This window comes from Triturus cristatus, chromosome 4_1, assembly GCF_964204655.1.
Source record: "Triturus cristatus chromosome 4_1, aTriCri1.1, whole genome shotgun sequence".
In the NCBI taxonomy this organism is placed as follows: domain Eukaryota; kingdom Metazoa; phylum Chordata; class Amphibia; order Caudata; family Salamandridae; genus Triturus; species Triturus cristatus.
The window spans coordinates 359,267,168-359,555,525 of record NC_140585.1 but is presented as its reverse complement, the minus strand read 5'-3'; the positions used below and the strand labels follow the sequence as shown (position 1 = coordinate 359,555,525).

At 47.2% G+C, this 288,358-nt stretch overlaps 2 long non-coding RNA genes across 2 annotated transcripts; one reads left to right on the top strand and one right to left on the bottom strand.

Moving 5' to 3' along the window:
- Positions 1-51,987: 51,987 nt before the first annotated feature.
- On the top strand, positions 51,988-88,971 carry LOC146854947 (uncharacterized). The gene is made up of 3 exons (XR_014980770.1): positions 51,988-52,098; positions 88,248-88,603; positions 88,876-88,971. It is a non-coding gene; the product is annotated as an uncharacterized LOC146854947 (long non-coding RNA).
- An 18-nt stretch (positions 88,972-88,989) lies between these two features.
- LOC146854946 (uncharacterized) lies at positions 88,990-251,766 on the bottom strand. Its single transcript, XR_014980771.1, has 3 exons — positions 251,574-251,766; positions 246,413-246,563; positions 88,990-90,018 (listed from the first exon to the last, which is right to left on the bottom strand). It is a non-coding gene; the product is annotated as an uncharacterized LOC146854946 (long non-coding RNA).
- Positions 251,767-288,358: the final 36,592 nt, after the last annotated feature.

Sequence of the window (288,358 nt, the reverse complement as noted above, 5' to 3'; positions counted from 1 at the left end):
AAAGGTAGTTTTTAAAAATGCGTTGTAGTGTCATGCTATGTATTGGAATGCGTTGTAATGGATGTTGCGTTGTAAAAAATGCGTTGTAAGTGTAGTGCGTTGTAAAAGTTGCGTTGTAAATGTTGTTCCCCCTTAAACACAGCTCTACCTCAGATTTAATTCTATTCATATTTTTAAAAAAATATATAAGACGGTTGCAATACTTACACGAACAGCATTTGGCCTTTAATTTGTGTTCTGTATAATTGTTTTTCTCTTTCAGCATCCATATACTAATGATAATTGCCATTGTGCATACCCACAGTACCTTGTCCGCAGGATATGTTGGATCCAAAGCACACAAAAATAAAAATATTTTAAAAAACCTAAATTTTTAGCATCAAAACAAAATCCATTAGACTAGCCTCTACCCTGCAGGTATATTTTACAATCAATTATGACATTCCGTACGTCTCGCATCCGTATTTTTTTACGTACGAGTCGCACAAGTACCGTACAAACTGGCAAGTACGAATGGGACGTGAAAAATAACTACGAATAGTGTTGGGAAAAGTCTACGAGCGTGCGTCGGAAAGTGACCACGTCCGAATATCGTCTGGAAAAGTGTACGAAAGTGATCCGGACAGTTCCACTTACAAATCGTAAAACACAAGTCCGAGCGCGCAAGTACGATCCCGACCGCCCGTCCGAAAACCCAATCGCACGGAAAAAGGCCCGTACGGAGCCAACGCTGAAGCACACAAGTACACGGGTAAATTCATGCCTGTGTACGAGCCGCACAGCCCCCCCCCCAATACGTCTGCACCGTACACCACCCTGTCCGCACTCTACCCCCAGCCCCCCCACCGCATAAACATGCCGTACACCAACACCAAACCCCAGCACCCTCACACACCATCGCGAATGTACGGCGCCTACCTACGCGAAAATCACACATACAGATCCAGGACAGTGGAAAACAGCACAAGCGGGTCCAAAGCGACTCGCACAAACACACAAAACACGTTCACACTAAAAAACACAACTCAATGACTGACCTGCCACATCCAAACTGGCCAACAGAGGCCCCAAACACAACCACCTCTTATAACAAACCCACCAAAATTCAAACACAGCCACACCCAACAATGGACCAATAAAAAGGGCCCACACACACAAACCATGAGCCCTTGCAACAGACCTACTGCGGACAGAGCTCACACACAAACCAACCCACAGAACTCATACCATTGCTACCCCACCACTCACACACCTTCACACAACCTCCCCCACAAACATCCGCCTCTTCACAGTCACACACACACACATTCACACCCACACACCCACAACCGCCCACACCCCACACCATGCCCACAGACAAGAATCTAAAGTTCACTACGGCGGAGCTGGAGCTCCTCGTCGACGAAGTCATCAGAGTCGAGCCACAGCTGTTTGGAACAATGGTCAGACAGACCAGCATATCTGAAAAATCTGACATGTGGCAGGGGATCGTCGACAAGGTGAATGCTGTTGCGCCCGTTCGAAGGACCAGGCATGAATGCCAAGCCAGGTGGTACGATCTGCGCAGGGCAGTCAAGAGGAAGATTATTGAAGAACATGCCCAGGCCAACATCACTGGAGGTGGGCCGCCCCGCAGACGCGTACAGTACCATCCCTGGGAGGAGAGGGTGATGGCCATGCTACCGACGGTGGGAGTACACGGAGTGGACGGAGTCGCAGAGCCTGGTGAGTACACAAACAACTCATGTAACTTGGAGGAATGGCATCCACACCCCAACCACCAGAGGCGCAACTATAGCAAAATTTCGGGGGAGGCTAAGAAAAATTCCCGTGGGGGGATGAATCTTGTAAGCCATAGGCAGAGTGGAGCTGCAGGGGCTGTCAAAGGGGTGAAATAACCGCGAGGCCTCATTAACACACAAATGGCCTCTGAAAGACCTATGAAGTGTTCGGGTGCGGCTGTGACTTCACCGGGAAGCTGTCTCATCCCGAGCTGCCACACACGACGGGGGTGGGGCTGAAGCCCTGTGAGTCCAATGGGTGTTGCGCGCCTGCCAACCACAACAAATGCACGCACCCACCCCCAAGCACTTACCGCACACAACCACACTCAACAACCATGGCCATGCCACGAACGTCACCATTCACCCTTCACAAATCAAGGCAAGGCCATGTCCAAGGCCACAATAACCACAAACACAAGACAGGATGTGCGGGAGGCTGGGAGGGTGGGCCCCACACAACACATCGTGAAAATGAGACGCAGACACCAATGTCCCAGCCCATATGGCATAGGGACATACCCATGCACAATGCACAGGGACTGGCAAACTACTAACAAGGTCGCTGACACTGGGCCCTGCTGTATGCAGCACAAGGCCCTCCTGGGACCACTGTACACTCAATCACAAAAACCACAAGCACAGGCATCCAGCACAGGAACCAACACACACTGTCATGCCATCACACACCATGAGGGGACACACACATCACCTGGGAGACCCAATGACGACTCACACAACACACCACAGAACGCCAGGTCACCCCCCCCCCCCACAATCACACACCCCCGGGCAGGCAACGGATACACCCACTCCCACAATGGACATGTGACACAACAAGACGAATCCGGAGCCAAGTAAGCATCAGAGCCAGGCGGCCAACTACAGCCAACTTCCGGGGGGGGGCAGTAAAAGATTGGGGGGGGGCAAATCAACCAGCCCTAGGCAGAGTGGCTGTAAGAATGGGTGAAAACACAACAAAAGCCGAATGTTCGAGTAAATGGTCTACCATACACCTGTGAAGTTCTCGGGTCCAGATGCAAGTAGACGGACGCCAGCCCGCGAGGCTGTCTCAGCCGGGCTGACACACATGACGGGGGGGGGCACAAGCCCGGTTAGCCCAATGGGTGTTGCGCGCCTGATCAGAGCCAACTATCTACAGGCCACACACTCAGGAGAACATCCCAATCTGTCCCCCGCAACATACCCATCCCCAAGTGGACACTGAGAGGAATGCCAGGGACATCCAAATACCTGGGGGAACTGTGTCAACTTGAATATGTATGAAACATGGATGTGGCATGAAACAGCATTAACACTGTCCCTCTCTCACACACAGGGCGACGTCGACGATCTCCCCCCAACACTGGGGGGGAAGATTCACAGTCCCAGGCACCGCGTGACGACGATCCCACCGGCAGCGACGACTCTCACCACTCCGTGGATGACCCCGACCAACCTGGCCCCTCTGGTGTACAAGGTCCTGCAGCACCTGCGTAAGGTACATCTGCGCCAACCACCACCCCCATTCCCGCCACATCCCAGGACACACCCAGGATCCCTGCTCGCACTGAACAACACAGCCAGTCTGACCGGGAGGCACAACGGTCTGCGGGGACCCAGGAGGAGGCAGACAACCCTGCCGATGCCATCCCTCAGGGGTCCCGTAGACCCGATGTGCCCACAACGGCAGGCCAGGCACGTGTGGGCAGGGGTGGTGGGAGTGGAGGTAGGCGGAGGCGTGAAGCTGACCAGCCAGCTCAGGAGCCCGGTATGGCCCACCTACGCAACATCCTGGACTCATACCGGCGTGACACCAGAGGCATCGACCAGGTCGTGGTCATACTTTCCGGGATGCAGGGGACCCTCGATGAGATCAAGGACCTGCAGGTCGAGCATCATGCCAGTCACCAACAACAACAAGGACGGATGGAGGCAAGACTGGCTGAGCTCCTGGCGGTGCACAGGGACATGGGACAATCACAACATCAGATCGCCCAAAGTCTGGCAAACCCTCCCTGTGCCACCAGGCGTAGACCAGCACCAGAGACAGGGAGGGAGGAGGAGGAGGATTCATCTGACGGAGCGTCCCTAGCATCGTCAAGGCCTGCATCTGAGGGTCCCCGGAGGAAAGTGGGTCATCCACGTAAAAGACCGTGAGAGTCAGCAGACCATCCCCATCTCCCAGGTCACCTGGCCTGGCACCTGGCCCTCGGGCGCAACAGCAGCACCTCACCCAATGACATTCTCTGCCACATGGACTTGCTGGTCCCAGTCTGACCAATGATGGCCAACACTGTGGTCTGGACTCTGATGACTTCTGATGCCAAGGATGCCATCTCCCCCAGTGAACTTTGGATTCTATTCCCCCGGTAGTGCACCTTAGCACATCCACCAAAAGACTCACCCCACCAAAAATAAAGTCACATTGTTCTGCACATGAGATGTTGCTGTCATTTTGCATTATTCTACGACATATGTGTGTGGAAATGTCTAACTATGCGTGAGTGTTGAACCAACTCCAGCCATCCATCCCCTGGGAACAGAGTCTGGTACAGGACACACATGGGTCACAAGGTATCATACAATGTAGGCATGGAGCACCACACTCACCTGTGATGGCCTCTGGCTGCTGAGGGGGGGCTTGCTAAACTGTGCGGACAGAACTATTTGGGAGATCATCATCAAGGCATAGAGGCCATGGCCCATGTGGAGGTACCCGGGGAGGGAGTCCCAGGTATGTGTGGCCAGGTGGGAGAACTATGTCCTGTATGCTGGAGTACGGTGGATGAGAAGAACGGGGGCCAGGGAAAGGTTGGATGCACGGAGATGGACCAACGGGATCTAGGATGACAGACGTACAAGGTTGGTGTGGGGTCGGGTTTGTGGACTGCCTCCTGAGTGTGGGTGGGGTGTGCGGAGGACATCCTGCAGCAGACAGTGATCCATTGCAGCCAGCTATGCTGGACGGTGAGGTGGCTGGGGCGCAGGGTGTAGAAGCTGAGGTGTGCAGATGCCCCCTGGAAGTGGACCAGTGTCCTTGGAGTGTGGATGTACTTGCTCCGTAGAGGGCAGGGCAGTATATGAGATGGATGTCGTCATGGACCTGGGGGATGGCCTGTCGTAACTTGGAGTGGATCTATCTGTGGATCATGTGCATGATGCAGAGTGAGTAGCAGCATGGGGTACAGATGCTGTGGACTAGCATGGCAAATGTGAGCGAGCAAAACATGATGCACAACATCTTGTGAGTGTGGCCACTGTGTGCCTGTGTGCCTGTGCAGGGCCTGCAGCAGCAGGCGCCATCCCCCTGCCAAATGGCCCATCTTGCACACAAACACTAGGATGTCAGAAGGGCAACTGCAACAGGCGCGTGTGTAAAGTGAGGAGTGTCCAGTGTCACATGGCACACCCAGAGACAATGCATGCCCAATCCCCAAAGAACCATTACACAGGATCAGGAAACTGAAGGTCGACCTGCGCACTGGAGACACACCCTCAGCAACTGGTGATGGCCCATTGTGTGGTTGACCTCGCTAAAAAACATACACGACCAAGTACTACATGCCCAATAGGGAGCCAAATCCATGAGCAACTGCATGCATGTCGCTAAACTACACAGGGACTCCCATGCATTATCTACAGCAAGTATGCCAGAGATGCCGCATGCCAAGTGGCAAGAGACCAGCATTGACAGAGACGAGGCACCTTGGAGTATGCCGAACTCCTTTATTACTCAGCCTCACACTAATGGAGTTGCATCCATTGGAACACGCCCTTCATCCTCCACGTGTGGATGATCTTGCTCATCAGGATCCAGGATGAGTGGCACGGCCTTCTCCACTGCCATGTTGTGCAGCATGCAGCACACAAGGAAGATTTTGCAGACCTTCACCGGGGCATACGGGAGGGCGCCGCCGGTCTTGTGCAGGCACCTGAATCTGCTCTTCAGGAGTCCAAACGTCCTCTCAATCACGCGCCTCGTCTGCCCATGGGTGTTGTTGTACCGGTATTCGGCGGCTGTTCTGGGGTTGCGGAGAGGCGTCATCAGCCATGGCATGTTGGGATAGCAGTAAGACATGAAGAAACGGCTAAATACAGGACTAACAGATCATACCCACCAACAAGACATGCACGTTCGTTGCGCAGCTGCAGCATCATTTCGGGCACCCTGCTACGCCTCATGATGTATGCATCCTGGAAAATGTGAACAGACATGGGATATCATCATGTTGGCAAGACACACCACAAGGGCATTAATGGAGTGGTAATGCTTGCGGTTACGGAAGGCTACCTCCTGTGCGTGTGGTGGCACCAAAGCCACATGTGTCCCATCAATGGCCCCAATGACATGGGGCATCCCTCCCAGGGCATAGAACTCACCCTTGACACCTGTCAACTGCTCACGAGTTGGAAAGGCAATGAATTCATCAAGGTGTACCAACATGGCCTCTAACACATCATGCAGGACATGGCTGAACATGGTCTGGCACATACCACCTACATCAGCTATAGTCAATTGAAACGTACCGGTGGCAAAGAAATGTAGGGCTGCCATCACCTTCATCTTGGGTGTCAGTGCAGTAGGATACCTGTGTCGCGGTTGGAGGTGTTGCTCGAGCCTTGTGGTCAAGTCGTCAATCAACGGTTGGGAGAAGCGGTAGCGGCATATACAGTCACGTTCCCTCATGGCAGCCAAGTCTGGCATTGGTGGGGGGAGAGGCGGTGCCCTGCAGAAATTTGGAAGGAATAACGAAGATTGAGTACAGCAATACACCACTGTCAGTGAACTGAGCACATGTTCAACAGCTAATGCACATATGCTACATACAGAGTCTGTACTGTGCAATGCATCCAGGACTCGTATGCCAGCCAGGTGACACCCCTAACAGTCAGCTACACACGTGGGTGCGCAAGGTCAACATGACATGACATGGAACTAGCTGTGGGCCAGTGTAAGTGAAGAGGCTGACGCATGACAGGACTGACAGACATCCACATATGTGCATTAGAAGGGTGTATTATCACACAGACCGGTTGCGGGACACTAGAGGCACAGGTCGCATGTCCTTGAAACAGGACAGTCCACACACCTTGGCAGGAAGGGGGACATGTCAGGTATGATGACACATACATTGAGACTACGCAGAATAGTCCTTGTCTCGCAAGTGCATGTGCGATGCACACATACACCCGTTACGTCTGATTCCACATGTGGCCTGGTGTGCGTAATAGTGTGCCATGCCCATCGACACGCACACACATGTTGGATGCAGCAAATGCAGATGCATGTCACGGAACTCATACAGCTAGCTCATGGGATCACATGACACTCACATGACATAGTCACAACGTGCAACGCCGGTAGTAACATTTGAGGTGTCATTAACCGTGTCCCTGGCATCGGTGGACAGTTGCGGGTGCAAGTGACCGTGCCATGCCAGTGATTCAGTGCTCGACTGTCCCCAGTGAGTAGCTCCTCTGTATCGATTTGGGACCAGTAAATTTCTGTTGTGTCATGCTCCCCATTGTTTCCCAGTGGCATGGTGGGTAAACCAACTGTGTGGTGCAGGGCCTACTTATGTTTGTAGTTTTGAAGATGTCACCCATGTTGGCGTTAATGCTATGCGCTGTGTCCTATGTAGATTAGACTCATGTGTCATGTGTATACAGGTGTCTGGTCATGTCCTGTCTCTTCACCTTGGCCACAGCATCGTCGGGGGAAACAGAGGGAGACACTGGCACGGACGTGGGGGGGGGTAGCCAGCACCGGGGCCACCAGTGCTGGGGAGTCTGGCGCAGCATGTGGCACGGAGGCCGAGGGGAGTCAGGCGGAAGACCCGTCCAGTCCCAACACCGACTATGACGCTGACCGGTCCGAGGCTGAGCCCCCAGAGGGGGCGGAGCCTGCCCCCAGTGCTGAAGGCAGCACTCCATCCCTCGGCGCACCCTCCATTCTCATCACCGCCCCCCAGTTGCTCGGGTCCCTTGTGTCCGTGCTAGGCGACAACAGGTGCGTGAGAGACGGCAAGGAGGTGTATGCAAGGGGTGAAGGGTGCACTTCCACTCCGGATCATTCTGTGGTGTGTAGGCACATTCAAGTGCATGGTGCTTGTTACATGCACGCTCATGACGTGGCTCGTATACTGAAGTGGATGCGTGTGCCAGTCATGACCCCATCTTGTCCGCTGCTTGCTAACGGCAATTATGTGCTAGTCAATGCAGTAGCTTGCTGTAGGATGCTTCCGGCAATTCCTGAGATCGTGACTGTATCACTACGAGTGGTTTTCTGTCATTTCGGCTTTTCCCACCCCCGCATGTCCGGCTGGATGTATCCATCTGGCCTCCCATTGCAACCTTGAAAGCGGAGTTCAACAAGATGAGCAGTATAAGGGCTCCATTGTCTCAAACACAAGTTGTGTTGACTTCTTCCCGAGAAACATTTGGCCTTCACGAAGATCACACGCCCACAGAGGTGCAAGAGGCTTATTAACACTGATCTCCCACTACTTATTTTGAACTCGGATTCAGACTATCTTTCATGCCTCGTCAACAGGTGGCCTGGCTGTTTTTTTTACATTGTGGTCTCCGGCCTCGTGACCTCCTTTCAAACTCTGTTTGGTGTGCTCCCCGCATTTCATCATTCGCTTTTGTCTACCGTCTTCGGAGGTGTCCCTTTGCTTGTCGCCCTCGTAGCTGGGGTGCCATAATAGATCAGCGTACTACGCTGTGGCTTCACCTCTTGCGTTACAAGACAGCATGCACCGGCTGCTCCATCTTCGGAACATGATGCTTGAATTATACGGCACTCTGCCGCTGGCGACCTTAAGCAGTGCCTATGGATTGTCCTTCCGGTTTCCCTTCTTTCCCTGCGTGCAACCTGTCTTTCATTGCCTAGACTGTCCATTCGAATGGGCTCTGGATGTGTGCCTTTGTAACTCGGTGCCTCCTGACCCGGATTTGGATGGACTGATGTGCCCCTTAGTGGCTCATGAGTTGGACTGTTCTGGCGTCAGTGTCATGGCCTGTGCTGCTGCACATGGAGTCCTGGGGAATTGGGACATCCGAACAGCAGCAAATGAGTTCTTAACCAGGAGTTATCTTGATGTCCCCACCTGTTGTCCACAAGTTGTGCTGGATGGCCCGATTGTTGAGGAACACGTGTGTTCTTTCCCCCTGCTTAACTGGATGGCAGACAATTTTTCGGAACGTGCAGATGATTTCCTCTTGGAAGCTGTTGCAACTTATAGTGCCTATGCCTTGATGGATGAACTGTAGCCCTGCTCATTTCATGGTGCATCCGTCGATGTGATATTTTCCTCCCCTATTACATGGTTGTTTCCATGCAACATCGTTCAGGTGTGACATTTATTTTCTGACTTTTTCGCTTCCCTTCTATGGACTTCCAGTTCATGCCCTTCGTTCCGTTCTATCAAACTTGAACTCTGCGTTCTCGAATTAGCGCCCCTAATGGATGGAGGACTTTTGCAGGAGATGGGACTAGATGATCCTGTGATGTGATACCACTGAGCTGATCTGTACGGTGGGGGGTCCCCCGTTCTAGCTTAGGGACCTGCTATTAGTCGAATGATACTACTATTAGTTTACTGCCGACAGGAAGATTGCTGTTTCCACTGTCAGTTTCTTAAGATTGCTCCTTTCAATGTCTATGATATTGCAACAATGCTGATGTTTCTGGCCTTGACCATTTGTATGCTTATGTTGGCCACAGTCCTGCATCTTAGGACGCGAGGTTCATTGTTTGTACTCATTAAACTTTATCTTGTCTGTGTCTATTCTGTTGTGGACTGATCTGTGAATCATGACGCACAGCTATGTATGATTCACACCATTCATGGGGATGTTGTTAGTCGCTTGTTCTGGCTTGTCTATACATTGGGACTGCCGGGCCCAACCTCGGATATCGAATGGGACACTTAGCTAGTCGGATGTGGGGTTCTGGGTTCTGAGGGGAGTTTGTGGTACGCCAAACATGTCTCCTTCGTGCCAGGCACCGCACCCCCTGTGGTGGGGTCGTCCGTCTCTGCAGCCACGACACCTACCCGTGCCCCTCCTGTCCCTGAGGTGCCTGGTTCTTCCCCCACATGATGCCCCCACTTCTGTGGATAATATGGTACAGTGTATTGTGCAGGCGAGCCTGGGGAGACGCGTCCCTACGTGTCCCCCCCCCCGGTGCTTCGCATCTGGTGTGGGCTATGGGCTTGTGGAATGGTGTACTGTGGCTACTTTCCTTCGAGATGCTGTATGTGGTTGTTATTTTCTCGTTTGAACACTATTTCTATTCTGCTGTTGCTGCTGGTGCTGCTGATCCCTGGGTTGGGGTGGTGATGATGTGTTGGGTGTCTGGTAAATGTTGTTGTGTCCTGCTCATGGGGTGGACCCTGGTATCTGCATGCCGTCACATGGTGTCTGCATATATTCGTGGGTCATGTTGGCTCTTACTGCATTGTGACATTGTCCCAAGGTGTGTTCCTTCCTCTGTGGCACCTGTCATCTTCCCTGCATGGTGTTTCCCAATTGTTGTGCTGAGCTGTGTCAACATTGCCTCGGTGTGTGACACATCCCTTCGACTTTGGCCATGCATGCTCTGCAATGTCTCCACCTGCATCGTTTGTGGCATCCTTGCTGGTCACTGTACTTGTGTATGGCGTATATTGACATGACTTCATGTGGACATTTTCCGTTTTCTGCACTTTGCATGTGTGTACTCCCTGCCTCACACACATGTGTTGCGTGTTCTGCAGAGTATTTGGGCACATGCCTGACAATTGTGGGCATTGTATCTGTGTGTACTCCACCCTTTCACTTCCATGGGGGGCATCTGCTTGTTGGCTGCCCCGGCACCTGTGCATTCCTCTCATTCGTGGACTGTGCGTGACTGTGTGTGTACCCTTTGGCTCGCATTGTTTAGTGGTGTTTGACATGAGGGTGCAGTCTTATGGCAAAATCTCAGTGTGTGTATTGTGCTGCCTCAGCCAGGGGTGGGTATGCATGTGTAATTTGTCCTCACACCCACATGTGGTGTGTCATGCAGTGGGGGTAGGCCGACCATCCTCCTGGGAGTGGGACACTGCTGTCAGTGATGTGTTGTTATGGCACTATCGTCATTGTCCTGAGTTAGGGATACGTACATTCACCCATGGAGCTGTGGTAATCTGATGATGGTGTTGGCCCCCCCATGTCTCTGTCCACTGCTGGGGGTCCTCGGCACCCACCCCTCCTATGTCTGGGCACTGCTGGGAGGACTCTGCACCCACCCCTCCTGTGTCTGGGCACTGCTGGGAGGACTCTGCACACACCCCTCCTGTGTCTGGGCACTGCTGGGAGGACTCTGCACACACCCCTCCCGTGTCTGGGCACTGCTGGGAGGACTCTGCACACACCCCTCCTGTGTCTGGGCACTGCTGGGAGTGATGGGAACACACCCCTCCTGCGTCTGGGCACTGCTGGGAGGACTCTGCACACACCCCTGGGCACTGCTGGAAGGACTCTGCACACACCCCTCCTGTGTCTGGGCACTGCTGGGAGTGATAGGCACACACCCCTATGTATCTGTCCACTGTCGTGGTATGTGCCGTCACCACGCGCTGATGGCCTGGGTGGGGCCCGTGCCCCTGGGGCGCCCCAACTTTGGGGGTGCGTCCCGTTCACGTGCCTTTGGGACGTGGGTGCGGCCGTACCGGCGTAGTTCGTGTGACGTAGGGATGGGCGTGGTATGTGCCGTGCCACCATTGTGGTGGTGACGGGTACGCGTCCATGTCCACTTCCGTTGTGGCGGGACGTGGGATTGGTGGACACGCCCCCCGAAGTGACAAGTCCATGGTGGCAAGTGCTGTGCATGCTGTTGTAGTTATTTTTGGGGTGTGGGTTGTGATTCCTGGCCCTTGCACACACACCCCCCCCCTTTGCCCCTGGGGGTTGTTCTGACCTTCTGCGGCGTCTGCGTCGGTTTCTGTATACGAGGTGGTAGGCTATGAGGGCCGGGACGACGCGTAGGTTGGGGTCCATCGCTGTCCCTGGCGTGCCGGGGCTCCTTGTTTGCGGCGTCCTCACTTTCCCGGCAGTTTTTGGCTCCCGTAAAAACTGCAGCGTGCGGAGTGACGTCGGCACGAATCCTACTTGCTGGTCCATGAAACGCTGCCTGACTCCGTCCGGACGTCGCATGTGCGCCGTCCCGACTGTGATTCGTATGTACAAATTTTGCCGGTCGGTGTTTTTTCCGACTCGGCCGGAAATGGTGTGTCTGTGCAAATCGTACTTGCGAGTTTGTAAGGTGTTTTTCCCGGGTGCCATAAGGACGCCAAAAACGCTCCGTCCGACCATTCGTACACGGGTTTTACAGGATTGGAATCGAGACCTCTATGGTTGTCACGTAAAAGAAAACATTTCAGTTAAGAAAGCAAGCAAAGGAAAACCACGTTTTTTAATATGCCATTCTTCTTCATCAAGAAATAAAATGCATGTGTGCATTGAAACAAAATGGCAACCATTTTTAGACATTTTAAATACAGGCCTACATTGGCTATTGTCAATCTAAAATTACATAATACTCAGTTTATTTATTTATTTATTTTATTTGACAAGTTTTATATAGCGCTGGCAAGACCAGCGGGTATCAGAGCGCTTTACATGAGGATTAAACTGTGTTACAAAGTTACATCAGTTACAGGAGCTTGGCATAGCAAAAGGAAATTACATTACTTGGGTATTTAATAACATAGCAACCAAGATCAATGGGGTATAGAGGGTAATGAGGGATAAGTAAAGGGGACACTATGCAGATCAGGTCTCAGCAGACCAGGCAAGGGGTGAAGCGCAACAGGGAATACCAGGAAGTCAGAGTCAGCAAGCCGGTGGGGTTATTCATGATCGACCACATCCAGAGCCGGAGACCCTCACTGCGTTGGGTCATAATTTGAGCTGGAGCGGGTCAGAGGGGGGGGGCGAAAAGGTGCCTCACCATGATCAACAAGAGGAGAGGGGTGAAAGGTGCTTCAAGAGGGGTCGGGTTTGGGCACAGGTAAATCCGGCGGAATGAAGGCGCTAACCAGTGGGGTAAATCAGTCTGGGAGGCCTTCAGTCAGCAAAATGGAGGATCCGGGACATGAACCCCAAAATACCTCACCACAAAATGGCGGGCTGCGGGCAAACAGGAATTTGGTCTTAAAGGCCAGCAAGAAAAACATACCCAGGTACAAGTCAAAGTCGGGGAGGCGATCCCCAGCACAGGATGTAGTAAGGCTGGAGTTCGTCGATCCCTCACGCGTCAACAAGGTCAGGGGAAAGTCAGCAAGGGGAGCCCAGGTAGTGGCACCGGAAGACGAAGGCCGCTGCGGGGTCAGGAGGGCACGTCGACACCAGGAAGGGAAAATAAATTCAGCAGTATGGGCAGCCGACCTGGCCCTCACAAAGGTTGATCAGTCGGGGGAAACACGATCCATGCGTCCCTGCCGCAGCCCCGGAAAAGGCACAGCCCAGGTCCAGTAGGCAGGCAACAGCCAGGAGGGGTAATCCCCAGTCACCACAACATGCAGTCACCAATGCAGCCCAGCCTGGTTTCGGCAGCGATGTAAGGGATCAACAATCAGCCGACTCACGGGGTTCACCAGATGGTGGGGAGACTCAACACTGCTGCACTGCCACCAGCAGACTCACGGGGTCCACCGGATGATGGGGAGTCTCGCCGATGCTACCCCCCAACGGCCGTCCACGGCAGAATCCTGGGTGTTACATCAGTGAGGAGGGGGAGAAAAGAATACACAGCGGAGAGACGAGGAAGAACAGTGCCCGATGTCCGGCTGGGTAGGTGATGACTGTGGCGGGGACCGCAGCCAATTCTCCTCTGTAGCTGTCTGGGCAGCTCCACCGGGCATCGGCCATAGTGCTTGGGGCTCCGTGTACAGCACCTCAATCAAGTTTCCTTCGAAGATCTCGAGTAAGATGCGGGGGACTTGGAGAGACGAGTACCGTAGTGAAACGTGACCCCAGGTAAGTAAAAGGTTCAAAAAGGGGGGGAATAATATACGGGCATTTAAGTCAAAATAGCTATCCCTAGCCGGGAGCTCCAGGCCGGAGCTCCTCACCTGTCGGCCATCTTGCATTCTTCAATTAACAGTTAATACATGTGCATGTTTTCATGTTAGAGTCAACATAAGGAAAAACTTTGATATGAAAAACCCATTCACAGGTATGAAGTAATTTGCCATATTGCAGGAAGAATAGGAAAAGTACCAAAAATTGTGCCTCCTGTCACTAAGACAGTAATCGCCATCTGGCAGGATGAGTCGCAGTCGATAAACTTGGACAGCAAACTCATGATGCGGACACCCATATTGGTTATGCCAGTGTTGCCATGGGTAAGCAACTTAAAGGGGTTCACTGGGTAGGAAACCTGTGGAATTGCTCTGTTAGGTGACATAGCTACCAATACAGGTATGAAGTCCTTTGACTAATTTCAGTAGAAAATGTTGGCTATTGCAGACACAGCTCCACCATTACCTGCAACTCAGGCAGGCTCTGTTAACACACATAACTAATGATAGTGATATCCCTTACTGTAGACGCGCCTCTTGAGGTGTATGGTTGAATCCCTTATAGAAAAGAAAATATCTAGAGTATATAAAACTTTCATGGAAAAGAAAATATCTAGATTATATAAGACTTTTGTGATTCATACCACAGATACGTTTCCAAAACTGAGAAGTGACTAAGAGGAGATGTGAGTTAGTGGGTGATACTGAATGGCAGATAACTTTGAGGGCACCCAGAGAGACTGTTATTTCAGCTTATTATAGGCTAAATCGAAATATTGTCATATAATATATTACACCGGCCAGAAATTGTATAAGATGGACAGAAATCAATCCCTTCTGTGCTGCAATGTCAAGAGGAAGTGTGTGACGTTTTACACTCTACCTGGCAGGGCCGGTGCTTCAAAGACACCGGGCAGAAGTGGGAGCCCTGCCTAGCTTTGAGCAATATACTATTATTCCCACCCCAAAAATACCATAGTTAAATATTTTAGAAACGATGGGTCACAATAGATAGCAAAACAAGCGCTACATATATGCAAGCCTTTTCCCCTCTTCTATCCCTCCGCTATCCTTCTGGATCGAAATAACTGACTAACCTATCCACCACTCAACTTACTTTCGTATTTCACTATACTAATTCAACTCTAATCCTTTATGGGTTCCGGATTAGCGTGCCTCTCGCCGAAAAAGCGCTTTGACGCCTCGTAAGGGTCAGTAAGCGCTATATAAATGCAATTACAATATAATTACAATACAAAAGGCATTTGTGACTTTGGACAAATTGTCAGCAAACAAGACATTGCTCAGGCTTGAAAGTCACAATGTCCCCGGCTTAATTGAGACTTGGAACTGTAAGCAAGAAGGTATAATACCATGTGGTCCCATGTTTGTCAAAACAAGTGTTTGACTGCTAATCTGAGATTGATTCTTTTCTGTAACCAATTTGAACTGTTTTGAGTAATTGTTAAAAATGTCAATGAGCTATAAAAGAAATGTAGACACATATTTAAATTCATTTTCGCAATCCTTTTCCCCCCACTTGAAAATGATTGTCCTTAACATGCTGTCTCTTCCCCTATAGTGCATTCTGAGATCTAGAATAGTTGATGTTCCTTCCCACACTTTCTGTAGCACTTACACTTTGACCTTTCATGTGTAACTCAGGCGTGCTAAAAAGGTCGGAAGAATGATGTTATAGTCGTGACGCAGTACACATGATGTTACAGACATTACCTCATTTACAAGGAATTCCCTGACCACACTTTTGACATACCGCTAGACCTCTTGCCAGTCTAATTTATGAAAAAACTGAAGTGCTTATATTACACTGTCATATTTCACAGACTTGCATCTGTTTTCACCCCTTTGTAACTTCTATGTGATTTATGTAAGCATAAATGATACCTTTTTGCTAGCATAAGTCACTTATAAACAAGGTAAAAACCGTAGTGAAGTAGATCCACAGACAAAGATATTGAACATAAAAGCCTCGGGGAGTTTTATAGAGCTCGAACTAGATTCGGAGGTATCAGAGCGCTTCGCATGAGCACCAGTTGCGTTACAGACGCACACATTCATTTTGTTAGGCACAGGGAGATTAAGTGATTTGCCCAGAATCACAGGATGTTTAGCGTCCCTGCCGAGACTCGGGCCTGGTTCCCCAGCATCGAGGTCACTGAGATTTTCACCCCTATTCATTGGACCTTTGTCCATAGTGGGCAAGTGGAGGAGAAAAACAGGGGGACGTTGATCCAGACAATCTACTGACATTTCCAGTAGAGACTGAAATCACATCTGTAATTATCAAGAGAGTATGACCAAAAAAGGTTTGCTTCTAGTCATCTCATCTGAGCTAGAGGTCCTGCAACTACAACCAACGGGGGCAAGGGTAACTCATTCAACTCGCAAACTCTGTTAGAAGGTATCCATGGTGAATGTCTATGAGTCAGTGTGAGAGGCTAGCCTGGTATATGTTGCACACTTATGTAAGTGGGTACACTTCACCAGTCCAGACAATCCTTAAGGTGATTTTAGTGGTCTTAGACTACCTTAGAAGTTCTCTAAGTGATAGCTGTGGAGAGCAGCCTTTAGGCTCAATCCAGAAGGAGTGTAAAGCAGCTTGTTTTATCAGATCATAATCTTACAGGTATAGATTGAATAAAAAAGAACCACACAGTGCATTTATAAAAATATGTATTTATTACAAGACACTCACTAACACGTTCAGATATCTTCCAGCCGGAGAAATACACAATACACACAATACTTTGCAATAGAAACAATTAAATAGTACAACCTGAACAGTGGTCACCAGGGGTACACCAAACCACATACTAGTATAGTGGTATGCGAACCACGACTCGAGTCAAGACTATACTCAGAGGATGTAGAAGTTCCGGGACCAAGGAACCTCCCACGGTAAGTAACCAGGAGCCCCACGGAGGCCGTGTGCAGTGTGAGAACACGACTGCGGGATCAATTCAAGTCAATGGGTAAGTCGCGGTTGCAATTTTAAAGAAGAAGGCCCATCTCAGTTGACCCTGAAGAAACCCCTTGGAAGTCAGAAGGTCGGAGAGCCACCCCACCCGTGGATACCTTAGGAACCAGGATACCTGCACCAGGGGAGCCGGGTGCATAGGTGTGAAGTAGTGTCGAAAACTGCAGTCAAACCCCTGGGGAAGGTGAAAGTGTCCGGTGGAACCCAAGAGTGGATTCAATATGTGAAGAACCTACAAGCAGAGGGGACAGAGTCTACGTCACTCACGAGTGACCAGGAGGCCCTGAAGACTAATGCCCACCGATGTCGGGTGTTGCAGGAGGGCTGACAATGACCTTGTAACTGCAGCTGTGTGGACCAGGTGATGCTGTGGAAGACCAGGAGCCATACACGAGCTGTCCCATGTTGGATGTCGAGAGTTGAGGGGTCAGTGTCCGGCGGGAGCACCAGCAAGCCTTGGCAACTGCAACCAGCGAAGACATGGAAAAAGGTGCAATGTCGGGACCAGCAAGGTCCAGGAGGCTCACCCCAAACAGGGAAGTCAGGGCAAGCCCCGAGCAATCAGGGGAGCCCAGAAGAATTCAAAAGTGACCCTCGTTAGGACCCACAGGCCGGAGGCACTGGAGTTGCAGAGGACCTCAAGCAGCTCACCAAAGATGCAGGCCCACGATGCAAGGGATGCGGTGAGGACAAAGATCTTGGTCACTGGAAATGCTTGACATTGGGGCTACTTGGAGCTCGAAGATCTTGATGGAAGGAAGCCAACAAGCCTTTGCAATGGCAAGTCAACACGCCGCACAGGAGTTCGGTTCCTGAGACTTCGACGAGGGATACTGGCCTCAAACTTGATGAGAGGACAGGGCAGGCCTCGAGGGATGTAAAGAACCACCACCTGTGTTGCTAAACCTTTTGGAGTCTGTGAGAGCCCAAGATCAGCAGACCGGTCAGCTTAGTTGTGGTGCCTGCAGATGCAGGGAAGTAACTTCTTCACTTAAAGGGAGATTCCTTCAGGTGTCCTGGATGCCCACGGGACTTGGAAGGTTTCCTGTATGGAGCATAGGCATGGACGTTGCAGCAGACAAGCAGGGCAAAGAGATCAGGAGCAGCAGGAGTCTTCCCGGTTGCAGCCTTGATACCCAGAGCAAAGTCCAGTGATGTCCAGAGTGCCCAAATGGTTGAAGCTGAAGTGGTGTCTGAATTGGATCATGTCCCACGACGAATCTAGGGACCCACCCACAGGAAAGCCCTTACGTGCCCTAAGGAAAGGGTTGGGACGATCCAGGGGTCCCTCCCTAAGGAGGGCTGGACAAGGGAGAGGATATGCCCCTGTCCTTTGTCCAGTTTCATGCCAGAGCAGAAGCCAGCAGGTCCCTGAACTGGTTTTAGCTGGACCATACATGGAGGGCAACAAATGGGCCCTGCACGCAGAATATGCAAGTGCTCCCACCCTGTCCCAATATACTAAATCCTGTCTGGGAGCTCTGTTGTTCTAGGCATCTAGATTATCGAGTCACCAATGAAGGTACGGTACATTAGTATGAAAGGATATCATAATAACTCAGGTCTCTGCTCAAATGCTGAGCTTTGAGTATTTCAAGTGCCCAGAGATACCACGTGTATTTAAGAGTGTAGTAGACACCAATCCTGCCAAATGTGAAAATGGCATAAAACTGGGCAAATAGAAAGGAGGCCTCTTGTGTTCTGCGATTTAAGGTTTCTCTACTCAAGCAGTTACACAAGTAAAACTTGAATATATATGTGTTGTATTTTCATACCTTAGAGCTAACCCTAATCTGGCAGCTATTTTAGGGTCACCAGAAGCAATTTTGGGGCTTATCACATGTAAATGTAAAAAGGAAAAGACCATCAGAATCCTTGGGTCAACCCTGTTGTGGAAGAAAAAGGTGATATCTCTACTAAGCTTGCAGAGTTAAAAATGGACACTATTTCTCACTGTGTTCTCCAGAGAGCAGAATAATAGGAATCTGTTTAGTAAAATGGCCATGTTTTGGCTATCTCCGCAAAGTTAGGGGAAAATTCCAATACCACAGGCTATTGAAATATATGTCATCTAGAATAACTTTGCTCAGCAGAACCACTTCTGACTTTGGACTCTGACATAAATCGCTCACTCCCTCATGTGTTGCTGAATGTATGACAGGCATGATTTTTTACTTTGAAATGTTTAACAGATCCTCTTTCAATGTTGGCACTTACGTTGTTATCGGCATACATTGAAAAGAGCAAGTGATATTCTATTATTTCATCAGCCAAGGAGAGCCTATACACATTGAATAGCCACTTTGAGCGCCCATAGCTTTAGGAGACTCTGTGTCACCACTCAGGTACTGTTCCAAAATGGTTGTAGCTTTATGTGCGGTGCGGTACACTTTGTAAGTAAGAAATGGTCAAAGCTAGAAATACTGTCAGATCACATGTAGACCTTCATCATCTGCATTATTAATGAGTATTATAGGCTTCTAAAAGGTCAGGAAGTATCAAAGCTACAACTGACCGGTATAAGAAAACATCAGAGGCTATATTATGGAAGTGCTTCTTGATATTACAGAAGGGGTCGCAGAGGCTTATTATAAAAATAGCGCTGCCACACATAAAACGCCAGCACTATCTTCAGAGGCTGTTCCCTCATTTGCATGGGGACGCGGCTCCATGCAAATGAGGGAATCCCTTTGCCTCAGCACCTGCACTGTATTACAGACGCGGGCGCAAAGAAGCTGCCAAGAGGCGCACTGAGAGTGCGCCAACTAAAGGGTGGCACACACTCCGTGCGCCCCCTGATTGCAGTCTCCTGGAGGGGCTAAAGGGGGTCCCATGAACCCCACAGACATCTCCTTGCAGGCGTGTGCAGTCACTCACTGCACCCGCCTGAAAGGGGATCTCTAATCCACTATAAAAGCGCAGGCGAGTTGCCACCTGCACAGTGAAACACGAAGCGGCTTCAAAGCAGCTGCTCAGTTGTTCACCTGAATGCGCTGCCCCAGGGCAGCACAGTTCACAGCTGCCCTGAGGGCAGCGCATTCCAAGTAATAGTGCGCACTTTCCATTTTTGCGCCTTTCACACCTGTTTTAAGTTGCACTAGGTGCAAATAGGGAAGGTGCGCCCTTTACATAATAGGGCCCCAGACGTTTCTCACTAAGACATTTTAATGTATATATGTATGTAAGTATGTATGCATAGACATTTTTATAGTACAAATCTAAATCAAAAGCAACGGAGCACTTAACAGTGGCCCAGAGTCTATGAAAACGTTCAGGGACCGATAAAAAAAATGCACTATGTAGTTTGTTTTGTAGTACTACAGTAGAATTACAAAGCTTACTACAAAGTGCTATTCACACTCTGCACTTTTGTAGTAACTTATACATTTGAGCAAGTTTGCTATTTTTTGGTATTCATAAACTACACTTTTGAAGTAATCTAATCTCTGATTTTGAATATTATCTTTAACACTTCAATTAGAAGTTCATCCATGATAGTGAGATATTTCAGTTAGACTTAATATCATCTTTTATGCAGAGGATGCAGATCCATACTGTAATTGCTCATCAGCCATTCATGAGCGTGCCTTCTAATTCTTGAGCTTTGTCACTGGTGGTTAGAGGCTAATCTTTGTGGTGTTCATTTTAATGCTTTTGTGCTGACAGGTGTTGCAGTACAATGACACAGAGGTTTCCACTGTAGGCGTTGTCGTCTAATGTTGTTCCCATGCAATAGGTGTCAGTCAAGCGTGCAACGCCCACAGGGCTAAAAGAGCTTTAGCCCCTCTCCCATCCCCGCCCTTCATCATGTGTCTCAGCATGGGCTGCTGCAGCTTGAGCTGCTGTTGGCTCCCCTGGGCAGTGCCTGTAGTCTTATCTCCACCACATCTGAGTTTTTCACAGGTCTTTTAAAAGATAATTTACATGCCTTGGTGAATTATTTAAAAAGGCTTTGTTTTTTTCCCCACTAGTTCCAGTACCCCCTGGGTCACCACTCTGCCTATTCCTTACCTTTGTATTTTACTTTTACTGCCAGTGGGAGAATGCATTTCATGAAAAGGCATATCACCAGTAGAGATGACACCCTTCCAAAATAAAAATACTGGCCCTTTGTTGTTTAAAGAGCCAGCAAAGGCGTCGCCTTGACACTAAACAGGGCTGTAAATAAAATCGTATGTACACTAAATCATAATACATCTTTATGTATTCATTTGTAATACGAATTGTCTGTCTTTCTTTCCTTTAATTATTATTCATGAATCATTAATGCAGCCCTAGAACACATTTAAAAGTGCATTCTATTTTCTAATTCTAATTAGAGAAGTGCTCCAAATACTGGCTTGGATTATTTTGCTTACTTTTTGTACCAGCTGGGACATCAAAATACTGAGCTGGCAACCCTAATCACTGTAGAAATGAGACTTTTTGGGACCTCACCGGTGCAGGGCCACCTTGTCTACGGGTCCAGAAATCAGAATCAACACTGATGTGAAATGCAATAATACAAATTTATTTAACATTCATGAGCGGGATCCGTCATTACAGACACCAGAAGTGTCTCAGAGGGAACTGCCCTGCATACAAATCAATACAGGTTTTATACACTTTGTTAGACCTGGTACCAGTGGTGGAAGTCTCCCTTCCATTTTTTCTGATTGCCTCCTTTGTTTTTGATCTGTTTGCTGGTTTTAGATGCTTTGGGCACTGTGCCACTGCTATTCAGTGCCACAGTGCAAGTGCTCCCTATGTTAAATTGATGTATTGATTAGTGACTCCATGATTGGGTTATTTGATTTACTTGTCAGACCCTAGTAGAGTGCACCATGTGTGCCCAGGGCTTGTAAATCAAATGCTGCTAATGGGCTTGCAACACTGGTTGTGCCACCCACAGAAGCAGCTTATAAAGTGTGTCTCAGGCCTGCCATTGCAGAGCCTGTGTGCAGTCTCTGACTGCCATGTCGATTTGGCAAGTGCGCCCACTCGCCAGTCCCTAAACCCTCCCTTATCTTCATATCAGACAGCCCTAATATTAGCCCATGGGCAGGGTGCATTGTAAGTATAAGGTAGGACATGCCCTGGTGTGTGTGGCATGTCTTAATAGTGAATTACAGCCATTTTCGTTTTTCACTATTGCAAGGCTACCTGTCCCCCATGGGCCAGAATGGGCATTTGGATTATAACATCCTATAATCCTAACTGACCCAGGGAACATGGTAGAAATTCGAATTTAAAATGCCTGAACTCAGGATGGTAAAATACATATTTTAGTAAAGTTGGTTTTAACATTCTGTGTTTGAAAATAACACTTTTAGGAAGTAGGTATTTTCTTGCCTAACTGTCCAAGCCTGCCTCTGCCAGGTTGTGTATTGTGTGTCTGGTTTTGTGAATGACAGGGGCTGGGGGATTCCAGGAGACAGGGTGAGTCAGCACAAGGCTGAATAGAGAGATCTGCATGTAGAGTGATGGGAGGAGTTACACCTGTGCCTTCCCTCCACAATGCTGGCTCCACCTCCTGTGATGCGTCTGATGTCCCTGGCCTACACTGTCAAAGGAAAGAAGGAGTCCTGTAAACAAAGTGCTCCAAGACTGACCAGAACTGGTTTGGACTAGGCCCAGGCCTCTCTGCCTTCAGAGAACAAAGAGAAAAGTAGTATAAATATGGGGACCCAGACCCCAAGGCTTTAGATCACTTCTGGAACAACAAGACAAACCTCTGCCAAGGAGAACAACCAAGGAAGCTGTAGGGGTTGGACTGCCCCCCTGCCAGTGTGCTGTGTTGTTGGGTTGGCCTGAAGTGGTGTCTTTCTGGCCAAGGAGAGGAGAAGGAACTTTTTACAGAACTTTCATCATCTTGCAGAATATTTCTCCAAGGGCTTGAACTTGTGCTTGCCTCCTGCTGAAGTCTCAGGGACAAAAGACTTCACCACCAGCTCCCCTCTGAATTTCCTTGCTGGGAATTCTATCTGCAGAAGCCTGCGTGTCGCTGGGAGGTGGAAGCGCGACTCAATGAGAAGAAGCGTGTCGCCGCCGCAGCTGTTGCCGTCGCATCGCCGGAGAAGCGTGCCGCCGCTGCATCACCAGAGAAGCGTGTCTGAATCGCAGCTGTTTGCTGTCGCAACACCGGAGAAGAGTGTCGCCACCGCAAGGGTCGCCGTCGCATCACCAGAGAAGCGTGTCACAGGGCCTGTCGCGGCTCCAAAGTTACAGAGTTCGCCACACGGCCGCCGGGCGTGCACGCAATGTCTACACATCGTCGCATCAAGGGCGCCATCTTATTGCATCGCACCGGATTGTCGCATCGCATCGAGGCACCTACTTGCCGCATCGCAACCTGGCCGCAGTATGAGAATCTACGCATCACCTCCTCTCCGGTAAGGATCAAGACGCATCCCCTACTCTGCGCAAGCATTGAGGCACGATGCATCGTCTCCCCATGAAGCAAGGAACCGACGCATCTCCAACGCTGCAAGCCTTTCGTTTATTTTACGTTACGCATCCAGGTACTTTTGTGAGAACTTTGTTGCATTTACCATCAACTTGAACTACGCTACTTCTACCATCTTTAAATCAATTTTGAGTACAGTATTGTGGATTTTTGTCGTTTGTGGTCTTGTGTTAAATCTATATAAAGAATACTTATTTTTATAAATACCTGTGTGGTGTCCATCTGTAGTGTTTTCACTATATTACTGTAAGTGTTCACAAATGCTTAACACACTGCCTCTGAGATAAGCCTGTCTGCTCGTGCCAAGCTACCAAGGGGGTGAGCAGGGGTTATCCAGTAGTGTAATCCCCTTTCCCTGACTTAGAAGCAAGGGTTCCCTATTTGGTCAAAGGTACCTACCTCTGCCAACTAGAGACCCCCAGTTCTGGTGGTCAGCGGTGAGGATTTGGACCTGCATTTGTGACTCACATACAGTAATTGGTGTACACTACTACTGAGTGCAGACCAAACACGACCACATACTTTTTGGTAGAATTTTGTTTCCTTGGACTGTTATTTTTCCTGAGAACTGCCATTTCTTACTGCCTTGAGTAGAACAGCATCTGTTGCATTTATGGATCTAGATTTTGAGGAGGAGAGGTTGGAAACCTACACTTTGAAACAGCTCAAGCATCTCTGCAAGAATTGAAAGTTGCTGCACCAGGCATTTCCAACAAGGATGACTACCAAAAGGCGCTGAGGGCCTGGGTAGAAGCAAGAAATGCCCCTGAGTTGGTGGTGGAGCCAGCTGGGGATGCAGATGGGCAACTGGGTAGGCCAGTGTTTCCAGCCAGGGGAGGGATACCTTCCCCACCTGGCAGCAGTATCTCTTCCAAAGATCTGTCCCCCAGAGAGCTGGAAGACAGGGAGAGAAATAGGGCACACAAGCTGGAGATAGCTAAGCTTAAGATGGAGGGTCAGAGGGAAACAGAGAATAACAAGTTGTCCTTGGAGAGAGAGAGAATAAGAATGGAGCATGAGAGGATGTTGAGGGAGTTAGAGATCAAGGCAAAGGGCTTAGAGATCGCTCCTTCTGGTGGCAGCGCACCATCTGTGCCTTCAGAAAGCAGAGTGTATATTCCCAAGGGTGTCATCAAAGATTTCAACAAGCATGAGAATATTGGGCAGTGGTTTGCAGCCTATGAGATAGCAATGTTGGCCCACCGGGTCCCTGAGAAGGACTGGGGAGCTTGGTTGTGGGTCCGCTTTGTGAGTGAGGGGAGGGATACTTTGTTAGACCTGCCCAGTGAGCATAGGATGTCTTATGCCCACATGAAGGAAGCCCTGATGACAAGGTATGGTTTGACCCTAGAACTCTATAGACAGAGGTTTAGGAGTTGCAAGAAGCTGGAGGGAAGCACTTGGGTAGAATATGTGTCTATCTTTTGCAGAGCTATGGATGGTTGGGTGAAGGGTGGCAAAGTGGATACTTTTGAAGCGCTCTTCTATGATTTGTTTGCATGGGAGCACTTGTCTGCTAACTGTTTTCCAGAGCTACGCCAGCACCTTATTGATAGCAAGTTAACTAACCCTAGGACGCTTGCTGAGGAGGCGGACTGCTGGGTCAGTACCAGGGTCCACAAGGGTCATTTGGGAGATGCGGCCAAAGGTGGACAGGGTTCCCAGCAGAAGAGTGGGGGGGACAAGGGTAAACAGAGGGAGTTTCAGAAAGGGCCCCAAAGTAATTCCCAAGGGAACCAAGGGAAGGGTTCCCAGCCTCCCCCTGAGAAAAAGTCAGAACCCTCGAAAGGTAAACCTGTTCCCAGGGGGCCAGCTACCTGCCTTCAGTGTAAGGAAGTGGGACACCATTGGTATGATCCCCAGTGTCCCCAAAAGGGTCAGTATGTGCCACCCCGTGTACCCCCCGTCAGATGGCGAGTGTAGCCCTGGAAGGGGAGGAGATGAGTGCCCAAGGTGGGTGGGGTCCCACAGAAATGTCCCTTGTCTCATTAGGAGACTTTGAGATGGTCCCTAAGACTCAGCTGCCTGATAACACTAAAAAATACAGGCAGTGGGTGACCATCAATGGCCATAGAATGGAGGCTCTTAGAGCCACCGGAGCCAGAAGACAGCTGTCAGGTGTCACTTGGTGTCTGAAGAGCAGGTGGTCCCCAATGCATTTTACCCAGTTGTTGCCGCTGACAACACAGAGAGCCACTGCAAGGTGGCTCAGGTTCCCTTTGAGTGAGGGGGGTCTCTGGTACTCTCCAAGTAGCTGTGAGGCCAGCAATGCCTGTGGATTGTCTGTTGGGCAATGATTTAGAGAGCTCCCCTTGGGCTAAGGTGGAGAAGAAGGCTCATTTGGAGATGTTGGGTCTGCCTGAGTGGGCGTGTGTAACCACTCGGTCTATGGCAGCCAGTAAGCATGTTCAAGAGGTCCTGGAGCCTGAAAGTATGGCCCAGGTACCTGCCTTAAAGAAAAGAGGTAGGGGGTGCGAGAAACCAGTCCCCATTGTTCCCACGGTCCAGGAGGAGGCAGACCTTGAGGAGGATGCCCAGGAACCTACAGGGAAACAGGTTGCTGAACTGGGGGGCCTGCCTGAGCTGACCCATTGGCAGCAAAAGGAGGACCCTCCAGGGAGGAATTGTGTGCAGAACAGAAGAAGTGCCCTTCTCTTGTGGGTTTGCGGCAACAGGCCACAAACCAGGCAGCAGGTGATTAGTCTGGATCACATTGGATCTACTGGGAGAATGACCTCCTGTATACAGAGCCTAAGGTTGCTGAGCCTGGGTCAGTCCGTGTGCTGGTGGTACCCCAGCGCTTCAGAGCCTTCCTACTGGGGTTGGCTCATGATGTACCTTTAGCTGGACATCTGGGGCAGGACAAGACGTTTGAGAGGCTTGTCACCCACTTTTATTGGCCCCAGATTCGGAAGAGTTCAGACACTCATTGTAGAACTTGTCAAACTTGCCAGGCAAGTGGGAAAAATGGAAGGAAGCAAAAGGCTCCTCTCCAACCTTTCCCTGTAGTCAGTACCCCCATTGAACGGGTGGGCATTGACATTGTGGGGCCACTGGACCCCAAGACAGCCATGGGCAACAGGTTTATCCTGGTCTTGGTGGACCTTGCTATCCGGTACCCGGAAGCCATCCCGCTCAGGACAGTGACGGCCCCCGTGGTGAGATGTGCACTGATGGGGATTTTCTCCCGTGCAGGGTTCACCAGAGAGGTGGTGTCAGATCATGAAACCAACTTCATATCTAATTATATGAAGTCCCTGTGGCAGTAGTGCGGTGTGACCTACAAGTTCATCACTCCTTACCACCCCCAAGGTAATGGGCTGGTTGAGAGATTCAACCGGACCCTTAAAGGCATGATTATGGGTCTTGAGGAACCAATGAGGCGTAAGTGGGACGTCCTCTTGCTATGCCTTCTTTTTGCTTACCGTGAGGTGCCACAAAGTCCCTAGGGTTCAGTCCCTTTGAACTGTTGTATGGACACCCGGTAAGAGGACCTCTGAGTCTGGTCAAAGAAGGCTGGGAGCAATCTCCTAGGAAACCTCCTCAGGATGTATATAGTTACATGCTGGCCTTCAGGAACCGGACTCGGCGATTCAGGCAGCTCGCTCAGGCGAATCTGGAAGCTAGCTAGGAAGAGATGAAGCGGTGGTACGATCAGAATGCCACTCTGATTGAGCTGGAAAGAAAGTTTGGGTCATGGCCCCTGTAGAGCCTTGTGTGCTCCAGGACAGGTGGACCAGTCCATTTGAAGTGGTGGAGCGCAAGAGTGATGTCAGCTACCTGATGAACTTGCGGTCTCCAAGGAACCCTTTGCGGGTCCTGCATGTTAACCGCCTGAAGCCCCACTTAGAAAGGTCCAAAGTGTGCATGCTCCTAGCGACAGATGATGGAATGGAAGAGGAGACCGAACCTCTTCCTGACCTACTGTCTGCAACAGAGCTTGATGAGTCAGTGGATGGTGTCAGCCTCTCTGCCACACTGACCCTTGATCAGCAGCAAGATTGTCACCAACTGTTGGGACAATTCACTGATTTGTTTTCCTTGGTTCCTGGTGTCACTGAGTGGTGCGTCCATGATGTGGACACTGGGGACAGTCCTCCTGTGAAGAACAAGGCTTACAGAGTGACTGACAAGGTCAGAGCTTACATCAAGGAGGAAGTCTCCAAGATGTTTGCCTTAGGGGTGATTGAGACCTCTAATAGTCCTTGGGCCAGCCCAGTGGTCTTGGTCCCAAAGGCTGCCGTGCCTGGTGCCACACCCGAACTCCGGTTCTGTGTGGACTACCGAGGACTCAATTCAGTCTCCAGGACTGAAGAGCACCCTATCCCCATTGCTGATGAGCTCATTGATCGGTTAGGGGCTGCAAGGTACCTCAGCACATTTGATCTGACATCTGGGGACTGGCAGATCGCCTTGACTGATGGGGCCAAAGAGAGGTCAGCATTCTCCACACCAGATGGGCACTACCAATTCCAGGTTATGCCCTTTGGGATGAAGAATGCCCATGCCACCTTTCAGAGGTTGGTCAACCAGGTGTTGGCTGGACTGGAGGATATCAGTGCCGCCAACCTGGATGACATTGCAGTGTTCAGCGCCAGTTGGGAAGAACGTCTGCGCCACTTCTGGGAAGTGTTGATGGCACTGCGAAAGGCAGACCTCACGATCAAGGCGAGCAAGTGCCAGATTGGGCAAGGTTCCGTGGTGTACTTGGGGCACCAGGTAGGGAGCGGCCAGGTGGCGCCCCTGCAACCCAAGATGGATACCATCCTGGCATGGAAACCCCCAAAGACTCAGACACAGGTGAGAGCCTTTTTAGGACTCACGGGGTACTACAGGAGGTTTGTCAAGGGGTATGGCAACATCGTTGCCCCCTTGACTGAGCTGACTTCCAGGAAGCAGCCCAAAAAAGTGAACTGGACTGACACCTGTCAGAAAGCTTTTGACGCCCTGAAGACTGCCATGTGCACAGCACCCGTGCTCAGGCGCCCAACTTCTCAAAGGAATTCATTGTTCAAACAGACGCTTCAGAGCATGGTGTGGGGGCTGTTCTATCACAAATTAATGAGGAGGGCCTAGACCAACCTGTAGCCTTCATCAGTAGGAGGTTACTTCCACGGGAACAGAGGTGGAGTGCAATTGAGCGTGAGGCATTTGCTGTGGTCTGGGCACTGAAGAAGTTGAGACCGTACCTGTTAAGGACTCACTTCCGGGTTCAGACGGACCACAGGCCCCTCAGATGGTTGATGTAGATGAGGGGTGAGAACTCAAAGTTGTTGAGGTGGTCCATTTCCCTACAGGGGATGGACTTTACGGTGGAACACCGCCCTGGTACAGAACATGCCAATGCGGATGGTCTGTCCAGATTTTTCCGCCTTAGTGAAGAGAACTCCCAAGGGGAAGGGTAGTCCTCCCCACATTTCAGCTGGAGGGGGAAGGTGTTAGACCTGGTACCATTGGCGTGTCGCAGGGCCTGTCGTGGCTCCAAAGTTACAGAGTTGGCCGCAGAGCTGTCAGGCGTGAACGCATCGTCTACACGTCATCGCATCAAGGGCGCCATCTTATCGCACCGGATTGTCACATCGCATCGAGGCGCCATCTTGCCGCATCGCAACCGGGCTGCATTACGAGAATCTACGCATCACGTCCTCTCCGGTAAGGATCAAGACACATCCCCTACTCTGCGCAAGCATTGAGGCGCGACGCATCGTCTCCCCACGAAGTAAGGAACCGATGCATCTCCAATGCTGCGAGCCTTTTGTTTATTTTGCGTTACGCATCCAGGTACTTTTGTGAGAACTTTGTTGCATTTACCATCAACTTGAACTAAGCTACTTCTACCATCTTTAAGTCAATTTTGAGTACAATATTGTGGATTTTTGTCGTTTGTGGTCTTGTGTTAAGTCTATATAAAGAATACTTATTTTTATAAAACCTGTGTGGTGTCCATCTGTAGTGTTTTCACTATATTACTTTATGTGTTCACAAATGCTTCACACACTGCCTCTGAGATAAGCCCATCTGCTTGTGCCAAGCTACCAAGGGGGTGAGCAGGGGTTAACCAGTAGTGTAATCCCCTTTCCCTGACTTAGAAGCAAGGGTCCCTATTTGGTCAAAGGTACCTACCTCTGCCAACTAGAGACCCCCAGTTCTAACACACTGTGTTAAGCCTTACTCAAACATGGTTCAGATGATGGAATTTCCCTTTCTTACTCCTATAGAAAACATTAAGCGTCAAAAAGCCCCTTCTATATGCAAAGTAAATATTAATAGATCAACATGCAAAGCTGTTAAGATGCAGAGAGAGAAAACTCCCAGTTTATATGCAAACAATTCTTTAGAATAGCTATTCGTAGATTTTGCGGTTGGTGGACATCTGTGTGTCTAGAACATTTACACAGAGGCGAGCCTTTAATTTCTGTGCATAAGCATGTTTGCATATTTCTGTTCGCTCAGCAGCCCATGGCCTGGAAAGTCCCTGGCACCTGGCAAGCAGTGAAGTATAGTAGAGAGAGACACAAAATGGATACTGAGAGACAAAATGGAAGTCAGCATAGGCTAACTTAACATGCAGCATATTGTACCGTTCAACAATCACGAGACTAAAAGTTTGTTGTAGGATCAGTACATTATTTGTTTCCTCCACCGTCCATTCCTGATTGATGCCTTAATAGCAATAGTTTAACTTTTATCTGAAACCCTATGCCAGCTGTCAATAACAAGTGTCTGGGAATACATCCTGCATTCAGGCACCTCACTCCTCATTCTCACAGCTCACCCTTCAGTTTCACGCTCACTCTGCACTCACACTGCTCACCACGCTCTCACAACATTCACCCTCCCCCTACCCTGCACTCCCCTGAGCACACCACTCACCCTGCACGCACATGACACTCCACTCAGCTGTCACTTACACTGCTCACCGTACACTCACAGCGATCACACTGTACTCACAGTGATCGCCTTGCACCCATGCTGTTACCCTGCCCTCACAGTGTTCATCCTCCTCTTTCCCACTGCACTCACGCTGTTAACCTGCCCTCGCACTGTTCATCTGCTTATTACTCCGCAGTCACTCTAGCACACTACTCACCCTGCACTCATGTGACACTTCACTCACCTGTCACTCTTAATGCTCCCTCTGCAATCTCACTCAACAAGTAAATCACTAACCATGCATTCATTCATCCCACTCTGCACTTTCACCCACACCCAAACTCATACAGTAACATCACTCCCCCAGTAGGCACTCCTCTCACCCTACTCTCACACTGTTGCATCACTCACCGTGCACTCACACAGCTCACCCTTCTCTCACATTGGCAGAGCACTCACCCTGCACTCACACCATGCAAACAAGCACCTCACTCACCCTGGAGACAAACCACTCACTCTGCACTCCCTCATCTCACCCTGTACTCACACGGACAAACCTCTCAGTCTGTATTCACAGAATAGTCTGTACACCCTGCATGCACACAAGGACAATAGTCTGCCGGAACTCATAGGGACACACCATCACCCTGCACTAACTTCTCTCACCATGCACTCACCAGTCACTCTCCCAGATCACCCTTCACTCTCGCCGCTCACCCTGCACCACTCACCCTGCATTTACACTGCTCAGAACACCCTGCACTCACTCCTCTCATTCTGCATGCACTCCTCTCACCTGACGCTCACATGGGCCTCTCACATTGCATTTTTGCAGCTCACCGACACTCACATTGGCACATTTTTCACCCTATACTCGCACCACTTATGCTGCTCTCACTCACACTATTCACCATCACCCAGCACTTACATGAGCATTCCTCTTACTCTGCACATATAAAAATTACACAACTCTCATGAATATACACATATTTCTACAAAGGCACCCACAGAATACCTGTTTTTTCTGTTGTACTAGATGCCTACTTAATTATATCTGCAACAACGGGGCTGGTGCAATAGGGCAGAGTGGACTGAGAATGTGGGATGACACGAGGAGGGAGAATAGGGCTGAAGCTTTGGGGTATGGTGCTGGATTGAGAACCGCGTGACACCTACAGCCAGTACTGGCTTTTCATTCACCACAATACTTCATTCCGGGAAAGTCTTTTTTTTCTTTTTACACTGTAAATTGGGTCTGAAAGCCCCAAAATTCTAAGTGTTACTGGATAAAATCCATGGCTGTTGAAAAATTCAAGCATTTCATAAGATCGGTTGGTTGCTGTGATATCACATTAGAAAGGGGATTAGTTCATTTCCACTACTGTAACTGCTTGATCCACATGTGAAACCAAATATAAGCTCTGTACAGCTATTTGAAGGAAGTGCAATTGTCATTCACATCATACTTGTAACAAACATCGGCAAGGTAATATATTATTATTTTTGAATAGCGTATAGAGAATATGTTTTTATTAAGCTTCACTAAAAGGCAAGGCAGGTATAGCAGAAGCAGCAAGGCAAGTTTTTCTAACACAATAAAAGCAGACTGAATAATAGAAGTGTGATTGGCAGTGTGTCTGTGTGTGAGTCTGACAGTACAAATGTACGAAAGAGTGCAAAAAATATAGTAAGAATGAGTGTGTATGTATTTGTGTGTGAGTATATGTGTATGTGTGTTATGCATGCAAGTGTGCTGCTGGTCTGGCATACTGGAGGTTATACTTGCCGTATGGACAAGGGAACTAATAGCATTTGGTTGGGAGTTGTTTTCTATGGCAAACTACACGCCCTGACATGCTTCTGTCAAGATACCATCATTGGCTGTGGGGACTCGAACTGTCTAACTGAGAAAGCCACGAGCCCAGTCATGCCCAGCAGCAGGGACATAGAACATGCACCTCCACACCTGGCTGAAGGCCCTGACATGATGCACGTAATTATTAACATATGGGGTGTATCCATAGCAAAATGTTGGAACTGATTTTTGAAGTAATTCTTGTCATAAGATTTCCTGTACTCATATTATAGGGGTGTCACTGGCAAATGCTGACCTTTGCATACTGGAGGGAAATTTTTACAGGTACCCATTGTAAATTTCTGGCACTGTCATAATGTTGACTTTCCCCTCCAGAGAACTGTGAGCTCCAAAAAGTCCCAACCTCAAGCAGCTCCTGCAACCAAGATCTTCGCCTGCATCGCATCCTTTGCACGTGGGCCTTTATCCTATGGTGAGCTGCTCGAGGTCCTCTTGAGACTCCTGTGCCTTTGGTCTGTGGGTCCTTTCAAGGGTCTTCTTTGGCTCTAGTGGGCTCCCTTGCTTGCTCTAGACCGTCTCTGACTTACCTGCTCGTGGTGAGTCACTTGGACCTTGCTGGTCCCGACACCACACCTTTTCTCTTCAACTGTGTTGGTTGCTGTTGCTAATGCTTGTTGGTGCCCCTTCAGGACACTAACCCCTTGGCTCTTGACATCCGCCGTGGGACAGCCGTGCACAGCTCTAGGTCCTGATTAAGTACTGGTAAAACAAGCTCCTTTACATTCCTTCTGGACTTAGCCTGAAGGCTGCTCTCCACAGCTACCTCTTAGAGACCTCTCTAAGATTGTCTAAGACCACTAAAAGCACCATAAAGGTTGTCTGGATTAGTGCAGTGTGCTACACCTACATATGTGAGCACCAGATGCTAAGCCAGCCTCTCACAGAAGCAGGGACATTTTAAGGATTTTGGGGGCCCTGGGCCAAACTTATTTTGGGGGCTCCTGTTTAGAACAGCTTTGAATTTACGATCCAAGCATTACTCAAGGTCGCCAGGACAAGACTCTGCAGAAAAGAGCTAGCTCTATGAGGGGGCCCCTTGAAAGGCTGGGGCCCTGGGCCAGAGCCCACTTTGCCCATGCCTTAAAACATCTCTGCACAGAAGAGCAGAACCAATTGCTTATTCTTCACAGAACAAATTTAAATAGAGAAGAAAACAACCTGCACAGATGCCTTTGCAGCATTAATGTGGATAACAAAAGCCATTTTGAATGTGGGAGCATTGTTAATGAAAACCTCTATCTGCCAAAAGGATTAGCCTATAAATAAAAACATAGTCTACAGTGTAATAAAAGTACAGAGTGAGCATGTCATGATGTTTTAGGAATATTATTAGCGAATATATGACATTACAACGCACGCCTTTACAACATGGTTTTTACAACGCAACATCCATTACAATGCATGATTTTACAACGCATGCCATCACAACGCATTTTTAGAAACTACACTTACAATGCATTCCATTACAACAGATACCATTACATTGCATACCATTACAATGCATAATATTTTTAGGGCAACAGTAGTGTAAGTGTTGGATAGTGTAGGGGTAAAAATTACTATTCCTACTCCAGTGAGTACAACAGTAGGGCAAGTGTTGGATAGTGTAGGGGTAAAGATTACTATAATCACTCCAGTGAGTGCAACAGTAGGGTAAGTGTTGGATACTGTAGTGGTAAAAATTACCATTTCCCTTTACTTACCTTATAATGCTTTGTAATGGCATGCGTTGTAATAGCATGTGTTGTAGTGCCATGCATTGTAATGGCTGTGTTGTGTAATGGCATGTGATGTAAAGGATGTTGCGTTGTAATGACTGCGTTGTAAAGGCAGTGCGATGTAATGACTGCATTGTAATGGTTGTTTCCCATTATTAGCCAGCGCTTTTACCACATGGTGAAGAATTCTACGCATTGCAGTCTGTTACATCATTACATTTTTTTTAGGAAACTGAGCTCCCCTTAGGATACAACAGGAGCACGACAAGCACTCTTTCTCAAAGGCAGCACATGCCTTATGCCCAATGTTATATTGTACTCAAAATGACCAATATGTGGGCAGAGACAAAGCCCCTCTCTTAGGTGTGCTTCTTAAAACTCTTCTTCTGTTGCTCACAGATGGTCAGGTGACGGCTGCGATGTGCATCCACATCTAAAAAGAGTACACTCTGAATCTCAGAAGGTTAGAAACACATCTGTCAACAAGGGTGTTCTAAACAAACGCGCATCACAACACTTCACAAGTATCTTAACTTTTCCAGACTGTTGCATGGAGTCATGTCACTGGTTGCAGAGGATTAGTCATTATCCAGAAGCAGTGCAGTGGTTTTATTACACTCTGCTTTATTCATAATCACATTGTTTTCAATTATTGCCAATAATCTTACACAGTTCCTATCTGATCCCATCGTACCTTTGATTCCTTGAAATCTTAGTAAGTGGGTGACAGTGACTACAAAGAGCTAGGTAGTGCACAGTTGTCCTTTCGGGAATATTCATGCAAAATTATATTTTTCCAAAATTAATATGGGCTCACTTATGGGTTTTTAACTCCTACATGTTTAGTGGACTCCATTAAATGGGTATTTGGATGGATAATAAACGGATGCATATTTGTGCTTCAGTGTGTACTCATTGAACTAAATATATATTCTTTCCAATAATTGCCCCTGTTTTCTTCTGAAGAACTACCCTGGAGTAGGTAGCAGGAAAACCTGACTGGAGCCAGGAACACCATGAGACCTAATGCCTGCCTTGCTTCAGAGTAAGCTGCCCTATGTCCTGGGAAGCTGACATGTGGCATGAAAAGTAGACAGTGGTCACGAGACCTTAACATGAGAGAGGAGATCTGAACAGGGAGAGTTGATGAATGACCTCAAGGTCACAAAAAGAGACCTGTGTTGCATCCTCCTTTCCCCTTCCTTTTCCCGTGCCCCTCCTTTGCCTGGAACATGGAACTCTGTACCTGTGTTGTACAATTTACGTTCCATGTTCCAGAGTTCTCTAGTTATCAGTTACTGCCTCAACCTTGTATGGTTTGTGTTAGACCTGTCAGCCCTTTGGGTGGTCCCTCCTCATCATTATTTATTTTGTCCCACTTTTGCCTCAACCCCTGTTTGAATTTTTCCTTTTTGGGAACCACCAGACTTTTTAGTGTTGCTGCAGATTCAGGGAGCCATTTTAGCTACCCCTGAAACTTCTGTCTGAGGGCCTGGAGCACAAAATGGTGGCCACCTGTGACATCACCAGCATCCACTGGAACCTACCAGCACCTTCCAGAACATTCCAGGAGATTCCAGAACTCTGTGACAGTTGGAGACCGTTTAGAATGTTGGGAGGATAAGAGAGGCAGTTGGCAGTTGGAGCTGGCAGTTGGCACCTGACTGGTGAAGAGAGAGGAGCACAACAGTGAAGGAGGAAGGAGTGAAGCAGCAGGGGTGGAAACTTGTGCCTGGAGTGGGGTCCATAAACCCACCCTTGATACTTGTCCCTACTGATGGATCCCAGCCTATAGCCCTGTGTGGGAAGAAGACAGAAGAAACTTATCCTAAGGACCTGGACAGCAGGAACAGGCCTTAGAACCAAGAAAACAGCAAGATTCTGACCTGAGAACTGGTTTCCCTGGAGTCCGGCGTCGAGTAGCCTGAAGACCTGGAGCCCGAGGTGGAGAAGCGGCGCTGACTGAAGTAGCAGACGTCGTACCCGGAGCCGCCTGAGGTCGTGAGAGGGCGCCGACGGAGGTCGTGAGGAATACCAGAGGTCGAGGAGGAAGTGAACCGAGGTCGAGCGAGCGGCGTCATCGGAGGAGTGAAGTCCGCCCTCCGGAGTCGTCGGAGACCGAGGTAGAGGAGCACCGGAGGTCGGGAGTGAGGATCGCACTCCGGAGTCGCCCGGAGCCTGTGAGGAGGAGCACCGGAGGTCGGGGGTGAGGATCGCACCCCGGAGTCGCCGGAAGTCGACATCGAGGCCAGGCCGGCCGACGTCATCGGAGCCGAGAGCGCCATCGGACCGGAGCCGCCCGAAGTCGACATCGTGAAGAGACTGCCCGACGCCGTCGAATCGGAGGTCGAGATCGAACCGAGGCCACCGACATCGGACCGGAACCGCCTGCCGGCGTCGTCAAAGAACTGACATTGTGCCGAGGCCGCCGAGACCGAACCGGAACCGCCTCACGGCGTCGACACGACTCCAGCGGCGTCGGAACATCAGAAAAAGGGCAGTAAGTGGAGTAGAGGGCGCCTAAGGCCCTGTGGAGACCTGAGAGACTGCTCTAAGGGGCTAGGGAGGTGCTGAAACCCACCTGACTGTGCCTGGGGTGAACTGGGACTAACCTAGAGAGGTTGTGTGGAGAGAGAAAGCCAGGGCACTGGTATACCCCCCTTGGATCTACCTCAGATTAGGCCTCAGCCTTGTCCCAGCCAGGGAGTAGCCCCCCTCAAGCCTTCCACAACCCTACAAGCTGTGCCTGGGCCATATCAGCCCTTAAGAATTGAAGTGTCATCTGATTATATGAGGGTTGCGGTATACTTTTAATTATTTATTGGGGATACTGTATTTATTGAGTTTTTACCTATTTATTGCTGCACTATATTTATAGGTCCACAGGACTTGTTGGTGTACAATATTTATTGGTACAGTATTTATTGCCTCAAAGTATTTAATTGTCTGTATATACTGCACTTGTATTTATGCCCTGTTATTTATGATCACCCCTATTTATTTCATCAAACAGCCAATATTTATTTGACCTGCACTAATTGAAACTTGTATATTGTGATTGACCTATTTATTTTTCCAATCAGCAACTAAGAGAAAAAGATAAAGAAAGAATATTTTCATAATTTTTACGGTGTAGAGTCGTTTTTGGAACGGATGCACGCATGGTTCTTGTATGGGTATATTGTATGCTTAGCACTGCGCCTGTTTCCTGACCACTCGAGCCAAGCTACCACAGTGTGTTCGGGGAGTCCACCACCACCCTGCGGAGTGGGAGTGGGCATTTCCAACATAAATTGGTGTTCAGTGGTGGGATAGAGCTGTGCCTACATATACTCAACAATAACTGTGGGTAGTCCATAGGCCTACACCGGGAGTTTTCTCAAGAGCGGCCTTCCTAATTGTGGGTTTTTGTTTTTTCCAAATTTACTCTGGTGGTGGGAGGAGGTATTACTAAAGGTACCCCCCTACATTGTTACTGCACAAAACCTGTCCTCTAACCTGAGTGGGCAAGATGGAGTTTGTACTAGAAAATCTAGAAACGTACACTGTGGCCCAACTCAGGGAGTTTTGCCAGCGGGAGGGGGTGTACTGACCCCCAGGAGCAAAGAAGAGTGCACTCCAAACCAGCTTAAGGGCTTGGGGGGAGGCACGCCGAGAAAGCAAGGCTGAGGAGGAAGACAGGGATGGAGAGCCTGACCCCGAGGGGGCTGAGATGTACCAACCTGAGGTGGGGAACCTGTCAGCAGGGCCCAGGACACTTTCTAGGAAGGGCAGCACTGTCTCTAGCGGGGGCTTATCCAGCGTGGAGTTAGCAGATCGGAGAGAGAAAAGACAGCTCACATGGGATTTAGCAAAGCTGGAGAAGGAGAAGGAGGAACAGAGGTTGGCTCATGAGACGGAGAAAGAGAGGATGGCTCATGAGATAAGACTGAAAGAGATAGAGCTTCAGATCCTAAGAATTGGAGCACCAACTGTTCCTAATGGTGGCAGCCAAATCCAAGAGTCCACCAGGGAACCCAAACCTTACCTGCCAAAGGACATAGTAGCTAGCTATGGGGCGGGTGACGACATCGCCAAGTGGCTAGCAGCCTATGAGGTCTCGTTGAGGGCCCATGGGGTTCCAGTGAAGTACTGGGGAGGGGGATTGTATAAGTACATGCCTCCAGCTGGTAGGGATGCTTTATTGGCCCTCGAAGAGGATGAGCAGACCCACTACCCCACCATGAAACTGGCGCTCATCAGAAAGTTTGGACTAACACCTGAAAAGTACAGACAGAAGTTCAGGGGTAGTCACAAACTGGGCACACAGAATTGGGTGGACTTCCTGGACTATGCAAAGAAGGCACTGGAAGGTTGGATTCAGGGCAGTGAAGTAAGGAACTACGAGGAGCTGTTTGACCTAGTACTGAAGGAACACCTACTCGAGAAATGTTTCCCTGAACTGCGGCAACACCTGGTGGATAGCAAGCTGACCAGCCCCCGGAAGCTTGCTGAGGAGGCGGACATTTGGGCTAGTACCCGGGTGTCCACAAGGGGGACTGGAGGGGATACTCAAAAGGCCGGACAGGGCGCCCCCCAGAAGAAAGAAGGAGGGGAAAAGAAAAAGGAGTTCTCCAAAGGCCCCCAAAATAACTTCCAAGGGAAGGGAACAGGATTCACCTCTAAGGCTAACCCACCCAGAAACCCTAATCCTGGCCAGAGTCAGCAGCCAAGGGTTGTCCATTGCTATGAGTGCGGTGGCGTTGGACACTATAAAGGAGATCCGAAGTGTCAGAAACGATCACCCCCTCCCACTGGAGGAAAGCCCCCCGGAGTAGCTAGTGTAGTGCTCGGGGAGGAGATGCCCTTAACTAAGGGAAGGGAGTGGGCGGGTGTCACTTTAGTGTCCCTGGGAGAACGGGAGATGGTTCCTAAGATCCAGGTGCCCGCAAATACCGCAAAGTATGGGCAGTGGATCACCATCAACGGCCAAAGAGGGGAGGCTCTGAGAGACACAGGAGCCAGTATGACTATGGTGCGTAGCCAACTGGTGTCTCCAGAGCAGGTAATTCCCGATGTACTCCACCCAGCCGCGATGGCTGACGGCAGAACAGGTCACTATCCAGTGGCCGAGGTTCCCTTTGAATGGGGGGGGGTTGCAGGTTCACTTCGAGTTGCCGTAAGCCCTGCCGTGCCAGTCGATTGTCTGCTGGGCAATGACATGGAGCACAACGCTTGGAAGGAGGTGGAATACCGGACTCACACCGAGATGCTGGGTACACCTGACTGGGCCTGTGTTAGCACAAGGTCCGAGACTACCCGAAGAGGGAGTTCATTCCGGCTGGAGCCTGGAACAAAGGCCCAGCCAGCTGCCAGTCAAGGGAAGAACCGAGGACAGGAGGAGCCTGCCTCGGCGTCTCCACCCCGTAGGACGGATAGGCCACCGGAGGTGGTGGACCAGGAGTCTGCGGAGGGGGACGTTACCAACCTGGAGGACCTGCCCATCCCGGCCGAGTGGCACGTGGAGGGAGGCCCGTCCAGGGAGGAATTCTGCCAGGGCCAGAGGGAGTGCCCTACCCTTGAGGGGCTGAGGCGGCAGGCCGAAGCCCAGGCAGCAGGGAACGTTGAAGGGAACTACAGTGTTTACTGGGAGGATGGCCTCCTCTACAGTGAACCCAAGGCACCCCTACACGGATCGTCACGAGCCTTGGTAGTTCCTCAACGTTATCGAGCCTTCCTTCTGGAGTTGGCTCACGAGATACCATTGGCAGGACACCTGGGGCAAGACAAGACCTTCGCCCGTCTTGTCCCACACTTTTATTGGCCTCAGATGAAAGTGTCGTCCGATACCTACTGCCGGACATGTGTGTCTTGCCAAGCCAGTGGGAAAACAGGGGTGAAGCTGAAAGCTCCCCTGGAACCACTTCCTGTCGTTAGCACCCCCTTTGAAAGGGTGGGCATCGACATTGTGGGTCCATTAGATCCACCGACTACAGCTGGTCACAGGTTTATCCTGGTTCTGGTGGATCATGCCACACGGTACCCAGAGGCAATACCTCTGAGGACCATAACAGCACCTGTTGTGGCTAGGGCCCTGATGGGAATCTTTACCCGAGTGGGTTTTCCCAAGGAAGTTGTGTCCGACAGGGGGACCAACTTCATGTCAGCATATATGCGGGCAATGTGGAAGGAGTGTGGAGTGACCTACCGGTTCACCACTCCTTACCACCCCCAGACAAATGGTCTGGTGGAAAGGTTTAACAAAACCTTGAAGGGCATGATCAGAAGTCTGCCTGAAAGCCTGCGGAGGAAATGGGACGTCCTCCTACCCTGTTTACTTTTTTCCTACAGGGAAGTGCCACAGAAGGGAGTGGGCTTCAGCCCCTTCGAGCTTCTGTATGGGCACCCTGTACGTGGACCTCTTAACCTGGTGAGAGACGGATGGGAAAGAACTCCCAGAAAGCTCCCCCAGGATGTGGTGAGCTACATGCTGGCCTTCCGGAGCCAAATGGCTAAGTTGTGGAAGCAAGCTTCTGACAACTTGGAAGCCAGCCAAGCAGTAATGAAGGCGTGGTATGACCACAACGCTCACCCGGTGGAGTTGGAGCCTGGCCAGAAGGTGTGGGTGATCGAACCAGGAGAGCTTAGTGCCCTCCAGGATCGCTGGTCAGGACCCTTTGAGGTGTTGGAGAAGAAGGGTAAGGCTACCTACTTGGTGGACCTGAAGACCCCTCGTCAGCCCCTGCGGGTGCTGCATGCCAACCGCCTCAAACCCCACCACGAGAGGCCCGAAGTCATCTTGATGATGGTGACTGACGGAGGAGAGGACGTGGAAAGCGAGCCTCTCCCTGATCTGTTTGCGTCTCAGGAAAAGGATGGGTCGGTGGAGGGAGTGATTCTCTCCCCATCTCTAACTCCTGAACAGCAGGAGGACTGTCGCCAGGCCCTGGGGCAGTACTCTGCGTTGTTCTCCCTTGTCCCGGGTAGGACTCACCTGTGCGTCCATGACGTGGACACAGGAGACAGCCCACCTGTGAAGTCCAAGATCTACCGGATGTCAGACAAGGTGAAGGCCAGCATTCATAGTGAGGTCACTAAGATGCTGGAGCTAGGAGTGATTGAACCTTCTAGCAGCCCCTGGTCCAGTCCGGTGGTGTTAGTACCAAAAGCTGCACCACCGGGTGCCCAACCAGAACTGAGGTTCTGTGTGGACTATCGGGGACTGAATTCAGTGACCAAAACTGATGCTCATCCGATCCCTAGGGCGGATGAATTGATTGACCGGCTGGGAGCTGCCCAATATTTAAGTACCTTTGACCTTACTTCAGGGTACTGGCAGATCTCTTTGACTGATGGAGCAAGGGAAAGGTCAGCCTTCTCCACGCCCAATGGCCACTACCAGTTCTGTGTGATGCCCTTTGGGCTCAAGAACGCACCTGCCACGTTTCAGCGCCTGGTAAACCAGATCCTCACCGGAATGGAGAGTTTCTCTGCTGCTTATCTGGATGACATAGCCGTCTTCAGTAACAGCTGGGAGGATCACTTGCGTCACCTGCAAGCTGTTCTCCAGGCCCTGAGACAAGCTGGATTGACGATCAAGGCCAGCAAGTGCCAGATCGGGCAGGGGTCGGTAGTGTACCTTGGACACTTGGTGGGTAGGGGAACGGTGCAACCCCTCCAGGCGAAGATCGAGGCCATCATGGCCTGGGAACCCCCCAAGACACAGACTGAGGTCCGAGCATTTTTGGGCCTCACGGGATACTATCGCCGCTTCGTGAAGGGGTACGGTACCATCGTAGCCCCTCTCACGGAGCTCACGTCCAAGAAACAACCTCGACGGGTAGTCTGGACGGAGGCTTGTCAGCAAGCCTTTGAGAAATTGAAGAAAGCCATGTGCGAGGCCCCGGTCTTAAGGGCCCCAGACTTTTCCAAGAAGTTCATTGTCCAGACAGATGCATCAGAACATGGCATTGGGGCAGTGTTATCGCAACTCAACGAAGAGGGTCTGGATCAACCCGTGGTCTTCCTATCCCGGAGACTACTTCCCAGGGAACAGAAGTGGAGTGCAATAGAGCGTGAAGCCTTTGCAGTGGTATGGGCTCTGAAGAAGCTGCGGCCATACCTGTTTGGCTCGCACTTCCTTGTTCAGACCGACCACAGACCCCTTCGTTGGCTGATGCAAATGAAGGGGGAGAATCCCAAGTTGTTGAGGTGGTCTATTTCCCTACAGGGGATGGACTTTCAGGTGGAACATCGGCCTGGAGTGGACCACGCCAATGCAGACGGTCTCTCAAGGTATTTCCGCCTTAGTGATGAGAACTCCCAAGGGGTTGGGTAGCTCTCCCCACTTTCAGCTGGGGGGGACGCGTGTTAGACCTGTCAGCCCTTTGGGTGGTCCCTCCTCATCATTATTTATTTTGTCCCACTTTTGCCTCAACCCCTGTTTGAATTTTTCCTTTTTGGGAACCACCAGACTTTTTAGTGTTGCTGCAGATTCAGGGAGCCATTTTAGCTACCCCTGAAACTTCTGTCTGAGGGCCTGGAGCACAAAATGGTGGCCACCTGTGACATCACCAGCATCCACTGGAACCTACCAGCACCTTCCAGAACATTCCAGGAGATTCCAGAACTCTGTGACAGTTGGAGACCGTTTAGAATGTTGGGAGGATAAGAGAGGCAGTTGGCAGTTGGAGCTGGCAGTTGGCACCTGACTGGTGAAGAGAGAGGAGCACAACAGTGAAGGAGGAAGGAGTGAAGCAGCAGGGGTGGAAACTTGTGCCTGGAGTGGGGTCCATAAACCCACCCTTGATACTTGTCCCTACTGATGGATCCCAGCCTATAGCCCTGTGTGGGAAGAAGACAGAAGAAACTTATCCTAAGGACCTGGACAGCAGGAACAGGCCTTAGAGCCAAGAAAACAGCAAGATTCTGACCTGAGAACTGGTTTCCCTGGAGTCCGGCGTCGAGTAGCCTGAAGACCTGGAGCCCGAGGTGGAGAAGCGGCGCTGACTGAAGTAGCAGACGTCGTACCCGGAGCCGCCTGAGGTCGTGAGAGGGCGCCGACGGAGGTCGTGAGGAATACCAGAGGTCGAGGAGGAAGTGAACCGAGGTCGAGCGAGCGGCGTCATCGGAGGAGTGAAGTCCGCCCTCCGGAGTCGTCGGAGACCGAGGTAGAGGAGCACCGGAGGTCGGGAGTGAGGATCGCACTCCGGAGTCGCCCGGAGCCTGTGAGGAGGAGCACCGGAGGTCGGGGTGAGGATCGCACCCCGGAGTCGCCGGAAGTCGACATCGAGGCCAGGCCGGCCGACGTCATCGGAGCCGAGAGGTCGAGATCGAACCGAGGCCACCGACATCGGACCGGAACCGCCTGCCGGCGTCGTCAAAGAACTGACATTGTGCCGAGGCCGCCGAGACCGAACCGGAACCGCCTCACGGCGTCGACACGACTCCAGCGGCGTCGGAACATCAGAGAAAGGGCAGTAAGTGGAGTAGAGGGCGCCTAAGGCCCTGTGGAGACCTGAGAGACTGCTCTAAGGGGCTAGGGAGGTGCTGAAACCCACCTGACTGTGCCTGGGGTGAACTGGGACTAACCTAGAGAGGTTGTGTGGAGAGAGAAAGCCAGGGCACTGGTATACCCCCCTTGGATCTACCTCAGATTAGGCCTCAGCCTTGTCCCAGCCAGGGAGTAGCCCCCCTCAAGCCTTCCACAACCCTACAAGCTGTGCCTGGGCCATATCAGCCCTTAAGAATTGAAGTGTCATCTGATTATATGAGGGTTGCGGTATACTTTTAATTATTTATTGGGGATACTGTATTTATTGAGTTTTTACCTATTTATTGCTGCACTATATTTATAGGTCCACAGGACTTGTTGGTGTACAATATTTATTGGTACAGTATTTATTGCCTCAAAGTATTTAATTGTCTGTATATATTGCACTTGTATTTATGCCCTGTTATTTATGATCACCCCTATTTATTTCATCAAACAGCCAATATTTATTTGACCTGCACTAATTGAAACTTGTATATTGTGATTGACCTATTTATTTTTCCAATCAGCAACTAAGAGAAAAAGATAAAGAAAGAATATTTTCATAATTTTTACGGTGTAGAGTCGTTTTTGGAACGGATGCACGCATGGTTCTTGTATGGGTATATTGTATGCTTAGCACTGCGCCTGTTTCCTGACCACTCGAGCCAAGCTACCACAGTGTGTTCGGGGAGTCCACCACCACCCTGCGGAGTGGGAGTGGGCGTTTCCAACAGTTTGGTTGTACTGTGCCTCTCTACGAATAAACCTTGTGTTTTTTACTTACCGCCTGGAGCCTCGTCATTACAGCCTGCTAGAAGAATTCACACAAAAAGAGTCCTCCAATCACGGTACCTGAAGTGGCAGAAACTTTGGACATCCTTTTTTTTTTTCAGTTCAAAAGATTTTTATTGGATAAGTAAAGGTGTCAATACATGAGAAAAAATACAAACATGTCTTCAATTGGAGAAGAAAGGTAATACATGGTAGTGAAAATATACAATTAATCAGAGGATAACAAGGGTTTGAGGCTAAATATCAAAAAACAGCACTGGTAATAATGAAAATTAAAGTAGCTTATATAAAAAGAATAATACAAATGAAAAACAATATCACTCAGGGAGGCTTAGAGACCTCTTGCTGAATAGGTGATACATGGGAAGAGCGTTTAGCACAGATATCTAGATACAAGGTTACAGGAAGCCATAAATCATGTCGTTTAGCAACTAAACTAAGGGGGTGCACAAAGACAGTGTCTAGCCTGTGATTATAACACACATTGTACCACCATGCTTTAAAAGAGATATTCGTAAAGTTTTTCCAGTTGACGGTGATTTGTTGGAACGCAACAGCTAACAACAAATCAACAATTTGCGTATTAAGATGAATGTCATCCCAGCAGGGAGAAAGGCTTCCTAAAAAAATATTGACAAAAGAAAAGGGGAATGTAGTGTGGAATATGGCATTGATTTGGGCCCAAACTAGTGTCCAGAAATTTTTCGTGAAAGTGCAAGAAAAAAGCATGTGAAAAAGAGTGGCGTTAGGAGCAGAACAGGACCAACAGAGATCAGGTGTGGAAGAAAATCTTTTATTCAACATCTGGGGAGAGAAGAGGAGTCTGTTGTAAATGAAGAAAAGCGTTTGTGTGAGGGAGGCAGCCCTAGATGTCTTGCGAAGTTTGGTCCATAGTTTATCCCACAGGGAGGTGGGCCAAGAGATGGCAAAATCAGATTCCCACTGTTCCTCAACTTTGGATTTTGGTCTGGGTGTGAGAATCGTATGGAATGAGTGGTATAATGAGGAGGCTGTAGGGTGAGTGCGCAGGAAGGAATGAAGGTGTGAGGTAGGGTTGGGAGGGCGAGGATGCGTGGGGTGGTTAGAGAGAAGAGCATAAGTGGACATGACTGCATTTTTAAGCGCAAGATACTTGCAGGCAGAAGAACGGGGGAGATGGAAGTGTTGACTGAGAACGGAGAAGGATAAGAAATCAGAATTAGAGAAGAGTTGAGATACCCAGATTAAACCCCTCTGTCTCCAGGTTTTCCAATAAAAGGGTTTGCGATTGATGGTTATACTATTGTTGTGCCAGATGGTGGAATTGAGAAACTCTGCTACAGAGGAAGGGGGGTTTGGGGAGGTGGAGAGAAGCAGCTTGGCTGTGAACTTGTGGATAGGAATGGAGGAGAAGTGAGGCTTGCGGGAGAATGAGAGGTATTCAGCAAAAGTGAAAGGGGATAAGGAAAGTCGCTCAATGACAACCCATAAGGGGGACGGCTCAGCAGGGTCTTGCAGCCATTGGGAAGCTTGCCGCAAGAGGAATGCCTTGTGGTAAGCGGGAAAATTTGGAAAGTTAACTCCACCTTCAGACTTGGGGAGTTGCAATCTGGACAGGGACATACGTGCTTTTTTGCCGGACCAAAGAAAGGAAGAGAGAATAGTGTTGATTTTCTTAAAGAACTTAGCAGGAATAGGAATTGGGATGTTAGAAATGGTATAAAGGACTAACGGGGAGAGCATCATTTTAATTGTATCAAGACGGCCCCACCAGGAGAGGTATAATGGGTGCCATCTAGAGGTGAGGTCGGACAGTTTTTGGATGCATTTATTGAGACATAATGAAACAGTGTCAGGGAGGGAGGAAGTAATGTGTAAACCTAGATATTTGATGTGTGAGGAGCTCCAGGTAAAATTGGACGCCATAAAGTCCGGTTTAAAGGTGAACTTGGTAAGGGGTAGAATCTCACACTTGTCATTGTTTAGCTTATAACCTGAAATCTGAGAGTAGTCATGGACTTCAGCTAGGAATGCGGGAATGGAAGATGTAGGGTTAGACATGAATAGTAGAATATCGTCTGCGTAGGCAGCAAGTTTAATATTAGTTTGGGAAATTTGGAAACCATGTAAGTTGGGGTTTTGACGAAGCTTTGAAAGAAAAGGTTCCAGGGCCAAATTAAAAAGAAAAGGGGAAAGAGGGCAACCCTGACGAACACCCCTACCCAGATTGAAAAAAGAGGAGACTAGACCGTTGGCGCAAACTGCCGCTCTAGGGCTGGAATACAGAAAGGAGATAAAGGAGATGAAGTGTGGGCCAAATCCAAACCATTTGAGGGCGGAGAAAAGGAAAGTCCACTCCACCCTATCGAACGCTTTTTCTGCATCTAGGGCAATGGCTGCAAGTGAGTCTTGGAACTGTGGAGATTTGGAAAGGACATTAAACAAAAGTCTGGTGTTATCAGTGATGAAGCGGCCCTTAACGAAGCCAGATTGTTCAGGGCCTAGCAATTCGGGAAGGTAAGGGTCTAATCTAATGGCGAGAGATTTGGCATACAGTTTATAATCAATGTTAACCAAAGAAATTGGTCTGTAATTCTTACAATGTTGGGTATCTTTGCCTTCTTTGGGTATGACGCAGATGTGGGCATCAGAAAATGTACCTGAGGAAGAGCCATTCAATATGAAGGAATCAATAAGGGAATGTAGTCTGGGCAACAACAATTTGGAAAAATGCAAATAAAACTCAACTGTGAATCCGTCTGGGCCGGGGGCCTTATCTTTCTTGAGTGATTGAAGTGCTGAAAGTAATTCATCACTAGAGATTGGTGATTCAAGGGCGGATAGATCAACAGGGAAATTGGAGGGTGGTTGGATGGTGGCGAAGAAAGTAGCAAGAGAACGAGGAGTGGGGTGAGTCTCAGAAGAGTAGAGTTTGGAATAAAACTGGGAGAATTGCTCTAAAATATCAACATCCGTATGCTTTAAAACAGAATTAACATCGTAGATAGATTCAATATTCAGTTTGTTTTGCTTGACTTTTAAATAATTGGCTAAGACCTTCCCCGCCTTGTTTTTACCCCCATAGAATTTTGAACTGGATTTTAACAAATACAATGAAGCATCCTCAGTGGATTGTTTGTTAAATTGCATCTTAGCAGCAATGAGAGCAGTCAAACAATCTTGCGAATGGGATGTATAGAAGGAATGTTCTAATTTTTTAATCGTACAAAGGAGGTCACTGGTACGTTTACGAGCGTTCTTGCGTTTAGTAGCCACAAAGCTGATAATAAAACCTCTGGCTGCTGCTTTATAGGCATCCCAGACAACGTGGTTAGGCATAGTGGGAGTGTCGTTAATGTTGAAAAATTCTGTGGTAAAGTCTACAAAGGAGGCGGAGAATTTGGGGTCAAGGAGTAAAGTGTTGTTAAAGCGCCATCTCTTTGGTCCAGTGGACTTGGGTAAAATGTCAATGTTTATCAAAACAGGGGCGTGGTCAGAAAATAAGATGGGGCCTATGTCAGCATGGGTGAGGGATTGGGACATATGATGGGAGAGGAAAATATAGTCAATACGGGACTGGGAATGATGAGTCGGGGAGTAGAAGGTGAATTCTTTAGAGGTGGGGTTGCAGAGACGCCAGGAGTCAATGAGTTTATGCTGGGATATCGCTTGAGTAAAAAGCTTGTGGGACTTGTTGGGGATAAAAGGTGCCTTGGAGTTCCTGTCTAAAAAAGGATCAAAGGGTAGGTTACAATCACCTGCTAAAATAAAATTATCATCAATATATTCAGTGATGCGGGAGGCCAATGCGTGCCAGAAGACCTGATCACCTCCAGTAGGAGCATAAATGTTAAGGAGGGAGAGAGGGACGCCTTTTGAGGAGAGTTTGACATACAACCATCTACCATCAGGATCTGATTCAGAAGCCAAGAGCAAATGGGTAAGAGACTTGCGGACTAGTACAACCACACCGTTTCTCTTACCATCACCCGGAGATGAAAATACAGCCCCCACCCAACCTCTCTTAAGTTTAGCAGCTTCAGCATCAGGTAGATGGGTTTCTTGTAAAAAGGCAATGTCTGCATTTAATTTGGCTAAATGAGAGAGGATTTTTTGTCTCTTGATAGGAGAATGCAGACCTCTAACATTCCAGGAAACAATTCGAACTGACATTAAAGACTAATCAAAAAATGGACCAATTGGAGAGTAGGACAGCAAGGAAATGCCTCACAGCGGACAAGAGCATAAGAGGAAAAAAGAGTGAGATGAGAACTGACGCGAAAAGACAAGGGTAGAAGAAAAAGTGAGAAAGGAACCAGTGAAGCCATAAAAATAGGAGAGAGCCAAGAAAGCAGAAAGAAAGTGGAGAAGATACAACAATACTCAAAGATAATGGTAGGTAAGGGCCAAGGGGAAATAGAATAGGTAAAGGGAGATGAATACAAGCAAGAGAGCCAATACACAATGGGGAGAAGAAAAAATGAAGAAAGAAAGATAAGGGAGAAGCATGAAAAATGCAATGACACCAGTAAATCTGAAAACAACGAGGGAAAAGGTACAATAAGAAAATATAAAACAAAGAAAAACATGATAAATGAGGAATGAAGAGTACTTACGAGGGGTACCACGGGAAAAATACAATCAGGAACTGGGAATAAGCGGAAACACACATGGAGATGAGGGGAGGGAGGTAGGGCCAACTGGGAGAGGCAGGGCATTCGGGGTGAGAGAGACGTCCAACCAGGGATAACAGAACGGAACGCAAAACAGTGATCTGTGAAGGGAGAAAGAGAACATAGTTAGAAACTCGAATACACATTGATAAAGAACAAACATATGACCAACTGAAGAGCCCGATTAACACTATCAGACGATAAAATGAAAGGCATAATCTTGACGAAAGGTCATACAGTCTGAAGAACCTGCGAAAGAAAATGAAAGCATTAAAGCAGGACAAATTAGAGAATCAAGCTGCAGCTGCAAAAATAAGTCATGGTGGGTGGGAAGAGGGACCGGCTATCTCCATGTCGGGCTGACCGCAGGAGTTCAGGAAGCTTCGAAGACGGGCAGGATCCTCATATGTCGTAGTCTTGTTATTATAAGTGACCTTAAAAAGGCAAGGATGAAAAAGCCCATATCTGGCACCAATGGAGCGTAGGTCAGGTCTCATGTCCAGGAAGGCCTTGCGACGGTTTGCAGTGGTCCTGGCATAATCTTGTGCAAAGAACAAGGTGGAGCCTGACCAAGTGAGGCGAGGAGAGGCTTTGGCGGCTAAGAGGACTTTCAACAAGTCTGTGTACTCTAGAAAGTACATTATTACACCTCTAGGCTTCGTTGATGCGGAAGGAGAGGAGGAAGCTCGACCAAGTCTGTGGGCACGCTGGATATTCAGTGAGGTGTCATCAGGTAGGTGGAGAAGCTTCGGGAGAAAGGATTTGAAAAAGCTGATGGGATCATTCCCCTCACAGCCCTCCACCAGGCCGTAAAGGCGAAGATTGTTGCGCCTGTTACGATTTTCGAGGTCCTCCACCTGCTTCTGAAGAAATGAAATCTGCGTGTGCATGTGGGAAACCTTGGACGCGGATTCCTGAAGAGAGGAGACGTCACGCTCCACCAGCGATACTCTTTCGTCCATCGAGGCCCAGTTATCAGTGAGAATCTGCAGCTTAGCATTCGTCTCCTCCATGTAAGGGCGTAGGGCCCGTATCTCTTCGAGGATTAGCTCCATTGAGATGGGCGAGGAGGACTTAGGAGGCGAAGGCGGGTCTTTCTTTAACCTCTTAGAGTTCACTTTTGCCGAAGGCTGTGAGGTGATGTCCGCAGTCGATGTCATTTCAGTTGAAGGTAGAGACTGAGAGGCTTCCAAGTGGGCCAGTGCCGTGAATAGTTTGGAGTTCTTAATGTAACTACGTTTTTGAGTCTGACTAGAACAATGCGCCATCGGCACGCCAATGGAGCGCGCAGTCAAAAAAGAAGAAAGAATATCTTATTGCCCAACTGAAAAAGGAGCAGGGAGCAAATTAATAAGGGAAGGAAAATGCCAGGCCACAAAGTTGGAGTCAAAGGTGTTGGAGACTGGAAGCATAAGATGGCCGCCGTATATGAGGAAAGTTGAAAATTCCAGTCAGCAGAAAAAGGCAGCGGAAATAATCATGTTGAGGAGAAAAAAGAAAGTCACCTTAGAGTGCAGAATGTCCACAACTGTGCTTCAGGAGGTGCTGGGGTCAGTAGTTAAGCATGAGGCGTCCAGGGGATCCATGCGCGGCAAAGCGCACTGCTGAGGCAATCACGGGCGAAAATAAACAAGATGGCGGCCGCGGCCGCTGACGAGCCGCGACCGAAAATAAAATGGGTTGTAAAACCCAAAATAACTGTGCCTCAGCGCCAGAAAAGGATTAAAAATGATCTTGGCATGTTCCGACAGGAGAGGGTGCCCTTCGTTGGTGGAAACTGAGGCGCGAACCGCCAGTAAACCCTGGTGTGAACGGAGCTCCTAGCCGAACGCCGCCATCTCCTTCGGGCGGCAAGCCACGCCCCCCCAACTTTGGACATCCTGATGCCTTGGCAGCACAGTCGAAGGCCTCGACACTAGCCCTTCCTGTGAACTTTCTTGTGCATCCAGCATTTTTCAGGCAATAATAAAAATGTCAAGATAACTTTGGTGATTAATGTTCTTACTGGTGAGAGATCGGAAATGTGTCTAGTGTCAGTTTAGGCTCATCGTAAAGTAGGCTTAATATGCCTGCTGCAAATAACGTGTACCGTGCAGATCACAGAACTAAGTGAACTATGAGTAGTGCTATTAACAAGGAAATGTACATCTGAGAGAGGATATGGAGAAATGAGGTGCACTGATGGAGAATGGTAGTGGGGGAATTCATGGAGAAGGAGGTAGTGGGGAGGACACCCAAAAAAAGACTGTGGTGCATCTTCAATGTGGAGAAGTGTGGCTCAATGGTTAGAGCGGCAGATCTCGATGCAGAGCACTGGTCCGGGACCAGGGTTCGATTCCTGCCGTGGCAGGGTCTTGGGCTATAAATTCCTCGGACCGGATATTCTCGCCTCAGTGCCTATTCTAATCATGGGTCCCACGCTGCAACTCTGGGCAATAGCTTGCTTAATCTCCACAACGGCCCCCAACAGTGCTGGGATGCCTGGCTTCGCCATGGGGGTGCCCAGGAGTGGACACTTCACACGGAAAGCCAGGAAGGGTTCCTTCAGCGGTATGAGTACAGCGCTGAGATACCCCCAGGGGTGATTTGGCGCTATATAAGTACATACACATTAACATTCAATGCTACAGCCAGCCCTGGCTGGCAGTGTTAGCCCATGCCCCCCCCTTCCCCCACCCTCCTAATTCCTCCCCCACCCCCCCTCCTGAAAAGTTCTGGTCTAGTTACGCACCTGGTGTCAGTTGATGCACCCTTTGCTAAGTATGCCCTACTGTCTCTGGCTGAAGAGATCCACTGTCTTCAGGGCGTTCTGATTTTATGGGTTTGTGACTGATAGTTAATTATTTCAAGAACGCTTGTCCAACCCAGATTTATTTTATTTAGTCTTTGTGAATGGAAAATTCAGCATTGTGTATCTCAAACGCCCTTTGTTTTCTATCAACATTTGAAGTAGATAAAAGAAATGATTACGAAACACGTCAAAGTAAACATTTGCTCTCGCAACGAGAAAACAATTGACTTTGAAACTTCTGGTACGTTCCAGAATCATCAGCCTACCAATCGGCTGTGCCGCGTACCTGCGTGCTTGCCTTTTGTTTGTACATTACCAACCGCAGACCTTGGGTTTTGACATCGATCAGGTCACGAGATGCAGACGTGGAAAGTCCCTGGTCGCAGAGTTCTTGTTTACGCAGATGTTACTCTAAAAATAGGTCGCATACTCATGTGACTGAAATTTCCGACGTCACTGAAGGGTGATAACGAGACAGGCTCACTTACTGGACCGTTTCTTCGCAGGGCAGACTGAGGAGAAGTAAAGACGCAAACGAAGTTTCCAACACTTTGGGCGGGATCGCAAAACTTGTTTTTTACTGGCGCTAATCCTTGTCCTGTGTGGTAAGTAAGGCAGTTCTTGGTGCAGACCCCTTTCCCCACCCTATTACGAAAGCAGACTTGTGAAGGTGGAAATATGTGACCTGAAACTTTGTGCATATTTGTTATGTTGCATTTTGTTGAAGTGGTTACTTGAGTTACCGATTTTTGTTCTGTTGTGTTTTAGTGTTACATTAGTATGCTGTGGCTGTTTTGTACTGTGGCTATTGTACTACAGTTTGTTTACACTTTTTTTGCGCTGGGCGCTAGTATGTGTTTGCTGTGTTATGTTGTTTTTTGTGATGTCGTGCTTTGTTTTCTTGTTCACTTTTTTTTTTTTAGATATTATTAACATATTCTGATATATTTTGAGTCAAAGGCATCACTGTTCCAGTGACAAACAAGCCATTATCAATGTTAGTCACCAGGTCCAGACATCAGGAGCTGTGGGATACGTGGAAAGAAAGGCGCAGCAGTTGTTTCTGGGTGTCCGGAGTACACCCACAATTGCGAAGTGACCGACCGGCGACCACCTGTTTTATAACCATTGTAATATCATTTTTTTTATTTGGCATTGTGTGGATGTTTTCTGCATTTTACATGGTACTGATGTCTGCCACAACTGCGCCTTTTTCCCGCAAACTGTGGGGCAGATTTATGAGCCCCTTGCGCCACTTTTGCGTCACTTTTAACATGGGAAAAGTGACGCAAAAGTGGCGCAAGGGGCTCATAAATCTGCCCCTGTGTTTTTAATATGTGCCGTGCTGTCTGTCTCCATTAATATCACGTCACTAAATGGGCTGCACGTTTCAGTTGTAAGCCTTAATTGGCGATCCAGCATGTTCGTTTCAGAGCTTTATGCTATTTTAACCAATGTTCACTGAAATAAATAAAGTTGAATAAAGTTATGTTTAGATGCTAAGATCAGTTATTTTTTAATACCATTAAAGAAAACCAGAAACATTCTCATAAAATATACTGTAGCTAGTGTGACGTTATCACACCTCATAATGTTCATTTTGTTTTTCAAATACCTTTTCTCAGTTTACAAATTCTGCTCAAAGCTTCTAAATTATTTGTTTCGATTCTATAATGATTTGTGCGGATTGCACAAGAAAACTATAAATCATAGAGGCTACAAAATAAGAGGGCTCTATGTGGAATTTTGCCACATAACATTGCAAAATCAGCTAAACAGACTGCAGGAGGACACTTTCCTCTCGGTGCTTTTGTAAAACTGGTGTAATACTGATTAGTAGTTGTTCTGTATTGTCATATATATATATGTAGTTTACAGATATCTTGGCGATGAAGTGCCCGAAGTCTGTCGAGGACCGTCACAAACGTATGTGGAATCTGGCTGCTGAGAGCTGCCCAGGTGCATCTGTCCTCCAGTCTCCGGGTGTCTGTGGCGGTAAATGAAATGTGCATACGTTCTCCTGGAAAAAAATATTTATTTTAGCTGTTGGGGCAGGATGGACACACCCCAACCTCAGAAAGAACCAAGGCGATGACCATAAAGAGGAACATTTAGCCAGGGATCCAAGTAAAATATTCAGGTTTTTTTCAAATGAGCTAACTTTAATGTAACTCTACTGTTTGACCCTAATTCTATCAATAATACCAGCCCAAACCTCGCACTAGTACGAGCATTTATTGAGCATAGATCCATGATCCGTCCCGCATACCAGTTGCTACTGGTACATAGTACTAATGCTCTTGCACAGAATCGTAGAAAAATAAAGAAAAACGCTTTCTGGATGGCTTATGAACATGGCCCCGTATAAGAACATCAACTGAACATTTCCATAACCAAATAGATCCGCGTAAGTCTGTTTATGGTAAGTTCAATTTGATTTGTTAAGAGAAAAAGCTGCGTTTTCAACAGAAGTTTCCAAAGGGTGAACACAAAGCCGCGGTCTGAAGACCATGCCCAGTTAATAATGGTGGGAGCAGGGGGTGGTAAAATCCCACAGAGCCCGGTTGTGGGCCACCCTGCTGCCATTGCCTGCCGGGCACATCCAAAGCAGCTGCGACCTGTGCAGGTAAGAGCGGTGGGGCCCGGTGGGGGGAGGGATGCGACAGACAACCACAAGGGAAAATTAAATAATGAATTAATTTTCCCTCCTCGTCGTCTGTCGAAATCCCCCCACCACCCCACCGCTCTTTCCTGCACGGGCCACAGTTGATCCAAAGACGGAACCTGTGGCCATAGTGGTAAGGTGCCAGTAGGAGGGGGTGACCAAAGGATACACCCGGAAACAATACCTTGAGTGTGTTTCGAAACATATGGGGCTGGACACTATTCAGGGGAATGAGGGTAGGAGTACTTATTATCGAGCTAAGTAGAGATGACCCTCATTCACAATAGATCAATTCATTCACTTTTTGTTACCAACATGCAGACCTTTTTCATCATGTCACGTTTCATTACTTTAATCAGGAAACGGTTTTGAATTTCAAATGTGCAGACCTAGTTATATGGGCCACAGTCAAAGATGTTCTACCATATAACATTGATATATACTAGACATACAGTGATACAGTTTACAATCTTAACACTAATTTCACACTTCTTTAAAATGCAAGACCTGTAACATTAATACATTGTGCACATATGACACTCAGGCCCTGATTAAAGTCTGCCCGACACCGCATTGGTCTGGAACCGCCCGACCATAGGACGGCGGTTCCGACCTCTGTATTAGGACGCGACCGGCCATAGGGCGGTCGGAAACATCAATGCTACAATGAAAGCTTGTGCGGAGAGCGGAAAAGGCCCGCAGCACAAGCTTCCATTGTACAAGGGATGTTTTTTAAATATCCCTGCACCGTGTGGCAGGCACCTCAAGGTGCCTACCACTCGTTGCATGGATGCTTAGGGAGCACCTATGATGCCCCCCAGGCTCAAAAGTGGAGGGCCAAAAGGAAAGGGGGGCCTGCTAGGGGACCCCAAAAACACTTTCCGACAGCCTTTCCATGTCAGAAAGGCCGACACGAAAGGTCTGTCGGAAACTGTCATAATGCCAGCGGCAGTGCCGAGTCTGGCTCCACCGTCATTAGGGGATCTTTGATTGCTTCTGACGCACTGACTGGCCCCCAGAGTCGGTAAACAGCCCTTACAAGGAGTCCTTCACTACGCATGCAATTACAACGCGGTCGTTACAACAACCGTGTTGTAACAACGCATTCCATTACCCCGCAAGTCATAACAACGACTTGCGGAGGGGGGAGAAGGTGTTGGATTTAAAATTAATACCTTCCCCACTGTTGCACAGACTGCAGTTTGAATAGTAAATTATACTATTCCAACATCCAGCGCTGCCCCTAGAGCAAGTCCTTGTTACGACTTGGGGGGTAATGGTACGCGTTGTTACAACGCAGTCATAACGACTGCATTGTAATTGCATGTGGAGTAAAGACATGCGTTATAAGAAGTCATACTTCCCAGAGTCCATCGGACGCGCCGCAGACGGTCACTCTGCCCAATGCCTCCACCCGACGCATCATAATGCGGCTGGTGGACTGCAATGTCAGATGCTGGGCGGTCCGCAACCGATCGACCATCGGTGCGCCCGACATCGTAATCCGGTCCAATGTGGTTTTACATACTTTAAAAATATGGGTACATACCCATTAGTTCTTATTCCAGACTTTGCAGTTTTCAAGAAGTCACTAAACGATATGTATTGTGGTGTGTCCCCTGACTGGTTGCTTTTTGGTGTCTTTAAATTTAGTGTATGGTTTCCGTCCACTTAATATGAGGCACCAGAGAATTCTACTACAGTGCTAATGCATTTCAATCTTAATGGGGCTATAATTTGCAAGATCTGTCTCTGGACTTACACAATATTTTTTAGGTAGAGGATGGTTAAATGAATTGTTTCAGTCTTCTACTAGAAATTCTTCTTGTTATTGGCCCTCTACTGTGGGAGTTTCATTGGCATGGTATTCCTAAAATTAAGCCACTGGAGAATACCACAGTGGTTCGCCTCCGTACACAGCCTCCACTACTCCTGGCTTGGTCATTCTCTGGTGGTATTGTTCTATTTCTGCTATCACTAAAATGTCAAGCCTCGATGCAATTATCTGAGCTTGCGGCATCCAGATTTTTGGCTTTTCTGTTCTCTGGTGGTGTGGTTTCCTTCTGCTGCGTCACTGTCAGGTGTGGCATCCACCTGGCATTGCACTCATGTACATTTGACATTTTAAAACATTTTCAGATTAAATTAATCAAATGTGGCATGATAAAATGTTACTGACTAAAAATGAATCTATGGTGAATGAAGACTATCTCTCCTTATCTCAGCCCCATTCGGAAACAACCATGGGCTTTGCGCAGGGGGCACTGAGATCAGGGTACATGGTGCAGGGTATAGCTGAAACCCCCAACTGGAGACTAGTGACCTCAGAGCACAATGATAGACAGTACCGGTCAGTACTGTGAGTGTGGAGTCTCACTGCATGGTGTGACCAAAAACCATGTCATATACTGCATGCTAGCAGGGTATATATGAAGGCTATAATCTGTGAATTTGGGAAGAAGGGGATTATGCACTAGGGATAGTCGCAAACCACACCTTTGATCGAGTAACATTTCAGACCAAAGTCTCTGCTCGGTTGGTAGTGTGTGGGGTAGTGAGCCTCATGAAGTATAGCGCTAAAAACCCTAAAAAATTACGAAAGTCGTTTGATTGACCTACCGTCTCCTTGCTGACAACGCAGCATTGTCTTGTGAGACCTCCATCAGCCTTGATACATTTCTGGAGAAATATGCCTTGTTCTTTGAAGAGAGAAGTTCAGGTAACAATAATAGTCAAACCAAATACATGGGCTTCTTTTAAATGGAATCTTTGCTTGGGTTCCATCCAACCAGACGCGATTCCTGAATTTGAATACCTCAGAGTACACCTTAGCGAGGACAAGATGGACCAAACAAAACACAAGGAGTGTCATGGTGCCTCACAGAGTTTGTCTCTAGCTTTGGGGATTTAGCAACCATGATGTCAACCATGATATTTCTGAGGCGGTGTTATACCGCTGCAGGAGTTACAACAATTTAAAGTGCCATATTGTGGGTTATGCTTATAACCAATGAGAACTCGCTGCTCTGATCTTTATTCAAGTTACATAGTGCAGCAATAGTATAACTTTCTTAGAATTTGGCAATGCGGAGAATAATGAGGAATATTCAAGATCATTTCTGTTTTGCATTAGGGCCTAGACTGCTGCAGAGTTATGGTCTCTTGGAAGATGAAATCAGGGCTGGGAGTAGTTAGTACCTTCCTTGAGCTCGATATTGGAGCCCATTTGCTATGCTAGTGCTTGGAGGAACCCCTTAGATCAAGAATTGTTTGATATCCAATTGAAGGAAGGGTATTTTTTTGTGATCAAAACACGAGTTATTTCTTACCAGAAGAGTGCATTATTCTTTTCATATCTATTGATAAAATCAGCTTGGGAGTTTCAATCTTACCCAGAATGGCTGGATGGCCACCGTTTCCAATGTGCGAAATGGTATTTAGAACATACTACAAAACATTCAGGAAGAGCCCACCACACTCAGTGCACTTGTTCTGTTTCTATACTAGACCGAAACTGGGGCATTTTTTCCTTTTTCTCCGGCATATTCTGATTTTCTGCCATGAATTGCTTTTGCCAGTCTGTAGTTCATCTGAAGGCAGAACTTTTACTATGCAAAGCAGTCTTCTGTGGTAAATAATTTAATTACCAGTACTTAATTTGATGCGGAAAATCTATAATAATAGCTCGGTAAAATAAGAGGCAGAATCCGTGGTATTAGAGGTTCGGAACGGGCTTTATTCCAAAATCAATTCGAATTGAGGACTCCATATTCCGTCACCACGAAGGTTCAGGAAGTGAAGGACAATACTTTATTGACAGATAATCATATTTATAGAAGAGGCATTATAGTGAAACAGATGCAGGAGGCGTAACAGTTGATAACAGAGGAAAAAACATACATGCGTAACTAAAATGGGCGTAACTAGGCGTAACTAAAGAACGTCATTAGGTATGATGTCTCAAATGGGTGGTTCTATGAAAGAATTTCGCAATGTCAGCAAAAAAATACTTGGCAGAGATGCGCGCGCAGCAGCATGACGTGTGATTGACGTGTAACTAGAGGGTGAAGGGGACTTGACATTTAGCTCTACATGTGGAGACAAAAGTCTGGGGTTATGTCAACCTAATCCCAAATCATATCTAATATCCTATGTTTAAAGAACTGTGTTATCCAAAAAGAGAGGTCTCTTAGGATAGAATCTCATTCTATACTGACTATACTGACTGTTAGTGCGTGTACAAGCGTCTAAGTGTCTACACTAGATGCGAGGGGGTAGGAATATTCCATGGTAACAGGGCTATGAATTACTTGCATGAGGGCAGCGAGGCCTGGCCCCTTTGCACGGTAGCTGGAGGAATGTTTACCTAAACTACTAGACATGAATGCATCGGATGAGGAGCGAAGGAGATAATCTCGAAGGTGAAATACAGTTTTTGGCAGGCAGACAGGCCGAGTCAGGCACCGTTAGCCGCGCAGGGAGTAGGACAAAGTTCATGGATACAGATGCGAGCTCAGACTGGAGCTTTCAGAGGCAGAAGGCAGGAAAAGGCTTGGTGGCAGAATCAGGGCCTACTCGCCTGGACTGTAAAATAGGATAAATGAACCATATAAAGCCGGTGGCCTTTCATACTTAGGAATAGAATATCCGGCCCATTCATGGCGGATCTGAAAGAGGACATGTTGACGGTGGACGCACATGTGTTTGCGTCTTCATAACTGGAACTGGAGGGAACATACATGTACTTGTGATTTATACATGAAACCGTTGGGGTCCAAGATAGGGGACATAACTGATCATAAAAATCCATATTTCCACATTCCCTCCTTGTCCCCTACTTTGCCCTTAGGAGATATCCATCTTCATCAATCCGTTGATCTGTTCATATAACATCATTTGTTCTTCTTTCTTCTTCCGGAATCTCGAACGAAAACTTAGATGTGGGATACACGAGGTGGCACACAGACCACAAATCGCTGGCCCACATTGTAGACATAAGCAGCAACTGAATAGTATGAGAAAGCCAATACCTAGGAAGGAGAGCATTCTCCATCCCCAGGCTGACAACACGCCCCAGAACCAACCGGACCAAGTCCAGGTGCCTGGATTCTGGTGTATCTGGCTTACAATCTTATGAAGGCGGGTTATGGCTTTATATACAGACGGCGAATTTTCTGGTATGAAAATGCAACAACTTGATCCGATGACCCTACAAGCTCCGCCCCTATCGGCCAGGATGACGTCAAGGACAAGACGATTTTGAAGCACAACAATCCGCATAGCAGACTGCTCTTCTGTTAAATTGCCTAAGGCGGAAATAGTTTCGTTCACTACTGCTTCAAGGGTTCTGGTTAATCTACGTATCAGCTTACTATTAGTGACTGTACCTATATAAGGAAAGAAACCTTTATTGAAATCTGTGTATTTTTCCCATGCTGTTTCAGTGTAATCGACGATTGGGAGATCTCTCTGCTGTCTATTGTGTACTAAATGAGTATTTCTATGATAATCAGGAGGAGCTAGGAAAACAGGTGGCAGAAGGAATGCTATGTAACAGGTACCATCCCAATCTAAAGGTAGACGTATATATGCGGTCTGGCCACATATAAAGTAGGAATGACGAGAAGCTCTAAATGTAGACTTGCCTTGATCACTGAATTTTATCACAGTGGTGCATTTACTATGGCCCATGTGTATGGAGCCATTCTTTCTTATGCATAGTTCCCCTTTAACTGGGAATACGGACATGGCGGGCAATATTGGTGTAGTTTCAGATTCAACGTTCAGGATCATGAGGTTAAGTGTAAAATTACCTAATCCATATACTTCATTTTCTAGATCAGTTCCTGTTCTTTTGGGAAGTCCCTCCTTGTTAGGGTAGCAGACTTTAAGCAAAACTAAGTTCAGGTTTCCCCATACCCAGTTGTCTTGATAAGCTACTGAGTTTGAATCTAAGGAATTAATTAAACTAAACCATGCTCCACAGGAGCCATTGTGTGTGAACGGATATGGAAAGAGGGGCAAAACTCCCTTATAGTTCTGATAGGGAGGGAGTCGGCCACATATCCAACAATTTGTAGCATTGCTAGTCTGATGGGAATGATGTAACATACTAATAAAAGTGTTGTTGCGCAGCGCAAATCTATAGGACAACTCATGCGGGGGTAATTCACTAAAAGAATGTTCAGCAGTAACATTGTAAACATGTTTAGAAATAGGATAATATATGTGCAACAATATACTTGCAGCGATTATTAAAAGACATAAGAAAAACAAAATTAATAACGTCACTGTGCAATGACTACGCAGTGATTTACAGTACGCATGTTTTTTCAACTGCATTTGATTATTTCTTTCTCTATTCCGGTCCAGAGGATACATGTCAGAGACAAATTCAACCGATTCACCTTGGAGAGGACTTAAACAATCAAATTGTCTGACTGATTGGACCTCAATTTTAGTCTATATAATTCTGAGTTCGTTTGCTCAACCAAGGGGAGCTTTGAGTCTGACTTTGAGGAAATACAGGGTTTAGTCTCTATATCGGATGGTAGTCCATGAAATTTCTTGATATGACTCGAGTGTATCCAACCTTTGCGACCTTCGATCTTCACGGCTGTCCTCGTGGTGAGCAGTACAAGTTGAGGCGATTTCCACCTCGGATCCAGCTGAGTCTTCCGGTCAAAATTCCGCACTAACACCAAGTCCCCGGGAACTACGTCGTGGGGTTTCACCTCGGTGTTGTCGGGAAAGGCTGCAGCTACCTGTGAACGACAAGATTGTAGTGCAGACATCAAGGAAGCCAGGTAATCTGTCAGCATATTACAGTCAACGTCAGTTATTTTACGAGGTATAGGCGTCCCCCACATATTTGGTGGTCTACCGAAGATCACCTCATACGGGGATAGCCCTGTTCGAGAGTGCGCTACCATTCTCATGTAAAAGAGTGCAACTGGTAAGGCTACTACCCAATCGACACCTTTCTGTCTACATATTTTGGACAATCTAATTTTCAGAGTTTGATTATGTCGTTCCACGAGACCTGCTGCCTCGGGGTGTCGGACACAGTGAAATCTCCATTGATAGCCTAACAAAAGTGAAACGTGTTTCATTAGTTCGGATGAGAACGGCTGGCCGTTATCTGAGTAGACAACACGTGGTAAACCGTACCGTGGGAAGAATTCTCGAACTAACTGTTTGGCAGTAGTCGGGGCAGTGTAATCTGAGACCGGGTATGCCTCTGTCCAACGGGAAAGAGCACAAACAACTACAAGAACATATTTGAATCCTCGACATCGTTCCATCTGGATATAATCCATCTGGAGGACTTCAAAAGGGTGATCAGGAGGCTGAAATCCACCCTGTTCTACGGGAATGCTTTTACCTGGGTTAAACTGACAACAGATCATACAGGTACGAACTTTTTGTTTAGCTGCTGCTCGTAAATGTTTGTTGAACCAAATGTGTTGAATGCTGTCTAGCATAGCTTTTTCTCCTAGGTGCGCTGGACTATGTATTGTATTAATGATAACTTGCACCATAGAGTCGGGAAGAAACCATACAGATTTTTCCTTCGTCATCCATCCCTGATCGGTTTGGATCCCTCCTAATTCAGTCCATTTCTTTATTTCTTCTGGTGTAGCATGTGTCTGTATGTCAATTACGTCAAGAGCGGGATCCTTAACCATCATGCAATGTGTTGGTGTCGGAACTATTGTCTTTGTCATGTCAGATGTGTGAGTTTGAGCAGTCTGTTTAGCTGTTCTGTCAGCTAGATCATTGCCTTGGGAAATGATATCAGTAACTTTCGTGTGAGCTTTACATTTCATAATTGATATTGCAGTGGGTAGATGTATTGCATCTAATAAGGCATGAATGAGGGGTCCGTGCTGAATGTGGGCACCGTGAGAAGTTAAATAACCTCTCTCTCGCCACAGCACGCCGAAGTCATGGACGACTCCGAATGCATAACGTGAATCAGTGTATATGTTGACTTTCTTATTTGTGGCTTGAATACAGGCTTGTGTCAGAGCGATGAGCTCTGCTGCTTGAGCTGACAAGGTATTAATACGATTTGTTTCAATGACTTCAGTGTCTGTTGTGACTGCATACGCGGCCACTAGCTCTCCTGTACTTGTTCTCATACATGAACCATCTACATACAACGTCAGGTCTGGATCTGTCAATGGGACGTCTGTCAAGTCTTGTCTGGGTTTCGTCGTGATAGTAATAACTTCAATACAATCATGTGCTAGTGGGTCTGTTCCATTTACTGGCAAAAGTGTGGCAGGATTCAATGTATTACAACGTCTGATTTCTATGTGTGGCTGGAACAATGTTAATTCGTAACCGGTAAGTCTTGCTATAGTCAAGTGTTGTGTTTGCGTTCGGTTCAAGAGAACCTCTACTGCGTGTGGTACTTGTACTGTCAATGGATGTCCTAACACTATGGCATCGCTTTGTCTGATTGCTAAAGCTGTCGCTGCCACTGATTTCAGGCACGCAGGCAGAGCCTGAGCTACGGGATCTAATGTACTAGAAAAATAAGCACATGGTTTGTGTGCTCCTGCTTGTTCCTGCGTGAGTACTGACAAGGCAGTACCTTCGCGTTCTGTAACAAAGAGTGTAAACTGTTTACTGTAACATGGTGTTGCTAGGACAGGTGCTTGACATAAAGCTTTCTTTAGGCTTTCAAAAGCTTGTGTATGTTCCTGAGTCCAAGGGAGGACAGTCGATGTGGCTGCCTCCTGTGTTGTCAACTGAATGAGTGGTTTTGCTAGAAATGCATACTGAGGGATCCACTGCCTACAATATGAAGTGAGGCCTATAAAAGCCCGTACCTCCTTTTGTGTCTTGGGTATTGGCATGTTAGCAATTAACTGGATGCGATCTGGTGTAAGCTGCCTTCCCTCCTTGGACAGCGAGTGACCAAGGTAAACAACTCGCTGAACACAGAATTGCAGCTTAGAAGGGGACACCTTGTGCCCCTTTTCGGCCAAAAATTGTAAAACCGTCAGTGAGGCTTTTTCACATTCAGGTTCGCTTCTAGCGGTGATCAGCAGATCATCGACATATTGAAGCAGGGCAGTGTTGACTGGCATGTGGATACTGTCAAGTTCTCGTTTCAGTGCTTGGCTATAGATGCTGGGGCTTTCTGTGAATCCTTGAGGTGCGCGTGTGAATTTAAAGCTTCGTCCATTTAAACTAAATCCGAACAAGTATTGGCTTTCCGGATCTATTGGGACGCTGAAAAAGGCATTCTTGAGATCAATTACAGTAAAGAATGTTGCTTCGGAATCAATGGCTGTCAGTAATGAAGAAATGTCTGGAACTACGGGGTATTGTGGTACAATACATTTATTTAATTCGCGCAGATCAATAACCAATCGATATACTGGCGGGGCTTTTGGATCAGTTCGTTTAAGAATCGGAATTATCGGGGAATTACATACATTGGAGTCAGTTTCCACAACCACTCCTTGGGTAATAAGCTCGTCAATGATTTGCAGTAAAGCCAATACAGCATCTGGTGGTAACTTGTATTGTCGCATTCGTACTAGTACCACTCCTGTCTTTAGTGTGACTCGATATGGTGTAATGTTCATGCAACCAACATCTGTAGGGCCTTGTGCCCATAAATGTGCGGGTAAAGTCTGCAGTCGGTGATCCATGTCTCGGGACACGTAGTGCCCTTTGAAATCACGTAAAAACAATCTTACTCCTTCCGGAGAACAACATATTATAGCTCCTAGAGCTTTCAATGTTTTTATACCTAATAGGTTTTCTGGACATGATTTAGTAAGCAATAAATCTGTAGTTCGTGTCAAGGGACCAATCGTAAGTGGAAGAGGCTGTGACACTTCGTTAATGATAGGTTTTCCTGAAAAACCAAGGGAAATATTCTGTGAGCCTGAGAGGGGTGCCCCTGGAACTTCACTACGTTTTATGGTTGTTCGGCTTGCCCCTGTATCAAGTAAAATTTTTCTATCCTGGCCTAATAGTTCACTGTGTACATAAGGTCCTTCTTGATCTACAGGGACCTCGATAAGGGGTAAGCCAACTTCCCTCTCTAGGCTGTTTCATGAGTATCGTTGATAATCAGGATAGTCATACTGTGCAGTCTGGTACATCTGTCGTGTCGTTGTTGGTGTAGCAGCAATAGGCTGCGGTGGTGGAGCTGGCATAGACTGTTGCGGAGCCGGCATGGCCTGTGCATGCTGCGGGGCTCCTTGTTGGTTCTGATCCTGTCTAAGTGGCCGTGGTCTTTCTTTTGTATTACCTATGGCGATATTATGTTTTAAAACTGGACAATCGTGTACATAATGACCTGGCTGTTTACAATAGTTGCATGTCCCTTTTACAGGACCTGGTGAAACACTGGACTGTGTCATACCCTTTTTATGACCGTCAGCTGGAACTGTCTGGGAAACTAGCATTTTCATTTTCGTGTCTTTCATGCGTCTTTGTTCATGTTCTTGTTCCTCTCTAATTCTATTGTGATGGTACTGTAACATTTGTAACATTTGTGACGGAGTGTTACCTTGCCAGGTACTCTCGAATTTCAATACTCTATTCTTAACTTGGGGCAAGGAATTTTCAACTAATTTTGTCACAAACAGATGTGGATACGATTCGCTACTTGCTTTTATTCCACTATTTATACCAAAACATTTTTCGAATCGGGCATAGAAATCACTAGTGTCTTCATCTTGCTTTTGTTTACAGGCTGAGATTGCACCCCAGTCTTCCTTTTTCGTAGTTAATAAACGTGGCAGTACCTGTACTAATAAACCTGGTAGTATTTTGGTCTTTTCCCCAAGCCCCAAACCTGGACCTCGAGCTGTTTCTTCGTTTTCTAATGCTGTCCAATCTATCTTTTGGTCTCCCACCTCCCAATCCTTTTCCTTGAGTTTTTCGTAAATGCCCGCAGGCATTAATACCTTTAATATTTTCATAATGTCGGGAGAGGTATACTCTCCCATGAGCAACATGTCTTTAATTTCACGGTGGAAACCCGCTGGGTCTTTGTCATGACTGGGTACCACTTTCTTCATTTCTAATAGTTCCATTTTAGATATGGGTGTGTATACAAACACACGTTTAAACTGATTGTCATCACCTTTTATCGGGTGGACTTCGCGTAAGGGATTCTGTCTATCCATATAATACGTCGTTCTTTCCTTGATGGGCAGTGAGACATGTTCGGGGCATACAAAAAGAATGTACTGCTTTCTGGATTCTAGTATTTCTCTAATTAACTCAGTACCTGAACCTCTCCATTTATTCGTGAGTAATTCAGTTAACATATCAGGTAAGGGACCAGGATCGGAGTGTTGGCTTTTATATAATATAAGGAGTTGTTGAATCATGTAGATACCAGCTAAACGCTGTTCATCTGGGGTGAGGTTCAAAAACGTGTGTGCTAGTGTATCATCACTATATTTTCCGGGACTGTCAACCCAGTGAACGGCTGACCTGGCTAATTCTTGTTCGTCCATAGAATCGAGTATATGATAACCCCTTCGTTCTCGGAGTAATTTGTCAGCGGCTTGGAACGAATGTTTGGGGGACCTTATATTTATTATAGGGGTTTGGAAATTTCTGTTATTTTCTGGACGTATTGGACGTATCGGATCAGCAAAGCATCTAGTATTATTACAAGATCTTCCTCTACCTACATAGGCCATTGTTTCTAACTGTCCTGTGGGCAGTTCTAATTCTTCCTCCTCTTCGGTTTGTTCAGGCTGGTCTACTGCTAATCTTTCTTCGTGTATTCGTTCTACTTCTTTGCGGATTTTTCGGCACATAGCTATTATACTTAATCGTTTATCATGTCTCCCTTCTGATATATTCCGACTCCATGTGGTAAGAATTTGCATTTCTTCCGGATTTACTCCTGGTCGGTCTTGATTTCTGATCACACAATTTATGAGGAAACGTAACAGTTCCCCCTGTATTTCCACTTTCTGGTACTCCATGGCTCTATTAATACTCTCAGAATCTCGCCCTGACTGGACAAAATGATATATATTTTCTAAATGTGTAGTCATTCCTGGTAGCCTCCCTAAATATATTGCAGCTCGTCGGATACGTAATGATGCCAGCAGCATTTCGTCCTCTTTGCCGGGCACAGGATCATATCTACAATCTATTAGAAGTTCCTTAAGCGTGTCGGGAGTTACTAGTTTGGGCGTACGTTGGTGGGCTAATTCTTGAAAGGAAAGTTTATTTACCCTGGGTGGCGTGGAAAAAATGTTTGTTGTACCTCCTGTAGCACCGCCTGGGGTGCTGAATGTGAAAGGATTCGTTGAACGTGATATAGCAACCATAGGTGTGGGTACAGCTGTAGAAACAGATGTGCTTGCCGGAACTTGTGTCGGAGTTTGTTGTTGCGGAGGTACAGACGGAGGAGGGTCTTGGCGTTGAACCCCCTCGGCAGGCGGTCTATGTGGCGCGGTATTAGCATACTCGGGAGCTGCGTCGTCTAAATAAGAAGAAAGGAAAACATCTTCTGCGGTTCTGGGATGCCCTTTGGGATGTGCTTTTATCGGAAACAATGGAGGTGGCAAGTCTTTTGGTATCTCCAGAGTAGCCTTAGGTAACCCTTCGGCCAGAAGAGGATACATACCATTCATAAGGGCATTTCTTTGTCTGTCTACTTGTTCTGCTTTTGCTCGGGTACCTTCTTCAATTAATAGATTTTCTCGGACTTTATTTGAATTCTCCTTACTTTTCTCTTCCTGTCTGAGTGCTTTTTCTGTACGTCTATATGATTCTTTACGCCATAATTCAATGGCATCTTTCTGTGATTGTCTAGCTTTCTTTTTCCATAATTCTTCCTCTACTTTCATGATGCAATCTGCATCCCAGGTCCCAGCTGCGGGCCACCTCTGACTTTCTGGTAATTCCTTGGTGTAGTCTGCCCATAAATCAAGAAATAATATGGCGTCTAGGCCATGTTTATGATACATGAAGTACCCTGGAGTGTCCCTAGGAGGAATGGGAACAGCTTCTTCGAGTACCCCTTTTCTAGTTTTGATCTGTCTAAATTTCGAAAAGAGCGGCATATTGAGAACTGATCTGATACCTAATTTTGAACACGTTTAATACAACAAAACACAATAATGAACAGTCTTTCACACCACAATATGCAGAACGTATTTAAAACATTTAACATTTAACATTTAATGAACAACAATGATGGCCATTTAGGGAACTAGTCACTAAGCATAATACTCGGCACTAACTAGGTAATTCTGAATTATATACTAGACATACTTGATATACTGCTGAACAGTACAGATACACTGCTGAAACAGTGCAGACCGGATTTGTGTACCCAAACCCGTCTTGACCGGCACAACCTATGTGCACGTCAGAACGCCTCCCCGGCAATGGTACTCACCGGGTAGCTCGGAACGGAAGGCCTCGGAACTGAACTGAACTGGACTCGGACCGGACTCGACTCGACTCGAAACTTCGGAACTTCGGAACCTGGTGGGCCTCTGTATACCTCGGATCTTGCTCTCTCAGCTAGGCTCTGGTCGGGATACTTCGCACTTCTCACCGCCTCGTCTGGGTGTTGATCGCAGCCTCAGTTACCCCCGCTCGGCAGGAGGGAGATACAGGAAATCCTGTGGGTACGCGTTGTTGTCCGTCCAGCTGTGGCAGGAGACCGGGCCTGCAACGCACCTCCGGCGCGTGAGATGAGAAAGTGTCCCTGTTCGGGCGCCATTTATGTGGTAAATAATTTAATTACCAGTACTTAATTTGATGCGGAAAATCTATAATAATAGCTCGGTAAAATAAGAGGCAGAATCCGTGGTATTAGAGGTTCGGAACGGGCTTTATTCCAAAATCAATTCGAATTGAGGACTCCATATTCCGTCACCACGAAGGTTCAGGAAGTGAAGGACAATACTTTATTGACAGATAATCATATTTATAGAAGAGGCATTATAGTGAAACAGATGCAGGAGGCGTAACAGTTGATAACAGAGGAAAAAACATACATGCGTAACTAAAATGGGCGTAACTAGGCGTAACTAAAGAACGTCATTAGGTATGATGTCTCAAATGGGTGGTTCCATGAAAGAATTTCGCAATGTCAGCAAAAAAATACTTGGCAGAGATGCGCGCGCAGCAGCATGACGTGTGATTGACGTGTAACTAGAGGGTGAAGGGGACTTGACATTTAGCTCTACATGTGGAGACAAAAGTCTGGGGTTATGTCAACCTAATCCCAAATCATATCTAATATCCTATGTTTAAAGAACTGTGTTATCCAAAAAGAGAGGTCTCTTAGGATAGAATCTCATTCTATACTGACTATACTGACTGTTAGTGCGTGTACAAGCGTCTAAGTGTCTACACTAGATGCGAGGGGGTAGGAATATTCCATGGTAACAGGGCTATGAATTACTTGCATGAGGGCAGCGAGGCCTGGCCCCTTTGCACGGTAGCTGGAGGAATGTTTACCTAAACTACTAGACAGGAATGCATCGGATGAGGAGCGAAGGAGATAATCTCGAAGGTGAAATACAGTTTTTGGCAGGCAGACAGGCCGAGTCAGGCACCGTTAGCCGCGCAGGGAGTAGGACAAAGTTCATGGATACAGATGCGAGCTCAGACTGGAGCTTTCAGAGGCAGAAGGCAGGAAAAGGCTTGGTGGCAGAATCAGGGCCTACTCGCCTGGACTGTAAAATGGGATAAATGAACCATATAAAGCCGGTGGCCTTTCATACTTAGGAATAGAATATCCGGCCCATTCATGGCGGATCTGAAAGAGGACATGTTGACGGTGGACGCACATGTGTTTGCGTCTTCATAACTGGAACTGGAGGGAACATACATGTACTTGTGATTTATACATGAAACCGTTGGGGTCCAAGATAGGGGACATAACTGATCATAAAAATCCATATTTCCACACTTCCACTTGTCTTTTACTTTTGAGATGACTCAATTTATTGCCGAAAGCCGAGTTCAAGCAAATTATTTCAACTCCTGTTTCAGTTAAGATACATTTGACAAAGGTGTGTACTCATTTCTAATCTGTTTAAATTATTCCTTATGTAAAATTTTATTTTAAGACTAATAGGGCTGATATGTTTTCAATAGTATAAACTTAATTGATAATAGAAAATGCGCAGGTTATGTGATGGAAATGCTTAAAATGTATTATGATTTTCGTTGCCCGGTTCCAAAATAAAGTGATACTGACTGATTGACTGACTTAAAATGTTATTATTAGATGCCATGAAAAAAGTAAAAACAAAAAACTTCAGTTCAAATGACGTTTTACAAACAACATTTTAAAGAGTGCTATGTCAAAAACTGCATTAATGAAGAAAAATGTGTTATTAGTAAAGAGAATCATAAGCGAGCATAAACGTCTTTAAAAACAAGCAAGGGCGCAAAAAAAGGAGCAGCGATATCCGTGACAGGTGTGCGTAAAAAAGAACGTGCTCAGCACGAAATCGGAGCGCAGTCACCAGTGAGGATGCTGACGCACACAACGCTGATGACAGACAACGCTTTAAGGGTTCCCGTTCTATTTTTGAATAAACAGAATGCGTTTTAAATTGCAACTATTTAAAGTCATTATCATGCTGTAATATTTACCCTACTAACAGTTTTAATGAAAAGTTAAGGGAAAATCTTAATGCACCAGATGTGGATTTAAAAAAAAAAAGTCTGTTCTAAATTGGCGAGTCACACAAACAGGCCACAGTGCCAGAGGTTGGAACACAGATTAAATTGAAAATGTATACCAGAAGTGCTTATAGTTAACGCCTAGTGTATTCTTACACTACTTTTAGCATACACACCAGTAGCCTCAAAGGAGTTTGGTACGGGGACTTCAGGCATGCCCTGACCCCAAAGTTGCAGCTGTCTCCTTTTTACTACACCCAGAGTGAAGTTCACAGGGGAACAGTGCTTGAAATGAGATATTAGAAGTGTGCTTCTTTTTGAGAAGTGCTGGTACTCTCCAATTAGAAGTATTACGTCTGTCTTGAGAAGTGCTGGTACTCTCCATCTCAAAATAAAAAAGTGCAGGTACTCCGTACTGCACAGTACCGGCCCATTTAAAGCACTGCAGGGGAAAGAGAAGTGTGAGAGAGAAATTCTGGGAGTGCAGGGAATGGGGGTGAGGAGAATGGAATGTTGAGAAGGCAGAAGTGTGGTGGGGGCCCTGGGACAGAGAATGAGTGAGCTGGGGTGAAAGGGAGGCACAGGATTAGTGAGAGCACCAGGGAGGAGGAGGCAGGAAAGAAATCTTGGGGGGGAAACAGGTGCAGGAGAGAGAGAGCATAGGGTAAAAAGTAGATGAGCATCAAGAGCAGTGGGGAGAACGGGGGGATGTGGAGATCACAGGCAAAGATAGAATGCACAAGACAGCAGAGGAAATAGAGGGAGATAAATAGCAAGAACACCAGTGATGCAGTGTTTTGGGCCAACCCTCTAAACATTGGTCCTCCGATGGACCCTTCTTCCCCACTGAGAGGTGAAGGAAGCTAACATTACATCAATCAAATTTCAGTTAACAGTGTAACCCACTTGGCTACAGAATAAGCTCCAGGAATCCGTAACTATAGTTCAGAAGGTTTATTACAAGTTAGCAATCAAGTTAAGGTAAACGATTCCCAGAACCATGCTATGAAGGTAAAGAATAACAACTGGGAAACCCAACCTCCTAAAGAAGTTTAGACGTGCCAGTATTAAATACACAAGAAGTTCATTCACAGCAATGCAAAAGATTAACAGTAGTATCTGATGCTGAGAGAAGAGTCTAAGAGTTTCTCGTTTATACATAGGTAAATCTAGAATCACCTAAATTAGAATCCAGGCTAAGAGGATCGTTCTGGAACCTATAAGATCTAAAAAGTCAGGGGACTACAGAAAAATAGGAAAAAGTGAGAAAAACAAAGTATAGGAAGTAACGGAAGGTATGAGCATTGCAGAAATTCGATTAAAAGTCTTGAGTCAGGGAAGTAAGTGTTAGCCTAAGCCACACTCAGTAAGGATCAAAGGGAATAAGCATAGAGGGCTGAACCTCTCAAAGTCCAAGGAAAATTAATGCTCCTGAAAGGTCTGGAAAGGTTCTGAAAGTGTTCTGAAGGAAAATCTGATCTCCAACTGTGTGAACACTAAGGGGCCCATTATGATGGTGGGCGGAGGCATCACCGTGGTGCTGGCGGTGGCGTAAAATGCCTTTTTCCGCATGCCAGCCGCGGTCCTCATGCCTGACATATTAGTATGGTCAAACATAGCCCATTTCCCGTCCGCGGCGGAGCGACGCGAACCGCCGTAAAAATGCACCTGCCACCGCGGCGGTGTGAACCAATAGAGACCCACCGCCATGCAGAATGACGTCCCAACGGCTGTACAAATCAGGATGCCCCAAACAGCCAGTCGCACCGCAGTGGAGAAACCGCCCAACCAGAGACGGCGGAAGCTCGACAGGGGAGCGCAAAACCAGATTCCCGGTCACGACTGTAGGAGAGTAGGATCTGCTTCACATGGGTACCCCCACTTTTTGCTGGTGTTTCACTGTTTTTCAACCTTAGTCTGGCTGTGGCCCTGCTAATCAGGACCACAGCCTAGCTGCTTACTCTCTAAAATTGTTTCCATGTACATTAGGTACATATCTAATTGGATTCTGGAGTGCCTTATAAGCCCCTAGTATATGGTATACTATGTACCTAGGGCATAGGTACCTCAGAGGCCTACCAGGGGCTGCAGAATATATTATGCCACCCCTGGGAAGCACTCCAAAATGACACCAGAGGTCTGCTACTGCAGCCTGGGTAAGGGTGTGCTTGCACCGCTTACTGTGGTATAGGCTACCTATATCACTACCCTATACAGACACATATAAACCTATAAGCCACTCCTTTGGCAGGCCTTGACAATCCTGAAGGCAGAGTGCTTGGTTTTATGTGAGAGGGTGCCCAAGCATGAGCTGAGCCCCTCTGCAGCTTTCGGAAATACTTCCTTATGGCTGTTCTGTGATACAGCCATACCATATACTTTTAAGTGCATTATAACCTCGCGGTAAATGCTAACTTTGGAATGGCTGCATCAAAACATGTCGTGTTTGGTGTCAAACGCTTCGGAATACTACTCCCCCCCCCCCCGCCAGTCCTGGGGGTAGCATTCCACCCTTCTAGAGGGAAAGACATGTTCACACTGGCTAAACCCGGTAGGACTTTCCTGAGCCCTGGCATCACAAAGTGGATGCCTCTGCCACAGACACGGGTCTGGCCTCTGCTGCTGACCGAAACTCTGGCAGGGGAGGCCTGGACAATAGGTTTCCTGTCGAGGGGAGGTGTCCCCACCTCCCCAGACAGGCTGATGTGTATTGGGGCTGGGCGGGAGCACTCTCTGGTGCTTTGAAGTCCTGCACTGGGGGCATACTTGGTGTCCCTGTGCATACTCCAGTTCAAACCGGTTGCAGGGGCTACCTGCCCCTGCTCTGGCGTGAAACTGGACAAAGGAAATGGGTGTAACCACCCCTCTTTCCTGGCCCACCCATAGGTGGGGCCTTAGAGTTAGTCCATCCCCTAAACTTAGTATAAGTATAGGAATCCAGTCCCTAGGACTTTAGATTACCTTGGACGAAACTCTGCAGTGTACATCCTGGACCTTCGATGTTCTATCCTGACTAGAAGACTGAAGAAATCTCCCTTGGGGTCAAGGAGTGACTCCCCTGCTTGCCAGGCACCAAAGAAGCAACTGACCGGTCTGCAATTCTGAAGCTCCTGCCAGATGCCGAAGTCTCTGCATCCCCAGAGGTGGGTTTCCAGACTTCCCCAAGGCTACCCTGAGTCCACAGCAAAGCTGAGGCCCGTGGCTATCGTGGGTGACGTGGAACCGTGACCCCTAGACACCGTGAACTTTTGCAACAACACTAACTTCCTGGTCCTCCTTGAAGTTGTGCTTTGGGCTCCGAGTATCCCCAGCCTTGAGCACCTCCTGTACCGAAGATTGTTGGCCTCCACTCCACGAGTGACCCGTGGGCCAGCTTCAAGTGCGACCGCTCGAGGCTCCTTCGCGATCACTAGCCCGTTGGCTAACAGGTTCCCTTGAAGGTGACTCCTTTTCTGATTGGGCTTACCTGGTTGCTCCAGATGTGCACCGACTTACCCTTGCTGGGTGAGTTCCTCAGACCTTGCAGGTCTGCACCGCAGTCCTTTCTCTGAATTCCAGTGACTTGCCGTTGCCAAGGCTTGTTGGGTCCATTCTGGTCGCCGACACCGCAGAACTCGACAGACTTCGTGGGACAGCTTGAATCCAGCTCGTGGACTTCGTCGATACCTCCGGGACCTCGTGGCTGAAGAGTCAAGACACCCATCAACTCACCTGATGCACCCGACATCTGTGGGCAAGTGACCCAGACTCTGTCCCCTCTGCTTTCAGGTTCCTTACATCCTAGATCCAGGGTTGGATCTCTTCGGACACTTCTCCTCTTCCCGGCAGCCGCAGTTCTTTGCAGGCTTCCATTGAAATCGAGGACGCGACCTGACACCAAAAGACACCTATGCACCCGGCTTCCCTGGGTGAGGTAACTCAAGTACTCCGGTGCTCTCGTGGGTGCTAGCCCTAGAACTTCTTAAGTCCAAAAGGGTTTGGTCCAGACTCGATTAGAAGTGTCCCTAATCTTTAAATTTCCAACCGCGACATTGCCCATAGAAGATAATAGGAACCCGTGGTTGTGTTTTCACACTGCATACAGCTCCTGTGGGTCCCCTGTGTCACTACCATGGGTGGTTCCTTGGGTTTCCAGCGATTCTAGAGGCAATAGGCCTAGTGCCTATTCCAGTCGTGGTTCTTATACCACTTTTTTGGTATATGGTTTGGTACGCCCCTAGGGCCCAAACGTGTATTTGTGCTTTTACTGATGCTTGATCACTTATAACTAAAGTACTTCGAACTCCAGTCTCATAAAGAGACTAGAGGGGAGTGTGTTAACCTAAATACATATATTTTAAATATATACCTGGTGTGGTTATCCTTTCATTTGATCATTCAAGAGATTATAGACTGGTAAAACAAGCTGCTTTACATTCCTTCAAGACTTAGCCTGAAGGCTGCTCTCCATAACTACCACTAGGATAGCTTTCATATAAGGTTGTCTTTAACCATTCACCATAGGGGTTGTTTGGACTGATACAAGGTGCTCACTAGAACTAGTGGACAGCATATATCAGGCCACCTTCTCACAACGACCGCAATGGATCCAGCTCTACACGTCTTCCCAGTGCTGTACCTGATACACTACCAGCAACTCATGCACCATCGCGGACGCCACCGCAGGTACGCATTAACACAACTCCGCACACAACAACACATTACCCATGTGCAGATATAGGGTTCCTGTCCACACCAGACACCCTGGTGGGGACAGAAACACATCCCCAAGTGAAACCCTTTCATGAAGCTTTTGCATTTGACTCATGAGGGACATCGAGTAACGACTAGTGGAACTGCAGCTTGATGTAATAATAATTTCAATGCTTTTGCATTTAAATCGAGAGAGACATCTAGTAACGACAAGTTGAACTTCAGCTCTTTGTAGAATTACTTTGATATTGGATACTATAATATTCACTGCCCACTGCTAATCTCACCCCATAATGCTTTGCAGGGCCTTTGGTTGGGATTGTATTTTTGCCAATAACTGTGCTTGGGGTGGTCCTAAGAGGATGGCACTACCACCGAATCGTTCAAGAAGATGTGCTTTTATATTTCAAGGCATCTGCTTGGTTCTCTCCCTAGGTTAGGGAGGATCCCAAAATTATCACCTCTCTCACTGCTTGCTAATTTACCATTTTCATTTTTGTGAAATTACTATATGCATTTTAGCACTTATTTTAGCACATACTTATTTATTATTATTTATTTACTACGCAGTTTGTGTAGCTGAGCGTAGTTCAAAGTGTACTCTGCGTAGCTACGTGCAGTGCTACTACACAAACTACGCCCAGGGTTAATGTCCAGTCAATACACTGACAAACAATCAAACTCCCTGTGGGGTATCCACAAAGATCACACACACACAGGGATGCCTGAACCAATGTTTGAACAAAAACAACAGCCAACACACAACTCAATAAAAACACACACAGAACTACAACAAGATCAGACATGACCTGTGCAGCAAAACTGTGGAAAGGCAATGGGAGCACAGACAGAACAGGAGTACACAACCTCATCAGTGCGGAACAATGCACAGATAACATACCACAACACAGACAAGAAGTGCATCATCACAAAACAATCATGGACACAAACTGGGAGAAATAGTCTCATAGTGTACTACATGCCTGCACATGCACAAGAATGACAAGAGCCAGGTCAAATATGAGAGGAGAAAACACCAAGGACGCACCTAAAACAAGCATAGGAACTAGAATAGACCTAAGTTCATGTGACAAACACACTAGTAAGGCACACCACACATGCAATACACATCTGAATGAAACACACCACACCAACAAAACACACACACTGACATGCAAATAGAACACCACACACAGAGCATATGTCATCTGCAAGAGACAACACAGCCCAAACACTGCACACAGACACATCAAACACACAACAGATGCACATGCCAATAAATCACATTGCAAACACAGCAGGACATCAGGGGATGCACACCAGGCAAGGACAAGGCAACTTACACTCACAGCACTATATGCACACCAAGCAGTGTGTGCACACCAAACATACCAGTTCCACACAGGTATGAGTGAGACACCATGAACACCCACAACAACAATCAAAACAGCACACAGACAACACTACACTCAGGAAGTTAGGCAGCACCTCAGCAAACACACATACAGCTAACCCAACACCCACAGATGCACAATTCTGGGACCCCAAAGTGGAAACAACATGACCAGAGGACTGTGCAGCACAAACAGTTGATCGGCATATGAGCAACCAAGCAAAACAGTACAAGAAAATCACATATAACCAATTGGGAAAATGTCATGAGTGGCACATTGCTCCTGTGCACAGATCTGCACCACAAAGCACAGTGATACAAATGAAGTGATGGGGAGGCACACACACAGGCAACCCAAGGGGACAGATAACATGAAAGTGAAGTGTTATGTACGTCAGTAGTGGACATGGCAGGAGTGAACCATACACAAATAGATGGAGTGCAGATTCACAATGGGTAGGCATCTGAAGCACAGATAGGGGATGGTATGACACCACACACCACATGACATACTGGAGGCAATAAAGCCCCATGTGACTGCAATGGCTGAGAAAACAAACACACCCACAATGTCAGTGTGGCTGAGCAGGTCTGCACAGTGACCACAAATAGTATCATGACACATGGCTGATCAACAAAACACAACACTGACTTGCCAGTCACACACTCTGCATACTCACAATTGCCACCAACAACAAGTAGGAGTCAGCCAGAACTGCAAGGACACACCAACACACTGCATAGTGCACAACATACAATTCACACATGTGCACACAATCACAATCACAGGGCTGAACAATCAGACAAACAGGTACTCAACTCCTGGGTGACACATGTGTGTAGTTGACATTGCAGGGGCACACACACATCAACACACCCGACAGTCACCCCTTCACACTGCACACTTCCTGACCACCCAAGTGCACACATTGAAAGTAACCCATGTGACTAGGATGACTGCCCATCACAAGATGACCATACACCAACACTGCTGGGCACACATAAAGTAAGATCACAAATACATGATTTCCATGGCCAGCCTGCCTGCAATCCTGTGAATAGAATCCCACTCTGTGCTGGCAGTGCCTCCAAACCTGACATGTGTACAATATAGCTAACATGAACAAAGAATGCTAATGATAACAGTATTTCATCTAAAACCACCATCATTGCACCCACAAGCTTCAGAGTCAGGAAGAACTAAAGCCTCTGTCACCCCTGTAAAAACTAGAAAAAGTGAGACAAGCCATTGGCAATGTTGAAGTGGCATACAGAGCATGTGTCACAGTAAACCATACCCACACAGAAAAAAAGTAATCAGTAAGGACATTGATAAAACAGACAACAGAACCAACTGTTTTTATTCACATATTGCACAGATAGGCACCAATATTAGACAAGAGCAAGGCCAGTGGCCAGCACAAAGTGCAGAGTAGTTACATGAGATCATGAGATCCTGCATAGGCAAGTGGCAAACATCAGTGAACAACAAGGCCAGTGGCCAGCACAAAGTGCAGAGTAAGTACATGAGAAGCTGCACAGGCAAGGGGCAAACATCAGTGAACAACAAGGCCAGTGGCCATTCCAATGTGCAGAGTAAGTACATGAGATCTTGCCCAGGCAAGGGGCAAACAGCAGGGAACAACAAGGCCAGTGGGCAGTCCAATGTGCAGAGTAAGTACATGAGAAGCTGCACAGGCAAGGGGCAAACATCGGTGAACAACAAGGCCAGTGGCCAGCACAAAGTGCAGAGTAAGTACATGAGAAGCTGCACAGGCAAGGGGCAAATATCAGTGAACAACAAGAACAGTGGCCAGCACAAAGTGCAGAGTAGTCACATGAGATCCTGCACAGCCAAGGGGCAAACAGCAGGGAACAACAAGGCCAGTGGCCAGTCCAATGTGCAGAGTAAGTACAAGAGAAGCTGCACAGGAAATGTGTGTTACTGTACCCTGCCAAGGTCAGCAACACAGTCAGGGGGTAACAATGGGCAGTACAGGCACCGCTGTGGGTGAGACAGGTGTGTGAGGGGGACTTCCACTCAGACTTGGCTGTCAGTCAGACTGGGAGGCCACTGGGAGGTGGCTGTGTGTCGGGGACAGTTGGAGGACTGGACCGGGGAAGAGAGAGGCCCAGCTGAGGTAGAGGCATCAGTGGCTTGGGAAGCCGGAGGGCTGCTTGGACAAAGTGGTGTGGTGGCATGTGGAGGTGGAGTCATGCTGCTGTGAGACACAGTGTGGGTGGGAGATTATGGAGGAGTGCCTTTACACTTCTTGGGGACTCTAAATGGGTTCCCTGTCTCAGGATAAATGGAAAGTGGTGTGGACACAACAGGCACACTCACCACCAAAGCTGCATCAGGTGCAGACGGTGGAACCTCCCTCTGGGGACATGCTGGATCCAGCGGTACTTTTGGCCTGGCCTTGCCTTTGCCCCTCCATCCCCTGTTTACCATGTGTACCCCCTACAGTGCCCTCATTTCCCTGCTTCACAGGGCTTTGGATGGGGGCTGTGGTTGTGGGTGAATCTGATTTGGAGCTCTTCTTATGTGCACTCTTATCAGGCACCACCTTCTCAGCGGGCACGGAAACTGTCTGCTTGTCTTTGCGAGACGCTTTTGGGACAGGAGAGGCTGGGGATGCCTCTGAGGCATGTGACCCTGAGGCCTGCTTCTTGACTTTGTGGCCCTTGGTGTCGCCTGACGGGCTTTTGTCTTTGCGCTCTAGGGTGGCTTTAGTTTTCTGTGGGGATGGTGTCTGCGCCCTGGACCGCTTGGGCTGCTATTGCTGTGTGCTGCGTACTGCGTATGCTGTATCTTTCCCTTGAGGTCTATGGTGTGTGGTCACTATCGTCAGATGTGGCCACTGGCAGGGGGGTGGACAAAGGGACAGGAGCTGGACTCTGTGACTGTGACAGCTGAATGCCTGCCGTTACTATGGAGGACAAAGACTGGACAGTCCGATGTAGCCCACCCACATCTGAATGAATGCCCTCCATGAAAGCAATGACCTGGGCCAATTTTTTGTCGTGGTCTAGGAAGGCGTTGATGAGAGTTATCTGGCCCCCACACAGCTGGCTCAAAAGGTCCACTCACTCAACACTGAGGGCAGCAGGAGAGACAGGGGCAGGGACAGCGGTGCCTGGGGCGAAGGACACCCTTCCCTTCTTACTGGTGCGAAAATGGCCAGCACAAGTGGAAGTAGGTGGGAGGGTGGGCACTGGACGCTGTGTGGTGGAAGAGGAGGCAGAGTTCCCGCTCCCTGTGCCCGCCAACATAGATGTGTCACCGCTGGCGTAAGATGACGCAGAGGATGGTGTCTCGGGCTGTGATTCCTCAAGCAGACTCCTGTCCCCCTCCGAGGCGCTGGTCACATCAGTGTCACTGTGCTCGTGTGCAGCAGTTGTGCTTGATGCCTCACCACTTGTGTCCATCCCCTGTCCTTCCGTGCCCACGGGAGATGCTGCAGGAGAGAGAGAGATGTAGGGTCAGTTTATTGGCATCAACAGAACAATCATATGCAAGCAAAGCATCACTAAAGATGATGAAATCTCCATGTTGCACACTACCCTGTGCAATAACATTGTGCGACCTCAATGTTTAACTCGAATTTTGTTTGTCAACAAGCAAACGGGGCATAAGTGAGCCATGTGATGTCCACACAGCACAATATCCTGCCGGTGGCTTCGTTCAACCAGACACACAAATAGCTCTGAGCACACCTAGGGTCCTGATGTACCCCACGACATGTTGCCACTGTCATATCTGGATGGAGAAGAAGGGGACAACACAGATATAAGACTACAACATAACAGTCCACAATGGCCATGAGCATATGCCATCCACAATGTTGTACTTTGGGGCACAACTACTGTTGCACATTGGTGTCAGATGTCTAAGCCTCACTATTCTGAGGTCAGGCAATCCACGCATTGATGAAAGCACACTCAGATTATGCACACTGCCGTTCCATTCCATGGGATTTCCCAGACTACCCCAATGCAGACTATACCTAAAGCCCACGACTCAGAATGCAATGTCAATGCCCATTACTCAGATTACATTAGGAAGAACAGGTAGGGCAAATGCATGACAGCTGCACCCAACACAGAGGTCATTTGCAAGCCACTGCATCACACAACCAACAGCACAAAGCCCAGCGCTGGCCCAGGCCGTGAACACATGCAGCCACTCACAGCCAAAGTCACCCTTCCAAGAATACTCACCCCTAGCTTGCTGCTGATGCTCCTTCAAATGTGCATCCAGCTCAGGCTGTGTCACGGTCAAGATGCAGGCCATTAGTGGTGTCATGCTCCGCCACGCCAACCTGCCAGTCCGAGGGAGCAGCCCCAGCGTCAGCACAGGAGCATGATACTAACTCATCCCACATTCACAGATATGTCTAACAGAGCAGGGCCAGACTGGGAACCACAACCGGCCCTGGCAAAGTGCTCGGCCGCCCCCTTCCCCCCCGGGGACGGGCCGCCGAGCTCTTTGCCAGGGCCGGTTTTCGGCCGATTTTGTTACAGGGCCGTTTTTGCAGCTATGCTGCAAAAACGGCCCTGTAACAAAACCGGCCCCCAGGGGCCCAAAACCGGACCCCACCCGTGCGGCGCACCGGGGGATTGCCTGGTGCCCGCTACGGCCAGTCCGGCCCTGTAACAGAGACAAGAATGCATCTCACATGGAACATTAGCATGGGAGAATCACACGTAAATGCATGCAGGTATGAGGGTGGACACAGTGCCTGCCCATCTCATACACATGCAGGATGCCAGCACAGAAAGCTATGTGTAGTCTGCCCACATCTACTGTCCATTTTTGGGTTGAGCAAGACATACATTACATATCAACATATGTTTGGGGGTAGACTCACTGTGTCCAACACTGTGCAGCCCTCAATGTCCTTGCCCTGTGAATGGCTCACTGTGTGTATTGGATGTCACATTGAGGGACATGATCTTACAAAACCACACCCTTCTCACAAGGCCTGTCGTGTGCAATCTACAGAGCTGAGATGGCTCATTGATGGAAAGTAAAGCAAAACCAAAGGAAATGATGGACGTAGTGTTGAACAATGCAAGCACTCACCCCCAGTCAACAGATCTGGGTTTAATCCACCACCGTTCTTTAGCCCACTCTGCCACCCCAGTTCAGACATGGCCATATGCTGTGCCTCATGGGAACAGTCCAGCCCGAACTGCCAAGCCATGTCTTCCCTGGACCGGAAACAAGCTTCCTAGGACCGGTTTCTGGCATTTCAGCCATCTTCAGCCAGGCTTGCTTGAATCCAGTGGCAAAGTGAGCAAGGGACTCACGTCTGAGCGTAATTTTTAGGTCTCGCTGAGACAGCGCAAGCTGTCTCTTTGAGACATTTTGTAAGTGGGTTTTCAAAAGTGCTACCTACATGGTTTTGCTGGCCTAGAGCTTGAGTGCACGATGGCGTGCACGTGCACAGCTGCTCCTCTGCTCCTTGCATTCCCCCCTCCCTTCTCACCCAGCCCTTTGATGCTCTGCTCGCATCTCCCTCCTCCCTTCTCCTCCTCTTTTTTTCATTACTTGTATTCAGGCTCCTCGCATTCCCCCCTCCCTTCTCGCCCAGCCCTTCTTGTTTTTTTACTGCACTTCCGACCTCTGGGTAAACTTCCCAAATCATTTAACGTGGTGTGTCAAAACAAACGGCTCCTTGCTCAATCCAATGAAAAACAAGCATTTGCAATGCAATAGGTCTCGCATTTACGCAAGTTTAAGGTATTGGCATTGTAAATGACAATGCGTTTTATTTATATTTCAAAAACCAAAACATAAATAAAAGGCATTGTCATTTACAATGCCAATACCTTAAACTCGCGTAAATGCGAGACCTATTGCATTGCAAATGCTTGTATCTTAGAGCGTTACTGTAAAGCTTCTCACACGTTACAATCCCATTGATCCATAGTGCCTGGCGCCTCGATCTAACAGTTCCACTAAAATGAAAGGATGCCGATTGTGTTACAACTAAACGTTCTAACAGTTCCTTAGAAGTCAAAGTCTTGGACTGAAGATGCATAAATTGACCCGTTTTTCGTCTCCCTTTTTAACTCGTACATTAATGGCTTATGCTCCGTTATAGAGTGTTGACTTCGCACCGCATCAATATTCTAGGGCTTGTTTTTGGTGCAGTGCACTGAGATTTACATTCACAGGGAGAACAGAGACGCTTCTAGCTTGAACAAATCATTATAGCGTAAACTACCTCAGCCTGCCTCCAAGGCAAAAAACTACATTCTTGTCGAGAAAGCTGCCCGGGTTAAAAGAATGTCGAAGGGGCATAAGCCGAGCAGTGAGCTTCCGTGGTTTCTGCTGTTGTGCCGACAACTAACCGGCCATTATTCTAAGATAGAAACTCTGCATGGAACAGGGCAGCTATATGCAGCACTTACTTACACCTCCCTCCCCAGATTCACCAAGAGGGCCCCATGCCTACTTTACGTAAATACCTCACAAACAAGACCCACACGTCACTCACCACTTTTCGCGCTTACCTTCACTCTCTGAACTAACTTTACTTGCACTGGCAAATGTTGGTTTTTGCTTTGTTCGCCATAAGTTGGCAGGGTATGCTCAGACGTGAGTCCCTTGCTCACTTTGCCACTGGATTAAAGCAAGCCTGGCTGAAGGCGGCTGCAATGCCAGAAACCGGTCCTAGGAAGCTTGTTTCCGGTCCAGGGAAGACATGGCTTGGCAGTTCGGGCTGGACTGTTCCCATGAGGTACAGGGTCAGACTGATTTGCATATGGCCATGTCTGAACTGGGGTGGCAGAGTGGGATAAAGAACGGTGGTGGATTAAACCCAGATCAGTTGATTGGGGGTGAGTGCTTGCAATGTTCAACACTCCGTCCATCATTTCCTTTGGTTTTTGCTTTGTTCGCCATAAGTTGGCAGGGTATGCTCAGACGTGAGTCCCTTGCTCACTTTGCCACTGGATTAAAGCAAGCCTGTCTGAAGGCGGCTGCAATGCCAGAAACCGGTCCTAGGAAGCTTGTTTCCGGTCCAGGGAAGACATGGCTTGGCAGTTCGGGCTGGACTGTTCCCATGAGGTACAGGGTCAGACTGATTTGCATATGGCCATGTCTGAACTGGGGTGGCAGAGTGGGATAAAGAACGGTGGTGGATTAAACCCAGATCAGTTGATTGGGGGTGAGTGCTTGCAATGTTCAACACTCCGTCCATCATTTCCTTTGGTTTTTGCTTTGTTCGCCATAAGTTGGCAGGGTATGCTCAGACGTGAGTCCCTTGCTCACTTTGCCACTGGATTCAAGCAAGCCTGGCTGAAGACGGCTGCAATGCCAGAAACCGGTCCTAGGAAGCTTGTTTCCGGTCCAGGGAAGACATGGCTTGGCAGTTCGGGCTGAACTGTTCCCATGAGGCACAGGGTCAGACGGATTTGCATATGGCCATGTCTGAACTGGGGTGGCAGAGTGGGCTAAAGAACGGTGATGGATTAAACCCAGATCAGTTGACTGGGGGTGAGTGCTTGCAATGTTCAACACTCCGTCCATCATTTCCTTTGGTTTTTGCTTTGATCGCCATAAGTTGGCAGGGTATGCTCAGACGTGAGTCCCTTGCTCACTTTGCCACTGGATTCAAGCAAGCCTGGCTGAAGACGGCTGAAATGCCAGAAACTGGTCCTAGGAAGCTTGTTTCCGGTCCAGGGAAGACATGGCTTGGCAGTTCGGGCTGGACTGTTCCCATGAGGCACAGGGTCAGACTGATTTGCATATGGCCATGTCTGAACTGGGGTGGCAGAGTGGGCTAAAGAACGGTGATGGATTAAACCCAGATCAGTTGACTGGGGGTGAGTGCTTGCAATGTTCAACACTCCGTCCATCATGTCCTTTGGTTTTTGCATTGATGAAGAGTCCCACAAAAAACACACATGTAATACTCTGTACATTCAGTGATGTGTTCTTGTCAGATTGGGCGGTGACTGTGCAGGCCAGGTGGGCTCACACTGAGGTCCAATGTGGGGCATCAGGAATGTCAGATGAAGGGACAATTTGAGAGCGGAAACAGTGCCTACACATGCGAGTCTGTACACATGCTGGTGGAAATGGAGGGTGCTGTGCACAATAGTACAGCAATCTGCTGTGTCTTAGGTGAATACCCGCCAAGAGTGTCACCCTTGGATAATGAAGTCCTGAGCATAGTGCTGAACTGGAGATGATGTTCAATTTTGAGCCAAACACAATTACATCACTAACCTCTGGACGAAAACCCCAGCTAAGGCCACAGATGGGCCTGTGAAGGACATCTAGGACCCACACAGCCATTCACACAAGCAATCACTGCCCTGACTCCTGCATTACCAACTTGCTGTGTCACTGTATGGCTGACAAGACAATACATGTCCCTCCAATCTTGATGTTCAGGCAGGGAAGCGTGTGAAATAGGCTGCACACCCCTTTCCCCTGGAGACAGCATGCTAGGCACACTCTCAGGCACATACTGCAACAGATCAACTTCATGTGTGCCCCCCTGCTGCTCTCTCACTCCCACTCTGGAAGACTTACCACGACATTTGGAGCACCATATAGCCTCGGATACCGTGTGAGCACCTCGTCCACCAGGACCTCCAGCTCCTTGGTGGTGAAGGGACTGGCATGGATCTTCTCAGTCCTTGCCATCACTGTGGCCAGGAGACAGCAGCAGTTGGTGTTGAGGGGTGGCAGGCAGCAGGCCCTGGAGACAGCAGCGGCAGCAGTTGGTGTTGAGGGGTGGCAGGCAGCAGGCCCTGGAGTCATTAGCAGCAGCAGTAGGTGTTGAGGGGTTGCAGGCAGCTGGCCCTGGAGACAGCAGCAGTTGGTGGTGAGGGGTGGCAGGCAGCAGGCTCTGTGAGCTGTGGAAATGTGAGGCTATCCCACACACAGATATAGCCCCCTGGGGTAGTTTCAGTGGTTCTAAGCTGCTGCAATTGGTGTCCCAGGTCAGCCTTTCCCAAATGCATCCAATGACCGGCTCTGCGGTGGCGGAGCACGCCTACTGCGATTTTCAAAACTTGCATTGTGCTACCACGATTGCGGTTCCCATTGGCTGTAAGGGCATGGTCCATGGCGGTGACACACCGCAGGGGCCAGCCGGGCGCTACCGCGGTGGTGCATCTTTCAATTGCAGCCAATGACCGGCCCCACGGTAGCAGAGCACGCCTACCGCGATTTTCAAAACTTGCATTGTGCTACCTCGATTGCGGTTCCCATTAGCTACCGCGATATGTGTGCCATACATTGCTATGAATGACCGTGATTTGGGTGGTGGAGCATGCCAACCGCCATTTGACCATGTGTATATGCCTATGACTACCGCGATTGTGTCTTGGGCATTGGCGGTGACACACCGCAGGTGCCAGGCGGTAGCTACCTTGATATGTGTGCCATACATGACAATGTATGACTGTGATTTTGGTGGTGGTGCACTTTGACAGCATCTATGGACACGTGTGAAAGGCCAATGTGCAGTTCTCAACAGTGCACAGTGGCCACATGATTGTGCACACAATGCCAATGTCACATTTACCTCACTGCTGACTACACATGCCATGTTTGTGTTTATGCTTTGGAACATTGGCATGTACTCCCTCACATGTCATTTGTGATATTGCTGGGTATGCCCTCAGAACAGTGTTGTGATGGACCCTCCAATGGGTACACATGGCAATGTGTGTAAGTGCAGAGGAACTCACAGTAATGATTGTCTTACTGAACAATGTGCCGATTTGAGTGTCTACTTTTCCTGGCTCATGCACATACCTGTTTTTCTCGCACAGACTGTGCTCATTGTGTTGTTGATGTGTGCCCTGTTTAACTTACGCCTGAGGGTGTGGCAGGTACTGCAGCTAGGTATAAGACAGTTGTGTTGCTGTTTCACACATATGTGGTGTTTGTGATACTCTCAGGGCTGCTCATGCAAGATGTGGTCATATCCCTTTCGGCATTCTCATAGTCAGATATTGTTTTGGAGGTACTTGCTGTGTGAAAGGTGGACAAGTGTATGAGTAGTGTAGCTGAAGGTGTCTCTACATGTAAGGTGTGCTGTAAGCTCAACTGTGATGCTAATCATTGTTGCCGTTGTGTCAGTCAAAACGTAAGATGTCAGACACAACTCCTGGTGGATTGCATTGACATGTGTCCTCTCTCATCTCACCTAGTAGGAGACCAAATGTGCATTGTTCCTTCACAGTGCTGGCAGATATGGAAATTCCGTCTGGATAGAGACACCCTCAAAGACCTATCTGCTATGTTGGAGCCCCACCTGCAGCCTCGCAGGACATATCTGGGTGCTTTCCCACCAACATCTAAGGTGATGATGGCCCTGCATTTTTTTGCTTCTGGATCTTTCCAGTACACTGTGTCCAGCGCAGGTGGGATGTGGCAACCTATGTTCTGAGAACAAAAATGGGTGTTGCTCTAATCAGCAAGGCTGAGCCCTTAGCATAAAGAACAAATTGGTTGCCAATACTGATAAACAGTTTGAAAAATAAATGGAACGTGGAGGAACTTCAAACACACCACGTCTGTACTAATTAATAATATTTATTCAAGGAACTTCTTTCTTGTTCATTTGAATTTTTCATGAATGATTTGAACGCACATAAAATAGAAAACACCACAATGAATTATTAGAAAAATAACATACTACAAAATTGACAACAATGACTCACTGCCAATTTGGCAGATATCCCCACTAGCATATTCCCTAAATCATTCATACACCACTCCTCATTCATCAAAACACACTCATTCATACATTCAACCCTTGGTTACCTATATCAATAATCTGAATAAACCCAAGGCCTGACCAAACACGGAAAAGGGTTAACCAACTAGATTTGATGTGCATCAGTCCTATTGTTGGAAAATCGTTCTACAGTTTAACATAATTCTTTTTACAATGCACAGAAAGCAACAACTTAGACCAGTGTTTGCTATAAAAACTAAAAAAGGTCTACGCGTTTCGAACCCACAATTGGTTTAAACAAAGGGTTCGAAATTCTCTAATTGAAACCATATGTGGATTGTGGATACTCCCGTGGTGTAAAATGAGGCTACTTCCGGCAGTGTGTAATTCAATTGCATCACACACTGCAATTGAATTACACACTGCCGGAAGAAACGCTCCAAGAACATAGTCTCCACTACGGATTTGATTCACTGGTACCCTGAAGGATCTTTTTAGACCGCCGGGGATTCTATCGATCTTCAGTTTCAGAATAAAAGCATACGCAAGCTCTGAGCTTGTGCTCCCATATAATTGTATGAGATGAGAACAGATCAACTGAGGCAGTAGCCTCATTTTACACCACAGGAGCCGTTATTTCGTGTCTTGGTCCTGAAGAGAACCCCTTTGTTTAAACCAATTGTGAGTTCGAAACACGTAGACCTTTTTCCGTTTTTATACCAAACACTGGTCTAAGTTGTTGCTTTCTGTGCATTGCAAAAAGAATTATGTTAAACTGTAGAACGATTTTCCAACAATAGGATTGATGCACATCAAATCTAGTTGGTTAACCCTTTTCCGTGTTTGGTCAGGCCTTGGGTTTATTCAAATTGTTGATATAGGTAACCAAGGGTTGAATGTATGAATGAGTGTGTTTTGATGAATGAGGAGTTGTGTATGAATGATTTAGGGAATATGCTAGTGGGGATATCTGCCAAATTGGCAGTGAGTCATTGTTGTCAATTGTGTAGTATGTTATTTTTCGAATAATTCATTGTGGTGTTTTATATTTTATGTGCGTTCAAATCATTCATGAAAAATTCAAATGAACAAAATAGATGTTCCTTGAATAAATACTATTAATTAGTACAGACGTGGTGTGTTTGAAGTTCCTCCACAACCTGTGTTCATCATGGTGCTGCGTGATGTCCAGTCCGCTATGATGATCTACAAGGACAGATATATCCATTTCCCCAGGGCATGAATTGGCGGGTGTTGAGGGTGATTTTCTTACCTTTGGACACATCCCCCATGTTGTTGGTGCCATTGATTGCACACATGTTTGACTAGTTCCACCACAGGCACGTGAGCACATCTACAGGAATCGTAAACATTTCCACTCCATCAATGTGCAAGTGGTGTGCCAGGCAGATATGATAATCTCGCACGTGTGTGCCAAATTTCCAGGCTCAGTCCATGACTCATACAACATGCGTAACAGCATTGTACCACAGCTGATGGTCTAATCTGCTACCTGAACGTGCATGGTTAATTATCGTACTGTGTGTGTGACATGCTGTCCTTAGCCACAGTAACATTACAAGGTTTCTCTGTCTTTCTCACACTTAACTGACTGCATATCCCAACCGTCCTTAGTTGCTGAGCCCACTGCGGAATCCCAGGACACCTGCTGAAGTCTGCTACAATGATGCTAATGGGAGGACATGTTGTGTGGTGGAGCGTACTTTTGGTCTCCTGAAGTCACGATTTTGCTGCCTGGACAAGGCCGGAGATGCACAGATGTACTCGCCCAGGAAGGTGTGTTAGATTGTAGTTGCATACTGCATGCTCCACAACCTGGCCATTTGCAAGGAGATCCCCCTGCTCCTGGATGCTGATGAGCAGCCAAGGCCCCCGCCTGCAAACCAACCCGCGTCCAGTGACGAGGATAGTGGAGAGGAGGAAGGTGTTGACCTGCGTCAACAGCTCATCAACCGCTACTTCACTTCATGGTGAGTGACAATGTACAACGGACCCATTGTCTGATGATGTCGCTGTTGTTGGCAAGGTGTATGTGACCTTCGTGACTGCAGCCTGTTGTTGACTCAGTGGCGGCTGACAATGTCTCTGGAATAGGGTTGTTTGGCACATCTACAGGATGTGTATGTTGGCACTGTTGCTCTTTGTGATGTGTGCATGATGGAGTAGCTTGATGGTAAGTGTTGTGTGATGTTAGTGGTGCCAAGCCCTGAATAGTGAATCTTGTTTTGTTGTGTTTTCCTAGGTCCCTTCAGCCTCTCCTTGCCTACATACATTCCATTCTCCTGGTACATTGTAATCATGGTGAAGACTGCACATCCTGGAATAAACACGGAGCAGAAACAATGATATGTGTGTAAGGAGTATTTATTAACAATGGTGACATGTGAGGGGGGTGAACATTTACATTGAGGTGACTAGTGAAGCAGTGAGTTGACAGTTATGGAAAATGAGAGAATCGAGTAGTCACCACATTTATGTGGTGACCCAGTCTAACAGACAGATGCCATTCACAAGGCAGTGTGGGTAAGGACAGTCCAAAATGTCAATGCAGTAGTGAAGAGGGTTGCCATCATGGCTGGCTCCGTGACTGACGTTTGGCAGGTGCTTTCCCATGGGATACTCCCAGGGATTTCTTGGGACAGCCCTTTGGTCGCTTGGCAGGGGGGACCTCTGCTGTAGGGCCAGTGGGGTCTGCGGATTCACCCCTCTCTGTGGCCGCAGGGGAGGATGTTGAACTGTCATCCTGTGGCCCACAAGAGGGAGGTGGAGGTGTTGGTTGTGGCGCAGGCCTGTCCCTCAGTACCACCACCAGCTGGCCCAAGAGGTCCACAATTTGGCCCATGCGGGTGTCCATGGACCTCATCAGCAGGAGGAGCTCATGTGAATCTTCTTCTGACCAGCCCGTTCTTCCCTTGGCCCATTCATAGGCCCCAAGGACTCTGTTGATGTTGTCCAGGGCTTCAGTTCCAGGGTCTGGCTGTCTGTGACTGACCCTTGCCCTCCCACCTGCCCTGCTGCCCGCTGCCACAGACCTGTTGCCTCCCAACTGTGGGCCCCCGCATCCTCTCCCTGCCCTCCTCAGTTGGTGGTGTGGGCTGGTCATCCTCTAGGACAGGGAGAGTGTTGCAGGCAGCACTAGTGGTGGTGGTGGAGGACGCACAGGCCATAACAGCAGGGGTCTGCGGATAGGTTGGTGTTGCTGCAGATGTGGTGGGGGGACGGTTGGGTCCTGGGACCTGTTGCACCCTGGCACACCAGATAGGCGGCTTCGAGCTCCTCGTCCTCTGAATCCGGGGAGTCAACATCTGAGGGTCCATGTTCGGGGGGAGGGTAGACTGGCTCTGCAGGTTGCTGGTGTTGTCCTCTGCAGTAAGTTCTTGGTCACCTGTGGGACAGAGGGGAAATGGTCATTGTAGTGCACCCCACAAGCTTTTTGTTAGATGTGTATTATTCACAGTTTGTATACCACGCAGTTGACTAATCATCACATTGTTTGTATGCCCACTACTGTGCCTCCTGACATAATGTTGAGGTACATGCGTTACTTGTCCATGGTGTGACGTGTTGAAACCATGCGCCACGTGCATATTTTGTGATTACAGGGACATGTTGCCATCTAGCGCCTAGCACAACAAAGAATTTATGTGAAGCCTCTTTGTTGATTACTCTGCCTGGCAGACGTTACATCTTAGCATGAACTGGCCATTGTCATCTCATGCATACCTTTGTCATGTCATGTGCAAATCTAAATTTGTACCACCAACTATGCTTTCTTTGTTTTCATATGGTCCTTGCTGCTCTGGCCACCTGGCACTTACATATGGCATTCAGTGCTGTGCATGATTGTGCACAGACTTTCTTCTACATGTGAATTGGTGTGTCACTGTTTGGTTGCTGTGACAGTTACATGTGTTTAGCTGTCTGCACACTGTGAGCGGCAATAGGATCTGTGTGTATTTTTGTGTGATGAGAGGGCTGGTGTTGTAACATGGCACCATGCTTTTTGAGAGGAATGGCTGGGCGCATGTACTGGCTACTTACCTATTCTGTTTTCACATTTGTGTTGGATTTGTGACACATCTGTGTGTGTGTGTGTTTGTGGTGGAGGCTTCCATCCTGCTCAGGGGTGGGACAAGAGAGCATAGTATGTCTACCTGCCTGTTAGTTTGAAGTGGACAGTGCAATGTCTGACATAAGCATATGGTTTGGAGGGAGTGCTCCATCTTGATGATTTGGAGTACAAGGGGGCATGGTGGTAGTAGTAGTGCAGGCCTCACACCCACAAACAGGACAACCTCGGTAACTCGCTACATTCATGTACGTTTTGTTGGTGTACTACGATGTCTGCCACATGCTTCATGGTGGGTGGTGAGTGCCACATCCTGCTCAGAGGTGTGACAGGGTTGACTGTTGGGAGTTGTTGTGCAGGCCTATCACCCCCAAACACCCCTCCCTGGGAAGATGGCTACCTACCTGTAAGTTTGTTTGTTGTAATACAATGGCTGCCACATGCTTCTGGCTGGGGGGAGTGCTCCATCCTGCTCAGGGGTGGGTCAGGGGTGCCTGGTTGGAGTTGTAGTGCAGATCTCCCACCCCCAAACAGCCCTCCCTGTGAAGATGGCTACCTACCTGTTAGATGAAGGTGAACAATGCAATGGCTGCCACGTGTTTCTGGGGGGGGGGGGGGGAGTGCTCCATCCTGTTCAAGGGTGGGACAGGGCTGCCTGGTGGGAGTTGTTGTACAGGCCTACCACCCCCAAATAGCCCTCCCAGGGAAGATGGCTACCTATCTGTTAGATGAGTGGGAACCATACAATGACTGGCACGTGCTTCTGGGTGGGGGGGGTCCTCCATCCTGCTCAGGGATGGGACAGGGGTGCCTGGTGGGAGTTGTAGTGCAGGCCTCCCACCCCAAACAGCCCTTCCTATGAAGATGGCTACCTACCTGTTAGATGAAGGGGAACAATGCAATGGCTGCCACATGTTTCTGGGGGGGGGGGGGGGTGGGTAGTGCTCCATCCTGCTCAGGGGTGGGGCAGGGCTGCCTGGTGGGAGTTGTTGTGCAGGCCTCCCACCCCCAAACAGCCCTCCCAAGGAAGATGGCTATCAATCTGTTAGGTGAGTGGGAACCATACAATGGCTGGTACATGCTTCTGGGTGGGGGGAGTGCTACATCAATCAATCAATCAATCAATCAATCAATCATAACATTTGTAAAGAGCACTACTTACCCGTGAGGGTTTCAAGGCACTGGGGGGTGGGGAATGCTGCTACTGCTCGAAAAGCCAGGTCTTGAGGAGTACTCTGAAGGTCAGCAGGTCTTGGGTCTGCCGTAGGTGGGTGGGAAGGACGTTCCAGGTCTTGGCAGCGAGGTGGGAGAACGATCTGCCGCCGGAGGTCACTCTTCGGATGCGGGGGACTGTGGCGAGGGCGAGGTCTGTGGAGCAGATCTGGCGAGTGGGGGTGTAGCAGCAGAGTCTTCTGTTTAGGTACGCTGGTCCGGTGTTGTGGAGTGCCTTGTGTGCGTGTGTGAGGAGCTTGAAGGTTACCCTCTTGTTGACGGGTAGCCAGTGCAGGTCACTCAGGTGCGGTGTGATGTGGCTGCGGCGAGGGATGTCGAGGATCAGGCGTGCAGAGGCGTTCTGGGTGTGTTGCAGCTGTCTCAGGAGTTTGACTGAGGCTCCTGCTTAGAGGACGTTTCCATAGTCCAGTCTACTGCTGACGAGCGCCTGTGTGACCGTTCTTCTCGTTTCGGTGGGGATCCACTTGTAGACCCTGCAGAGCATGCGGAGGGTGTTGAAGCAGGGGTGCATCCTGCTCAGGTGTGGGACAGGGGTGCCTTTTGGGAGTTGTAGTGCTGGTTGCCTAGACCCTGTAAATGTTGGCTACCTTTGGGGTGATTCAGATGGAGTGAATGTTGCATATGTGGGACATGTGTTGGATATTGTGGTGCATTTGAATATACTTGGGCCTCTGAGATGTAGCTTTGTAGTTGTGCTAGACAGTACATAGCAGTGTAATGGTCTACATTTGTTTGTACTTACCAGCCTGCACTCCCCCGGCTATTCCTGTGAGGCTCTCTGGATGCAGTATGGCAAGCACCTTCTCCTCCCATGCAGTGAATGTTCTTGGTGGAATGGGAGGGCCATCGCCAGTCCTCTGAGCCATCTCACGGTTCTTGTTTCTCTTTTCTTTCACAACCCTCTTCAAGTCATGCCACCGCTTCACAATTTCATTTTTTGAGCACGGGGTGGTCCCTACTGCATTGACCTTATCGACTATCCTTGCCCACATTTGTGCTCTTGTGGCTAATGGTGTCTGTTGGACCAGGCTACCAAACACTTGTGGTTCTACTCTGATTATCTCATCTACCATGACTGTCAACTCACTCTCTGTGAATTTAGGCATTTTCTGTGGTGCCATGGTGTGTGGTGTGCTAATGTTTTGGGGTGCAGTTTTGAGGGTGGTGGTGGTGGTGTGGATGGTGTGTGTCTGTGTTGTTGGGCTGGTGTGATGTGTGCAGGTTTGCCTCTCCTTTGTGCTCTGGTATTGGGCCCTTCAGTTGTGGAGTATTGCAAAGGATTCTGGCCAGGTAAGGGGCTGGATTTATGCTCAGCTATGTGGGTGTGTCAAGATAGAGTATTGCTGTCAGGTGTGTTGTGTGGGTTGTCCTGGGATTTGTATTTTTGTAGTTGCCATGTGGGTGTGTCATTGGGGTGTGTTAGGTGTTTTTGGGAGCAGGGCTGGTTTACTGTGTAAACTTTGTGGCCTTGTTGTGAGTTTTTTTTCTGTCGCCCGCCATATTTGTCACGGAGTGTTCGCAGCGGTGGCTATGCTACAGCTCTTCCGCCGGCTCTCCCATTCATCACTGTTTGCAACCGTGGCGGTCGGAAACAGCGGAACGTATCGCGGTCACATCCGGAATATCCTAATTTTCCATGTGGTCTCTCCGCTGTCCTGGCGGCAGTTTGGTGATTTTCCGCCGCGAATCCGACCACCGCAAATACGACCGCCGCGGATGGGTTTTAGACTTCTCTACCCGCTACGGGTGTTTTTGCATTGCCTCGTTCCGCCGCGGTCGGATTTTTTGGGCGGTTGATCCTAATTGTACCGCCGTTTTTTCCGCGGTACCGGCGGGCGGTTGATTTCGGTTGATTTCCCATCCCAGGTCCGGCGGTAGGGGTAGGTCTTCCATCCCACGCGTCGCCTGACGCAGGACCCACGTTAGGAGTCCTTTTTACCCGCCGGAGACTGCTGCAAGATTGCCTTGCTCACGCAAGAGGTGACTCCTGAGCACCTTTCGGGTATGTAGAACACACATATCTTGTTGTAGATAGTTTATCATTTCCTGATCCTGATGAATTGCCGTGACCAATCACTGGCTTAAAGGGCAAGAAACATGTTGATCCTCCTGAGAGTAGGGCATACACAACTAGCATCATAATCACTAGTAGCTATCCCCACCTCACTTTCCTTTTAACTAGGCTGTTTACCACTCTAGTAAACACAATTTTTGTGGACTAACAGTACCTATTTTATCCGTACACCACATCTACACATCCTAGGGCCCCTTACCCCCACAGCACCCTTCGGCAGGAACAGAAGATCCCCGCCAAAGAGCCCCAGTATTGGGAGCCCGTCAGGAATTGCAGCGCCGACCTGACGAGGGGCAGGCTCAAATGATGAAGCATGACACCTAGCTTGCTGGGTGTGTGAGGGCCCTAGTTCCAACTAAAGGGTTCCCCCCTTTTTTTCATGGCAGACGACACTTTTTGCTGAAATCACTACTTTTTCCTAACTGACTTGAGGAACTTTGTACCCTTTTTGTCTTACTGGTTGATTTCCGCTACCATGGCGGTCGGGGTGGTTTTCCGACCGCCATCCTAATAAACCCCTAAGTTTTAACAAAAGAGTCTTTAGCAACACTTTATATTCCATTCTCACGTTGTAGACTGCAACATTAGCAAAAGATCCCACACTGGCAATCGGTTAAACATTGTTCCTGTGCAACCAGGCAAGGTTACAAATGATGCTAAATTGGCCTTTCAGTAACTGTCTGGCTCTCCATGTTCTTTCATCAAGGTATTCTTCTCAGGCTCTTCCCTTCTATCACTAGTACAGTAATGTATCTATTCTCAATCTTACAATGCGTGTGAACACCTGCAAGAAAGTCATGTTAGCAGAAAATGGAAAAATTAAAATTTTATGCAGCATGGAAAACAGGTCTACTTAAGATAACTTAAAGTATTAACTCAGTGGTGCACATTTACTATACAGGTGCACATTTAAACCCAAGTGAATGTAAAATATCAGGACATTAGATTTACATTACATGTGGCATACAGTAAAATCTTAACTGTATACGTGTAAGTACGTCTAACAACTACATTTTAAGGCAGTTTATGAAACCTTAGTATGCACATTACATAAATCACATTTGTTTCTAATATAAATGAAATTCCATAACGTGAGGATGGTTTCTACTTAAAATCTAAACAATGTAATTTAATGTATTAGGGCACACATTATGTAAATCGATTTTGTTTTAGAATGAGTACATATCTACTAATTAAGGATGGTTTATTCATCAAGTCTTCAAAGGATACCATTTAATAAAGTTCAGGCACACAAAATGAGTACATGTGCTAATCCTACAGTGAATGCACTCTAGTAATAAATGTCAAGTGCAACTCTGATAGTGTGACCTCTTCAACAGCACATAGAAGCACTCGGAGATCCTGTGTGGATGAGACCAGTGCCACTTCATAGCACTGGAGAAAACTGATGCAGCAATGAGTTAAAACACAAAGGTGACATCCGAGTCAATAGGCTAGAACACTGCAGCTTGGTCACAGAGAAGCAACACTTGCCCTTAAAACAACAATAGACAAGGCGCAGTCCAATCCACATGAGGGTGCTGCCAGAATCTGGCGGATTTATTTGTTTATATTACCAGCTCTTATGACCGCGCGCTGAGGGACCCCATGTTATGAGACATGAGAGGCGGCCTGTCGCGACTTCATTGAAGCGAGCCCCCTGTTCAATGAACCTTCACCTTCAAGAAAGAGAAACTCGATATTGTAAATAGTGCTTACATTCTAAATAACAGGACCCATGTAACAACCGAAGTAAAGAGGCCAGTAGCCATTGGAGGTTACAAATGAAGACAAGGCCATACTAAGGAGGGACTAACAAGCCTATTAACGAATCCGAAGGCAGTATTTATGAAAGACAATGACACAAGCCAATGAAAATTATGGGAGGAGAGTGGGCGCAGCTTCTCTCCCATAGTCTACTACAGCAGTCTCGCAGAGTGAGAAGGGCATACGCGCTGCCGCTAGGCTCAACCTAAAAACTGCCGGCGGACGTGTGCTCGGTCTGAGAAGGGTTGTTTATGCAGAGAACTACATGGAAAATAGCATGCAGCCACTCTGATAGTGTGACCTCTTCAACAGCACATAGAAGCACTCGGAGATCCTGTGTGGATGAGACCAGTGCCACTTCATAGCACTGGAGAAAACTGATGCAGCAATGAGTTAAAACACAAAGGTGACATCCGAGTCAATAGGCTAGAACACTGCAGCTTGGTCACAGAGAAGCAACACTTGCCCTTAAAACAACAATAGACAAGGCGCAGTCCAATCCACATGAGGGTGCTGCCAGAATCTGGCGGATTTATTTGTTTATATTACCAGCTCTTATGACCGCGCGCTGAGGGACCCCATGTTATGAGACATGAGAGGCGGCCTGTCGCGACTTCATTGAAGCGAGCCCCCTGTTTGCACCCCAAACAGTGCTGTAGATCAATAACAAGATATGTAAGATCACGCAAGAAACGTGATAAGTGCAAGTTTATGTTACCTAATTGTGATGTGTAAATGTGTAGCCAATTTTGCGTTGCACCATCAGCGATGACAGGGTGAGAGGAAGTAGCAAGTGTGAGGGGAGGAGACAGGCCTGGTGTAATTGAACGCAATAGTCTAAGACCAAAGGAATTGCTAAAGAAAGGGCCATGCACTCCCATCAAGTGCTAAACTAAATTCTATAGAAACTTGCAAAAGAAAGAGTTCACTGATATCAACAAGCAAACACAAGAATAAGGAGAAAATCAATCCATTCAGAAGCACGACTCTAAAACAGACAGGAATGCAATTGAATTCTGATTGAAGGCCAGACCTAAACCCCACTCTGAGCATATATTAACATTTGTTTATGATATTGTCTGTCTCAGTCAGCTAAAGCTGACTACAGTTAGCCGCACACACTGCAAAAAACACAACTATGAGTTATAGCATGTGTTGTGTGTGTACATTCACCACAATTGGAGACTTTCTGTAGTTATAAAAAGTTTGTGCCAGAAGCAAAATTCAGTTTTTAACTTAGTGTTTTTTAGGAGCATAGTTACTGTGTAGTTAGGACAGAGTTTCCACAGAAAATAGATTTTTTGTTTAGCTAATAACTTTGGCGCTGTTTGATGAATCTTCACAAAAATTTGTAATAAAAAAAGGTTCGTCCACCTCAGCTCCCTCCTCGAAAGTTTCAGTTTGATCTAGCAAAACGTGTTTATCTCATGCAGTTTTCCAAAGGAACTTTAGACAACACGGCAGCTAAAACAGGTGAACGGAATTGCATAAAACTAGGCAGAAAGCTACACCTTTACCGACAAAGCGTTTCCCTCTGTGAAAATCACTTCAGCTGTTTGAGAGAAAGTAAACTTAAAAATGTATCAATATCTAGAGACGCAGAACTACAGAGAGAGAGTACCGAGCAAAAAAATGACAAATAAAGCACTCTGTCTGGTACCGGGGCACTGGTACTAGTCCTATGAGACCGAGTGCTGTGATTGACTGACCACAACAGGAATAAAAATGTTGCGGCAAACATTTTAGGACACAGGAACCTGGTCCCCGTATCCTGAAAATTAAAATAAAAGAAAATATAAGGGGAACAGGTATGGGAACCCTGACCCTTGGCCCTTTTCCCTACTGTTGCACTCTTTGGCGTGGGAATAGTAATTTTTGCCCCTCCGCTATCCAACACTTTCCCTACTGTTGCTCTCACTAGAGTTGTAATAGTAATTTGTACCCCTCCACTATCCAGCACTTTCCCTACTGTTACACTCACTGGAGGGCTAACAGTAATTTTTATCTCTACACTATCCTGCACTTTCCCTACAGTTGCACTCACTGGATTTGGAATAGTAATTTTTACCTCTCTGCTATCCAACACTTTCCCTGATGTTGCACTCTCTGTAGTGGGAATAGTTATTTTGACCCCTCATCTATCCAATATTTTCCCTACTGTTACACTCTTTGGAGTGGTAATAGTAATTGTTGCCCCTCCGCTATCCAAAATTTCCGTGCAGTTGCTCTCACTGGAGTGGCAATAGTAAATTTTACCCCTCTGCTATCCAACACTTTCCCTACTGTTGCCCTCACTGGAGTGGCAATAGTAATTTTTACCCCTCCGCTATCCAAAACAATCCCTACTGGGGCACTCACTGGAGTGGGAATAGTAATTTTTACCAATCCGCTATCCAATGCTTTCCCTACTGCTGTACTCACTGGAGTGGGAATAAATTTTTTTACCCCTCCGTTATCCAACACTTATCCTACTGTTGCATTCAGTGGAGTGGGAATACTAATTTTTAAACCTCTGCTATCCAACATTTTCCCTACTGTTGCACTCTTTGGAGTGGGAATAGTCAGTTTTGCCCCTCCGCTATCCAACACTTTCCCTACTGTTGCTCTCACTGGAGTGGAAATAGTAAATTGTACCCCTCCGCTAGCCAACACTTTCCCTTCTGTTGCACTCACTGGATTTGGAACAGTTATTTTTACCCCTCCGCTTTCCAGCACTTTCCCTTCAGTTGCACTCACTAGAGTGGGACAAGTATTTTTACATCTCCGCTATCCAACACTTACCCTTCTGTTGCACTCAGTGGAGTCGGAATAGTAATTTGTACCCCTCTGCTATCCAACACTTTCCCCACTGTTGCACTCACTGGAGTGGGAATAGCAATTTTTACCCCTCTGCTATCCAACACTTTGCCTACTGTTGCACTGTTTGCAGTGGGAATAGTAATTTTTACCACTTTACTATCCAACACTTTCCCTACTGTTGGACTCACTGGAGTTGGAATAGTAAATTTAATTATTTTGCTATCCAACACTTTTCCTACTGTTGCACTGATTGTATTGGGCAATTTAAGTTTAAATATTTTTCATGGTTTAATGTTTTGATTTATTCTAGAATGTGTTTTTTACATATTAATTTAAACATCGATATTATTTTTATATAATTTCAAAGTTTTAAAATAAATTAAAGATAATAGTTTATTAATTATTTTAAAGTAAATATATGTATACATTATTATGACTTTATTTGTTTAAATTAAGTTTATTTGTAATATTTTGTAATAATGTATATTAAATATCATTTATTTTGTTTAAATTAATATTAATATTTAATATATTTTGAGGTCGATTCCGATCCTGTTTTTTTTTTTCCCTTACGACTCGTATCCGTATTTTTTTACGTACGAATCGTACAAGTCCCGTACAAATGGCGAAGTACGATTCGTACGTGGAAAATACATACGAATCGCCTCGGGAAGAGTCTACGAGACGTCCCCGGACAGTTTTACTTACAAATCGTAAAACTGAAGTCCGAGTGCGCAAGTACGATCCGTACCGCCCGTCCGAAAACACAAGCGCATGGAAAAGGCTCCGTACGGAGCGAACTTTGTACGAGCCCTACCCCGAGTACACTTGTGCCTGGGGTACGAGTCGTACGGCCCCCCCAGCCTCCCACCCCTCCCGCGTACATCCGCACCGTACCCCCCACCCCCCGTATGTACGGCGCATACCCCCCACACCTGTATGTATGGCGCGTACCCCCAACCCCCTGTATGTACGGCGCGTACCCCCCACCCCCGTATGTATGGTGTGTACCCCCACCCGCGTATGTCCGCACCGTAGCCCAGGCGTACCCCCCACCCACGTAAGTCCGCACCGTACCCCAGGTGTACCCCCACCCGTGTATGTCCGCACCGTACCCCAGGCGTACCCCCAACTCGCGTATGTACGGACCGTACCCCGTACGCGAGGATTGGGGTATGCCTGGGGTACAGTGCGGACATACACGGGTGGGGGGTACCCCTGGGCTACGGTGCGGACATACGCGGGTGGGGGGTACATGCCGTACATAAGGGGGTGGGGGTAAGGGCCATACATATGCCATGTTGGGGTACACACCGTACATGATGACACGTACGATGTGGGTGATGGCGTGTACATCGCGTAGCGGGCCCCCTTTTCCTCATGCATCGCAGCGTACTTCGCTTGTCCTGCACTTTTTGGCTCCCGTAAAAATATAGGCATGCGGAGTGCTGTAGGTACGAATCGTACATGCTGGTCCGTAAAACGCTGCCTGACTCCGTGCGGACGTCACGTACGCGCTGTCCAGGATGGGAATTGTATGTATTTTTTAGCCGTACAGTGTTTTTTACGATTCGTTCGGAAATGGTATCTCTGTACGAATCGTACTTGCTGGTTTGTACGGTGGCATTCCCGGGTACGAGTCGTACGGAGAAAACGCTCCGTACGACCATTTGTACCCGGGTTTTACAGGATCGGAATCGGCACCTTTATGTCTATTATTTTATTTTAGATGTATTTAAATCAATATTTTTACATCTATATTTTTTACATCGATATTTTTGATTCAATATTTTTGTACTTAGGTATAGGAGTTGATATTTTTGTAGTTTATATATTTTTTGGGATATTTTGAACATATATATTTTTAACATCGATATTCCATCAGTGAACCCTGTTAATTACTATATGTTGATATTAGCGTGTGCTGAAGGGTGAAAAGTACCAATCATGGAACAACTCACTCAACTGTTGAATGTTTCCTTGTCTGAAGGTAATGTTCCCTTAGCATGGAAGCGGGTCTTAGCTACACCACACCTAAAAAAGCCAAAGCTAGACCCTCTCACATGGTCAAACTATAGTCCCACCTTGCTCTTGCCTACCCTGGCCAAGTTGTTGGAGAAACACTTCAATATACAACTTACATCATACATCGAATTAAATGGGTTACTGCACCCCTTGCAATCAGGTTTCAGGGGTGACCAAAGCACTGAATTATGCCGTCCTTGGAGTTTATTCTTCGAGGTCAGCTAGATACGGGCGATGTTGAGGCACTAATCCTTCTGGTTCTCAGTGCCGCATTAAACATAGTGAACAATCACCACTCTGCTATCTAGACTAGAAGGAATGGAAGTGCAGGGTACAGCCTGGTACTGGCTGAGATTCTTCCTGCACAGTTCCACCTTCCAGATGCTCGCACATCAACACAGGACTAAAGCCTACCATCTACCCTTGGGGTTCTACCTTAAACTCAATTCTTTTCAATCTCTATGTAAGACCTCTGTGGAATTTCATGGGCTTTCAGTATTCTTGTACACCAATGATACCCAAATTGTGGTATCCTTATATTTCAAGTATAACGCAGTGCATGAGCCCTCAATACCTGTCTTGCCTAAGTTTCAACATGGATGATTACCACCGTGCTGAAACTTAATGGGGACAAGATAGAGGTGCTGTTGATGTGCAATCCTCCCACTTCTGGGGTCCTCATCTATGGCATCAACTATGTTTATAACCCCCTCCCCACTTCAGGTGGCAAAAGACCTGGGAGTATGTTAGATGACATGATGTCTATGAGTCACCTAATCAACAAAGAGGCTACCACCGGCTTTGGCATCCTTAAATGGCTAAGGAAAATTCTGTTTTGCCTCCCAGTCCCTCCTCAAAGAACTGTGGTCCAGGCTCTGGTGATTTCCAGACTGGACTATGGCAATGTTCTATATCTGGGTGCGCTAAGATCTTTGCTGAAATGGCTCCAGACTGTGCAAAATGTGGCAGATCGCCTTCTTCACACACCCAGATTCACCGCCTCGGTCAGTATGTTACTCCGCATTGGCTGCCCATTGAACGAAGTGTCCAATTTAGGGCCTTATGCTATATGCACAAGTGCCTTTCTGACACAGGGCCCATGTATCTGAGACCTTTGGTGCCTAGATACATTCTAAAATGCTCGCTTTGCTCTAGCCATCAGGATCTGGCGGTGGGTACCAAAGTTAAGAAAACCCACCACGGTGGCCAAGCATTTGTGTATCTTGGCCATAAGCTCTGGAACGACTTGCCACAAATGCCGAGAGCCTGTAAATCACTCAAAACCTTTCACAAGCTGCTTAAAACTTGGATGTTTCCACCTCTTTAATTGCAGCTAACTCTGGCACCTCTGTAAATGTCTGGTTGACTCTGGCTTAGTGTGGAGGCTAGCGCTGGGAAACCCTTTTTAGGTAGCTATTCACTCTACAAAGCACACATCATAATAATATTCAAAGGAGAAAGTTTGTTTAAAAGTTTGCTTAGTGTTACCTAGCATGTCTTGTTCACGTTCATACTCCTATAAGTATCATGTTGGAAACACCCATACACAGTCCTGAGAAGCACCATGCATCAGGGGGTTAGACTAACGGATTTTAGTGCTAGTGTGAAAGACAGCGAGTCTTCTAAGACCCTCAATGCTGCCTGGTGCAGGGTTCCACCTCTAATTCACGTTGGGTTCGCTATCAAAATAATGAGGCAAGCGCTGGGAACTGGAAGACAAGAAAAAGGTTTATTTCTCATGAGGAGATCACATCAACTGCAGACACCGGGATGTCTGAAGGAGGTGTCCTGCCGATAACTCCTTTGGCTCTTCCTTTTATACAGGTTTGACACAATGCATTTGTTTCATCAACATGGTTACACAAGCTTGAAGTCCCCACCCCGGGCAGGTTGCCACACTAGCCCAACAGTAATTCTCTTCCCACCCAGGTCAAACAGACAATCTTATCTTGCAGCTGGACCTTGGTTCAGGGTCTAAAACATGTGAGACCAGCCAGATCTAAGAGTCCGTTCTGTTGATAAAAACAGGTCCCATTGTTGGTAAAAACAAGTATTGCTGTTTGCAGTGCAATAAATCATGTTGCAAGAGTCTTTTTGGTGTTTGGAACCTGTTTGTGTAACTAGGTGCAGTGAGGGGTAGAGTGTCCAAAGGTTTGCCTGTAAACAGAGATGAGAGGAAAAACAAGTTTGTGGCAGCAAGTGGCGCTGAGGTTTGTTGTGGCAATAGAGTTTATAGCCCCCAGCACACATACCAGGTCGGTCAGAGGGTCAGAGGGATGCTAGTAAGGGCAGGGTGAAATAAAGGTGACCAACAGAGTACAAAATGGCTGTGATCGATTAAAATGACTGCAGCTTATGTGCACATAGAAATTTCCACCAGATAAGATGGCGCAGGCAATATTCACGATTGTCGTTTTGCTTTTAACACTGGTGTCTGCATCACCACACTAAAATGCATTAATCCCGTTTTTTAGTGCCCTAACACCACTCCACGAGTCACACTCAAATAAGCTACAGTGTGGTGCATTTAAGCAGGCAGCGCTCCCTGCTGACTGCAGAGCCTGCTGTGTTAAAACACTTGCATTCCTATTTTTCAAAGAGCTTACATATCTTGTTATTGATCTACAGCACTGTTTGGGGTGCAAACAGGGGGCTCGCTTCAATGAAGTCGCGACAGGCCGCCTCTCATGTCTCATAACATGGGGTCCCTCAGCGCGCGGTCATAAGAGCTGGTAATATAAACAAATAAATCCGCCAGATTCTGGCAGCACCCTCATGTGGATTGGACTGCGCCTTGTCTATTGTTGTTTTAAGGGCAAGTGTTGCTTCTCTGTGACCAAGCTGCAGTGTTCTAGCCTATTGACTCGGATGTCACCTTTGTGTTTTAACTCATTGCTGCATCAGTTTTCTCCAGTGCTATGAAGTGGCACTGGTCTCATCCACACAGGATCTCCGAGTGCTTCTATGTGCTGTTGAAGAGGTCACACTATCAGAGTGGCTGCATGCTATTTTCCATGTAGTTCTCTGCATAAACAACCCTTCTCAGACCGAGCACACGTCCGCCGGCAGTTTTTAGGTTGAGCCTAGCGGCAGCGCGTATGCCCTTCTCACTCTGCGAGACTGCTGTAGTAGACTATGGGAGAGAAGCTGCGCCCACTCTCCTCCCATAATTTTCATTGGCTTGTGTCATTGTCTTTCATAAATACTGCCTTCGGATTCGTTAATAGGCTTGTTAGTCCCTCCTTAGTATGGCCTTGTCTTCATTTGTAACCTCCAATGGCTACTGGCCTCTTTACTTCGGTTGTTACATGGGTCCTGGTATTTAGAATGTAAGCACTATTTACAATATCGAGTTTCTCTTTCTTGAAGGTGAATCAGGGAAAATTCATGCTACATGTGCATAACCATTGTCTGCTTGGGTCAAAGACAAAGTTTTCCCTAAGGTGTCAGTCAGAGTGTCACGCATGAGGCATGAAAATGTCACACATTAGCTGCTGTAAACAATGAAATGTCACACATAAGCTGACTTAAACTTGGTAGCCTGGTTTGACATAGTCAAATGTAGGCATGGTGTCACCTGCATATGCAATAAACTAAGGGGAGGAGTTCTGTAGGGACATGTGATTTACTTTAATCCAAGGAGATGCATTGAAAAGGTGACCTCATCTCTTACACTGAATGTGAACCCCTTAACAAGTAATTTACATTTTTTACCAGGGTCATTGCAATTATGCAGCATGTAAGGACCAACTTATGTGGCAGGGTTGACTATAATATGTGGCAAGAAAAGGCAAATTGTGTGATGTAATGTGTCACATTTTGTGAAAGGATTTCTTCATAATTTTGTCATTGTTTAACAAGTTACACTGTCTGGGCAAAAGCTTGACCTAATTTGTACCAGTTTAACATACAAATATAGTAAAAAGCAACACAAAGGTGGGCGGTCAACTTTTGCATAGGGCCTTCTAATGCACGGCAACATGTCATTTAGATTTTATTAACTTTTGATCTATTTGCTTAGAAACAAATTTTGTTTTGCTAAAATCTGTGGCTTATGCAGCAAATGAGGAGTATGATGAGTCACATATTACCCATGCCTACATAGGCTATTACATATATCTGCATTATGCTCTCTATGTGTATTATATGCAACGTTTAAAATACCACTAGCCAGACTATCACTGATGTCCCCAAAATTGGACTTTAGGAGGGGTACACATTAAGTCACAGATAAACTGGTGCTACACTCAGAATGAGGCATTCAATGGAAATGGGAGCTTTCAGTCTCATAGAATGGGAGTGTCATGAATTTATGGTAGATTAACTTGCTCTAACAAAATGCACATCCCTTACAAACCTGCTCCTCTATTTAGGCGTCAGTGAGGGGAGCATTCACTCAGCCCCTTAAGTTAAATTTTATTGATAAAAATAATAATATTATAATAAAAAAGTATGAACACAGCTCAGTTTTCAGTGTGCATATATGTAGAGCATGCTCATCCCACAATGATAAAGTGTTTTCTCTTTGACTCAAAACGTATCATGGAATCTCATTCTGATGGCAAAGGTGAAGCACTTCTACAGGGTGGTTGGTGACTGCGAGGGATTGCCATTGTAGCCCCCCCCCCCACCCTCACCATTCCTTGCAGGGGGTCCTGCTAAGGCTTTGTTACGATATTGAACAGAAACAAGGAAAGAATATTCAGTAACTATTTTGTTAGTCTCTCATCTTAACCACAGACCTAAATGAAAGATGATAAATCATACAAGTTCAAGAAATTGATGGGAAAAGCATTATTTCACATTAACGCTATGGCACCTCAGTTGGTTAAAGGAAGCACTACAGAGGCTTTGTGAGGAACCAAAGAAAAACAGAACTGAGTCCTGGTTGGCTTAGAGCGGAATAGTGACTTCCGTATTATAGTGCTACAAGGTTGCAGCCTGTGACTGAAATCACTGTGCATGTACACATTGTTTTAAAGTAGTTTTCTACACAGTATAAGGTAGGCTGCCAAAAAACGTCCAGACATTTATTGGTCTGTATGTAACAACATACAAAATAACCGAACATCTTAAATGGAAGATGATAAATCATGTAAGTGACAGAAAAATAATGGGAAATGAATCCCTTTAGGTCATGGGTACTCACAAACTTTCTCTCAGGGGCCAAATTTACAGTGTGGTTTGTGTCCGAGGGTCACACTGGTGAGGGAGGGGTCAGTGGGGGAGGGGGGTGGGGCTAGAGCCACAAAAATACTGTGACCATGAGGTTGAACACAGGTCCCTGCAGCGGACGCCTTCGTCCACTGAGCCTCCAGACCCTGCATACACACATCTCTCTCTCTCTCTCTCTCTCTCTCTCTCTCTCTATCTCTCTCCCTCTCTCTCTCTCTGTCTCCCTCCCTCTCTCTGTCTCTCTCTCTCTCCCTCACTCTCCCTCTCTCTCCCTCCCTCTCTCCCTGTCTTCCTCTGTCGCCCTCTCTCTCTGTCTCTCTCACTGTCTCCCTCTCTCTCCTTCCCCCTCTCTCACTCTGTCTCCCTCACTCTGTCTCCCTCTGTCAGTCTCTCTCCCTCACTCTGTCTCCCTCTGTCTGCCTGTCTCGCTCCCTCTGTCTCCCTCTATCTGTCTCCCTCCCGCTGTCTCCCTCCCTCTGTCTGTCTCCTTCTGTCTCCTTCCCTCTGTCTCCTTCTGTCTCCGTCCCTCTGTCTCCGTCACTCTGTCTCCGTCCCTCTGTCTCCGTCCCTCTGTCTCCCTCTCTCTGTCTCCCTCTCTTTGTCTCCCTCTCTCTGTCTCCCTCTCTGTCTCCCTCTCCCTTCCTCTGTCTCCCCCTGACTCTCTCTCTCTGTCTTCTTCTGTCTCCCTCTCTATGTCTCCCTCTCTGTCTCCCTCTCCCTTCCTCTGTCTCCCCCTGACTCCCTCTCTCTGTCTTCTTCTTTCTCCCTCCCTATGTCTCCCTCTCTGTCTCCCTCTCTCTGTCGCCCTCTCTGTCTCCCTCTGTCTCCCTCCCTTTCCCTCCCTCTGTCGCCCTCTCTCTCACTCCCTGTCTCCCTCGCCCTCCTTCTCCCTCTGTCTCCCTCTATCTCCCTCCCTCTGTCTCCCTCTGTCTGTCACCCTCTGTCTCCCTCCCTCTGTCTCCCTCCCTTTGGCTCCCTCCCTTTGTCTGTCACCCTCTGTCTGTCACCCTCTGTCTCCCTCCTTCGGTCTCCCTCTCCCTCGGTCTCCCTCTCTGTCTCCCTCTCTCTATCTCCCTCTCTGTCTCCCTCCCTCTGTCTCCCTCTCCCTCCGTCTCCCTCCCTCCTTTTCCCTCCCTCCCTCCCTCTCCCTCTGACTCCCTCCCTCTACCTCCCTCTGTCATCTCACCCTGCGTGTGTGTCAGCCGGCTGAGACAGCTTCCCGGGCACACCAACAGCCGCACCCGAGCACTTCACATTTCTTTAAAAGACCATTTGCATGTTAATTGTTGTATTTCACCTCTTCTTAGGCCCCGCAGCTCCACTTTGACTATCCCTGGAACCGCCCGGCCCCCACAGAGCAGAGTCAGAGTCGCGCTGGTGCAACCGGCAGTGTTTGGGAACACTCATTATTATTATTTTTTTTAAACACAGGTACGATGTCTGCAAGGTCCGTGGGCCGCCAAGGAAGGCTTGCCGGGCCGCAGGCGGCCCGCGGGCCGTACTATGAGTACCCGTGCTTTAGGTTAATGTTACAGAACTTCAATTGGTTGCAAAGTGGTGGCCAGTGACTTCTGTATAATAGTACTACGAGGTTCCAGCTTGTGACCAAAAGCACTTAGTTTTAAAATTGTATTGCACACAGTAAAGGATAGGTTGCCACAAAATGTGCATACATTTAAGGGCAGATTTATCTTTCTTTCATGCAGAGCAACTCAGAAAACCCCCTTGCTGCGTGTCATTGAGTGAAAGTGCAGGAATGCACCCTTTTTACCATTATACAGCGCATTCCTGTCCTTTTCTAGTGCTAGTGCACATTTGGCTGCCTAGCACCAACACAGGAACCCTTGCGTCATGTTGTAGGCAGGATTCTTTTTGTTAAGGAAGGAACACCTTCCTGCACAAAAACGATCCTGAGAGGCATTCCTCTTCAGAAAGAGGAAAAAACAAGGAGAAATATCTTTATTTGGGAGGCGTAGCATTTTCAAGCATTCCCAGGGCTACCACTAATGGTAAATCTGGAAATGCGCCAAAATTCATGGGTGAATGTGTGGGAACACCCACTCTTCACCCATGGAACGCCTACCTGGGACAGAGAAACACAGGCTGTGATTTCCTCTGCCTTGCGTTACTCTATATTTATCAAGCCATGCAGGACCACGAATGGTGGCCTTAAATGGATTGATAAATCTTACTTAGGTTTTGCATCAACCTGTCGCCCCCTTGTATGGCGCAAGGGCAACCCAAAAGCTTGATACATATGGGCCTTAGTGTTCACTGAAATGCAAGTGTTACATTTCCATCTCAGGGGTTTTGCAGCAATTTCTAAAAATTGTTTGAGCTTCTAATCACTCTAAAGAGTGTCAATTCTAACAGCATCTGTGTACATAGACAAAAGGGCTATGGGACACAGAGTGGACCTGCTTCATTCTCTTGAGCTGTTACTTGAATATTTTCAACCACTAGCAAATAATCCTCTGTACAACTGGGAAATATTCTAGCAAGGCAACAGCACTTCTGATCTTTTTTTCCTGGTGTTTTATGCAGCTCAAACTTTACCCGAAGAGAACTTTACATGAGCACCAGTTGCGTTACACAAGAACACATTCATATTTTTGTTAGGCACAGAGAGATTAATTGATTATCACAAGATGTTGAGACTCAAACCTGTTCCCCGGATTTGAGGTCTATCGCCCTAGTCGTTAGGCCACATCCTCATTGAAAATGGGGGCAAACTTTAAAATGAAGCTGAGTTCTCTAAAAGTGAGGACGAACTTCAAAGTGAAGCAGAGCCGGAGGCTATGGTGGCCACCTTCCAATTTAAGAAGGTTAATGTGGAGTGTTGCCTGTAAATACAGAATACCAACTAGCTTGCTGGTTTTGAGTAACCATAAAAGACGGACCGGAAAACCTACTTCCCGGGGCCAGTGGGGTAAGCATAAGGAAAAGAGGAAGCAGCTGGAATGACTGGAAAAAGATGTAGGCCAGCCAGAAACAACACGAAACAAGACACTTGGAAAAGGACGACAGGCAGTAGGGAGTAGCGGGATGCAGAGAAACAAGGGAAAGGAGCAAATAAATTACTTGATACTGAGAAATCGAGTAAGAGTGATGCAAAGCCAGGATTTCTTAAGAGAATAAGTAGGGCTTGTCAAGAACACATCAGAGAAGGACAGCTAATGGACAAAGAGGTGATGTAAGAGCCACCAATGTAAGAGGGTGTGAGTGAAGAGCGACAATCTTGTGCTCTAATGGATAGCTACAATATATAAGGAAAAAATTGTCACCTCATGACAGCAGTGAAAGGATACAACACATCCAATCAAAAACCTGGTAAGAGAGCTATGCTCCAAAGTGGGGGACACAGAATAGGGAGAACAGCCATTGAACAAGCAGAAGATTGAAATGGCTAAAAAGCCATCGAATGATGAACTAGAGCCTAAAGTCTACCCTAAGTACATGTTGAAGTATTGTATGACATACTGCCTGACATAGTTATGTTATGTTACTTTTTGTAATGTTATATTTAAAAAACTGCAAAGTGCAGCTTACTCAATAATGTTCCTTGGGACCAATGCAGTAATTGAGAGTGACGGAAAAAGAGGGACATTTCTTAAACAGGATAGTCTTACGTTTTTTGTGATAGATGATAAAACATTTTTCTAGATACTAGTGGTAGATTATTCCAAAGGCAAGGATTTAGAATTGAATATGCTTTGCCAATACAAGTAGCTTTTTAAAAAGAAGGTTGGTTTACTAGCAAAGCAGATGATGATAGAAGAAAGTGTGGATGCCTGCACATACTGAATCTACTTTTTAAACCTTCTGAGGCTTCATCACATATGAATTTATGTTCTAGGCAAACTGTCTTGAAAGAGACACAATCCAATGGGTAGTTAAATAAGAGTTGCTATTAAGGGTCTAGCCAAGGAGAAATAGGAAGAGAGACTAGCCAGCCTGGCTGCTTGATTTTGAACCAATTGATGCCTATAACCAATAAAGGGATTTGCAATACTGTAATCTGGACTAAATAATTGCTGCAACTGTGGTTGTTTTGGAGCCCATAGTGAAAAGAGGCATTATTGGTCCAAGTTTAGACATCCAGAAGGCGCATGATGAAACAACCACTAATACCTGGCTTTCCATTGTTAGACTGCTTTCCAGATTGACGTACAGCTTTTTAATAGTGGTCATAGAAGAGGGTTGAGGCCCGTAAGGATGTGGACCACACAAAAGATTTCTTACTGATAATTAGCATCTCAGTTTTATCAATGTTGATTTTCAGCCCGTTTTGGTCCATCAAGCGTTTTACCTTGCAGTGAGAGGGAAAGGTGATGTTGAAGTATATCCTGGACAAATTAGCGGAGTATTATCAGCAAAGGTGTACAATTTACAGCCTAAGAAAGTAATCAATATGATGGAAAGCAGATAGATATTAAAAAGTAAGGAGAAAGGAAAGAACCCCTTTGGTGATAGAGCGAGCTTTGGAATGGAAAATACCTAGTAGGAATTTGTGGGTATCCTTTCCAGGACTGAAGAAAAACAAGTAAGTACTGTACCTTTAATATCACAGGTCTTTGATCTCGCTATTAAGAGAGTACCTAGTGTGGAAAGCTTCAGGCAGGTCCAGTAAGATAAGAACAGAGAGATGTCTTCCGCTATTCTTAAATCTTCCAGGGCTGACACCAAAACGGACTTGGTGCTACGGATGGGGCAAAAACACACTTAGGCATCATTGAGATCATACTATTATAAAAAAAGTTGACAGTTGTTGTGCATGTATATTGATTTCAGCTGCTGGTCTCAAAGGACTGTATTTGGCGTGCGTTTGATAAGCAATATTAGCTTTTTCTGGAATGGAGGGCCGTTGTGAATTGTGGGGAGAACAATGACAATTAGTAGTGTCTTGATGCTGTACTATATGATATTGCTGATTTTCATTTTAATTGCAATAAAAAGATTACTAAAAAAAAAAGATTAGCTTTATCTAAAAGCAGCCTGACTGTACTTTGTGTTAGTTCTGAAGGAAGGGAACCAGTACTAAGCAAAAGATTGACAATTAGAACTATAGTACGGGAAGTGCGAAAAACAAAGTATAGGAAATAAGGGAAGGTATGTGCATTGCAGAAGCTCGATTAAGGGTCTTGGGTCAAGGAAGTAAGTGTTAGCCTAAGCCACAACCAGCAAGTATCAAAGGGAAACCTACCAAAAGGTCTGGAAAGGTTCTGAAAGTGTTCTGAATGAAAATCTGATTTCCAACTGTGTGATCACTAAGTTTTAACACAAGAGTCTTTAGCAACACTTTATTTAATGTGGTCATTCTTTGGTGGTATTGTTCTATTTCTGCTATCACTAAAATGTCAAGCCTCGATGCAATTATCTGAGCTTGCGGCTTCCAGTTTTGTTGGCATTTCTGTTCTCTGGTGGTGTGGTTTCCTTTCTGCTGCGTCACTGTCAGGCGTGGCATCCACCTTGCATTACACTCCTGTACATTTGTAATTTTAAAACATTTTCTGATTAAAGTAATCAAATTTGACATGATGAAATGTTACTGACTAAAAATGAATCCATGGTGAATGAGGACTATCTCTCCTTAGCTCAGCACCTTGAGGAAACAACCATGGGCTTTGCTCAGTGGGCATTGAGATCAGGGTACATGGTGCAAAGTATGGCTGAAAACCCCAACTGGAGACTAGTGACCTCAGAGCACAATGATAGACAGTATCGGTCAGTACTGTGAGTGTGGAGTCTCCCTGTATGGTGTGACCGAAAACCATGGCATATACTGCATGCTAGCAGAGTACATATGAAGGCTACAATCTGTGAATTTGGGAAGAAGGGGATTATGCACTAGGGATAGTCGCAAACCACACCTTTGATCGAGTAACATTTCAGACCAAAGTCTTTGCTCGGTTGGTAGTGTGTGGGGTAGTGAGCCTCATGAAGTACAGTGCTAAAAACCCTCAAAAATTGCAAAAGTCGTTTGATTGACCTACCGTCTCCTTGCTGACGACGCAGCATTGTCTTGTGAGACCTCCATCAGCCTTGATACATTTCTGGAGTAATATGCCCTGTTCTGTGAAGAGAGAAGTTTAGGTAACAATAATAGTCAAACCAAATACATGGGCTTCTTTTAAATGGAATTTTTGCTTGGGTTCCATCCAACGAGACGCGATTCCTGAATTTGAATACCTCAGAATACACCTTAGCGAGGACAAGATGGACCAAACAAAACACAAGGAGTGTCATGGTGCCTCACAGAGTTTGTCTCTAGCTTTGGGGATTTAGCAACAATGACGTCAACCATGATATTTCTGAGGCGGTGTTATACCGCTGCAGGAGTTACAACAATTTAAAGTGCCATATTGTGGGTTATGCTTATAACCAATGAGAACTCGCTGCTCTGATCTTTATTCAAGTTACATAGTGCAGCAATAGTATAACTTTCTTAGAATTTGGCAATGCGGAGAATAATGAGGAACATTCAAGATCATTTCTGTTTTGCATTAGGGCCTAGACTGCTGCAGAGTTATTGTCTCTTAGAAGAAGAAATCAGGGCTGGGAGTAGTTAGTACCTTCCTTGAGCTCGATATTGGAGCCCATTTGCTATGCTAGTGCTTGGAGGAACCCCTTAGATCAAGAATTGTTTGATATCCAATTGAAGGAAGAGTATTTTTTTGTGATCAAAACACGAGTTATTTCTTACCAGAAGAGTGCATTATTCTTTTCATATCTATTGATAAAATCAGCTTGGGAGTTTCAATCTTACCCAGAATGGCTGGATGGCCACCGTTTCCAATGTGCGAAATGTTATTTAGAACATACTACAAAACATTCAGGAAGAGCCCACCACACTCAGTGCACTTGTTCTGTTTCTATACTAGACCGAAACTGGGGCATTTTTTCCTTTTCCTCCGGCATATTCTGATTTTCTGCCATGAATTGCTTTTGCCAGTCTGTAGTTCACCTGAAGGCAGAACTTTTACTATGCAAAGCAGTCTTCCACTTGTCTTTTACTTTTGAGATGACTCAATTTATTGCCGAAAGCCGAGTTCAAGCAAATTATTTCAACTCCTGTTTCAGTTAAGATACATTTGACAAAGGTGTGTACTCATTTCTAATCTGTTTAAATTATTCCTTATGTAAAATATTATTTTAAGACTAATAGGGCTGATATGTTTTCAATAGTATAAACTTAATTGATAATAGAAAATGCGCAGGTTATGTGATGGAAATGCTTAAAATGTATTATGATTGTCATAGCCCGGTTCCAAAATAAAGTGATATTGACTGATTGACTGACTTAAAATGTTATTATTAGATGCCATGAAAAAAGTCAAAACAAAAAACTTCAGTTCAAGTTACAAACAACATTTTAAAAAGTGCTATGTCAAAACTACATTAATGAAGAAAATTGTGATATTAGTAAAGAGAATCATAAGCGAACATAAACGTCTTTAAAAATAAGCAAGGGCGCAAAAAAAGGAGCAGCGATATCCGTGACAGGTGTGCGTAAAAAAGAACGTGCTCAGCACGAAATCGGAGCGCAGTCACCAGTGAGGATGCTGACGCACACAACGCTGCTGACAGACAACGCTTTAAGGGTTCCCGTTCTATTTTTGAATAAACAGAATGCGCTGACAGGCCAGAAACACACAGAAGCGATGAGGGCAGAAAAAAATCTATTTATTATTGGAGGAGGAAATAGAAAGAGGACTTGCCGAACAGAAGCACTCAAAAGCAATTGACAATTTATACCCCACAGGCAGTGACTGTAACCTTATTACTGGAGTGATCATATAATGAATTTTGAAGTATGAATGCAGGAACGTAACAAGTAAGTGGACAATTAATTCAACAACAAGGTAACAATTAAAATAGTGCAGCATTTAAAAATAAGAATACATGGAAATATGTACTAAAGACAAATAAGTTTCAGTTGCTTATGGAAAAGGGAAGAGAAGTAAAGCAGCAGTGTGTTCAAACCGCCAGTTTTAAATTGCAACTATTTAAAGTCATTATCATGCTGTATTATGCACCCTACTAACAGTTTTAATGAAAAGTTAAGGGAAAATCTAAATGCACCAGATGTGGATTTGAAAAAATAAATAAATACAAGTCTGTTCTAAATTGGTGAGTCGCACAAACAGGCCACAGTGCCAGAGGTTGGAACACAGATTAAATTGAAAATGTATACCAGAAGTGCTTATAGTTAATGCACAGTGTATTCTTATACTACTTTTAGCATACACACCAGTAGCCTCAAAGGAGTGTTTGGTATGGGGACTTCAGGCATGCCCTGACCCCAAAGTTGCAGCTGGCTCCTTTTTACTACACCCAGAGTGAAGTTCACAGGGGAACAGTGCTTGAAATGGGATAACGGTGTACCTGCTTGTTTCTGAGAAGTGCAGATACTCTCCAATTAAAAGTATTACGTCTGTCTTGAGAAGTGCGGTACTCTCCCTCTCAAAATAAAAAAGTGCTGGTACTCTATACTGGACAGTACCGGCCCATTTAAAGCACTGCAGGGGAAAGAGAAGGGCAGAGGTGTGGTGGACCACCCTGGGACAGAGAGCAGTGCGCGAGAGCTGGGGAAGGGAGGTGCAGGATTAGTGAGAGCACCAGGAGGAGGCAGGAAAGAAATCTTGGGGGGAAAAGAGGTGCAGGAGAGAGAGAGCATAGGGTAAAAAGTAGATGAGCATCAAGAGCAGTGGGGGGAAGGGGGTGATGTGGAGATCACAGGCAAAGAGAGAATGCACAAGAAAGCAGAGGAAAGAGAGGGAGATAAATAGCAAGAACACCAGTGATGCAGTGTTTTGAGCCAAGCCTCTAAACATTGGTCCTCTGACGGACCCTTCTTCCCGACCAAGAGGTGATGGAAGCTAACATTACATCAATTAAATTTCAATTAACAGTGTAACCCACTTGGCTACACAATACGCTCCAGGAATCTGTAACTATCGTTCAGAAGGTTTAGTACAAGTTAGTAATCAAGTTAGGGTACACGATTCTCAGCAGAATATAGCACGTTACTACGTGTGCTATTACCATGCAGTAGGTTACAACGCGGTTGTTACAACAACCGCGTTGTTACCACGCGTGGTTTTACATCGCAAGTCATTTTTACGACTTGCGCTAGGTGGCGCACTGGATTTAGGAATAGTATAAATTACTATTCCTACTCCAGTTAGCTGAACAGCAGGGAATGTGCTGGATTCAAAATCCAACACATTCCCTGGTGTTGCATGCCACCTAGCGCAAGTCGTAGAAACGACTTGCGATGTAAAGCCACCCGTGGTAACAACGCGGTAAATGTAACGACCACATTGTTACCTACCTGCGTGGTAACAGCAGCATTGTAAACACTGTTTCCCTTCTCAGCACCACGCTATTAAGATACAGAATAACAATTGGTAAACCCATCCTCCTAAAGAAGTTTTAGACATACCAGTATTAAATAAACAAGAAGTTCAGTCACAGCAATGCAAACGATTAACAGTAGTATCTGATGCTGAGAGAAGAGTCTCAGATTTTCTTGTCTATACATGGGTAAATCTAGAATCTCCTAAATTAGAATCCAGGCTAAGAGGATGGCTCTGGAACCTAAAAGATCTAAAATGTCAGGAGACAGCAAAAAAATAGGAAATATCTTAAGAAGTACGGGAAGTGAGAAACCCAAAGTATAGGAAGTAAGGAAGGTATGAGCATTGCAGAAGCTCGATTAAGAGTCTTGGGTTAGGGAAGTAGGTGTTAGCCTAAGCCACACTCTGCAAGGATCAAAGTGAATAAGCATAGAGGGCTGAACCTCTCAAAGTCCAAGGAAAGAAAATGCTCCTAAAAGGTCTGGAAAGGTTCTGAAAGTGTTCTGAAGGGAAATCTGATCTCTAACTGTTTGAACACAAAGTTTTAACACAAGAGTCTTCAGCAACACTTTATATTCCATTCTCACGTTGTAGATTGCATGCAACATTAGCAAAATATCCCACACTTGGTTAAAATTGTCCCTGTGCAACTGTCACAATCTTCCGGTTCTCCTCAGGATCGGGGCGATGCTCAATGGGGTCCCCCTCCCGACCTCCCCACACTCTGATTCTAATGTCACAGAGTGTTGCGGCGATCAGGCGAGGGAAGGATAGGGTAGGGTCAGCGTGGGAAGGGACACCTGGAAAACAAAAACAGGTAATTAATAACCTCTCAGACCCTGACTACTCTCAGGTGGTCTCACTAGTTCCGCCTCCTACCTGGTAAGACGTGTCCCTGCCAATCGTTCCTCTAGTATACCCAGGCGTATCTCGCAGACAGCGGCACCCGGACCTGTGCCAAAACCAACAAATATCAGAAGGTTAATTCGGTCCAATCACACCCTCCAGGTCAAAGCCCTCCACTCTCCCGTGTCCACATACGTACCCACTCCTATCCCCCACTCGCATGTAATCCACAACTGAAGAAAGAAGGAAAGAAAACGAGAGAACCCTTTCAGTCAAGGTTCTTCTACTAGTCCATGGAGGACCCGTATCACCAGAAAAGCAGGAAAGTCAACACGGTACTCCTCCCTCTTGGGAAAGTCTCGAACTCCTCTAACAGGGGGCCCGGCTCCACCTCATTGGCTGCCAGAGGGCCGCTGCATCAAGGAAAATAAACTAAACAAACAGAACGTACTTGGCCGGCTCCACCCACATGGCTGCCAGATGGCCGTGAACAGTCTCTAAGAAAAACACAAGCCCCTGCCACTGTTCGGGCTGCCGTGTTAACACACACGGCTTACCTGCTGCCAGTAGCTGATGTCTGCTTGGCTCGCGACGAGGTTGAGGTGCGCAGTCAAGAAGCACCCGGAGCTCCTCGCCTGAAGTCCGCTAAGGGAAAACGCGCGCGGCGGGGTTGAAGGTGCACAGAAGGACGCACCCGAAATCACCTCGCCAGCTCTACCCTCCTACGACTCCACTCCGGCCGTCTCAGACCGGTTTCCAGCTCTCGGAGCACTCTCCCAGTCCCAGAAGAGCTGCTCACCAACACTGCCGTCGGACGCTGACGGCTTCGCTCAGAATCCAGAATCACGAACAACGTCCTAACGCGTTGTTCGTGTTAATAAAGTCTTTCGCCCCGCCCCCTGGGTCCGGGGCAGCTGGGGCGTGTAGTTCCACTGGGTTCCTCCGCGCAACTACGTAGGCGCCCTGGCTCTCAAACCCTGACAGTACGCCCCCCTCCCCAGCGCCTCCTTGGCCCTGGCTTCCCCGGGTGGCGGGCATGGAACAGACGAGTAGCCCGTGGGGCGTGGACATTGGTGCAGGGTTCCCAGGAGTCGTCTTCGGTCGGGTACCCCTTCCAGGAAATCAGGTACCATAGCTTTCCGTTTCTCCATTTGGAATCCACGATTCGTCTCACTTCGTATTCCAACTGGCCGTCCCGCTCCACGGGCGGCGTGGCTCGGCTTCTGACGTTCCTGGCTGGTTTCAGAAGGCTGCAGTGGAACATGGGATGTATTCTCAAGGATGCCGGCAGTTTCAACTGATAGACCACTGGGTTGATCTTCCGCACCACTGTATAGGGCCCAATGAATCTGGGATGGAATATGCTACGCCATCGAAAGCGGATGTTCTTGGTGGAGAGCCATACACGATCTCCCACCTGGTAACTCGGCCCTTCTTGCCTGTGGCGATCGGCCCATTTCTTGTACTGCTGCTTAGCCCGCTGCAGATTGGCCTGTAGTTTCGAATGGAGTTGCAAGAGACGGTTGACTTGTTCCATCACGGTGGGTTGGTTTTGAATTTCTCTAGGAACGACCACTGGCAAGGTAGAAGCATGAAAGCCGTGGTTGGCTCGGAATGGCGTTTCGTTAATGGAGCTATGCCAGGTGTTATTGTACGACAGTTCTGCTAACCATAACAACGAAACCCAAGAGTCCTTGGCCTCCTCCGAAAAGCAGCGCAGATATTTTTTCAGTGTCTGATTTACACGCTCGGTCTGCCCATCGGTCTGTGGGTGGAAGCTGGTGGACAGAGCGGCAGTCACCTGAAGAGCCTTGCACCACATGCGCCAGAAGCGGGCCACAAATTGCGGGCCTCTGTCGGAAACAATAACCCTGGGGAGACCATGTAAACGCACCACCTGCGTCAAGAGCATCTGTGCTGTCTGCCCTGCCGTGGGGAGGTTCTTGCAGGGTACAAAATGCCCCATCTTCGTCAGGCTATCCACCACTACTAAAATGGCGTTGAACCCTTGGTCCAGGGGCAGGCCGAGAACGAAGTCCAAGCTTATCGTGTGCCAAGGTTGAGGCGGTGTTGGCAATGGCAGTAGTTGTCCTCTAGCCTTGCCGTGTTCTCCTTTTGCCCGAGCACAGGTCTCACAGTGCGATACCCATCTCTTTACATCTGCGACCATGCCTTCCCACCAGAAATGTCGTTGCACGAGCTGGAGGGTCTTCTGGTTTCCTGGGTGCCCTGCTAGTACGGTGTTGTGACACCAGTTGAACGCCTGTACTCGGAGCTCTTGCGTGGGCAGAAACAACTTGTTATTGTGGAGAGGTATGCCGTGTTTCAAGACCCGACATGGGTCTTGCTTCGCCCACTGCTGCCACCGCATCATCGAGCGGCTATCCTTGACCTGGTCCACGAACTTGTCCGCGGTGATCACGCACAGGACCTTCTCAGGATGGACGATAGCTTCCAGATGAGGATGTTGGGTGCCTTCGCTTTCTCCCAGTCTTGACAACGAGTCGGCTTTCTGGTTCTCCGAACCTGGGCGGAACGTGACAACAAACTCGTATTCCGCGAAGAATAACATCCATCTCATCTGTCTCTGCGAGAGGAGTCTTGCGGTCTTCATGTATTGAAGGTTTTTATGATCGGTGAACACGGTGACCGGATGAAGGGCCCCCCATAAATAGTGTCTCCACTCCTGGAAGGCTTTCTTGATTGCCAACAGCTCTTTTTCGGGGACTGAGTAGTTAAGCTCAGCCGGGCTCAGTTTTTTCGACAGAAAAGCCACCGGGTGTAGTTGACCGGTCTGTCGGTCGCGTTGAGACAACACCGCCCCCACCGCGATATTGGAAGCATCAGCCTCGACGATGAAAGGGATATCGGGCTGCGGGTGGCGTAAGATGGGGGCGGAACAGAATGCCTTCTTTAGATGGAGGAAAGCGTCCATGGCTTCGGGGGTCCATAGGAAGACGGCCCCCTTTCTCAACAACCTGGTAATGGGAGAAGCTAGTTGAGAAAAGTGAGAGCTGAACCTCCGATAATAGTTGGAGAAGCCCAGAAAACACTGTACATCTCTCACACAGCGTGGCACCGGCCATTCCTGTACCGCTTTCACCTTTCTCTCAGCCATCCTAAACCCCCAGGGACTCAGGATCTGTCGTGACGCTAGCAGCTTGCGACCTGAGATAGCCACTAACCTCGGTAGAACATCAGCAGGAACGATGACTGAAGAATAAACCCTTAGATTCCCCAGGGCGCAGCCCCTCACAGGGAAATGGGAATACTCTCCGCTATGGGGACTGCTCTCTGGGGAAGGAACGGAAGAAGGGGAAATAATACGTGACACCACAGCGTTTCTCCGGTCTTCCGGGTAACGTAAGTATCCAGCCAGGTCAACGAAGGTAACTGCACAGGGAAAGAGAGAGAGAAGAACAATTGAGAAGGTAGGCAGACCCACCCCCGTTCCTCCTTTTCGCGGGACCTCTGTTTCCTGACGTTGTCTGTACCTGTGAGAAAGTAGGGGTGCTCATGAAACTGGAGCCGGAAATGAAGCACGGGAATGACTGGACCGATTTCTCTCAACAGCAGTCAGGGTGACGTCGGAGGAAATGTACTCCGGGGAATAGTAAGTGAAATCAAGGCAGAACAGGCAATTCGAGGTAGGCAATGCACCCAAAAATCAGCAAGGAGGAAAAGCGCAGGCGCTAGAAGTATCACACGTGACTTTGGCCCGTGAGCTCCTATGAAAACCAAAACAAAAACAACAAGAAACAAAACCAAAATCAGCAAGGCCTTGGGGATTCAGGGCCTGTTTGTTACCTGACCGTAGCATCCGTCGTGCAGAAAGGAATGTCGGATTCCATACGGTTACGTCACCGCAGAATCCAAGGTACAGGGGCGACGATGGAGGGAAAGCGTCTGCAACCGCTACCCTAGTTTTGAGGTCTGAGGCAGGAATGAGACTCGGTCGTCCTGCGGGGACAACACCTTCCGCCGACCGAGTCTCGTGGACTGGGGGCAAATATCCCGAAGGCTTGGCACCAGGAAAGCAAACACCGAAGCCTGAAGAAACGCCGCTCCTGGCGACGCGCTGGTAGCGGCTCTACAGCGAGCAGCTCAAGGATCCGGAACTTCTGGATTGACAAGCCCCCTCCTGTGGGAGCGGCGCTACTTTGTAGTTCCGGCTGGGCGGGGGCGATTTCCTGTTTCCGGGATGACGGGTTGCGGGGCTTCTGGGGATTGTAGTGCAATACCTCTTTTGGCCGATGATTGCGACAGAACCCCCCCTTACCGACCGCCGTCCCGGCGGACGTCCGGGTTTGCCTGGGTGTGTCCTGTGGAATCGCCGTAAGAGCTGCGGGCAATTGAGGTTACCGGCGGGTTCCCACGATCTTTCCTCAACCCCATAGCCCTTCCAGTCGATGAGATACTGCACTCTTCCTCGAAGGAGACGAGAATCGAGTATGGCCCGGACTTCGTATTCTTCCTGTCCATCTACGTCTAGTGCAGTCGGCGTAACAGGTAACCTCATTGTTCCAGGGCATGGTCTTAGCAAGGACACATGAAACACAGGGTGGATTCGCCATGTGGGGGGTAAGGTGAGTCGGACCGCTACAGGGTTTATGATTGCCTCTATCCCATAGGGCCCAACGTATTTTGGTGCTAGTTTACCTGCCCCTTTTAGGGGGAGGTTCTTTGTGGACAGCCATACTTTGTCACCAATCTGATATGTGGGTTCGAGTGTTCTTTTGGTGTCTGCTACCCGTTTCTGTGTGGTCTGGGCCTGGGCCAAATGCTGTTTGGCGTTTATGAGCACCGCTCTTAGGTGCGCGTGATGTTCCTGTATAGACGGGTGTCGTGATTTCACAGGCCAGTCGAATGGTAGCATGTTGGGGTGGAACCCATTTAAGCAAAAGAAGGGGGAGCACCCTAGCGTGGAGTGTTCTGCGTTGTTGTACGCAAATTCGGCTGTCCAAATCAAGGAATACCAGTCCTCACTGTTTTGGAGAGAGAAGCATCGCAAGTATTGCTCTAGTGTTTGATTGAGTCGCTCGGTTTTCCCATCTGTTTGGGGGTGGTAACTTGTGGATAACCGGGCGTCTAGGTCCATCGTGGTGCACAATGCCCTCCAAAAACGGGATGTGAACTGGGAACCCCGGTCAGTTATGAGGATCCGGGGGATCCCATGGGCTCTCACGATATGCTGTAGAAAGAGCAAGGCTAATTCAGCGGAAGAGGGCAGTTTTTTAAGGGGGATGAAATGTCCCATCTTTGTTAGATGATCCACCACCACGAGGACGGTTGTGTATCCTTCACTGGGGGGCATTTCTACCACAAAGTCCATAGAGACCGTGTGCCAGGGAACTGGGGGGATTGGTATGGGCCGTAAGAGCCCTACAGGTTTGGTATGTATGGTTTTCCCCTGTGCACACACTGCACATTGTTTCACGTACTCTCTGGTGTCTTTGTGCAGTGTAGGCCACCAAAAGGACCTCTTGATGTTAGCAATGGTCTTGTTTTCCCCTAAATGGCCCCCCAACTTGGAGTCGTGAGCCCAGTGTAACACTTGTTGTTGTAGAGCTGTCTTAGGTATGTACAACGCTTGTTGGTGGTACAACAATTCCCCGTTGGAGGTTCTGTGTTCTGGGTCTTCGTGTAACCAGGTCTGGATGTCGATGGAGGTTCCTGCATTTTTCACTTCGTCTATGAAATCCTGGGACATCACTAAGGCGATGCATTTATTTCGAAATGCTGCGGCTGGGATGATGGGTGGAGGTTCGGGGACCTCTTCCGGGGTCTCACTCGGTTCATCTTCTTGCCGGGACAGGGCGTCGGCTTTTCCATTCTGGGGTCCGGGTTTGTATTTGATCAAGAAATCATAATCCGAAAAGAACAGGGACCATCGCAGCTGTCGGGGAGTTAGAGCTCGAGCGGTTTTTAAAAAGAGGAGGTTGCGGTGATCGGTGTAGATCTCCACCGTATGTCTTGCTCCTAGTAAGTAATGTCTCCACTCCTCACAGGCCCGTTTGATGGCCAGTAGTTCTTTATCCGACACTGTATAATTGATCTCACTCGGAGCAAGCTTTTTGGAGAAGTAGGCGACAGGATGGAGCTGTCCCGTCTCGGGATGTCTTTGGGATAGTATGCCCCCCAAGGCATATTGTGATGCGTCCGTTTCTACCACAAACGGCAAGGAAGTATCGGGATGTCTGAGGATAGGGGCCTGAGTGAATCTTTGTTGCAATGTCTCGAACGCTTGGTTGGCTTCTGCGTCCCACTGGAACCGGACGTTCTTCCTTAGGAGCCTTGAGATGGGATGTATGACCTTGGAGAAGTCCTTAATAAAACGCCTGTAGTAATTGGCGAATCCCAGAAAGCTTTGCACTGCCTTTACGGTACGGGGCGGATTCCATCCAGTTATGGCCTCGACCTTCCCCGCGTCCATTTGAAAGCCTTGAGCATTCACGACATACCCCAAGAAGGTGACCTCTTCCACATGGAACAAGCATTTTTCTAGTTTGGCGTACAAAGAGTGGGCACGGAGTCGGTCTAGCACCTTCTTGACGTGGATAATGTGTTCTGGTAGGTTGTCCGAGTATACCAAGATATCGTCGATATACACAATACAGTGAGTGTCCAAGAGGCCGCGTAGAACGTCATCCATAAAATACTGGAACGCTGCAGGGGCATTACACAATCCGAAGGGCATCACTTGGTACTCGTAAAGGCCGTATTTGGTTCGAAATGCGGTTTTCCACTCGTCTCCAGCCTTCACTCGCACCAAGTGATATGCCCCCCGCAGATCCAGTTTGGTGAAGATCCGAGCCCCTCGTAGTTGGTCCAACAGGACTGGAATCAGAGGCAGCGGGTATCGATTTTTTATCGTTACCTTGTTAAGTGCCCGGTAATCTATGCAGGTCCTGAGCTCGTCACAGTCCTTCTTCGAAATGAAAAAGAGGGGAGAAGAAGCCGGGGATGTTGAGTGACGTATGAATCCAGATGCGAGATGTTCCTTTAGATACTCCTGGAGATACTGCGTTTCTGGTTCAGTAAGCGCGTACACTCTACTGCAGGGGATATTTGCTCCTGGTACGAGGTCGATGCGGCAATCGTAGGATCGATGGGGCGGCAACTGTGTCGCTTTTCGTTTGTCAAATACCTCTCCGTATTCCTGGTAGTCATCGGGCAAGACGGTTGGACTTTGGTGCCTGCCAGGGCTGCAACTTATCGCCAGCAACTCTGCTTGCGTGGTGGTCTGTAGCTCAGGCATCACCTGTTTTTGGGTACAATGGTTTTGGCAAAACGTGGATGTAAGAGAGACGGATCGTTCTGCCCATCGGATGACTGGGTCGTGTAGCGTCAGCCACGGCATTCCCAGGATGAGGCGAAAATGCGGAGCATCTATCAGGTCGAATCGTATGGTTTCGAAATGCCCCCCTATCTGTAGGGTAATGGGCAGGGTATGCAGTGTGACTGGTCCTGAGGTCAAGGCCTTTCCGTCAACTGCTGTCACTGCTACTGGGGTCCTTTTTGTTTCGCAGGGCACTCCGACCTGTTTTGCGTATTGCTGGTCGATGTAGTTTCCTGTAGCCCCCGAATCCAGCATCGCTGATGTACTGAGGGGGGTGGTATCTAAGCACCACAACTCGACATTTACTGTGATATGGGCTACTGCCGGTTGGATGGTGTTGGCCAGTTGCGCCGGGACCATAGCTGAAGCAAAACCCAAGGCGTTGGTCCCATCGTTCCTTGGGTTCGTTAGTTTTCCGACTCCTGAAATATCGTAGCCTGTGTCTTTTGGATGGAGCCTCTGTCGGGACCTCTCTCTCGTGCTCGGCATTCTCTAATGAAATGTCCGCTTTTCCCGCAGTACAAGCAGAGTCTTTGCTGTCGTCTTTTTTCTCTCTCTTCCGCTGACAGGGGCCCTCTTATTCCCCCGATCTGCATGGGTTCCGGCTTGTCGGAGGGTTTTGGTGCTTCTCCCTGGGTGGGTCGTGAGCGCACAGTGAAGGGGCGTAGGTCACTTCGACTCCTGTCCCCTTTCCGCTCTTGCACTCGATGGTCCAATTGCACTGTGAGTTCGATTAGTTCCTCACAGGACTGGGGAAGCTGTACCACTTGGGCTAGTACGTCTTTGAGTTCATTTCGGAGCCCTTGGTAAAACAGCGTGGTTCTCTTCTCGGGGGGCCAGCTGGTTTCTACCACCAAACGATTGAACGCGGTGATGTATGTTAACAGGTCCTGCGTTCCTTGCCGAAGGGTGAGGAGTTCTTTGTCCAGCGATAACATGTGCGTCTTTCTGTCGAAGAGTTTCCTCATCTCAAGACAAAAGGCCGTAAAATCGTGTAGGACGGGATCATTCCTTTCCATTAAGGGAATGGTCCAGTTGGCTGCATTCCCTCCCATATAGGACATCATGAAAGACGTCTTCGCCGCATCATCCTGAAAGATGGCAGGTTTGCAGAGGAAATGGAGACGACTTTGGTTCAAGAAGGACTCGAACTTCTTTGGTTCCCCATAGAACCGTTCGGGGGGGGCCAATGGTATCCCTGGGTTATGTATCACCTGCACTGTGGGGGGAGTCCCTACGGTGGGAGGATTGAGAGTGGGTGTGGAAAAGAAACCCGGGGCCGGGCTACCTGCTCCTAGAGAGGTGGTCGGTGGGGGCAAAGTCCAGTCCTTGATGTACTGACTTTTCCCTAGTCCAGGGGGTTTTCCACTACGGGAGATGCCTGCGACTTCTCTGCGTAAGGTCCCTATCTCTGCTCTCAGCCCTTGGGATTCTTGTCTGGAGGTGTGAACCTCCTGTTGTAAGGCAGCCAGGCTCTCCACTAAGGAGGCTAACACTGTGTTGGTATCCATCGTCCAGGCTGATGGTGTACGTGGGCTTGTCAATCTGTCGTGACGCTAGCAGCTTGCGACCTGAGATAGCCACTAACCTCGGTAGAACATCAGCAGGAACGATGACTGAAGAATAAACCCTTAGATTCCCCAGGGCGCAGCCCCTCACAGGGAAATGGGAATACTCTCCGCTATGGGGACTGCTCTCTGGGGAAGGAACGGAAGAAGGGGAAATAATACGTGACACCACAGCGTTTCTCCGGTCTTCCGGGTAACGTAAGTATCCAGCCAGGTCAACGAAGGTAACTGCACAGGGAAAGAGAGAGAGAAGAACAATTGAGAAGGTAGGCAGACCCACCCCCGTTCCTCCTTTTCGCGGGACCTCTGTTTCCTGACGTTGTCTGTACCTGTGAGAAAGTAGGGGTGCTCATGAAACTGGAGCCGGAAATGAAGCACGGGAATGACTGGACCGATTTCTCTCAACAGCAGTCAGGGTGACGTCGGAGGAAATGTACTCCGGGGAATAGTAAGTGAAATCAAGGCAGAACAGGCAATTCGAGGTAGGCAATGCACCCAAAAATCAGCAAGGAGGAAAAGCGCAGGCGCTAGAAGTATCACACGTGACTTTGGCCCGTGAGCTCCTATGAAAACCAAAACAAAAACAACAAGAAACAAAACCAAAATCAGCAAGGCCTTGGGGATTCAGGGCCTGTTTGTTACCTGACCGTAGCATCCGTCGTGCAGAAAGGAATGTCGGATTCCATACGGTTACGTCACCGCAGAATCCAAGGTACAGGGGCGACGATGGAGGGAAAGCGTCTGCAACCGCTACCCTAGTTTTGAGGTCTGAGGCAGGAATGAGACTCGGTCGTCCTGCGGGGACAACACCTTCCGCCGACCGAGTCTCGTGGACTGGGGGCAAATATCCCGAAGGCTTGGCACCAGGAAAGCAAACACCGAAGCCTGAAGAAACGCCGCTCCTGGCGACGCGCTGGTAGCGGCTCTACAGCGAGCAGCTCAAGGATCCGGAACTTCTGGATTGACAAGCCCCCTCCTGTGGGAGCGGCGCTACTTTGTAGTTCCGGCTGGGCGGGGGCGATTTCCTGTTTCCGGGATGACGGGTTGCGGGGCTTCTGGGGATTGTAGTGCAATACCTCTTTTGGCCGATGATTGCGACAGGATCACTCCCAGGAACTCCACCTCTGTGACCCCAAACTCGCACTTGCTAAGCTTGCAGTATAAGTGCTGTTCTTGCAGTCTTTTCAGAATCAGAAGGACGTGGCTCACATGTTGTTCCGGGGAGACCGAGAAGACCAGGATGTCATCGATGTAGACGATGACAAACCTGTCGATGTAATCCTTCAGCACGTCGTTCAAAAAATATTGAAACGCCGCCGGGGCGTTACAAAGCCCGAACGGCATCACAAGATATTCAAACAGGCCGAATCGGGTTTTGAACGCCGTTTTCCATTCATCCCCTTCGCGTACTCGGACCAGATGATAGGCCCCTCGTAAGTCGAGTCGAGTGTAAATGGTGGCCTCCTTCACCTGGTCCAGCAACACGGGGATGAGCGGCAGAGGGTATCTATTCCTGATGGTGTTTTTATTTAACATGCGATAGTCTATGCATGTTCGAAGATCGCCGTTCGCCTTTGCGATAAAGAAAAGAGGAGAAGCCGCCGGTGAGCGAGAGGGGCGTATGAACCCTAGAGCGCAGAAAGTATCTAAGTAGTTCCGCAGGTGTCTGGTCTCCGGCTCGGATAAGGCATACACCCGGCAGGTGGGCATAGCCGCCCCATCCACTAAGTCGATTCGACAATCATACTCGCGATGGGGCGGCAGAGTCTCCGCTTCCTTTTCGCAAAAAACTCCCCGATACCTAACATATTCAGGTGGTAGCTCTACTTCTTTTTCGGCCGCCGTGGCCACCTGCCACATCGGAACTTGGGCGAGCGTGAGGGCTACGGATCTCCTGTCAGTCATACATCGCTCCATACAGTCTTTGGAGGTGAAACATATGGTTTTCTGCCTCCAATCTATGGCAGGGTTATGCCAACGCAACCATGGCATTCCCAGGATTATCTCGTACTGGGGGGCTTCGATTATTTTCAGGGAGATATTTTCCACGTGGTCCTGGTTCTCGCCTCGGAGCCCCAATACCACCACCTCTGTCTGCTCCGTGATCGGACCGGAGGTCAGTGGTTTCCCATCCACAGCCAACACGGACTCCGGCCTTGTCACCGGGACCCTAACCAACCGCAACCTGCGCACCAGCCCCACATCCATAAAGTTGCCAGTGGCTCCCGAATCAACCATTACGAGCACCTGATGTGTGTCTGAACCGGTCTTAAGGAACATGGGAAGCACTATATGGGATTCTGTCGCGGACGTATCGCCTCCCGCCAGTGACGGTAATCTCCATTCCGTCTCGCGTACCTCGTTTCCTACCGCGTCTGGCTGCGATGCGCCTCTCGCAGGGGGGGTTTCCGCGGCGGTGACGGCCACCCTCTTCCCCATGAATCCTGTCGCTCGTTTCTTGGGCTTTAGGGGACACTCCCTCACGTAGTGCCCCTTTTTCCCGCAATACATGCAGAGCCCCTGGACTCTGCGGGTTTCTCTCTCGGTTTTTGACAACGGAGGTCGTACTGCCCCTACTTCCATTGGTTCAGGTCCTGTCTCCCGGGCTACCTGCGGGGGGCGGCTGTCCGGCTCCCCTCCTACTCCGGATCTCTCGCCTTTTCTCCGATCACTCCCCCTCACCGACAACCGGTGATCCAGGCGTAGCGTGAGATTAATTAAATCTGTGCAGGTTGTGGGCTGGGGGTCTATCCTCGCCAGCACATCCTTAAGATCATCTTTCAGCCCTTGATAATACAGGGCCATTCTTTTCTCTTCGGGCCAGGCTGTTTCGACCACCAGCCGGTTGAACGTAGTCATATACGTGACCAGGTCGTTCTTGCCCTGTCGTAATTCCAGTAGTTCACGATCTGCACTTAGCGTGGTAGCCCGGCGGTCGAACACCCTCTCGAATTCCGTTCGGAAGGCGTTCCAGTCCGACAGTAGCGGATCATCGTTCCTGACCAGTGGAACCGCCCAGTCGGCGGCATCTCCGGTCAGGTAGGAGATGGCAAAAGCCACCCTCGATAGGTTATTGGGAAATGATGCCGGACGACACGAGAAGTGAAGCGTAATCTGGGTTAGGAACGTCTGGATCTTAAAGGGGTCACCCGCATACCGTTCAGGGCTAGCCAAGGGAATGGGCGGAGGTACGGTGACCTGAATTTGGGATGAGCCCGCCATAGCGTCGAAAGGATTCCTAGCTTGTCTATCCACCCTATCCCGCAATGCTGCTGTCTCAGCTCGAGATGCCACCAACTCTTGCTGTATCGCGGCTAAGGCCTGTAGCACTTCCTCGAGGGTCGCCATCTTGGTGAATCGCCCCGACCGGGAGGAGAAATATAACGTGGGTTCGTGATTCTGTCACGATCTTCCGGTTCTCCTCAGGATCGGGGCGATGCTCAATGGGGTCCCCCTCCCGACCTCCCCACACTCTGATTCTAATGTCACAGAGTGTTGCGGCGATCAGGCGAGGGAAGGATAGGGTAGGGTCAGCGTGGGAAGGGACACCTGGAAAACAAAAACAGGTAATTAATAACCTCTCAGACCCTGACTACTCTCAGGTGGTCTCACTAGTTCCGCCTCCTACCTGGTAAGACGTGTCCCTGCCAATCGTTCCTCTAGTATACCCAGGCGTATCTCGCAGACAGCGGCACCCGGACCTGTGCCAAAACCAACAAATATCAGAAGGTTAATTCGGTCCAATCACACCCTCCAGGTCAAAGCCCTCCACTCTCCCGTGTCTACATACGTACCCACTCCTATCCCCCACTCGCATGTAATCCACAACTGAAGAAAGAAGGAAAGAAAACGAGAGAACCCTTTCAGTCAAGGTGCTTCTACTAGTCCATGGAGGACCCGTATCACCAGAAAAGCAGGAAAGTCAACACGGTACTCCTCCCTCTTGGGAAAGTCTCGAATTCCTCTAACAGGGGGCCCGGCTCCACCTCATTGGCTGCCAGAGGGCCGCTGCATCAAGGAAAATAAACTAAACAAACAGAACGTACTTGGCCGGCTCCACCCACATGGCTGCCAGATGGCCGTGAACAGTCTCTAAGAAAAACACAAGCCCCTGCCACTGTTCGGGCTGCCGTGTTAACACACACGGCTTACCTGCTGCCAGTAGCTGATGTCTGCTTGGCTCGCGACGAGGTTGAGGTGCGCAGTCAAGAAGCACCCGGAGCTCCTCGCCTGAAGTCCGCTAAGGGAAAACGCGCGCGGCGGGGTTGAAGGTGCACAGAAGGACGCACCCGAAATCACCTCGCCAGCTCTACCCTCCTACGACTCCACTCCGGCCGTCTCAGACCGGTTTCCAGCTCTCGGAGCACTCTCCCAGTCCCAGAAGAGCTGCTCACCAACACTGCCGTCGGACGCTGACGGCTTCGCTCAGAATCCAGAATCACGAACAACGTCCTAACGCGTTGTTCGTGTTAATAAAGTCTTTCGCCCCGCCCCCTGGGTCCGGGGCAGCTGGGGCGTGTAGTTCCGCTGGGTTCCTCCGCGCAACTACGTAGGCGCCCTGGCTCTCAAACCCTGACAGCAACCAGGCAAGGTTACAAATGATGCCAAATTGGCCTTTCGGTTAACTGTCTGGCTCTAAATGTTTTTTCGTCAAGGTCTTCTTCTCAGGCTCTACCCTTCTATCACTAGTACAGTAATGTACCTGCAAGAAAGTCATGTTAGCAGAAAATGGAAAAATTGAATTTTATACAGCATGGAAAACAGGACTACTTAAGACAACTTAAAGTATTAACTCAATGGTGCACATTTACTATGCAGGTGCACATTTAAACACAAGTAAATGTAAAATAGCAGGACAAAAGATTTACATTACATGTGGCATACAGTAAAATCTTAACTCTATATGTGTAAGTACATCTAACAACTACATTTTAAGGCAGTTTATGAAACTTTAATATATTCATTACATAAATCACATTAGTTTCTAATATAAATTAAATTTCATAATGTGAGGATGGTTTCTACTTAAAATCTAAACAATGCAATATAATGTATTAAGGCACACAAAATGTAAATCGATTTTGTTTTAGAATGAGTACATGTCTACTAAGTAAGGATGCTTTATTCATCAAGTCTTCAAAGGATACCATTTAATAAAGTTAAGGCACACAATATGAGTACATTTGCTAATCCCACAGTGAATGCACTCTAGTAATAAATGTCAAGTGCAACTCTTATTTTAATGTGTTAGATCACACAAGAAACATGTGATAAGTGCAAGTTTATGCTACCTAATTGTGATGTGTAGCCAATTTTACTTTGCACCATCAGCGATGACAGGGTGGGAGGAAGTAGCAAGTGTGAGGGGAGGAGACAGGGCTGGTGTAATTGAACACAATAGTCTAAGACCAAAGAAATGGGTAAAGAAAGGGCCATGCACTCCCATTAAGTGCTAAATTAAATTCTGTAGAAACTTGCAAAATAAAGAGTTCACTGATATCAACAGTGGAAGGGTACAAGTCATCCAGTCAAAACAGAGGTAACCCAAACCACTTTTGCTGGCAAGAACAAACACAAGAATAAGGAGAAAAGCAATCTATTCAGAAGCAGGACTCTAAAACAGACAAGAAAGCAATTAAATTCTGATTGAAGGCCAGACCTAAACCCCACTCTGAGTACATATTAAAATTTGTTTACAATGGTGTCTGCTTCAGTCAGCTAAAGCTGACTGCAGTTAGCCACGCACACTGCATAAAAAAATGATTTGCCAATTGCACAGATACACAAAAGCTGTTAACAGGAGAGCAACACGACTATGAGTTACATCATGTGTTGTGTGTGTTCATTCACCATAATTGGAGATTTTCTGTAGTTGTAACAAGTTTGAACCAGAAGCAGAATTTTATTGCACTGCACTGCTATCCTGAGCCCCCATCTCCCCCAACTTTTTACGGACTCTTATGAGGAGGGTGTTCTTCCACCGGACCTACGAAGGGCCACTATATTGGTCATACGCAAAGCGGAAAAGCCCCGTGACCAATGTGGCTCCTGCAGACCCATTTCCTTGTTGAACTCATAAGTTAAGATCCTGGCCACCATTTTGGCGACACGCCTGTTGAGAGTGATCACGAATCTGATCCATGAGGATCAGTCTGGATTCATGCCAGGCAGACCCACCCATCTAAGTCTCAGGCGCACTCCCAAGTGGCTCATGAAAGTGAGGCAAAGGAAGAACCCACAGGTGTTCCCATCCCTGGATGCTGAGAAAGCTTTCGACACCGTGGACTGGTCATTCCTGTGCGCCCCTCTGGCCAAGTTTGGGATTAGACCGAAATTTCGTGGCTCGGTGGCACTCCTCTACAACCAATGGCTGCGGTGCGTGTTAACAGTCAGCACTCGATGCCCTTCCCTATTGAGAGAGGGACGCGACAAGGTTGTCCCCTGTCACTTCTTCTTTTAGCACTCACACTTGAGTCCTTGGCCTGTACTATCAGAATGCACCCTTCCATCCGAGGGTTCGGTACTTCACTCACAGATTCGGGAGAAGAGAAAATTTCTCTCTACGCTGATGATATTCTGATGGATATCACCAAACCTGAAAGATCCATACCGGCTCTCTTTGCTCTGATCACTGACTATGGGAGCCACTCAGGCTACAAAGTCAACTGGAATAAGTCCACACTATATTGCCCGACCACTACACAAGTGGATTTCCCCCTACCTGGGGAGCTACGAGTGGTACCGCTGGGATTTAAATACTTGTGAATATTCATTACTCCGTACCCAGAGCTGTGTAGGAAGGAAAACCTTGGAACAGTCCTACATAACTTCAAGTCAGACGTGGAGAGTTGGAAGGATCTCCCCCTCACCCTGCTTGACCGGGCAGCAATCTTTAAAATGATCACCCAGCCCCAACTTCTATACGCACTGCAAAATTCATATCGTCCTTTACTCACAACTATTTTTGCGGAGATAGCAAGCACAATTCGACTCTTGCTGTGGCACGGAGGTCACCCAAGAATATCGCTTCGGACACTAGAACGTAACCCGTACGATGGTGGGATCGCGCTTCCTGACATTGAGGCCTACTTCTGGGCGTCCCACCTGGTACCCATAAACGAGTGGACACATAAACATAGAGAACACCCCACATATCGCCTTTAAAGAGAGGAAATACTGCCGCACACACATGTGCATTAACTCTACGGGGGGAGAGGTAGTTCCCGCCTATTGCCCGTGACTCGGGTGACCCTGAGAGCTTGGGGGAGGGCGACTAAGATTATGGGCTGGTCAGGGAAGATTACAAAGAGCACACCACTCTGGGGGGGGAGTCCGGTTTCGGGAGTTACGTAGACTTAAGGGATTTGGGGCCTGGGACAATCTGGGGATCTCCACTGTGGGCGACATCCTTGAAAAAAAGAAACTCAAAACATGGGGAAAGCTCAAACAGGAATATGGCATGCGTGACTCCCAATTCCTTAAATATGCGCAACTGCGCCTTGCCTGGCAGGCAGAGGATCTCCCTTGCGAACAACTTCCAGAATACGCACCCCTGGAAGGCAGACTTTCGCAGGAAGAGCTGACACACAAAGCGATTTCCTTCACATGCAAGACTATTAACAACAACATCCCTGACGGACTGGTGGTACTCCGGGCACGGTGGGAGAGGGAAGTAGGGCCTATGGAAGACATAGATTGGGAGGCGACACTAATGCACCCCAGAGAAGTCGCCATAAAAGCGAGGCTTCGCCTCATTCAACTTAAGTTACTACACCTAATTTATTACGATAGGGACAGGCTACATAAAATGGGTAGGGCAGACTCCCCATCCTGTCTGACCTGTACAACGACCAGAGGACGATATGGCTGTGTCTCGTGATACAGTCATATTGGAAGCAGGTAGTTGAATTGTTAGGAGCGGTCTTGGGGGTGGTAATGCCGATGGACCCAAGATTTGTGATACTGGGGATACCAAACGAGGTGGATATCACCAGAATGCAGCTAACTTTTGTTTCTCTGGGGTTGGTGGTCGCCAAAAAAGATATAGCCAGGAAATGGGGGTTGCAGACGAGCCGCCTATTCAGCAATGGACGAGGGAGATGGATATCTACATGATGGCTGAGCAAACCACATACCGTAGTAGAGGGTGCCTGAAAAACTTTCACAAGATCTGGGGCACTTGGAGAAGATATTTCGGACTCAACAGAGACGACGACACACAACAATCCATTACAAAGGCCACACAAGAGACCTTGACATGACGCCCATGCACACACCATCCTGGCTACCTTCATTGTGAGCCACTCATTTTTATTCCCGGCTCAAACTGGCGGTACAGGGTCAGAAAGATAAGACTCTGGTGGCGATTCTTAATCTGTGTGAATTGAGAGGAGGTGGGAGATATGACACTGATGGTGAATACAATGGGCCCGATTCACAGAACTAACTTAAGACAAAATCCTAAACTTACTACCATTTTGGTATTCACAGAAGGCACTTACTCATTTCGGTATTCACAGAAGTTAGGAGTCCTAACTTTAGGACTCCTAAATGCCTTCTGTGAATACCGAAAGCCTTAAAATTAGGATTTTTCTCAGTTTAGTAGTAGTATAGTTAGGACTCCTAACTTTAGGACTCCTAAATGCCTTCTGTGAATACCGAAAGTCTTAAAATTAGGATTTTTCTCAATTTAGTAGTAGTAAAGTTAGGACTCCTAACTTTAGGACTCCTAAATGTCTTCTGTGAATACCGCAAGCCTTAAAATTAGGATTTTTCTCAGTTTAGTAGTAGTAAAGTTAGGAGTCCTAACTTTAGGACTCCTAAACTGAGAAAAATCCTAATTTTAAGACTTTCGGTATTCACAGAAGGCATTTAGGAGTCCTAAAGTTAGGACTCCTAACTTCTGTGAATACCGAAGTGAGTAAGTGTCTTCTGTGAATACCAAAATGAGTAAGTGCCTTCTGTGAATACGAAAATGGTAGTAAGTTTAGGATTTTGTCTTAAGTTAGTTCTGTGAATCGGGCCTATTGTTTGTAATGGTGGGTTATTGATTTCTGCAACTATAATATGTGATAACTGTTATTTCAGTTGAAAAAAAAGGAAAAAAGTTTGAGAGTGAAGCAAAATTCAGTTTTTAACCATGTGTTTTTTAGGCGCATAGTTACTGTGTAGTTAGGACAGAGTTTCCACAGAAAAGGGATTTTTTGTTTAGCTAACAACGTTGGCGCTGCTTGATGAATCTTCACAAGAATTTGTAAAAAAAAAAAGTTCATCCACCTCAGCTACCTCCTTGAAAGTTTCAGTTTGAGCCAGCAAAACATGTTTTTCTCATGCAGTTTTCCAAAAGGGACTTTATACAACGCTACAGCTAAAACAGGTGAACGGAATTGCACAAAACTAGGTAGAAAGCTACACCTTTACCCAAAAAGCATGCCTTCTGTGAAAATCACTTCAGCTGTTTGAGAGAAATTAAGCTTAAATATGTATTGATATCTAGCGATGCAGAACTACAGAGGGAGTACAGAGCGAAAAAATGACAAATAAAGCACTCTGGCTGGTACCAGGGCACTGGGACTAGTCCCATGAGACCGAGTGCTGTGTTTGACTGACCACACGAGGAACAGAAATGTTGCGGCAGACATTTTAGGACTCAGAAACCTGGTCCCCGTATCTTGAAAATGTAAATAAAAGAACATATAAGGGGACTGGGTACAGGAACCCTGACCCCTGGACCTTGTGGTAGTTTCCCACAAGGACCCCTCCTATGATCTAAGTGCACACTTGCCATGTATTACTTATGATCTCACATATTACATCACAAATGATATGTTCCATGATATCATTGACCTCACTGTGCATGGCATGTGTGCAAGTTATAGTTATTTCCGTTAAGGGTGAAAAGACATTAGAAACTTAAAGAAATATCAACAGCCCTGCTGAAGTCGCAGGATTGATTCCCAGAGGCGAAAAAACACATGTTGGCTAAGAACAGCTAAAAGCTTAAGAGAAAATAAGGAACAGATGAACAAAAAGAATTTGTGGAATCTTGAGACATTATTGTTAATTGGTGCAGAGACAGAATATCGAGTGCAAAATATTGAGTTTCACAAATATCGAGTCATTAATATCGTGGGTCAGAAATATTGACAGCAAGAATATCGTGGTCAAGAATATCGACTTAAGGTAACTAATATCAATTTTAAAAGTATCAAAGTGTTCAATATTGTTTGCAAAAATATAGTTGTTACAAACTTGGTTTTTATTATTGTTATGTATTTAAGTATATATTTTCTATGTATGTGATGTATGTTTTTTTGTATAAGAATTGTTCATACTTTTAATATATGTGTTAAATTTTTTGTAGTTATCCTTTTTTTTAATTTGAATCTTGTGCTTTTAGTTCCGTAGTGGACTGTGGGTTTATAGGGGAATAGGGGGGTGAAGTAATTTAATTGTATTACATGTATTAGTTATTTTTTATTTGAATTATGTGTTTTTAGTTCCATAGCAGGTTGTGGGTTTTTAGGAGAATGGGGTGGGAAGTAATTTAATTATATGAAATGTATTGATTAATTTTTATTTATTAATATTTGTTTAATTGAGGTGTTATAGTGGTAAATGTGTAATTAATGATTTAGTAATTGGCTGTTAATTAATTTTAAATAAATAATTGGAAATGAATTATGGTAGTTGTGTAATTAATTTTAGGTGTGTGTTGTGGTGTTCATAGGTGTAAAGAATGGGAAGGGTGGGAAGTAATTTATTTTTAATTGATGAATTAATAATTGTTTGTTAATTAATTTTAATATAATAATTGGTAATTGATTATGGTAATTGTGCAATTGATTTTAGGTGTGTGTTGTTTTTATAGGAGTAAAGGGTGGGGAGTAATTTGTGTTTAAATAATTATATATAGTTGTTAATTAATGATAAATATTTGATAATTATATTGGGTAATTGTTTATTTTTGTGTGGGTATTAAATACATTTTAATTATTTAATTACTAGTTGTTAATAGAAATAGTTTTTAATTTTAAAATATGTTTTAATTGTGTTTTATTATTTTTTAGTTTAATTTAGGTGTGTTGTTGGATGCTATAGTGTTAAAGTGTGGGTAGTCAATTAATGTTTATTAGTTTTTTTATTAATAATATGATTTAATTCATTATTAATTATGTTAATTATGTAAATACATTTAATTAAAAATGTTGAAGTGTTCTGTTATTGGTGTGGTGTTATAGGTTAGGAAATAAAAGAAACATATTTATGTTTTAATTAATTTTTTGTTTGTAAATATTTTCTAGTTTAAAAGATTTATTTTTTGTAAATTTGTTTATTATTTTATGTTATATATTATCTGTAGGTTTTTGTAAAATGTAATTAGTATTATATTATGTGTTCTTGTTATGTGTAATATTTTTATTTTTTATTTTTAAATTTTGTTTATTATTATTATTTTTTTTAATTTATATATATTTTTTCTAAATGTTTGAGTGTGAATAGTATTTTTTTTCTCCGCTATCCAACACTTTCCCTACTGTTGCATTCACTGGATTGGGAATAGTAATTTCTACCCTTTCGCTATCCAGCACTTTTCCCACTGTTGCACTCACTGTAGCTGGAATAATAGTTTTTACCCTCCACTATCCAGCACTTTCCCTACTGTTGCACTCACTGGAGTGGGAATAGTAATTTTTTATCTCTCCGCTATCCTGCACTCTCCCTACTGTTGCACTCCATGGAGTTGGAATAGTAATTTTTACCTCTCTGCTATCCAGCACTTACCTGATGTTGCACTCTCTTGAGTGGGAATACTTATTTTTACACCTCCGCTATCCACCACTTCCCCTACTGTTGTACTCACTGGAGTGAGAATAGATGTTTTTAACCATCCGCTATCCAAAACTTATCCTACTGTTGCATTCAGTGGAGTGGAAATATTATTTTTTGCCCCTCGACTATCCAACATTTTCCCTACTGTTGCACTCTTTGGAGTGGGAACAGTAATTTTTGCCCCTTCGCTATCCAACACTTTCCCTACTGTTGCTCTCACTGGAATGGGAATAGTACATTTTACCCCTCCGCTATCCAACACTTTCCCTACTGTGGTACTCACTGGAGTGGGAATAGTAATTTTTACATCTCCGCTATCTAACACTTATCCTACTTTTGCACTGAGTGGAATGGGAATAACAATTTTTACCCCTCCGCTATCCAACACTTTCCATACTATTGCACTCACTGGAGTGGGAATAAATGTATTTCCCCTCCGTTATCCAACACTTATCCTACTGTTGCATTCAGTGGAGTGGGAATACTAATTTTTAACCCTTCGCTATCCAACATTTTCCCTACTGTTACACTTTTTGGAGTGGGAATATGAATTTTTCCCCTCCGCTATCCAACACTTTCCCTACTGTTGATCTCACTGGAGTGGGAATTGTAAATTTTACCCCTCTGCTTTCCAACACTTTCCCTACTGTTGCACTCACTAGAGTGAGAATAGATGTTTTTAACCCTCCACTATCCAAAACATATCCTACTGTTGCATTGATCTCACTGGAGTGGGAATTGTAAATTTTACCCCTCTGCTTTCCAACACTTTCCCTACTGTTGCACTCACTAGAGTGAGAATAGATGTTTTTAACCCTCCACTATCCAAAACATATCCTACTGTTGCATTCAGTGGAGTGGAAATACTAATTGTTACCCCTCCGCTATCCAACACTTTCCCTGATGTTGCTCTCTCTGGAGTGGGAATACTAATTTTTACACCTCCGCTATCCAAAACTTTCCCTACTGTTGTACTCACTAGAGTGAGAATAGATGTCTTTAACCCTCCACTATCCAAAACGTATCCTACTGTTGCATTCAGTGGAGTGGAAATACAAATTTTTACTCCCCTGCTATCCAACATTTTCCCTACTGTTGCACTCTTTGGAGTGGAAACAGTAATTTTTGCCCCTCCGCTATCCAACCCTTTCCCTACTGTTGCTCTCACTGGAATGGGAATAGTAAATATTACCCCTCCGCTATCCAACACTTATCCTACTGTTGCATTTTCAATGGAGTGGGAATACTAATTTTTAACCCTTCGCTATCCAACATTTTCCCTACTGTTGCACTTTTTGGAGTGGGAATCTGAATTTTTTCCCCTCCACTATCCAACACTTTCCCTACTGTCGCTCTCACTGGAGTGGGAATAGTAATTGTTACCCCTCCGCTAACCGACACCTATCCTACTGTTGCACTCAGTGGAGTCGGAAAAGTAATTTTTACCCCTCCACTATCCAACACTTTCCCTACTGTCGCTCTCACTGGAGTGGGAATAGTAATTGTTACCCGTCCGCTATCCGACACTTTCCCTGATGTTGCACTCTCTGTAGTGGGAATACTAATTTTTAAACCTCCGCTATCCAAAACTTTCCCTACTGTTGTACTCACTAGAGTGAGAATAGATGTTTTTAACCCTCCGCTATCCAAAACGTATCCTACTGTTGCATTCAGTGGAGTGGAAATACTAATTTTTACCCCTTCGCTATCCAACATTTTCCCTACTGTTGCACTCTTTGGAGTGGGAACAGTAATTTTTGCCCCTCCGCTATCCAACACTTTCCCTACTGTTGCTCTCACTGGAATGGGAATAGTAAATTTTACCCTTTCGCTATCCAACACTTTTCCTACTGTTGAACACACTGGAATGGGAATAGTAATTTTTACTTCTCCGCTATCTAACACTTCTCCTACTTTTGCACTAAGTGGAATGGGAATAGCAATTTTTACCCCTCCGCTATCCAACACTTTCCATACTGTTGCACTCACTGGAGTGGGAATTGTAAATTTTACCCCTCTGCTTTCCAACACTTTCCCTACTGTTGCACTCACTAGAGTGAGAATAGATGTTTTTAACCCTCCACTATCCAAAACATATCCTACTGTTGCATTCAGTGGAGTGGAAATACTAATTGTGACCCACTTGTGGGACACCCCCGCGCCGCACGGCCACCAGCTGCTGCGTGTGCCCCTCTGCCCTGCCGCTTCTCCTCGCTGCCGCTGACCACGCCCCCCCGGCGTGGTCCGTGATCGACTGCCGGCTTCCTGATTCTGCTGCTTAGCTGTTGTTTTTGCCCTGTTTTTGCCCCCCATTTGTGCCTGTATTTTTATTAAGTCCGTTGTGCCAGTGTTTACGTTTCCTTCCTGTTTGTCCGCCTACCTCGCCGCCCTCCGCTCTCCCTTCCCGCCACCGCCGCTTTCCCCGCCCCTTTTTCTCTTCTGTACCCTCCCCGCTCCCGCCTCCCAGCTGCTCCGCCCACCCGCGCACTTGGCCTTAAATGGCGACCGTGCGACGCAGGTGAGTGTGACCCACTTGTGGGACACCCCCGCGCCGCACGGCCACCAGCTGCTGCGTGTGCCCCTCTGCCCTGCCGCTTCTCCTCGCTGCCGCTGACCACGCCCCCCCCGGCGTGGTCCGTGATCGACTGCCGGCTTCCTGATTCTGCTGCTTAGCTGTTGTTTTTGCCCTGTTTTTGCCCCCCATTTGTGCCTGTATTTTTATTAAGTCCGTTGTGCCAGTGTTTACGTTTCCTTCCTGTTTGTCCGCCTACCTCGCCGCCCTCCGCTCTCCCTTCCCGCCACCGCCGCTTTCCCCGCCCCTTTTTCTCTTCTGTACCCTCCCCGCTCCCGCCTCCCAGCTGCTCCGCCCACCCGCGCACTTCGCCTTAAATGGCGACCGTGCGAACGCGCAGCGGTCACGCGCAGCGGGTGCGCCGATTGTGCGCCGAAGGGGCGCCAAAGGTAAGCCCGTCTGCGCCCGTCCGCGACCGGATCGCGACCAGCGCCAGGACCCCTGGCCCACGAAGACCCCGAGCGACCCGCCTGTCGTACTCCTCCGCCACCCTCATCGCACTCAACACCGGCCGACTCCCAGAATGCCACCAAGCCACTCCACGACGCACCCACGGACCTTTCAGCTGCCACGCCTGCAAATTCACCTGCATCCGGACCTGCCTCGCACCAGCACCCGCCAAGCCGAACACCAGCAGCACCCACCTCAAGTGCATCCTGCTCAACACCCGCTCCGTCCACAGACACGCCATCGAACTCTGGAACCTTCTAGACGCCACAGCCCCTGACGTTGCCTTCCTCACGGAGACCTGGATGAACGCCTCTTCAGCTTCCGACATCGCCATCGCTATCCCAGAGGGCTACAAGATCGTCCGGAGGGACCGCAACGCCAACCAGATGGGAGGAGGCATCGCCATCATCCACAGGAACACCATCCGTCTCACGACCAGCACCGACAACACCCTGACCAGCGCCGAACACCTGCATTTCCAGATCCACACCAACCCGAACACCACCCTCAGAGGCACCCTGATCTACCGACCTCCGGGACCACGCACACAATTCAGCGAGGACATCGCCGACTTCGTCAGCCCGCATGCCCTCCCCTCCGCTGACTACATCCTCCTGGGGGACCTCAACTTCCATCTGGAGAACAACAACGACCGCAACACCAGCACCCTGCTCGACAACCTCGCCAATCTTGGACTCAAGCAACTGGTGTCCACCCCCACCCACCTCGCCGGACACACACTCGACGCAGTCTTCTCTTCCAGCACAGACATCGACTTCAGCCACGCCACAGAACTTCAATGGACGGACCACAGCTGCGTCCACTTCACCTTCAAGAGAACGACGACCCACCACCACCAGCAACAAGCCGCCCGCAGAAGCTGGAACAAGATCACCGCAGACCAGCTCGCCACCTCCCTGAGCCAGCACCCTCCTGCCAGCTCAGCGAACCCCAGCCAGGCCACCGACAACCTCACGAAGTGGATCAGCATCTGCGCGGACGAGCTCGCCCCGCTGAGGACCCCGCCCAGCAGACCCGGCAGCAAGAAAGCCCCATGGTTCACCGACGAACTTAAGAGCTCCAAGAAGAACTGCCGAGCCCTCGAGAAAGTCTGGAGAAGGGAACCTACACCGGACAACAGGACCTCCTTCAAGCTTGCCACCCGGAAGCACCACCAGCTGATCCGTGCCGCCAAGAAAACAGCATTCAAGGACAGGTTGGACAACAACGCACACAACTGCAAGGAACTCTTCAACATCGTGAAAGAGCTCTCCAACCCCAGCGCAGGAAACAACGACATCACCCCATCGCAAGACCTCTGCAACTCCCTCGCTTCATACTTCCACAACAAGATCGCGGACATACACAACAGCTTCAACAACCAACCAACGCACACCATGACCGAACAACCACCCCCCACCACCACCCTCCACGCCTGGACCCCGATCAGCACCAAAGACACCATCCGCACGATGAACTCCATCCACTCCGGATCACCGACCGACCCCTGCCCTCACCACGTCTTCAACAAGGCCGACGCGGTCATCGCACCCCACCTGCGAGACATCATCAACACATCCTTCGACACCGCCACCTTCCCTGAGAGCTGGAAGCACGCCGAACTCAGCGCTCTACTCAAGAAACCAACAGCGGACCCCACCGAACTCAAGAACTACCGCCCCATCTCGCTCCTCCCGTTTCCAGCCAAAGTCATCGAGAAGACCGTCAACAAGCAGATGGCCGCCTTCCTCGAGACGAATGGATCCCTCGACCCCTCACAGTCCGGCTTCCGAGCCAATCACAGCACCGAGACCGCCCTCATCGCCGCCACCGATGACATCCGAGCCCTGATGGACAATGGAGAAACAGTGGCCCTCATCCTCCTAGACCTCTCCGCGGCATTCGACACTGTCTGCCACCGCACCCTAGTACAGCGCCTCAGCAACATCGGAATCCAGGACAAGGCGCTGGAATGGATCATCTCCTTCCTCGACGGAAGAACACAGAGAGTCCGCCTACCACCGTACAAGTCAGAGGCCTCCGAAGTCATCTGCGGCGTCCCTCAAGGATCATCTCTGAGCCCCACCCTCTTCAACGTCTACATGAGCCCCCTCGCGGCCATCGCACGCAAACACAACCTCAGCATAATCTCTTACGCCGACGACACCCAGCTGATCCTCTCCCTGACCAATGACCCCGCCTCCGCCAGAGCCAACCTGCACGAAGGGATGAAAGAGGTAGCCGAGTGGATGACGACCAGCCGCCTGAAACTGAACTCTGACAAGACGGAGGTCCTCATCCTCGGCTCTTCACCCTCCGCCTGGGACGACTCCTGGTGGCCTCCCGCCCTGGGCACCGCACCCAAACCGACAGACCATGCACGCAACCTGGGCTTCATCCTGGACTCCTCCCTCTCCATGACCAGGCAAGTCAACAACGTCTCCTCGGCGTGCTTCAACATCCTACGCATGCTACGGAAGATCTTCTGGTGGATCCCCACCGAGACCAGGAAGACCGTCACCCAGGCCCTCGTCACCAGCCGACTGGACTACGGCAACGCCCTCTACGCCGGTACCACCGCCAAGCTCCAGAAGAGACTCCAGCGGATCCAGAACGCCTCAGCCAGACTCATCCTCGACATCCCACGAACCAGCCACATCTCCGGACATCTGAGAGACCTTCACTGGCTCCCCGTCAACAAAAGAATCACCTTCCGCCTCCTCACCCACGCACACAAAGCCCTACACGACCAAGGCCCGAGCTACCTCAACAGCCGGATCAACTTCTACGCTCCCAAACGCCACCTCCGATCAGCCAACCACGCCCTCGCCGCCGTCCCCCGCATCTGAAGAGCGACCACAGGAGGAAGGTCCTTCTCCTACCTGGCCGCCAAGACCTGGAACTCCCTCCCGACCGACCTGCGCCTGACCCAAGACCACCTCTCCTTCAGGAAGAAGCTGAAGACCTGGCTGTTCGAGCAGTAGCGGCACCCCCCCCCCCCCCAGCGCCTTGAGACCCTACGGGTATGTAGCGCGCTCTACAAGTGTCATTGATTGATTGATTGATTGAATTGTTACCCCTCCGCTTTCCAACACTTTCCCTGATGTTGCTCTCTCTGGAGTGGGAATACTAATTTTTACACCTCCGCTATCCAAAACTTTCCCTACTGTTGTACTCACTAAAGTGAGAATAGATGTTTTTAACCCTCCACTATCCAAAACTTTCCTACTGTTGCATTCAGTGGAGTGGAAATACTAATTTTTACCCCTCCGCTATCCAACATTTTCCCTACTGTTGCACTCTTTGGAGTGGGAACAGTAATTTTTGCCCCTCCGCTATCCAACACTTTCCCTACTGTTGCTCTCACTGGAATGGGAATAGTACATTTTACCCCTTCGCTATCCAACACTTTCCCTACTGTTGAACTCACTGGAATGGGAATAGTAATTTTTACTTCTCCGCTATCTAACACTTATCCTACTTTTGCACTAAGTGGAATGGGAATAGAAATTTTTACCCCTCCGCTATCCAACACTTTCCATACTGTTGTACTCACCGGAGTGGGAATTGTAAATTTTACCTCTCTGCTTTCCAACACTTTCCCTACTGTTGCACTCACTAGAGTGAGAATAGATGTTTTTAACCCTTCACTATCCAAAACATATCCTACTGTTGCATTCAGTGGAGTGGAAATACTAATTGTTACCCCTCCGCTATCCAACACTTTCCCTGATGTTGCTCTCTCTGGATTGGGAATACTAATTTTTACACCTCCGCCATCAAAAACTTTCCCTACTGTTGTACTCACTAGAGTGAGAATAGATGTTTTTAACCCTCCACTATCCGAAACTTATCCTACTGTTGCATTCAGTGGAGTGGAAATACAAATTTTTACTCCTCCGCTATCCAACATTTTCCCTACTGTTGCACTCTTTGGAGTGGAAACAGTAATTTTTGCCCCTCCGCTATCCAACCCTTTCCCTACTGTTGCTCTCACTGGAATGGGAATAGTAAATATTACCCCTCCGCTATCCAACACTTATCCTACTGTTGCATTCAGTGGAGTGGGAATACTAATTTTTAACACTTCGCTATCCAACATTTTCCCTACTGTTGCACTTTTTGGAGTGGGAATCTGAATTTTTTCCCCTCCACTATCCAACACTTTCCCTACTGTCGCTCTCACTGGAGTGGGAATAGTAATTGTTACCCCTCCGCTAACCGACACCTATCCTACTGTTGCACTCAGTGGAGTCGGAATAGTAATTTTTACCCCTCCACTATCCAACACTTTCCCAACTGTCGCTCTCACTGGAGTGGGAATAGTAATTGTTACCCGTCCGCTATCCGACACTTTCCCTGATGTTGCACTCTCTGTAGTGGGAATACTAATTTTTACACCTCCGCTATCCAAAACTTTCCCTACTGTTGTACTCACTAGAGTGAGAATAGATGTGTTTAACCCTCCGCTATCCAAAACTTATCCTACTGTTGCATTCAGTGGAGTGGAAATACAAATTTTTACCCCTCCGCTATCCAACATTTTCCCTACTGTTGCACTCTTTGGAGTGGGAACAGTAATTTTTGCCCATCCGCTATCCAACACTTTCCCTACTGTTGCTCTCACTGGAATGGGAATAGTAAATTTTACCCCTTCGCTATCCAACACTTTTCCTACTGTTGAACTCACTGGAATGGGAATAGTCATTTTTACTTCTCCGCTATCTAACACTTATCCTACTTTTGCACTAAGTGGAATGGGAATAGCAATTTTTACCCCTCCGCTATCCAACACTTTCCATACTGTTGCACTCACTGGAGTGGGAATTCATTTTTTTACCCCTCCGTTATCCAACACTTATCCTACTGTTGCATTCAGTGGAGTGGGAATACAAATTTGTAACCCTTCGCTATCCAACATTTTCCCTACTGTTGCACTTTTTGGAGTGGGAATATTAATTATTTCCCCTCCGCTATCCAACACTTTCCCTACTGTTGATCTCACTGGAGTGGGAATAGTAAATGTTACCCCTCTGCTATCCAACACTTTCCCTACTGTTGCACTCACTGGAGTTGGAATAGTAATTTTTACCCCTCCTCTATCCAGCACTTTCCCTACTGTTGCACTCACTGGAATGGTAATAGTAATTTTTACCTCGCCGCTATCCAACACCTATCCTACTGTTGCACTCAATGGAGTCGGAACAATCCTTTTTACCCCTCCACTATCCAACACTTTCCCTACTGTTGCTCTTACTGGAGTGGGAATAGAATTGTTTACCCCTCTGCTCCCTCTGCTATCCAACACTTTCCATAGGGGTCTTTTAGGATGGCGGTCGGAAAACCATCCCGATCGCCATGGTAGCGGAAATTAACCGTCCGCACGTACCGCGGGAAAGCCGGCGGTCGGATCATGATCCACCGCCAGAAAAATCAGACCGCAGGGAACGATGCCACAAAAGACCGCCGGTAGCGGGCGGAGCAGCTGAAAATCCGTCCTCGGCAGTCGGATTCACGACGGAAAAACCCAAAACCGCCGCAAGGCCAGCAGAGTGACCGCAAACACAATTAGGATCCCATTGCGGTAACAGCGGAATGATCTGCTGTTTCCGACCACCGCAATCGCTAACAGTGATGAAAGGGAGAGCAGGCAGAAGGGCTGTTGCATACCCACCGCCACGGCCGCACTGGAACTATTATGGTGGTCGACAAAAAAAAACACACAAAAAGGCCACAAAGTGTACACATCAAACTAGCCCAGCCCCCAAAAACACCCAACACACCCCAAGGACACAGCCCCATGGCAACTAAAAAAATACAAATCCCAGGACAACCCACACAACACACCTGAAAGCAATACTCCAATTTGACACACCCACATAGCTGAGTATAAAACCTGTCCCTTCCCTGACCAGAATCCTTTGCACACATCTCACCAGCACAACAACACACACACACCACCTACACCACCCTCACAAATGCACCTCAAACCATTTGCACATCACACACCATGGCACAAAAGAAAATGCCCAAATTCACTGACAATGAGTTGTCAGTCATGACAGATGAGAAAATCTGAGTAGAACCACAATTGTTTGGTAACCTGGTCCAACAGACACCATTAGCCACCAGAGCACAAATGTGGGGGAAGGATAGTCAACAAGGTCAATGCAGTAGGGACCACCCCGCGCACCAAGAATGTGATCATGAAGCGGTGGCATGACCTGGGGGGCGTGGCTAGCCAGCCAACATGGCGGACGCAAGTCCCTAATGCTCGGACTGACATCCCCCTTGAATCTGGGAAATGTATCCTGTAAGTGAGGCATCCATGCTACATATCAACGGGACCAGTCGGCTAAAGACCTGTTGAGGCCGGAGAACCCTGAATTATGCTGCTCGGCCAAACAAGACTGCGGGAGTAGGGCCGGGGTCTGCCGGTGAGAGGTGACTGCCCACGCTTCGTTCACCTCTATTGTGGTGGCGTAGAACAGCGGAGGAATTGAAGTGGCGGTCCCCCCGCGCACCCCCTGGTACTGAGAGTAACGCCTCTGCAGTCGGAGAGACAGTGCATGTCAGTTCGCTTGGCCCTCGGGGACCGCAGCTGATGAGGTGAGGAGAGCCGGGGCCTGCGGCCTGCGAGCCTGCGCACGGGAGACTATAAATGGCGGGCTGCTGCCCGCGCTTGGACGACGGCCCCTGTGGCAGTAAAGGACAACAGGCAAGGAGAGATGGAAGTGCCCCGCGAGACCCTCAGCATTGAGAGAGGTGAAGCTGCGTCCGGCGTAGCAAGCCGTGCCAGACGCCGCACTGCAGGCGGGAACTGACCTTGTCGGGGAGCGTCCTGCGGCGATCAGACTCCTGAAGAGGCCTTGAAGGTGTGCAGTGCAGGGGACTGCTGCGAGGCGAGTGGCGGTGCAGAGAACAGGCCGCATCGGAGGCAGACACAGGCGGCGGCCCACTACGAGGGGGTGAAATCCGTATGTTGGAGGAGCCGTGGCAAGAGGGGTGGTGCTCACTGTGGGGGCACTCGCTCGGTCTCCAACACATCCAGGCTCCATCTGCACAGTAGTGGACGCTGTGCATTTGTCGGGAGACACCCGGTGGCCATCGGGGTAAGACACAGAGACCCCGGGGCCCTTTTTTCCAGGGAAGCAGCAGTAGTCATTGCGTACTCCTGTACTCAGCAAATTGAAGGAAACACATGAACCGAATTAGGGTTTGGATCAGCCTCTAAAAGCACCGGTGAACTGTGGCAGCCTGTGGACAAACTATTTAACCAACAGAGGTGCGTTGTCCGACAGGGACAGACTGGAACATGTGAAAGACTCCCCAAAACTGAGACCTGGGAAGCGCACAGGCGTCGTACTGGCAAGGAAGACGTTGAAACCACAGGGAACAAAGTTAAGGATGACCTGCCCAATATCGATTGAGGGAGGTGACACGGGCTGAAACCTACACGAGGACATACAAGGCAGTCTGGGAGGCACTGACTCGCACAGACCATCGCCCTGCCACAGCGGCTGCCGAGCATCTGAGAGGGAAGACAAGGAAACGATGCCCTGTCATTGGAGGTTGATGCTGACTGCCACCCTGCTGTAGGCCCAGACGCCCTGTCCTGCAGGAAGAACGCACATACACTCTGACGGACATAACATGCATCCTCGAGAATAGATAGACACGCGCAGTGCGGCTGCCACTGGCGACCCTGCCTGACTACACACCTGAAGAAGCTCACACCTGCGAGGTACTCAGACACCTGTTTAGAGCCTCCGCGGAGGCATCACTGCCAGCGTAGCAGCCCCCAGCGGCTAGTCACGAATGCCCACGACGCAACAGCTCGTGATGGGCCGGATGCGTGCCAAGATGCAACACGGGCCTCTGAGCGTGAGCAGCCTGGATCCCACACGCATAGGAGCTGAGGGAGAGATGGAGCCAATGACTACGGCTTTGGCAGCCAAGATGGATTAAGTGCTCTCTGCAGTAGAGAAAATCGGTGCTGCATTAGAACATACCAGAACCTCTCTGGAAACCCGAATCGATAAAGTTACCTCGGACTTCACACTGCTACATGCAGACCACCAAAAACTGGCCGAAAAAATCACAGAGCAAGGCCAAATACTCAAAGATCTACAGCCTATCACTCAAAGCCACGCAGCTGCGTTGCAAGACATGATAGATCTCATACATGCCCTGGAAGACAGAGCAGAGGATGTGGAAGGGCGCTCCTGCCGCAACAACATCTGCATGGTGGGACTGCCACAAGGCGAGGAAGGCAGGAACCCACAACAATACACGGAGCCCTGGCTTCGCGACCTGCTCCCCCAAGGTGCATTGTCAACACAGTTTGTAGTAGAAAGAGCCCACCGCGTGCTGGCACAGAAACCCCAGCCAGGAGCTGGACCACGTCCGTTCATCTTCAGGATACTGAACTACAGGGACAGAGACACGGTACTACGTGAAACGCATAAAATGGACAGCTTCAGAGTGGGTGGTAGCCAGGTAAGGCTCTTCCCAGACTACACCGCTTTAGTGCAACACCGCAGGAGCAACTATGCAGCAGTGAAGCGCCAACTCAAAACACTGGAAATACCATACTCACTGTTATTCCCTCCTCGGCTGAGAGTGTTTGTGAAAGAAGGGACCCGCTTCTTTGATTCTCCTGCAGAGGCCTGGGACTGGTTGGAAGAGACGGGGCGGTGGACGGGCACAAGGCCCTTGGATCCAGATGGCGACAACCCAACTGGCAGGAGGAACAGATGACGAGGACGTCGAGGGTCGAGGCGTAATGCGAAACTGAGGGTGGCATCCCCGAGTCCGGAGAAAATGAGAAAGGAGAGGAAAGATGCCCTGGCAGCGGTTACAACCATTGGATCCCCACACGCAAAGGAACATTTAGACTCTTGCATGAGCGACGTCTTGGTGGCCAGTGGCACATCGTCACCATCAACCGAAATATCTGATGACCTCTGCCTACCAGTGGTAACACTGCAAACTGCTGATGGTATTATAGGAGAACAAACTGGCAAGCTGAACACTGTCACTGGCAGCTCAAGCAAGTAGATAATTAATTGTACACAAATGTGTTCTTCTCTTGTGTTACAAATGAGGGCAGGCCTGTAGGGTTGATGGCCGCACTCACCCATTAGGAAGCGATGCGGAGGCCGCTGCGCACATGCCCGGCCAAACCACGTATATTGCCGCAGGGAGAGGGTGCACATGAGATATCACTAAACTCTGTGCCCGGCTGGACTCACATACTTCTCTGAGTAATTAACTAGATGGCACACGACATACATGGGAATGGGGGGATAGCCGCAGCAAAACATTATCTGTGCGCGTAACCCCGCAGGCAACACACTGAATTAGTCTGTACTTTTAAGTTGTTATAGAGGTTTGGACGGACATCCCGCAGAGTTTGTCCCAAATGTTATGTTGTTCTTAGTTCAATCATTGTTTCTGTTGCAGCAGACCGATGCACTAACACATGTCAATGGCCCCCGCGCACCACGACGCACCTCACCAACTTACGCGGCATGCACACACCCACGCGGCATTACTCCATATTTGCTTACCTCCAGAGACACTCGGTTGGAATTGCCTTATTGCAAGAAACACATATGACATAGCCGAAACTAGACAGGCTGCACAAGCGCTGGAGGGGACAGGTGTATGGCACGGTGTACTCTGCACATGCGAGGGGCACATTAGTTTGGGTGAGAGCGGGCATCCCATTCGGTTGTGAGGGTGTGGTGAAGGACCCTGACGGTAGGTACACTCTGGTGCGTGGGACCCTTAATGGTCAGGCAATCCTACTAGGCTCGATATATGCCCCAAATGTAGATCAGCTGTCATTCCTAACACAGTTGTCCTCAATGCTGACTCCTGACGCTGGGCTCCCCTGGCTGTTGGGTGGGGACTTAAATTTGGTACTCGTTGTACATATAGATAGGTCCTCCCCCCCCCCTCCGAAAGACATCGGCTGTGCCAAACACGCAGGCGCTCACGGACTGGCTATCACACTGGGCATTGTTAGTTATATGGCGCCCTCCACCCCAACAAACGTATTTATTCCTACTACTCCGCGCTACATGACCTACATGTACGTTTGGATAGAGAGGTGGGCTCCCATTCCCTACTCTCACTAGTCGAGACATCGGAATACCTGGGGCGGACACACTCCGACCATAACCCTATGCAAATCCAGCTCAGTTGGAAAGCTGATCGCCCTCCCATTCCTACATGGCGCCTCCAGCCTACTGCATTAGAAGATCCTGAATTCCGTGCATCACTTGGAATGGCTGTCCTCACAAATTGTGAACTTAATGAAGGTACTGCAAATAATGCACTGGTGGAATGGGATGCCCATAAAATAGCGATCAGGGGTCACTGTCTAGGGGCCACTGGGAACATACGTAAGCAACCAAAACTATCGCAGCTACTCTAATATGAACATGAGGGTGAGGGAGGGGGTAGACACTCGAGCCGCCTGGAAACCCTCCGGGCTCAGCATGCGGAACTTATGGAGCGATTACGATGCCACAACTACAAGGCTCACACTGCTTGCACACATGCCACGGCAGATAGGGCGGGTCACCTGCTAGCCTGGCTGCTGAAGCAGGAAAGTAAACACGCCCCAATTGGAGCCATACGTACACCGGAAGGGAACCTGGTATACACACAGCATGAGATCCACAGGGTGATGGCAGACCACTACACACAATTATACTAATCAAGGAGACGCTGCCAAGGTCCTGAGCTGGAAAGATTCCTAGAGCCTATCCAGCTACCCACAGCATCGGAGACATATCAGGAGGCACTCAATGATCCCCTTACCCAAGAAGAACTCGGGGAGGCGATCCGATCTATGGCGTCGGGGAAAACGCAGTGACCGGACGGCCTACCAGCCGAATATTACAAAGCTTATCAGGAATCTTTGGTACAAAGGTTGCACACCCTCTACGTCGCGGGTCTGGAAGAGGACACGCTGCCACTTTCGATGCGCGAGGCCTACCTGGTGTCCTTGTTGAAGCCAGACAGGGACCCCACAGCCCTGGGGTTTTGTAGACCTCTGGAGCTGCTCAATGCGGACTATAAGATATTTGCCAAAGTGTTGGCAGAACGGCTAGCGCTGGTAGTCCCTGAATTGGGTCACAATGACCAAAATGGATTTCTACCTAAGCGTAGCACATTGCTAAATCTGCGAAGATTTTTTAGAGTGGCGTTGGACAGTGTGAGGGCGTGGCCCAGAGCAGGATGCCTTGTGTTAGACCTAAAAAAGGCCTTTGATTGCCTAGAATGGAGCTATCTAGCAGCAGTACTATCGAGATATGAGCTAGGCCCCGGATTTCTTCAGATGGTTGGCCTCTTATACAAGAATCCCACAGTTCGGGTGCGATTGGGGCCATACATTTCTGACACTATTCCGATATGCAGAGGCACCAGGCAGGGGTGCCCTCTGTCACCCCTCCTGTTTGCTTTGGCAATAGAGCCCCTAGCAGCAGCGCTGCATACGACACTTGGAGATGGAATACCCCTGGGTGACGCGGTGCACCAAGTGTCGCTGTACGCAGACGATCTCCTGATCTACGTGAGGGACATAGAGAATATACCAACCCAGCCGGCAGGTACATTACGCGACTTCGCCGCCATCTCCGGACTCAACGTAAATGCTGGCAAGTCCTATATCTATGCATTCAGGGAGGGAAGCAGAGACCCGGGTTACACACTAAATGGTATAAGGGTACAGCGGAGGGAAGACACCTTCCGCTACCTGGGAATCCAGATATGCCGTCAACCGACGGATCTATTAGACGGCAATCTAGGAAGGGCCTTGGCGGCACTCAAATAGCAGGTGCACTTCTGGAACACGCTCCCACTGACTGTCACTGGCAGAGTGGCACTATCCAAGATGGTGATACTTCTCCGCCTCCTGACTACTTTGCTAATCTCCCTATATATATTCTGGCGTCCTTCTTTGCTACACTTACTAGCTTACTCATGGACTTCCTTTGGGGGAACGCTAGACATAGAATGGCACTGGAGCAATTGTACCTGCCGACTGACCAGGGGGGTCTTGCCGCGCCCTTTTTTGAGCACTACTACTTGGCCGCACAACTGCAGTGGATTGATCGCTGGCTTGCAGATAGGGGTCGCGAGGACACTGCGACCACGCTACCTCCCCGCTCACGGGAACAAATTGCCAGGTTCTTTCACCTGGCCACCAAAGCCGATAAGCCGAAGCCACTCCTTCTGGCGGTGGCGTATAAGTGCTATCGCCGTAGCCTCTACCTCACTAGAGCGCTAATTCCCTATGCGCCAGCAGTACCACTGGAGGGATCTACTGTCTACCGTGCTCAGGGACTGGCATGCAGCCGACGTGCAGACCCTGGGAGATCTGTATCGGGATGGCACACTTATACCATTTGAATCCCTAGTTGAAGACGCGGGACTAACGCCGGGGCAGTTTCTAAAGCATCGATCGTTGGTTGTGACACTAACTGCTAAATGGGGGGACATGACCACGTAGCCGAGCCAACACCTCACTATACAGTACCTCCGCGTCATGGGGCAGGGCAGGCATTTAGTCTGCTGGTTTACGGCGTCACTCCGAACACATGCAGCGATCAGTCTGGACCCACTCTGCCGCAAGTGGGAAACAGATCTAGGGCGCCAATTGGAAGACAGAGAATGGGAAAAGATACTGAAGAGTCCAGTTCGCATACCCAGAAATATGCGATTCAGACAAATACAATTGTTTATAGTCCACAAAGCATATCTTACACCCGAGATGATTAACAGGTACTTTCACCGCACAGATGTGGTGTGTCCTCGCTGCTCGGAACCAGGAGCAGGATTGATACATATGCTGTGGGACTGTCATGACCTACATACCTATTGGCTCACAGTCAGTGAGCAATTGCACACATGCACAGGACGCGACATACCCTTTGAATGGCCTGCTTACCTATTACACCATTTCCGTAGAACCTCGACCACAAAAGTCACATCTAGGTTCCTTGGCCTGAGAGTGGTGGTTGCCAAGCGCCTTCTCACTAAGCAGTGGAAAGCACACGATCCACCGCATATATGTGCATATAGGTACTCGCTTTTAGCTAGGGCCAAAGCAGAAGAAATCGCCATCTTGCGGGAAGAATCAATGGGACTAAGGAAGGAGCCCATAGCGGCCCAGTGGGAGGAATTGCTCCGGGCCCTTCGGCAAGCAGGGGGGGACAACCCTGGGGGACAGTCCGAGGAAAGTCGTCATGAGCGAGCAGTGAGGGTCAGACACCCGCCAATAGTCAGTCGTAATTTCAGGCGCACGCACATATCCCACTTAACAATTAGGGTGGACACAGCCACAGCCAATAGATGAGTGGCTACTGTCAAGCTGATGTCACGAGGTGGGGAGATAGGGATGGGGAGGGGGCATGGTGAGAGATAATTGCATAGACATCGGTTAATGCTGCCATGGTTATTTTGGTTTCGATTGTTTTGACCATAACATCTGTTCAATTGTCTATGTTGAAGGATCGGAAAGGACCCTGTGAAACGCATTAACGAGACCATGCAACTACTGTACTGTAACTTTTACCATCCGTGAAATGGACTAATTGCTGGGGTTAACCTCAACTCTTGTTGCAGAGATTCTGCTCATGCACAGAACTATGCGCATGAATCCAGGACCTCAGTGAATTGCGGTGTACCAAAAACTCACCTCAGTACCTAGAACCCCTATCCGACTAGCATCAGTGTCCCATTCGTTCTTCGTATCATCTCGAAGCTACCAATGTATAGACAACCCAGAACAAACGACTTAGAGTACTCTCAGGAATGGTGGGAATCAGAAATACCTGTTCGTTATTATTTCTCATATCAGTCCACAACAAGAGTAATTAAAGACACAGTAAAGTTTAAAACGTTTATTTTATAAACTACGTGCCCTAAGATGCAGTATTTCGGCTAACATAAGCAGACTAATGATTAAGAATAAAACCATCAGCATTGTTACAATACCATAGAAAATGAAGGGAGAAATCACATTACAATGATAGTAGAATACAACCACCCTCCCTTCGCTAGTAAGCTAGTATTATTAGACTAATAGAAGGTCTCTAGGTTTGAATGGGGAACCCCATACCGTAAAGATCAGCTTAGGTGAATCACATCACAGGATCAGCTTTGCTCTGCGCATGGAAAAGTTCTTCTCCAGAATGTGTGTCTAATGCATGCAAACTGCATTATTAAAGGCGCTCGACTTTCAGATATTTGCAGCTGTGTGTGTGTTATGGCTAGAGCGTGGGCCGATCAACCTGAACTCAAAAGCATACATTGTTTGTTGGCCCAGACCCTTTCTGCACACAATGTTCAGACCAAGGTCACCGTGCTCGTCTAGGGATGTGAACAACAGACCGTTCCCATGTGAAGAAAAGGCAAGCAAGCCGATTTCATATGATAACAACTATCTGCAGTGTCGTGTGCAAAAGCAGCAAAAAGTGGCAAGATGGCCTATCTACTTCTAAGACGCTTATGCTAACATAGCAATGTATGTATCTAAAACTTCGTCTCCACTACACCCTCGATCGAACCACGAACAAAATAGGGATACAAATGATGAATACAGAGTTCAAGTTCGACTGTGACAGAACCAAGAGCATGTATTGGAAATCCATATAAATGGGAGTGAAAGTGCGAAAACCCAGAGCCAAAAATAATGAAAAGAAAGGGGTAAAAATAAAAAACATAGAAGAAAAAAATATACAACATCTTGAAAAGGCTCAGCAGGAGAGCCTAAATGTTGAATCACAAAAAAAAAAATTAAAAAAAAATGTGTAGTTCATACAAGGAAAGCTGGACGACATCCAAGTTAATCCATCATCGTGTACGCACAATAAGTGGCGACAGCTTCCAAGAGGAAGTCATTAGAATGGTCTGAAAAAGTTTCTGCCATCCAGTCCAACAAGGCAAACGAACAGACATGTTCCTCGTCAACTGGAGCCTCTAGCACAATCAGAGGACAACTTGCGTTTTCTTCAAGATAACTTCCTGCCAAGAAGTCATACGCTGCCGTACAGATGTCCCAATTCCCTAGGACTCCATGTGCCGCTCCACAGGCCATAATCCTGATACCAGAACAGTCCAACTCATGAGCCACTAAGGGACTCATCAGTCGATCATAATCCAGGGCAGGAGACACCGAGTTTGACAAGCACAAATCCAGAGCCCATTCGAAAGGACAATCTAGGCAATGAAAAACAGGTTGCACGCAAGTAAAGTAAGAAAACCGGAAGGACAATCCATAGGCTATGCTTAAGGTGGCCAGTGGTAATGTTCCATAATATTCAAGCATCCGGTTACGAAGATGGAGCAGCCGGGACAGGCTGTCCTGTGACACAAATTGTGCAGCCATTGCGCAGCAAGCAGACCAACAGCAGCACACCAGCCGTGTGGGCGAGAATCAATGGGAGCCCGCCAAAGACGCTGGAAAAAATAGAATGAAAAAATGCCGGTATCACACCAAAAATAGTTTGGAAGGAGGTCGCAAGGCCGGAGCCCACAACTTTGAAAAAATGTGCCAAGCCAGTTGTTGACGAGGCATTGAATATAGTGTGAATCAGTGCACCAAAATGAAGTGGGAGATCAGTATTTAAAAGCGCATGCACCTCGGTGCGGGTGTTTGCTACGTGAAGGACAAATGTTTCACGGGAGGAAGTCAGAGCGACCTCTTTTTGAGACAATAGCGCCCTTATTCTGTTCATCTTGTTGAACTCTGCTTTCAAGGTTGGGATGGAAGACCAGATGGATACATCTAGTCTCCCATGCGGGGGCGGGGAAAGGACATTTTTTACAGCAGACTACTCGTTGTGAGACAGTCACAATGTAGGGAATCCCCACTAACATACCGCAGCAAGCCTCATTATTTAAAAGCAAATAACTACCGCTAGCTAACAATGTAAAAGAGGGCGTAATAGCAGGCACAGGATTCCCCTTCAGGACGCAAGCTAAATTCGGGGCCTGCACATTGCACGCGCCATGCAATTGTATGTTCCTACAGACTACTGAGTGATCAGGTGTTGAAGTACATTCCTCACCTTTCAAATAAACTTCTTTACCCTCTCTCATGCACCTGTATGTAAATGACCAAACTTCATGCAGGAAAGCCGTACCAAACGGTTCATATCTGCCTAGGGCATAATGTTTCATGCACGAACTGAACTTAGGAAATGGTAACGTGATTAACCCATGGATAAGCCATACAGCGGAGTTTAATTCGGCCACAGAGAAAGGCAAAGGCTCTAACTTCTCAATATGCAATAACGAGTATGTTGCATCTTTCATGGACATGAACTGTTGTTTCGCAGTTAGATTAAAATGAAGGAATAAAGATGATGTATTCATGTAGTGCCAGGGAACTTTCCCAGCTTTCAATGTTTGCAAAGTCCATGCAAACTGCATTATCGAACGCAATTGATTTTGACCATGACACAACACAGACAGATCATCCTGCAGAATATCCACAACAGATGAAACAATATTATCCAACGTGTAAATTCTGGAAGAAAGGGTGTTAATGCTATTATCGATGACAGCTAGCACTTTCTCCAAATTGGCTTGATCAATAGCTCTCAACCTGGAAGCAGCTTCAATTTGCGATAATTTCCAAACTTCGTTATAAACAGCATACACCCATCTTTTGGACCTGCCACCCACAGGACCCTTAACAAAATCATTCAAATCTATTTTGTCATGCAATTTTGATAAATGAAGTTTAACAGATGCCAAGGTGGAATGTTGCAGCCAGTTCTGACATAACTTCCCTACAGAGTAAGTAGTAACGGAATGGGAAGTTTCAAAGCGGGGGTCCACTCGAACCTGCGTATATCCAGGTTGTAGACCTAGAAAACGACGTTGACAGGAATCTGAGCTCATCTGCCATATCTACCATCCTTCCTGATCTAATTTGGAAATACTGAAGGATGTATTAGTAATGTACGACTGCAACGCATCAAGGGACAGATCTGTATGATTATCCCAATTAGGATAAGCACCCAGATCAGGAATAGAGAGGGAATTCATCTTTTTAGAAGTAGCCAATCCAAAGCAGGTGGTTTGAAAATGGTAGAATTCAAAAATAACATGTGCTTCGGGATGAGGCAGGCACGGTGCAGAGCTTCTGTTCCTCGTACCTGCCATGTCTTAGAACACCAAACAGATTTAAGATCAATAGTAGCTTTCCACAGCTCATAACGCCCAACAGCCAATTCATCCATAAAGGACTTGGAATACAATAATTTAGTGTGTGTCAGCCTAACCTTCGAAGCAGACTCTGCTGCCACTGTAAAATAAAAGGCGGCAGGTTGTGAAACACTGAAATCAGTAAAATATGCAAATTTGTTCACCAATGTGCTAGAGCTGCCTTGCATTGGCGCCGGACAATGTTCCCATTGCGTATAATTTACAAAATTTCTAAACGTATTGGCTTTATGTAGGAAATGATTGCCATAGTGTTGATAGCAAAACAGGTCCCCATAATTAGCAGTGTCTAAATACAAATCTTCAGCATCAAAGGCAGCATAATATTTTAAATCAGAAAACAGTGCCTCTATGGCCTGAACGTCCCAATCACCAGAGTGGATGTATTGTTTCACAACATCTCCCATAGACACACAAAGTACATTGGGGACATTAATCACCTCTGTGGGACCATGAATTTGAAATTTAACAGCATCCCACACAATCCCATCCAACACAGGCCAGGCAGTAATATTCACAAACGTCTGGTCCCTTTTCATGATGTGTGATGAGGAGTGGGGGGCCAAAGTTCCATCAATTAGTCTAATTGTAGATCTCTTGGTGAGATAGTGTCCATTCACAAGACGAAAAAATACCACCAAAAATCCAATGGACATAAACAAAAAAATACTTATGAGCATCAGCCAAATGTAAGTCCAAGGGGGAATTAAAAAATGTCTTTTAAACCAAATAGTAAAAACAGAAATTTTCCATGGGGCATTCGAAGTCAAAGAGTCAGTGTCAAATGAAAAACGTGACTGGGCAACTGCAGTTGATTGTAAACCAGGCAACGACACATCTGTGGGTTAAGCATACTCAGTATCTTCAGGTGGACCACCAACCGGTGGTGGCAACAAAGGATTAGTAACTGTATGCATCTCGATGGCAACGTCAGGCATGTTGGTAGAAGCCGGAGCCAAAACAGAATTTCTCAGCATCGCAGGGCAAGAGACCGCTGGAGTCATACTAAGAAGAATCGGCCACTCGCTGTAGTTTGACATTGTCAATGGAGATGTACCTGTTATCCTTGCGACCAGGAAGTGGAGGTAAAATTACTGTTCTTGTACCCTGCACGCCAAGCACTGGAACCGGTGCACAATAAGAGGGGCCGAACTCCTTCTTGTTCTCCACCTTCTCACGGACCAGGTCACCAACTCGAGGTAGCCAGCCGACTACCGGAATCTGAAGAGCAGCATCAGATGTGGAGGGCAAGTGTTCCTTTGCAAGACTGTCTCTGGTCTCTTGTAGATTCTGTAATACAGCACAGTGATCATCTACGTCAAAGGGTGCGGATGACGCCGCCATGTCTAGACCATCAAGGTCTGGGGCAAACATTTTAATGCCAAAGAGCATTTCGTATGGGGTCCGCCCACCCAGAGACCTTCTAGGGAGATTATTAAGTGCACGTTGAACGTTATACAGATGGGCTAACCAGTTCCGGCCAGTGCCCAAAACCCTAGCTGTCAGGGATTGCTTTAAGTCACGGTTCATTCGTTCCACAACACTATTACCCTCAGGCCGGTATGGAGACGAAAATTTGACTAGGACCCCCAAAGATCTCATGGCTTCTTTGTACGCCTTAGAGGCAAATGCAGGACCTTGGTCAGAATGAAGGGTACCACATGCGAAAATTCCCAGAAAGACACGCAAATCCCTAATGACAGTGCGAGCATCAGCACTCCTTTATGGCCATACCCAAAGAAAACGTGTGCATGAATCTACTGCAACTAAGATGTACTTATACGCAGTATCAGAGGAGAAAGGACCGCAGTGATCTAGATAAACACACCCAAGTGGTTTATTAGATATGTACAACTGAGTTTGTGGTGGGCGTGCAGCAGTCGAAGGTTTTTTCTGCTGGCAAATGTCACAATCAAGAACATAAGTACGAGTCTGTTTATATAACCCGCGCCACCAGTAACGTTGTTGTAAGAGAGTAACAGTCGCTGAAACGCCGGCATGGGCAGAGGCCATACCTTCATGAGCCGCTGTTATCAAGGAAGGTCTGCAGTCCGCGTTGGGAATCAATCTGTCACCAACGTCGTTAATTCTCACATACGGGACTTTATCAGGACTTAAGTGATAATGGTACCGAGAAGGGAAACCTATAGGGTAATTACTGCCCTTCTCCGTCGCAGCAATAGATGCCAAGATGTCTTCATCAATCTTACTTTTTGATCTTGTAACTGCTGCTACTAGATATGTTGCCACTGCTGTTTTCGCTGCTTCGTCAGCCAAGCGGTTTCCGACAGCGTGGACACCAACTCGCTGGTGCCCAAGAGTGTGAATTACATTCACGAGAGGCAGAGTCTGTTTAAGTTCTGCCACTCGAACCCAAAGCATTTTATGCTTGATTGTGCTACCTTTGGAATCGCGATATTCATTCTGAGACCAAAAGAATAAATTGTCATTAAAAGACTTAACACAGTAAAACGAGTCACTCACTATGAGAGTAGTAACACGAGGATCAGCAAACTCCAGTGCAAGCACTAGAGCACGTAGCTCTGCCAACTGTGCGGTACCATCACCCAACGACTGCGTATGCACGACATCAGACTTGAATTCACCATTCACGAAAGTACCAGCTACAATTTCGCAGCCGGCTGAATAAGCATGCCTTGATCCCGTCGTGCCGAACCGTCAGTATAAATGACACAATGGTAATCTTCAAGCGGGCGCAAAGACAGAGGAGCTGGATGAACGAATTCATACTGCAAGTACTCCTGAGTCTGCAATGAGGCATCAAAGATATAGGTGACATCTGGTGATGTCAAGGAAGTGGCCCATTGTATCTAACGTGGATGCAAAGCTTTAGAATTAGGTACACTCGCCTTTGTCACTGCCTCTAGGGCAGGATACTGTGTGACAACCAACATGCGTTTCCCTTGTGACAGCGCTCGCTCTTTAAGAATCGCCATCTGCACTGCAGTCAAAACTTTTTCGACCGTGGAAAAGCGCATTTCAGCCGAAGTGTACAGGTGTGATTTGTAAGCAATGGGGACTGTGTCGCCCTCATTGAACGTTAAGTACGTGAAACCCACTGCGCCAGGCACAATTCTTATCACCAGATTAGTGTGGTTATCACGTGTCAGCAAGTATTTCGAAGCAAGAAGATCAGCCTGCAAAGATTGCAAGATAGCTGAATGCTCTGCCAGCCAACTCGATTTGGAAAAAGTAGGTTTTACCAAGGTATATAGCGGCTTGATACGCTGGGCATAGTCGGGAATATAAGTACGCCCAAAATTCAGAAAACCCAGCAAAGATTGTAATTTTATCAGTGTTGTTGGAGCACGCAAACATGCGCACTTCTCCAGGAAGTGAGGAGCTAACCCTCGACCTTCATTGTTGAGCTCGTAGCCCAAAAACAACACTGTATACTCTGCAATGCGAGACTTCGCAAAATTGAATTTGTATCCGAAGTCCACAAACATAACAATGATGCGGTCAACGCGACACAGATGCGGCCATAATTCGTCATCTGTGAGATAGATATCATCAACATACGAGTACGTATCAGGGTCTATGCTCTCTAACAGAGAGACTACACGTGCGGCAAAGATGCCAGGGCTGTTTTTATAGCCCATGGCTAATCTCTTAAACTGTTTTTGTTTGCCGCCAGAAGTAAACGCTGTCCACTGACTGCTAATAGAGGGCAGGTTATGGCAGTAAAAGCCATTGGATATGTCAAGTGTGGTCTTAAACCTTTTTCACACAAGACTATCCACGAGAGCCGAACTGTGGGTATTCTGTGCAGCACAAGTCCGACAATGAGAGTTTAAATGCCGGTAATCTAAAACTAGGCGGTACGACCCATCAGGTTTAGTTACAGTGAATAAAGGATTATTCATCTGTGACACACAGGTTTCAATAACACCTTGATATTCCAATTATTCAAGGATTTCCGCGACGTGAGATCTAGCTTCGCGGCGCATGGGATATTGGGGTTGTGGCTAGGGCATAGACCGTAAAGGAATCTCATGGCTGGGCGACATTTTATCCCTCCCAAGCTGAGTACAGTACAAAGCCGGAGCAAGCACCTGGGCCCACTCTTCTGCAAATCTTTGAGCGTGTTCCTTGGGCACTGTGTGTGCGAACGATGGGAGGATTACCTCCTCCCCTCTAGGAGCAGCCAAAATGAAAGCCGGGGGCCAGTCCGCCTCTGCCAATAGAATATCATATGTAGAGGTCAGATTATCCCAAAAAATCCCTTGTATTGTACGTTGTATGTCACCTTCAATTAAAAGGACTATGTCATATAGTCTGTCAGGGGGAGCCACTCTAGTGTCCGCAGTTTCCACAGTAATGAACGTGTCAGTTGCTGTCGCCTCCAGATATGGACGCAGTGCTTGCCGCACTACTGTAACCTCCGCTGCGCTGTCGATCAGCGTTAGTGCCCATGTCAGGTTCCGAAGCTGCGTTCTCACTATCTGTGGCATACCTTGCTGTTAGCGCAGCAACCTTCTTCTTCTGAAATGGGGGACGTTGACGTGCAAACTCGTCAGCTTGCCTTTACCGTCAGGCTGACGGGGTTGCTCACGTCCTTGTAGGGCACCCCGACCTTTGCCACGTTCTCCGCCACCGGACTGTGAGGCCGATGTTTCCTGTGAAGAACGAGGAGAACGTTGTTCAGTAACCTGAAATCTGTCAGGTGACCTAATACTAGTGCGATCGCACAAATCATATGTGCGTTCACTAGTCGCCAGTACTGGGGACGCAGGACGAGACCCCTGTTTCTGTTGCTGCTTTCCCTGTTTCTTAGTTTTCCAATTCTGTTTAGGAAAAGTTGGACGATCGTCTTTAAAAGACGAACTCATCTTAGTTTGCTGTTGTATATCTGGAATGACAATAGTAGGCTTAATCCCTAAACTACTGCGGCCAATAGTTCTATAAGCCTCCGCAATAATTTTAGGTAACTCTCGAGGTTTATTGAGTTCGTCGACGAGGGCTAAACCATTCGCCACTTGAAAGTGTACCGCATCTCCCTTGAGGTTACCAAGGATGAGAGTGGCAACTACGTCGAACACACCGGCAAGCCGCATTCCCAACTCGACTGCCGCCTCCGGACCGTGTTGATCTTGAACATGTTTAATGACGGAGGGAAGCACGCCCATAGATGGGGTGCCGAAACACTGCGAGTAGACCGCTGCAAAAACTTTACCCCAGTTGTCACAATCGGCCACCTCCGGGACTAAGTCTTTCTGCAAACTGATGGTGAGGATCCTGTGTTTCTCCATATGAGTAGAGAGGGGAAATACTGCTTCTAGCTGGTCAAATTTCTCAGCAAGCCAATAAGGTAAATCATCCTTATTCTGGGGGCACTTGCCCATTACTGAATTAACCATGACGGGACTAATGACACTCCCGGCCGGGCCAGCTGGCTGCCCCGCAACAACAGGTGCCCCCACCTGCACATTGCGAGAAACGTATTGCACTAAAGCCCGATGTGCCGTAATCAGCGCTGTATGGAGGACACGTAACTCATCCATCGTAGTATTCAAATAATGAGGATGAGGCGTGAATCCGGCTAGTACCGGTCAAGTGGACCCTGGAATTGACAAAGGGCCCAATTGAACCAGTGTAACCGTATGGGGAAGGGCGCCATTAAACCAAATACGATGCTGCCAAGCCGAAATAGGAATCTCCTGTGTCCTATATGGCGTATAATTCGCTGGGACCCGTGAGGGAGTGTAGGAGTGGAATGTATTATCGTCCGCATTCACCGCCGGCATAGTAACCCAAGAGTAAAACAACTCGTAGGGATAAGATGCATCGGCACTCACCACAAAAATAACAGCCATCCCATCGTGCGGCACCCCGAACTGCGTCAAATGACGCCAGAGAGGTGCGCGACTATGCGCCGCAATATCGACCGCAGCCATAAGGACACAGAGAAGAAAACAATCTAAAATTGTAGTAGCACAATAAAGGGCTCAACAATTGAAATATCTTTTTAATTGACAAGCTTGAACGAACCTATAGAGTAACTAGTAGGTAGGTTAAAACCGTCACTCCTGCTATCCGGAAACAAGAGTGAGGGCGTCGTGGACTAATATAAGCACTACTAAGGCGTCTCAAATTATAAGACCAAACGTTAGGTGCGCCATGTTGCAGGGATTCTGCTCATGCACAGAACTATGCGCAGGAAACCAGGACCTCAGTGAATTGCGGTGTACCAAAAACTCACCTCAGTACCTAGAACCCCTATCCGACTAGCATCAGTGTCCCATTCATTCTCCGTATCATCTCGAAGCTACCAATGTAAAGACAACGCAGAACAAGCGACTTAGAGTACTCTCAGGAATGGTGGGAATCGGAAATACCTGTTCGTTATTATTTCTCATATCAGTCCACAACAAGAGTAATTAAAGACACATAAAACTTTTATTTTATAAACTACGTGTCCTAAGATGCAGTATTTCGGCTAACATAAGCAGACTAGTGATTAAGAATAAAACCATCAGCATTGTTACAATACCATAGAAAATGAAGGGAGGAATCATATTACAATGATAGTAGAATACAACCACCCTCCCTGCGCTAGTAAGCTAGTATTATTAGACTAATAGAAGGTCTCTAGGTTTGAATGGGGAACCCCATACCGTAAAGATCAGCTTAGGTGAATCACATCACAGGATCAGCTTTGCTCTGCGCCTGGAAAAGTTCTTCTCCAGAATCTGTGTCTAATGCATGCAAGCTGCAATATTAAAGGCGCTCGACTTTCAGATATTTGCAGCTGTGTGCGTGTTATGGCTAGAGCGTGAGCCGATCACCCTGAACTCAAAAGCATACATTGTTTGTTGGCCCAGACTGTTTCTGCACACAATGTTCAGACCAAGTGCGCCGTGCTCGTCTAGGGATGTGAACAACAGACCGTTCTCATGTGAAAAAAAGGCAAGCAAGCAGATTTCATATAATAACAACTATCTGCAGTGTCGTGTGCAAAAGCAGCTAAAAGTGGCAAGATGGCCTTTCTACTTCTAAGACGCTTATGCTAACATAGGAATGTATGGATCTAAAACTTCGTCTCCACTACACTCTGAACCAGCAAAAGCGCAGATATGTATGTCTTGTTGATCACCCAATTTAAGTAGTGTACTTCTACCATTGATAGACGGAGTAATATACAGATGGCTCTTGATGTGACACGTTGCCTTTCATGGATATGTAATACCAAAGTAAAATAAAAACAGATTTGAACACAAAAAAAAGAAATGAAGCGGTGGCATGACTTGAAGAGGCAGGTAAAACAGAAGAACTACAAGAACCGTCAGCTGGCTCAGATGACTGGCTGTCGCCCTCCCATTCCACCAAGAACATTCACTGCATGGGAGGAGAAGGTGCTTGCCATACTGCATCCAGAGAGTCTCACGGGAGTAGCCGGGGGAGTGGAGGCTGGTAAGTACAAACAAATGTCTACCATCACACTGCTATGTACTGTCTTGCACATCTACAAAGCTACACCTCCTAGGCCCAAATCCATTCATCTGTACCACACACTCTCCAACACATGTCTCCCAGATCCAACATTCACTCCCTCTCACTCACCCCAAAGGTAGCTAGCGCCATTCTCTGGGTTGCATTTGTACAGGCAGCCAGGATTTCGACTCCCACCAGGGCCCCTGTCCAACAGCTCAGCAAGATGGAGCACTCCGACCACCCCACCCAGAAGCATGTGGCAGACATTGCATTTCAACAACCAAACTTACCGGTAGGTTGTCATCTTCACAGGGAGGGGGTATGTGTTTAGTAAGCCTGCACCACAACTCCCACCAGGCACCCTTGTCCCACCGCTGAGCAGGATTTTGCAAACCCACCACCCAGAACCATGTGGCAGCCATTCTATTAATCACATCAAACTTACAGGGAGGTAGCCATCTTAACAGGGAGGAGTGTTTGCTTACATCATACTTACAGAAATGTAGCCATTTTCACAGGGAGGGCTGTTTGCAGGTGGGAAGCCTGCAATACAACTCCCAAAAGGCCCCCTGTCCCACAGCTCAACAGGATAGAACACTCCCCCCACACAAGAGCCATGTGCAACCAATCACTTCCTCAGCTCCAGCCATCTTCACAGCGAGGGGTGCCTTTGAATAGGTAGCCAGCACTACAACTCCCAACAGACTCCCTTGTCCCACAGCCCAGCAAGATGTAGCACTTCCACCCCAGCCAGAAGCATGTGGCAGCCATTGAATCTCACTCCTCAGTCATCAAACTTACAGGTAGGTAGCCAACTTAACAGGGAGGTGTGTCTGTGGGTGGGAGGCCAGCACTACAATTCCCAAAAGGCCCCCATGTCCCACAGTCCAGCAACATGGAACACTCCCCCCAGCCAAAAACATGTAGCAGCCATTGAATCTCACTCATCAAACATACAGGTAGGTAGCCATCTTAACAGGGAGGGGGATTTGTGGCTAGGAAGCCATCACTACAACTCCCATCAGGCCCCCTGTCCCACGGCTCAGCAGGATGGATCACTCCCCCCACCCAAGAGATATGTGCAACCAATCACTTCCTCAGCTCCACAGGGAGCCAGCCATCACAACAGGGAGGGGTGTCTTTGGATAGGCAGCCAGCACCACAACTCACAACAGGCCCCCTTGTCCCACAGCCCAGCAGGATGTAGCACTTCCACCCCAGCCAGAAGCATGTGGCAGCCATTGAATTTCACTCATCAAATTTACAGGTAGGTAGCCATCTTAAGAGGGAGGGGGGTTTGTGGCTAGGAAGCCATCACTACAACTCCCACCAGGCCCCCTGTACCACAGCTCAGCAGGATGGAACACTCCCCCCACCTAAGAGCCATGTGTAACCAATCACTTCCTCTGCTCCACAGGTAGGTAGCCACCATAACAGGGTTGGGTGTCTGTGGGTGGGAGGCCAACACTACCACTCCCAAAAGGCCCCATGTCCCACAGTCCAGCAACATGGAACACTCCCCCAAGCCAGAAGCATGTGGCAGACATTGTATCTCACCAACCAAACTTACAAGTAGGTAGCCATCTTCGTAGGGAGAGGGGTATTTTGTTTGGAGGGCAGCACCACTACTCCCCCCAGGCCTCCTTGTCCCACAGCTGAGCAGGTTGGAGCACACCCCTATATAGAACCATGTGGCAGCCATTGCATTGCTCACCTTCACCTAACAGGTAGGTAGCCATCTTATGCTCTCTTGTCCCACCCCTGAGCAGGATGGAATAGTCCCCCCACCCAAGAGCCATGTGTGAACTATTCCCTCACTCTGTTAACTACACAGGAAGGTAGCCATTTTCACATGGAGGGGTGTTTGTGGGTGGGAAGCCTGCACTATAACTTCCAACAGACCCCCTTGTCCCATCCCTGAGCAAGATGGAGCACCCCCCAGCCAGAAGCATGTGGCAGCCATTGTACCTTCCCAACCAAACTGACAGGTAGGTAGCCATCTTCACAGGGAGGGGTGTGTGTGGGTGGAAGGCCAGCAACACAACTCCCACGAGGCACCGTTGTCACAAAGCTCAGCAAGATGGAGCACCCACCCCACCCAGAAGCTTCTGTCAGCCATTGCATTGCTCACTTCAAAGTAATAGGTAGTAATCCATCTGAACAGGGAGGGGTGTCTGTGGTGAAGCAGCCTGCGCTACAACTCCCACCAGGCCCCCTTGTGCCAAAGCAGAGCAAGATGGAGTACTCCTGCCATCCACAACCATGTGGCGGATATTGGGTCTCACTCATCAAACTGACAGGTAGGTAGCCATCTTAAAAGGGAGGGGGGGGTGCGGGTTGGAGGCCAGCACCACAACTCCTACCAGGCCCATTGTTCCACAGCTGAGCAGGATAGAGCACTCCACCACACACCCAGAAAGATGTTTCTGAAATTCCCCCAAATGTGCCAACAGAACAGGTAAGTAGACAGTACATGCACCCCACCATTCCTCTCAAAAAGCATGGAGCCATATGACCTCACCAGCCCTCACATCCCACCAAAATTATAACAGATCCAATTTCCACTTAGACGGTGCAGACAGCTAAGTGTATGTAACTGTCACAGACACCAAAGTGTGACTCACCAAGTCACATGTTAAAAAAATTCAAGGCACAATCATGCACAGCACTAAATGCTATCTGTAAGTGCCATGGGGGCAGAGCATCAAGGACCACATGAAAACAAAGCAAGCATGGTTTGTAGTACAAATAAAGCAAAGCACATGACATGACAAAGGTATGCATGAGATAAGAATGGCTAGTTCATGCTCAGATATAATGTCTGCCATGCAGAGTAATCAACAAAGATGCTTCACATAAAGTCGTTGTGCCGCTAGTCGTTAGATGACATGTCCTTGTAAGCACAAAATCAGCACGTGTGTCATGGTATCTATTGACATGTCACACCATGGACAAGTAATGTAAAGTATGTACCGCCACATCATGTCATGATGCACAGTACTGTGCAGGCATACAATGTGATAACTAGTAAACTGTGTGGTGTATAACCTGTAAATAAGATACATCTAACACCAGGCTTGCGGGGTGCACTTCAATGACCATTTCCCCCCTGTTCCACAGGTGACCAAAAACTGACAGCAGGAGATGATCACACCAACCTGCTGAGCCAGACTCCAACCCTGGAACATGGACTCTCTGATGCTGACTCCCTGGATTTTGTGGATGCGGAGGCAGAAGCTGGCCCATCAGGCATACAAGGGTGCAACTGGTCCCAGGACCCCACTCCCCCCGCCACCACATCAGCAACAACAACTATGCTGACCCCTACTGTAACAACCAGTGTGGCCTCCACCACCACCACCACTGCTGCCTGCAACACTCTCCCTGCCTCAGAGGATGACCACCCCACACCACAATCTGAGGAGGGCAGGGAGAGTACGCGGGTGCGTAGAGTGGTGATGCCACAGGCCTGAGACAGCAGGGTAGGTGGGAGGGCAACTGGGCATCATACCCAACCGGACACTGGGATCGAAGCCCTGGCCAACATCGCCAGAGGCCTTGGGGCTTATGAACGAGTCCAGGGACACACCGGCAAGGCTCTTGAAGATTCCCGTGAGCTCCGCCTGTTGCTGAGGTCCATAGACACCAGCATGGGCCAAATCGTGGACCTCTTGGGCCAGCTGGTGGTGGTTCTGAGAGACAAGCCTGTGGCCCAAACAACAGCTCCACCTCCCTCCAGTGGCCCGCAGGATGACAGTTCCCCCACCTCCCCTGTGGCCACAGAGAGGGGGGGAGTCCTCAGACCCCGCTGAGCCCGCAGCAGAGCCCCCCCCTGCCAAACGTTCAAAGAAATCCCAGGGATGATTCTGTGGCAAAGCACCAGCCAAACGCCAGTCAAGGAGCCAGCCATGATGGCACCCCTCTTCACCTTGCCATTGACTTTGTTGACTGTCCTTACCCACACTGCCAGGTTAATGGCATGCATCTGTTGGTCTGGGTGACTACTTGATTGTCTCGTCTTCCATCATTGGCAACTCATTGATCCACTTTTTACCTTTTTGTAAATGTTCACTTCCCTGTCACATATACCCACTGTAAATAAACACTCTATACACACCTATGTGTTCATGTCAGCTCCATATTCATCACAGGATGCACAATGTTGACTCTGTTTGCAATGTACCAGGAGCACTGATTGTTTTGAGGCATCGAGAGGCTGAAGGGACATAAGAAGACACAAGTGTACACTATTCACTTGTCAGGTGATGGCATCACAGCCCTTACACAACACTTGTAATATGAACAGTAGCTGAGAACACCATGTCACACATCCAGCACACTACTTGACTCTGCGTACTCACCCACAATCCACGCACGCTCTGGATGCAGATTTGCCACCAGCTGTGGTACGATGCTGTTACGCAGGATGTAGAAGTCGTGGGCTGATCCTGGAAATTTGGCTCAGACCTGTGAGATTATCATATCCGCCTGGCATACCACTTGAACATTGATGGAATGGAAATGCTTCCGATTCATGTAGATGTGCTCACATGCCTGTGGTGGAACCAGGCCAACATGTGCGCAGTCAATGGCACCAACAACTTTAGAGATGTGGCCAAGGACATAAAAATCACCCTTCACAGTCGCCAATTCATGCCTCCTGGGGAAATGGATGTATGGGTCCTTGTAGGTCATCATAGCAGACAGGACATCACGTAGCACCATGCTGAACATGGGTTGCGACATCCAACCTGCGGTGAACACGTGTACTGGAAGGAACAAGTAGCAAAGAAATACAGTGCCGCCATTACCTTACACGTTGGTGTCAAAGCAGTTGGATAGGTTCTGCGAGCCTCAGATGGGGCTCCAACAGAGCACATAGGTCTTGAAGGGTAGGTCAATCCAGACGGAATTTCTGTATGATGTCCTCATCCTCCATGTCCGCCAGCACTGTGAAAGGACGATGCACATTTGATCGTCTCCCAGGTGAGATGAAAGAGCACACATCAATTAAATCCCCCTATGTGATGTGTCCAACATCTTACGTGTTCACTGAGACAACGCCTACAATGACTCGCAAAAACACTTCAGCTTACAGCACAACTCACATGTAGGGACACCTTGATCTAAATTATTCGCACACTTGTCCAGTAGTCACACAGTGAGTACCCCCAAAACAGAATCAGACTATGTGAATTCCCAAAGGTACATTTCAACATCTTGTGTCACCAGCCCTGAGAGTAGTTGACACAGCGCATGTGTGAGACAGCAACACTGCTAGCCTCTACGTAGCTGCTGTACCTGCCACATCTACTTGCGTAAGTTGGACAGGGCACCCAGTAACAACACAATGTGCACAGTGTGTGCACAAAGAGCAAGTGTCATCATGAGTTCAGCAATCTAGACTGTGAAATAGGCACATTCTGTGGTCATACCTTCATTATTGTGTGTCGCTTAGCCATCTCACACATTGAACTGTGTACACATGTGTGTGTCCATCACACCACAGATGTGTGTACATGCACAACAATTTCATAAGTGACATGTGCATGTAATCGTGTGCACTGACATGGCATGTATAATCATCAGTGTGCTAAATGTCACACTAGCATTGCTTAGCACTATCCGGTGGCATGAATCATGTGTCTACTGTACAATGTTTTGAACTGGCCATATGACACTGCCACTGTATGATGTGTCCATAGGTGCCATAAGCGTGCACCACCACCACAATCACGGCCATGGGCACCAATCTCAAGCGGCCAAATCACGGTAGCGACGCCTGGTCCCTGCGGTGTGTCACCGCCAAAGCCCACCGCAATCGCGGTAGTGATATACACATTGTGAAATGGCGGTTGGTGTGCTCCACCACCACAATCACGGCATGGGCACCAATCTCAACAGGCCAAATCACGGTAGCGACCACCTGGCCCCTGCGGTGTGTCACCGCCAATGCCCACCTCAATCGCGGTAGTGATATACACATTGTGAAATGGCGGTTGGTGTGCTCCGCCAACCTAATAACAGCCATGGGCACCAATCTCAAGCAGCCAAATCACTGTAGCGACTGCCTGGCCCCTGCGGTGTGTCACCGCCAATGCCAACCGCAATTGCGGTAGTGATATACACATTGTGAAATGGCGGTTGGTGTGCTCCGCCAACACAATCACGGCCATGGGCACCAATCTCAAGCGGCCAAATCACAGTAGCGACCGCCTGGCCTCTGCAGTGTGTCACCGCCAATGCCCATGCCCTTACAGCCAATGGGAAACGCTAACGCGGTAGCCAAATGCATTTTTGAAAATAGTGGTAGGCCTGCTCCGCTACCGCGGGGGCGGTTATTGGATGCAATTGTGAGATGCACCATAGCGGTAGCAACTGCCTGGCTACTTCGGTGTGTCACATCCAATGCCCATGCCCTTATAGCCAATGGGAAACGCTATTGGGGTAGCCAAATACAGTTTTGAAAATAGAGGTAGTCGTGCTCCGCTACCGCGGGCCGGTATTTGGATGTATTGGAAAAAGGCTGACCTGGAACACCAATTGCAGCAGCTTAGTACCACTGAAACCACCCCAGGGGGCTATATATGTGTGGGAGAGAGCCACACTTTTCCACTGCTTCCAGACACTGCTGACTGACACCCTTCACCACCAACTGCTGCTGCTCCTGTCTCCTGGACCCAATGATGGCGAGGACTGAGAACATCAGGGGCCTTCCCTTCATCACAGAGGAGCTGTGGACGAGGTGCTCACACAGTGTGGGAGGCTATATGGTGCTCCTGATGTCATGGTAAGTGTTACAGAGGGAAAGTAGGGGAGTGCAGAGAGTGCACAAATGAAGTTTATCTGCTGCAGTATGTGCCTGAGAGTGAGGGTATGTGTGATACACTGCCTAGCATGCTGACTTCAGGGTAAAGGGGTTTGTAGCCTATTTTACATGTTTCCCTGGCTGCATATCAGGATGGGAGGGACATGCAGTGTTTTTGCAGACATACAGTGACAATGCAAGTTTGGTAAGCGGGAGTCAGGACAGAAATTGCCTGTGCTAATGGATGTTTGGGTACATGAGGTTCTTCACAAGCTCATCTGTGACATTACAAAGGGTTTCCGTCCAGAGGGTACTGATGGAAGTGTGTCTGACTTAATATTGCCACCATGGATATGTCAGCAGTATGCACAAGAGTGAAATTTCCAGAGGGTGACACTCTTGGTGGAAATTCACCTATGACATAGCAGATTGTTGTACTTTTGAAACATACCCCTTCCATTTTCATCATTACTTGACTTGCATGTGTAGGCACTGTTTGCCCTCTCATATTGTACATGCATGGGACAGTTCTGATGGCCCGTGTTTGACCGCAGTGTGAACCCCCCTGGCCTGCACAGTTACTGCCCAATTTGCCAGGGACCCATCACTCAAATAACAGAGTGTGACTTATGGGTTGTCTGTTAACCTATTCCTCAATGAGTTATCTTAGACCTGTAAATTGCACAAAGACAGACCTTGTGATAAGGGTGTGAGATTGTAAGATCATGTCCCCATATGTGACCTCCATGACACAGGTAGCCATTCACAGGCCAATGGCATTGAGGGGTGTACAGTGTTGGTCATCGTGAGTCTGTCCCCAAACATCTTTTGCAATGTGATATATGTCTTGCTCCCTCACATACTGCATTGCAGATGTAGGCCATCTTCACATTGCTATCTGTGCTGGCATTCTGCATGTGTATGAGATGGCCAGGTACTGTGTCCATCCTCCTACCTGCATGCATCTAGGTATGATTATCTCATGCTAATGTACTACATGTCATGCTTTATTGTCTCTGCTAAACATATCTGAATAGCTGTGCTGAGTGTGTGCTTGCTCCTGTACTGCGACACAGTGGTACATAACCCAGTGTCACTGAAATTTGCTCTCCTTGTCTCCCAAGCCTGCAGCTCAAAGTCCACCAGCGGAAGGCGGTTGGGAGGGCCAGTGCAAGCAAGGTGCGGGCTCTGGGTGTCTCAAACCGATGGCACACACACTGTCACAAGAGGTGGGATGACATCTGCCGGCTGAGCAAAAACGTGGCAGAGATGATGCTGGGGCTGCTCCCTCGGACTGGCAGGTTGGCACGCAGGAGCATGACACCACTAGTGGCCCGCATCATAGCTGTGACACAGCCAGAGCTGGATGATTGTTTGAGGGCCCATCAGCAGCAAGCTGGGGTTGAGTATTCTGCAAAGGGTGACTTTGGGTGTGAGTGACTGCCTGTATTCCAACACTGAGCCAGTGATGAGCTCTGTGATGTTGCTTGTGTGATGCAATGGCTTGTAAATGGCCTCTGTGTTGGGTGCAGCTGTCATGCATTTTCGCTACATGAACTTCTAATGTCACTGATGTAATGGCCTTTGGCGTTGCATCCTGAGTTGTGGCCTTATGGCATCCTCTGCATTGGGGGAGTCAGGGACATCCCATGGCAGTGAACGGCAGTGTGCCTCATCTGAGTGTGCTTTCGTCAATGTGTGTAGTGCATGAGCTCTAAATTGTGAGAACTGACACCAATGTGCAACTGTAGTTGTGCATAAAAGCATGCCATGGTGGATGGCAGGAGCTCATGGCCATTGCTAAATGGCATTTTGGAGTTTGTATCTGTCTTGTCCCCTCATGTTGACTCCATATGCGACTGTGACAACATGTTGAGATGTGCATCTTTTACACCAACAGGGACCTAGGTATGCTCACAGTGATCTGCATGTCAGGTTACACAGAGGCACGGGCAAGCTATTTGACTGTGTGGACATCACATGGGTCAATAATGCCAAGTGTGCATGCTATCAGGCATCTTTTGAGTTTTGAATTAAGCTTGCAGAATGTTACTGCACAGGATTTTGTACAACTTGGGGGTATCATCATCTTGTTTGGTGCTTTGCTTGCATATGATGTTTGTGTGTATGGCACTAAACCGAACCTCTGTCTCTGTCTCTTGCAGCATCTACCAAGGGTACAGAAGGACATGGGAAGGACACCAGTGGTGAGGCAGCTTGCACGACTGCTACTCATGATCTCACTGACACTGATGTGACCAGCGCCTCGGAGGGGGACAGGAGTGTCCTTGAGGAATCACACCTGGAAACACCAACCTCTACGTCATCTGACGTTGGCGGGCACAGGGAGTAAGAAATCTGCCTCCTCTTCCACCACACATCGTCCAGTGCCCACCCTCCCAGCTACTTCCACTAGTGCTGCAGGTGCTCGCAACAGTAAGAAGGGAAGAATGTCCTTCCCCCCAGGCACCGCTGCCCCTGCCCCTATCTCCCCTGGTGCCCTCAGTGTTGAGGCGGTGGACCTTTTGCACCAGCTATGTGTGGGTCAGACAACTCTCCTGAATGCCTTCCAAGACCATGACACGAAGTTGCACAGGTAGTTGCCTTCACGGGGGGCATTCATTCAGACGTAGGTGGGCTATACAGGACTGTCCATTCTTTGTCCTCTACAGTGACGGCAGCCATTCAGCTGTCACAGGCCCAGAGTCCACCTCTGGTCCCATTGGCAACCCCTCTGCCAGTGTCCACATCTGATGAGAGTGACCACAGCCCACAGGCTCCAGGTACACCACACGCAGCACACAACAGCAGTAGCCCAAGGGGGCCAGAGCGCAGACACCATCCCCCAATCAAACTAAAGTGACACAGGAGCGCAAAGACAAAAGCCCTTCAGGTGACACTCAGGGGCATCAAGGCAAGAAGCAGGCCTCGGGCTCACATGCCTCAAAATCAGCCCCATCCAAAGACACCCCCGTCCCAAAAGCATCTCCCAAAGACAGGCAGACTGTTGCCGTGCCAGCTGTGAAGCTGGTGCCTACTAAGAGTCCACAGAAGAAGCCCTCTAAGGCAGAATCACCCACAACCTCAACTCCCACCCACACCCCTGTGAAGCTGGGAAAGGAGGGGACTGTAGGGGGGGTCACCTGGTCAACAGGGGATGGAGGGGAAAAGGCAAGGTCAGGCCAAGCGTACCGCCCGATCCAGCAGATCCCCAGAGGGAGGGCCACCACCTGCACCTGATACACCTGTGGTGGAGAGTGAGTCTGTTGTGCCCACCACACTTCCCACTCCTACCATGACACTCATTACCTATCGAATCCCCAAGAAGTGGAAAGGCACCCTTCCACATTCTCCTTCCCACACTGTCTCACCGCAGTATGTCTCCGCCTCCATGTACCACCACACCACCCAGTCCAAGAAGCCCTCCAGCTTACAAAGCCACTGATGCCTCTACCTCAGCTAGTCCTCTCTCTCCCAGGTCCAGTCCTCCAACTGTCCCCGATGATCAGCCACCTCGCAGTCCGACTGACAGCCAAGTCTGAGGCTGAATCCCCCTCCCACCCCTACTCTCCCACAGAGGTGCCTGGACTGCCCAGTGTTATCCCCCTAGCTGTGTTGCTGACCATGGCAGTGTACGGTGTCACTATCAAACAAGAAGGGGGGACCAAGGAGGCAGAGGGGATTAGTGTATCTTTCTTACATATGCGCACCAACGATCTCCATTTGCGCACGCGCATTGGGTCCCATTTAGAACTGCTATCCCGGAAAGGGAATCCGCCCTGATACCTGCCCCCGCAACTATTTTAGTTTCGCGCGCTGCTATAATCAGGTTCTTTCTGGCAGTCGCATGGACGGGGCAGGTATACAGGAGCTATCGCCCAGGCAGAACCGTGAGTAGTTGACTAGGAGAGGAATTTGATTACTGAGTATAGACCATTGAGAACTTGTAGTTTTGTGTATTTTCACCAACGGTATTCTAAACCATATCATTGTTGTTTCAGCCCGATAATATGCGGGCGTCCCATGCTTCTAGCTAATGGAGCAACCGTCTTCTAAATACTAGGTAAGGACGACAGAGCACTGATTACCCTCATTATTAGCCATTTTGTTTTGAACATTAGGGGTCATGTTCTCTTTTAGAGACATTTACTTCAGGGCTCATCTGTAAATGGATGAGGTTACTTCTGTTTGTCCTGTCTCCTGCCACTTCTAACGCAATAACATGCCACAAATATGTTTTATTGTTCATGGGGAGGAATTTCTATTTGTTATTACACAGAGCTTTGGGTCTACCAAGTGTAATGTATGTATTTACATGACTCTTGTACCTGCTTTCTTAATGTGGTTGATGTGCACACAGCTGTGGCACACTATTGATGCATCAAGTTTTACTGATGCACATACCCGTTGTGTTTCCTTTTTTCTCTTTCCTAGGAATTGATTAGGAGCGATTTCCAACATTAAGCTGTAACCACATTGAGGGAGTACAGGTTATTGCCCTGATCGATATAGAGGGTATTTTATTGGATTTCATTTTGTATCACGTGCACTTTATTTACTAACTATTACCCTGGTCCTGAAGAAGCGCCAACGACCCTTATGGTGACACAGGCGCGAAACATGTTGACCTACGATACCTGGACATAGAGTGCCTCCAGGGGATTTTATAATATTTATTTAGCAGACATAGTCTGCTCAGGGTACATTTTTTGACATTTGCTGCATGATGACCCTTTATTAAATTGTTCACAATATTGCACGCACCTTTTTTACCCTCCCTAGAGGATCCACTCTCCACACACCCGCATGCATCATCCGGCAGTCCTCTAAAGATCTCCAATAAAGTGACCCTTCGGGGGGCCCGTAGGGAATTGCAGCGCCGGCCCTACGAGGAGCAACTGCCCAATGATGAAGCATGACATCCTTCGGGGTGTGTGAGGGCATCAGAGGACAAAGAGTGGTCTTCCATTTCCTGAGTGGGTCCCTTACCTAGGTTTCTATTTCACTCTTTTTTCTTCTTTTTTCTTTTTTCTTTTTTAACATATCTTTTAAGGGCATGGGTAACTTTTTGCACCAAGCCATAGGAACAATGTCCTCTGGGTGAGTGTACAGTGTCACCCATTCCCTGTGCAGCTTCTCATGCACACATGTGCCTACTTTGAGCTATGGACTGGCCACTCGGCGCTAATCCTGAGGGCCTGACGGCGAGGGCGGAGGAGGAGCAGACCCGCATGTTGCGCGACTGCCCACCGGACCTGGCGGACTGCACGGTGTTCCTGCTGCTGATAAAGGGAGCCGAGGTGCAGGCGTACTGGCAGCTCCCGGTTGGGTGAGCGGAGGCGTCCCTGGAAGCGGGCACTACTTTCGGGCTAACTATGCCACGACAGCAACCCCCAGCAAGCAAAATGGCGGCCGTGATCGGCCCGGCCGAGAACTGACGTGGGTGAGCGCTGAGCGCTGAGGCTGTTGGCGCTTCCCAAGTGTATGCTGACACTCTGACTACTGTGGTGAGTGTAGTCTATGGGCATCTCGCCCCCTCTCTCTCCCCTCCCGCCTGCAGCGTGGGCTGCTGCTGCCTCCTGGGGAGCTGTGAGGAGTGCTATGGTGACCTGCGGAGGGCCGCTCCCGATCGTTTCTGCTCCCTACCTCACGTGTTGGCGTGACACCCTCTGTTGGCGCCTTCCATACGCTGGCACGAAAGCGAGATATCTACTGCACCCCTGAAGTGTTGAGGGCCGCTTTGTTACACGGGGCCTCTGCGAGCACTTACACCCCAGCCCACCCGGTCCCATACACACAACACCTGGAGGTTGTGGCGCTCTTCACCTGCGGTTTGCTCTCACTATAGGGAGGAGCACGCGCCTGCACTGCTGACAACGCGTATCTTACACCGCTGCTACCATCCTGTTGCGCACTGGGGTTGCGACGCCTGCTATCCTGGATAAAATACGCAGGGACTGTGCAGTGTGAACTGAATGAATTTGGATGCATGGCCTATGATCCCTCCGCCGCAACAAGTACTTGAGGCGCGCCATAGACCTGTGTCCCATTGAGTGTGTAGTCGGTGCAGAGTGGAGCCCCCGAGACCACCACAGGAAACCATCCTAGGACGGAGACGGGAGGAGGGCCGCCGTGACGAGATGGGTCGCACCAGAAACAAGCAGACAGACGCTACCGCAGATGATACACCGCGGCTCACGTTTGGTAGTGATCCCTCTAACGCCTCTGACAATGAAGTGATACCTCCTACTGGTCAAGACCCCCATGAGGCCAAGTTGGACTTGATCCTGAAGGAGATCCGTGATTCACGCACGGCCTTGGAGACACGCATAGACTCGATGTCCACCAGTCTCAACCTACTACAGGCGGACCACAAAAAGCTAACCGATAAGGTCAAGTCGAATAAGCTTGCGTTGGATGACCTTATACCTCAACTGACTATGCACTCCACATGTCTTGACCAATTTCAGCGACAACTTAAGGGCTTGCAGGACAGGGTGGACGACGAGGAAGGGAGATCCCGCCGCAACAATGTCCGCATACTTGGTCTACCGGAAAGCAGCGAGGGATCCAACCCCACACAGTTTGTGGAGAACTGGCTGAGAAACCACGGGGTGACGGAGGGCCTCACGTCTCTGTACAGTGTGGAAAGGGCACCCCGGGTACCTTCCAGACCTCCTCGACCGGGCGCACCACCTCGCCCGATGATAGCACGCATTCTACACTACAAGGACTGCGACACCATCCTGCGGGCTGCCAGAGAGGGAGCCCTTGTGCGCTTTGAGAACAAGACAATATCCCTTTATCCAGATTTTACCCCTGCAGTCCAGAAAGCTAGGGCCACATTCCTAGGGGTGAAGAAAACTCTGCGTGACCGCAATTTGAAAAACGCACTGCTCTTCCCGGCTAGGCTGAAGGTTGTACACAGCCAGAAATCGTACTATTTTGAAAATCCTGATGAAGTGGCGGATTGCCTAGACATAACTTTTACACCAGAGAACTCCCAGACATCATTGCCATCTACATCTTCTCTGACCATTCATGTTGACAATCCAACGTCACCTTCTCACTCACACCCAACTTTGTCTGATCCTACCCTCCCTATTAGTCATCCTAGGGGCTTTACACCTCCGACCACATCTGTTCCTGGAGCCATATTCAATTCTAATGCTGTCAGCTCGCAAAAGTTGAGAGGGAGAAGCAACATCATAGCCCCCCCCCTTCCAAAAAAAGAAAGAAAGGAGGGAAAAGTCTTCACAAAACGAACCATTTGGGTATTGCTAAACACACTGCGTTGGGAAACATCGTAAAAACTTCTATCCCAGTAGCCAAGCAGCCAGCAGAGCAAGCTACAGAGTCAGATCACAGTAAATTTGATCTTCTATCAAACAATATGATGTCCCAAATTGAGAAAGTCCTTAAATCACTCCTTCTTCCACTAACAGAAAGGATAAAGAACGTGTCCAACCAACTAGGGCTATTAGAGCAAATGATCCAGAACAACACTGACAAATTAAACGAGCAATTCCCAAAGGCCTTGGTACCATCAAATAACACTCCTGCTGTTAACCTATCTCCAACGCCAGATGATAGGCTAAGCAGACCAGAAATAACTAATATCAAAATTGTCCCACCCCCATCAAATGTACTTAACCTATCATCCTCACGTAAGACAACTGTTATTTCCCCCTCCTCTAGAGGCATCCTCCCTTCCACAACTAATGCCCTTCCCTCCACTGTTTCATATAAAAAACACGACGGTAGTCCTGACCACATAGACCTCCCACCAGAGGCAACCCCTTACGTGGTTCTTATGACAGGAGTTCCTGCACTAGAGGCAGGCAAGAAGGAAGGTTATTATGACCTAAAAAACAAAGTTTTACACTGGTTGGGAAAGAACAGGCCGTTACCTCTTAATATAAATGGCGAACTTTTGAATGTCCGTAGGCTTGGTTGGGTGGGCCCAGGGCCCAAGGACATTGAGGGCGACGTAATCGTTGTCAATTTCAGAGATGTTAGAGCTACTAGACACATTGTGAATTGGTCCCAAGCTCCATACCAGAGCCCCATTAGAACCCTCGATCTAACCTATTTTTATCCGCAGTCAATAATTAGGAATCCTACTTACCCCATCATTCCAACTCGGCCACAGGTAGGACTATCTCTTTTTAATGTACCTACTTTTAATCGCTTCTCCCCACTTAGAGGATTAGAGGATATCGATTGACGCCCCCTAGAACATTATATCCAGCATCCCCCATATGACTCAACGAAGGGACACTTACCCAAAAATTATTCCCCCGTACCCCTGACTAATACTATACCAGTTAGTGGGAAGGCCAATTCGAGAACAATCCAAATACTTTCGTGGAATATCGCAGGCCTTAAGAAACACCTGGCCAACCCGGATTGGCTTGACTTCGTTAACCAATACGATATTTGCATGTTCCAGGAGACCTGTAGTTTAGACCCTCTTTATAAGCCTGGTTACTCTACTTTTCATATCCCAGCAGTCCACCAGGGTGTGGGCCGACCTTCGGGAGGCCTACATATTTGGATTAAGGTCGCTCTGAATTTGGACATTAAAATCCACAATGCCAAGTCAGTAGATCTTCTTCATATATCTTTCAAACGGCCCCGAAATGGCTCTAGAGTTGACCTCCTCAATGTATACGCTAGAGGAGGCCCTCCCACTCAAAACTCTGCCACCATCTTCACTTTGGAAAATGTTTTGTCAGGTATCCCACCACTCTCTAATATCATTATAGGTGGTGATCTGAATTGTACGTACGAACCACTAAGAGGTGCTGATCTTTTAGGGCTCACTGAGGAAGACAGTAAAAACTGTATCCCCCCTTTAAATTTGAGTTCTACTATGAGATGGTCAGCAAGGGCACTTCAGATGACCGGTCTCACTCTGGAATTTAACCTCCGTGCCCTAAATGGAAGAACTCTCTCTGATCCACATGGGGCTATGACCTTTAATAGATTACATGGGCCATCGCGTATCGATTACATTATCATAGATGCAAATTCTTGGGCCCAGGTGGTTGATATGAAGGTAGAACAGATGCCAGATAGTGACCATAATCCCCTCTGTGCAGTCTTTAAATGGAATTCAAGGCCAAACTCCTTAAATTTGAATTTGGCCTCAAAAGCAGTAACTCCTACAAACTGCAATAGAAGGTTGAAATGGCACAAAGTATCAGGTCACAAGGACACCCTAACCTCCATAAACCTCCTAGTGGCCTCTAAGGCTGCTGAATTTGCTCACCTCAATGTAGGGTCGCTTGTGACAAACCATGCTAACTTTATTAACACTTATAAAACCCTCATTGAGGACATAGGCTCTCATTTTATAATAAAAGGTCCAAAAGCTGGTATAAATCATCAACCCAAGAGAGGCAACCCATGGTTTACCAATGAATGTAGAACCCTGAGACAGGAGAACATACTTGCACTTCGGAATAAAGATCCGATAGCTGTCAGGCTGGCTAGGCAAGCTTATAAAAAATCCATAGCAGCTGCTAAACGGGCTTGGGAGGAGGAACATTGGCAAGCACTTAAGTACGCAGCCTTTTCAAAAGACTCTAAAATCTTCTGGACCTTAATAACTCAACTATCCAGAAGAGACTCTGAACCAATCCCCAACAATATAACCAAACCGCAGTGGTCTGTGCATTTTTCAAAATTATATTGTAACGAGGTAGAGCCCGACCACCTCACGTCTGATAGTCCAGACCTTAACCCAACCTTTTTACAGCCTGATCCAATGGACCTTTTTACCTCTGGGGAGGTTCAGATCGCCATCAAAAGCATAGCTTCCGGGAAGGCGGCAGGCCCTGATGGCCTTCCAGGCGACTTGATTCTCCATGACCCCCTGATATGGGCAGAACTTATCACTAATGTGATGAACTTACTGCTAAGAGGAAATGCTATCCCTGATTCATGGAAGGGTGCCGAGGTAGTCACAATCTATAAGAAGGGGGCGAGAGAGGACCCTGCCAACTACAGGCCAATTAGTTTAATCGATGTCATCCAAAAGGTGGTTGGCAGGGTTCTCAACTCGCGAATGTGGACCTGGCTTGAAGAGGGAAACGTCTTATCACATTTACAAGCAGGGTTTAGGAAGAAAGTGGGCACTATGGACCAGGTGTTCAGATTCCTCGCCATATATTGGAAGACTGTCCTGATTGGCGGGGGTTCTTTATACCTGGCCTTTATTGATCTTAAAACTGCATTTGATCTCGTTCCCCGGGCCAAACTCTGGCAGGTTCTACATGGAATGGGGTTGCCACGATACCTTTTGGAGTTTATCAAAAGACTGCATGAGGATACATATGCAAGAATCAGATGGGGGAGTGAAGGCCAATTGACTGACCGTATCCCTGTCCAGAGGGGGGTTCGCCAGGGATGTGTGATGGCTCCGACACTGTTCTCCCTCTTTATTAATGGAGTGGTAGACCATTTGAGGGAGGACCCAGCGGATGCCCCCGCCCTGGCGGGGGAAAAAACACCCACCCTCCTCTTTGCAGACGATACACTCCTCATGTCTAAGACCCCTATGGGTCTTCAGAAACTGCTTGACAAGTTCTGTATCTTTTGCGACAATCGTGGACTTACCATCAATACTACTAAGACCAAATTGATGGTATTATCTAGAAACAAAAAACTCAAAAAAACCACCGTCGCATTAAATGGCACCCCCTTAGAAGAAGTGGATGCTTTTGATTATCTGGGGGTTAGGATAAACTCTAGAATGAAATGGGATTCGCACATTGCCAAAATGACTTTAAATCTAAAGAGAGTGACAGGAGCAATCCTTAGAGATCACCGTTTATCATCAACTAAGCCTATTAGCCCTGCCTTATTAGTATACGAGGGCAAGGCATTGTCTGCTGCTACTTACGGATCTGAACTGTGGGGATTCGAAAGAGTTGCTGATTTAGTCTCTGCAGAACATAAATTTATGAGAGAATTAGTGGGTCTCCCAGTTTCCACTCCTATTAAGCCGTTACTTTATGATTTGGGACGCCGTTCCATCAAAGACATTGTTGGCCTTCGGCCCGTTTTATTTTGGGCCCGGCTCAGGAGAACCCCGGAACTGAGCAATTATGCAGCCGCCCTTGACGAACTTATTGCTTTAAATGGTTTCAGACTAATCCCATGGTTGAAAAATCTGAGGGACATGGTAATTAAGCTAGGGCTAAAAGAAGAATGGCTCTTGCAGCAGCCCCCGTAAAAAGATATTATTAAGAAACTATATTGGTCAAGCGTCGAGGGAATGGCTTTGACAGACCCAAAGTTGGATGCTTTAACTGATGCATTCATGACCTGCAAGCCAGCTCCGAAGCTGGAACCTTTCTTAGATTTCATCTCCTCACCAAGGGACAGAGCTTTGTTCCTCAAAATGAGGTTTGGCACACTACCTCTCAATGATTTTACAAATAATTGGAAAAATTCTAAATCCAATCACACAGCTTGCCCGGGATGTTCTAATCCTACCGAGTCACTGGGGCATTTCCTGTTGCCTGCAAGGCGTACAGGGCACCTAGAAAGCGCTGGTTAACCCCAGTTTGTAGTAATCTGGGAACCAGGCAGTCATCAGTGGCCCTCCGTATTCTAACGACGGACACAACATCCTTGTTGGTAGTTTGTGGGGTAGCCAAATATCTTGGAAAAGCTTGGATATTACGATCTAAGCTGGTTGAAGCAAGCTCCGCTTAGATTGCCATCTTGTCTCTATTTACAATCTACATCAAACAATTTTTATAACTGGATATGTATCTCTTGCCTTCATTCTCTTACTCCTCTGTTTTACTTAATCTCCCTCTTTTCTTTTTTTTTGTTGTTTTTTGGGATGAAAATTTTAAACGTATATTTTTATATGTTATCATTCCTGTGGTCGTACCTATGTTGATTCGAAATGTAATTACTTTTATGATACCTTGTTATCGAATAAAGTATAAACAAACAAACAAAAAAAAATCATTGCCATCAGATCAACTATGTCGTGCCTCCCCGAAACGAACGACTGGACTACCCCGATCGGGCCACGGCAGTGCTATGAGTGCTGTGGACTCTGGCCCCACCTCGGAGCAGATCTCGACCAGCCAGAGAGACGCACTCCTTACGGCGGCCGCCCTGGCGATTCATGACGCCCAAGTGATGATATCCCCGGAACACTCGTCTGATGCTGACACGGTGCGCTCTGAATCTGACGCTAGCATGACACTGTTTCCTTCAATTACTGCCCAGACCATCAGGGACATGTGATGTTCCGCCTTGAGTTATCCGGGAGTGGTAATGTATATGTTGCGAATGTACTGTATATATTGCTATTGAGGCCTGTTTAGTGGGTCCGGAACACATCTACTTTACAGGGAAATGTGTGAGTGGTGTCAGATCATACCTGGATGCACATCATGCTGTTTTCACGTACTGATGCGGTTTTGGCCGCCACCCCCCTGGCAAATGCGATACCGCACCTCTTGTTTGCAGTCCATGTTGGACTTGTGTTCATTGTTTGGTCCTCTGAAGTTTTATGGGGCAATCTAGTATTGGGGATTTTCTGGGTAGCGACGTGCTTGGCTTTTCAGCAGTTCATCATCACGGGGTTTCGATTCCCACAATGGCTTTACATAACACGTACACCTATTGCACATTGAATGTGAGTGGGCTATGCTCAGTTCATAAAAGAACAGAAGGAAGGTGGCCATAGCCTATTTACAGGAAACCCATCTCAATAATCGGGAGGCTGCCAAATTGCGGAGGAAATGGAGGGGTCAGTTGTTTGCTACAACATATTCAGCTTTCTCCAGGGGTGCAGTGGTGTGGCTGCGGAATATTGTCCCATTCAAGCTCTTGGAGCAGAAAATAAATGTCAATGGCAGATATGTGTTGCTACATGGCTCACGCATGTGATCATGGGCTGTATATATGCACCGAATGTTGAACAGGACAAATACCTGACGGTACTGAGTACAGCCTTGATGGAATGGGTGGCATATCCCTGGGTGATTGGGGGTGACTACAATGCTGTGTTAGATATTAATTTGGACAGGTCTCACCCCCCACTACACGCTACTGAAAGCAAAAAAAAAGCGGAGGCGCTCAGGTGCTGGGCGGAGGGATGGGAACTAAAAGACGCTAGGCGAGCAAAAGATGCTGGACACAGGGAATACTCTTTTTATTCACCACCACACAGAATACACACTCGGATAGATCGATTCCTTTGCTCCGGAGTTCTGTTGGAGTCCACTATTTCGGTGTTCCATATGGGGAAAACCCTTCGGATCATAATCCTGTTGAATTAACTATGCAGTGGGGTAGGGTCCATACTCCGATACCGACTTGGAAACTACAACCTGAGATGCTGGAAGACCAGGTCTTTCGCACTACCCTCTCCGAGGCGATAACTAATTTCTTTTCTGAAAACGCAGGGACTGCTAGCTCCTGCCGGATAGAATGGGATGCCTTTAAGACGGTCATCAGAGGGGTGGCGATTAGCACTAATTCCGGAGTGAGAGATGCTCTTATAGAGCGGCTCACGGAAATAGAGGGTGGAGTGGGGGCACTGGAGGGGGAGACTGCAGGGACTAACGACCAATTGACACAATTGCGGGAGGCTAACATTCAATACGCGGAGCTGCTTGAAGAGTTGCGTGTGGTGGATTACAGATTATACACACAAAAACAGCACACACAAGCTGACAGATCCGGGCCCCTACTGGCACGGCTGGTCCGGAACGCCCCCTTGCCCACACCCATACTAGAAATCCGAAACAACATCGGTGTGGTAGTGAACACACAGCTTGACATCAATACCGCAGTTAAGGATTATTATGAACTCCTGTACGGTCCATTGCCCAGCCTTATTGACGGTGACTTTGAACCGTTCTTTGATGGTATTTGCGTCCCGCAGCTTACACAACATCAACGCGATGACCTACTACGTCCCATAACAAACGCGGAAATACGGCAGGCAATTAAAGCATTGCCACGTAACAAGACAATGTATGCCGACTTGCTGACCCCTCACTTACAATCTCTCTACCACGACTCTTTAGAATTAAATGGGCTCCCCGAGACTACATTACAGGCATTGGTGGTTTCTCTTTTGAAGCCCGGGAGGGATGCTTTGCTTATTTCAAGCTATAGACCATTATCACTCCTCAACACGGACTATAAAATTCTGAGTAAGTTATTGGCCACCCGCCTTAATCAGTTTATACCCGCGTTGATCACACCGATCAATGTGGGTTTGTCCCTGGTCGGAGCACAGCACTCAACATCCGACGGTTACATCAAGTTATGTTAGGTACACATGGTACGGGAACCACAGAAGGCTGCATATCACTCGACCTGAGGCAAGCGTTTGACTCCCTACGATGGGATTATATGTTCTATGCCCTTGCACGCTTTGGCATTCCTAATGAATACATAGCATGGGTACGCCTACTGAACACAAATCCCACGGAGCGGGCACGAACGGGACGGCACGTCCCAGGACAATATGTGGTGGCCCGGGAGACAAGACAGGGTTGCCCCGTGTCGCCGTTGTTGTTTATCTTAGCTTTGGAGCCACTTCTACACAGACTTCGTACTTTTGCAGGCATATGCGGATGACCTTATCCTTTATATCAATGATATGAGGGTTGACCCAAATCCTATGCCCTCCATTTTTTAATCCTTCCAGGGTCTCTCTGGCCTGGCCATTAATGCTACTAAGTCATGTGCGTATTTCTTTGACAGCGCTGGGGGGGACGGGATTTTTCGGTTCGGTCCTTGGACGTTACATATAGCACCCGACACGTTTAAATATCTCGGAATACAAATTTATTGTATTACCTCGGACCTCCTGGATGGCAACCTGGGGCATGCGATTGCCGCTCTCAAATCCCAGATTCAATTCTGGGTCTCATTGCCGGTGGCGGGTAGAGTAGCTATCACAAAAATGGTACTATTGCCACGGCTCCTTTAGTTTTTTATGAATCTGCCACTGCTTGTCCCCATGAGGTCCATTAAAGTTTGGAACTCCCGGTGACGGAACTCATCTGGGGCACAGGACGTAGATGTATTAGCTTGGCAAAACTGCAACATCCTGCGAGACTGGGCAGCATGGGGGTACCGGATCTACGGGCGTATTGCTACGCCAGCCAATTGCAATGGCTTGCATATTGGCTTACAGGTCGCAACCTACATGCGCTAGATATGTCAGCGCGAGATAGGGATAAGGGGATCATACACAGACTCTTACTACCACAGGCCCCCCCGTTGACATCAACGCCCCACTTATTGAAATTGGCTGTCACTTACTGGCGGAGTGCGGTAAGATATACTGGACAGAGGGCACCGTACGCCCCCACCATTCTGCTGCTGTGTATCCCCACACGCCCAGGGACCACCTCTAACCGCGTTCTAAAGACGTGGTCTGAAGCGGGCATCACTACACTAGGGGATTTCTTCATGGAGGGTGTATTGATGCTGCACGAAACGTTTGTACATGCCCATGGCGCCCCAGACACGTTGTTCTTATTACACGCACACATTTCCAGATACATACGCAACACGTGGTCACCCGAAGACACTGAACCACCTATAAACGCACTGCATACCATGCAGTATTTAATGGGTATCGGGGCTCGACTGACTAAATGGATAACTCATGGGATCCGAGTTGAGAGAGCGATCTCATTACAGCCGCTGCGTGACAAATGGGAACGGGACATGGGTCGAACATTTACGGTTAAGGAATGGGACACTATACTGGTGTTCCCCAAGAAGGTCTCCCGCAATCTCAAGTTCAAATTTATACAGTTGATGTTGCTACACAGGGCATACTTAACCCAGCGCAGGCTGAGCGCTATGTTTCAGGGGGCGACTGATGGCTGCCCGCGCTGCCACGAACCCAACGCGGGACTGACACACATGGTATGGGCGTGCCCCAGACTGGGACATTACTGGGCGACGATATGCAAGATATTGACAGCGGTGGCCCCGGTGCGCCGGAATGACACCTTAGACTACTGTATACTGGGTCTGGGGCCCCGTGACAAGAAGGGCGACTCTACAGCACGTTTCACGAACTTAGCGCTCCTTTTGGCCAAGAGAGCCATAACCACACACTGGAAAGCCACTAGAGTCCGTCCTTATTGGACTGGTATACCGAAATGTTGAAATGGGGTAGGGAAGAAGGGACCGAATTGCAGCGGGAGGAATTCAGGGGCCTCCGGAAGACACCGATTTCACTCAGCTGGCATGCGATGCTGGAAGAGTATGACGCAATAGACATCTTGTCTTACTGAACTGCACTGGAGACGTGACAGGGGGGTCTGACCTGCGACTGTGGGTCACCTGGGCTTCTGATGCTGCCTGTGTGCATTGCTAGCTGAATGAACAGAATGATACAGCTCCATTCAGATAGACTTTGACGCCGACATACACGTACATGTGGTAGAGAATGTTGTGCAAATCTCATAGATGGATGTACAAGGCCGAGCATGCGGAGTGGGGGGGAAATTGGGGAGACTGTTTTTCCCCTTCTTTGTTAGTATGTTTTAACAATGTTAAGTCCCGTAGGTTTTCATAATTTACCATCCGCTATGCTAAACATCCTGGTACATACCAAGTTCATGAAAATGTCCTACACGAACAGACTGTTGGATAACCCGATTTGAGAATATTGGACTATTACATATTGCCATTTGAAGACACAGACGGATGCTCACCATTGTTAAAGACTATTATCCTATGCTGATGATAACTGGGTTCTGTTAAATTATATGCCTATCTGCCTTTATATTGCGGTATGATGACTGTCTTATTGTTTTGTAAAATCAATAAAAACAAGGTTAAAAAAAAGAACTATGGACTGGCAACTGGCCTTGCTGTTTATTACTGTGTTTTCCCATTCCCTGTGAAGCTTCTCATGTACACATGTGCCTACTTTGAACTATGGACTGGCCACTGGCCTTGCTGTTTATCACTTTGTTTACCCATTCCCTGTGCAGCTCCTCATGCACACATGTGCCTACTTTGAACTATGGACTGGCCACTGGCCTTGCTGTTTTTTCACTATGGATGCCCATTTCCCTGTGCAGCTCCTCATGCACACATGTGCCTACTTTGAACTATGGACTGGCTACTGCCCTTGCTTTTGTCTACTTTTGATGCCTATCTTGGTTATATGTAATAAAGACAGTTCCTCCTGTTGTCTGCTTTGTTAGTGTCCTTGCTTAATAAAAACTTTTTTGTATGGGTATGGTTTCATGTTGCACATGCTCAGTATGCCACTTTGACATTGCCAATTGCTTCTTTTACTTTTTCAGGGCTTGCCAGTGGTGAGGGGAACTTTAGTTCTTCTTCATTCTGAGGCTTGAGGGAGAAATGATGGGTGTTTGTGATGATCTACTATTATCATACTCATCATATGGTCAGGTTTGCTAAATTGTACACATGTCATATTAGGGTGCACTACCAGCACAGAGGGGAATTCTATCCACAGGATTATAGGCAGGCTGGCCAGGGTCGATCATGTCTGTCCCTGGCCAGCCTGCCTATAATCCCCCACTACAACAGGTTTAGCCAGTTAGATCAGGTGGACTGACTGATTAGGTCGTTAGATGGGACCCAGGTTTCCCACCAGATTGAGGCAATTCACGAAGGCAATATGCTTCCCTGTAGCAGGGAGGTACCTTTTCCCCCTGGAGGGATCAGTTCTGGTCACTCCCTAGAGAGTATTGGCTGTAGTCTCAGTGAGCAACACCTCACAGAAAAATTAGCCAATGATATTATTGCTCCCGAGGACCCCATTGAATCTAATCCACCGGAGAGTTTACCCCATTCGCCTGTCCTCCTATCTTTACCCATAAGCCACGTTCAGCACATGACCATAACATCCTGGAACGTGGCGGGAATAAGCACCAAACTCAAGTGCCCTGAATGGGACTCCTTTGTAGACACCTACGATGTGATTTTATTTCAAGAGACTTGGGCTAGGGAGGGAGTCCACAGACTGGGGTTTGTGGCCTTTAATACCATGGCACGATGGGGAGGCATTGGGAGGCCGTCTGGCGGCCTGACCACGTGGGTTGGTATCCATCTGGGTTGCAAAGCAGAATTAATTCAGACCAACTCAGCCGACATCTTATGTGTCTTACTGACATGGCAATCCTCCTTTAAATTAGCTCTAATCAATGTCTATTCCCACCCCACAGCACTGGCTAGGGAATCTCACACCATCAGGGAACTTTCAGCTTTTCTCGACTCTTTGAATCGGGAAATTCAGTATATAATTGCAGGTGATTTCAACTGCCATTATGAGCCCTTACCAGGGATGGATGAGGGAGCCCTGTTGGAAGAGGATGAGTTCTGGGGAATCCCTCCCTGCAACTCTGCTCCTGCTAAGGCTTGGTCTCCACTAGCTACACAGATTTTGTCTCTTACCCTCCACAATTCAGTTAGGGCGGTTAACGGTAGGAAACCTTCGGACATCCCGTCTAGGTGTACGTACAATAAAAAAGATCATGAATCTCATCTAGACTATGCCATGGTCGAGACCAGGCTTTGGCCAAAGATCGTGGATCTGGAGGTAGTGCCCAGGACTGACAGCGATCATAACGCTCTGGTGTTAAAGATGGTATCCCCCCTTGTTTCAAGGCGACAACCCGAATTGCCAACTGACCCTGGCCTTGTTTTATCCAATAACAGGCGGCGTGTCAAATGGGCGAAACTGCGAGATAAGAGGGATGCCCTCCCCAGATTATATTCAATTATCCTCCCCTTCCTCACCATGGCAAGGGACATCCTGATCGCGGAAGAGCATTCTGTTCCCTCTGTGAACTTGCTTACTCTCCATCAGGACCTGGTGGACACGTTAGCCGATATTTTTAATCCAGCTGTAACCTCCAATAAACCTATGGTGCCCCGCCCTTCCTCCTGGTATAATGCTGCGTGCAGGAAGTCAAAAACCAATCTGGTAAATGCAATTAAGGATGGTACGGATAGCTTAACTATTCGGGCCCTCAGACGCTCTTACAAGGAAGTAATGGAACAGGCAAAAATTGCCTGGGACTGGGAGCGCTGGCATGATCTTGCCTCTGCACTTACTAGTAAGGAATCGCGGAGATTCTGGGCAATTGTGAATAATGGGACTGCTGAACCCCGCAATGCAATAGAAGTAAACCTAGATCCAGGGGTTTGGGAATCCCATTTTATGTCTCTCTATGCAGGATCCTCCGACTTAGACGTTCTGCATTTACATTCCTATATACCTGGAGATGATGAGGTTGAGACTCTGGCTTTCACCCACGATGATATCACCATTGCCCTGGGGAAACTGATGTGGGGCAAAGCGCCAGGTTTAGATAAACTTCCTGGAGACATGTTTAAGGACCAGCCCCTGATTTGGGCACCTTACCTGTGCGCTCTATTCAATACTATCTTGCGAGGCGCAGAAGTTCCAGGGTCGTGGTTGGGAGCAGAAATTATACCTATCTACAAAAAGGGATCACCCCTGCTACCAGTAAATTACAGACCTATCAGTCTCATTGATGTCCCCCAAAAAATATTTGCACGACTTATTCTAGATCGTCTGCAAGAGTGGATCAATGAGAATGATATTCTGTCACCCTATCAGGCTGGCTTTAGGAGTAAAACATCTACCACGGATCAGCTATTCCGCCTAGCTATGCTTTACTGGAAGACTGTCACTATAGAGGGTGGCAGCCTCTATATGGTGTTCGTTGATCTCCGTTCAGCATTTGACACCGTGCCAAGGGGGAAATTGTGGGCTGTTCTTCGGGACTTGGGAGTACCTAATGCTCTGTTGAACATACTAGTGAGATTGCATACACAGAATTTTGCACAGGTCAGGTGTGCGAGGGGAGGAGTCTTGTCCGCGAGGTTCCCGGTAGACAAGGGAGTTAGGCAAGGGTGTGTCCTTGCCCCCACCTTGTTTTGCCTATACGTGAATGGGTTGATTTCTCGCCTGGATGCAGTCCCAAACAACGATGCACCCAGGCTGGCAGGTAAGAAAATCGCGGCCATAATGTTTGCCGACGATACTCTTTTATTATCTAAGTCACCCATGGGGATACAGCGCACACTGGTTGGGTTTCATAAATTTTGTATTGATCATGGTCTACAAATCAACGTAGACAAAACCAAATTCATGATTTTTAATCCCCCACGACGCACCAGACCCCCTCCTATCTTGGATACAGTTTCGCTTGAGAGAGTGCAGACCTTTCAATATCTAGGTGTCACGCTGAGCGAAAACCTTTCCTGGGTGCCCCATCTCCTAAAATCTCAGCTCAAACTGACTCAAATAGCGGGCGGAATACTGAAAATGAACAATGCCTCAACATACAGGCCCATAAGCCCAGGTTTAGAAATCTATAAATCCAGGGCAAGATCAGCGGCCCTGTATGGTGGGGAACTATGGGGGCACGTTGTGAGTCCCGAATTAACCAAAGCGGAGAATAGATTCTTGAGGCAGCTGCTAATGCTCCCACAAAGCACTCCCCTTATTCCTCTTCGGCTTGATCTGGGCTTACTCCCAATCCAGGAGGAACTATCTATAAAACCCCTTAGATTCTGGAGGAGATTATGGCTAACCCCTGAACTCACACAATATAGAATTGAACTGCAGGAAGTATTAAATTTGAGCAAAGCTGTGCACATTCCCTGGCTCTCCTATGTCAAACAGGAACTAATGTTAATGGGTCTTGCGGATATGTGGCATCAGCCAGCGATTGCCTGCAGTGAGATCTCAGGGAAACTGCTCACCCAGTCACATAGATCTAGATGCACTAGCGCATGGTTGCATAACTCACGTAATGGTTCTATGGTAAATTCATTCCTAGAGTTAAAAACTGTATACTCCTTTGAGGATTATTTGAATGTAATTTATCCTGTACTGGCCAGAAAGTTATATATCCAATGGAGGTTTGGCTGCCTCCCCCTTGCATGCTTTACAAACAAGTGGTCTAGCACCGGGGTTTCCAAATGCTAAGGCTGCGGCACGGACTTAGAGAATGATTGTCACATCCTTTTCTTCTGTCCCATGTACAGCAGAGCCCGGAAGCACTGGATTGTACCTGTATGTAGGAACCTGGGCTTCTGCAAATATGCAGATGCACTTAGAATCTTTAAATCTAACACAGCAGCTTACATTGTGTTTGCACTTTCTAAGTATCTCCATGCATTTTGGATAAAAAGGAGTTTTATAATTCGAAATAGTGCCTAGACTAACTTGGGTTGCTAGCTGTAAATTTTATCACTGATGATGTTTTTATTGTGTATTTTAATGTACTGTGTTTTAAATGCTGCTTTTATGGCCGAAACAGGTCGAAATAAAGTATTATTGAATTGAATCGATCATGTCTGTGGGATGTTTCTTGATGTGTGAACAGCAGTGTTGGTGTATGGTCATCTTGTGATGGCCTGTCTCACTAGTCACATGGGTACATTTGAATGTGTGCACTTGAGTGGTCATGAAGTGTGAAGAGGGTGACTTGGTCAGTAGTGTTGATGTGTGTGTGCCCCTGCAATGCCAACTGCACACATGTATCACCCAGGAGCTGAGAGCCTGTTTGTTTGATTTGTCAGCCCTGTGCTTGTGATTGTGTGCACATGTGGGAGGTGTAGGTTGTGTACTGTGCAGTGTGTTGGCGTGTCCTTGCACTCCTGGAGGACACCTACTTGTTGTTGCTGCCAGTTGTGACTATGCAGAGTGTGTGCCTGCCAAGTCTGTGTTGTGCTTTGTTGATCAGCCATCTGTCTTGTTACTGTTTGTGCTCACTCTGCAGACCTGCTCAGCCACACTGACATTCTTTTTTTTTATTTTTTTTTATTTCAGTTCATGATATACAAGTTGTCTTATACAAAATTAAATACATTCAAAATCAATAGATAAGTTATCAGTATTTGGATTTTACATAATCCAGTATAAGCGGATGCAGATTTGCTAAAGCGTTAGCAGCAAAAGAACAAAATAAGATAGTGTAGCATCATTTAAAAAAGTAATGAGGTCGTACAACCATATTACAGAGGAAGAATAGAATTTTCAATCTCTCATATAATCTATTACTGGCCCCCATATTTCCTTGCCAAGCTTTTGTTTGGTTAAGCCTTTCACAGCATATATATTATGTTCTAAATAAAATATATTAAAGAATCTTGCCCGCCACTGTTCAAACATTGGTACCTCTTTTTGAAGCCACATAGAGGCAATACATAGCCTAGTAATAGCAGTAGTTAAGAAAATTAAGTAACGTATTTTATATCGGGGATGTGTAGATATAACTTCTGTGTCCATCCCTAGTAGCATGTCCGTAACTGATAGTTTGATAGTTACTCCTGATATTTCCAAAAGAAACTGTTCAATATGTAAGAAAAGGGTGTCTAATTCTCTGCATGTGTAAAAAATGTGCACAATATCAGCAGCTTCGCTGCCACATCGAAAGCATTTTCCATCATTTGAGCCTCCCCATTTGGCCATTCTAGCAGGTGTATAGTAGAGGTTGAACATTGTTTTATAATATTGCGTTCTGAGATTAGCTGACACAAAAACCTTTGCCGCAGCATTAATATACTCTTCAAGGTTAGTGCCTATTCTCCCTAACCTAATATCCCAAAGCAGGTTATGCTTGTTAAGATCATCCACTTGGGTCTGTTGGAGAATGTTATATAACATACCAATGCAAGCCCGCTTCCTTATCCCTTCTACTAAAGGATTAGGTTCAATTATCCCTCCCCTTTTAGATAGGAAGTCCCGAAATTGCAGATATTTAAAGAAATCATTTCGGGGTATACCATATTTCCCGGAGAGATCGGTGAATGATGATATAGCCCCATCCAAATACAGATCCCCAATACAGGCTACGCCAAGTTCCCTCCGCTTCTTGGCGATCTTATCCCAAAAAACAGACGGGAGTAGTAGCGATGCTGCTGTTGGTGTATAATACGAAATTTTTGTAATCTTATATCGTTTCCTTATGGTTCTCCATATTTTGAAGGCTGCCATTAGAACTTTAAATCTTGTCCGCTTGTAATAGTTTAATTCAAGAGATATGAAGAAGCGGTTATTGGCGTCAGTGCCTAACAAAATTTGAAATATTGATGGATATTCCGCAATGTTTGCCACCTCTTCCCCAGATAGTAATATACGCATATGTTGAAGCATGCAGGCGTAATAATATAGTGTGAAATCAGGGACCGCCCAGCCTCCTCTTTCTCGAGGTAGTGTCATATATCGCATAGCTCTGCGGGCTTTCCCCTGTGCCCATAGAAATCTGGCACATATTGACTGTAGTTTTTGAAGTTGTATGCGAGTGACCTCAAGCGGAACGGCTCAGAAAAAATAGAGAACTTTTGGTAGAATCACCATTTTTAAGACGTTACAGCGTCCAACTAGGGAGAGATGTAGACACTCACATCGATCTAGTTGTGTTTTAGTGCCCCTCTCTATGCCAACCCAGTTAGCCTCAACCATTGATTTTAAACAAGTGCGTAACTTAATCCCCAAATAGGTTACTTCTGTCATATTTCTTGGGTCGTTGATAATTGGTTGATTTAAACTCAAAATTTGTGTTTTGGCCGTATTTAGCTTATATCCGGAGCCAGTGCCGTAATTACTGGCCAGATTTTCAATTACCTGTATTGCTGCCATAGGGTTTGGTGTAACAACCGCTATGTCATCGGCATAGGCAAGCACTCGGCAGGATTCCAGCCCACAGACCATAGAGTCTATTCTTGGGGAGCGTTCAAGCATATTTAAAAATGTGTCAATATATAAAGAGAATAACAGGGGTGAACAGGGACAGCCCTGGCGCGTACCTCTAGAGATCAAGATCGCCTCTGACTCATTCCCCGCGATGCAGATCTTTGCCGTTGGGTTTTGATACAGCACACGAATGGCCTTGATAAAAGCCGGGTTCAAGCCCACATGTAGAAGGGCTGCCCAGAGAAAATCCCATCCCACCCGGTCGAATGCTTTCTCTGCGTCGAGGAGGATGAGTCCGAATTCAGGGTGTTTTACATTGGCCCAGTCGATCATTGTTAATACACGGTCAATGTGGTTAGTGGTCCCCCGCCCTGGTTTGAATCCGTGTTGTCTAATGGATACCAAGGATGTTATAACCTTCGCGGGTCTATCAGCCAGAATTTTGGCGTATATTTTACCATCCACATTAACCAATGATATGGGCCGGTAGGAGCCAGGAAGGGTTGGAATGATTATATTAGCTTCCTTCCAAGAAGGCGGAGGAGCACCCTTTTGTGCTTGAAGTATGGTAACAAGTAAGTCAGTTTTGATTTCCGTAAAGAATATATTATAGAATTCTAAGGATACTTTGTCTGGTCCTGCAGCCTTACCAGAAGCTAAATTGTTAACCGCCCCTTCTAATTCATCAAAAGTAATGGGTGTGTCCAAAGTAGCAGCGATAGTGGGGTCTAGCTTTGCTGCGATATTATCTCGTAAAAGCCTCCCCCCATTAAGCATATCGGGGGCCTCCCCAGTATAAAGTTTGCTGTAGTAATCATGGAATACTTCGAGAATCTCTTTTGGTGTTTCCCTGGTAATACCCTGTGCATCCATTATTGTATCGATACGTTGCGCTCTCTCCTTAGTTCGTAATCTCTGTGCGAGGCAATGTCCCACCTTTTCACCATATTCATTGCTGATTTCGCGTTTAAGTTTATGTTTAGCTGCTATATCCTTCCTCCATTGGAGATTAATTTTAGCCTTACACCTAGCCACTTCCGTCTGCAAAGAATCTATCAATGTGCCCTGGCTTATCCCATGTGCTAAATTTGCCTCAGCATTAACCAAGTTTGCGTACAATATTTGCATAGCCTGTTTTATCCCTTTTTGTCTATATAACCCAAAGTTGACTGTCTCACCCCGTATTCCTGCTTTAAACGAATCCCAGTCTATCCCACAGGGGGCAGAGTTGTGATTAATAGTCAAAAATTATTTTATCCATTCCCTCATGTGGCTCACATATTTTTCTTCCATCAATAATTTACGATCAAAAGTAAAGGACCTGGGTTTAACATCAGTTTTGGGCGCAAATATGTTCAGAGTTAAAGGTCCGTGATCTGAGGTGATTCTTGGTGCTATCGCAATTGATGCCAGATTTAACAACTCTGGGGAAAGGATAAAATAATCTAACCTGACCAGCTTGCGATGTGGGTGAGAATAAAATGTACCCCCTGATTCTGACCCACAAAGTGTCCCCCAAGCATCAACTAAGCCATGATCCAACATGAGATTAGACAAGGCCTTAAATACTCTAGGTTTTCTACCGCTGTATTGTATACCACCCATGCGAAGGCCTTGTGCCTCTGTGTGTATGTTGAGGTCTCTGCAAATAATCAAGGGAGTGCGCCAGAGGGCCAATTCTATGTTTAGTGTGTCCAGTACCTCAGCCTCATCAAAGTTAGAGCCATAGATTGAGCATACAGTGTATATCTGAGCACCAATTGTTAAAGCAGTGATAGTCCATCTACCGTGTGTATCCGCCATGGTTCTGCCTGTTCCCTGTATTGTAGAGTTGGCTAAAATTGCTACTCCCCTGTTCGTTGTAGATTGCTGTGTGCATGCTAAAATGGAGTATCCAATCTCAGTTATCAAATGCTTCCTCTACCAAGGAATATGAGTTTCCTGTATACAAAGTAGGTCAGGATGTAGCATCCTTACTTCAGTTGCGACTCGCTGACGCTTGTCACGATTGTTAAGACCACATACATTAAATGAACATATACGTAAGCCAGTCATTCCACACCTAGTTGCTGGTGCTGCCATAATCACTCCAGAGCCGCAAATGCTTTAATCTCCATAAATCAATTTGGTTTGTCATAGATCTCATTCTTATCAACAGAAACATCATTAGATTATGTATTACTTGCTTCACACTACTCCAACCATGAACTTTTTTATACAGTTTCAACCCCCTCCACACCGCCCCCCCATCCCCACCCTGAGTGCGACCCCCCCCCCAAGGCTTCAGCCAAAGCCCGGCGCCTCCCCCCCACCCTCCCACCCTCCTTCCCCAAAAACAAGGCTTTGGAACACAAGGTCCCGGCGATGGAGCAAAGATCCAGCTTCCTCGACCAACTCCCAGCAGCAGATAAGTACATTAAGTTCTCATATATAGAGATACATGAGGGTCCCACTACATGTAGTTGTCCCTTTTTTTCCTTTTTTTAACGAGGAAAACAAAAATGATAGCTAAATCAGCAATCAACAATCATTAAAGTGAATGTAAGTGCGCTTTCGCAGCGGCTTCAGAAGTGAAATATCGTACTTGATCTTTGTTAACAACTTTCAATTTTGCTGGATTTAATAAAAATGCCTGTGCACCCTTGTTCCTATATGGAGTGATAAGTTGCCGTAGCTGCCATCTAGCCTTGACTGTAAGTGGGCAATAATCTGGTCTAAAAAAAAACTCAATGCCCTTGCCAGTCTTTTTACGATCAGGGCGGGCCAAATCGTAAAGAGCCTCCCTCGCTAAAAAGTTGCTGACAAAGATTAAAATTGCTCTGGGTCGTGTATTACTAGAACCAAGTCTAGCTCGGGGGTAAGGGGAAACCTGTGGGCCCTCTGTATTTCAGATTTCCAATTCCAGTGTGTTAGTGTTGGAAAAGCTTCTGTGAATAGTTCGATGATGAATTGCCGCACATCTGCCCCTTCGGCCCCCTCTGGAATATCAATAACGCGTAGGTTGTTCCGGCGTAATCGATTTTCCAAGTCCGTTAATTTCCACAATGTGTCGTCTTTTGTGGCTTGTAAGGACTCAGTGGTAGCTTTTTGGGTAACCAGTTCATCCTCCAAAGATGAAATGCGAGCCTCGGCTTCTGAAAAACGAGTAGTAAATTCGGTACAGGATTTTTCAATTCTTCTGACAGAATTTTGCAGTTTGCGATAAGCACCTTGCATGCGCTGACCCTCGATTCTAGTTTCTTCCCTATGGGCATGAATGCTTTGATAAATGTCCGCTAATGATATATTTTCAAAACTGGCCGTGCTATTTCCGGGCACAGATGTAGAGAGGCAGTTATCAGCGACAGTATTGCCGCCTCCAAGTTGTGAAGTGAAGGAATAATCCCAGTGTAGGCCTTTAGCTACATCATCCCTTGGGGGGTGAGGGCTAGACCATTGTTCTTTCCCATCTTTTTTCCGTACAGTTTGTGGGCTCTTTTTATTTAACTGATTTTCCCTTGATTTCTCCAACGCTCGATCGCGTCCCCCCCAGTGTACTCGTATTGTCTGAAAATTCATGTTCACCCTCCGAAGAGTCCGAAGTGTCAGAGAGTGAAAAAAAGTCCCCAGAATCAACATCCTTAGCTACATCCCTGGTATTAGAGCTGGCGATATCTGGGAGGTTGAGTACAGGCTCACGAGAGTGATCAGCAATGCTCATTTGTGCAGTAGTGATTTCCAATACTGATTGCAGGTTCTCTTCAGTAATCAAATCACTGAGGGGGTCGGCATCCGAGGGGATTGCTATTGAAGTCAGGATATTTACTGGCGAAGTAGATAGTATCCCTGGGCTCAGAGTATTGTTAATTGCATCATCTGTAGAGCCCGCTTGCAAGGATACATCGCTATCCCCCACCTTTATTTCTAGCTGCAACTCACCATTTTGTGAGTTATCGTGGCTGGGTAGCTCAGAGTCAATATTCTTTCTGGGCTTCGATTTGCTGGCCAAAAATATATTAGGTACAGTTCTTTTCCCCCCTGCCAGTTTTTTTTTCTCAGTTATTATCACATCTTTTGTCTTTACCTGTCCACGACCCCCAGCTCTGGGCGTATTCTCCCCGCCAGCAGTCCCAGCAGTCCCAGCGATTCCATCGTTTCCAGCGTCTGCAGGGCCACGGGTTCTGCCGCGCCCAGCACGAATCGGCATCCTGCTAACGTTCCGGTCGGCTTCGCCTCCCAGATGGAACAGCCTCGAGGGACGCCAAACAGGTAGGCAGAATCGCCACAAAGTTGCCGGGGGGGTAGTATACAGTTTAAGTAGCCAGAGCATCCCGTATGAGGTGACGATATAATATTTGATGTTTGGCCTGGGGGGAGCTTGGTTAGAGTCACGCCAGCGGCACTTCTGCAGCCGGGAGCCGGGAGCCGAGAAGCTGCGGTCTTACTCAGCCGATGAGAGCGGCCGCCATCTTGCCTTCCCTCGACACTGACATTCTTGGTGATTTTACTCATGCATTGCTGTAAATTGAGCCATTTTTTCCTTCAATATGGTATGTGGGCTGTGGAGTCATACCATCCCCTAGCTTTGCTTCTGATGCCTACCCATTGTGAGTGACTTCTCCATGTATTTGTGTGTAGTACACTGCTGACCTGTCCACTACTGACGTACAGACCACTTCACTCTCATGTCACCTATCCCCTTGGGTTGGCAGTGTGTGAGCCTCCCCACCACTTCATGTGTTACACAATGGTTTGTGGTGCTGGTCTGTGCACAGGACCAATGTGCCACTCAGGACAGTTTCCCAATTAGTTATATGTGATTTTCTTGTACTGGTTTGCAGTCATGGTTGCTCATGTTGGGCTGCACAGTCCTCTGGTCATGTTGTTTGCACCTGGGTGTCCCTGAGTTGTGCATCTGTGAGTGTTGGTTTAGCTGTATGTGTGTTTGCTGAGGTAATGCTACCCTTCCTGAGTGTGATGTTGTCTGTGTGCTGTGCTGATTTCTGTTGAGGGAGTACATGGTGTGAAACTGAGTTGTGTGTGCTACTGATTTGACTGGTGTGCAGTCAGTGGATGTTGCTTGTACTTGCCTGGTGTGCATCCCCTGATGTCCAGCTCAGTTTGCAATGTGATGGATTGGCATTTGCATCTGTTGTGCTTTTGTTGTGGATGTATGCAGTGTTTGGCCTGTGTTGGCTCTTTCTGCTGACAGATGCTCTGTGTGTGATGTTCTCTTTGCTTGACATTGTATGTGAGCTGTTTGTGCATTGTGATACATTCTGATGTGTGTTGCAAGTGTAGTGTGCATTGCTTGTGTGTGTGTCACATGCAGCAAGGTGTATTCTGGTTACTGACCTTGTTTTGAGTGCACACTAGTGCTATGTCCTACTATCTTTGACCTGTCACTTATCAGGATTGTGCATGTGCATGCATGTGGTATACTATGACACCATGTTGACTTTATGGGTGGTGTGGTGTGTCTGTCTGTGTTAGCTTATTGTCCAATTGATCCCAGTTTGTGTTCATGATTGTTTTGAGATGATGCAATTCTTGTTTGTGTTGGGGTATGGTGTCTGTGTAGTGGTCTTGAGTGGCAATGTTGTGTACTCCTGTTCTGTCTGGGGCCCCATTGCCTTTTCACTGTTTGGCTGGCCAAATGTGGGCTTGTTGGACTTCTGTGTATGTTGTTTGAGAGGTTTGTGTTTGGCTATTGTTTTTGTGCCAGCATTGGTTCATGCATCCCTGAGTGTGTCTGTGATGTTTGTGGATGCACCCCAGGGAGTGTGATTGGTTGTCAGTGTACTCACAGGACATCTTTTACACCATTCTGTGTGTTTAACACTGGTTTTGAGTGGTGCAGGTGTGAAGGGGTATGTGTGAAGGATCCAACTTGTGTTTGACAGTCAGGGAGTGTGACAATGAGCCATGTGTGTTGTGCTGATGACATACACATGGCAAGTAAGTTGAGACAGATGTGTGGCTGATCACTGTTTGACTTCAGAGACTTCCTATCATTCCTGTGCCTATGCATGGCTTGCCTTGATGTCTCCATGAGTTGTTGCACAGAGGTCACTTTGGTTTAATTCTACTCACTGTACCACCCATGTCTGATTTGATAGCCTATCAGGGTGGTGTGAAATGTTCCTTCTCTTGCATGTGATGCACACATGTGTTTTGGCTTGCTCCATGGCTTTCCAGCACTGTCCACCTCACTCTTGGCTAGCCCATTTATTGTCCTCCATTGCTGCTGACATCTGGTATGTGTATGTGGCTGTGTGTCAGTGTGGGGTGTGCCTGGGTGACTTGACAGGCAGTGTGTACAGTTAAGTGGTTGTTCATATGCAATGTGAGTGGCCATTTTGTGATTGGACTCAGTTTGCTTGACATGAGTGGAGGGTAGGTGTGAGGAGGAGGAATGCCCTGCCCCTAAGCTTCTGTGCAGGGTGTTCCTCTTCACCCCACCTTCTGAGACAGCCTCCCTGTTGTTTGGTGTGTGTGGTGCAGGGTCTGGGTACACCTGGCTGGTTAAATGTGCAGGGGGCACAGGAGGAGCACACAGCATGTCCCCAAATGGGTGTGGGGGGAGTAGTGTGTGAAGGGTGGTGGTGGGACCCTGTTACTCTTTGTGGACTGCTCATGCCTGGTGCAGGCCCTGCCTACTACGTTGTGCGCAGGTTTTCCCACGTCTGCCCACTGCGGTGACGTGAACGGGACATTGCTGTGATTTCGCGGTTGATGGGTGACCCGAATGCGGAGGGGTGATTTTGTGTCAGGTAGGACATGCGTGGGTACACTTGGGGATGTGTTCCTGTCCCCAACAGAGTGTCTGATGTGGACAGGAACCGTATGTCAGCCCAGGAGTTGTGTGTTGTGTTTGTTTGCGGAGTTGTGTCATTGCGTACCTGCGGCATTGTCCGCGACGGTCCATTAATTGCTGGTAGTGGATCAGGTACAGCACCAGAAAGGCTTGTAGAGCCGGATCCATTGCGGACGAGACCGGGTGGAGGGGACCGTGAGTCTAGTTTCGCGCTCCGCAGTCGTGCTTCCGCCGTCTCCGGTTGGGTGGTTTCTCCGCTGCGGTGTGCCGGGCTGTTTGGGGCATCCTGATTTGTATGGCGGTGGGTCTCTATTGGCTCCCACCGCCGTGGTGGTGGGCGCATTTTTATGGCAGTTCACGTCGCACCGCGGCGGACGGGAAATGGGCTATGTTTGCCCATTGTAATATGGTGGGCATAAGGACTGCTGCTGGCGTGCAGAAAATGACATTTTCCGCCACCGCCAGCACCGCAGAGGTGCCTCCACCCGCCATCCTAATGAGCCCCTTACTGTTGCATTCACTGGAGTGAAAATAGTAATTTTTTTCCCTTTCGCTATCCAATACTTTCCCTATTGTTGCTCTCACTGGAGTGGGAATAGTAATTTCTACCCCTCTCCTATTCAAAACTTTCCCTACTCCTGCACTGTTTGGAGTGAGAATAGTAATTTTTACCCCTCCTCTATCTAACACTTTCCCTACTGTTTCACTCACTGGAGTTGGAATAGTAAATGTAATTATTTTGCTATACAATCTACTGTTTCACTGATTGTATTGGGCAAGTTAAGTTTAAATATTTTTTCATAGTTTATTGTTTTCATTTATTCTAGATTTCTTTTCTATATTTTACATTATTCATATATATATATATATTATTTTTATATAACTGTAAAGTTTTAAAATGAATTAAAGATAATAGTTTATTAATTATTTTAAAGTAAATATATATTATGTTTGTATTTTTTATTTTATTACATTTATTTGTAATATTTTGTAAAAATGTATATTCAATTCAATTAATTTTGTTAAAATTAGTATTAATATTTAATGTATATTATTTTATTTATATATATTTAAAACAATATTTTTTACATCTATATTTTTTACGTCAATATTTTTGATTCAATATTTTTGTGCTTACCTATGTAGGTATAGGAGTCCATATTTTAGTAGTCTATATATTTTTTCCGATATTTTGAACATCAATATTCTATCAGTGAATCCTGTTAATTGCTATATGTTGATATTAGCATGTGCTGGAGGGTGAAAAGTACAAATCATGGAACAACTTACTCAACTCTTGAATGTTTCCTTGTCTGAAGGTAGTGTTCCCTCAGCATGAAAGCAGACCTTAGCTACACTGCACCTCAAAAAGCCAAACCTTGACCCTCTCACATGGTCAAACTATAGGCACACCTCGCTTTTGCCTACCCTGGCCAAGTTGTTAGAGAAACTTGTGAATCTACAACTCACATCAAACGCCAAATTAAATGGGCTACTGCACCCATTGCAATCAGGTTTCAGGGCTGGCCACAGCACCGAATCTGCCGTTCTTGGTGTTTATATTTCGAGGTCAGCTAGATACGGGCAGTGTTGAGGCACTAATCCTTCTGGATCTCAGTGCTGCATTCAACACAGTGAACAATTACCACTCTGCTATCTAGACTAGAAGGAATGGGAGTGCAGGGTACAGCATTGTCCGGGCTGAGATTCTACCTGCACAGTTCCACCTTCAAGATGCACGCAGCTGGTGTCTGCATCACCACACTAAAAGGTATTAATCCCCTGTTTTTTAGTTTCCCAACACCACTTCCCGAGGCTTGCTAAAATAAGCTGCAGGGTGGTGCATTTAAGCAGGCAGCGCCCCGTGCTGGCCGCAGAGCCTGTAGTGTTAAAATACTTGCGTCTCCGTTTTTCAAGAGCTTACTGATCTTTTTATTGATCCACTGCATTATTTAAGGTGCAATCAGGGGGCTCGCTTCAATGAAGTTGCGCATGGCCGCCTCTCATGTCTCATAGCATGGGGTCTCTCAGCGCGGGGTCATAAGTGCTGGTATAAATCCGCTAGATTCTAGCAGCACCGTCAGGTGGATCGGACGGCGCCTTGTCTATTGTTGTTTTGAGGGCAAGTGCTGCTTTTCTGTGACCACGCTGCAGTGTTCTGGCCTCTTGACTCGGGCGCCACCTTTGTTTTTTGCACTGGCCTCATCCACGCAGGATCTCCCAGTGCTGCTATGTGCTGTTGAAGAGGTCACACTATCAGAGTGGCTGCATGTTATCTTCCATGTAGGTCTCTGCATGAACTGAGAAAAATAAAATAATGAAACGATCACTTCCCGGTTCTGTCCCCTCGCACACTTCCCTTTTCTTTGCTGCTTTCAAAACAGTTCTATACAGTATCCATTTTTAGTATGTACACCGACATTTCTGTCCAGCCCGCTCCTCTGAGCCCATTCACATTTTAACAGATAAAATTATTTTCTCATGGTGAGGCCAACAGCCCGAGAATATCAAGCCTCTAGCCCTTGGGAGGAGAATAAACAGACCTTCGAGCTAAAGAGACAGGAACTGATCCCAGACATGATCCGGCTCAGGAAGCTGCCAAGGAAACATAAACCAGACATAAGTGGTTTAGATAAGATTACGCTCTGACTTCGCGCAAGGCTGTTGCTTCAGCTACAAAGAATGTCCTGCACTGTTTTATTTTTAGTTTGTAAAGGAGGGGTCCACCCAGAGTGTGTGCAGAAAATGTATATATATTGTACTCTGTGAATAAAGATTCAGACCACTCCTGAACCTTGCACGGTGATGGAGTTTGTTCTCCCTTAACTCGAGTTATTGAAATAAAGTCTCTGTTATAACTCGAACGCCACGGACTCCCCGACTCATTATTTGATCATTATAGAAATTCTGCCTGGCGTAAATATAGATTTATTTACCTCATATTCTGGCGCCCGAACAGGGACACTCCCCCTTCCCCATGCGCCGGCGATGTAGGCCCGGTTTTCGTCCCTTCCAGACCCTCCCGACGGACTTCACGTGCACGAAAACGGGGTTTCCCGTTAACTCCCTCGGCTGAGGGGGGAGGAGACGGACTGCGGCCGGACATCCACACGAGGCGGTGAAGAAGTTGGCGGAGTATCCCGACCCAGAGCCCGACCAGTGAGATCGTCGAGTCCGAGGCTTTCGGAGTCCCACCCCTACTGCGCAGCGTCAAGAACCCGACGACCAGGTCTCCAAGTCCTGCTTCTCGGTGAGTACACCTGGGAATGCATAAAGACGGGCTCTATGAATGAGCACGGTAAAGACGAGTCCAGTTTTTGTTTAGTGGGTTCGGTAAAAAGTTAAACCGCAATTCCGGTGTATAAAGATATCGAGTGTATTGATTGAGTGTATTCCCTTCCTAGATACCCTAACCCGTATCTAGGAAAGAATTCTCTCACTAATTGTTTGGCTGTTTTCACCGCTGTATAGTCAGGGACCGGATAGGCCTCAGTCCATCGGGTCAATCCTCCTCCCTCTGTAACTGTGCCTTTCCCAAGATTAAATTGGTAACAGATCATACATGTTTTCACTTTGTTTTTGGCCGCAGCACGCAAATGTTTGTTACACCATATCCAAGTTAAGGCCTAGACATAAGATCTAATATTCTCGTCAATTAAGTCCACTGGGTACGTCCCGTGGTGAAGCGGCTGGAATAATGATCTCAGAATTCAGGAACATGGCAAATATCCAGGCCAAAAAGACTATGATGAAACAAAAGTATTGTAAAATGCTACACCAAAGATATTCTGTTTTTTTAGTGGTATTATTATTTGTTGTTCTTTTTGTTGCAAGTTTGGGGTGGACCTTACACTTGGCATACCCTCCTTCTCTGTCAAAAACGTTAAACAGTACTACTATGCATTCCCATGTAGAACTTCCTACCCATCTTGCAGACAGGCTCCTAGAATTCCGCAACAACACTTTCCTTTCTATGTTGCATCATCACCAACTATCAGTTAACACCACTGATTGTTGGGTCTGTGGACTAATGCCACACTCGGTTAGCAAAGGTGTCCCGTTATTTTCGTACCCCTTCTCTATGGCAGGCTCCTGTTTGGCTTGGAGACTCATGCTGCGGGAGGAACACAGGAACGGAAGAATAAATGATTCCGTTCTCCACTCCTTCATTGAACACGTCTGGGGTAATACTTCGGGAAACCGGACCTACCCCTTCTGCTACAGGTCCGATCATGACACATACTCTCTTCCCTATACTGAGGAGGAGAAGGAGGAAATGAATACCGTTAATAGTAACGGCGACACGATATTTGTAGGTATGAAAAGAGTAAAAAGGAAACTCACACCATCCTTTGCATGGGTGATACCCCAAAAGGGAGCCCTGTGTATAAAGGGTATAGGGGATAAGCCGATGGGGGAAAGTTCTTGTCTAGTTCATAGGAGTCTGGACACCACGATGTCCCCTATCTGATGCTATCACCTAATTCTTATTTTGTTTGCGGAGACAAAGCCTATGTGTGGCTACCCACTGGATGGAGTGGCTCCTGTTATATTGCCTTCCTGTTACCTCCCACCTATACTGCCCCGGCAGATTACCATCTGATTGACCCCCTGTCCACCATGGGAAGGCAGCAAAGGGGGGTCATAGATGCAGAAGATACTGCAGGACAAGAGGCAGGGGATTTTATTAAAGGCTTCAGTCTCTTCTGGGGATCCATGATTAATAGCCGGCACATAAGACAATTAACACATGTGCTGAAAAACACTGTTGACGAGACGGCCGGTGCGCTGGGCAACATCACTGCTGATATGGCCGCCGAAAGACTCATGACGTTACAAAATCGTATGATTTTAGACATCATGCTAGCAGACCGCGGGGTGGCATGCAAATTGATCAGTTCTAGCTGCTGCATTTATATTCCTGATAACGCACCCACGGTGTATGCAGCTATTTCCCGATTTCATGTAATTTCAAAGGGCCTCGACCAGGCCACAGGCTCTTGGTCCCTGATGGACTGGCTATGGAGCCTTATTCTAAGCTGGGGATGGAAAGTGTTGTCCGTACTTGGGCTGGTCCTTGCTCTCATAATATCATGTTGCCTTTGTGTCCAATGCGGGCCCGCTCTATGCGGTCTCTGTGCTACATGCCTCGTCCCAAAACCAATTAATAGAGCAAGAGAAAATGAGAAAATGATGCTGCAAGCCCATGTGGACGGTCTCATGGCCATAGAAGTAGCCTAAATATAAAATTAAGTCGCGCTTGGGGACAAGGAGGGAATGAAAAAAATTAAATAATGAAAAGATCACTTCCCGGTTCTGTCCCCTCGCACACTTCCCTTTTCTTTGCTGCTTTCAAAACAGTTCTATACAGTATCCATTTTTAGTATGTACACCGACATTTCTGTCCAGCCCGCTCCTCTGAGCCCATTCACGTTTTAGCAGATAAAATTATTTTCTCATGGTGAGGCTAACAGCCCGAGAATATCAAGCCTCTAGCCCTTGGGAGGAGAATAAACAGACCTTCGAGCTAAAGAGACAGGAACTGATCCCAGACATGTTGCATATAGATAAGGGTCCCTCTGACCTCGCTCCGGCTCAGGAAGCTGCCAAGGAAACATAAACCAGACATAAGTGGTTTAGATAAGATTACTCTCTGACTTCGCGCAAGGCTGTTGCTTCAGCTACAAAGAATGTCCTGCACTGTTTTATTTTTAGTGTGTAAAGGAGGGGTCCACCCAGAGTGTGTGCAGAAAATGTATATATATTGTACTCTGTGAATAAAGATTCAGACCACTCCTGAACCTTGCACGGTGATGGAGTTTGTTCTCCCTTAACTCGAGTTATTGAAATAAAGTCCCTGTTATAACTCGAACGCCACGGACTCCCCAACTCATTATTTGATCATTATAGAAATTCTGCCTGGCGTAAATATAGATTTATTTACCACAGAACTACCCTTCTCAGACCAAGCACATGTCCGCAGGAACTTTTTAGGTCGAGCCTAGCTGCAGCGCGCTTGCGCTGCTCGCTCTGCGAGACTGCTGTTGAAGAGTATGAAAGAGAAGCTGCGCCCACTCTCCTCCCATATTTTTCATTGGCTTGTGTCATTGTCTTTTGTAAATGCTGCCTTAGGATTTGTTAATAGGCCTGTTAGTCCCTCCTTTGTAAAGCCTTGTCTTCATTTGTAACCTCCCATAGCAACTGGCCCCTTTACTTCGGTTGTTACACAGGACCTGTTATTAAGGGGTCTATTAGTATGTCGGGCGGATCGCCACTGCCCGCATGGCGGTGACGATCCGCCCAACATAATCCCCCGCCTGCCTCCCATTACCCCCGCCATATTATGATGGCGGGGGGTACCGCAGTGGACGGGAAGACCGTCTGCCGCTTTTCTGCCCGGTTGATGAGTCGGCCGGGTGGAAAAGGGTTGCATATGGTGGAGGTGTCTGCTAGACACCGCCATCCATATTACATATTACAATGAAAGTCGAAAGCAGGCATGCGGTCTTCTCAGTTGGGAGCCCATTGCGGGTCCCCAGGATGGTGGGGGGTGCACATGGGGGTACCTATGGTACCCCCTGCATTTGTATGCACAAGGTGGCAGGCACTGCACGGTGCCTGCCACGTTGTGTATGCAAATGTGCGACATGCATACATTGCATTGTGGCGGTGGCATCCTAATTGCCAGTACGGGACCGCCGCACCACTGGCGGCCTGTCCCAGCACCGCCAGCCATCCTAATAGGCCCCTTAGTCTGCAAGCGCTATTTACTTTATTGAGTTTCTCTTACTGCAGGCCGGACATGCGCTGCTTCAGCTGTACCCGCTTGTGTTTTTGTAAGCGGCACGGCCGCCCCGTAACACTGGCACCTGCTTTCAAACACTTTAACCCGGCATTATCTTGTGTCTGTTTCAACCCCCCAAGTAAAATGGATTGAGAAATTATTAGTGAATTAGGGGGCATATGTATCAAAATCTCCATTTGCGAATCTCAAATAGCGATTTTTTGAGAATCGCTTTTGAGAATTGCAAAACGGGATGTATTTAAAAATTCGCACATATTTTGCGAATTCTTAATATTCCTTAATTGCGATTAGCAAATTGTGAAATCGCAATTAAGGAATACCTTCCCATTCATTCCTATGGGCCAGGAGGCCCATGCAGTGAATGGGAAGTCATTCTCAAATTGCGAAACGCAATTTGCTAATCGCAAATTGAGAATAATTTCAAAGGTGCAAAGGTGTCATGATGACACCCTGATGCACCGCTGAAATTAGCATGTGTGCGCATATGGCGCACATACATGCCCTAAGGGCATGTATGTGCGCCACATGGCACTTTGAAAAATGCCAAAAAGTGCATTTTTCAAAGAAATCGCAAATTACCACCAACTTAAAGTTGGTGGTAATTTGCGATTTCTTAAGGAGAAATCGCACAACTTGGGTGTGTGTTACATAGCATTTAAGGAATCGCAATTTGCGATTCCTTAAATGCTTACGCAAAATTAAGAAATCGCAAAATTAGCGATTCCTTAATAATGCAATGCTAACATGGCTCATACATCTCATTTTGCGATTTTGTATGCGCAAACAAAGTTTTTTTGCGAATCGCAGCGTTTGTGTATACAAAATCATTTGATACATATGCCCCTAGGTCATTTGAATTCCAGGTAGCACATAATCCTGTACTAATGGGCTGAAGCTGACAACAGCACATCTGTGTTACAGGTTTCCTGTACTAAAGCCACTCGACCGGTTGTTTTCAAAAGCCTGTTTTATTAACAACACCACCACCATCACCAATACCCCCACCACCACCACCACCACCACCAATACCACCACCATCAATACCACCACCTCCACCAATACCACCACCACCACAATTACCACCTCCAGTACCATCACCAATACCACTCCCAATACCACCACAAGTACCACCACCACTGCCAATACCACCAACACCAATAACACCACCACCACCACCAATACCACGACCAATACCACCACCACCAATATCACCACCAATACCACCACCACCAATACCACCACCACCAATATCACCACCACCAATATCACCACCACCACCAATACCACCACCATCAATACCACCACCAATACCACCACCAATGCCACCACCACCAATACCATTACCACCAATACCACCACCAATACCACCACAAATACCACCACCACCAATACAACCACCAATACCACCACCAACACCACCACAAATACCACCGCCACCAGTACCACCTCCATCAATACCACCACAATACCACCATCAATATCACCACCACCAATACCACCACCAACACCACCACCAATACCACCACCAATACCACCAATACCAATACCACAACCACCAATACCACCACCACTAATACCCCAACCACCACCAATACCACCACCAATATCACTACCACCACCACCACCAATACCACCACCACCCATACCACCAACACCAATACCACTGTCACCAATTCCAATAGCACACCACCATCACCACTACCACTAATACCACCACCACCATCACCAATACCACCACCACCACCAATACCACCACCACCAATACCACCACCACCAATACCATCACCACCACCAATACCACCACAACTAATACCACCACCACCACCAATACCATCACCATAACCACAACCACTACCACCACCAATACCACCAATACCTCCACCACCAATACCACCACCACCACCAATACCACCAACACCACCACCACCACCAATACCACCACCAATACCACCACCACTAAAACCAGTACCAACCACACTTCCAATACCACCACCACAAATACCAATACCACCACCACCAATACCGCCACCGCCAATACCACCACCACCTATACCAGTACTACCACCACCAATACCACCACCACCACCAATACCACCACCACCAATACCATCACCACCACCACCAATACCAATGGCACCACCAAAAATATCAATACCACCACCTCAGCACCTCTCGCTCACTAGTAATAGTAGGGGTACTGTAGGAGGCCGGAGCTGCAGCCGAGACCATCTCTCCCTCCCTCCATGCTTGCCATAAAGCACAGCCCGCCCCGGAACCAGGAGGTTAAGCCAGGGCCCTACTACAGGTGGAGTGTTTTTATCACGCCACAGATAGCAATGACATTACACAATGCCACACTGCACACTCAAATCTCGGAGAGGGCAGGGAATAGCCCCCCCCCGCCCCTCCCACTCTTCCTCTTGAGCCGTGGCAGTGTAATCACAGAGCGAAAGGTGTTGGAGTGCTTTGTTAGTGTCTATAGCTCGGATCATATGTAACTCTCACCTCACACTTTGTGTCTGTGTCATTTACAACGCTTATACATCTTCTTCACCGCACTATTCATCACTACTTTGAAGACGTCGATGGCCGGTCTCTTTCTCTGATATTTACAATCTAACAAGCAGTCAAGAAGGCCCTTTATTGCAATGCAATAGGTCTCGCATTTGCGAGAGTTTCAGCTATTAGTATTGTAAATGACAATGCCTTTTATCTATGTTTAAAACCCAGATCATAAATAAAAGGCATTGTCATTTACAAAGCCAATAGCTCCAACTTGCATGAATGCGAGACCTAGTGCATTGCAAATGCTTGGTTTTGTTTGCTAAGTCCCAGTTCCAGCTTCTGACACTTAAGAGTAATTATTCTTCTGGCTGCCGGAGAAGGCCCATATATCATAAACCACAAACTCATTACAGCCCTCACAGGGCTCCAGTCCACTCTGGCCTGTGAATGGCTGGCAAAGATTATATTGCTGCTGTTCTTGGTGCTTGTGTGACACGAGTAATTGAAGGGTCAAGCCGAGCACTTTAACCCAAGAGGAATGACACACAGAGTCTGTCCTAAATGGCAGTCACACATATGTGTGTTAAAAGGCCACCCTGCAGTAGTTACTTACTCAAATTCCAGTCCTAACGTGCTGTGATGAATGACGTTACAACAAACAAATGATGGACGGAATGCTGACAATGCATACATTCTCCCCCAGTCAAGAGATCTGGGTTAAATCCATCGTTCTTTTGCCCACTACACCACCCCAGTTCAGACATGGCCATATGCAAATCAGTCTTGACCCTGTGCCTCATGGGAACAGTCCAGCCCGAACTGCCAAGCCATGTCTTCCCTGGACCGGAATCAAGCATCCTAGGACCGGTTTCTGGCTATCAGCCATCATCAGCCAGGATAGCTTGACTCCAGTGGCGTAGTGAGCATGGGTCCCACGTCTGGGAATACCCATCCCACTTAGGGCGAAAAGCGTTACAACAAACAAATGATGGACGGAATGCTGACAATGCATACATTCTCCCCCAGTCAAGAGATCTGGGTTAAATCCATCGTTCTTTTGCCCACTACACCACCCCAGTTCAGACATGGCCATATGCAAATCAGTCTTGACCCTGTGCCTCATGGGATGAATGACAGCACTCACTGACCCTGTCAGGTTCTGAATCACAGTGGGGTTTGATACCTCATTCCTATGGTCAGCATGATGATTGCCTCAGAGCTTTAGTTTTAAGAATCAGCTGAACTCTGCAACATGTACTTAATAGTACTAGGCTGCAATGTCAGTTAGTTTACACCATACACAGGAATGGTTCTCTTAATTAATATTTCAGACTGAGACCTGGAGCTTACTTGGTACATACAGGGGACTAATTGTATTTATGTTGTAATTGCGATGAATGATGTCTGACAATTTCCAACTCCACACAGCTGTAAATGCCAAACTGTTAGCATCACCAATGCTGCTCCGCTGCCCTGCTGCAAAGGCACTCTTACATAGGTGGTGATATTTGAAACCCCAGAGATCATAAGGCATAAATAGTATTTAGCTCTGACTGTTCATAGTGGCCAATGCAGCAACAGTTCTCACAACAAAACAGAAACAGGGGCGTAACTAACAACCCCGCCGCCCCTATGTTGTGGGTGGGGGGCAGGCTTCTGTACAGGAAGGGGGGGCCTCAGCTTGTCTGTGCATTGTGTGTTTCTCTAAAGCAGCTAAAGCATGCAGCCTGCTCTGAGCTGAGACTGCTCTCGTCCAGGACGGAAAAGAAACACAATAACTTATTTGTTTCTTTGCAGTCAAGCCTGCCAGGTACCTTACCGCAGTGGGTGTGGGGCCCCTGAGAGAGAGTGTCCTCCACAGAGCACAGCAGGATTTAGAGGGAAGAGGCAGAACAGAACTTACTGGAGTAGAATCAGGGGTCATTAGGACCGCTGTAGAACACATTCTCAAGTACGTACTGATAAGGGGGAAAACTTAAGGCCAAGACAGTAAATGCTAGGCCTTGCATGTGATTTCACAATATTGTCATGAGAGGATCTGATGGAAACCCACAGTTTTTATTTCTCTCTGGCATGATTTTAATAACTTTGACTAATGTGCCAGGCCAAAGTTAAAGGCAATATGCAATACATATAGTTTAAAAATAATTGACAAATATATACCAATAGAATCACAGCATTGAAAAACGAGTGCCCAGCTTTGCAATGTATTTTTTTTAAAGCCAATGTAAAGCCTCTGTGTTAGATAAAAAAAAATACAGTGAATTCAATATTTAAATAACCACATTAAGTTGCAGAGATCTCAACCTCACTCTTATCAGATATATCTTGTTTTTTAAACGTGGCTCTAGTTATTTGCTTTTCCTATTATAGACAGGACTGAAAAATACGAGGATGCAATGCCTTAGCTACTCAAAACTGAAATGGGAAAATGCGAGGTAACTGTGTGAGGTCTAAGTGATCATTTCCTGTTCACATATGGAGCATGGAAGCCTTTCCCTTCATTGTTACCACAAAGTATGTTTCTGTTTTCATACTGGTAGCTCCCATAGCAGGAATGTACAGCAGCCTTGGTTATTTTCGTTTCCACAAAAAAATCCTTTCCTCATGTATAACAAGGCAGTCAATCAAACAAAGGAAGTGTGTAAGGAACTGGGAGGAAGGGGACCAAGCACATGATTTTATTGAGCAGGTGATGATAACAGCAGACGCCATCAGGGAATTATTGCTGGAAGGGGAGTTATGATACTGTGAGTGGTTCAAATTTAGTCAATTTGTATTGCTAGGTAACATTTCTGACACGATTAGGGTAAGTTACCCACAAAGGGTCCTTGAAGGTGCATCAGGGAAAATTCATGCTCCATGTGCATAACCATTGTCTGCATGGGTCAAAGACAAAGTTTTCCCTAAGGTGTCAGTCAGAGTGTCACGCATGAGGCATGAAAATGTCACACATTAGCTGCTGTAAACAATGAAATGTCACACATAAGCTGACTTAAACTTGGTAGCCTGGTTTGACATAGTCAAATGTAGGCATGGTGTCCCCTGCATATGCAATAAACTAAGGGGAGGAGTTCTGTAGGGACAAGTGATTTACTTTAATCCAAGGAGATGCATTGAAAATGTGACCTCATCTCTTAAACTGAATGTGAAACCCTAAACAAGTAATTTACATTTTTTACCAGGGCCATTGGAATTATGCAGCATTGAGGGACCAAATTATGTAGCGGTGTTGAGCCTTTGGGATGTATCACCCCAAACGGCCCATGCAAAATAGGTAATGCAAAATTTGCGATTCCTTATTTTGCGAAAGCATTTAAGGAATCGCAAATTGCGATTCCTTAAATGTGATGTAAAAAGCACCCAAGTTGTGCGATTTCTCCTTAAGAAATCGCAAATTACCACCAACTTCAAGTTGGTTGTAATTTGCGATTTCTTTGAAAAATTCACTTTTTTGCATTTTTCAAAGTGCCATGTGGCGCACACAGACATGCCCTTTGGGCATGTATGTGTGCCACATGTGCACACATGCACATGTCAGGGGTGCAACAGGCTGTCCTTTTGACACCCTGGCACCCTTGAAATTGCATTCTCAATTTGCAATTCTCTAATTGAGAAACGCAAATTGAGAATGTCTTCCAATTCATTCCTATGGGCCTCTGGGCCCATAGGAATGAATAGTGAGGTATTCCTTAATTGCGAATCGCAATTTGCGATTCGCAATTAAGGAATATGTAGGATTGGCAAAATTATTTGCAAATCCTACATACATAGCGTTTTGCGATTCTCAAATAGCTATTTGAGAATCGCAAATGGATCCTTTGATACGTATGCCCCTTAGATTTTAGTAACTTTTGATCCATTTGACTTAGAAACAATTATTTTTCGCTAAAATCTGTGGCTTATGCAGCAAATGAGGAGTAAGATGAGTTTTATAGCAAATGCATAACAATGCGGAAAACGACGCAGTCGCAGAATCGCATAATTCCAGTGGCCCTGTCTTGTAACCAAAACAGCAATTATCCATATTACCCATGCCTGCGTAGGCCATTACATACATCTGCATATAGCAATTACTCATATCAACCATGTCTGCGTAGGCATTTACGTACATCTGCATTATGTTCTCTATGTGTATTATATGCAACGTTTAAAATACTACTTGCCAGACTATCACTGATGTCCCCAAAAGTGAACTTCAGGAGGGGGGTACACATTAAGTCACATAACTATTTTGTTAGTCTTTCATCTTGCTCACTTTGCCACTGGATTCAAGCTAGCCTGGCTGATGAGGGCTGTTAGCCCAAAACCGGTTCCAGGATGCTTGTTTCCGGTCCAGGGAAGACACTGCTTGGCAGTTCGGGCTGGACTGTTCCCTTGAGGCACAGGGTCAAGACTGATTTGCATATAGCTATGTCTAAACTGGGGTGGCAAAGTGAGCTAAAGAATGATGATGGATTCAACCGAGATCTGTGACTGGGGGTGAGTGTCTGAAAAGTTTCAGCACTCCGTCCATCATCTCCTTGTGTTTGCTTTGTTCGCCCTAAGTTGGCAGGCTATGCCCAGACGTGGGTCCCTTGCTCAATTTACCACTGGATTCAAGCTAGCCTGGCTGATGAGGGCTGTTAGCCTGAAACCAGTCCCAGGATGCTTGTTTCCGGTCCAGGGAAGACATAGCTTGGCAGTTCGGGCTGGACTGTTCCCATGAGCTAAGAGTCAAGACTGATTTGCATATAGATATGTCTGAACTGGGGTGACAAAGAATGATGATGGATTCAACCCAGATTTGTGACTGGGGGTGAGTGCCTGAAAAGTTTCAGCACTCCGTCCATCATATCATTGTGTTTGCTGAGTCTTTCATCTTAACCACACACCTAAATGAAAGATGATAAATCATACAATTTCAAGAAATTGATGGGAAATGCATTATTTCACATTAACGCTATGACACCTCAGTTGGTTAAAGGAAGCACTACAGAGGCTTTGTGAGGAACCAAACAAAAACAGAACTAAGTCCTGGTTGGCACAGAGAGGAATAGTGACTTCAGTATTATAGTATTAGTATAGTATTAGTATTAGTATTAGAGTATTATAGTAGGTTGCAGCCTGTGACTGAAATCACTGTGCATATGCAGATTGTTTTAACCCCTTGAGTGCCCCGCCCTTTCCCCCTCCTGTGACGGCCCTTTCATTAGCAGGCGGGGTCCATGACGAGATAGTCTCGTCATGGGCACAGCGCAACCGCGCTCCATGACGAGACTATCTCGTCATGGGCACAGAAGGGGTTAAAGGATATGGTAGGCTGCCACAAAACGTCCAGACATTTACCTTTAGGTAACAATATACAAAATAACCACACATCTTAAATGGAAGAGGATAAATCATGTAAGAAAAATGATGGGAAATGCATCCCTTTCTAATGTTACAGAACTTCACTTGGTTACACAGTGGTGGCCAGTGACTTCTGTAAAATAGTCCTACGAGATTCCAGCCTGTGACCGAAAGCAGTTAGTTTTAACATTTTATTGCACACAGTAAAGGATAGGTTGACACAAAATGTGCATACATTTAAAGGCAGATTTATCATTCTTTCACACAGCGCAGCTCAGAAAACCCCCTTGCAGTGTGTTGTTGCATGAAAGTGGAGGAATGCACCCTATTTACAATTATACAGCGCATTCCTGTCCTTTCTTAGTGCTGGTGCACTTTTGGCTGCCTAGCGCCAATGCAGGAACCCTTGCCTCATGTTGTAGGCAGGATTGTTTTTGTTAAGGAAGGGACACCTTCCTGCACAAAAACCTGAGAGGCTTTCTCTTTAGAAAGAGGAAAAAACAAGGAGAATTATCTTTATTTGAGAAGTAGCATTTTCAAGCATTTCCAGGTCTACCACTAATGGCAAATCTGGGAATGCACCAGAATCCATTGGTGGGTGCGTGGGAACACCCACTCTTCACCCATGGAACGCCTACCTGCTGCAGAGTAATGCAAGGCAGCGATTTGCGCTGCCTTGCATTACTCTATTTATCAAGCCATGCAGGACCACGCAAGATGGCCTTGAATGGATTGTTAAATCTTACTTAGGTTCTGCGTCACCCCGGCGCCCTCTTGTATGGCGCAAGGGCGACCCAAAACCTCAATGAATATTGGCCTTAGTGTTCACTGTAATGCAAGTGTTACATTTCCATTTCACGGGTTTTGCAGCAATGTCTAGAATTTATTTGAGCTTCTCATCACTCAAAAGAGTGTTAATTCTGATATTTATCTCCTTCCATGTACCCCATTGCTTAGTTTTACTTGCAAGAAAGTGTCACACAATTGGCCATTGAGTGTCACTTATAAGTGCAATTAAACCATGGAAATGTCACACATAAGCAATGTGAAAACCTGCCAGCTATACACACAAAAGTGTAACATAGTTTGTGTTCCCAACAGAGAAGCTGCGTCAGGAACATGTGCCGCTAGAGTGTATTGTGTAACGTGTCGAATTCATGCATTTGCCAAATTAAAAGGACTTTGAAAGATCCTCTCACATTGGCTCAAATATTTATTAGTTCTGACAGCATCCGTGTACATTGACGAAAGTGCTATGGGCCACAGAGTGGACCTGCTTCATTTGCTGGAGCAGTTACTTGAATATTTTCAACCACTAGCAAATACTCCTCTGTACAGCTGGGAAATATTCTAGCAAGGCAACAGCACTTCTGATCTTTTTTTCCGGCGTTTTGTACAGCTCAAAGTTGACCCGAAGATATTAGGTATCAGGTATCTGACCGCTTTACATTCATATTTTTGTTAGGCACAGAGGGATTAATTGATTATCACAAGATGTTGAGACTCAAACCTGTTCCCCGGATTTGAGGTCTATCGCCCTAGTCGTTAGGCCACATCCTCTTTGAAAATGGGGGCAAACTTTAAACTTAAGCTGAGTTCTTTAAAATTGAGGACGAACTTCAAAGTGAAGCAGAGCCGGAGGCTATGGTGACCACTTTCCAAAGGAGGAAGCTTAACGTGGAGTGTTGCCTGTAAATACAGATTACCGACTAGCTTGCTGGTTTTGAGTAACCATACAAGAAGTACCGGAAAACTTACTTCCAGGAGTGAGGCTAGTGAGGAAAGCATAAGGAAAAGAGGTAGCAGCTGGAATGACTGGAAAAATATGTAGGCCATCCAGAAACAACAGGAAACAAGACACTTGGAAAAGGACGACGAGCAGAAGGGAGTAGCGGGATGCAGAGAAACAAGGGAAAGGAGCAAAAAAATTACTTAATACTGAGAAATCGTGTAAGAGCGATGCAAAGCCAGGAGTTCTGAAGAGAAAAAGTAGGGCTTGCCGAGAACACATCAGAGAGGGACAGCTAATGGACAAAGAGGTGATGTAGGAGCCAGCAATGTAAAGAAGGTGTAAGAGAACAGCGACAGTTACTTTTGTAATGTTATATTAAAAAAATTGCAAACTGCAGCCTACTCAATAAGGTTCCTTGGGACCAATGCAGTGATTAAGCAGGGAAGCGTTGGAAGCGAAGGGGGCCTGTTGCTCTCTAGTGCTTGCTGCTTTCTGCACTACTGACCCTGGCGGGAGCATAAGCCCAGGGCGCTGCATATTTCCTCTTAAGAACTCACCCTATGGCAGTAACTCAGGCCGTCATCCACCCTGGTGGGACCACAAGTCCCAGGGTGCAACGCGTGGAAAACCAGCCCCACTCTCACTCCCACAGGTGTTACAGGTGACGGGAGGAGTTTCGACCACCCTACAAAGAGCAGCCTCTCCCTCCGCGGCGGATGCCAAGCGCGGGCCCGTCCGAGCCCATCTGAAAAAGTAAGAGACTGGGCTGGGCCACCCCCCCCCTAAGATTTCTCTCTGCTTAAGGGATTAATAGTGTATATTATTGTATTATTTTGCTCATTTTATCATTGTGGCTAGCTACTGCTTAGCATGAGTAAGCTAAAATCAAACAAAGGGCCAAATGATGTAGGGACACTAGACGCCTTTCTTCAGAGGGCGGAATCATGCCTGTTGAACTGACAGAACGAAGGCTATCCCTAACACTTCAACCCTCTCAGAGTAGACTCTCTTTCACACCGGCACTCTCAGAACCTGCCGTGGCACTTAACAGCGAGCACTTCAGCACAGGCCATAACAGATCAAATAGTAGATATTGTGTCCTTCTCTCCCCCTGATCTTGGTTTAAGCCCCGGTAGGTCTAAAGTCACCACTAGAGGGCAAAAGGCCATTTGCAGGTTAGACTATGCTACCGAATCCGCTCCGAAAAAAAGAAAAGCCAAAAACACATTAAAACAGAGCAAACCTGCACAGAGGGTAAATGGGAATAAGGTGAAATCTGCAACTGGCAAGGTTGAACCCAATATGACCTCCCCGAATACTGCTAAACAGAGCGAGATTGACAAACCTACGGATAATATATTAGATGGGATTTTCTGGGGTAGACTCGAGACAATGATGTCAACCCTCCTGGAATCCATCATGCTAAAAGTAACTACCGTAGAAGCCAGACTTGCAAAAATAGAGGTGCTGGTTGGTAGCACACATCCAACAATATTGCCAGATAGCACTAATTTAACTGAACACAATCTGCCTAATAGGGGGGCCGGCATGGGCGTTGTATCATCCACTGGTTCTAATGTCACTGATAAAACAGTAATAATCCCCACTTGATCATACCCAACATAGAGAACCCACCTACACACGCTGGCCAACTTTCTAGCAAGGACAGACCCACTACGATAGTCCCCAGCAATCCCCTCGGCCCAGTAAGGAGAGCACAGCAGGGGTGAATGGTGGAAACAAAGTAACAGAGATGGGCACAAACTTACAAGACCAGAAAGATAAGTTCTATAGCCCACCACATAACCTAAATCTGCCCACAAGTGACTCCGTATACGATAGTTCTAGCAAATGTCCCTCCTTTAACCAACAATGCCGTCGAACACTGGTCGACCTTATAGCATAAGTCCCTTCATTTCCTAACTATGAGGACTGGTTTAAAAGAGCCCCTCTTCTCAGATTTTAAAATAGTACGAAGAATCGGGTGGGTCGGTCCCTCAGCCAAATCATTTTGTGGAGATTGGGTTGACTTAACTATTAAATCACCTCTATTGGTGCACACAATCCTAGAGAGGGGCAATAGTGGACCTTCTAATCCCAACGACATACACATAATACCACTGGGGTATTTTTATCGACCATCGAACTCTCTAAACGACAGGGCTTTTTGCCTGAGGGAGACAACCATTTAAAACCAAGGCAGCCTAGATATCCCGTCCCCGTTTATAATAGTTTTGACCTCTGAACTCCCTCGAAGATATTGATTGACTGGACGCTGGGAAATGTGTATTACATAATTACGAAATCAGTAGATCTTAACACAGCGATTATTCTGGGTTCATTTTAATGAGTAACGATGGTACTGTATGTGAACATCATGTCAGAAATGATAGTGGACTGGCTCGAGGTCTTTTGAACTCGAATTTGGAGATTCAGGGTGACCACCTTGGTATTTTAAATGTTTCTCTTCCAACCAGTGACTTAAATATATACTTGGACGATAACAGTAGTGTTGTGGTACAAGGATTTCTGGGCTCACAGAACGAGGCTCAGACTAACTTACAGGGTAGCTTAACTGATTCCTCCCCATCTACACATGAAAATAAGGACCTACCAGGAACAGTAACTCACTTCTACAACCGCCCTGCTGATGTCAAATGCCCTCTCTGCAATATCATCTCATTGAACATTGCTGGGACTTGTTCTAAGTTAAACACTCGACTGTGGTGGGCATTCATCCTGCAATTTGAGGTCCTATGCTTTCAGGAGACATGGATTAAGGAAGCGATTGACCTGAACGGGTTTAGGACCTACCACACCCCAGCAGTTAATGTTCAGAGCGGCAGGGCTAAGGGAGGTCTATGCACGTATATATCAAGCAGCATGAATATAAAGGACATTACGATACTTGCCAGTGATGACTACTACCATCAGTTAGTTAGAGATCAGTGGGTAAAACTAAGAGCAAAGATACAACACTTATATTGGCAGGGGATTTCAACTGTACGTTATGCGAGAACGCTGGGGATAGCCTGTGCGGAGCTTTAAGAGAAGAAGGAGTATGTTCATCTCACTTTAGTCATACGGCTCTGGGGGAGCAGCTAAATGAACTTATTCTTAGTTTTGATCTGGGATTCGCTAATGAATTATGCCCAACACCTGTTCCAATGCCATGGACATTCAATGGTAGAGGCCTTTTCTCCACCATTGATTATATCCTAATTTCAAATAATAGTTTACATTCTTTTCATGTCTCAAAGAACTCGCTTAGCGACCACTTTCCCCTTTGTCTGGCTATTACGCTACCCTCTAGTAAAACTTCTAGATCTATCACCAACAACAATCGGTTGTTAGAAAATATATCCATTGGTAGTACCAATGGGTATTCCCTTCGCTGGGCCATGGTAGATCAAGCTGCCTTGACCAAAACAGTGGTGGATAAATGTAAATCACATATAGAGATGTGCCTGACCGAAACAGCACCCCTGATCAAATTTTAGCCTCCTTTATGGCAATAACCACCGCGATGAGAGAGTCTCTCATTAGGTGCAAAAAGAGTAACAGACCTCAGAACGGGTGGTTTGACTCTAGGTGCACCCAAGCTTACTCTCAGCTAAAAAAAGAGCTCCATAAAACCCAGAGAAACACGCTAGAAATAAGGTTAGCTAGAGGGGCATATAAACAAGCAATAAGGGACAGAAAAACACATTGAATAAGGAGGTATGGGAGGCACTACATGCGGCCTCAATAGCCAGAGATAGTGTGGCCTTCTGGAAGGTAATTAGGGCACCATTTCTAATTAGCAAGAACGGCCCGTCAATCGAGATGGCCATTACGGAGGAACAGTGGATTGGACATTTTGCCCAAGTATATTAGGGCGAGGGAAACACTGAATCGGTGGATATCCAAGCCCATGGGACTTGGGGTTTAAATTATGCCCCAAACCATAAGGAACTTCTGTTTACCTTAGAGGAAGTGGAGTGGGCCTTAAACGCAATCCAAGGCGGTAAGGCGCCTGGGCCGGATGGGGTATCTGTAGACATGTTCAAATCAAACATTTCTCTGTGGGGGCCTCTACTGGTACAGGTGCTTAACGCCAGTTGTAGCACAGATCTCTTACCTACCTGGGTAGAGTCTACTATCGTGCCCATTTTTAAGAAGGGGGACAGACAAGGTCCAGAATGTTACAGACCAATCTCTCTGCTGGATGCTATAACAAAGGTAGTGGGCAGAATTGTTTTTGAACGCCTCCAGGACAGGGCAGATGTGAATTCTGTCCTGTCTGACATACAATATGGATTTCGGAATGGCGTGGGTACTGTAGAGCAGGGAAAAAACCTCTCTCTCCTGGTGGGGAAGTACACTAGAGCTAAAAAAGGGAATCTCTTCTTAGCTTTCGTGGATCTCATAGCCGCATTTGACTGTGTGCGCCACATTAAACTATGGTCAATATTAGAAGGCATGGGGGTTGATGTAAATATATTTTTTTTCTTAAACGTTTTTACAGTGATGCCAAGGCCCGCGTCCGCTGCGGTTTGCAGGGCGAAAACTCTGCTGCTTTTCTGGTCTTTAGCGGTGTTAGGCAGGGCTGTATCCTGGCCCGTTCCTTTTAAACTTGTATATAAACGGACTGGGGGAGGCTCTTCTTAAAGACAACCAAGACTTCCCCCTAGTAGCTGGTCGCTCTATTCCAGCCCTCTTGTATGCAGATGACGCGGTGTTGATGTCTCGTACACAAGTAGGCCTACAGCGCGTTTCCCCCTTTTTATGAAAGACCTAGGTATAAGGGTAAACTCGTCCAAAACTTTTATTATGCGCTGTGGCATCGGTATAAAGAAACACAGAGACATGTATGTGGCAGGAAACACGATTGGGGTCACAAATAGCTTTTCATATTTGGGCATTCTTTTCAGCCATAATGATTCTTGGATACAAGCAATCGCAGCAAAAAAATTGGCACTTTTACGCACTACCTCAGATCTTACTGTTCCCGCAAGAAAACTAGGCAAAAAAACCCTGAGGAGCTTATCAAAATCTACAAGGCCAAGTGTGTCTCATCAGCTGTGTATGGGAGCGTGGTTTGGGGGTTTGCCGATCCGCTTCCAATCCAGAGAGAAGAGAATTCCTTTCTAAGGTATGTCCTATCGGTCCCGAGCAGTACCTCAGCATGCATATGTCATGCTGAGCTAGGACTACCCTTTATCTCTGATCTAATTAGGCTCGAGCCTGCGCTGTTATGGGACAGGTTCTGGACTAAAGAAGAGGCCAAATTGAACAGAGATATCCTTACAGATATTCTGAAACTGGAAGGTGCAATGAAGATTCCATGGCTAAAATATGTACATAATTTCCTAAAAGATCTTGGTCATTTAGCTTACTTCACTAATCCTATTACTATTAGGGCAATAACAAGGAAGGAACTAAGACAAGAGGGTATCCTGCTTTCTGGACACCATTAGAATGTCATCTGAGATCTTAAAACCCACAGTCCTGCGCAATCAGATGATCTTAACTACTTTTAACATTCAACCCTACCTAACCTTTGTACCTAGCACCCATGATAGATTTTTACTAACTCGTTTTAGGCTGGGGGTCTATCATAGATTAGTTACTTTCCCCACAACGAATGGCTGGTCTCAATACCTCCAACTATGTCCCTGCGATAATACTTCCCCACATTCTACAATGCACGTCACTTTTTTCTGTAGGTTTTATTCTGTTCCCAGGAGCTTGCTCTTGGTACCCATTTTGAAACAATGCGGGTTATGCCAATCCCGTCCCGCTTTCCTGGCTCTACAACACCTAGATAATGAGCATAGTGTTTTCAGGATAACAATCTTCCTGAAAAAGGTTTTGAGACTAAGGAAACAAATGTGCACCTAATCGCTTTAATGAGATACAAGCTCCTTTTTAACCAATTGAATGAAGGCTCTGCAAGTTTAATACTCTTTTTAACCTAGTGTATGAAATTATTTATGTAATTTTTATGCGAACTATGTCTGTATGAATTTTATGAATGTTTTTAAACTTTTGAGCTTTTATGATTGTCTGTTTAACCAATCGAATAAAGCCTTCTTTGACTTGACTTGATTAAGTGTGACGGAAAAAGAGGGACATTTCTTAAACAGGATGGTCTTGAGTTTTTTGTGATAGATGCTAAAACATTTTTCCAGATACTAGTGGTAGATTATTCCAAAGGCAGGGATCTAGAATTGAATATGCTTTGCCACTACAAGTAGCTTTTTAAAAAGAAGGTTAGCTTACTAGCAAAGCAGATGATGATAGAAGAGGGTGTGGATGCTTGCACATACTGAATTTACATTTTAAAACTTCTAATGCTTCATCGCATATGCATTTATGTTCTAGGCAAAGTGTCTTGAAAGAGACACGACTTTCAATGGGTAGCCAATGAAGAGTTGCTATTAAGGGCCTAGCCAAGAAGAAATAAGAAGAGAGACTAACCAGCCTAGCTGCTTGATTTTGAACACATTGATGCCTATAACCAATAAAGGGATTTGCAATACTGTAATCTGGACTAAATAATTGCTGCAACTGTGGTTGTTTTGGAGCCCATCGTGAAAAGAGGCATTATTGGTCCAAGTTTAGACATCCAGAAGGTGCATAATGAAACAACCACTAATACCTGGCTTTCCATTGTTAGACTGCTTTCCAGATTGACGTCCAGCTTTTTAATAGTGGTCATAGAAGAGGGTTGAGGCCCATAAGCATGTGGACCCTACGAAAGGTTTCTTACTGATAATTAGCATCTCAGTTTTATCAATGTTGATTTTCAGCCAGTTTTGGTATATCAAGCTTTTTACCTTGCAGTGAGAGGGAAAGATGATTTTGAAGTATATCACGGACAAATTAGCTGAGTATTATCAGCAAAGGTGTACAATTTACAGCCAAAGAAAGTAATCAATATGATGGGAAGCAGATAGATGTTAAAAAGTAAAGAGAAAAGAAAGAACCACTGTGGTGATAGAGCGTGATTTGTAATGGAAAGTACCTAGTAGGAATCTTTGGGTTTCCCTTCCACGACTGAAGAAAAACAAGTAAGTACTGTGCCTTTAATATCACAGGTCTTTGATCTCGCTATTAAGAGAGTACCTAGTGTGGAAAGCTTCAGGCAGGTCCAGCAAGATAAGAACAGAGAGATGTTACTGTCTTCAGCTATTCTTTAAATCTTCCAGGGCTGACACTAAAACGGACTCGGCGTCATTGGGGCAAAAACACACCTCGGCGTCATTGAGATCTTACTATTATAAAACAGTTGACAGTTGTTGTGCAACTACACTTTCCAATATTGATTTCAGCTACTGGTATCAAAGGACTGTATTTGGCATGTGCTTGATGATCAAGATTAGCTTTTTCTGGGATGGGGTGCCGTTGTGAATTGTGGGGAGAAAAATGACAATTAATGGTGTCTGATGCTGTACTTTATGATGATGCTGATTTTCATTTTAATTGCAATAAAAAGATTACTAAAAAAAAAAGATTAGCTTTATCTAAAAGCCGCCTGACTGTACTTTGTGTTAGTTCTGAAGGAAGGGAACCAGTACTAAGCAAAATATTGACAATCAGACCTATGGCATTTATAATTGATGATGAACCAAATAAGGCGGAATAGGGTCAGTGGGAGCATAAGATTTGCATTTGTGAATAAACAATACAAGATCCTGAGGATTTAATTGGCAAAAATCAGTAAAAATGCATGATGAGGGAGAATGGACTTTTTAGGCTTCCTTGGTTACAATACCTTTGGAACAAGCTGAATGTCAATAGACAAGATTTGCAATTCAACAAAATTATGAATAGTATGGATCTTCTCAACTAAAAGAATGTAACAGATCATGGCAACGTTGATGGAAGTAGGAAAGTACTACCAAAAGATAGCATAGTTCCTTAATTATTCTAAAAGTTTCTTTTTGTTTGCTGGGAGCATTTTGAATCGGATTGTTATCCATAGCCCATGTGTTATTGATACCTTTTATATATGTATCTAGCTTTAATTTGTAATGCAAGTTATTCTCTGCAGAATAATTCCTACTCTAAGATCGCTCTGCCTGAGGTTTTCCAAGTTTAGGTTTGAAAAAAGATTAGGTAAACCATGGGGAAATTATCTGTTTAGCTTTCTGTCTATTTTTAGTTAATGGAGCTATTTTATCAGCACCAGAGGTGGCCCACTTCATATAATTAGAGTAACTTGTGAAAGGACAGTTAAGAATTGCATGCATAGCTGCTCAGAGTTGACTTTGCCCCAAAGATGTTATATAATGGGAGTGTTATTAGGAATGACAGCTTCCGGGCAAGATGGCGGAGTAGGGATCTGTGCCGAGTAGCTCACCTGGAGGCTCTTCTCTCTCCCTCCTTCGGCGAAATGTTTGCGATGGAGAGGTTCTAACTGGCGCAACGTCTAAACCTCAGGAAGATTGTGGGGCTCCTCAAGTGAGGAAAAAACAAATCGAACCTTGGAGCCGCAGCGGTGGAGGCGGCAGCTCTTACTGATGCTAAAGCTCCCGGACACTGTTTTGCTTTTTCGGCGGACGATACAAGGTCTGCTTGGGAGCTCGGGGCTCGGTTGGTTCAGTCTCAACCTCCGTGCTGTCTCTCATTCTATCTCTCATACCTGGCGGCTAAGGAGAATGTCTCCAAAAAATCCGCCACGAACAACGCGGAAGAGCAAGCAGACAACAGGAGCCGCGGCCCCCTCAGCTGCAATTGTACGAGCGGTAACAGCTGTGCTTCCCCTAGTCGTTCCGGCCGGAGCTGATGGTATTCCCGTGTTAATGAGCGATGGACGCTCTGTTATGGAAAGCGAGAGGACGGAAACCGAAGCACTGCCACTGCCATCACTGTTACCGTCAACCGAGTCATTGCAGCAGATAGAGGAAACACTGGCAAACAGGTACTGAGACCACCTACTTTACTCACGGGCTCAAATTTCAAGAACTCTGGTAGAAATGTAACCAAGATGATGGTTAAACCTCCGGCAAGAAAGGGAGGGCCAGCTGGGGGTGAAATAGACAGTCTCTCTAATGTCTCAGAAGCTATTCCCCTGAAAGCTCCCCTCGCCTCTAAGGAGACTCATTCGGGCATTGTAAAAATACGCAATATACAGGGGGGTAAACAATCAAAACCGCCTACCTGTAACATTCCTGTGGTGTCTGAAGTGATACTTATTGGTCCCTTGATGGAGCGGACACAGGCTGGGGAGCAAATCACCGCTGCAACGGCGGAGGCTGTTGAGGACCCGTGCTTCGGCTCAGGCGCAGCTGTGCAGGTCTCGGCTGGGGGGGTACGCACCGGCACATCAGATTTACTTTCTGCTGTTGAGCCTGTTGGAGGCTCTCAACGCGTGCTGCAGGACATCAGGACTTGTGAGGCAGAGGCACATGTCTCTGGGAGAGGAGGGTTGCCAGCGGGACATGTGGTACTCACCGAGCCCACCAAGCTTACGGAGCTTACGGAGCACACTGAGTTCATTGAACCCATCGAGCAAGATTCCTTTGAGGACCTGGATGCAGAGACCGGAATAGAGGATGAGGTGGGGGAGAGGCGAGAGAAGGACTTCTACACGGACAGCAAGGCAAAATCTCGTGCAGGAAGAGGACGCAAACTTAAAAGCAAGTCTAGGGCCAAAAGAGGAGGCAAGATTGTCGCTGTATCAAATCGGCCCATCATAAACAATATTCAAAACTTAAAGAAGACTCATTTGGACAAAAGCCCTTTAAGAAAATGGATCGAAGCAAAAGGTCTAGTTAGAAACATGACGCTGAGACTATCAGGGGCAAGCCCTATAGATCCTTTAGAACTCTCAGAGCCTCTGTCTACTATAGAAATGCTTTACCCTGTCGGCAGTCCTACCACACTGGAAAACCCTAACTGCCCCATTTAACCTGTCAAGAATTCGACCCAAGAACATGTGGGCGATCCCCTAGTGCGGGTAGGCGAAAAACTACAATCTAACGCAATCATAGCTTCTTCATCGATACGCCATGCCTCCCTCTCCTTTAGTGAGAGCCCTACTTTTACAACGATACTTCCTCCGGCCCACCAAGTGAAACATTTACGTACTACTAAAAAAGGACAAGGGCAAGAAATGACTGACCTCTCCTCAGTAGATACAATACTTCAGATCCTGAATGACCAACGGGTCGAAGCCCAGGAACACTAGCTTCAACTGAGGGAAGACAATAGCAAAATGCAATTCTCGCTGCAAGAACTTACCTCTAAACTGGTGGGATCTCGCAGGATATTGCTGGACTTCAACAACGGGTGGTCGAGATCGAGGAGACAAGCACAAAAACGATTGCTGTAGTCGACAAACATGATACCCAGTTGTCAGTGCTTCAATGAAAGGTTGAAGATTTGGAAAACCGACAAAGACGCTCCAACTTGAGACTCTTTGGGATACCAGAAGGGTCCGAGGGCTCCGATCCGAGGGCTTACTTAGTGGGGCTGCTTCAGAAAGCTTTCCCAGACCTTGCAGACTGGGACTGGGATTCACAAATCCAGCGTGCTCACCGTCTGCCCTTGGTTATGAGAAATAGGGAAAATCAGTTTCCACGTCCCTTTTTAGTTTTTTTGGGTAATTTTTTACTGCGTCAAGCAGTCTGGCAGAGAGCACGCCCTAACACCCCTATAGTTATAGGGGAATTTTCAATTTTTGCTCGCTCCGATTTAAGTAAAGAAACAAGTGATAGACGCTGGATGCTTCGCAAACTGATTGATCCTATTAAATCTAGTGGAAGTCAAGCGTTTCTACAGGAACCTGCCCGTCTCAAGGTCATTAAAAATGGACGCACTCATTTCTTTAATGATGTCAAAGAAGCTGAAGCGTATATTTCTAGTACTAGCGTGGGCAAGAGTCAGACCCAAAAATAACCTGAAGACTCGGCTCTAACCAAAATATGTATAAAATATCATTCACAACTGGAAGGCTTGGCTCTTCAAAAACACTGGCCGTTGGGGGGTCTCATTATGAACAAATAAGGTACTTATCGGACCTTCTACTTAGAAACAGTGGCTGATATTCTGGGCTCTTTCGCTAACTATTGCTTACTACTGAGAATATGAAATGCGCCCATTAAGGGAATTTATTTATTTATTTATTTATTTTCCTCTCCTTTTTTTCTTTTCTTTTCTAAAAGGAGGGAGGGATGGGCCTCTTAAGGTGACCTGCTACGCACGCTGCCTTTCCAGCGGCAGCCGTTACTCAAGGGTGGTTCTTCCCCGGTCGGGGTAAGAGCCAGGGGGGAGAAGGGAGGGGGGGGGGGGGGGAAATTCAGTAAAAATTGTTCACAGGCTGATGGGGAAGAATGTTGTGAGGACATATTAGTTTTATTTTTTAGGCTTATATGCACAAGTAATAGGAAATATATCAGGGTATCTGGAGATGGGTTTAAGGTTCTTATCGTTTACAAATGTATGAAATAAAGTGTTTAGCTTGGAACGTAGCGGGCTGAACAGTAAAAACAAGAGATCTCTGATTACAGAAGAACTAAAACTACACAATCCTCATATCGCTCTTCTCTCTGAGACACATATTGCTGGGAAGGATAAGAAATTACTTAACCAATTGGGTTACGATATTGTGGTTTGTTCTACCCTCGGGCACTCCATCAGAGGGGTGGCCATTCTTAAGGATAAACGATTTAGGACTGAAATATTACAGACCTTCTGTGATAAGGACGGCAGATGGGCGGTTGCTCAGCTCAGCTTTGAGAACCATAAATATGTCTTATGTGTTGTGTACGGCTCTAACATAGATGAACCGATGATTTTTGATCAGTTGAATATTAAACTCTTGGATTGGGAGGGAGAACTTATTATCATGGGGGACTTCAATTGTATTATGGACTATAAAATAGACACAACTAGGACCGGTAGTTTTCAAAGGATGCGCAAAACTAGGTCGTCTATCTTTGACCTATGTCGTATCCATAACATCAAAGACGCTTGGCGGCATTTATATCCAAAATTACCGGGATATACATATTATTCAGCGCCCCATAAACTGTGCTCAAGATTGGATATGGCACTAATAAGCGATAACCTACTAAAGATCAGTACTATGGCTTTATGCCCCCGAATTTCTTCGGATCACAACGCAATAATCCTTATAATTACTATACCACATACTAGGACTTTGCCTAGACCATTCTCCTTCCCTAGACACTTAGTCTCAGATTCACAGTATGTGATGCAGCTTAAATTGCACCTTATAGAATTTATAGATATTAATATGGACACAGCTATATGCAGCATGGTATGGGACGCTTGCAAAGCAAGCATTAGGGGTTTCACTCAGGCCTATGTGATCAGACAAAACTTGGAACGCAGAAAGTGCAACGCCCTGCTGATCTCCAAAATAATTACTCAAGAAGAATTGCTGGTCTCTGCATTTCGATCAAACTCACCAACGATTACAGAAATAGGCCTTAAACTTGGACTATTAAAAAATGAAGCAAAAACTAAGTTTATCCAGAAGAGCAGCACTAGCATTCATAAATTTAAAATAGCACAATATGAGGGTGGGGATAAAATTGGTAAAATCTTGGCCTATAAAGTCGCTGAGGACAGAGCTCGCACACTGATTACAAGTATCCGGGGGGACGACAATAAAAATTACAATCAGCCATCAGACATAGTAGAACAATTTGCTGATTATTATAGAATATTATATACCCCAGAAAGTATACCTAATCCAGATACAATTCGGGAATATGTTGACAAGCACTTATTAAACTCACAGACCATTTTAGGAATGGATTCATTGTCTGACAACATAACCATGGCAGAATTACATCAGGCTATAGCCCTACTGACTGTAGGGAAAGCGGCGGGGGAGGACACAATACCTTTGGAGATATATAAAGCGTGTCTAGCTGAATTGGAATCTCTGCTATTGAAGGTAATGCAATCTGTTGGGCTTAACGGAAAAGCCCCTAAATCATGGAACAGGGCGAAAATAATTTTTTTCCTGAAGAAAGACAAATTAAAGGAGGAGAGAGGGTCATATCGACCCATATCTTTGATAAACACTGACGCAAAAATATTTGCAAAAATTCTAGCATCAAGATTGTCTCCTATTTTGCCTCAAATTATTAACCCACAGCAACACGGGTTCATAACTGGGAGAGACACTACAACGCATGTGAATACGGCCATTACGGCATTTGATGTAGCAGAGATAGAGTCCACCCCACTCGGCATGATCTTATTAGATGCCGAGAAGGCTTTTGACCGAGTGGGGTGGGACTCTCTGGTGTGTCTTGTCTAAAATGGGGTTTGGGGGGCAATTTTTGCGGGGCATACAGGCTTTGTATGATAACCCAACGGCCTGTACCAGCTATGGGGGCCTGACCTCTCCAGATTTCTTAATCTTACGTGGCACTCGTCAGGGATGCCCTCGATCACCCCTCTTATTTGCCCTTTCATTGGAACCTTTCTTGTTTGCTCTGCAGTCCCAAACCCAAATTGTACCTTTTAGGTCCGGTTCACAAGTGCTAAAAATAACAGCATATGCCGATGACATCGCGGTCTACTCACAAGATATTATGGAGGCATTACAAGGTATCGTCTCTCAGGCTGGTAAATTCGGGAATGTTTCTGGGTATAAACTTAATCTACAAATTAGACCCAAGTTATAGCTAATTACATCCCAGCCGTGGCGGTACCCGAGATTTGTAAAAGTGCTACATATCTAGGGGTCAAATTAACGGCTAAAATTCAGGAAATTAATAATATAAATTACAACGAATTAATTAAATCTACTATTCTACTATTAAAAAAATGGCATAGACTACCTTTGAACTTAATCGGAAGAATTAATCTAATTAAGATGACGGTACTGCCTAAATTTGTGTATCTATTTCGATCTATCCCACTGGCTTTAAACAATATGTTTTTTAAACAACTAGACGGCGCATTCAGCAGCTTCATTTGGGGCTATAAAAAAGCGAGAAGGTCGCTGAATCTTCTGAAAAACAATACGAACATGGGAGGGCTTAACTTTCCTGATTTCAAGTTGTACTTTTGGTCTGCTTTTGTTTTGCGTATCCGCTCTTTACTAAACAGAGGAGGAGCACTTTTCTTTCACTCTTTTATGTTAAAACACGATTCAGAAATGTTTTTGCTACGAGCTAATGACCCTAACTACTTCAAAAGAGTTAACTTTAAGACCGCAAGAGACTTAATAAAGATCTGGGGCAACATATTAACTTTCTGCAAAACTACTTTTTTCCACTCAAAGTTACAGCTGTGGGGCAACTTCCAGGAATCTTTAATGACAACAATGCTCATAGCTGGTCTAGGTTAGGCATTATTGTCTTAGGGGATCTATATGGCACGCAAGGGTTTTTAGATTTTAACACTCTTAAATTGCTATATGACCTTTCCGAAACTATGAGGTACAAACACCTACAGATGCACGACTATTTGATTAACAAAAAACAACTTCTGGAGGTTTCAGATAGCGACATATGGACTTGTTTATACTCTTTAAAAAACAAATCAGTAATAAGTGACACTTACAGCTTCTTAATTAGTTTGAAACCAAACGATTTCTCTAAACTAGCTGATAAGTGGGGTAGGCTATTAGGCTCAAATATTACATCGAGAGAGATAGAGTGTTCCCTATCAAATATTATTAAGCGTGTACGATCATCCAGTTTAAGGCTCCAACAATTCAGAACGAGTTGTATGCTATACTACACGCCCGAAATAATTTCTAAATGGTCCTCTAACAATTCCTATAGCGATCGCACAACATGCCCTAAATGCTCTGCCGAGGCCGCTGATCTGGTACATATGCTGTTCTCCTGTCCTACTCTTAAGGCCTTTTGGGGGGACATCCAGAGGGTCTTAAAAATTAAGTTTATTCAGCTACCTTCATTCACTGCTGCCTCGGTATTGTTAGATATCTATCCCATCTCTTTCCCACAGGCTGCCCTGGCCTCAATTCTTATGTCTTGTGCTAAATTAACTCTGGCCAGAGCCTGGACCTGCTCTGATCCACCCACGGTCTGGGATTGGTGGGCATTGGTAACTGAGATCTATTCGATGGAGTTAGCATTAGCAAATCTTAGGGGGATACGCTCTCGGAGCAAACATGAAAAGAATTGGGGAACCTTTATGGAATAACGCGGTTTTGTACTGTCAAACATTTCCTTTTTTTTTTTTTTTTTTTTTCTTTATAAACCTGTTTCCATAGCTCTGTATTTCGGTCCCGTGTTGAAAGAATGCCATACTTTATTATATTCTTTTTATGTCTGTAAATATATGTATTAATGTATGCTTTACTTGTCAGCCTGTTTACAAATAAAAACTTTAAAAAAAAAAAAAAAGGAATGACAGCGTCATTGCTTTATATAAGCTGAAAGGCAATTGGTGGTTGGTCCAGATCACACTCAAGCCGGTTGGGCCAATAATTCCTGAAGAAGACCACCACACAACAAGTGTGCAATCAGCTGTATGAGTAGATGCGTGATTTAGCTGAGTAAAACTACAATCAGGTAACATGGGTTAAAAAATAGGTGACAATAGTGTTTTTCATGAAAATGGAAATTTAAATCACCAATCATTATTACAGGTATAAGACAAGATAGTATCCTGAAATTTAGAGATAAAGCCAATTGGAGAATTAGGTGGACGATACAAAAGCAAGATAGATAAGAACTGTCTGTTGTGACACCACAAAAAATTAAGGTGTACATACCAAAATGGGAGCCACGGGGATGTGGAAGAGTGAAGAAAAGAAACTGCAACGGGAGGGAAACACTAAATAGGATTGCAATGGTATCTTAAAAATAGGGAGTAACTGTATGTCAGTGGTACTGTCTGTGTCTACCATGGTGACCATAGATAATGGGGAATCAGGCTTCGATTCCGGAAAAGGAGCTTGAGAAACAGCTACCACTCTGCTGTAATCTGACCTGAAAGTTTTGTGACTCGATATCGCTTGTTCGTTTGATATCGGGCTGGTTTGGTGGCTACATTTTTACACCAACTGTAGCTCCTTGAGCCTGCCAACCAAGATCGTCACTTTCTCACCTTTTATTAGCAAACATTACTAGCTGGCTATCCCCTCAAAAGATACACACATTCAGATTTCAGAAGTTATAGTTTCAAGAAGTAGGAATGCACATGACGTCTTAGCAAATAATGCCCCTGTTGTGCATCAAGGCACCAGGCGCCCCTCTTCCATGTGATCTAATGCCTGCTTTTTTTATAGAAAAATAATGCCTTTCTTATCTTCCCACCAAAAGCCTCATTATCATGCTGGCCAGTAACACAGGTAACCAGGAACTGCTGCAACTGCACAGTGCCTGGATATGCAGCCAGCAGAAGTGTCTAGAAGCCCTGTCTTTAATATTGCTTGTGAACCATGACATCCTGAGATACAGCTAGCTCTGAAGAAGACAACAGTCTGACAGAGCAGATCGTGTTGCCCGGTGCGACAATCTTGTTGTTTTTTTTATTGCCCCCATCAGTGATCCCCCCACTGCCACCATCCAACAGTGCCCCTCATCTTTCCATAGCCCCTCTCACATGCATTTCAATGGAGTTATAGCCCTACTCATACCAGTGAAGGGAGTCCGAGCGCTTTACAGGACACATGCATTACACAGATACAATGAGTCATACATGTGTACCTCAGTCTACAGGAAATGTTTCATGAGACAATGAGGATTACAAGGTGCGGGAATCACATATTATTAGGCAGTATTTGGTCTGGAGAAGCACAAACTTAAAATTTAAATAGTACCATAAAGTTGGGGTTGGGTTTACTAATAAGAATGTATTTCTTTCCAAACAAACCCTTCTTAGCAACACTGGGGAAAAACATAACATTCTAATCTATACTGTGGAGTTTCCATACAATTCTTTGATGACTCTTTGATGACAGTTAATAAGTCACTGCGCTATAATAGGATTTCAACTTATGTACTGTAAGTAACAAAAAAGTCACAAAAGGCTCTGTGTTACAAAAGCAGTAACTATTCGTGGGCGTAGCTCATGGAGTTGCACTCCACATAATTCTACGGAGTTGCCCAAAAAATTCTGCTGAATTCCGTGGAGTTCAGTGCGCCGTCAGAGTATTAAGTGTGTGCTGCTGCAAGGTGGCGGTGCTAGTCACTTTACTGCAAAATGTTAGGTAGGCATAACAAGGCACTTTGTTTTGCAGATGCGACATACCTGTCAACTGTTATGCCGGCAAGGGAACTGCTGGACCACGGAGTGGAAGAAACTCTTGTGGTTCACCTCATCGTCATGGTACATGGTCCAGAAGATGCCAAGTGCCGACCAGCAGCAGACCAAAGCCCAAGGGGAGCAGCGCATAGACTAGCACCATTTAGCTGCATGTGCCACAGTCGCATGCATACGGGTGGATATGTAGAAGGCTCCCAGGCACACCAGGGAGAAGCTGATGATGAGGAGGGGGAATTGGACAACTGCTATTGCTTGCTTGTTGTTGCGGAACACTCCATTGCTAGAGCAGTGCTTTGCTCGGGAATCTTTTTGTGAGCACCACTGCAGGACATTATATGCTCCAAGTCAGCAGCATGACAGACTTTCCTGCCCAGGGTCTCTTGCAGAGCCAGTGCATGGCCTCATCCGCTCGGTTAGTCCAGGTCCTGCTCTGCACATCAGCACGGGTGATGTCGCCGGTGATTCTCCTGGAGAAAAACTTTAAATCCAAGACCAAAACAAGCACAAGACCTACCCAGAAGAACCCAAAACAAGACTGGCCCCACACAACTAACGAGAAGGATTAAAAATGAACCATTCAGTGCGCATCAATTATTGGATTTCCCTGCCTGCTTCTGTCTATGTAAGATGCCCCCACATATACACTCTCACAGACGAGCGCAGCCTACAATACTTTTATATAGGGGAATGAGTTCTCATACCGGAAAGGTATACAGGGGCTGAGCCAAACCATTCCAATGGAAAATTAGATAAATATTTGACATTAAGATTGCTGGCGTTACTAACCACCACAAGTGTGAAAGGGTTATGTTCCCGCCAGCCCCTTAATTGGCACTGATGCTTTAAGACACATTCAGCTACCCGCGCCTTCCTTTACTAGTATAGTAGTGATATGCACTACGCCATCCTACCGCCCAACTTGAGTCTCCAACAACTCCCCTACCTTGAACACGCCTTCAATCCCGAGAGTTTTCTTTTATGTCCGTCCACCTCTTGCCTAGACTAGAACACAGAATTAGCTTTGTACTCGAAAGCAAAGCTTGAAATGCTTAATTTGCTAGTTAGGGGTGCAGTCTGGGCGTTAAACTCGCTGCGAGTGGAGAATTTTTGCTGAACTCCGCACTCCAATAGAAGCGCAGAAAACTCTGTGAACTCCATGGGCAGCGCGGAGTTTACCGCCCACCCTTAGCAGTAACCCACTGAGCAATCCACATAAAATACAGTTCTGTGATCCGCATGTCAATGTCAATGTCAAAGATTTTTGTATAGCGCACAAATCACCAAAGGTCGCAGGGCGCTAGCAACCAAGACAAAGAAACCGGGCAGTAACATGATATTGATGTGCCTAAGCTTTTTGAGAAAAGAGCCAGGTTTTCAGCTTTCTACGGAAGAGTAGATGGTCAGTTATGGAAAGTAAATCCAATGGAAGTCTATTCCATAGCATGGGAGCCTGGTATGAAAAGGAGCGACCTCCATTACGGGCGGTCCGGATACGGGGTTGAACAAGTAGAGGTCTAGAGCTGGACCGCAGCGAGCGTCCTGGGACGTACCTTTGAAGTTTTTTCGCTAGATATAGCGGGCCAGTGCCCTGCATTAGTTTGTGCGTAAGGCATAGGATTTTAAAGCGCCCTCTTTGCCGAATTGACAGCCAGTGTAGGGTGTTCAAAATGGGGGCAGAGGGAGTGCGTGGAGGGAGATCCAGAACAAGCCTCGCGGCCGTGTTCTGGAGAATCTGAAGTTTGGAAAGTTGATCCTGGTTTAGTGCAGTAAATAAAGCATTGCCATAATCTAATCGACTAATGATCAGACCCTGGACCAGCGGTTTCCTGGCTTCTATGGGTAGCCATTTGAAAATCTTGCGTAGCAGACGCATGATGCCGAAACAGGTCCCCAGCACTTGATTTATGTGGGTCTTCAGGGATAAAGAGTTATCAATTGTGATTCCCAAGTTGCGGACTGCGAGCTTGGGCGAAGGGCAGGTGCCCAGCTCTGGAGGCCACCAGTCACAGGTCCAAAACTGTTCGGCCTTCCCAAATAGGATTACCTCGGTCTTCCCACCGTTGAGCTGAAGCCTGTTTAAGTGCATCCAGTCATTGATCTTAGTCAAACAGCTCTTGAAACGAGTTTGGACATCAGACTGGTCAGGATCACAAGTCACTAACAGCTGGGTATCATCGGCATATGATAGTGTGTCAAAACCATAAGACCTAATGATGTCGGCCAGCGGGGCTAGGTAAACATTAAACAGCATTGGGCTGAGAATCGAGCCCTGCGGGACCCCGACCGTTACTGGGTAGGACCAAGAAGTGATCCCGTCCACAGAAGCCTTAGTAAAACGATCTGCCAGATAACTCGCAAACCAGTCCAGGGCCCTCCCTCTGACTCCAATCTCCCACAAACGATGTTTGAGAATACTGTGGGAGATTGTGTCAAATGCTGCCGACAGGTCCAAAAGGACCAGAATTGCCGACTCTCGGCGATCCAGGGCCAGTCTAATATTGTCCACTACCTCAATGACTGCAGTCTCCATGCTATGAGCCGCACGGAAGCCAGATTGGGAAGGGTCGAGGAGCCTGTGGGTTTCGAGATAGGTCGTGAGGCGTTTATTGACTAGAAACTCCAGGACCTTCCCGAAATAGGGAAGCAAGGAGATAGGGTGATAGTTGGCTGGCACGCTAGGGTCAGCCGAGGGTTTTTTAAGAATGGGCTTCACCTGTGCCAGTTTCCAGCTTCGGGGGAATGTGGCTTGATTAAAAGACAGATTGAAAACAAAAGTTAAAATGTCCACAAATAGAGGTAAAATTTTGGCACAGGGACGGGGAGGAAAAGGATCGGCGGGGGAGCCGGACTTAACCCTTCCTAGGCTCTCACTGACTTCGATGCTTGTTATGGGATCAAACTCCGTTAATAAAGGAATGTTATTCTGTTGAGGCGAAGAACTGGTTTGGCTCATATTGGTGGTATGGCAGACATGAACGGCTGCCCGAGAGAGAAATGAGTCATAGATTGTTTTAATCTTGTTATCAAAAAACAAGGCAATGGAGTCGACCCAGTCTTGGGTAGGTACAAAAGAAGATCGCTCAACCTGGGGAGCGGTAAATTCCTTCAGTATCTTGTGCAGCTCTTTACTAGAGTGGGCTGCTTTGTTGATACGCTGAGTAAGATAGGCCTTTTTTGCGGATTTGATCTTATTCATATAAATTGAATGAAAATTTATATAATTTCTACGGTGCTCATCAGTCTTTGATTTCCTCCACTGGCGTTCAGCGGCCCGACATTTTTGTTTATCGGTTTTTAGTGCCTCAGTGAACCATGGTGAGGCATTCCTTTTTACTTGGACCCTTGTGAGAGGGAGAACTTTATCAAGGGTCTTTGTGATGGATGATTCTAAGTTACTGACAGCGGAATCAACCGCATCCACCTTTACTCCTTGTGAGAGAGGCCCAAAGTGAGATAAAAAGGTGTCGATTGAAAGTTTGCGCCAAGGCCGTATCCAGGTGTTTAACTTTAAACTATCATTGGTGGGCATGGTTAAGGGCATACTGAAGTCAAGAAAACAATGATCAGTCCATATTGTCGGGCGGGGAGGATTAACAATTAATTTAGGGGAATTTGTGAATATTAGGTCTAAGGTGTGACCGGCAGAGTGAGTTGGTCCAACCACCTTCTGAGTCAGACCCAGTGTTAACATTGCCCCAATAAGGTGGCCTGTATCAGGGTCGAGTGACTGTTCGGCATGATAATTAAAATCACCAAGTAGGATGAAGTTATCTGCCGCAAGTACATGAGGTGCAATGAGTTCTAACAGTTGATTGACAAAGTGTGACTTCGAGCCTGGAGGTCTATATATCAATGCACCGTTCCATGATTCTAAGCCAGACATGTCTAAGGCAAAGATTAGGATCTCCAATTGTGTGGAGGAAAGTGAATCTAATATTCGAATTGTGATCGGGGCTGTTGCTGCTATTGCAATACCACCACCTCTTCCCGACTCTCTGTCAAGCCGTATCAAATGATATTGTTGGGGAAACGCTAAGGCTACGCATGCTGACGAGAGGCCGTGGAGCCAAGTCTCGGTGATAAAGCAAATTCCAGGTTTTTCTTCATCAAGGAGGCTCCAGAGCTCAAATGCGTGCTTAGGTATAGACCGAGCGTTTAAATATAAGGCCGACAGGGGGTTCGGGGCAGTTTTAGTGGGCATAGAGGGAAGAATATCTGGCACCGGAGGGCAAATGCAGGCCGTCTCTCTACTGTTTGTCACTGAAAGAGGTTGATGAGGGCTGGGCAGAAGGAGTCTACTGGGATTTAGGAGATGGAGCTGCACACTCGAGTAGCACAACATAATGGCAATGTTACACATTCTTTGCAGCAGGCCTGTTAACCCTCTGTGTTAATTTATAATGAGTCAAAACTGCCACTAGACAAAACTCCAATCTCTCTCCAGCAGGAACATTAATCACCAGATTATCTTGACATTTTTATTGTTGCTTGAAAACTGCTGGACAAACAAGAAACTCTGCAGCAGGTTCTTTTAAACCCATAAACACAGCAGCTCCCACCCCCCCACCAGCTCAGTGCCAGGTGCGGCTGCACCGGTTCCACCACCCTAAAGCCCGCCCTGATAGCTCCAAAACTTGTCACTTATACTAACCTGAAGCTCTGCCACTCTTTTGTACTGTAAACACTGTAGTTGTGTCTGTGTTCGTTGTTGTTTTCAATGTGGACGTCCTCTAAACATTGACATAAATGCGGTTTTGATTTCCATCAATTTACATTTTTAATTATAAATAAAATAATTTTAGATTATTTATTTGTATGTCAATTTTTTTTCTTCCAGATTGTATTAATGCATTTGTTTTATTTACTATGTAGTGTATTTTGGAGCTGGAGTGCGACTTTAGTATTAAATTGTTTTTATTAGCAGAACACTTAGCATGAAAATACATTACATCATCGCCTACAACCCTGCGGGCCGGCTACTGCACATTCAGACCGGGAAGGCAGGACAGTGGAATAAAGGCTCACCTATTCGGGTAATTAACACAGCATGTCGCCTTCAACCCAGTCAGGGCCAGCCGTGTTTGATAAGGAGAGATAACAGACAGGCTTAGCTCCACAACAAGTGAATAGTAGCAAAGTCCAATGTGCTGCAAGGTGGCGTGTAGCAGCAAACCAAAAGCCTGGTACGGTAAGCTAAATGCTACTGGGTCTGCTTTTGAAAAAGGGAACAAAAGAACATCAAGAAAATCCAACACCCACCCCCACCCTCTCCCCTCCCCTCTCCAATGAGCAAGAAACAAAAGAAAATGTATTTTAGATTACAGATACTATTAGATGCGATAGTCCACAATGCCATAAAGAGACAGGAAGCCCTTTGGCGACAGATTGCGCTATGCATCCGCGCGACCCTCGGGGATCAGTTTCAGAATCCGGAGATAGTTGGGACAAGACAGTTCCCGGAATTCAGTGGATAGAATGGAAATACAGGGAAGCCCATATCTTGGAGTAGTCTGATTTATTCCTAAAGGTAGCCGTGGACAGCCTCTCCATACCTACAAGATACCACAAATCAATCAATCAATCAATCAATCAATCAGTGACACTTGTAAAGCGCGCTACATACCCGTAGGGTCTCAAGGCGCTGGGGGGGGGGGGGGGGGGGGGGGGTGCCGCTACTGCTCGAACAGCCAGGTCTTCAGCTTCTTCCTGAAGGAGAGGTGGTCTTGGGTCAGGCGCAGGTCGGTAGGGAGGGAGTTCCAGGTCTTGGCGGCCAGGTAGGAGAAGGACCTTCCTCCTGTAGTCGCTCTTCGGATGCGGGGGACGGCGGCGAGGGCGTGGTTGGCTGATCGGAGGTGGCGTTTGGGAGCGTGGAAGTTGACTCGGCTGTTGAGGTAGCTCGGGCCTTGGTCGTGTAGGGCTTTGTGTGCGTGGGTGAGGAGGCGGAAGGTGATTCTTTTGTTGACGGGGAGCCAGTGAAGGTCTCTCAGATGTCCGGAGATGTGGCTGGTTCGTGGGATGTCGAGGATGAGTCTGGCTGAGGCGTTCTGGATCCGCTGGAGTCTCTTCTGGAGCTTGGCGGTGGTACCGGCGTAGAGGGCGTTGCCGTAGTCCAGTCGGCTGGTGACGAGGGCCTGGGTGACGGTCTTCCTGGTCTCGGTGGGGATCCACCAGAAGATCTTCCGTAGCATGCGTAGGATGTTGAAGCACGCCGAGGAGACGTTGTTGACTTGCCTGGTCATGGAGAGGGAGGAGTCCAGGAGGAAGCCCAGGTTGCGTGCATGGTCTGTCGGTTTGGGTGCGGTGCCCAGGGCGGGAGGCCACCAGGAGTCGTCCCAGGCGGAGGGTGAGGAGCCCAGGATGAGGACCTCCGTCTTGTCCGAGTTCAGTTTCAGGCGGCTGGTCGTCATCCACTCGGCTACCTCTTTCATCCCTTCGTGCAGGTTGGATCTGGCGGCGGCGGGGTCGTTGGTCAGGGAGAGGATCAGTTGGGTGTCGTCGGCGTAGGAGATTATGCTGAGGTTGTGTTTGCGTACGATGGCCGCGAGGGGGCTCATGTAGACGTTGAAGAGGGTGGGGCTCAGAGATGATCCTTGAGGGACGCCGCAGGTGACTTCGGAGGCCTCTGACTTGTACGGTGGTAGGCGGACTCTCTGTGTTCTTCCGTCGAGGAAGGAGATGATCCAGTCCAGCGCCTTGTCCTGGATTCGGATGTTGCTGAGGCGCCGTACTAGGGTGCGGTGGCAGACCGTGTCGAATGCCGCAGAGAGGTCTAGGAGGATGAGGGCCGCTGTTTCTCCATTGTCCATCAGGGCTCGGATGTCATCGGTGGCGGCGATGAGGGCGGTCTCGGTGCTGTGATTGGCTCGGAAGCCGGACTGTGAGGGGTCGAGGGATCCGTTTGTCTCGAGGAAGGCGGCCATCTGCTTGTTGACGGTCTTCTCGATGACTTTGGCTGGAAACGGGAGGAGCGAGATGGGGCGGTAATTCTTGAGGTCGGTGGGGTCCGCTGTAGGTTTCTTTAGTAGGGCGCTGAGTTCGGCGTGCTTCCAGCTCTCAGGGAAGATGGTGGTGTCGAAGGAAGTGTTGATGATGTCTCGCAGGTGGGGTGCGATGACAGCGTCGGCCTTGTTGAAGACGTGGTGAGGGCAGGGGTCGGTCGGTGATCCGGAGTGGATGGAGTTCATCGTGCGGATGGTGTCTTCGGTGCTGATCGGGGTCCAGGCGTGGAGGGTGGTGGTGGGGGGTGGTTGTTCGGTCATGGTGTGCATTGGTTGGTTGTTGAAGCTGTTATGTATGTCCGCGATCTTGTTGTGGAAGTATGAAGCGAGGGAGTTGCAGAGGTCTTGCGATGGGGTGATGTCGTTGTTTCCTGCGCTGGGGTTGGAAAGCTCTTTCACGATGTTGAAGAGTTCCTTGCAGTTGTGTGCGTTGTTGTCCAACCGGTCTTTGAATGCTGTTTTCTTGGCGGCGCGGATCAGCTGGTGGTGTTTCCGGGTGGCAAGTTTGAAGGAGGTCCTGTTGTCTGGTGTCGGTTCCCTTCTCCAGACTTTCTCGAGGGCTCGGCAGTTCTTCTTGGAGCTCTTGAGTTCGTCGGTGAACCATGGGGCCTTCTTGCTGCCGGGTCTGCTAGGCGGGGTCCTCAGTGGGGCGAGTTCGTCCGCGCAGTTGCTGATCCACTTCGTGAGGTTGTCGGCGGCTTGGCTGGGGTTCGCTGAGCTGGCAGGAGGGTGCTGGTTCAGGGAGGTGGCGAGCTGGTCTGCTGTGATCTTGTTCCAGCTTCTGCGGGCTGCCTGTTGCTGGTGTTGGTGGGTCGTCGTTCTCTTGAAGGTGAAGTGGACGCAGCTGTGGTCCGTCCATTGAAGCTCTGTGGCGTGGCTGAAGTCTATGTCTGTGCTGGATGAGAAGACTGCGTCGAGTGTGTGTCCGGCGAGGTGGGTGGGGGTGGACACCAGTTGCTTGAGTCCCAGGTTGGCGAGGTTGTCGAGCAGGGTGCTGGTGTTGCGGTCGTTGTTGTTCTCCAGATGGAAGTTGAGGTCTCCCAGGAGGATGTAGTTGGCGGAGGGGAGGGCATGCGGGCTGACGAAGTCGGCGATGTCCTCGCTGAATTGTGTGCGTGGTCCAGGGGGTCGGTAGATCAGGGTGCCTCTGAGGGTGGTGTTCGGGTTGGTGTGGATCTGGAAATGCAGGTGTTCGGCGCTGGTCAGGGTGTTGTCGGTGCTGGTCGTGAGATGGATGGTGTTCCTGTGGATGATGGCGATGCCTCCTCCCATCTGGTTGGCGTTTCGGTCCCTCCGGACGACCTTGTAGCCCTCTGGGATAGCGATGGCGATGTCGGGAGCTGAAGAGGCGTTCATCCAGGTCTCCGTGAGGAAGGCGACGTCAGGGGCTGTGGCGTCTAGAAGGTTCCAGAGTTCGATGGCGTGTCTGTGGACGGAGCGGGTGTTGAGCAGGATGCACTTGAGGTGGGTGCTGCTGGTGTTCGACTTGGTGGGTGCTGGTGCGAGGCTGGTCCGGATGCAGGTGAACTTGCAGGCGTGGCAGCTGAAAGGTCCGTGGGTACGTCGTGGAGTGGCTTGATGGCATTCTGGGAGTCGGCCGGTGTTGAGTGCGGTGAGGGTGGCGGCGGAGTACGTCAGGTGGGTCGGTCGGGATCTTCGTTGGCCAGGGGTCCTGGCGCTGGGCGCGGTCCGGTCGCGGACGGGCGCAGACGGGCTTACCTTTGGCGCGCCTTCGGCGCACAATCGGCGCGCCCGCTGCGCGTGACCGCTGCGCGTTCGCACGGTCGCCATATAAGGCGAAGTGCGCGGGTGGGCGGGGCAGCTGGGAGGCGGGAGCGGGGAGGGAACAGAAAGGAAAAAGGGGCGTGGTCAGCGGTGGTGGCGGGAAGCGGGGAGCGGGGAGGGAAGGCGGAGGGCGGCGAGGTAGGCGGGCAGACAGGCAGGAGAACGCAAAGGGCTGAAACTGACTAGAAAAAAATACAGGCACAAAAGTCAGACAAAAGCTGCTAACACGGGAGGAAAATGCAGAAACTGACTAGAAAAAATACAGGCACAAAAGTCAGACAAAAGCTGCTAACACGGGAGGAAAATGCAGTTCAAACAAGCACAAATGCTAGACAAAACAAGCAAAAACAGACGCCAGCGGCGTCAGCCGGCAGCGAGGCAGGCAGCGAGGCAGAGGGCAAGGCGAGGGGGCACACACAGCAGCTGGTGGCCGTGCGGCGCGGGGGTGTCCCACAAATGATGCAGCCATTGCATATGCTCTGGGATTCTGTCAGACTTCAACCCCGCAAGAAGCACCCGGTGTGCGGCATTCAGTGCTAGCGCCATCTGCCTACCTCTGGTAGAGTGCAAGGGGAAGGTCGGTGCATTGGGCAACCGCAAGAGTGCATAAGCAGGGTGCCTGGGAATGGTGGTGTCGATGTCGTCGAGTATGTCCTCCCAATATCTCGTGAGCTTTGGGCAGTTCCACAGCAGATGAAGAAGGGTCATAGGGTTACCACAGCCGCGCCAGCAAAGGCCATCACATTGAGAGTTCCACTTGGCTAGGCGGGCCAGGGTGTGGTACCAGTAGGATACGATTTTAAATGCAGTTTCATCATGGCCCATGGAGTGCGCGGTGTGATGGGACCTATAGAAGACATCCTCCCACTCCTTGTCTGATAGAGTGCATCCCAACTCTGCCTCCCAGCATCTCTGGCCAGCCGTGCAAGCCTTCTTGACGCCCTGAGTGAGGAACGAGTATATTTCGGAGATCTTTGTGGTCATCTTTCTTATAGAAGAGCCACTTCTTGAACGGCAGCATTGGTCTAATAGCCAAGGGTCGTATTGTAGTACCAGTCAACCAATGCAACATTCGTGTATGTAGAAAGAGGTCCGAGCCAGTAAGACCGTAATCCTCTTGGAGCTGTTTGAAGGGGATGTGACCCTGAATGTCGAACAAATGTCCCAGACATTTACACCCACCCTCCAGCCATCACGAGCCAACCCCTTTATCCATCCCAGGCGGGAAGTCAGGGTTTGAGAAGATCGGTGTCATTGGAGGGGGAAAAGTAGTAAGTTTAGTCCGCGTGGACACCTTATCCCAAGCTAGCAGAGTGGGCGAGTAACCGGCGAGGAGTATAGTCCCCAGGAGTGTGCGGACCTAGGCAGCCATGCCTCCCTCCAGATATGGTGGCCCGCCACTGTTTGAAGAAATTCAGAGCGGTGCACTACCAGATTGTTGTTTTATGTCAGTTTTCTTTCAATAGAAAAAGTCTTTATTATGATTATCCAACAGAAATGTAAGGACAGTCTCAGCCAACGCGTTTCGTTCAGAAATTGAACTTCGTCAGGGCTGAAAAAATATGAAAGAGCATAACATAAATATAAAGACATTGAAACAAACACAGGACCAACAAAGAAAGAAAGAAATTCCAAATCCATGCATACACAATTACATATATAAGTAAAATGAAAATTATGACAAATGTCTAACTTCACACTAGACAGTACATACAAACATATATATTTGAACATCCCATGAGAACATACTATTGTACGTCACCATTTCAATAAGGCATAGGTGTGCCCACATTTACAAAGGAATGTATATCCAAAGACTCCTTTGCCTATTCAAAACATGTGAAACATAAATACACCTATATCAATACAAAGAAAAGATAAAAGATAAAACCAGCCAGAGCGGAGGAAAGGCTGTTACCCTATGCATTAGATATATTAAACCACCCAGTCTCGATCATGGTCATGTATATAAGTGCATTCCTCCAAAGTAATTGGCTTACAAACAGAAACCTAAAATCATATGCATTATTACAATTGATAAAGCAACAGGTACTAATTTGTAGATAAGGCCCAAACACAATAGATTCTAATATATCGTATGTCAAGATCCAGATATTGTATCATGTTTGGCCGATCTCGCTTTGTATATTTAAATATATGCAGGCTATGCATGCTAAAATAGCAGACTGTATGAATAAGCCCAATGTGATACAAAGGTAAAAAAAAAGCTGTAAACGACAAAAAACCATAGAAACACATACCATGCGTGAGAATGGATATTCACTCCACAGTGAGGCAATTATCTGTATTCTTGTGAGTCAATCTCGAGAGGAGCCAATATTGCTAACGTAGCGATTCCAAAATACTTCGTTTGATATAAGTGCCTCCTTGATAAGGGCACCATAAATGATTCTGTCGAGCAAAAGGAGGCAGAAGAGATTCGATCAATGAGACAATTCACACATATATCCTGAAAATTAAAAGAAACTCCCGGCAGACTAAAAACGCCAGAGAGAACATATCCACTCAAGGAGCGAGAAGGAGACATGAGGACACGGAAATCATGTAATAAACGTACACGACTAAATAGATCTAATAGTTGTGTGCGATCAATAATCAATGCACAAAACAAGCAAACGCTAAAGAGCCGGACATTCCAGCATGAGGTTTAAATATAACTAACTGCACAGTATCGTGTCCGGCAAGGATAAACCCTATACACCTGCCAAGATAAAAGCTAAATTAAAAATACACCCCATACGGGCCACATAAAGTCCGGGCAGTACGACAAAAGATATGAAGAGATTAGGCAGAACAGCAGCAGCATGGCTACACAGGTCAGTGGGCCTGACCTGAGATACACTGTCCATTCTGTACAAACGGACTCTAGGCATAGGTGTATCCGCCGACGCTGACCTTCAGGGACCATTTTCATTGGGGGAACACGACTGGTAGGTGTAGCAGTGTGCGACCAATCTGGTTTAACTTTATATTCAGGCTCCCTTGAGCCGGTGGAGTCGACGGACTCATGGTTACGCACCTGCGCGCTACGAGAGGTACTAGACCTGATAACGGTTTTAGCAGCTTACACAGCAACCCCACACATTTTCCTACTCCCTGCTGACGAGAGGCAACTACCTCGAAACATGTGTCCAGGGATGGCACACACCACGCATACTTGCATTCACACTCGAGCATAGGTGTATCCGCCGACGCTGACCTTCAGGGACCATTTTCATTGGGGGAACACGACTGGTAGGTGTAGCAGTGTGCGACCAATCTGGTTTAACTTTATATTCAGGCTCCCTTGAGCCGGTGGAGTCGACGGACTCATGGTTACGCACCTGCGCGCTACGAGAGGTACTAGACCTGATAACGATTTTAGCAGCTTACACAGCAACCCCACACATTTTCCTACTCCCTGCTGACGAGAGGCAACTACCTCGAAACATGTGTCCAGGGATGGCACACACCACGCATACTTGCATTCACACTCGAGCATAGGTGTATCCGCCGACGCTGACCTTCAGGGACCATTTTCATTGGGGGAACACGACTGGTAGGTGTAGCAGTGTGCGACCAATCTGGTTTAACTTTATATTCAGGCTCCCTTGAGCCGGTGGAGTCGACGGACTCATGGTTACGCACCTGCGCGCTACGAGAGGTACTAGACCTGATAACGATTTTAGCAGCTTACACAGCAACCCCACACATTTTCCTACTCCCTGCTGACGAGAGGCAACTACCTCGAAACATGTGTCCAGGGATGGCACACACCACGCATACTTGCATTCACACTCGAGCATAGGTGTATCCGCCGACGCTGACCTTCAGGGACCATTTTCATTGGAGGAACACGACTGGTAGGTGTAGCAGTGTGCGACCAATCTGGTTTAACTTTATATTCAGGCTCCCTTGAGCCGGTGGAGTCGACGGACTCATGGTTACGCACCTGCGCGCTACGAGAGGTACTAGACCTGATAACGATTTTAGCAGCTTACACAGCAACCCCACACATTTTCCTACTCCCTGCTGACGAGAGGCAACTACCTCGAAACATGTGTCCAGGGATGGCACACACCACGCATACTTGCATTCACACTCGAGCATAGGTGTATCCGCCGACGCTGACCTTCAGGGACCATTTTCATTGGGGGAACACGACTGGTAGGTGTAGCAGTGTGCGACCAATCTGGTTTAACTTTATATTCAGGCTCCCTTGAGCCGATGGAGTCGACGGACTCATGGTTACGCACCTGCGCGCTACGAGAGGTACTAGACCTGATAACGATTTTAGCAGCTTACACAGCAACCCCACACATTTTCCTACTCCCTGCTGACGAGAGGCAACTACCTCGAAACATGTGTCCAGGGATGGCACACACCACGCATACTTGCATTCACACTCGAGCATAGGTGTATCCGCCGACGCTGACCTTCAGGGACCATTTTCATTGGGGGAACACGACTGGTAGGTGTAGCAGTGTGCGACCAATCTGGTTTAACAAACGGACTCTAGTTGGTCGCGAGCCCTATACAACTGCCAAGATAAAAGCTGAACAAAGCAGTAATGTGGCTACACAAATGGGTCAGCCTGAGCTGAAATACGCTACCCATTCTATACGAATGGAGTCTAGTTAATCGTAACTCGCGCCGCATACCTGAAGCAGTCAGAGGTCTGTGCTTCCTCCTCAAACTGTCACGTCCACCATTAGGAAAAGCGGTATTTGAAGGCAGTGCATATGCGAAAGCATCGATTTCCGCAAACATTGACCGAGACGATGTGGGTGGGCGTAACCAAAAACAGCCTATACGATCCTTGCGTCTTGCGTCTCCAAGGAAACTCAAGAGTCAGCATGGAAATTGAAAAAATACTCGCGCCTAGATAGAAGGTTAAAAACCCCACATTAAAACTTTATGTATCAAAAGAGGAAAGAGTATGTTTGTTTGGCCTGAATCACACAAATTGTTTCCAAACATTGAGTTGTATATATTGGTATGTGGAACGACACCACGTCACATCGAAACATATGGCAAGCAATGTTAAACGCCGAAAACCCTTACAAGAGCACACGGGAAAGATCAAAGGGGAATCTAAACGCAAAATTGTGTGTTTCAATGCATGGACAAAGCACCACCTCGTGTGTTTTATCATGGCTAAAGATGTTTAAAACGTCCCAAGTATCCAAACAAGGTGTGCCAGTTATACATAGGTGAAAAGCCATCCAGGAAGGCTATAATTTAAATATATAGAGAAGTCCCACATTAGAAATAACAACATGCGAGACCTATTCTATTGAAGAAGAGTATTCAAAAATGCAATTGCATTGGTTCAATGTGCCATATGATCAGGCAAGTAAAGACCTGATTCAAATTAGACCGAGAGGAAGGAAACGGATTGACCAGAAACCGAGGTGGGGTACATCTCAGGGTGAAAAGATTATCCGGATTGACAAGGAAAATTCATAGGCATATCTCGTCCCCTATTAATGTTCCACACTAGTCAAGGGCATTGCACCGAATAATAGCAGCAGGATTGAAGTACAACATAGGGTAATACATTTCCAAGGAGCCCTTATTCCGAGATCAGTAGTACTAGGTAATCAAACCCCTGCGCAACATCACACAGGCCAAAATGTGTCATGTGAGAAAGTAATGAAACTCGTGGTCAGAATTGTGCCCTTTAGATACCGACGCAATCTGCATATCCATTTAGATTCTGTTTGTCTTAATGTTAGATCTCGATTTCCTCCCCGTTTGTTCAGGGGAATGTGATCAATTCCACAGAAAAGGAAAGACTTATCGCCCGTGTGTACTCTATTGTAATGATCGGTCATAGGGTATCATGTGTCATTATTGATAAGGGCACGTCGATGTTCCTGGATGCGTGTCTTGAGACATCGCGCTGTACTCCCAACATAAACTCTCCCGCATGGGCACTCAAGGGTGTATACTACATATTTGGTATTACAATTGATAAAGTGCCTGATCTGATGTACTTTGTCAGTATTGTAACTGAATTCTTTACATCTGTTCCGTCCAAAAGTGCATACATTGCAAGTGGTACATGTGTGAAAGCCAATTGGTGGAGTAGGTAACCAGGTGTTCGGAGTCTTCTGTGTAATCACATAGCTCGGACATAAGGAGCTCCTGAGTGTACGTCCCCTTCTATACACTAAGGAAGGTTTTGCACTGATAAGGGGACGTAATCTGGGAATGTCCAAGAGTAGATGCCAATGTTTTCTGAATGCTTTGAAGATTTTATCACTGTGCGCAGTGTAATCAGTAAAGAAGCATATTTTTTCTTTAGTTCTACAGTTTGCACGTGTATTTTTAAGGACCCTTGTTCCAACCTGCACAAGGGTCTGTGTTCTGAGGGCTAAGTCCATTTCGCCTGCCCCGGCTGCCAATAGGTCATGCATCCTGGTTAGTACCAATATGTCATTAAGGGGTAAGTTTGGCTGCCGCTGGCATCAGCCCGCGCATTACCTTGCTGCGGATGCCTTGGATTATTTGGGGGCGGATATCTTCTGCGGCCAGGTCGTCTGTTATGTAGGTGCTTGCCAGTTCTCTCAGTCTTACATAGAATGCATCAATTGACTCTCCCTCCCTTTGTCGGGCCTGGCGTAGTTTGAACCTCTCGAAATCCGGGTTCAACTGCGGATCGAAGGGTGCGTTAAGCGCTGTAACAGCGGCATCATAGTCAGTGGGTGCTCCCGTATTCAGGAGGTGTTTGAATAGGAGGTACACTTCTTCTCCCGCGTAGTGGACCAATAGTGAGCGTTTCACTGCTCCATCTGTCTCCCTCGTTGCTATGAAGTAATTTTCTAGCCGCCCCAACCATGTCTTCCATTGTGGGACGTGGTAGTGGGGTCGGCTGCCTCACTGAATGGGGGTAACAGCCCTGTGGGGGCATGCTGCGAGGCTACCCTTGTTGGCAGCTGATTCGTGTCCGGGTCATCTCCCATTTTGTCTCTCTGGGTGCTCCTCTTGTGTTGTGGTAGGTAGGTTGTCTTGTGCCTTTAGTTGTGTGCACCCTTTTCTTGTATATTTATTTTATTCTGTTCTCTTGTGGTGCTATGCTTGTCTTTAAGTGCCCCTCCTTGCTGAATGAGACAGGGGTGTAGAGGAGGCCCACTTTCTACCTTGTGTCCTGACTGGGGGAAGAATCCTGGATGGTGCGAGATGCAGGGCCTTTCTCTGTGTTGACCCTCATTTTTTCCTTGTTTTCCACATGCTAACCCTTGTTTTCCCCTTCTGGCTTTGGAGAGTACATGCAGTCTCCCTCTCCGGTGCTCCAGCCCCGTGTGTTGGTGTTGCTGAGGCTGCGTGTCTGCCTCTTGCGGCGGTGTATCACGCGTTGAGTGCGGGCCATGCTAGATTGCCGTGTAGCGCTGGGGGGGGGGGGGGGCATGCTCTTACCGGCTCCCTTCATCGTCTGGCATGCGTTGCTGCCTGTAGAGACACCTCCCCCACGGTACAGATCAGTGTCAGGATTCTGGGAATGCGGACAACGTTGTGTGCCGCTCTGGCACACAGGTCGTGTGCGTGACGCTGGAGGCACTTCACCGGCACCTCGTCGGTCGTGTGGGAGTGTGGGTGCGGCTCTGCCTCATCGCCAGTGTAGAAGGGCGCAGGGCTGGGCCCTGGGGATCAGGTTACGGTTGGATCGACATAAAGAACACACACCAGTCGGGTAACTGGTCTCGTGCGACCACGCCCGCATTTATTTATTTGCCCCCCGGGTCACGCCTTGCCGGAGCGCGTGGGTGCGACACATCCGGCACACGCTGGGGGAATCAACTGGACTGCCAAATCATTACAATCAGCACGGCTCAAAAAGCAGGTTTTGTTATGACTGATGGCTGAGGGTGAGGGGAAATCCCGAGAAATTCCACTGTTCATCTGTACAGATTATCATGTGCAAATGTTGAACCTGCTTGCCCGCAAGCGTGCTATAAATGCCAAATGTGATTGAGGACGTAGTGTTTATTGTTAATCAAGATTACGCAGTGGAAGGACCCTTTTGCCTTATATGTTATATGGGCAACCTAGGTGTCCCATGACATGCATGTGTGAGAAGGAGTGATGCAGATATGAGGCCTGCTCTTATTGGTTGTCAAGTTGTATACAAGAGAAAACTTTCTGATAGAAAATGATATAATTGCTCTGTGAAACCGACACTCCGAGAGCTTTTAGGGCAGCCGCACTCAGGCTCCAGCTGCTGTGGTTAAATATTTGTCGCCAAATGTATCCGTCTCTTTTATAGAAAATCTTCGACTTAACGACATAAGCAAAGCATGCATGTCAGTATTAACTCATTTCTATGTGTAGTATTGCACTTTATGATGTCACTGGTGGGGCTCATGTAGCACTGTATGGCCGCCACTTTCAATGTAAACGGTAGGAAAATAATTGCTGCAAGATCCTGTCATTAGATTAAGTGAGGGTGTTTTAATGTGAGTAGGGTATGAATGATTTATATTATGGGTCTCTATCCCTTCCTATAGTGAGAGCTACTTGTGATCATTGAAAACCTTCCGGCGCTACAGGCCAAAATAAGGATTCGAAAAAGGGTACACAGCTTAAACACACCACCTGAGTACCCCAGTTATTTTCCAATGAGCACACCGCATTTGCACAACAGCTGTATCACCAAAAGGGTCCCAAAGGATCAGTTTTGCTCAATTACTCTTGTTTACTCACTTCACTTCTGCGAGGTGAGTGTCTCATTGGGGCCTGCGGTTTCATTGCCCAGCAGCACATATGATGACCCCGCTGTCATTTTGAGAGCCAAGGCCCCGAACATTTTCACTATCTGGCTAATTGTCTTGAGGTCCTTGGGTGGATGTCTTCAAATAAGCGAATCCAAATATTATTATTTTAACATATAGAATGCATTATTGACTAGGAACATTAGCTACTATCCGTTTTTAAAGGCACTTGATGAGTTCGTAGCTCTCTATAAGTAAATACATCTCTGCAGGCACCCATCAGCACATATCTGTCAGGCAATCGTTCTACAAATAATGCATGATGAGATTTCTTTACACAAATTAAACACACAGAAAGAAAACACAGAAAGAGGAAATAAATAAAAAGAATTGGATAAAGAATAAAGAGAAAGGAAGAAAGAGAATGAACGAGGCAAAGAGACCGAAAGCAATATATAAAGCAGGAAAGAAAAAAGAAGGAAATAAATTAAGAGAAAGGAGGGGAAAATGGAAGGTGAAGCAGGGAAGAAAAAGGAAAGAGGAAGGAAGGTAAAAGGAAAGAAAGAAGAGAAAGGCAAGGGGAAAGAAATAAAGAAAGAGGGAGACGGGGTAATGGACAGAACTGAGGAAATTAAGGAGGAAAGAAAGGACAAAAGGTGGGAAGGAGAGGTAAAAAGAAAAAGAAAAGAGATGATAGCAGAAAAAGGAAAGAAGAAGGGACAAAAGTAGGAAGGAGAGAATGGAGAATAAAGAAATGAATAAGGAAAGAAAAGGAAAGAAGCAGATAAATAGGAAGAGAAAAGGAAAAAGAAGTAAATAATAAGGAAAAATGAAAGAAAGAGTAATGAAATATAAAACTGAGAATGAAGAAAGTGGAAAAAAGAAAAAAGCAGGAAAAGAAGAAAAAAAAGGAAGCTCAAAGTATGAAAACAGAAGAAAGAGGTAAGAATGAAAAAAGAAGTTGAAAAAGAAAGCTAGTGAATGAAAGGAAAAGAACGAAAGAAAGACGTAATAAAAAGAGCAACAAGAAAAACAATTGGGTGGATGGAAGATGAGGAAGAAGAAAATACAACAAAAAAGAAAATGTAACAAAAGAAGGAATGAGCAAGAAAAAATGTGAAGGCAGGAGAATTAGAGAAAGAACAGAGAAAAAATAAAAAGCAGAGAAAGAAAAATGGCAGTAAGAAAGAAAGAAATGAGGAAGGTAAAACAATAAGCATTGGCATAGCCAATAGGTCTTGCCTTTGGGACCTTATAAGTGTTTAGTTATCCAGCACAATATCCTTGGTGCAACAACATCAACTGTTGCATGGCTAAACACTTATAAGTTCCCAAAGGCGAGACCTATTGGCAATGCCAATGCTTGTTTGTTTTAGGCGGTGTCAGCAGCATCAATTGTTGTTAGGGGGCTTATGCGATGGAGGAGCAGAGCCTGTGAGGTGGGCTATAGTCAGGGAGCAGGTGGATGGACTAGACGAAGGTAACAGTAGAGCGAGTGGTAATGTCAGTGGGGAATGAGTAGTTGGTCTGGCGTGGGTATGTGAAGAGGTTATAAGGAGGGGACACTTGGAATTTTATTAGGGGGTTGGGCACTGCCTGCACTCTCCAATGGTCTATGGCACCTGCCATGGGTTCTCGGATGCCTCTTGTCCCTGAACAGATTTAGATTTCGTTCCTCTGTGCATCTTTCGGAATAAATGGGTAGCTCAATCTCATCTATACTCTGATAGTAGGAAGGGAAAACTTTTGCTTATACAGAGCTATCAAATGAAGTTGGGTAACCATCTCTTCGTGGGGGTGTAGGCCCTTGCCTGTTTAGGACTAAAGGTCCGTCCCACAAACTCTGCAACACTTAGGTCACTACTTCACCTTCATCTGTCCCTTCACTAATGTTGACAGAATGATCAGATTCAAAAATAATTTTTTTATGAGGCTGCATAAGAACTTTTAGGAGTAATGCATCAGTTTTACATTTCCTTCAAGACCCCTAAATTGCAAGGGGCTACATTCTAAAATGCACTCCCCTGTATAAATATGAATGCCTTATTTTACTGTCGATAGTGTGTTACACATAAAGCACTGAAAGCCTCACGTAGAAGCGTTCCAAAACTGTGAAATTCACATATAATCAAACTACATACATGCCAGCTATGGCTATGATTCACAGAGTCAAGCCATAACCAAGGCAGGACCTTTCCTATGAATTTCTCGATTTGACCACCCCTACCTCTACCCTCCAAGGGGATTGACGTGCTATCCGTTGGGGTGCTTTCCGAAGATCTCACGGGGCTGTGCAGTCATTTCCTGGATGGACTTTAAAAGGTTGATAGAGGTGGCACCATAACAGCAGAGGACTGCGCTTCTCGCCCGTACCTGGTCAACCTTCAAACTCCTTGCTCGCACCGCCTCCTCTTCCTACTCGCGGCGCACGCAGCTGGCCCGGGCCGGGACTGGCAACATTTTGGTGTTTTGCACGGAGACAACCCTTGCACCAGGAAAATAGTACTTCGGTTGCGAGTGAGTGACAGACCCAGAACAAATAGCGGCAACTACGACCGAGCTACTTTCGGTGTCTGTTTCACGTCTTTGGTGAGTAAATGGAAACAGAAACTTCAAGCTCGGACCGACTCTGCACACTCATGGAAAGCACAGCAGGAGGAACGGTTTTCAGTCCTGTGCGGAGAAAAACTCCATGTGAGTTCATAAGGTGGATTCGGGTGGGTTTGGGTGAGTGGGTGAATGGGTGCCATTGAATAAGGTGATTGTCTACAGATTCATTCTAGAATTTCCTCTGATCAGAGAGCCCGGGTCGTCCATGGCAAGTAGCAAATATTTTAAGAAGTCTTATCAAAACACAACTTTACAGTTTCGACGACCCTTGTCAAGAAATACAGCTCTCTTTTTCACATTACGTTTAAAAAAAGTGAGAGAAAAGTTACTGAAATAATATGCGAAGCCTTCAATTATGAACATAATGCGCAAAGGGTTGAGACAAGTCGTGGCGAACTGGGCGAGAACAACACGGAAACGCATCCCTCTACTGCGTTTCCGAAATAACAACAGCGTTTGAAGTGTTATCATAGGGGCAAGGGGTGGATCATGGGTGGCAAAGTGCATTAGGATCTTTGAAAGTCGCGTGACCATGGAAAGTTGTAGACAAGCGTGGCCCCGCGGCCGCGAAAGTTAAAGCGACAAGCAGCGTGAACGCGCAGTCTGCTCCTTTTCAAGGACTGCACTCGTGCTTGTGGCACGCCGCTGCTCGCTCCCGCAAGATGGATGCCGCCACAAGCACGAGTGTGTGCTTGAAAATGAGCAGAGCGACGGCTAAAGGCCCTCCTATGCAGTGCATGCACGCTGCGTAGGCGAGACCTAAAAAGGAAAAGTAGATAAGGAAATAGAGAAGGAAACAGAGGAAGAAAGAGAGAAAGAATGAAAAAGAAGAGAACCCAAGAAGGAAAGGAGTAAAAATTAATGAATACGTAAAGAAAGGCAAGGGAGCAAAAGAACCTGCATAGAAAGAATACAAGAAAAAGAAGAGTGAAGGAAGTGGAGAATAGACCGAAAATGAAAGTAGAGAGAAAAAAAAGTAAAAGAACTTTACAGACGAAGGTGCCCTGCAATGTGAGCTTTCCAGGCCTCGCAAGACAGGGTGCATAATGTTTTAAAGTGCTGTTTTACGCATAAGCTACTGGTAGCTCGCGGCAGATGTGTTGGAGAACCATAATCTACATGAAACGGATGTGTTTGTATTCATGTAATTGTGCTCCTGGAACAGCGGTAATCTTAAACATTCTATATACTGAATGTGTGTAATTCAAAGTTTCGACTGCCAGTGGAGGTTAGCTTTTCCTTTCATCTTCGTTAAGTGAATGTCCAGAGCACTATTGGTATGTTATGTTATGGTATGTTGAGTTACATTTTGTAGCACCGCGTTCACATTCACCAGTTGCTTGGCGCTCATGCAGAGCTTGGCCTGCTTGCCTTTAAAAAGGCTCATGGCTGCAGCCACGTCACCAACTTCCATTCACCCACTTTGTCATCATATTATGCATTCAGAAGCGTCTCTGCCTTATGAAAGTTCTGATATGAATTGCTGAGCCTTCTCGATCCCCTCGTTTTTAGGTCGAGGACTGTCCGGTCTGCCGAAGGCAGAACCGGAAGTCGGAGATTTAATGTTTTGGAGAAGAGGGGCTTGAACCCGCCCCTCTTCTCCCCTGTTCTCCATTGGTTGGCCTCTTGAATGCTGGCCAGCCATTGGAGAAGAGGCTTTGTCACTCGGAACAGGCCCCGTCCTTTTCGGATTCGGGGGCGTGTTTTTTCGTTACTTTTCTAATTATCTCCTCCAGCCAATGGCAAGAGGAGAGAAAAGCAAAACACGCCCCCGAATCCGAAACCGCCACTGCGTTTCTCCGAAGCATTTCTCCTTCGCCTCGGAGAAAGGCAGTGGTGTCCCGGCGTCCGGAGAAAGCTTGTGGTAGCATAAGCAAGGACTCGTATAACCAAAATTATCCCCTGTGTTTCCCCGACTGCGTAGTATCTGCGAGGACAAGGCTTTCCTTCGTGACGTATGCCAGGATTTACCTCTATGTTTAATGAGGGCAAGAGCAAGGCGCTCTGAACATCCTACCTTGGCACGAGGATACGCTGTCTACATCGCCAGCTGTTTATTGTATGCATAGATGCAGCGCTGCTGGGTGCAGTGAGCGCAAGCCTTGTGCTCCAGGGAAGTTCAGCTGTGCATTTGAGACAGTGCAACTAAAGCACCTCTAGTTGTGAGGCCAGCGCCGTTTGTGATTTACATGCGTCACATGTCCTCAAGTCAACAAGGCCCTGGTATGGAGCTGACAGCCCCGGGGGGCTCCTTGATTGCCGCGAGAAGGCCCCCAGGCCCCTCAGCGCTCCCTAGGTGAGACGGCGAAAGGCCGTGGCTGTCTGTGTCTTTTCCTGCCTCTGGCCCGGCAAGGGCACTAGAATGGTGAGCAGCGGGTGACAGGGTCTCCGAGCTACGGCCACCGTGTGTATGAGGCGATAGCTCTGGCATGGGGTGCCGAATCCTGGTGACCCGCAGTCGAGCTGTCTCTGGTGACGCTCCCGGCTCCGCGGGTGGCTCCCAGGTCCTGTCACAGGTGCATCAGGCCGCTGATGTGACCTGTGAGCTGTGCGTGAGCGCAGGGCACTCTCAGCCTGTCATCCGAGGGCCGTGCTTGAATCCAAACTCATCAGGCGCCGTTACCTAATCCCAGGCCGAGTTTATCCCCTCAGACTGGCGCGCGGCCACCTCCCAGGCGGCTCACACAGGATCGCACAGCTGGAGGAGTGAACGCAAGCTACAAAGACAGGGTGAATGAAGCTCTAACCACTGTACTTGAAGTACAGAGACGAGCTGCTGTCAACCCAGGTAGTATCCCGTAGTGTCTGTTGCATCCTGCTAGATGCATTCTAGTGTTCCACTGCTGATGTAAGACACTGTACACCCACCCACCACAGGCGTCACCAGTCAGGTGACCCTGTTAATAAAAGGGGCCGGGCGCACGTGCCCTGGGCCAGTGTTAGTACCAGACTAGTGTGTCCCTGTGGTCCTTGTCCGAGCATGTGGGCCTAGGGCCCGGGACGTAACAATGGCGACGAGGATGGGATAGCCCGCCCCGCGAGCTTGGCACTTCGTTGTCCCTCGTGGGGGAGGATACATGCCCGAGAGGCGGCACCCCCACAGCGCTGTCCGCGGCCACCAGTGACTGCCGCGGTGACCGGGAAGACACCGCTCTCTACATTTCACGCAGCGCTGACCAGACTCTCGCTGTGCCGTAATCCCCGCCGATGCGAGGATGAAGTAAGGATGGACGGACTGGCAACCACGGTGAGCGTGGGACCCTGCTCACCAGCGTGCCTGCAGGGCCCAGCGACCCGCAAGTGAATCCCCGCCTCACCTCCTCTCGCTGGTGCAGCTGCCACCCACCCAGCGCCGCCACGCTGCATGTGCGAGGAGGGAACAGGCTAAGAGGAAGAGGACACAGCATCCGAGAGCCCAGCTCCCGGCGCAACATGGTTAGCCAGCCCCGGCGATGAAAAGTGCCCACACCGGCAGCCCCAGTCCCGTTCTGCCTGGCGGCTCACCCATTGGAAAGGAAAATCAAGCCACTTCAAGCCTCACGGCGTAGTGACCGCCCGAATCCCGCGAGAGCGCCGACCTCCGCAGTGGAAGAGAGGAGCGCTGCGTGGCTTTGGGCACCTGCCAGGTGCCGTGCTGCCTCCCACGGAGCAGAGAGCGCCGCCCCTGTTACTGGCGCCAACCGGGGAAAGAAGAATCCTGCCTGGCACTGCTGTATCGGTGGACCTGCATGGCCCGGAGAACCGTGAGTAAGGTGACTCGAACGCAGTTGCCTCAGCACCACCTGCTGGTCACTCTCTGCGCCAGCGTCCCTACCAACAGTCGCAGTTTGCAGTCGGAAGACCAACTGCCATAGCCGGTGAAGTCGCCCAGCACCACGGCACACAGTGAGCAACGGCCCTGCAGGCCGCCCGAAGCCAAAGACCTAATGAAAGCATGGAGGGACCCTGAAGCAAGTCGTTCCCAAGCAGCCACGTCCCTGCCGCGACAAACACGCACAGACAGCCGATAGCTGCTCACCTGCAAAACTCAAGAGCCGCCGCCTCACTGCTCAACCCCCTTGCCCATGCGTGTCCGGACTCCAGCAGGAGGCCGGCAGCCTCGCCAGGGCACTGCACCAGCTAGTGCCTGCATCTTCATTGGCGGAGGCTGGAATTCCAGGATCGACTGCTGAATCCTGCGAGGTCGAAGCGTGACACTGCCATCTGGTGGCCACCGCGCGCAGTGCACCCAAACCAAAGGAACACACCACAACGAAATGCACGTAATGGTGCACAGTCTGCAGTGGTCCTTCAGCCTACATCACTACGCCACCCACTAGAGTGACAGGGGAGAGGACACTGAACCCAGGCGAACGGCAAGAAAGACTGGGGACGTGCCAGCAACACTAACCGCCCTGGCGGTTGTATCTCCACTCCAGTGTGGCGTCCACTTTCGACACCACTGCCACACTCCAGCGAGTATCCTCATCTTGCCCACAGCCTGCAGTAAGCAAGCCGAGAGTCACCCACGCCCAGTTGTACAGGCACCTACTCTGGCAGACAGTCACTGAAAAATGGGGAACTCTAGAGCGACACTGTCCAGTCAGGCTGCAACCAAGCACTTCCAGCGATCTCCCCAGAAACTACTGCATGCGCCACATGCCTCGACGGGCTGCCTCTCCAGAGTCCCCCAAGTTGCTCCAGGCACGGCAACTTGGGGGCAACATGGCCCCAGATGGCAAAGCGAGAAAAGTGGCCCTCTGCACCCCGCAAGTGAGAGCAGCACACACCCAGTTACAGGCAAGGCATGCTGAAGTGCCTGAGCACTGCGCCAAGTGCCACTGCGGAGATCAGCTGAAGGATGGCCCCAACAGGTCAAGGAAGAAGAGCACCAAACCCACACCCAGCAAGGAGAAACCAGGAGGCCAAGACCTCCCCAGCACAGGAACGTGCCGAGAAGCAAAAGACTGCGAATCCAAGCAAGGCAAGCGCAGAGCGCGCACCACATGTCACTGTCCAACAACACCGGCAGGGAAGATATTGCTTCACCTGCCCTACTGGTGAACAGGCACACTCGCTAACCACGACACCCAGAATGCCGGAAGAAGGCATCCAAGAACGAGACATCTCAAAAGAAAGAAACACAACTGAACGCAGCACAGAGAACAACTATGTCTCCACTGCACCCGAAGCCCCGCGGTGGGCCGAAAAGCAACAAAGTCCTCCTCAACACAGCCTCCAGATGGAGTCGGCGGTGACCCACGGCAGGCAAGAGAGGAGTCGCACCTGCAGCGGCCCGAGAGCGACACAGTGTCCTCCTCAACACAGCCTCAGGATGGAGTCGGCGGTGACCCACGACAGGCAAGAGAGGAGTCGCACACTCCACGTGGTAAGCCGCCACAGCAACGGGCACTCCTACAGCACAGCGACGCGTGACCGGACGTCACAGCGCACAGCAGGTAAGGAGCCCTTCACGCGGAGTGAACAGTCCGGACGAGCACACCGGAAAACCGGAAGGAGCAGCCGCAAAGGAGGCAGAATAGTGTCATGACACCACAGGGCAGACAACCACCACAGGCACGCAAGATGGAACAGAGAAGGGCAACAAGACCAAGGACTCGCACCAGCACTGAGGAAGGTTCTCATCCACACAAGCCAGCCACCGGGGTGCAGAGACGTCACTGGAGACAGCTTCGCGGGAGGACCTACCGTAAGCCGCTAGCAAGCGCGATCTGCGTCCTGGCCCCACGTTTCGCCGTTCGACCGCCCTCTCACCTGTCACCGACTGCTTGGTATCGATAGCACCACACCTCGCAATGCACCTGCCTGAAGTCAACGGAGAGGTGCCACAAAGTCCATCAAGTCCTTCTCACTCCGTAAGGTCACCCCGACGAAAAATCACCGCCTGTCTGCCCACTGAAGACAACTAACATCCTGTTACCACCTCCCAGGTGCATCATCAACAAGGAGCGTCGCACCACCCGTGTGAATCCACACACGCCCCGAACAACCGGAACGCAACGAGGCGAATCATCCAGGAACAGTCTGTGCACCCCAGTCAACCTACAGCCTGCCGAAGTCGAGCACAGCCAGCCATTGGAAGATCCGCCCTTGTGGACTACACAAGACCTGGCCGTGGCCCTGTTGGGAGTTCTGCAGCGACCCCTAAGCGTGGCCTACGCAACGGCCCGCACAGCCCACGCGGTCAAGTGGCAGTCCAGGGGACAAGGGCCTCGACGGAATTCCCGAGCGAAGGGAGTCCGAGTAGGAGAGATGTGTCGGCCACAGCTCCACGTCAGGTGCAGGAAACACGAATGTCACGGCTGAAGACTGGTCACCCACAAGATCGCCAGAGGAGGGCGCAGAACCCTAGTCTAGACTGCGAGGATGCCCAGACGACGACACCACCTTCGGAGGCTACATGAGTGACTTGGCTGTGAATCCGCTGGCAGTTCCTCAGCGACGCCTTTGCGCGGCTCACACGAAAACCCGCACGGTCCACACGGTCCCATGACAGCCAGCGAGAAAAGCCACCCAAGAGGCTCCAGTGGCATTGGAGTCCAGGAGAGGGAGGCAAGTCGAGCGTCGATCAGCAGTCAGAAGTAAGGAGGGTCACCGAGCACGTAATCCCCACAGGAAGGCCTCACTCACAGAGAACGTCTCCGACACCAAAGTGGATCTCACCACAGCTCCAGATGCATCAACACTGAACTTTTAGATATAGACTTCGACACCGCGAGACCAGGCCGGTCTAAAGAACACCACCAAAGCGACTGAAGGCATCCCGACCGTGCGGTCTGAGGCTCAAGCGCTGACTGGCTGACGGCCTGTATAGACTCGCTTGGTGTTTTTGTGTTATTTCTGTGTTTTACTACAGGTTGGACTCCTGTTTGGTTTTTCATTAAAGTTTGGGAGGGATGTTGCATCCTGCTAGATGCATTCTAGTGTTCCACTGCTGATGTAAGACACTGTACACCCACCCACCACAGGCGTCACCAGTCAGGTGACCCTGTTAATAAAAGGGGCCGGGTGCACGTGCCCTGGGCCAGTGTTAGTACCAGACTAGTGTGTCCCTGTGGTCCTTGTCCGAGCATGTGGGCCTAGGGCCCGGGACGTAACAGTGTCCAGTGTACTGTAGGGTTTATGTAGCGCTTCGTGCCCTTTTTTTCCGCGGGACAGGACAGGGAAAGCAACGAGGTAGGGGACAGACAGGGCAAGCAACAACGGGGGAGGTGGCAGACTGGACAAGAAGCAGTGCAGGAGAGGGGCGGGGTGGGACAAGCAACAGTGTGGAGGGAGGAGGAAGGGATGCAAGTTAAAGAAAACAAGCATTTACAATGCAATGGTCTCGGCATTGGTAAAGTTAGAGCTATTGGCATTGCTCATGACATTATTTTTGTTTATGTTTTTGTTTTTAAAACATTTAAAGAAACGGCATTGTCATGAGCAATGCCAATAGCTCTAACTTTAACAATGCCGAGACCGTTGCATTGTAAATGCTTGTTATGGTGTCTGCCGACTCAGCACCGCGCTGCCCCTCTGTGTTCATGGTGACAAGCCGCCGTTATGATTTAGCACAGCAACCCCAACCCCAGCAGGCCACCTATAACACACCACCACGGTTGATCCTGGCCTCTTTCTTCTGCCTCTAGAAAAATAGAAACCATGAAACAAAACACAGAACCTGCATAGGAAAGTATAATCGCAGTTAATTACAAGTCTAGAGTGTGCTTTTATATCTAACGCGTCCTCCTCCGTACCACTGCTAGGCAGGGACCCCAAGACAACATAAAAGCATCCTTCCTTCTTATCACTTACACAAAACACCGAAACACGCCCAACAAGTGGGTCACGACAAGTACAGTTCTCTTTGCCAACTAAACACTCCCCATGGTGTGGAGTGATAACTGTCAAATAAAATGCGCTACGACATCCCACAATTATTTATGTAGCGCTATGTAAATGCCACAATACGAACAAAATCAGCACGCTTATACATACTTGTGGTTCACTCCTTCTAAAGTACTGAGACCACAGTGTGGTGGAAACAGTGGCGTTAACAGCTGGGGTGGCTTCCGGTAACTAAGATGCGACGTCATACGTGGATTTGAATCCTCTTACTTTGTGACCTTTGTCCTTTGTCATTTCACATCTAAAAGGTAACCACTGTCAACATTCCCTTTGGGCTCACTCAACAAATGACAAATAAGGACATTTCCATATATGTATAGCAAACTTGTACCCTTCTGTTTTAGAAAATGGGGTTAGCAGAGTTGAGTACATCTAAATTATCCATGGACCTTAAACATGTATTCCTTAGACACATCTGACTCTATTACACAAGTGGTTTAATTGACTGGATTGGAGACCTGTAGTAAAATAATTAAGGGGCATACCAACAACAACCGGCGATAATTATCGCTGAGCGCACTTAGCGCTAGGATAATTATCGCTGGCTAGCGCCGATTTTTATTGCTGAGATAGCGTGCTATTAGCAACGCTTATCTCATCAGCGATAAAAATCCTAGCGCTAACTGGCTAACGTGAGATTATCGCTGGAAACCCAGCGATAATCTCACGTTAGCTAGTTGATCGGGACTCACAAATTTAGCCATGATATCCACCTTCCATAGGATATCATGGCTAAGTCAGTCCTGAAGCAGGCGTAAGGAAAGTAGCGATAACAGGGGTTATCGCTACTTTTCCTGACGCTATGCTTCATAGCGTTAGGCTTGCTGATAGGCGAAATGTCGCTTAGCGACATTTCTCTTGTCATGCCAGGTCAGAAACGCCCACTTTGCATCTCATTAGAGATGCAAAGCTGGGCGTTACGAATCCTGATGCTAAAGCAAGGTTTCACGCGTCAGCGTGACCTTGCTAATTAGGCGATAAAATTATCGCCGCTTTTTGGCCGAAAACGGCCGCAAAAGCGGCGATAATTTTTTATCGCCTGCTTGTTGATATGCCCCATAGTTCTTTCAGAATAGCATTAGGTTCTCAAGACCGCTATCGTTAGCTGCATTGAATTTTAACCCCTTGTTGTCTGCCTGTATCTGCCCTTGTGGGACTCATCAAACTGTCATGGAATCATCAATCAATCAGCATTTGTAAAATGCTACACTGTCACCCCTAGGGGTATCTGGGCGCCCCTAGTGCTACAATATACTTAGAGTAGCACGCCCCCACCTTAACATTTAACAATCACTGTAATAGTATCTGATAGAGACTTCTAGCTGCAGATTCCTTCCCATTGAATTTCCCAGGCTTCAGGCTGGGTCTGGAAACTTTTGCTCAAGCAATACCTCTTGCGCGTGCGCTGTCAGGTAGCTCCATTCGGCTCCACCTGATGTCCTCGGTACCGCCGGTTATGACGTTGCGTTCACCTATATAGGCGCTACCCAGGCACACGGACGTAAATTCTTTTGTTTCCGCGCCAGTTGAGCACCGATCCGGGAAGAGCTTCCCCTCTGTCGCTTCTTGACAGGCCTTTTTTTGACTTTTTGTTGACTTCAAAATGTTTCCAACTTCGTGTGCGAGAATGTCTTCTAGGAAGACAGGACTTAAGCTGCGCGGTGCCTGTCACCGCATGATGTCGGTTACTGACCCCCACCTCGTCTGTCTCTGGTGTCTCGAGTGCGATCACGATTCAAAGTCGTGCTTGGACTGTTGGGCTATGGCTCCAAAGGCCTTGCAGGAGCGGGCTGTGAAGCTCCTTGCTGACTATCAGTCTGTGGTAAATATTTCGTTACCGGTACTATTTTTTATGCGGTAAAGTCTATTAAAAATAACTCAGTAAAATGAGAGGCAGAATCCGTGGTATTAGAGGGTTTAAAAAGGCTTTATTCCTATACAAAGGAATACAATTCGAATTGTGGGCCTTCTATTCCATCACCACGAAAGTTCAGGAAGGAAGGAACATATATTATTGACAGGTAAGCAGTTTTATAGAAAATACATTACAATGAAACAGATACAGGAGGCGTAACAACTGATAAGAAAAATAAACTATGCATGCGTAACTAGAATAGGCGTAACTAGACAACGTCATCATATATGATGTCATAAGTGGGTGGATCCATAAGAGAATCCTGCAATGTCAGCAGAAATATTTGGCAGAGATGCGTGCGCAGCCGCATGACGTGTGATTGACGTGCAACTAGAGGGAGAAAGGGACTTGACATTTAGCTCTACATGTGGAGACAAAAGTCTGGGGTTATGTCAACCTAATCCCAAATCATATCTAATATCCTATGTTTAAAGAACTGTGTTATCCAAAAAGAGAGGTCTCTTAGGATAGAATCTTATTCTATACTGACTATACTGACTGTTAGTGCGTGTACAAGCGTCTAAGTGTCTACACTAGATGCGAGGGGGTAGGAATATTCCATGGTGACGGGGCTATGAATTACTTGCATGAGGGCAGCGAGGCCTGGCCCTGTGCACGGTAGCTGGAGGAATGTTTACCTAAACTACTAGACAGGAATGCATCGGATGAGGGGCGGAGAAGATAATCTTGAAGGTGAAATACAGTTTTTGGCAGGCGACGGGCTGGATCAGGCACCGTTAGCCGCGCAGGGAGTGAGACAAAGTTCATGGTCACAGATGCAAGCTCAGACTGGAGCTTTCGGAGGCAGAAGACAGGAAAAGGCTTGATGACAGAATTCGGGCCTACTCGCCTGAATCTGTAAAATGTGGAAAGTGAACCACATAAAGTCGGTGGCCTTTCATACTTAGGAAAGGAATATCTGACCCATTCATGGTGGATCTGAAAGAGTACATGTTGACGGTGGACGCACATATATTTGCGTCTTCAAAACTGGAGTAGGAGGGAACATACATGTACTTATAGCATGTACATGGAGCCGTTGGGGTCTACGATAGGGGACATAACTGATCACAAAATTCATATTTCCTCATTCCCTCCTTGTCCCCTTCGGACCCTTAGGAGATATCGATCTTCATCAATCCATCGATCTGTTCATATAACATCATTTGTTCTTCTTTCTTCTTCCGGGATCTTGAACGAAAACTTGGATGTGGGATACACGAGGTGGCACACAGACCACAAATCGCTGGCCCACATTGTAGACATAAGCAGCAACTGAATAGTATGAGAAAGCCAATACCTAGGAAGGAGAGGATTCTCCATCCCCAGGCTGACAACACGCCCCAGAACCAACTGGACCAAGTCCAGGTGCCTGGACTCTGGTGTATCTGGCTTACAATCTTATGAAGGCGGGTTATGGCTTTATATACTGACGGTGAATTTTCTGGTATGAAAATGCAACAACTTGATCCGATGACCCTACAAGCTCCGCCCCTATCGGCTAGGATGACGTCAAGGACAAGACGATTTTGAAGCACAACAATCCGCATAGCAGACTGCTCTTCTGTTAAATTGCCTAAGGCGGAAATAGTTTCGTTCACTACTGCTTCAAGGGTTCTGGTTAATCTACGTATTAGCTTACTATTAGTGACTGTACCTATATAAGGGAAGAAACCTTTATTGAAATCTGTATATTTTTCCCATGCTGTTTCAGTGTAATCAACAATTGGGAGATCTCTCTGCTGTCTATTGTGTACTAAATGGGTATTTCTGTGATAATCAGGAGGAGCTAGGAAAACAGGTGGCAGAAGGAATGCTATGTAACAGGTACCATCCCAATCTAAAGGTAGACGTATATATGCGGTCTGGCCACATATAAAGTAGGAGTGACGAGAAGCTCTAAATGTAGACTTGCCTTGATCACTGAATTTTATTACAGTGGTGCATTTACTATGGCCCATGTGTATGGAGCCATTCTTTCTTATACATAATTCCCCTTTTACTGGGAATACTGACATGGCGGGCAAGATTGGTGTAGCTTCAGATTCAACGTTCAGGATCATGAGGTTAAGCGTAAAATTACCTAATCCATATACTTCATTTTCTAGATCAGTTCCTGTTCTTTTGGGAAGTCCCTCCTTGTTAGGGTAGCAGACTTTAAGCAAAACTAAGTTCAGGTTTCCCCATACCCAGTTGTCTTGATAAACTGCGGAATTCGAATCTAGGGAATTAATCAAACTAAACCATGCTCCACAGGAGCCATTGTGTGTGAACGGATAGGGAAAGAGGGGCAAAACTCCCTTATAGTTCTGATAGGGAGGGAGTCGGCCACATATCCAACAATTTGTGGCATTGCTGGTTTGATGAGAATGATGTAGCATACTAATGAAAGTGTTATTGCGCAGCGCAAATCTATAAGACAATTCATGTGGAGGTAATTCACTAAAAGAATGTTCTGCAGTTATATTATAAGCACGCTTAGGAATAGGATAATACATGTGCAATAGGATGCTGACAATGATGATCAGAAGACTTAGAAAAAACAAAATTAATAATGTTACTGTACAATGACTACGAAATGATTTACAATACGCATGCTTCTTGAGCAGCATTTGATTATTTCTTTCTCTATTCCGGTCCAGAGGATACATGTCAAAGACAAATTCAACCGATTCACCTTGGAGAGGACTTAAACAATCAAATTGTCTGACTTACTGGACCTCAATTTTAGTTTATATAGTTCTGAGTTCGATTGCTCAACAAAGGGGAGCTTTGTGTCTGTCTGTGAGGGAATACAGGGTTGAGTCTCTACGCTGGATGGTAGTCCATAAAATTTCTTGATATGACTCGAGTGCAACCACCCTTTTCTTCCTTCGATTTTCACAGCTGTCCTTGTGGTAAGTAAAACCAACTTCGGTGACTTCCACCTCGGATCCAGTTGGGTCTTCCGGTCAAAATTCCTGACTAAAACCAGATCCCCAGGAACCACGTCATGGGGTTTCACCTCAGTATTGTCGGGAAAAGCTGCGGATACCTGTGAACGACAAGATTGTAGTGCAGACATCAAAGAAGCCAGGTAATCGGTCAGCATATTACAGTCAACGTCAGTTATTTTACGAGGTATAGGCGTCCCCCACATATTTGGTGGTCTACCGAAGATCACCTCATACGGGGATAGCCCTGTTCGAGAATGTGCTACCATTCTCATGTAAAAGAGCGCAACTGGTAAGGCTACTATCCAATCGACTCCTTTCTCTCTACATATTTTGGACAATCTAATTTTCAGAGTTTGATTATGGCGTTCCACGAGACCTGCCGCTTCGGGATGTCGGACACAGTGAAATTTCCATTGATAGCCTAATAGAAGGGAAACGTGTTTCATTAGTTCGGATGAGAACGGCTGACCGTTATCTGAGTAGACAACACGTGGTAAACCGTACCGTGGGAAGAATTCTCGAACTAACTGTTTGGCAGTAGTCGGGGCAGTGTAATCTGAAACCGGGTATGCTTCTGTCCAACGGGAAAGAGTACAGACAACTACGAGAACATATTTGAATCCTCGACATCGTTCCATCTGGATATAATCCATCTGGAGGACTTCAAAAGCATGATCGGGAGTTTGGAATCCACCCTGTTCTACGGGGATGCTTTTACCTGGATTAAACTGACAACATATCATACAGGTACGAACTTTTTGTTTAGCTGCGGCTCGTAAATGTTTGTTGAACCAAATGTGTTGAATGCTGTCTAGCATAGCTTTTTCTCCTAGGTGCGCTGGACTATGTATAGTGTTAATGATGACTTGGACCATTGAGTCGGGAAGAAACCATATAGATTTTTCCTTCGTCATCCATCCTTGATCTGTTTGGATCCCTCCTAATTCAGTCCATTTCTTTATTTCTTCTGGTGTAGCATGTGTCTGTATGTCAATTACATCAAGGGCGGGATCCTTAACTGTCATACAATGTGTTGGTGTCGGAACTATTGTCTTTGTCATGTCAGTTGTGTGAGTCTGATTCTGAGCAGTCTGTTTAGCTGTTCTGTCAGCTAGGTCATTACCCTGGGAAATGATATCGGTAACCTTTGTGTGGGCTTTGCATTTCATAATCGATATTGCAGTAGGTAGATGAATCGCGTCTAATAGGGCTTGAATAAGGGGTCCGTGTTGGATGTGGGCACCGTGAGAAGTTAAATAACCTCTCTCTCGCCACAGCACGCCGAAGTCATGGACGACTCCGAATGCATAACGTGAATCTGTGTATATGTTGACTTTTTTATTTGTGGCTTGAATACAGGCTTGTGTCAGAGCGGTGAGCTCTGCTGCTTGAGCTGACAAAGTGTTAATACAATTTGTTTCAATGACTTCAGTGTCTGTTGTGACTGCGTCAGCGGCCACTAACTCTCCTGTACTTGTTCTCATACATGACCCATCTACATACAATGTCAAGTCTGGATCTGACAAAGGGATATCTGTCAAGTCTTGTCTGGGTTTCGTCGTGATAGTAATGACTTCGACACAATCATGTGCCAATGGATCTGTTCCGCCTACTGGTAACAGTGTGGCAGGATTTAACGTATTACAACGTCTGATTTCTATGTGTGGCTGAAACAATGTTAATTCATAACCGGTGAGTCTTGCTATAGTCAAGTGTTGTGTTTGTGTGCGGTTCAAGAGAACCTCTACTGCGTGTGGTACTTGTACTGTCAATTGATGTCCTAACACTATGGCATCGCTTTGTCTGATTGCTAAAGCTGTTGCTGCCACTGATTTCAGGCACGCTGGAAGTGCCTGCGCTACTGGGTCTAATGTACTAGAGAAATAAGTACATGGCTTGTGTGATCCTGCTTGTTCCTGCGTGAGTACTGTGGTAAATAAAAATTCCTTTACCGGGACTGAATTTGATACAGAAACATTATAAAATAGCTCAGTAAAATGAGAGGCAGAATCCGTGATATTAGAGTTTCGGAATGGGCTTTATTCCAATAATCGATTATAATCGGATGCTTCAAGTTCCATCACCACGGGGGTTCAGGAAGTGAAGTACATACTTTATTGACAAGAAGTAACTTTTATAGTACATGCATTATAATGAAGTGAATACAGTAGGCGTAACAATTGATAAGGACATTGACGTTTGGTCTACGTAACCGAAAATGGGTGTAATAATGAGTAAAAAGGAACATGATTGGTTATGATGTAATACATAGGTGGATCTATAAGATAATACTTGGCATTGATGCGCGCGCAGCAGTATGACGTGTAATTGACGTGTAACTAGGGGGTGACGGGGACTTGACATTTAGCTCTACATGTGGAGACGAGAAGTCTGGGGGGTCAAGTCAACCTAATCCCAAATCATATCTAACATCCTATGTTTAAAGAACTATGTTATCCATAAAAGAGGGACTCTCGGACAGAATCTATTCTATACTGACTGTGCGTGCGTGTACAAGCGTCTAAGTGTCTACACTGAATGCGAGGGGGTAGGAATATTCCATGGTAACAGGGCTATGAATTACTTGCATGAGGACAGAGAAGATGGGCCTTTTTGCTTGGTAACTGGAAGAATGTTTACTTAAACTACTAGGCAGGAATGCATCGGCTGAGGGGGAAGCAGATAATTCGAAGGTGAAATACAGTTCTTGGCAGAGAGTAGGCTGATGTCAGGCTTCGTGAGCCGCGCAGAGAATGAGACAAAGTTCATGGTCACAGATGCAGGCTCGGACTGGAGCTTTCAGAGGCAGAAGGCAAGAGGAGTTTTGATGACAGAATCAGGGCCTACTTGCCTGGACTGTAAAGTGGCATAAGTGAACCATATAAAGCCGATGGCCTTTCATATTTAGGAATGGGATATCCGGCCTATACATGGCAGATCTGTCAAAGTACATGTTGACGGTGGACGGACATGTATTTGCGTCTTCATAACTGGAACTGGAGGGAACATACATGTACTTGTGACATGCACATGGAACCGTTGGGGTCCAAGATAGGGGACATAACTGACCAGAAAAATCCATATTTCCACATTCCCTCCTTGTCCCCTACTTGCCCTTCAAGAGATATCAATCTTCATCAATCCATTGATCTGTTCATATAGCATCATTTGTTCTTCTTTCTTCTTCCGGGATCTTGAATGAAAATCTTGATGTGGAATGCACGATGTGGCACACAGACCACAAATTGCTGGTCCACATTGTAGACATAGACAGCAACTGAATAGTATGAGAAGGCCAATACCTAGGAAGGATAAAACTCTCCATCCCCAGGCTGATACCGCATTCCAAAACCAACTGGACCAAGTCCAAGTGCCTGGGTTCTGGTGTATCTGGCTTACAATCTTATGAAGGCGAGTGATGGCTTTATATACAGATGGTGAATTTTCTGGTATGAATACGCAGCAGCTTGATCCGATGACCCTACAAGCTCCGCCCCTATCAGCCAGGATGACGTCAAGGACAAGACGATTTTGAAGCACAACAATCCGCATAGCAGACTGCTCTTCCGTTAAATTGCCTAAGGCGGAAATAGTCTCATTCACTACTGCTTCAAGGGTTCTAGTTAATCTACGTATCAGCTTACTATTAGTAACAGTACCTATATAGGGAAAGATGCCTTTATTAAAATCTACATACTTGTCCCATGCCGTCTCAGTGTAATCGACAATGGGGAGATCTCTCCGTTCTCTGTTGTGTACTAAATGAATATTTCTGTAATAATCAGGAGGAGCTAGGAAAACAGGTGGCAAAAGGAATGCAATGTAGCAGGTACCATCCCAATCTAGAGGTAGACTTTATATGCAGTCTGACCACATATAAAGTAGGAGTGGCGAGAAGCTCTAAATGAAGATTTGCCTTGATCACTGAATTCTACTATAATAGTGCATTTACTATGGCCCATATGTATGGAACCAACCTTTCTTACACATAATTCACCCCTCGCTGGGAATACTGACATGGTGGGTAAGACTAGTTCAATTTCAGATACGACATTCAGAATCATGAGATTAGGTGTAAAATTACCTAATCCATATACTTCATTTTCTAGATCAGTTCCTGTTCTTTTGGGGCGACCCTCCCTGTCAGGGTAACAGACCTTGAGTAAAGCTAGGTTCAGATTTCCCCATACCCAATGATCTTGGTAAACTGCTGTGTCTGAGTCTATGGAATTAATTAAGCTAAACCATGCTCCACAGGAGCCATTATGTGTAAATGGATGTGGAAAGAAAGGCAGGACTCCTTCATAATTCTGATAGGGAGGGAGTCGGCCACACACCCAACAATTGGTGGCATTACTAGTCTGATGGGAATGATGTAACATACTAATGAAAGTGTTATTGCGCAGCGCAAGTCTATAAGACAATTCATGCGGAGGTAAGTCACTAAAAGAATGTTCAGCAGCAACATTATAAACATGTCTAGAAATAGGGTAATATATGTGCAACAACATACTTGTAATAATCATTAAAAGACTCAATAAAAACAAAATTAATAATGTCACTATGCAGTGGCTACGCAGTGATTTACAATACGCCTGTCGTTTCAACATTTTTCGGGTATTTTCTCTACTCAGGTCCAAGGGATACATGTCAGAGACAATTCAACCGCTTCACCTTGGAGAGGACTTAAACAATCAAATTGCTCGACTGGTTGGGCCTAAGCTTTAGTTTGTAATTTTCAGATTTGTTAGGTTCAACAAAAGGGAGTTTTGTATCAGTCTGTGAGGGAGTGCAGGGCACAATGTCTATATCCGAAGATAGTCCATGAAATTTCTTGATGTGGCTTGAATGAATCCAGCCCTTGCGGCCCTCGATCTTCACGGCTGTTCTTGTGGTCAACAGGACCAACTTGGGTGCTTTCCACCTGGGCTCCAGCTGAGTCTTTCGGTCGAAATTCCTCACAAAGACAAGATTACCCGGAACAACGTCATGGGGTTTCACCTCAGTGTTGTCGGGAAAGGCTGCAGCTACCTGTGAACGAGAAGATTGTAGTGCAGACATCAAGGAAGCCAAGTAATCTGTCAGCATATTACAGTCAACATCAGTTATTTTGCGTGGTATAGGCGTCCCCCACATATTCGGTGGTCTACCGAAGATCACCTCATACGGGGATAGCCCTGTTCGAGAGTGTGCTACCATTCTCATGAAAAAGAGTGCAACTGGTAACGCTACTACCCAGTCGACACCTTTCTCTCTGCATATTTTGGACATTCTAATTTTCAGTATCTGGTTATGTCTTTCTACGAGACCTGCTGCCTCGGGATGTCGGACACAGTGGAATTTCCACTGATAACCTAACAGAAGTGAAACGTGTTTCATTAATTCGGATGAGAACGGCTGGCCGTTATCTGAGTAGACAACACGTGGTAAACCGTATCGTGGGAAGAATTCTCGAACCAACTGTTTGGCAGTAGTCGGGGCAGTGTAATCTGAAACCGGGTATGCCTCCGTCCAACGGGACAGAGCGCAGACAACTACGAGAACATATTTGAATCCTCTGCATCGTTCCATCTGAATATAATCCATCTGGAGTACTTCAAAAGGATGATTAGGGGTATGAAATCCACCCTGTTCTACGGGAACGCTTTTTCCTGGGTTGAACTGACAACAGATCATACAGGTACGGACCTTTTGTTTTGCTGCTGCTCGTAAATGTTTATTGAACCAAATGTGTTGAATGCTGTCTAGCATAGCTTTTTCTCCTAAATGTGCTGGACTATGTATAGTGTTAATTATGACTTGGACCATTGAATCAGGAAGGAACCATACAGACCTTTCCTTCATCATCCATCCTTGGTCCGTTTGGATCCCTCCTAATTCAGTCCATTTCTTTATTTCGTCTGGTGTAGCATGTGTCTGTATGTCAATTACGTCAAGAGTAGGATCTTTAACTGTCATACAATGTGTCGGTGTCGGGACTATTGTCTTTGTCATATCGGGGGTTTGAGTTTGAGCAATCAGTTTAGCTGTTCTGTCGGCTAGATCATTGCCTTGGGAAATGATATCAGTAACCTTTGTATGGGCCTTACATTTCATAATTGATATTTCAGTGGGTAGATGTATTGCATCTAATAATGCATGAATGAGGGGTCCGTGCTGAATGTGGGCACCGTGGGAAGTTAAATAACCTCTCTCTCGCCACAGCACGCCGAAGTCATGTACAACTCCGAATGCATAACGTGAGTCAGTGTATATGTTGACTTTTTTATTCATGGCTTGAATACAGGCTTGTGTCAGAGCGATAAGTTCTGCGGCTTGAGCTGACAAAGTAGTTATACGATTAGTTTCAATGACCTCAGTATCTGTTGTGACTGCGTAGGCGGCTACTAACTCTCCTGTACTTGTTCTCATGCATGAACCATCTACATACAAGGTCAGGTCTGGATCTGACAATGGGACATCGGTTAAGTCTTGTCTGGGTTTTGTTGTTATTGTAATAACTTCAATACAGTCATGGGCTAGTGGGTCTGTTCCGACTACTGGTAAAAGTGTGGCAGGATTCAATGTGTTACAGCGTCTGATTTCTATATGTGGCTGAAACAATGTAAGCTCGTATCCTGTAAGTCGTGCTACAGTTAAGTGTTGTGTTTGCGTTCTATTTACAAGAACCTCTACTGCATGTGGTACTTGAACTGTCAATGGATGTCCTAACACTATGGCATCGCTTTGTCTGATTGCTAAAGCTGTTGCTGCTACTGATTTTAGGCATGCAGGCAAAGCCTGAGCTACGGGATCTAATGTACTAGAAAAATAAGCACATGGTTTGTGTGCTCCTGCTTGTTCCTGTGTGAGTACTGACAAGGCCGTACCTTCGCGTTCTGTAACAAAGAGTGTAAACTGTTTTCTGTAACATGGCGTTGCTAAAACGGGTGCTTGACATAAAGCTTTCTTTAAGCTTTCAAAAGCTTGTGTGTGTTCCTGAGTCCAAGGGAGAACAGTCGGTGTGGCTGCCTCCCGTGTTGTCAATTGAATGAGTGGTTTTGCTAGAAATGCATACTGAGGGATCCACTGTCTACAATATGAAGTGAGGCCTATGAAAGCCCGCACCTCCTTTTGTGTCTTGGGTATTGACATGTTAGCAATTAACTGAATGCGGTCGGGTGTAAGCTGCCTTCCCTCCTTGGACAGCGAGTGACCAAGATAAACAACTCGCTGGACACAGAATTGCAGCTTAGAAGGGGACACCTTGTGCCCCTTTTCGGCTAGAAATAGTAAAACTGTCAGTGATGCTTTCTCACATTCGGGTTCGCTTCTAGCGGTGATCAGCAGATCATCGACATATTGAAGCAGGGCAGTGTTAACCGGCATGTGGATACTGTCAAGTTCTCGTTTCAGTGCTTGGCTATAGATGCTGGGGCTTTCTGTAAATCCTTGAGGTGCGCGGGTGAATTTAAAGCTACGCCCATTTAAACTAAATCCGAACAAATATTGGCTTTCCGGATCTATTGGGACGCTGAAAAAGGCATTTTTGAGATCAATTACAGTAAAGAATGTTGCTTCGGAATCAATAGCTGTCAATAATGACGAGATATCTGGGACCACAGGAAATTGTGGCACAATACATTTGTTTAACTCGCGCAGATCAATAACCAATCGATATACGGGCGGAGCTGTAGGATCTGTTCGTTTAAGAATCGGAATTATCGGTGAATTACATACATTGGAGTCTGTTTCTACAACTACTCCTTGGGCAATAAGCTCGTCAATGATTTGTAGTAAAGCCGTTACAGCATCTGGTGGTAACTTGTATTGTCGCATTCGTGGTAGCACCACTCCTGCCTTTAGTGTGACTCGATATGGTGTAATATTCATGCAACCAACATCAGTAGGGCCTTGTGCCCATAGATGTGTAGGTAAAGTCTGCAGTCGGGGATCCATGTCTCTAGATACATAGTGACCTTTAAAATCACGTAAAAACAACCTTACTCCTTCCGGAGAACAACATATTATGGCTCCTAGGGCTTTCAACGTTTTTATTCCTAACAAGTTTTCTGGACATGATTTAGTAAGCAATAAATCTGTAGTTCGGGTCAGAGGTCCTATCGTAAGTGGAAGAGGCTGTGACACTTCATTAACAATAGGTTTTCCTGAAAAACCAAGGGAAATATTCTGTGAGCCTGAGAGGGGTGCCCCTGGGACTTCACTTCGTTTTATAGTTGTTCGACTTGCCCCTGTATCGAGTAAAAATTTTCTATCTTGACCTAATAATTCACTATGTACATAAGGTCCTTCTTGATCTACAGGGATCTCGATAAGGGGTAAGTCAACTTCCCTCTCTAGGCTAGTTCATGCGTAACGTTGATACTCCGGATATTCATACTGTGCAGTCTGATACATTTGTCGTGTTGTTGTCTGTGTGGCAGCAACAGGCAACGGTGGTGCAGCTGGCACAAACTGTATTGGCTGTTGTGCGGCTGGCATGGCCTGGGCATGCTGCGTAGCTCCTTGTTCATTCTGATCTTGTCTTAGTGGCCGTGATCTTTCTTGTGTTTTACCTATGGCGATGTTATGTTTTAGCACTGGACAATCGTGTACGTAATGACCTGGCTTTTTACAATAATTGCATGTCCCTTTTACAGGTCCTGCTGAATCCGAATGTGTCATACCCTTTTTATGTCCTTCAGCTGGAACTGTCTGGGAAACTAGCATTTTCATTTTCGTGTCTTTCATGCGTCTGTGTTCATGTTCTTGTTCCTCTTTAATTCTATTGTGGTGGTACTGTAACATTTGTAACATTTGTGTTGGAGTGTTACCTTGCCAGGTACTCTCGAATTTTAATACTCTATTCTTTACTGGGGGCAGGGCATTTTCCACTAATTTTGTTACAAACAGATGCGGATATGATTCGCTACTTGCTTTTATGCCACTATTTATACCAAAACATTTCTCGAATCGGGCATAGTAATCGCTAGTGTCTTCATCTTGCTTCTGTTTACAGGCTGAAATTGTACCCCAATCTTCCTTTTTCGTAGTTAATAAACGTGGCAGTACCTGTACTAGTAGACCTGGTAGTGCTTTAGTTTTGTCCCCAAGCCCCGAACCTGGACCTCGGGCCCTTTCTTCTGCTTCTAATGCTGACCATTCTATCTTTTGATCACCTACCTCCCACTCTTTTTCCTTGAGTTTCTCATAAATGCCAGCAGGCATCAACACCTTTAATATTGTCATAATGTCGGGGTAGGTATACTCTCCCATGAGTAACATGTCTTTAATTTCTCGGTGAAAACCCGCTGGGTCCTTGTCATGACTGGGTACTACTTTCTTCATTTCTAACAATTCTATTTTCGATATAGGCGTATATACAAATACACGTTTAAACTGATTGTCCTCGCCTTTTATTGGGTGTACTTCTCGTAAGGGATTCTGTCTATCCAGGTGATACGTCGTTCTTTCCTTGACAGGCAATGAGACATGCTCTGAGCATACAAAAAGAATATACTGCTTTCTAGATACTAGAATTTCTTTAATTAATTTGGTACCTGGACCTCTCCATTTATTCATAAGCAATTCAGTCAATATGTCCGGTAAGGGACCAGGGTCCGAATGCTGACTCTGATATAGTATAATGAGTTGTTGAATCATATAAATCCCAGCTAACCTCTGCTCATCTGGGGTGAGATTCAAAAATGTGCGTACTACTGTCTCATCACTATATTTTCCGGGACTGTCCACCCAATGAACAGCTGCCCTCGCTAAATCTTGTTCATCCATAGAATCGAGAAAATGATAACCCCTTCGTTCTCGGAGTAGTTTGTCGGCGGTTTGGAACGAATGCTCGTTAGACCTTATGTTAATTATAGGTATTTGGAAATTCCTGTCATTATCTGGACATATTGGACGTATTGGGTCAGTATGACATCTAGTCTGATTCCTATTACAAGATCTTCCTCTACCTATATAGGCTATGGTGTCTGACTGTCCGGCGGGCAGTCCTGACCCTTCTTCCTCGCTTTGCTCGAACTCGTCTGTCTCTAATCTCTCTTCGTGTAGGCGTTCTATTTCTTTACGGATCTTTCGGCACATGGCTATTATACAATTTTGCTTATCGTGTCTCCCTTCTGATATGTTCTGGCTCCATTTTGTAAGAATTTTCATTGCTTCCGGATCTACCCCCGGTCGGTCTTGATTTCTGATCACACAGTTTATGAGAAAACGCAACAGTTCCCCCTGTATCTCTACTTTCTGGTATTCCATAGCTCTGTTAATACATTCTGGATCTCGCCCTGTTTGAACAAAATGATATATTTTATCTAGATGCGCAGTCATTCCTGGTAGCTTCGCTAAATACCCTGCGGCTCGTCTAATACGTAATGATGCCAGGATCATTTCGTCCTCTTTACCGAGCACCGGGTCATATCTACAATCTATAAGAAGTTCCTTAAGCGTACGATCACTTACGAATTTTGGTGTACGTGAATGCGCTGACTCTTGGAAAATAAGTTTATTTATTCTAGGTGGCGTAGAAAAAATATTGGTAGCACCTCCCGTGGCCCCGTCTGGGGCGTCGGGTGTGAAAGGATTCGTCGAACGTGACACAGCAACTATAGGTGTGGACTCAGCTATAGAAGTACCTGTAGGAACAGGTGCAGAAACAGATGTGCTTGCCGGAACTTGTGACTCGATTTGTTGCTGCAGGGATACGGGTGCTGGATCTTGGCGTTGGACCTCCCTGGTATGCGGTCTACGTGGGGCGGAATTAGCATACTCGGGAGCTGCGTCATCTAAATATGAGGAAAGAAAAACATCTTCTGCGGTTCTAGGATGCCCCTTAGGATGTACCTTGACTGGGAATAATGGGGGTGGCAAGTCTTTCGGTATCTCTGGAGTAGCCTTAGGTAATCCTTCGGCCAGAAGGGGATACATACCATTCATAAGGGCATTTCTTTGTCTGTCTACTTGTTCTGATTTCACTCGGATACCTTCCTCAATTAATAGATTCTCTCGAACTTTATTGGAATTCTCTTTACTCTTCTCTTCCTGTCTACGTGCTTTTTCTGTTCGTCTATGTGATTCTTTACGCCATAATTCAACGGCGTCTTTCTGTGACTGTCTGACTTTTCTTTTCCATAACTCTTCCTCGACTTTCATGATGCACTCTGCATCCCAGGTCCCCGCTGTGGGCCACCTCTGACTTTCTGGTAATCCCTTGGTATAGTCTACCCATAAATCAAGAAATAATATAGCGTCTAAGCCATGTTTGTGATACATAAAGTGCCCTGGAGTGTCCCTAGGAGGAATAGGGACGGCTTCTTCGAGAACCCCTTTTCTGGTAGTGATCTGTCTTAATTTCGAAAAGAGCGGCATATTGAGAACTGACCTTATACTTGATTTTGACCTGATACTTGAATTTGAACAGACTTAATACAATAAACACGATAATGAACAGTCATTCATACCACGATATACAGAACATACTTAAACACTTTAAACATTTAACATTAAACCTTTAACTGAAACAACAATGATGATCGTCTGCATAGCTAATCACCAAGCTTAATTCTCGACAATAACTAGACAATAACTAGATACTTCGGAATACTTCGGAATACTTGATATACTGCTAAACAGTACAGATACACTGCTAAAACAGTGCAGACCGGATTTGTGTACCCAAACCCGTCTTGACCGGCACAACCTATGTGCACGTCAGAAATGCCTCCCCAGCAATGGTACTCACCGGGTAGCTTCGGAAACGGAAGGCCTCAGTAACTTGAACTTGAACCGGACTGGACTCGACTCGACTCGACTCGTCGGACACTGGGCTTGACTTCGGACTGGTGGGTCTCTGTATACCTCGGATCTTGCTCTCTCAGCTAGGCTCTGGTCGGGATACTTCGCACTTCTCACCGCCTCGTCTGGGTGTTGATCGCAGTCTCAGTCGCCCCCGCTTGACCGGAGGGAGATACAGGAAATCCTGCTGGTACGCGTTATTGTCCGTCCAGCTGTGGCAGGAGACCGGGCCTGCAACGCACCGCCGGCGCGTGAGATGAGAAAGTGTCCCTATTCGGGCGCCATCGTGTGGTAAATAAAAATTCCTTTACCGGGACTGAATTTGATACAGAAACATTATAAAATAGCTCAGTAAAATGAGAGGCAGAATCCGTGATATTAGAGTTTCGGAATGGGCTTTATTCCAATAATCGATTATAATCGGATGCTTCAAGTTCCATCACCACGGGGGTTCAGGAAGTGAAGTACATACTTTATTGACAAGAAGTAACTTTTATAGTACATGCATTATAATGAAGTGAATACAGTAGGCGTAACAATTGATAAGGACATTGACGTTTGGTCTACGTAACCGAAAATGGGTGTAATAATGAGTAAAAAGGAACATGATTGGTTATGATGTAATACATAGGTGGATCTATAAGATAATACTTGGCATTGATGCGCGCGCAGCAGTATGACGTGTAATTGACGTGTAACTAGGGGGTGACGGGGACTTGACATTTAGCTCTACATGTGGAGACGAGAAGTCTGGGGGGTCAAGTCAACCTAATCCCAAATCATATCTAACATCCTATGTTTAAAGAACTATGTTATCCATAAAAGAGGGACTCTCGGACAGAATCTATTCTATACTGACTGTGCGTGCGTGTACAAGCGTCTAAGTGTCTACACTGAATGCGAGGGGGTAGGAATATTCCATGGTAACAGGGCTATGAATTACTTGCATGAGGACAGAGAAGATGGGCCTTTTTGCTTGGTAACTGGAAGAATGTTTACTTAAACTACTAGGCAGGAATGCATCGGCTGAGGGGGAAGCAGATAATTCGAAGGTGAAATACAGTTCTTGGCAGAGAGTAGGCTGATGTCAGGCTTCGTGAGCCGCGCAGAGAATGAGACAAAGTTCATGGTCACAGATGCAGGCTCGGACTGGAGCTTTCAGAGGCAGAAGGCAAGAGGAGTTTTGATGACAGAATCAGGGCCTACTTGCCTGGACTGTAAAGTGGCATAAGTGAACCATATAAAGCCGATGGCCTTTCATATTTAGGAATGGGATATCCGGCCTATACATGGCAGATCTGTCAAAGTACATGTTGACGGTGGACGCACATGTATTTGCGTCTTCATAACTGGAACTGGAGGGAACATACATGTACTTGTGACATGCACATGGAACCGTTGGGGTCCAAGATAGGGGACATAACTGACCAGAAAAATCCATATTTCCACAGTACTGACAAAGCAGTACCTTCGCGTTCTGTAACAAAGAGTGTAAACTGTTTACTGTAACATGGTGTTGCTAGGACAGGTGCTTGACATAAGGCTTTCTTTAAGCTTTCAAAGGCATGTGTATGTTCTGGAGTCCAAGGGAGGACAGTCGATGTGGCTGCCTCCTGTGTTGTCAACTGGATGAGTGGTTTTGCTAGAAATGCATATTGAGGGATCCACTGCCTACAGTATGAAGTGAGGCCTATAAATGCCCGTACCTCCTTTTGTGTCTTGGGTGGCGGCATGTTAGCAATTAACTGGATGCGGTCGGGTGTAAGCTGCCTTCCCTCCTTGGACAGCGAGTGCCCAAGGTAAACAACTCGCTGGACACAGAATTGCAGCTTGGAAGGGGACACCTTGTGCCCCTTGTCGGCCAGAAATTTTAAAACCGTCAGTGACGCTGTTTCACATTCATGTTCGCTTCGGGCGGTGATCAGCAGATCATCGACATATTGAAGCAAGGCAGTGTTAACTGGCATGTGGATACTGTCAAGTTCTCGTTTCAGTGCTTGGCTATAGATGCTGGGGCTTTCTGTAAATCCTTGAGGTGCGCGTGTGAATTTAAAACTTCGTCCATTTAAACTAAAACCGAACAAATATTGACTTTCTGGATCAATTGGGACACTAAAGAAAGCATTCTTGAGATCGATTACAGTGAAAAACGTTGCTTCTGAGTCAATAGCTGTGAGTAATGAGGAGATATCTGGGACCACAGGGTATTGTGGTACAATACATTTATTTAATTCGCGCAGATCAATAACTAATCGGTATACTGGCGGTGCTTTTGGATCCGTTCTTTTAAGAATCGGAATTATCGGGGAATTACATACATTGGAGTCAGTTTCGACAACCACTCCTTGTGTAATGAGTTCGTCAATGATTTGCAGTAAAGCCACTACAGCATCTGGTGGTAACTTGTATTGTCGCATTCGTGGTAGTACCACTCCTGATTTCAGTGTAACTCGATATGGTGTAATGTTCATGCAACCAACATCAGTTGGGCCTTGTGCCCATAAATGTGTAGGTAAATTCTGCAGTCGGTGATCCATGTCTCTGGATACATAGTGACCTTTAAAGTCACGTAAAAATAGTCGTACTCCTTCCGGAGAGCAACATATTATGGCTCCTAGAGCTTTCAATGTTTTTATACCTAACAAGTTTTCTGGACATGATTTAGTAAGTAATAAATCTGTAGTACGTGTTAATGGACCGACTGTAAGTGGGAGAGGTTGTGTTACGTCATTGATTATAGGTTTTCCTGAGAATCCAAGGGAAATATTTTGTGAGCCTGAGAGGGGTGCCCCTGGAACTTCACTGCTTCTTATAGTTGTTCTGCTTGCCCCTGTATCAAGTAAAAACTTTCTGTCTTCCCCTAATAGTTCACTATGTACATAAGGTCCCTCTTGGTCTACAGGAACCTCTATAAGGGGTAAGCCAACTTCCCTCTCTAGGCTATCTCATGAGTATCGTTGATAATCGGGATAATCTGTTTGTGCATACTGATACATTTGTTGTGTTGTTGCTTGTGTTGCAGCAGCAGGCTGCGCTTGTGGTGGTGCTACGATCTGTTGTGGAGCTGCCTGTTGCGGAGCTAATTGTTGCGGAGCTAACCTAGGTTGTGCCTGCTGAGGCAGTTGCTGTTGATTCTGATCCTGTCTAGGTGGACGTGGTCTCTCATGTGTTCTACCTGTGGCAATATTATGTTTCAGGACTGGACAATCGTGTATATAATGACCTGGTTGTTTACAGTAGTTGCATGTCCCTTTCGCAGGACTTGCGGAATCACCCTTTTGGTGACTATCGGCTGGAACTGATTGTGCAACAAGCATTTTCATTTTCGTATCTTTCATACGTCTTTGTTCGTGTTCTTGTTCTTCTCTAATTCTATTGTGGTGATATTGTAACATCTGTAGCATCTGTGATGGGGTATTACCTTGCCAGGTACTTTCGAATTTCAATACTCTATTCTTGACTTGTAGCAGAGAATTTTCGACTAATTTTGTCACAAACAGATGTGGATATGACTCACTACTGGCTTTTATACCACTATTTATACTAAAACATTTTTCAAATCGGGAATAGAAATCACTAGTGTCTTCGTCTGGCTTTCTTTTTCCATAATTCTTCTTCTACTCTCATGATGCAATCTGCATCCCAGGTCCCCGCTGCCGGCCATCTCTGACTCTCTGGTAATTCTTTGGTGTAGTCCACCCATAAATCAAGAAATAATACGGCATCTAGGCCATGCTTATGATACATAAAGTACCCTGGAGTGTCCCTAGGTGGGATGGGAACAGCTTCTTCGAGTACACCTTTTCTAGTTTTGATCTGTCTTAGTTTCGAAAAGAGCGGCATTTTTAGACCTTATTACTAGAACACACTTTATACAATAAACACAATAATGAACAGTCATTCACACCACAGTATATAGAACGTATTTAAAACATTTAACACTTAACAGTTTTACGAACAATGATAACTAATAGAAAACTAGTTACTGACATAATACTGACACTAGATAATACTTATTTATATGCAAAACATACTATATATACTGCTAAACAGTACAGATACACTGCTAAAACAGTGCAGACCGGATTTGTGTACCCAAACCCGTCTTGACCGGCACAGACTATGTGCACGTTAAATGCCTCCCCGGTAATGGTACTCACCGGGTAGCTCGGAACGGAAGGCCTCGGAACGGAACTGAAACTGGACTGGACCGGACTGGACTCGGAACTTCGGAACCTGGCGGGCCTCTGTATACCTCGGATCTTGCTCTCTCAGCTAGGCTCTGGTCGGGATACTTCGCACTTCTCACCGCCTCGTCTGGGTGTTGATCGCAGCCTCAGTCGTCCCCGCCTGGCCGGAGGGAGATACAGGAAATCCTGCGGGTACGCGTTTTTGTCCGTTCAGCTGTGGCAAGAGACCGGGCCTGCAACGCACCGCCGGCGCGTGAGATGAGAAAGTGTCCCTGTTCGGGCGCCAATTTATGTGGTAAATATTTCGTTACCGGTACTATTTTTTATGCGGTAAAGTCTATTAAAAATAACTCAGTAAAATGAGAGGCAGAATCCGTGGTATTAGAGGGTTTAAAAAGGCTTTATTCCTATACAAAGGAATACAATTCGAATTGTGGGCCTTCTATTCCATCACCACGAAAGTTCAGGAAGGAAGGAACATATATTATTGACAGGTAAGCAGTTTTATAGAAAATACATTACAATGAAACAGATACAGGAGGCGTAACAACTGATAAGAAAAATAAACTATGCATGCATAACTAGAATAGGCGTAACTAGACAACGTCATCATATATGATGTCATAAGTGGGTGGATCCATAAGAGAATCCTGCAATGTCAGCAGAAATATTTGGCAGAGATGCGTGCGCAGCCGCATGACGTGTGATTGACGTGCAACTAGAGGGAGAAAGGGACTTGACATTTAGCTCTACATGTGGAGACAAAAGTCTGGGGTTATGTCAACCTAATCCCAAATCATATCTAATATCCTATGTTTAAAGAACTGTGTTATCCAAAAAGAGAGGTCTCTTAGGATAGAATCTTATTCTATACTGACTATACTGACTGTTAGTGCGTGTACAAGCGTCTAAGTGTCTACACTAGATGCGAGGGGGTAGGAATATTCCATGGTGACGGGGCTATGAATTACTTGCATGAGGGCAGCGAGGCCTGGCCCTGTGCACGGAGGCTGGAGGAATGTTTACCTAAACTACTAGACAGGAATGCATCGGATGAGGGGCGGAGAAGATAATCTTGAAGGTGAAATACAGTTTTTGGCAGGCGACGGGCTGGATCAGGCACCGTTAGCCGCGCAGGGAGTGAGACAAAGTTCATGGTCACAGATGCAAGCTCAGACTGGAGCTTTCGGAGGCAGAAGACAGGAAAAGGCTTGATGACAGAATTCGGGCCTACTCGCCTGAATCTGTAAAATGTGGAAAGTGAACCACATAAAGTCGGTGGCCTTTCATACTTAGGAAAGGAATATCTGACCCATTCATGGTGGATCTGAAAGAGTACATGTTGACGGTGGACGCACATATATTTGCGTCTTCAAAACTGGAGTAGGAGGGAACATACATGTACTTATAGCATGTACATGGAGCCGTTGGGGTCTACGATAGGGGACATAACTGATCACAAAATTCATATTTCCTCATTCCCTCCTTGTCCCCTTCGGACCCTTAGGAGATATCGATCTTCATCAATCCATCGATCTGTTCATATAACATCATTTGTTCTTCTTTCTTCTTCCGGGATCTTGAACGAAAACTTGGATGTGGGATACACGAGGTGGCACACAGACCACAAATCGCTGGCCCACATTGTAGACATAAGCAGCAACTGAATAGTATGAGAAAGCCAATACCTAGGAAGGAGAGGATTCTCCATCCCCAGGCTGACAACACGCCCCAGAACCAACCGGACCAAGTCCAGGTGCCTGGACTCTGGTGTATCTGGCTTACAATCTTATGAAGGCGGGTTATGGCTTTATATACTGACGGTGAATTTTCTGGTATGAAAATGCAACAACTTGATCCGATGACCCTACAAGCTCCGCCCCTATCGGCTAGGATGACGTCAAGGACAAGACGATTTTGAAGCACAACAATCCGCATAGCAGACTGCTCTTCTGTTAAATTGCCTAAGGCGGAAATAGTTTCGTTCACTACTGCTTCAAGGGTTCTGGTTAATCTACGTATTAGCTTACTATTAGTGACTGTACCTATATAAGGGAAGAAACCTTTATTGAAATCTGTATATTTTTCCCATGCTGTTTCAGTGTAATCGACAATTGGGAGATCTCTCTGCTGTCTATTGTGTACTAAATGGGTATTTCTGTGATAATCAGGAGGAGCTAGGAAAACAGGTGGCAGAAGGAATGCTATGTAACAGGTACCATCCCAATCTAAAGGTAGACGTATATATGCGGTCTGGCCACATATAAAGTAGGAGTGACGAGAAGCTCTAAATGTAGACTTGCCTTGATCACTGAATTTTATTACAGTGGTGCATTTACTATGGCCCATGTGTATGGAGCCATTCTTTCTTATACATAATTCCCCTTTTACTGGGAATACTGACATGGCGGGCAAGATTGGTGTAGCTTCAGATTCAACGTTCAGGATCATGAGGTTAAGCGTAAAATTACCTAATCCATATACTTCATTTTCTAGATCAGTTCTTGTTCTTTTGGGAAGTCCCTCCTTGTTAGGGTAGCAGACTTTAAGCAAAACTAAGTTCAGGTTTCCCCATACCCAGTTGTCTTGATAAACTGCGGAATTCGAATCTAGGGAATTAATCAAACTAAACCATGCTCCACAGGAGCCATTGTGTGTGAACGGATAGGGAAAGAGGGGCAAAACTCCCTTATAGTTCTGATAGGGAGGGAGTCGGCCACATATCCAACAATTTGTGGCATTGCTGGTTTGATGAGAATGATGTAGCATACTAATGAAAGTGTTATTGCGCAGCGCAAATCTATAAGACAATTCATGTGGAGGTAATTCACTAAAAGAATGTTCTGCAGTTATATTATAAGCACGCTTAGGAATAGGATAATACATGTGCAATAGGATGCTGACAATGATGATCAGAAGACTTAGAAAAAACAAAATTAATAATGTTACTGTACAATGACTACGAAATGATTTACAATACGCATGCTTCTTGAGCAGCATTTGATTATTTCTTTCTCTATTCCGGTCCAGAGGATACATGTCAAAGACAAATTCAACCGATTCACCTTGGAGAGGACTTAAACAATCAAATTGTCTGACTTACTGGACCTCAATTTTAGTTTATATAGTTCTGAGTTCGATTGCTCAACAAAGGGGAGCTTTGTGTCTGTCTGTGAGGGAATACAGGGTTGAGTCTCTACGCTGGATGGTAGTCCATAAAATTTCTTGATATGACTCGAGTGCAACCACCCTTTTCTTCCTTCGATTTTCACAGCTGTCCTTGTGGTAAGTAAAACCAACTTCGGTGACTTCCACCTCGGATCCAGTTGGGTCTTCCGGTCAAAATTCCTGACTAAAACCAGATCCCCAGGAACCACGTCATGGGGTTTCACCTCAGTATTGTCGGGAAAAGCTGCGGATACCTGTGAACGACAAGATTGTAGTGCAGACATCAAAGAAGCCAGGTAATCGGTCAGCATATTACAGTCAACGTCAGTTATTTTACGAGGTATAGGCGTCCCCCACATATTTGGTGGTCTACCGAAGATCACCTCATACGGGGATAGCCCTGTTCGAGAATGTGCTACCATTCTCATGTAAAAGAGCGCAACTGGTAAGGCTACTATCCAATCGACTCCTTTCTCTCTACATATTTTGGACAATCTAATTTTCAGAGTTTGATTATGGCGTTCCACGAGACCTGCCGCTTCGGGATGTCGGACACAGTGAAATTTCCATTGATAGCCTAATAGAAGGGAAACGTGTTTCATTAGTTCGGATGAGAACGGCTGACCGTTATCTGAGTAGACAACACGTGGTAAACCGTACCGTGGGAAGAATTCTCGAACTAACTGTTTGGCAGTAGTCGGGGCAGTGTAATCTGAAACCGGGTATGCTTCTGTCCAACGGGAAAGAGTACAGACAACTACGAGAACATATTTGAATCCTCTACATCGTTCCATCTGGATATAATCCATCTGGAGGACTTCAAAAGCATGATCGGGAGTTTGGAATCCACCCTGTTCTACGGGGATGCTTTTACCTGGATTAAACTGACAACATATCATACAGGTACGAACTTTTTGTTTAGCTGCGGCTCGTAAATGTTTGTTGAACCAAATGTGTTGAATGCTGTCTAGCATAGCTTTTTCTCCTAGGTGCG